A 288,358-nucleotide genomic window follows, 5' to 3' on the forward strand; every position below is an offset into this window, starting at 1 on the left:
TCTTTATTTATTCATTCATTTTGTCCACTAGAAGGAGAAACCCGTGGTTTGAACATCTCTACCTCAGGTTTGGGACTCCACAAGTCAGCTGGTGGAAGAAGGAGACTCCCAGTCCCAGGGAAGATTTCATTCATTCTCCATGGGCCTAATCAGGTGATAAGGACAGTGTTGGAGATCCAGATTTCTTCCTTGATACCTCTCAAAAGGGGGATGGGCACAGAGAGTTCCCCTTCTGAGGGCAGAGCCAAAACACTGCTAATACTTAAATCTGTATTAAGAAACCAGTAATAAGCAAGCAGTTCTTGTTCAGAGTCTCCTTGTGCAAGAAAGTACACAAAGAGAGAATGAAAAGACCATTATTTTTCCTTGAGAGTCTCTGGGGCTGCTGTAATTACCCCAGAGGGGTTCATCCTTCAGAGAAAGCTGCAATTGTAGTGAAAAGGTGTTGTGGAACTTCCTAGCCATATGTGTATTATCTCTGGGCAAAACAGAACAGAACCTATGCTCGGTTTTTCTCTTTTTTTTTTTTTTTTTGTTGACAACTGCTTTTCATTGATAATATTAAAAGCAAAAACAATGAGCAAAAGAGAGAGAGAGAGAAAAATGAAGAAAGGGAGGAAGGAAGAAAGGAAGGAAGGAAGAAATGCCTGCAGTTTGTCGATGGGTTTCTTTCACAAATGAACCAGGAATGAAATTCAAAATCTTCAGCTTCCCAGCAGCTCCTGTTGACCTGCTCATCCTGACTCATGATCCTTACTTACTGCAACCCCCTTAGGGACCCCCAACTAGTCCAACTCAAGCTTCATCCACCAAAGGCAATGCATATGTTTCTGATGGCTCTTATATCAGTGATGTCTTTGGGATTCTAAACTACTTTCAGCTGTTACATCTATTAACCAGTAGAACAATAATACTATAAAAAGATGATGGCTCAGGTAGGTGAATTGATCTGATAGAACAGATGCCATGAAAGTCTTCTTTAGGCTGAAGCAGGGATGTAACAAAAGTTAGGCACAATTTAAAACCACAAACAGTGACAAAATACATCCAGCACAAACTACCTTTAAAATAATCTCCAGTTATAGAATATAGCTATAGAAGGACAAGGTCCCCTCTAGTGGAAAGCTATGGAATGTGTTGATCAGGAGCTGCTGCGATTCCTTCCTCATCCAGGTTGTGTAGTATCTCAGTTTGTTTCCTCTTTATCACCCATGTCATACACACGTCAGGCTCATCTAACGAAAGTAGAGGTATTGTCATTAATACCTGCGCATCTGGATCTCCAGTCTTAAATCCTACTTTTGGCCTTGGGGATTTGTTGTTGCACTTATGTTTTCAGAGAAATCGGTGTATCTCCAGTTTTGTCATTAGTAATTCATTTTGCAAAGCTTCAGCAGCTGTGGATGTCATTTTTTTCCAATGCAATTTCTCCATCTGGTGGTGTAAAAAGCAGCTCTGGAGCTGCTGTTGGTCAGTGTGCTCCACTCCAGCAATGTTATTTTGTACCCACTGAGACGGGTGAAGCTTTCAGACTTCACCTGACCCCTGTAATACAAACTGAGAGAAAGCATGCACCAGTTTTGGGCCATGCCTGTAAATTTAGTTTAGTCTCACTCCAGTCCTTATGACAAGTTTTGTTAGGTGGGAAGATTCCTTGAAAGTCTGCAACCCCCGGTAATGCATTCCTTTCATTCTACCCATACCCTGTAACTCTGACAAATTGGAGAGAGGGTGGTGTATCCCCCCCAGGTGATCCAGGGCCAGTCCTTCTCAAAGGAAAAGCAATTTATTTTATTTTATTTTATTTATTTATTTATTTATTTTAAATCACCCGAACATCTTGTTTCAATAAGACATGACCACAAATTAGTGAAAGCTGATATATAATAATGTGAATGTATATTCTCTCTGCTCTTGTCAGAAATTAATTAAAATTTATTGCAAAGACTCCAGTAGTCCCAGGTGTATTATTATTATGATTATTACTATCATTTAATGTAGGGGGAAAGCAGTAAGACTGGGGAGGGGAGGATTAAGGAAAGATCTGTTTTACTCTGCAATAGTGAATTTAAAGACAAATTGAAGGGGCAGATTTTCTTCACTGAGGCTTTGGGATCAGGTGTATATCTGTCCTTCTTCCTTCTTACCAAATAGGTACAGATTGAGTCAGCATCCTCATTCTGCTCATCATAAAGAGGATTAACAGCAGGGTTAACAGCCAAATACCACGTTTCCAGCTGTGGAAGAGGGAAGTGGTCTTTCCTGCCCAGCTCACAGCTGGATGCTGTCCTACAGATGCTTATGCATATAAACTGGAGTTTATAAGATATACACATCCACTCGAACCCTGAAACACACAGTGAGCCAGACACTGAGCTCATGTAACTTTGTGCAGTTCCCAGGGACCTCCACCTGTGCATGCAGGCAAGAGCATTGCCTAAAAGCAGGTTTTTAAAATCTTTTTCCATTTCTTTTCTCTTTCAGACTCTATTAAAGAAATCATTAAACAGGGGGAGACCAGAAGAAAGCAGGTGACTGGTATGTAATGATTGATACCTGTCATGTTTCTCTGTGTTGGAATCAATGTGATTTCATCAAATCTGGCACTAGGAGTCTCTGCAGTTCCCCAAGCAAAGTGGGGAGAACCTAAGGAATATGAACTGATACCTCATCTGCTATTACCCACACATGTGCATACAGACTGGATTGCAGATCTGGGCTCCTGCAGAATTGCTTCCTCCCCAGCTGTCCGCATGACTCTTGTATTCCCATTTGCTCCAGCTGAAGTGGTGGATAAAAGTCCTTTTCCTGATCCATAAAGCTGGGCATCTGAGGCCTCTCAGGCTGAGGAGGGAATTAAAAACTGGTCCTCCATTCCCACATGGAAGCTGTAATCCCCACACCTCTTGCCTATCTTCAGCCATTGAAACACTAGGGATGGGACTGAGATTCAGCAACTTAAACATAATTTTCTGTAACGTACATATTCACACTCATCAGGGGGTTAATTACAGTGGATAGAGATTTAGGCCTCCAATCACCTGTCTGCATATAGGGTCAGGAGTATTTTCCATACTCTGTGTTAGATCATGCCTGGAGCCAGTGAAGTGCCACAATTCACACTCCTAGTAAATATTTCTGTGGATGCGAACATCTTTCTCATCCTTGCTCCTCAAGCCCCACACCATCTCTTCACTAGCTCTGGTGCCTTTTGGCCCTTTGTTGAGCTGATTACCTCATTAACCCCAAGAACATGCCCTTTGTTTTGCTGCCTTCATGCTGTACCAGGATGGGGTGAGTAGGAAAGGAGAGAAGGGGAATGAAAGGCAGGACGAATGTCTTTGCAGTGATAGATCAGCTCTCTGTGTACATTGAAACCACAGGGTGGATAAAAAATAGTTGGATTAATATAAATGTAAATCCTAGGTCCTGAGCCTTATAAGCAACTGGAGATAACTCCCTCCTCACCCCCCAGTGTAGACATCATATACCAGTATAAATACTCAGAGACAGTGTAGGCAACAGAGACAACAGGGAAAGATTTAGTCATCAAGATAGCTTGAAAACTCTCTCTCATTAGCATGAATGTTTTGTATTTGTGCATGTAAATATTCCATGGCTATTAATCTTAAGGCATACATTGCTGCGATATTTACAAAACACACTAGGAGAAAAGCTGCTTCTGTTAAAGACACTCCTGAAAATTCTCCGGGAGGTGAGAGAAATACCAGCCACTTGGAAGTGTAGCCAAAGGCCTGGTTTCAAAACTGCTCAGGAAGAGAGAGAAGACATGAATGCATTCAGCCCTGCTCCCTGGAGACCCTGAGTTTCTGCTGCAACATGCCGAAAAACTTCACATCCCCTTTATCCCGGCGGGCTCTCGTCGTCTGCAGCCTTCGTGGAAGGGATGATGGACGGAGGGCAGCCACTGCCCGCAGCAGCACAGACGCAGTCTATCTCTTTATTCTGTGCACATCCTCCTACAGCTTGATTTATGTGTCTTTCATCAGAAAAGAGAAAGAGGTTGATAAATCTTCTGGGAAATATGCAGTTCTGTGTCTAAGGAAGTATTTCCTTCAGCAGCTCAGAGAAAGAGTCATCAGAGAAGGAAGGAAAGCTTTCTCCCATGTGTCCAAGCCAACTCTCAGAAATCATATGAGCTATGACTTAAAAACCCCCATTCTTTGGGTTTTAACAAGCAGAATTTACTTAATGCCTAAAATTACCCATGTGCAAATCCTATTTAGGAGGAGATGAGTGCTAGTTAATGTTTATCAAAAGCCTTTAGGCCTTCAAGAAGAACATATTTTAAATGAATCACGTCCTCCCATTAGTTTAAGGAATGCAAATCTTCATGCAGTTCCATGCTTGTCCAAATATCTGCTTCTTACTTCAGGCTGCACTTTGGTTCCAGTTGCTATTCTCACGTAGCTCTGCACATTGCAATTTTTTTTTTTTTACAAGCCACTGTCTAGCCAAATGGCCAGACTTCCCTTTAATGGACAAAAAGTCAGTGACTTGGTCTTCAAAAAGTAATAAATCCATACATCTAGTGGCACTCAACAGCCCAAATGCATGGATGCAACATGTACCATCAGCTCCCCACAAGTATTTGAATGTGCCCTCCCTAGAGGACTGCTACCACCACCTTTAGCGGGGTCACTTCTTCTTTGCTGGGGCTTTGGCATTCCCACCAGCTTTGCCATTCGTTTTGGTGTTTCCTCCAGATTTTGCTGCATCACCTTCTTTTTCACCTTTCTTTCCACCACCTTGTTTCTTGTCATTGCTGCCCTTTTCTCCTTTTTCTCCCTTTTCTCCTTTTTCTCCCTTTTCTCCTTCTTTCTTTTTGGCATCTTTCCCCTCTTTCTTGGATCCTTCTTTCTGGTCCTTTTCACCATCCTTCTTCTTGGAGCCTTTGGATCCTTCTTTCTTACCCTGAGCCTTGTCCACTTTTCCAGATACAGTGGGAACGTCTTCTTTTTTTTCTTCTGCCACCTGAGCTGTATGTGAAGACATAAAAAGAAAACAGAAAGGCAATTAACGTAGGGTGACACTATCCAAGAAGAGGGTAAAACTCCTGCTCCCTGCTGGCAAATCCTGGACAAAGGAAAAACACTGGGGCTTTGTCCCTACAGCTGTTTTTCTCACTGGCCAGAAGTTTTCATGTCTTTGTTTTGAGAAGGCAGACTAATGGGGTAAAGCAGAACTGGTAATCTGAAGAGTTGAGTTGTAGCTCTGTTGGAAGAAATAGCTCCCATTCATCAGAACTGGTCCCTGAACATTATATCGAGAGTCCATAGGCATTTCCCAATAATGGCATCAGTGTGGAGTGGTCTCCTTCCAGGCAAAGGAACAGAAACCTCTCTGATGTAATTCAATTCAGCCCTGGCCTGTCTTTTTCGTGTGTTTGTTTGTTTGTCTGTTTTTATTGTTATTGTTGTCACTGCTCTTTGTTTTGTTTTGTTGATTGGATTTTTTTTTCTTGTTTTCTTTGTTTAATTTTCTGTGTGGGGTATGTCTCCCGTAGCTGAGAGTGGACAGCAGAGATTCTGCTGGGGGTCTTTGCTCTCAGAGACAGACAGGCAGAAGATGACCTGCCCAGCACAGAACTACAAAGTAGGCTTTGCTTATGTCTTGTCCAGACCTAGTCACCATGAAACTGGCTTCCTACCTGTAATTAATGGCAGTGACATACCAAGGGCATATAGCAATTAACTCTAGTGCAGAGATGGCTCTGTTTTGTTAACACACAATCCATAATAGTTTTAAGAAGTTTATAATATCTTTATCTAATATCTTTACTTAGGAATATCTTGGATTCACTGCCCACATTTCAGGTGAGAAGACTCATAAGTATCCCACTGGGTCTTGCAGACAAATTATTCTGAAAAAGGATGTTATAAAAAATAATTTTCCTCTCCCCCCCCCCCCTTTTTATTTATTTATTTTTTTACTTCTAATAAAACTGGTTAATTTTCTCAAAAGTATTTCTAAACTCAGAGCTTGGTGCACCGAACTCTCATTTCAAGCTGCTACACAGCACTCAAACACATATCAGATTTCATATATTTCTTACAGATTTTTTTTTCTTTGATCATGACCAACAAGGTATAAACTTTTGAAAAAAAGAGGTGAAAATGTGTTAAGTTTCCCATGTTTTCCTTTTCTGAAAAGCCCCATTGTAGGACTCAGATACGTAAATAGATAACCACGTTAGCACAACTTAATAATTAAGCTCAGCCAAGATATAGGAATGAGCCAGGAGTGACCTGATGAAATGGAGGATTATTGGTCACTGTTTAGCTTACTTCAGCTGACACCTAAGTCATACCACTTCACCTTTGTCACATGCTAAGGAAAGATGACAGTGAGCTGGCTCAGGAGGTAATTTGGTAAGGGGTGATCATTTGGTGAGACATCTCAGCCTTACATGGAGCCATTAGACTCCTGTACATTTAATTGGCCCCAGACCTCCCTGCTATGGATATCTGTAGTGTCGCTTTCAGTTTGCAGCAATGTATTACAGGGGTGAATCAAATCTGCATTTATTATGTTTGCCTAAAATATTCTTTCAGGCTGAACACTAATATGAAATTTTATCCTTTGACCTTGGGAACTGGTAATTCATTTATACATACAGATGGGAAAGGAGTAACACTTTTTCTTACTACCACAGGGGAAATCCTGACATCTCATATGAAAAGAGGAGAGAAACCACCCAATAAACAAACCAAACCAAACCAAAAACAAATAAACAAACAAAACCGACATTGTCTGCTTCCTGGAGAAACGTGGTAGGATCCAGATGCACTCCCAAAAAAGTCAGCTGGAGTTGCCTCAGACCAGAATACTTGACGATTTCCCAGGCCACAGCCCCAGACAGCACATCTCCACTCACAGTAAGGGCCCAGTTCTGCTTGTACCCCTCCCACATGCTGGGAGACAGAGCTTAAATAAATTAAGTTGTATATAACATTTTATGCACTGAACCTTAAAGTTCATTTTCTTTTATGTCCCCCCAAAAAAGGGCTTGCCATATACAACACTCAGAAAAGTACATGGAGAATCGTTTGGCAGTTAGAATATTCCATCACAGTAAATGTGAAATAGAGTCAAATAATGCCAAGAAATGAGAGTATCATTGTAATATATTCTTGATTAATAGCATTTGACACTTACAGAAATCTTTAAAGCATTTAATGGCCACTCAGTAATTAAAATCATTCAGGTTGTCTGTTTGGCCTTGACCAGATCCACCAAGGGTTGTCACAGTGTAAGTGCATAAATAGTCAGTGAGTACATATATCATATTTCATGACCACATAAATCAGGGTGGGCTGCCAAATGTCAATGGAGCAGCATGGCAGACCATCACACCCTGTACAGACAAGAATAATAGCACAGAGATGAAGCCCGAAGGTTTGCATACTTTCCATCGTAATGCCTAAATCATGAAGCGAAACTTTTCTGAGGACAGGATTCACACTAATCTCAGAGGGAGGTTTGGTCACACATAGCTTTTGCATCTACTATTTAGGCACTGACAGCTGAGTCAGACCGGGTCCCCAAGACTGGAGACATACAGGCAATTTTAAGGCACAATTTACCTCCCTTACTCTGAAAGGAATCACATCCGTTTTATTTATCACTGTGGATAAAGGAATAAAAACTAGATGACTAATATTGATGCAGACTTCTCCATAGATGTGGGTAATGTGTTTGTGGACAGTTGAATTGCACCCCAATACCAGTTCCTTCAGGGCAACCTGGTCAGACTTATGTCTGCCCACAGAGGACCAGGAGGCTCAAAGCACGTATCTTCAGAAGCCATTACCAGACATCAGCAGCCACTCAACGACGTTATCCACTAGATTCCTACCCTGCACCATGCCAGGACCATAGATTTGGGACTCTCACGAGGTCGAAGGATGGTAAACTACTCATATATTTCATGGGATAAAAGCTGTATGGTGCAGATGACTTATATATTGCTTTCTCGTGGCTATTTATTCATGAGCTCATGATGCAGCATTTTACCATGGTCCAATTAAACCCACACTAAACTAGCAAGCCTTTGGATAGAGCTTATGTACATGTTTGAGTGTTGTGAAGGCTGCTTACAGGAGATCAAAATTTATTAACATTCTGGGGTGAAACTCTCGTTCTACTGCCCCAACCCCCTTTCTGTCTCTTTGGGATATTCTCATCTTTAATTTTTTGTTTTTCTAGAATTAATAGCCAGGCTGTTAAATGCTACAAATCCTCCTAAAAGAGGATGTAGCAGATGACTGAACTTGGCTTTCTGCTATCTACAGGAATGAGCCTTCACACTCTCTGGGATCTACTGAGTGCTGGTCCTTACAGAGTCAGAATTTGGTCTTCTGACCAGGAAGTCGAAAGATGCAATAGTAAGTGCTTCCATACACGATTGCTCATATATGTAAGAGAGCATTAACCAAACCTTTGGATGGCCTTTGACTCTGAAGTACTTTAAGAGAATTTAACAGTATGGACAAGGGCTTATTCATGCCAATTGGGTTCAGCTCCAGAGAGTGGTCTGGCTATATTTAGTTTGTACTATAGGCACAGTCAAGTGACTGAACACGTCAGAAATACTGAGGTATGTTCAACAGCTTACTATTAGTCACGTATTTCTATATTTTGCTGGTGTAGGAGTAAATTTCCACAGTTATGTTATCTGCCTCTTTCACCAGTTTTATGGACTGAAGCATCATGTTGCGAGTTAAAGAAACTCCAGGTTTTCATGAAGCTACAGACCACAGGGCTTACAGAGACACAGAAACGGGGAATAAGCAAATAAATAAATAAATGAAGACGTTCATTAAAAGTTCTTGAGAAAACAGGTGAAATGTAGAAAGGGAACTGAGAAGCAGAGAGTCCAGGGCATGATGGATCTCAGAAGAAGCCACGGGAAAGAGAAGCCATAGACAGACAGACAGACAGGAAGGCAGTCCCCTAATTTCCTTGTAGGGCCATTTCATCTTCTTCTTTCACCACAGGCAGGGAGTTGAGAGGTCTGGACTGGACATGACCAGAGAGAGTTGGGAGAGTTTCAGTAGAGCCTAGGGTACAGAATCAGGAAAGGTGAGTGAGAGGAGAGGAGACCAGAGGCAGAAATACTCTTGGCCATCCAAATGGGGCAAACCAATGTGAAATTCTAACACTTTTTCTTCCTACCGAGACAGCCCCCACCCCAGAAATTGTCCTTTAATATGAATGAGACTGTCTGGAAAAGTTAAACATGAGCTGCAAAGGAATAACTCTGACTTGTACTATTGGAGAAAATGTCCCCTGCATCTGAATGACCACGTCTGCTACCACATACATTGTTGGTTTAGAGTTGTGCATGTGAATGTGAGAGTTTTACCATGTCATGGTGATATCTTCATTGTTTTGCCCAGGGAGCTACATCGATTTACACACAAGGAGGACCTAACCCTTTCCATTTAAGCATACAGAAAACAACCCCAAAAGAAAAGACAGGTCTTATGTGCAGGTGATGGCATGAAAAGTACCTCCAGGGATCTCTGTCAGCTCATTGAGTGGTGGCACAGTCTCCAGTTTGTCTGCATACGTCTTGGCTGCTTGCCGTTGAGCATATCGTGCCTCGATCTCTTTCTTTGTCCGGGGAATCCGGCACTTGAAGATACAGCACAGGGTAATAACTGGGAAAAGAGAGAGAGAAGCAAGAGCATTCAGCTTAGATGAGCAGATCTCTGTCTAGCACAGGTTGGTTTCCTCAAGTGGGAACCTGGAGCCATTTGCATCTGTGGAAGGGCCCATCAGTTACCAATTAAGTTACCTGAAAATAAAGAATTATTACTCTTACACTGAGTTGTGGTAAAGAACGAAGTCCTTCCCTCCAAAAATAATGTGAAACATTGCCTTAAATCATATATACCATTGCTGTTTCTGAGCACAACACAGTCATTACTTTTATTTTCATCACCACCCTGTAGATTTGTGAAGTATCATCCGACTTTTCAAGGTGTGGTAGGATATAAGAACATCAACAGCTTGAGTTCATTATCTGTTTTTGACATCAGCAATTAAGGTGTACTGTCACCCTTCAACAGTATGTTATTGCTGGAAATTCCTGACACAGTGTCTTAGTCATCCATTTTTGTGGTAGGTAGATCCTGAGGATATGGACCACCAGCTGAACAAAGTAATGAGGATAGGAATGCTGTAAACCCTTCAGAATAGATCCAGAACAAGAGCTCAGTCTATGTCTTTAATGACTTTAACCCAAATCCATTGAGGGCAAGTCAAGAATTGAATCCAGATCTCCTAAATCATCATGCTCTTACTATGTCACTATGCTTCTTTCCATGAGTTTCTCTTCTTTACATGACTTAAGGATGCAGCTGATGCTTTCACTCCTAATAAGATATATCTGTCCTACATGGCTAAATCTATACATTATTTCAGAGTTTACATCTGTAAATCTAATCATGACTCAGATAATTCATTACAATGAAATAGCTGTTGGTTGATTGCCTAGACTAGCAATTCACAGGCTTGATTAGATCATTGGTTCATCTGTGTGTCACCTCTGACAATAATAAAACAGTAACTTCAAGAAAAAAAGACAATGAGGCTTTGAAACTAGTAATCACAAAATTAGGTGACCCATAGGTTACTAACACAACTGAAAAAAACATGAGATCTCATAGTCTGTATGAACTTTTGAATTGCTTTTTCCTGGGCATTCTTTTAAAGGGATATTCAATAAAAGCTCAGCTTTTCAGTCTATCTAAATGCTTAAGCTCATTTATCTATCTTGTAGAAAGAAACAGGTTCTGCATGCAGGCAGAGACTTGTGCATAGAAAGAGGTCGTATGATTAGTTTTACATGTTCTCTCTTATCTTAACTGGAGATCCCCCATGCTGCATCAATGCTCTGAGAAAGGAGCATACATCCAACCTTCTGTATGTTTCAACATTTCCTCTGGCTTTCTATCACCATGAGCAATGGATCAGACCTTTGAGGCTAATTCAAGGAAAAGAGAGAAATAATCTCTGTTTTGTTCCAAGTATGAGCATTTCTCATCCACGAGGAGTAAAACCCTTTTGCGAGAGCCTGCACAATGTCAGCACATAGAACATTTGCTGGTGTAAATTTTTCTCCTTAAAAGTTTTCCTTGAGCCTGTCCAGCCTCTCCTAAGCAGAAGGACTATGTTAGCCAGGAACAAGACTTTCATGATGTCATCATATCACAAAAGAGAAAAGAAAAGTAGTAAAACACCTTTCTTAGTGTTTTAATTGAGACTGGTGTGAAGTCGCCAAGCAAAGTGCAGCACGTTCCCTATCCTTTTTCTGCCAAAAATATCACTCCCCTTAAACAGTCTGCTGCAGAGGCTCTGGGCCACCTAAATGTCACAACAGGATGAGACATCTGAAGCTGTAGCAAATTGCCTAAAGCAACGTGAAATTGTAATAATCTGTAATTGGGGAAGCAATCCAGATGCTTTTATCCTTTTTCTTCCGTGAGGGTCAGCCACAAGCTGAGGGTAATTGAGCTTTCACTTGTCTGACAAAAGTAAAGCGAGGTACCCATATGGCATTGTTGGCAGCACAACACTGGCAGCTTGCATGTCTGTGTCTGCCCGGCTTTTTGGGGCAGGAGGATTTCTTTGTACACCTGCCTACAGGGCCACAGTGACGTCTCAAGCAGGGGATGGTGAGGGTCTCTTCATGTTAGCAGGCAAAGAAAAACCACCCAGCAGCTGGGCAAGGACTCAGGGCAAGGTCAGGCTAGACATAAGCGTGCATGTAAACGGTGACAGAAAGCAGGGCAACAATTTACTGGGGGGGAATGAGGTACGTGCTTTTTTCTCTGGCCACTTTTGAAACAAGATCTATGGTTTTCCTGAAAACATTCTGGAATTCAGCTGAGCTGGGAAGTCCTCTACTCACATTTAAGAAAGAGAATTACTAGGAAAATTAGCACCACGTTTGTTGGGGAGTGTTAAACGTTGAGAATGTCAACATTCAAGTAAAGCACAAAGAGATAAATCAATGCCCTTGAAAGCCAAGGGGAAGATGCCTGCTAATATCATAGTTGTTCGCTCAGCCCTGAGAGAAGTACTTGGAATTGTTGCATCTCTCACAGATTTACTTCTTTTCAATTACAAAGGCAAAAAGGATTGTTGCTACATGACAGTAATGATCTGGCCTCTCTGTTTAATTTTCTAATGGAGATGATGAAGTGCTGTATTGAGGTATCAGGGATGTGTGCTGTCTTGGGGCATGAAATGATTCACAATCAGCCATTGCAGCAAGAAGATTACATGAAAATAATAGAGTAGTTTGATATCTCCATCCCCCTTGCAAGCTATGCTTAGTGTGAGGCTCAAGCCATGCAGGGGGCTAAATATTGGAATGAATAACGTTGTATTTTAAAAGAATAGGCAAGTGAATAAGATTTTGGTACAGCAGGTTTAGGACACTGAAACTGATGCCAGGAATGAACATGTCATTGCTAGTGGGAAGTTGTTGCCTGTTGGATTTCTTTGCTTTTCTATCCAGGTCAGACGGAGCAGGCTGTAGAATTCATCTGCTCTGGTTTGCATGTCCCAAAGCTAAGGATGGAGATTAGGCTCTCAGACAGTTACTCCAAGCTGCCTTCTTCACTGATAGAGAGAAAGAAATATCTCTACAGAGTGATTAATCTCGTATTAAGACAGACATTTCAGGTAGGTCAGATGAATCATCCTCTGCACCTGCATTTCTCCCATTAAATTCAAAGAGAGCCTGCAGCGACCAGTCTGACAAAGGACCACGGAGAACAGCGACCCCCTGAAGCAAGAGCCAGAGGCCAGACAATGTTCCCTAAGCTTCTCAAATGTCACCAGAGATCTAAATTTAGGCATACAAACACCCTCAAAAAAGGTAAATCTCATCCTTTGGAAGTAAGAGTGAAATTTTAATTCCATATTAGAAGAAGTTTGAAGCCACGTTAGCATCATTTCTGTTGTGCCTGGTAGATATTGGATGTTTTTCAGGCTTCAAACCAGTGAGACGTTATTTGCTCCACTGATAATTTATCCATCAAATGAGCCAGAAGGTGATGTAACCATAATGTTTGCTGGGCCTTTGCTGATGCCAAGTTTATTTCCACTTGGAAGAGCAAAGCTTATTTATTTATTTATTTATTTATTTATTTATTTAATTCTGTAGACAACCTGGGAAGCTGAACATGCTTTAAGGGCCCTGAGAGCACCACACCCAACAACAACCTTTCTGGAGTTTGGCTGCCTGTGTTCAGGACTACATGAGAAGTAAAACACTTGATGGCCTTCAAAGGAGGAGTTAGAAGAAGCCTCAGGGGAGGCTCCCCTCTTCACTTTCAAGCGGATGGGCTCATTCCTGGTTCCTGCCAGAAGTACACAGCAGTGGTGCTGCAGCTGTGGCCATGGCAAGCCATGTGTCCCATTGACCTGGACTCAGACCCATAGATGTGGTGTCCCAGCTCGACCTCAGACCTGCCCCATCACTTCTGCTTTGTTTGTGTCTGACTTAGCCACCATGTGAGGATTGTTGATAACGAGGATCGCTGTTTAAAAATATCCATTCCCACAAGACAGCAGATCAAGGATTGGATTGTGCTCTTCCATGTGAGTTAGACATCAAAGCAACCCTCTTACAGAAGCTTAGTACATACCGCGGCATCAGCTGAGCCTGTTAACTGATGGGCCCATGTTCTCAGGACAGATGAATTACCGTATAAAACAAACCACATAAAACCCCCACGAGGGTTATATATGCAATGCAAGTAGTTTGAAGATTTTGTTTGAGATATGAATTTGTGTAGAAATATTAATTGCAACTCAGCTGAATGGTAATAACCTGATCACAAATAGTGATTACTCGACCACTTTTGATTCTGGGTCCATAGGATCAAGCAATTGAAAGACCCAGTTTGCTTGGATGAGATTTGAGAATTTGTTGCCATGTTTTATTTCTGGCAGGCAGATGACTGACTTCAAGACTTGAACGTTTATTACTGATTCTCTTATACCCCAAGTAAAAGCTTTAATCACTCTGCTATCAGACAATATTAAGTCTCATTCTTTCATGCCGTGGCTCTTCTTTTCCTTTCCAGGATTTCAGCTTTCATTTCGGCTGTTGCAAAGCCTTCTAAAATGCAGCCTAAGTCAACTGTTGCCTTATAGTCTGTCTGATGCTGCAGTGAGCTTAAAGAAATCTGCCTGTAATGTATTAGGGTGCATTAGCACTATGGAAGGTCCACGAGAATATCCAGCATCAAGGCTTGAAATGCTGACATTATTCACGGTTCCTCTGCTGACAGACTACATAAGGCAAAAGAAACAACATGTGCCACAAAACGTAGTGGGATCATTTTCAGTTCTCTCCTTTTTTCTCAGCTTTTCTGTATTAACAATACATGGTCTTGTGATACTATGATAATAGACATCTTCTATTAACTGCAAAATTAAGACATCAGCTTTTTTCTTTTCCAGCAGCATGCTGCGGATTGCTTTGCCTTTCATCTTCTAAAAATCATTTTCCCATCTCTCCCCCCTCCCCTTTCTTTTCAGTTATCTGACACACATGGCTGAATTCAGCCACTTATTTTTATTTTTGAAGGAACAATTATGTTTTAAATTAAAAAGCCTGGTTCGATCCTGCAGACAGCGTTCTTTCCACACTGAAGGTTCAAGCTGACAACATATCAAACCATTTCTCATTGCTTCTACCATCCTGATCATGAGAAATGTAATTTTTCAAGAAGGAAACAAGCACTTCATGGTTCTTTATGGAACGGTTATTTTAAAGGAATCAACTTTTTGCCGTCTATGATGACAAAATAAATATTGTAATTTTTTTTTCTTTCTTCAACAAATATTAAAGAACTCTGACTGGGGAAATAATGAAAAACTCTGAAACTTGTTCCTTTCTGGACTTTTACCATATTTTCTTTAAATTTGACAAGGGTCAATGTCTTTGTAATATGTACTACTGATCAGTTTGGAAGAGCTGAAAAGTGGCCCCAGAAAACTATAATTTTAAAATATCATCTGAAATGCAGACAAAAAGCAAGTGTTAAATATATAGTTCCTATGATAAATAATTATATGCCTGTGATTAAATGATGACTGCATGTTCACTCTTGCTAACTTAAACTAAAATATTTTGTTTCATAATTAAAGCAAGCTAACAGCATATATAAAAGACTGAAAGGAGCTATAATCTCTTAAACTAAATATCCAGATGGCTAAGTTGCCTTATCTGTGGTCTCTTTTCTCAAGTGAGTTTAGCTCATCAATAGAAACACTGTTCCTTCCAGTTTAGCTAGAGAGTAGATTCAAAAATCAAAAAGAAAAAGGAAAAAAGAAAAAACAACTCAATTCTCATAGGAATTAGGAAAGATGTAAATTAAATGTCTTTTCCAGAGACTGTCTAGTCTAGAATGTTAGCAGAGCTATGACTGAGAACTGAACAATTTCATAAATTGGATGGAAATTGGCTGTAATACACAGTAGGTTTGTTCTCTTTGAAGCTGAAAAAATATAGTCTGCCAATGAAGCATTTAATTAACATTTAGCAAAGTAGCCTGTGCTACTTTGAGTTAATTAGGCAGCCATTCCATTGTTAATAATGAAAGCAATTAATGCAGATGTATTAAATGACAACTTAACTGCAGCACTCTTATTTAAATGGTCTTCGAGAAGGCTGGAGAGTTGCTTACTATATGACTAAGATGCTGCTTTAAGGAAAAAACTAGCATATTTTGGCAGTCTAAGCTACTCACAGAAGTGTTACTAATAGGCTTAATTGTGATAATGTGAGTTCATGAGGGCTACTAAACTCTCGAAGAAAATTAATGCCTGGGTGGCTGCTTGTAGGACTGGCCCACCCTGACTGCTGTGATGCTGCTGCTGGTACCTGAACTGCCTCATTTAAAGATGCTGCTACTGCTACCAGAGCTCCTGCTGAGCTTCTGGTGTCCCAGAGGAGGTCTCCAGGCTCAGCTCCAGAAGAAAGTGACTTTTCCTCTAAGGGATGTTCAACTGCTTACAGGGCATGTACATACAGAGTGTCTTGGCTCAGTCTTGGGGTCGGGTTGTGGTAATGGGGATTTAGGATCTGTTCTCTTCCAGAGGGAGTAGAGAGACATATGGATGGTAAAAATGCCAGGTTTGAAGTCTGGATTAGAGATGGATTAAATACCTCTTCAAGATCCTTCTTAACCTTGTATTTTATTCTACACTGTGGCTGTTCTTTCAAGGAAAACCTAGTCATTGGATTAATGTAGTGCTTTCCTAGCAAGCAAAAATAGGAGCAAATGAACAAGGAGACCTAGACTGCAGACTCAATAGTTGTGCCAATGTGTCTTCATGCAAAACACTTTTGAACTTGTCCACCTCTGCAAAAGGCCCTAAGGAGATGCTGACAGAACTGCTGAAAGGGGCCGGGGCTGCTCCAATATTTGCTCAGCCATCAAGCTTAACTACACCTCTGCACGTGAAATTTTCCCTGGTGTCTGGAAATGAGGGCCTGTCCACACCATGAGGTCACATCAGCTGACCCCTCTGTACATCACAAGCTGTGAGGTTTAATTACTGCTTGAGTGAAATAACTTGTGTTGGACTGAATCCCACCTTACTCCAGGGAGAGCTGTTAAAGGGTGGAGAGTGTGGCAATGCTTAATCGCCTTCTCTGACACATTTATTTCTCAAATTCTCATTTGAATTGACCTGGTTTTAATTTCCAGACCCTGCTCTTGCTCTATCCACTAGACTAAGAGGACCTTTAATACTTTTATTCCTTCTGAAGACCTTCAATGCTACAATCAAGTGGCCATTTGATCTTCTTTCCAATGAGCTAAACAGACTGTGCTTGATGAGACTCTTGTTTGAAAACCTTTCTCCATGCATCGAACAGAGGTGAGGATTTTACTTATTTATTTTGCAATTTTTTATTTTTTTTTTCCAGCAAAAGTTTTAATACATAGGCAAAAGCACCCTGACAGGACAACAATCAGAGGTGAAATTACCTTCCTACTTCTCACTGACCCCTGCAAATACATTCAAATATCTCATTGCTGAAGTATCACCCTGAACTGCTTTAGCTTTTTGCTTTGCTCTGACTATAATAGTTACTAAGTTTTACTGATCGTCATTCAGTCACTGTCTGTTTATTCTGTAGATACAGTCTATATTCCTTGCTCCCAACCATAGATCCTTACTTCCACCTGCATTCATGGCATTGTGTCTGAATGAAATCATCAAACTCCCTCCATAGCTCCTTCCGCATCCTTTTTGATTCTCTGGTCTACTGGCAAGGATGATGGCTTTAACAGCAGCCATTTTGTACTTATTTTGAGCTCACTGGTGAAAAAATTGGGTTAAGGTTGGACCTTTGATTAAAACAAGTGCATCCTTGGGAAATTTTGGTCTGAGTTAGATTTCTCAGCTGCGAAGGCCACAAAAAGCTTTTGTGTAGGCCACAAAAGCTAGTCATCACCAGGAGCTCTGTGGAGCATCCCTGTAGATCCCAGGGCACTGTAGGGCACAGGTCATTTCATCCTTAGGGACACATCTAAAACAGATTTCTGCTGCTTCTCTCATCTGGTCAATCTAGACACGTACCTTGAAGGTGTCTCTGGGTAGATGAGAGAATTCTACTGAAAAAAGTCCAGATGTTTCGGCTGGCAATCTGAGCTGTTAATTACAACAAGCCCTAATTTAAAAAGCTTCTGATTGCTTATGCTTTCTATGTCTTTCTTGGGGTCACGTATGCTTGGGGCAACAGCTCTTGAGGCTAAAGTGAAGTTCTCACTAACCTTCTTTTGCCACCATCCCACTGTCAAGGCCTGGAGCAGGGATGGGATTTACCCTTGCAGGGGGTGAGAGATGTGGGACTGGTCCCTCTCCATTGCCTCTGTGCAAGGAGAGGAGCTGTCACAAGGAGGAGCCAGCACTGCAGCTGTGCAAGGCAAGATCTAAGGATGATTTCTTTGTCTAATAAGGCAAACTACCTCTTTTCAGGCATTTATTGAAAACATAGTCAATCAGCTGGGCCTGTCATTTCTGCCTAACTAGAGCTAGCAACAAAACCCAGGATCCCAACACTCACATCTAATCTTGTGACTTGGGCAGATAAAAACTAGATTGGGATCTAATCTCTGCACCTCAGGCCTGTGTATACCCCCAGACCTCATGTAGTGCCAAAGATATACACAGATTTCAAACAGTGAAACACATTATACACAGTGCACAGGATATACACGTTTCAATTCATAATTGAAATGTAACATGGTGAGTAACACAGCTGTTACCTCCATTCATGTACAACAGCTGAGGAGCAAGGATGTGGGCTGTTGTTTACCTTGCTCTGGGAATCTGTGAAGTGTTTATTGTTCTTTAGATGGGTATTAGTTGGATTTTGCATGAGAGGGTGGCTTATACCTGTTTTCTGCACTGGGTGGAGAAAGCACCTGGTTGGGGGGATCAGGCATGAAATTGCATGGGAAGGGCAAATGGGAGTTAGAATTATGATTGTCTATTGAAATAACAATAGTAATAATGAATCAGAACTTGAAGGCATAATTGAGTGGCAAATGAGTTTTGCCCAGGAAGGCAGTAAATCAAACTTTCACTTTCAGCTCCATAAAGCCATTCACAAGCTGTACTCATCCAGTGCAGATCTCAAGCACACCTGAGCCTTGTGCACTATGCAGTGCAGCCTCTCTTTGTGTCCCCACAGTCCCCAGACACAAATCTGCACTTCACCATCCTATTGCCCACTGCAGCTGGGGTCACTGAGCAGAAGAGAGGAAGAGGCAGCTGGTCAGGACCCCAGCTGATGGGGATGCCCGTGGGGAGGAGCTGTTTGGGAGTCTTGACGTTGTCCAAGGCCCCTTCCTTCCCCCTGCGGACTCCATACACAACAACCTTCTCCATGTGACCTGACAGCTCTCACGTTTAAGGGAAGCCATCCTCAGGCAATGACATCTCCAATATTTTAGCTGATTTGGGTCACGAATAAATCTGGTAGAAGACTTGAGCATATATACATGTGTCAATGTGCAGAGTAATGAAAGTTTAAGGTAACACTACTGTACAAAACAAGAACAGTATAGTTTATTATCAAAATAATCAACAAGAAGTAATATTTGTTGATCATTGGAGGGCATAAAAACAGTCCTTTCTTTGTAAAAGATTTTATCTTAATTACTCCCTTTTTGTGCTTGGCTTGAGCTACATATGCTGGCCTCATGATGTTTGGGGACTTGGGCTACTGCGTGGGCATACATGTACAACAGTTTTAAAACACAAGGCAATTTTTCACATGCAGTGAGAGGTTTCCATGTGACAACTTGGGCTGAAGGCAACAAAGATGTCAACCTGCTGTCCCATATAAGAGCCATCCCTTGTCCCAAGTCATGGTCTGTGGTAGAGGACAGTGCCCTTGCATCCATCTCTGCACAGAGTATTCTGTGCACCCTGATGAGTGTTTCTCATACACTGGGCTGTTAGTGATGCAGCATTTAGCAGATAGATGGCTAAAGACTCTTGCAGAAAGCACCATGTGAAGCATCCCTTAGCCAGCCTAAATTATCTGTGCCTCACTGCAAATTCTGCACATTAATGGAAACATCTGGACAGTTTTGCTATCCAAAAAGTAATGGTTATTTAATTGTGTAAATCTTTTTCCTGGCATTTATACTTTGACACCCACAGCAAGTTGGTAAATAAAACCTCTAGCACTTCAAATTAAACTGCTGGCAGTTAATTGCATTCAAGATGTTTAACAGCTTTGTTGGTACTCGTTAAATAATACTTGATTACTGGGAACACATTTGTCCAATGTGAGCCTCCCTGATAGCAAACAAGCTTCTTCAAGCTTTCATGTCTGAATTTATATGTCAGTAGAGAAATTACTGATGCTCATGGCTGGGGCTACACTTTACCATTTGACTGGCATGGGTGAGAATGGGAAAGTGCCTCTGGTAGGACACAGAGACAGGGAAAAAGGGATCAGAACTGAGCCTCCTACTTTTGTAATCAGCTTCTGCTTTAGCCCACTGCTTTCTCACTCTTAGTCCATGTACGATTTATTTCTCAGCAGTACTAGACCTGCTGTGGACTGTATGTAGGATGTCCCTGCCCGTAGCAGGGAGGTTGGAAATAAGATCTCTTCCAACCCAAACCATTCCATGTATACTGAGCAAACCCATTTCCATGGCCCCAGAGCTGCTCCGGTGCCACTAAACCACCAGCACCGAATAATCTTCAGTTAATTAAAGATCCCCCACTCATGGACACAAAATGGTCTAATGTGCACCACCAGCTTAGCTCAGCAGTTCCCTGGCATGATCGCAGAATCACAGACTGGATGAGGTTGGAAGGGAGCTCTGAAGATCATCTAGTTTACAAAATGATAATGAAAGGGGGTGTCTTCCTGCCTGGGGTACCTGAAATACTTCTGGTTGGCTTTCTACATTGGGCAGGCATGGCACAGATGAAGTTGGACTCTGGGTGGGAGCAGAGACCTCCTTCTTCTTCACAGCGCTGTGCCTGCTCACACCACCCTCTTTATCCCCTTTCCCATGAGGTATTGCCCAAGTCCTCCCTGGTGGGCTGCTGCCAACAAAGCTGGGAGCAGAACGTATGAAATCACAGAAATCAGCAGACTTGGGACCTTGGAACCAAAATGGCATCCAGTGAGGAAAATAGAGAGCCTGCAGGCTTGCTTAAAAATGTTAATGGTGGTTTCCTTCCTGCCCTATGGAAGGAAAGGGTGAGTCGATGGAGAGCACACTGGGCAAGCCTTGGGCAGGCTTCTGGCTTTCCCAGGGATGGACCAGGGCCACCTCCCCTTCCAGTAAAGGACTTTTGGTGCAGAGCCCTTGATCTCTGTGGATGAAACAGGCTGTGCAAGATTCAGAGATTATAAATCAATCCCATCCTATCAGTGTTGGGCCTCAGTTCCCCATTTACAGCTCTTCGGAAAAAGAAAAGGAAATGCCAGATATAGCAACTAGATAACAACACTCCTGAGTGAATCAAGTCCTAATAGCTAATCCCATCTCAGTTGTTCACTGTTGTCTTATCAAGGTCTCTCTGAGAAAGAGAGAACCAGATGCAACCGCTGTGTCTGCCAGGTGCTCCTGCTTGCCAGGGACCTCCTTCCTTATCAACCAGCACTCAGAGAAGCCATCCAGAGCAGCTGAATGATGGTAGGTGTGAAGAGGACAGTCCTGATAAAGATTTATTTCAAGGGACACTGGCAGGAGATTTCCCAGCCTAATGGTCTGCCTTGCCTACCTCATTAAAATATCCAAAGTGGATGGTTTTCTTTAACCAAGGACAAAATGACTGAGATAAAGTCTAGGGGAAAGAAAAGCAACAGAGTTGACTTGCTCTGTCTGGTAACTGGGAAATTTTCTTTTTCTTCTGTCCTCTCCAGATTTTCCTCTAGAAGGTCTGCTTAATTTAAAAATGAGCTTTCATGAGCATTCTCCAGTTACAGCAAAAAAACTTAACATTCCTGTTATTTTAATAGATGAAAAAGAATCGTACAATGATTGAAAAACACATCCTTGAGGGTTATACCTCCAACAACACCTGAATGATGTTCTACACATACTATGAAGTTATATTTTCTACCATGGGCTTCTATACTCCAAAAGGTTTTGTTGATTAATTTGTTTTTCTGTCATGACCTGTATGTTATCACAGAGAAGAAGCAAAGATGGAGAGGAATGGGTCTGACAGGAGGAGCCCGGAGGATGTTTTTTTAAAGCATCTAAGAAAGCTGGCTATCAACTGCTGAGAGAGCAGCTGAGAGGCAGAAAAGCCATCCGCTACCAGGTGTGCAAATGCTCTGGCTGTCCTGATCTCAAGTAAATAGAGCTAGGAGGCATCCCATTTGGTTTGTAACCCCCCAAAAATCTTGCTGTGAGTTAGACCTCCTCAGCGACCTGTTGCTCTTTTCAGTGGTGTGTGTTAACAATATAAGAAGGTGCCTTTTTCTTTTCATTAAATAAGGAAATGTTAAAAGGTCTTGGATCTGGCCTTTTTTTTTTTTTCCCTTTTTTTCCTGCCTTTTATTATGTGATGACGCCATCTTGTGGAAGTTGTTAAGAGCGAGAGCTGGAAGCGATACCTGGATCATAGCTATATTTGCAAGTCCTGTTGCTCAGCAGACGCAGACTCATGGGGTGGGAGAGCATGGAGGACCTGCACCCACACTCACTGCACTTCAGGGTTGTGCCTGCAGAAGTTCTAGCCTGGTCCTCTGGGTGCCCTTAGGAATTATGATGTACATCCAGGACTATATCTTACAGGAGCAACTTTCCATTTCAACCAAAAGGAATGCAGCCTGAGTGCTCCATAACCACTCAAAGTGAGGAAGGTAGGGATATCAGCTTCAAAAACATTTCAGTTCATCTACATTCAAATGAATGAGTAGACACACCTTTAAAAGCCTAAAGGTTTGATAACAAATCAGATTGTAAGCCAATGGGATCATGCCCAGGCCCTGAAAAGGCCTGGAAATGGTCCTTCTCTGTTTCTTAGTGCTATTAGAGAGAGGGTTGTGCTCTAGCTGCGAAGTTGCTCCAGAATCCAGAAAAATAAAGGAAGCTACCCTAGAACTCTTTTCAGCTCTCATCCTATTGGAAAAGAGTAGAATTACCTAGTTTTCTGGGCTGATACCAACGTGGCTCTCAAGAGCTTGCTCCCAGAAAAACCTGATCCTGCTCTTGGGAGTTGGAACTGTATTGGTAAAGCTGGGGAACCACCACTGCTTTGGGGATCGTGAGACTCAGGATCAGGAAGATGTTGCTGGAGCAAGATACAAGAAACTGGTGAGAACTGTCTGTGGGATTCAGTCAATCTGGTGGCGTTAAATTTGAACACATCCCATTTTGACTTGGATGTTGGACTTGGTTAATAGTTGCTTTCTTCATCTAATGCTTATTGCTTTCATAAAGCTGTCTGAATACATAGCTTAAGCTGGTACAGTTGTTCTCAGATCCACTCTGCTCATTGAAAGAAGAGGGTTCTTCAAACAAAGAGGTTGTACTAGAGGAGTAGCAGTACTAGAAGAGTAGTACCATAAATTGTCTCCCTTCCGTGTTGTCATGTACTTAATCTTTTTGTCACTCTGAGGCTCAGCAAACCCAAGCCCTCCAATTTCCTAGGAAATACTTTCCCACTTCTCTAGTAATGTACGTTTGTAGCAGGCTGACATAATAGACTTTTTTTTCTTTTTTCTTTTTTTTCTGAACTACCTATGTGTATTAGTTGGATCTCAACCCTTAAAGCAGAAGGTATTTTACGGAATTACACACAATCTGTATTTGTCTAGACATAGATCCTTAAAAGGATTTTAACTTCTCACTATTCACTGCTATCAACACGTCAAGTACCTCGCCTGTAACATTCTTTGTGTGCTGTTTTCGGTAATAAGTTTTGCTTCTGGGCTGTCACTAGATCAGTTAAATTTACATGGGCCTTTGCTTCTTGCTATAGAGATTTTTAAGTAACAAAAGAAAACTTAGTTTCTTTACTGTAAGGGGTGCACCATCTGATGGCTTACCACTTAGGAAGCCTCTTATGTTTTTAGTAACCCTAAATAACCCGGTGATACGTAAGCCAATTTCTAACAAACAACAAAGTCATCAGACCTACTGGGTGAAATATTCGTTACAAGGTGACACACCTAAACAAAAGAAAATCACATAAATAAATCCTTTTGCAAACATACTTGCATTGTGAATTTGCTGCTGTTAGTTTTAGTGCCTACTTCACATAGTGCATGGAGTCACTAGGATTAAATACCTGGCTATGTTTACTCTCCTCTGTAGAGTGTCTTGAAATTGTTTGCCAAGGGTGTTGTGGCATGTGAGGAATTAGCATAAGCTTCATTGATTAAGAGGTAAAATATGGGAGTGCTTATCCTGGAGACTGGGTGGAGGGTGTGGTGCTAGCCCAGAAGGGGCAATAAGGGGAAAACAAAAGAGAAGAAAAAGCTGTAGTTGCTTTGAAACTGTAAATGTCTCTGGTTTAAGCTGCATGGGAACATAACAGGAAGGCTCTCAGGAAAGGACTGCTACAGCAGCCAAATAGGAGGCTGTGACAGCAAGTGTCTGACTTCACCCCGTATCAGCAGAAACAACACACAGATCGCAGAGCAATCAGATTTAAATCAGCGTCACATCTAGATGTAGCATCAGCAGCAGTTCTAGCAGCAAATGAAAACATAGCAGGGAGTACTAGCTATTAGTTTTCTGCACTGCTGTGTTTTTAGAGATTGCCCAGCAAGCCCATTCCCTGCTGGCAGCTTGCACGTGGCTGCCTTGTTTCGGAGAGTGCTCATCGCTTATGAGGAGTGAGAGCAGAAGCGATGCAGAAAACTGAGGCACTCAAGGTTGTCCTCCTTTATAATGCTTCATTGTTCAACCTATGAAATTAATTTTAACAAGCTATTAGGTCCACAAGCCAGAACGAGGAGAGGGCAGTAAAAAAAAAAAACACCACATATAAATGCCTGGAAGATCTAGGTGTGTCTAAGCCCGTGTGGCTGGGTGACATCCTTCCTGGAGCAGACAAGGATTTGAGGCAACCTCTAAGCTGATTGGGTTTACCTGGAGGGCTAGGAACAGGCTCTGGGTGTCTGCTCACCTGCTCCTAACAGGGAAAAGAGCAGGTTCAAGGGAATTATAGATGAGTCAGTGTAATTTCGTTTCACAGACTGAGGTTGGATGGGATCCCTGGAAGCCACCTAGTCCCAAACCCTTGCTTAAGCAGGGCCACCAAGAGCAGGTTGCCCAGGATCGTGCACTTTCCTGGGAAGATGCTGGAAGAAATGAATTAGGTAAACACTTTGCAAATGACTAGAGAGTGATAAGAAGATGGGAAAATGAAATGGGTTTATCAGTTGTGATTTATAAACAATAGATAGATTAATTGGATATTTTTTGTGTTTGTGATTCTAAAGTTGGCTCAAGGAGAGAGCAGAAGATCCTTCCTTTGAACTTAAGTTATAAGGTTTATGGGCCTGTCCTAAATGATATTCTCATAAGCAGACTTATGACAGCAGTTTGCAGTGCACAGTGAGGGTGGTTTAAATACTGTTTTCTGAGGGTGAGCTGCCCAGGGATGAAGATGGATGAAGACTTTCAGGTGGGGAATCGGCTGCACCCAGACAGCCCCTCCAAGTGTGCCAGGAGGGTGCCTGATCCCACTGCATCCACCAGGTCTGAGCCAGTGGCTTCCTGATAACTGGATCCAGAGACGACTTCTTTAGGTTTTGAAAACCCTTGTGAAATCAAATGGGGAGCCTTGGCACCTGGGATAGAAGTTAAGTACCCTAATGCCAGGTCTGACAGTGACCACAGACCCCTTGGGGTTTCTTATCTTAGCATGCGGGACGGCACCACAAGAGGTCGTATATGGCTTCTCTGGGTTGTGCGACAGGGTAGGACTCTTGCCAAGCTGTGAGACAGGGCAAGACCGTATCTGTGAGATGTATTTAAGCCTGAATGTGGTACTGCAGCTGACAACAGTCCCACATGTGCCACGGTCCTATAGTTTCTCTTTTGTTTTGGGATGCCACCAGCTAGTGCATTACAGGGTGGAGCCGCTGTGGCTGGCCTGTGGTTCCCTCAAACACCCCATCTGCCTCTCCCTTCCTTGGGGGAGGAGGAAGCCAACAAAACGCCCTCAGTGCTGCCAGGCACCACAGAGCCTCAGCCCGTGCCTTCTGCTGTCCTCCTCGGGCTGGCTCAGAGCCAGGTCCTAGGTGGGTTGGTGCTGCGGGGGGTGCAAGGCAGAGAATTGCCACTTACTGACTGCCAGGACAAAGATGGCAAAGATACCAATCACCTGCCAGAGGCGCAGCCCCCAGATCACCACCGTCTCCGAAGTGACAGGGTCCGGCTTCTTTTTGGGGGGTTCTGTGGTGGCCTGGGAAAGAGAGGGGAAAAAAGAGAAAAATGGCTTAAGGTTGGCAAGAGGAAAGGTGCCACCAACAGGAGTTGGTGAGCCCTGGTCTTCTGGCCTTACAATAATTCAGATATCTTCAGGGAATGGAGACTTCTCCAGAGGTCGTGTCTAAAGCTTTTGTTGTTTTGAAATGTCTGAAGTGTTGCCAAATTTTGTGTTTTAGGAAATAATGGCAAAAAGATTTGCTTTGTCAAGTCCCACTTTCTTCCTAAAAAGTTCAGCTCCTTGGGTCAGGAGGAGATCTTTTATAGCCTTAAAAGGCTTTTTTAAGGCTTAGCTGTGAAGAACAATATAAAATTAATAATAATAAAAAGTTAGTTGAAACAGGGCAGGTTAGGGTGAGTAGAGACCTCTGGTCACCAGATGTGACCCTAGTGCTGGAGCAGAGCCATGGCCAGGCACAAGCAGGGCTGTAGCTCAGGCACGGACCAAGCATTTGAGCTTAGGGTTAAAGCAACTCCCATGGGTTGGGACTCCGCCCTCATAGTGCTGTCCCCAGCAGCTGGACCTCTAAGGGTGGGATGCTGCCTTGCTCCTGAGCCCTTGTGTCCACACCTTGCGCGCTCTGCCTCGTGTTGTAAAATCACTCGGTGCCTCAGTTTCCCCACTTATAACAAAATTTTGCCTGGAAATATTCTGATGGCAAATGCCATGTGAATTTGATGCAGGAACAGATACTAGGGCCCTTTTATAAGCTGAGCAAGGACACTTTAGTTAAATCCCTACTATAGGGCCCTAATTGCATTATCAGTGGGGAATGAGGGGTTGATGGACCCTTGAAGGGCAGCACAGGCAGAGAATCATACAGCATATGCTTTAATTGTCAAAACAGCAGAGCTGAATTAGATGGCTGTTTGAGCTGCATTTAAGTGCTGGGGATTCAAGCACATTGGTTTAACCATTTAAAGTTAGCCTCACCAAGCAAAGATGTTAGATTTCATGGAATATGAGCAAGAAGTGTTCCAAACAGGGTTGGTCTGGACTATAGAGGCTCCAGTTTGGTATCCAGAGCTCAGATTGCCACAGCTCCAGCAGTAAGAGTGATTTGATGCAGGCAGGGGAATATACCGTAGGGAGATTAAACAACACAGGCAGCACCAAAGAGATCAGCTGTATTTGCTGAGAGTCTTTGTATTACTTGAATGTGTTAAATGTGTTGTGAGTCCAGGAGAAAACCTTTCTTGAATGCCCATTTAGATGGAAACAGGACAAGGACCTGATGGCTTCTGTAGTAGCTAAGCACTGACAAATGATACAGCCAAGTCTCATTGTGGATCTAGTCCTGAGTTTTTCTGTGCTTTGGTTCCCCATCTCTGAAATGAGGATAAGGATATTTCACAGGTGTGTTAAGAGGGTAAATGTTACGTCAGATAGGTTGTCAAGACCAACCCCAGCGGTCCCAGTGCAGTGGTGATATCTTAGGTTCACACATCTCAACGAGAAGCATTTATTCTCTTATCTGATGGCTCAGAAGATCAGAGGTTAACAAGCCCTCACTGCCAGTGAACTTTGTTGTGATGTTCTGTGGTACAGCAAGTCAGAGTTAAAACCTGCTAGTGACCTTCCAGAAGCAGGTGCTAGCAAAACACCTACACTGGCTTATATCTGAATGTAGAACCTGATCTGAGTTGGCAACAAACAGCCTTTTGATATAAGCTGAAAACACTTTGTTTCTTAAAACCAAACAGGGAAAAAACAAGCAAACAAAAAACAAAACAAAACAAAAACACTGCTAAACACACATCTGACTCCCTGCAGTGCCCTGCCCTTCCCTTCCCAGCCCAAGAAAGCACTGTTAAAACACAGCTGTAATGGATACCAGAGAGCTGGGGCTGCTCTCCAATTACTTGCCTATTTGTGCAACACAAACCATAATTCAGTCTTTTCCTAATGAAGGATGCTTCCCGTTGAGCCTGGAGTGCTTTGTCTCCCGGGGGATCCTATTCAGAACCCATCCGTGGTGGATAGGATTGCTGTCTGAGCTCGGCTCTTCCAATCTATGCAGTACCACGTGGCCTCGCCTTGCTGCAGTTTGTGACAGCCACACTTCTGTAGTGCTGGGCACAGAGCATCCAGTGCTCAAAACCCAGAACTGCTACAGCTGAATGGAGGGAGAAAGGAAATCTGACTGGGGTGGTGTGGTTCTGTAGAGACATCTGGAACAGTCAGGGAGGAATCTGTGACAGTCACCACCGAAAACCTCCTTTTTCAACTATAGGGATTCTGTATGCTGCTTACAAAACGTCCAGTAACACCAAAAATAAATCGAAGAAGCCACAGTAGACAGCAGTCCTGGGAGAGTAGTCAGGGCAACAATTTAGATTCAGAAAATTTTGTCTAATTGGAAGTTAAACCAACAATGACCTAATAAATTTAGATTGCTGACCCCAGTGATCCAAGTTTATTTCCTGCCGTGGTTCTGGCTTTCCTTGCTACTGATCCCGGAGTTAACCTCTAGGGTAGCCTCAGTCTGAATCACAGACCATAGGTGGTGTTTTTTTTTTTTTCCTGTGCACTACTCAGTGTGACTTTGCCCTCTTGAGAAGCTCCCAAGAATTGGTCTTTCCTTCCAGACTTGTCTCTGATGAACATCTGGGAAAGGGAGTCAGATATAAAGAGGGAAACTGGTGGGCAAAGGAAATTGTGGAGTTTGTTGGAACCCTGCACATCTGTGTAGGTTTTAAGTGCACATCAGGAAGCAAAAAAAAGAGGGCAAATAGGGACATGGTTGCTATTAGCCCAGCCAGAGTTGTGCCAGATGGGAGCAGAGGTGAAGGGTTGTCCCTGTAGATGACTGGAATGGGTTTAAGGTTGACCAGCTACTTCTCTGGACAGTCTTAAAAGCAAGTCCCCTCTGTGGGTCGTGTAACATGGTTCACTGCCTCATGGCCCGTCAGGGAACATCTCATGCATCAGAGCCTTCTGATCTTCAGCAGGACATAAACTACACACAGAAGGCAAACAGCAGACCTGAAGCTGAGGGAACAAGAACCCATGCTCAGCACCACGGATTGGAAGTGATGGCACCAGTTTTCTGCAGCACGCACAAGCTTGGAGTCCTGATTGCTGCTCTCTGCGTTCAACTCCAGCAAGAGCATCAAGAATAGGATGTGTTCATCTCCCTGTGTGACTTCTGTATAGGATTGGCTCTGCAGCAGCAGAATAATTGTAATCAGAATCAGCAAACCGAAGCCAGTCTGCACTGACAGCATTAAGCACAGAGCTGTGGGACCAGAGGTCCTTGCTGCTTTTGCCTGCCAAACCTTCCAGCACTGGTCTTTTTGCTCTAGGGATCTCAAAGCACTTAATGCATCACATTTATCGAGCCAAAGCAATATTTCCAATTCAAAGTAAATTAGCTGAGACAGGGGCAATTAAAAGATGTTCTCAAGATCACAGTGTGGATCAAGAGCTCTGAGGCACTTGCCATCAACTTATGGCTGTTTCTGGAAGGAGTTGTGGCCATGGAACCGTACCTTTCAATGAGACAATTTGTGTTGGAGTGGAGAAGAAAAAGCAAGGTTGAAGATCTCTGCCGCTTTCCTTGGTTTTACAAAAGCTTTTGATGTGAACCAATACATAAAGCAGAAAATATGTTAAATATTTAAGACAGGAGTGCAAGGGGAAAAGGCAGAAAGCAAGACTACTGCTGAGTCCTGGCCATTCATGCAGATGCTTTGGTTTAATCACTGCAGCTCTTCATCTCTTCATCATGTTTGTAGAGTGAATGTTGAGAATGCCAGGGTTGAAACATGCAGTGAAGTTACTGTAGTGTAGTGGTCAAACTACCACAGCTTAATAAATCATCAGATAGTTGCCACGTCTGTGGCAACTGCCTGTGGGCATGCACTGGGACTCTGAGGGCTGAGTCTGCATTGCTACACGTCCTGACCGAGCAAGGGGTCTAAACTCTTCAGTGGGTTGTAGGGTGCAATGCTGGCCCACGTGTCATCTCCAAAAGCTAAGAGAAATGTACAGCAAGGAGAGGAAAAACATATTAATGAAAGTAATTCTTAGTAGCTGCAGGAAAGTGGATCTGTTGGTTTGTGCCTAGCAATATATGTCAAGATTTGGAGGTGCTGATTTGTGCATGGGAAAAAATGTCAGGATTTGGAGTTACTGATTTGTGCTTGGCAATAAATGTCAAGATAAAAGTGATTGGATCAGGGACAAAAGGAAAAGATGTAAGGAGGCTGAAACACAGCAGAAATGAAACTGTGGGGCAGGGCAATTCTTACACAGCCCCAAGGAGAAAAAAATACCAAAAACCCGAAGCTGGCACTTGCAGCTCCTTTGAGGGTGAACTTGTGCCAGTGCAGTCCAGAATTGGAAGATGTATGTATGGATGAAGAGGTTATACTTGGTATGAAGGCTAACAGTATTGCTTTGTCTATGCAAGGCAACTGCAATGAATTAAAGACTCCAGAAGACTGGAGGCAGTAAAGAAAACTCCTGCGAGAGCTACCAGGCTTTGTCTGTAGATGCAGGAGGGTGTTAGGAAATGCTCAGGTAATAACTGATCAGGGGGAGGCTTTGGGGAGCAAGTTGATGAGAAAATATAAAAGAAAATTGTGCAAACGCCTCACTACAATGTTGGTACCACATAGGTATCTGGGCACTGTCTATAGGAATATGAAAAAGCTGGGGCTCCAGGAAGAAAAAGAAATTAGCAGAAGGGAGTAAATGAAAGGTTACAAAGCTCCCTGTGCCTCCAAGGATGCTCTGTGCTGAAAGAGTGTATAAAGACGTTACAGCAAAAAGAAACTTCTAGCTTGGTTAAGTAGCCTTAACTTAAACTTACTTAAACTTAAACGTAAAGGAGATGATGGAGACCTTGGTAAATATTCCACATTACTTTGATGGAAGACCTGCGCTATCTGGAGCAGCAGATAAAAAACAGACAGCATACAGCACAGTGTCTAAAATAAGATTAGACTGATGGTGAATCCAACTCCTAGCCAACACCAATTATGAATATTAACCCAAAGCCAGACCGTTGGTTTGGGTGTCTCTTGCAGGACAGTGGAATAGCTCCTTATCCTCTGACTGTGCTAACTGCATCTCCCACAGCAGCTGGGGCACTCGCATCACTTGTTGATGCCAATAGACATAAATACATGTATATTTGTGTCTTACCCCTCAGGCTAAATCTCGCCCTCTGAAGTAAATGCACCTGCCCTTACTTAAGAGCTTAAAAATGTGCAGTACAAATAGTTATGTCTAAGTTAATTGTTCCAGAATTATCTTATGGCTATGAGAAAGCAGCACTCATGTACAGCCATCCACCTCATTGAGGCAGCCTATTGAGGTCTGATGAATAAATAAGTATTTCTCTTGAGTGATTAATAGTGGAGCCTATAGTGATTAGCTCAGATCCAGCTAATTCCTCGATGCCTGACTTAGACCAGGTAAATGCTGCTCTTGTGATCCAGTTCCTTGCTTGATCTCTCGGAGTAGGAGCAGGGTAGAGAACCTGGGATTTGGGGATATCCTAGAGATCTAGTTGGCCCCAGCAGGAGCTGGAACAGGGGCTGGGAGCTGATTACTGCCCTACATGTTGGGTTTGCCATGATGGGGCCCTGTAGAGCTGTTTTCAGGGGTGTGTGTGTGTAATGCATGAGCTAAGGTTGGGACATGTTGATAATACCCTGGCCCCTCTCCTGCTTTTCCACCTGCCATGGCAGGCTCCCCTACCTCTGAAGGCACAAGATCTGCTTGTAGTGAAAACAACACCATCCCAAACCCTGCTGTCCCTGGGTTTTGTGGAGGCTCCCAGGCTGGGAGCAGGCAGAAGCCATGCCATAAGGAGCTGGATCCAAACTGATGTTGGACTCTCAGGGCTGTAAAACATCTACTAAACCCCCAAACACTAAATCATTTCCAGGCAGGTTGCCTTTTCAGGTCAGAACGGTTTGACACTGCTTCTCCTAGCTAGAAAATATTCACGTTCACTTTTTCTGATTCATTTCAGAGAGAAACTGTCAGTGGTGACTGGGGTGGGGTGTGGGGCAAGCAAAGGTACCAGCCCCAGTGGAAAAGGAGACAGCTTTATTTGCTTCACTATGCAGCAAATAAAAATGGCAGAAGGTGCTACTTTTCAGTCTTTTTTTAAATGCCTCCTCTAATTAGGCCTGACTGGTGTTGCTGCTTTGCCTGCAGCATGGCTGGGCTTGGGAAAACTAATAATGTTTAGTCCTAATTGCGTTTGATTGCACATATCTAAAGGGCACATATGTTTATGAGGGACTGTGCTTCAGACAGATGCACAAGCACACTCCATCCCTTCCCTTTCTGAGTAGCAGGAAAGACATGAGCTACCTGAGGATGGGTGTCCTTGCAGGCAAACCCCACCTAGAGATGCCAACAAAATCCTCCTGGTGGTGGGGTGCCTTGGCATTGTCCAGATACACCATCCAAAATACAGTAATGATAATCAATCTGTGGCTTCACAGGTCAAGGGACAATATAATATGGTGGTGTATTTAGGGTGAGGAGGGGGAAGACTGACCATAATGATTTAACTTAAGTGTGATAGCTGTTAAATCTGGTATTTACTGTTAGATTACAGTGTAGATGTAGCTGTTGCCCTGGTCATGAGGCTTGTTTGCATTGCGGCAGTTCCAGGGCTGGCTGAAGGACCCCTCTCGTGGTCTCAGACCTCCAGCATCCCATGTTCCCCACTGGAACGTTATTTTTTTTAATACCTGGACCAGTTAACAGCCCTGTGAACACCAGTTTAAGATTGAACCCTGATGCTTCTTTTCATATGAGAGTGGCAGCAGTCACAGGACAACCTCTTTAGCACAGCTGTAGAATTTTGTATGACTGTTAGCAGAGAGTATGCATTTATTCATGTGTACAGTCCCTCCACAAATAACCAGAATGGTCTGAGAATATGTCTATTTTTTTCCTTAAGTTCATGTGTTTGGGGGTCTGGGAAGGTCCAGTGACTTTGCACCCTGCATGCCCTCCATCCCTCTCTGAGCCCATCTCCTCCAACGAACCATGATAAGGAACTTTCCAGAAAACAGCTTTGTAATTTTCTATAATATTTTGAGTCCAGCTGGCCCGAAATGCTTGTATCTTCCTTAAAGATGCCCTTCTTAAAGCTAAGGCTTATCATCGTGTGTTGCTTGTGCATGTTTTTCTGCGCTATTATTTTCCTATTTGTTCTTGTTATTGTCAGCTATTGGGTTAAATCTATGCATTCACATGGGAAATCAACCTCAGAAATCCACCTGGTAATTTCACCTACCTTCTTTTGAACTATAATCACACACAGGTATTTTTAGACTATTGCATACAGAGTCACATCCATCACATTCACTTGTAGGCTACAACTGAGGTTTACCGTCCCTTGAGCCCAACAATATACCACTAAGTATAATATAAACTGAAACTATTCATAACTAGTAGAAAAAGTAGTTTATTTTTTTTCCTTGCTATCTAATCTGTATCGCAGCTTTTGTATGGAGTCTAAGCTGGAAAGTGGGGGAATAAGAAACATCTTTATTTTTCTTGCTATATTAGTAGAATTAAAGGGGTGACAACTTCTAGTCCGATGAAACTTCTGAAGAATTTTTTGCATAACTGCCTAGGATCTAGTTTTACCTTCTAAGTATGGAGCTCCAAACACCAATCAAGAGACTAAGAACTTATTAAAGATATGGCAGATGCAGAATTTGACTCAATAAGGGGATAATTGACTAAACCATGTGCTGGACACCAAACACCTGCTACTTATTCCCACCTCAGGGTCCAAATTCATACCTATTCCAAGCCTCTTAGAGGTGAGCTGATGCAGAGAAAAAAAAAAAACAACAAAGTCATGTTCAGAGGCTCTTAACGCCTCCTCTCTCCCAAGTGGAAAATGCACACAGGTCTGCACATTTGAAAATGCTTGGACATCACTAAACAAGATCATGGTCTTGGTTCCTCGGTCCTCCTTGTTGTGGGGTGTTTTTGAGCTCATGCAATGCCCTGATGTCCAGTCCCTTTGACCTTCCCATTGTTTGCTCTGATGCGCTGGCTTAGCATAAATTGAATTATTTGGGATAACTGCATTGTATAATTATTTGAAGGAAAAAAAAAAAAAAAGTCCTTGCAGAGCTTTGGAGCAGCCTGTAATTCATCTGCCTTAAGAAATACAGAAACTGGCTGTTCATCTAATCTCATTTTTTGGATACCTGGTAATTAACCTGTTGTGCAGTTCGAGTTTTCAGACAAGATTTACTCCCTCCAGCACACTATAAGAAGTGCTCATGTTTTTCAGAGAGGCTGGTATAAGTAAAACAGACAAGAAAAATCACACCTGTTTTATAATGATTTTCCTAGTTTTGACATTTATCTTTGTTCTGCTTTGGCGTGAGGACAAATTCTGGAAAATGTCTTTGAAATATCTATCTTCAAACTGAGGGTGTCAGGATGCTTATTCACATGGCTGTCTTGGTGTTTGGAAATGGCAAGAATTTTTTTTCTTTTTTAAGTCTTCCTGGTGAGGTGGAAGCTGAGTCTGCACACCGACCTGGCTTCAGTGAAGCATGCCTTGTTAAATGTGCTCTGTAAGAGAAAGTTCTGCCTGGCCAGTCACCTTGAGAGCTGCTGTAGGCTGAGCAGCTCAGGAAAATGTCTACAGCAGGGTGTATGTGCATTTGCAAAGCTTATAGGCTTATTTGGCTTGCTGGGGATGTTATACCATGGTCAGATGGGTTGATAGACCCATCAATACTAAAATACTGTATTAAGTAAATTTAAGTTGAGACATCTGGAACGACGAGGCAGGACCTCGGCTGTAGGGTGGGGATACAGACTCAGCATGGCTCTTGTTGCCTCTGTGTTGGTGACAAACTGTTAAAATCTGCAGACCAAGAGCTACGGAGATCAGACCTGGCTTGAAGTGAGGCCAGGTGAGGGGCAGGGCAGCCAGGGATGCTAACTCTTCAACTGCTGAAACAAGGTGTTCTTTTGCTAGCCTATTACAGCCCTTAACACAGACACATCAGCACAGCTTCAAGTTTTAGTTGAAACAATCAGAAACGTGATCAAAACAAGCCCTGCTGTATGAACATGCTGCTCATCAGCACCATAGCACTGGTGTTCTGACCCCAGACCAATGCAGTGGCTGCTTCCAGTGTAGCTCAGGCTTCCTTAGTTTGGAAAACTGCTGAAAAAGTTGAAAATGGTTGGGCTGCTCAATTTTTGGTAGCTGTAATTTCAGGGGGCTACCTTCTGGACAAGACTTGCTTCTGAAAATACCAGCAGTGAAGTTGTAACTGCTGCCATGGCAGGGCAGCAGTGGGTGGAGAGCATCACCTCCAAAGGGAGTGTTTTGGCTGAGCTAGAGGAAATGAGGGAAGACGGGAAGAAAAATGCAGCCCAACCACTTACCCTGGACAGGTACATCCATGGACGGGATCACCTGGGTCAAGTCTGGTCCTCCTCTGTCCCTGAGCCCCTGATGTGGGGCACTTGTTGGACAGGGAGTATTGTGCTAGAAGATGCTGTGCTGGGACTTTCTGTGCTATCTCAACTTCTCTTTGGGGATAAAAGGAATAGTTAAGTGCCAGCTGTGATCATCATCAGCTGTTGGCATTTTAAAAGCACTTTCTTTATAGGCTGGGCCTGCAGAAAGCAACAAATATCACCCGAAGGAGCCTCTAACTCCTTGGAGCCACCTTAAATTCCCTGCTTTCTGCCCCACCTGCCCTCCCTGGGTAATCTGCATGGAAAAAACAGGATTTCTGGACACCCATAAACCCCCTGATCCATAAAGCACGTTGCTTCTTACCTCGATTAACTGTGCTATGGCAGCTCTGGAGCACGACAAGAAGAGGGAAGAAGGCTTCATCCAGAAGAAAGGATGCTGTAAGGGTGGATCCCACGCCATCTTCCCTCCCTGGTGCTGTTGTAGCCCAAAGCAGGAGAGGTGATGAATAACTGAGCCGGCTCTCAGCGGCGTTCAGCATTTACCAGAAGCCGTCACGTGCTGTCCCGGCCCTTCTTTGCTGCCTTCCTTCCCAGCCCAGCAGCCACAGAGACAGGAGTCATTAATTAATTAATTAGGCTGGTGTCGCTTACAGGGTGCTCTGCTGCTTCTCCGCCAGGGCTTTGTGCAGGGGGGATGCAGGGAGCAAAGCAGTGCTCAGAGCTGCTCCAACGAGAGGGAAGCGATTCACTCATTAGGACCCTGGCTTTTTTTTTTTTTTTTAACAGCTGCCTGACTGATTCCAGCTCTCCTGCTCTTGTTTTCCCTCCCTGCCTGTTGAGAGCAGTCTCTTCCCCTAATGAAAAAGGGCTGTAAGCCAAGCCGATGCATCAACAGCACCACAGCTGCCCTGTGCTAGCAGAGCCCGGTGTTACTGGAGATGAGCACTTAGTGTCTCGGGATTTAAAAGCATCGTTCATCCCTGAAGGATCTCAGGGATGCGTTGCTGCAGTCTGCAACTTCCTCTAGTCTTCAGGTCTTGAGGGAGTGGAAGGCAACTGGGAAGAGCAGCAGAGCCAAACCTTGGGACACAGACTGAAAAAGAGGGCGAGGAGGAGAGTGTTTGAACAAAATGCGTTAAAACACCTGCTTTGCCAGATTAAAAATATCTTACAGATCAAGCCCCGATGAATGCACTGAGCACATGCTGATGAACTTCTCAGCTCTCTTGTTTCAGAGGAAACACTGAGTGTTGGGACTAGGAAGCTTTTTCTTTTCGTAGTATTAGGAGAGTTGTTTCCAAAGGTCCAGTTTTGAGCCCAGTTACCAGAGAGCCAACAGGAACCACAAAATTGTTTAAAAATCTCTCTCCATTCTCCATTGCTATAGGAAACAAAGTTTTGATGTCTCATTACCAAGAACTCTAAAGAAATAAAGATCTGGGCTTGTTTGCTTTTGAAATGTCATGATCCAGCCACATGAGGCCTTGTATCCATCCTGTCTTGTTGTATTTTGAAATGACTGAGTTAAGTGTATTCTCCCACACTCAAAGTATTCATATTATTTGTCATATTCTGTGCTGGGAGAAGCCTGGGATTTTAGGTAAGAAAGCAAGGAACGAGATCTGCGAGGATCTAGTCACTTCTGCTACTCCCCTCCAGCACTTTTAGAGAACTAAGTGCAATTTCAGGAGAAATAGCTACGTAGCAAATTAATATTTTATAAGCTCAAATAGGCAGACCAGCTTTAAGGCCTGCCTACTGATTAGCTTGTGAAGATTGGAGGAATATGGAATGATGACAATGCATCCACTGCGCTGGAGGAAAAGCAGCATTAGGCTCTCTGCTGCCTTTGTGCAGGTTCACACGGTGACTGCTTCTGCTGGCTTCTGGCTCATGAGATGATGGGATATTGCATGCTTGGAAAATCGGTGTAAGGATAGGGTCTGGTGGAAAGGTGAAGCAGGATACTGTCCGGTGAGGTCTGGTCAGCAGACAACAGATGGTGGCAGCATTGAGGTGGAAAATTGCGCATCTGTCTCAGAAGTTGTACAGCTTGGTCCTCCCTCACCCTGTGAAAATCCTGCCTGCCTGGGGCTCTGGGATCCCCAGCAGTGGTTCCAGAACTGGTTTTAACGTTTTTCAGCTTGATTTCATAAGGAAATGGGGTTTCTGGACAAGATAGATTCTCTTGCCTCTCTCTCCATTCCTCTGCCCTGCTTTCCCTCCTCTGGACTTTTGCATGTTTTAATTCAGCTGAAACTGGCCAAGGGATAAAGGTCAGGGAGTTGCTGAATTTTGGTGTATTGCATTTTAAAAGTGTGATATTGGGTAAAAAGCTATGTTGGTTATTGTCCCCATGGAAGAAAGGTATGAGGGCAGAGCTGGTACCTCCATCCGAGCCCCAGGGACCTTTGGTTTGTACCCACATCTTGCCAGACACCAGGAAATGCAACCAGGGGGCACAAATCCATGGCACACCATGCTGCCAGCTCTGCTGAGTGTGGGGACTGCTTCCCTTTAGAAAAAATTGGTCTAAAAAAAATGAAGAGGAGTCTGGGAATGCAGCTGCTGAGCCCTGGGTCAAACACAGTACGATCTTCTGAAGCCTCTGGGGTGCTGTTTCCAGGCTGTAGTTTATTATCAGTGCCTTGTCCATGGGCTGGGAGTTCAACACTGCATCTACCCTTTTATTCATAGGCTGTCAAGAGGTGTAGGGCTTTTTTTATCATTTTTTTAAATTTTATTTTCTTATAATGCACCAAGAGCTATGTGAAAATAGAACAAAAAAAGATCATGTTTTTCCAGACTTCATAGTTCTTATTCTATATATGGATCACTGAATTTGAATGCCTCCTTTAGTTTTCAGGGAGGAAAAAAAAAAAAAAGGGCAGACTTTTGCAGACTCCAGACCTGTCAGCACTTCATAACTTTGTTTCAGCTTTTTTCCTTGGGATAATTTGAAAATACCTTGAACAGGTCAGAGCAGAATCCCCCACTGGGATTTTAAATGATAAGATTTCATATTGATCTTCTATCTCTTTGAGCTGATTTTTTAATTTTATTTTTATTTTCATTCATGATAGGGAAGGCAAGGAAACTCCCATGCAAGCATTTACTTTCGGTTTGGTGACCTAACCCCTCAAGGATGTTTTGTAGAGAGAAAAAGTGTTGCAAAACTTCTGAATTTAGCAACAGTGAGGAAGTGGGCTTTGCAAAGATGGCAAATAGCTGTCTTTTCCCATGTACATCTTTACCAGCAGTGACCCCTCACTGGATAAGGTTAATCATAGCCCAGATTGCACGTGCTCTTACGTGCTCACCGATTACTGGATGACCACCAATCTCCTCGCAAAACCTCAGGTGCTGTTAAGCTCATCAGCTTCCTATTTATAGCCTGTCTTCTGTATCCTCCTGGGAAATAAATGAGATGTGGATCTTGTTAGACATGTCAGCTTGCCAGCTGCTGGGACGGTGGTAGTGTTGCACAAAGGTCTTTTGGAGAATATATCAGCCCTGAACTGTATGAGTTTGCTCAGTGTTTGCAGCCAAAACCCCAAGGGCCGAAGCACTGAAAGGAGATGGAGATGTGGCTCCTGCCTGCCTCGTCTTCTCCTTTATCCCCTGGGGCTATCCCATGGGCTGCCTGCATTTGGGCTGATGGACAAGTGGATGAAGAGCCACGGGAGACTTGGGGTCTGGAAATGTCCCAAGCCTGTCAACAGGGAGCAGGGCAGTAAATCTCCTTCCTTCTCTCTGGCTTTATCAGCATAGATCTTGGCCACGTACCTGGGATTTCTTAAAAGAGCTTTCTAACACGAGCATCCCTTGTGAGAAGATCCGGCTGAGTGCTCATGCTCACGTACACGCCGTGATGTTGTTCACAGGCACTGCTGATGGAAACCCGAGGGACTGGCCAGTGGGAAACTTGTGTACATGCACACAGAATATCCTTGAATAAGTGGGAAGAAGGGATTTTGGGGGGGGGGTGGAGGGTCTCCTTTCCTGTCCAACCACCCCCAGAGCCCCTGTGCCCCCAAGCATTCACTCCCAGGCTTTCTCTGCTCTCCTTGCAGCGAGGCTTCATGTTCTCCCTGCTGTGTCTAGAGACTCCAGGGAGACTAGACCAAGCTCCCATTGCTCTCCAACCCAACCCTGAACAAAGAAGAGGCAGCCCTGGGGCAGGGGAGGAATAGATCTTCTTAAATACTTTTTGCTGCCGCTTAATCCCCAGAGCACAGGAAGATATTTTCATCCTTGCAGCCTCCCTTTAGGTATATGAGGATCGTCCTGTGTCCCTACAGGCTGCAGCTAGCGAACTTCTCTCGTAGGAGAAATGAGGAGGCTGCATTCATTTTCACGCAGCTCTGCCATAACTTGCCTGCCCTGTGTACAACAGAAACGTGACAAACTTCCCCACGGAGCCGAAGGCAAACGGAGGAGCAGCCCCAGCGCCTGCCAACGGGCAGCAGCAATCGTGTCGCCCGCCCCTGGCTGCCGTTTCCCTTTAAATGCCCTAAAAGCCATCCCAGTGTTGAGTTGCTTGCTGAAATGTTAATGTGGAGGCTTGCCAAGGACTGGCAGCCCGCCAGGGGTTTCCATGTCTACCAAGAATGTTTTGCGGTGCACCTTGGGAGAGGAACATTACTTCCTTGATTTTTTTTTCCTTTCCTCTTAAAATGAGTAAATAAAGCAGCTGAAAAGTTAGAGCAGGCAGTTTTCATCACCCGGCTCAGCTTTCCACCCACATGGCCGCGTGTCCCGGCTGACGGCTCAACCCATGGTAAGCCGAGGTGGCTTTTTGCTCAGGTGACGCTTGGAGGTGGGAGATGCTACCGAGGTGGTCTTGTGGGATGCTGTGGTCCTGTTGCTAAATATTTGGCTCTGTGCTGTGACAAAGTTCAGGCAGTTACAGCTTTGGAAGCAGGGTGATGTTCAGTGTCTCTCTCCGGAGTTTGGTGTTAGGGTATTTCATAGGGTTGGGAGAGGATGTATCCATGTTTAAGACACAGGACAGTTTAAGGAGGCTGAATTCAGAAAATCCTGCCATCTCTGCCTCTGTAAAACAGGAACGTTACCAATTTTGTTGCCGCACAGAGACAAATATTCACAAAGTCACCCGGGCATGTACGGCAGGATCAGGGCTTAATGGTGTGATTCACTGCGGTGCTGTTGGACAAGGTGCCTTTGTTTCCTCAGCACCGTGTCTCTGGGCTGTTGGACCTGTGTAGATGACATGCCATGAAGTTGTAGGTGGTTTCCAGCCCAGTGGGACAGGACTGTGCTATCCCCATTGAGGCTCTGAAGGGAGAAGTCAAATGTGGCCATCTTGGTGGTATGGGAAGGTTGCTCCAAGGTAAGGAGAGGGCCACAGAAGAAAGGTCACCTGCTCCTGGTCAGCTCTACCTCTTGGGGTGGTTTTGTAGTGATTTGTTGCTTTTACTGCTAAGGTGGGTTGCTGATGGGTCTGGTTTTTGTGCTGCTATCCCACGAGGCTTTGGGGAACTAGGAGGGATAGTACTGGGGGAATGACTGGGCCAAGTCTTGCTTTGCTCTCCTGATTTGCTCTTGTGCTGGCTACCCCTTGTCATCTGCTCCCACGCTGCCTGTGTCTGCGGGCAGGGAAAGCCCTTCCCAGCCCTCCCAAATGAGAGGGCGGGTTTGTCAGGTGGTACAGATAAAACCCAGCGGGGTGATAAGCATGGGTCTTGGCCACAAGTCAGAAGCATCTCGTGCATTGGGAAAGAAAATGTAATTGATTTCGGCTCTACACCCTCCTTCAGTGAGGCTCTTGTGTACCCACGTACCCTTGATCCTCTTTCGTGTCCCCACGTGCCAGCTGCCTCTGGCTATCGGGTTCTTCTGATCCACCGACGGGCTGCGTGTGACAGAGCTTGCCCAGGAGTGGGAGGAAGGTCCCAGCATTGCAGCTGGGCTTGTGACACCGAGCTGAGAGCGTTTGGAAGGGCCCTGGTAAAAGTCACTGTCCTCCTCAACGGTCAAGCACTGGAGACCCCGGTGCCATTCCCCAGCAGGGCAGTTCTGCAGCCCCGAGGGGCTCATGAAATGTGCTTGCTTACCTCACTGGTGTCACCTCTCTGCTCCAACCCAGTCAAATTCCACCTTGTTTTAAAAGCCTGAAGTGCTATAATCATTCTGCTACAATGAAAAAGCATTGCAATGCTTTTTTAGTGTTGTACAGTTTTCTGGAAGCTCATCCATCCAGCTACTGAAAGGCTCCCACTTTCAATCACCTTTGCCCATAAGTAGCAGTTCTGAGCTGAAAGATGACAGCTTGGTGCTGCCATAGGAATGTAGGCCTCTTTTTGCCAGTTTTCCTGTTTTCTGGCTTCCTGCACGTATATCAGCTCCTATGTAGCGGGGTGACTGCCAGAGGCCAGTGTTTGTTTTCCTCTTTAGCAAGGTATTTGGCTGGAGAAGCTACTACAGAGCAACAAATAGTTTTGAATCACAAGTCACATTTTATTCCTCTAAGTAAGTGGGCATCATGGGTTTATTTAAAGAAGTCTTCATTGTTTCTATGTTTGTTGTTATAGAAAAGTAATTATCAAATAGAGTTCTTGTGCCTCTCAGCCTGGCCAGCTGGTACTGTAGAAGGTAGCTGCTCTATGGACGGGTATTTCTGATCTGTTTTGTTCTGTGGAGTGAGAATTAGAATTGCTTTAATGACCAGTAAGCACATTACTCACATAACTTCATGTGGTATGGTGTCCCAAGTGCACTTGATCTCATCTTGGACATGATGAGGGGTTTGCTGCAACAGAAGTCTTCCCTTCACCTTCTTCTGAGGTGACCCTGGTCTTCCCAAAGTATCTGCAAATCATTTGGACCTCCAAAGGTCCGGAGAGCAATGCAGCACCCTGATGTCTCGAAAGTATTTATGGTTAGATACGGGCATCCTGATGGGCCCCAACGAGGCAGGTACCACAGGTCGCATGGAGGGAGGTGCACCTTGACGTGGTACCCATCATCACCACGGCCATCTGGATGTCCTGACTTCACAGGCTCATCTTCTGCCCCATGTGGGATGGGGGGGGAATGGGACCAGTTGTTGCGGCTTGGGACCAGCTGCTGAACAGTTTCAGCACCACCTTGCTGCAAGTGGAGTTTGTCCAATGGGGTAAGGAACTGGTACAGCTTGACTAACAGGCACAAGGAGGCTAATGCATGTTATTCTTGGACACTTTTTGGTCCTTCAATCAAGATCAATGTTTAGTCTATTATGCTGATGGCCAGTGGGCTCCTGTTTTTTTTTTTTGTTGTTTTTTTTTTTATCCTCCCCCCTTCTAGCTCTTCCTTACCCTAGAGAGAACCAGGTTCGTGAAGGCCATTCAACTTAAACTGAAATGTGTAGGTCGGGTGTACTTCCAGGGATCAATTCTCTTGACTCTCCAAGCTGAGAGTCTGTGTGGGACCAACACTGTGACATTTAGTTGGAACCTGAGCCTGTCTAGCAGACACTGAGACTGGAGGTTGTAGGAAGAGTTAGCCCCATAACTCTTCATGGGGCTTTTCTACCCAAGGAAAGATCTCAGTGTGGAATATACGATTTTTAAAAAAATGTTTGTGCCTTTTCTTCTTATGCTTGTTCTGTGCTGGTCATGCTTCTGGCCAGTCTTGTGTTGGAGTACGTCCCTGCTTTTGTCTGATTGTCAGCTCCATCTCGAGTGGACATGAATACAGATGCCTACACGTGACTGTGTTACCTGAATTCTCTATGCATGCTGACGTGAATCTGGAGAATTTCTAAAAGTGTTTGATTGCTGTACTGGTTTGCTAGTGAATCGTTGCTCAGATGTAGAAAACATGTCTGTACTCATTGTCGATCCCAGTTCTGTACCTTGTTTTCTAACCACTCCTGCCTTGCATACCTCTCTCACCCTTTAGGGGAAAAAAACTCGTGTTGACTCAGTGAAAAGAACCAGGACAAGTTTGATAATCAAGAAGGTTGTGAAAGTCCTTTTGCATGAGATATAAATAATTACACACATCTAGCTACTGTTTCCACGTGTAGTTTCCCAACAGCATGCACAAATACCATGTTTCTGGGCTTGCAAGGCACAGGAGTGAGAGTACGTGCTTGTGTCTGAAATCCACCTCTACATCAGTCTCCTGGGTGAGTGAATTAGCAAAATGCAGCTCGTTGCTCCTTGTTGGGGTGGGTGCTGTGTCAGATCTGACTAAGGTAGAGCAGATCCAATGCAGCCCCAGCAGCTACAACTGCCCTCGTCCCTGCCAAAGCCTCAGACAGTCCCGGGGCATGCCTGCAGCAATGCGACAGACACATCGAGTTGGTGCTGGCTGGGAATACAGGCCTGGTGCCATCTGAGGCTTTTATTCCATCTTTAATCTCTCAACTCTTCAGGCTTTGATGTTGACGTTCACCTGAAACTCTTAGGATGCACTGGGAAGTGGTCAAAACTGCTGATTTTTTTTTTTTTAAAGCTTTTTGGAAGGAAAGGTAAACTATTTGATACTGAGATTTATGCTAGGGGAAACTGTCTTTCATTTGGGGGGGAAAATGTTTTGTTCGCACCTTAAAACAGGCGTTGCCCAGAGGTAAGCAGGAGCTGAGTGCCATTGTGAGAATTGGAGGCTGCAGACTGCTTGCTGCTGCTCTGGGGCATGCTTCAGTAACCCCGTATCGGAGCTGGCAGAGTCAAGGATGTTCTTGTAACTGGGTGAGTCATAAGGCAGCTATTTCCAGCATGGTTGGTTCTTGTAACATGGGCTGGTATTGCTGTGGTGATAGAAAGATGTGCTGGCCAGCAGCACTGAGTCAGCATCTCAGCCCCAGAACTCAGGAATGTGCCCAGTTTCCATATAGGAACATGAGCTATAAATAGGCTTTGCTTAAAACCAAACCAAAATGACAGCGACAACAAAACCCCTCCTTGATGGAAAATGCTGCTTGTTTCAGGGAGGCTGTATTTGAAGGACAGGAGAGGTTTTTCTCACCAGTTGTAAGCTGGGATGAGATTTGTTGAAGCCATTTCCATGGCTAAAAACCCAAAGCACAAGGAGCAAGGTGAACTTCCCTTAGTTTTCTTGATCAGAGCCAGTTCCATATTTCTAGAGGGGCAAGTGCTTTTAATTGCCACAGACGGTTGAATGCCAGCTGGGATGATCTTAGAGGTCTTTTCCAATCTAAATGATTCTGTAATTCTATGATCTATTTAAGGGCACACCTGTATCTCTCAGAGACAGCACACTTGGTGCCACTGCACTGCAACTCTCTCCCCTGATTCCTCGAGTGATGTTCGGTCATTCCTAACGATGGTTTTAAGCCTGGCTTTAATCAGCACTCCCCAGAGTGATGCTTGCGAGTGCTGGAAACAAAGGCTTACAACTGTGGTCAAGCAGGAGAGCAAAATATAAAGCCTGCAGCAGCTGTCACTGCTGGCTGGAGACAAAGGAATGCTGCTGGCATCCCCTACGCTCCCGCTGGAAATGATAGCACGCGCTTTGTATTTGAGATCTGCGGCTGCAGATAGCCAGAGACAATTTCATTAATAACAATCTGGTCAGATAATGGAACTAGATCTGATGGGGAAGGTTTTTAAAGACTTCTGTGGAAAACCACTGGCTTTATTTAATAAGAATTGTTGGTAGAAGAGGCTTCAGAGAACTCCAGGTGTGGACTGCTTTTGTCAAAATGAGAAAGCTCTGGCTTTCAAAGTGTCCCTGATTTTTATTTTTATTTTTCCCCAAGTGAAAGTCTCTTAAGTCTACCTTTTATTTTTTAAAAAGATAAAAACAGATCTGTGGACTGCATGAATGATAACTTGCCTTGTCCACATCCAGGAAGGATGTCTCAGAGTTGAAGTGCAGAGAGGCAAATGTCAGGGCTTGGGGCTTCTGCTGCAGTCCTATGGGGTTAAGGCTGAGAACCAGCCTGGAGGTCTCAGACTGAATGTGACGTTTCTGCCAGCTCTGTGCATTTCAGGAAAACTAATTGAATGGCTAGAAACAGGATCCTGATAGGAAATGCAAGCAAAAGAAAAAGATGTCCAAAAGCAAACTGTCATACCCGGCTGTCAGCAGTTTCTCACGAGAGCTTTACCAAGCTAGAGTCAAAAGGAATAATGGGATTAAAACGTGAATCCAAGACACACTTGGCCAAGTTGCGAAGCTCAGCTTGAGTCCAGGTCTAAATGCCCTCAATGGGTTGAACCTGAAAGTTTTAGCTGTGAGGTGGGCTCTCTATCGTCCCAGCATGGAGCAGAGCTCCTGGACTTTTCACTCACTGCTGCCGGGGTGCTGGGGTCCCCAGGCTGCATGCTCGGTGAGGAAGGTGCTCAGCAGTGCAATCTCTCAAACCCTCTTTGGAGGGCAGGCACAATCATAAGCACCATCAGGGAGAAATCCCTATTCTTACAGGATCTGGAGGCCGGAAAATCCTCCTGGCCTCAAGCACCTGTGCAAAGACCTTGTAAAGACTTGAGGCTCAAGCGGTCTCGAATGGCAAGGTGCCCACCTGGTGGGTGAGCACTTCCTTGGGATGTGGGAAATCTGATTTAATTCCCAACCTTGGACCGGCAGGAAAAGTTCTGTGATAGTGCTGGAGCCTTAGTCGCCAGCTCTCTGCTGTCTCAGCTTGCAAAGCAGGTAGGAGGCTGGCACTGAGCTCATCACTCGCTCATCCTTTCCATTCCCTTGGCCGCATCCTGCCCTGGTATGTATCATTCCCTGCTGCATATGGGGCTTGTTGCTCTGCCTGCCCTTGTCATGCAAACTAATTTAAACGGTGAGTTATGGGCACATACCATCCAAAAAAGACCCGGGAGTCTGGGAAAGCAGGAAGGAAGCCAACACAACAGAAGAATCTCTCCGAACAAAAGGTGATCGAGGCACCTCTTGTCCCCTGCTCCACCCTGTGCATCCTCGCTGTACGAAGCTGACTCGTCCTCATCCCTCTGCCCGCAGTGAGTGCCACGAGCTTGGGAAAGTCCTTGAGGTCACGTAGCCAAGGAGGAGGCGAGCCGCTGAGTCGGAAGATGTTGGAGGGCCTGGGGAAGAATGGGGCTTTGTTCATGCTCTGAAGCAGAAGGGGAGGGCACGGGGCTGCTGTTGGGCTGCGGATTTACTTTTTCCTGGTGCAGAGAGTGAGCATGCAGCAGGGGCTGCAGCTTCAGCAAAACATCTTTGACAAAACATTTGTGGGGATTTGCTAATTGTGGATTGATTGGAAAAACATGGGGATTGTGCTGTAGGAGAGCTCCTATAGGTGGGCTGGGCAGGACACTGGGTCAGGTTGTTGTTTTTGTATATTTATTTTTTGTTTAATAAAAGGAGGGGGAAATTATTGCTGCTGGCTGAGGGGTAGCGGAGGACAGGCTGCATGCATCATATGCATCACATGCAGCCTGTCACACGCTCTCAGCAGCAGGCTCTGAATGGCAGGAAGCGTCCCGTTTCCCAGGGCTTCCGCCTGCCTCCTGTGGGCTCCAGCAAGTGCAGAAGTTGCGAGAGGAGAGAGACCAGCAGAACAAGGAGAAACGTAGAGGAGCTTCACTCGGCAAACAGTTATGGAAATGCATCGTAGGTGAAAAGCAATCAAAGCTGAGCACTGCCATTGCACACAGGAAAAAAAAAAAATATATATATATATATATATATATCCTGTTGTTTTCAACTGCAGTTTCCTGCGTTTTAACTTTTCTTTCAACACGTGCTGCAAGAGCTTATCTCTCAATCTTTTTTTTTCTTTTTTTTTTTAAAAAAAAAAAAGTGAAAAACAAGTAATTGCTGTAGAAACCCCATTTACGCAGGTTTCGTAACTGTCTCTCCGGGCCCTGTGGGTGTCTCAGTTAATGAACAGGCCCAGATTTGTGTTTCGGCAGAGGAGGTGGCTGGACGTGGGAGGGAGCGGTGGGAGGGGAGAGCGGCAGCTCTGGGAGCTGCGGGTATTTCAGGACTCGGGAGCTTGGAGGAGCTGCTGCCGTAGCACTTAGCACAGGGGAGTTGTAATTGGCCGCCTTATGTGAGGTACGTTGCTCTACGCGCTGGTTATTTTTGGGTTTTGCGACCCGTGTTTGTTGGTCGGTTGTGTTCCCATTAATCCCGAGGCTCAGTTTCGCGTGTAGCGTAGGAAGGGTGTGAAATCGGCTGTAGCAGGCTGAAGGGGACTGCTGAAGGTGGTGTCTTACTGATAAAACTCCTGAAGCAGTGTAAAGCTTGGGAGTGTTTTCTGAAAGCAGAAGTCATACCTGTGCAGGTGGCCACAGGTGTGGAGTGCATTTTCCTGGAGTGCAAAATGCACGTGCGTGCACCCCGTGCTTCATCTGGACAACATGTTGGCTTGAAGGAGGTGCAACATCTTTAAGTATATAATTCCTAGGACAATCCCGAGCCATAAAATCCTCTTATTGCTCTCACCTTGTGTCCTCAAGAAAGAGATGCTGGACAGCACGTGCACATGGGGTCCCTTTCCTGCAGGCAGCTACCCCGTCCCCTGTGTTGGGTCTTGCTCCTTATTTTAGGAAGGGATTTTCCACCCATGCCAGGCAAGCAGGCAGCCTTCCCTGGCAATGTGAGCCTGATGAAGCAAGGCTGGAAACGGTGCGTTCATGCTGGGTTTGCACAGCTTGCCTGGCAGAGTAAAGAAACCAATACCCAGCTAATTAGTCACGGCGAGAGAGGCTGATAAGCTCGCCTGGGTTTCTGCAAGGGAGGGAAGCTGTTGAAGGCTTGCAGGTGGTTTAGGTGTTAAGTGAAAAGTCTGGGTCAAAGGCCCAATTATAGGGGAATGGTAACACACTTCAGGTTTCTTAAAAGGACCAAACAACTAGGTTTTTAGAGCCAGAAGAGGAGGAGCCGCAGTTCATGGGAGGGATTGTTGTTTTTAAGCTTTAACTTGGTTTAATTTGGACCTGAACCAAAGCTGTCTCTCTTTGTCTGTGGAAATTTCCTATGGCCAGGAAGCTTCCTCGACCTTGCAGCTGCTTCCTCGACTTCACTGTGTCATTACTGCAATGACTTCAACTCCCAATAAGCTCCAAGACAAGATTTTTGAGGATTTGCAAGGAAAATAGGCAGAATTGTCTGTCAAGACCCTGCTTTCGATTTGGTAGGGCCTTTTGGAGGCAAAATATATAAACACATTCAAGAGGGATATGATCAATTTGGGTCCATAAGCAGATTCTAGGAAGCAGTAGGGTTTGTACCTTTGAGATCCTTAATTCAACAGCTGGTTCTTTGGGGAATACAAGGGGAATGGACCTCAGAAGAAGGCCAAGCTCACATTTGTTGCTCTTAGTGCCAGACTAGCTGGGCCACTGGCCTGACCTGGCTGGGCATTGTTTACATTCTTGTTGAATTGGAAGAGGCTCATGCAAAGCACTTGGGACTCAACAAACAGGAATTTTATTGTGAAACAGTTTTGCCAGGACTTCTGACCAGCTCTTCAGGTCATCAAAAGACCTGGGCTTTGGTGCTCAAAGTGCCTCAGTGAGCTGTGGCGTCTTGGAATGATGATCAGAGGTTAGGGAGAGCTGGTGACTCTGTGCAGGTCTGTCCTGCCTTCGCTGGCTTGTAATTTGTCCTCCAAGAGCACCTGAAGGCTTTGATTAAACACTGGGAACTTCCTACTGCACTGAGTCTTTGGTGAAGGCCTTGAGCTCTAGAGACAGGAGGAGGAAAAATTTGGCAGCTGCTCAGTTGGGCTTGGTGTAAATGTTCCTGGCCGGGAGACAGCTTAAGGAATCCAAACAGAAAACAGAGAACAGCTGAGTGCAGGGATGACACTAATCCAGGCAAGTCTTTTTATCTCCGTTCCTCTTCCTTTGTACGGGCTTCAGCCCTGCCCTGTTTCTGGCAGGTATTGGGGATGCCGTGCTAAAGGCTTCGTGTCTTTAGGCTTTCCTTGGGTCACTTGGTAGGGCAGATCTGGGAGGTCCTGAAAGTTGCATTTCATTGTGACACCTTGATACCTTTGAGTATTATGCCTTCAGTGTAAGCAAATGGACTCGATGATCCTTATGGGTCCCTTCCAACTCAGGATATTCTATGATTCTATGAAATGTGTCTGAGATGAGAGGAGAGTCAGGGCAGCCCTAGGATGGATCTGGAGCCTCCCTTGTGAATATCTGGTGAAGTCAACCTCACTCTCACAGGTGACTGCTGTAACAATTTTGTGATGGTCCCATCTTTTAGCACAGAGGAAATGAAAGCTTCTCTGGTCCTACTCAATTTCTGGAGGTCCTGAGCGGAGGGGATGGAGCAGGGTGGTTGTGTTACTATACATTGAGCTCCATCTTGTTCATGAAGCAATTGTACCATCAGTTCTCCCATTGTCCCAAGGGACACTGCTGTGATACACTTTGTGCCTCTGGGTTGTTTTAAAGGCTGCAATTCCAGCTCATACTCTGAGAGTGACTCAAAACTGCTTTGATAAAGATGGTAACATATTCTGAATGTCAGATGTGTAGCACCTCTGTCATTTATCTTGCTTTTTGAAGCCCATTTGCTTTGGAAAAGTAGAGTTGGCATATGCGGAGTACAGGGCCAAGTAAAAAGGAGCTCCTGTTCCCAAAGCTGTGATACAAAATTGTACAAAATTTCCTATAATATTCTCATTCCAATGGTGAATTATTGAGTTTGCTCTTTTCATGGTCTCCTTTCCTTAGATGCCCCTAGGCAACCTGCAGCTACGTCACATCTGGCTTGGAGTTTCATCTAGCGTCTCCAAGTCATTTTGTGTTGCATATCAGTTGCAGGGTCAGAATAGCTCTGCTTCCACTTGTGAATGCTGCTTGCAAACGATAACGATAATGGGAGGTACAGGATCATAAGGGATTAAACCACTAAATAAACATTTCACCTGCATGCCTTATCATACTTGTCTCATTATTTACAGCGTTTAAATGATATCTTCTAATTGTGGTGAGAGTGATCTTCTCTAGCCTTAGCTGTCAACAAGTAAAATGTCCTATTGGAGTTAACTCTCTAATTCTGTAGCTAGTGAACAGACCAGGCGTGCCCAAAGGTCCCTTCATCTCACTTAGGCTGAATTAAATTGAGCTTCTCATGTGAAGCTTCTCATGTGAGCTTCTCCTACCTATGCTGGTTACAAAGAGGGTCTGAGGCAGGTAGCTCAGCCTTTGGACAGCTGAAAAGGGCAGATGGGTTTTGTCTTTTTGAGGTCAACTATAATTTTCTGTTTGTTTTTATTGGCCTTGGGAGGGAGCTTCCTACGGAAGAGAAACGAACTCCCAGTTTGGGTTTGGGGAAGAAAGAACAAAAAAAATGTTGGGTCCGTTAATGTTTGTGTCAAGCTTTTGCGTTCCCTGTTTTTTTTTTTGGGGGGGGGGAAAAAAAGAAAAGAAAAGATAAGCATGCTCACTCATAGCTTCCTGTTTTTCCTGTTTTGAAGATTGACAAAGACAAAAGTCGGGGGGGGGTGGGGGTGGCACAACTTCTCCTTGGGCTGAAAAATGAATTACTAACATTTCTGCAGAGAGTACTGCTATCTTGTTTGACCCTCCTTAAGCTCCTGGCTGCACGCTGTTATCCTAAATCTGCTGAGATTTTAACTTGGTTCATGTTTTCACTACCTTGCATTGTTTCATCTCTTATTGCCTGAGGTCCTACCATGGAGGCAACCAACAAATGGTTTTATGGCTGATGCATAAAATCAGCAGTATCAAGTCAGGCTACCTCACCTCTGATAAAGCAGAACATCGTGTCTGGAGAAGAACAACACAAAAAGCTGGAAAGGGCTGTGGTAATACTTCCTCCATATGTGCTTACCTCCTCAGGGACTTCCTGGGCTCGAGTTGATGTCTTTGTTTTTATTAGCTTTTAATTGATTTTTCCTCCATGGACTTGTCCAGCTGCTTTTGAATGCACTTATAAGACACTCATAGCAACAACAGACTCTTGTGGCAGTGAGTTCCACAGTTTAATTAGAGGTGGTGAGCGAGGTAGGACATCCTGCTGGTTCTCCTGAGCTGGCCCCATTGCTTGAGGGCAGAGGAGGTTGTGCTGTGGTCCTAACGTATCTTGTGTGGCCTCAGCTCTGTGGCAACCTGGACCACTAGCTTGAGGATCTCGTCCTTGGGGAGAGTCTTGGTGGGTCTGTTCATTTTCTTGTGTTTTCAAATAATGTCATGAACAGTGTCTACCTTCTCTTATCGTTATTCTGCTCAACAGTTTCCCCTAGTTAAGAAAAGTTTGAACCAGACCCTCTAGTTCCTTCGCACTCAGACTTCTGCTGGCATCTGCACGTTCCCTGTATTCTGGGCTAAAGTCTAATCTAAATAACTACTACCTCTTTTGTTCTCCCCCTCTGTTCAATGCTAAGGGCTGTCCTGGGATTTGGGGTTGTATTGTCTTTCTGCCCTATTTATTCCCAATTATTTCTTGCACATTGTGTGTTTTTGGTGGCTATGAGGTGGCTCCAGTAAGTTGGTTGCTAATTCATTCCGGGGCTTGACGTGACAGTCTGAACGGGAGCATTCACTCCAGAGTGTTGGTGTTGGTTAAACAAAGCTTGGAACTGTTTTTTCGCACGACAAAATGGTCTTTGTGCTGGCCTGAATGCAGACTCAGCTGGAGCGTGACACGTGAGGGGAGATGTCGTTTGGAAATATAATTAGCTGCATGAGGAACTTGGTCCTTAGAGAAAAGTAGCAAAGGTTAGGATTGAGAGAGGAGCAGTGTCTCAGCACGGGACACCAGAGTTTGCTCCCATGGCCCAAGGAGCTCCTGAATTTATGGACTCTGAGCTGGCGCTGCTAATGAAGGAGGATATCCCAGTCTGCTTGTGGGCGTGTTTATATGCCAGTGCATTAAATAAAGCTGGGGAACTGATTTAGGCTAAAAACTTACGTGGCAAAGAAGGCTAGGTTCAAGTTCAAACAAAGTTTTCCTTCATTCTCTCCACATTAAGATGAACCCTTATGGTTCCATTTTTTCCATTTTTTTCCCCTTTAAAAAATATTTTTTTTGGTCGTGATGACACAGGCGTTGAGCTGAATGAAGGGAGCAAACATACTTAGGTCTATGTTCATTTCAGTTTAAGGTCCCTATATTTATCTCAAAGCATCACTGTGATGTGACAGAAAGCGTTGATCTGTAATAACTCAATCTGACAAATTTAATGGCAGATTTTGTGCAGAACTCTATGGTATTCTACTCTGTGATGTGCATGCTTTAGAGCTATACACTGCATGGGGAAAAGTATAATGGTCATGCAAAGGAAAAGTGAGTTGTTAACAGTGGGGGAGGAATTGTGTCCTGGGCTCCTAGAAGACAGGGTGGTTTGAAAGCCCCAGCAAGCTTTTTGTTTCAAATGCTTCAGGCTGCAACCTGCTGCTAAGTGGAAGGGCATTTACCAGTCCAAGTGTAAGTGCTCATGCTCTATATTGCATCCTCAGAGGGATTTAGTAGCTTTAGTGAGAAGCAACACCATTACCAGCATGAGAGAAAGTGAACTACAGACTGAAAGGTGATATCTAAAGAAGAGTTTAGGGCTTACTCTGATGGAGAAGTATCTTTAGTACCTCTTGGCTTCAATTTAGGCTGCTTTTATTTTCTTCTGGACTACAGCTTGAATTATTGCAGCTTTATACTTGGACATGCTCTGTAGCAGGAAGGTACGTCTTGAGCTACATGGCAATAACTTGACTGCCTCTCAAAGGACAAGAAAGGGAAAATTTGGCCTGTTTGAGGAGTGGATGTGACAAAGCATCGGATAGGCATTGTTTCTGAGGCTGTTGATAGTAAAAAGATCAGGAACTGAAAGGATGGTAGAGATTGGAAGGGCTTCAGTGGTGCAATGTCCTGTAGGACAGCCGATGCAGGGAAAGGGAAGAGATCACTTGGAGGGACTAAAGCAAATGTGGTCATGGCTTTTACATCCCAAGAAGTTCAGTATTATGATGCCCTGAGCGCTCCCTAAATCTGGCATTGTTCTTGCCATGTTTCTCCTGTCTGAGAATTCTTTGTTTTAATGGAGTGTTTTTATGGACTGATAATATTAACTTTAATGTAGAAGGGGATTCACAAGAGGAAGATGGAAAATGAACAGTCCCTGTGTGAAGATCCAGTTTGTTCCTTACTGTAGAGGAGGTGATTGGATTGTCTGGCTGGATGTGTTTCCAGGAGAAACTTTGTACCATGTCTCACGTTAAGGGGCTTTCCAGACATTTTCATGGTGGAACAGCTGCTTCAGAGCTACAGACCCCACAAAGCTGAAAACGAAGCTCAGCAGTTCACCAAAATGTCTTTTTGCTTGGTTTCCTAGCTGTTCCACCAGTTTCCTCCAACTGGGTGTAACTTCCTGTTGTGGCTCCTCGAGAGATGTGCTTTGCTGTCGCAATGTGCAGTTTTGGACAGACCCTGCTGAGGACAAATGCTCCTCCAGCTGATCCAGGCTGCTCAGTCTGTTGGATGCTTGGGAACTGCTTATGCTCGTATTAGCTTCTCCATCGCCCTTTGTTCTGCCCCCGTTGTCATGCATGGCAAACAGGCCAAGAACACGACAGGCCTCAGACGTCCAGTGACTCCCACAGATGCTGTTTCTCAAGGCCTTTCTTGTTTCTGAGTGAATACTGCTGCTAGTGTTCCTTCTCTAACTGCAGACATGGCTTTCCTGTACCTTCATTTAGGCAGAGGGAACAGAAACCTCTTCTATTTTGGAAAATGTTCTCCTAGAGAGATCTCACCATTCTTCATAGGAGCCTGAAGCAGGTGGGTGGCTGTGTTTTGCCAGTGGGAGTCTCCATCCTAGCAGGCCCTATGGAGACTTTCGGGGATCTTCATCCTAACAGGAAACTTTCTGATTTTTGCACGTAAAACCAGCTGCTGTCATGCTGTGCACAGCGGGCGGACCCTTCCTTGGGGGCACACATCTTGCAGTTCTGTCTGAGGGGTGCACTGTCTTTGGAGGTCCTGACACCCCACCAACAGCAGAGCTGTGTGTGAAGATCAGAATAAAACCTCCTGAATGGGCTTCACAGGAGCTCTGCTCAAGCTTGCCCTGCCCTTCCTCGAACACAGAATTACAAAAACCCAGGCAGAGGGAAGGAAGACTGTGACAGCCGGGTCCCAACACCCAGCACCACTGCACTTGTTCAGTTTTCAGGTGTGCAGACGTGCAATGTGACCTCTGCATGCCCCAGACCGTCCCGATTGTTTCCTTTGCGCCCTGTGGCTGAGTCAACGTTGGTTTTATTCACAAGGTGACGAGCTTCAAATCCCCTCTGCCTGACTGAGCTGGAATACGTGTGCAAGTGCTGTTTTACAGAGCTGATGGGGAAAGCCTGGAAATGATGTCTGAGACTCGTGCTTACCTTATTGGGTGAGGGGATGTGGCAACTTAGGTCTTTTTGTGGTGCCAGAAGGGCTGTTTTGAAATGTGACTGGTGCCAGTCATTCAGCAAATGAGCCTAAACTGTTGTGTTCGGGCTGGAACTAGCCCACAAGTTTCCTTGGAAGGGCAAGAACATGATTACTTAAAAAAAATAATAATAATAGTAATCACGACTGCCACCAAAAAAACACAAAACCCACCAGCACCACCAAAAAGAACACACCAAACACTTTTTTGCACCAAAAAGAACAACACATCATGTTAACTCTGTATCGGGTTATAATAGAAAAGACGGTCCACAAGCTTCTGTTTCTTGCAGTTAGCTTGGGTGTCTATACAGTGCTGCTGTTTCAGGGATTTCTCAGCCCATGTACTGCACCACAGGGATGCTTTGGGGATGTCCCAGTAAAGTCTGAGCTTGGGACTTCGTGGGTGATCGGCTATGGGATCTGCAGGTGGTCTGAGAGGAGAAGCTCATGGCTGGAAGGAGCAATACATCCAGCCCAGTAGGTTCCCCCAGACACCTGGTAGGACCCCTCTGGTCCTTCCAGTGCAGAAACAATCAGATTAGCCTTAGGTTGTGGCAGGGATGTTCCTTTGGTGTTGCATGTATGATCCTCAGCCCCCTGGCCATGGCCTATCCTGGCTGGTGGAGCAAAGCCATGGGTATCTGCACCCCTGCTTTGAGCCATGCAATTTTCATTTTTTCATTAAGCCACCTGTATGTGATGGTTGGGTGGTTTCTCTGCCTGTTTTGGTAGGAGACGAGTTTGGGAAAGTCTTTCCGAGTCTGGCACCTAACATCCATTCTTTTTGTTCAGCCTGGATTAAAACCTGTTCTTGCAGAACTAAAGGACCAGATGCGCCCCTCTTACAGCAGTGACCCTCCCTCCCTCTCCAAAAAAAAAAAAAAAAGAGAGAGAGAGAAAGCAGTCAGGCATAAAAAAAATATGAAAACCCACCAGACAGTTACTCAGTGATCGCAATACCACCCCCACTGCCTGCCTGCTGTTCTGCTGAAGCATTTGAAAGCGCAATGCTGTCACATATCCAACCTGATTCTTTTTCCCTGATTAAGCAAGCTACTCACACTTAGAAATTCGCAACAAGCTTGAACGCTCTTGAGTACCTTTGAGAAACAACTTTATCTTTGTGTCTACAAGACAGGGTGATTAGCAGTAGTGGAAAATAAACTTTACTATCTGCCCTGTCCTCCTGGTGCTGTGGGGTGAGGGCTGTTTGGCTGCTGCTTTGTTTTGCTTTTTTCCTGGTTCAATTGCTCTCTCTGGGAGGGGCGAGGAGGAGTCTGGATTCCAGCATTTTGACCTGGTTGCATGCACAGAGCTTTCCTTTGGGACAACTCAGCAACGCTGCTGCAAAAAATAGCCTTATGGTCATGTGGAGCTTGATGTATGAAAACTTGTGTACTAATAAGATTATGGGATTTTTTAATGCTTTCCATTTTTCAGACAAATGAAATTTAAGAGGCAGTGGTTACAAAGGAGAAAATACTGTCGTTCATCTGTGTAGTATGTAGTTGTGTTTGGACCTGAGCAACCACTTAAAACCAGGCCACTTAACCATCCAAATTGCAAAATGTCCCTTATTCCATGGTGCTGTATCACTCCAGGCTCTGGGCTGACAAGGAAAGGGAGCTCCTGAACAAGGTTTGGTGAGTTTAGGGAGCTCAAATGCTTGTGTAGCAATGAACCCAGCCTCCAAGAAGCTTAAAAAGGAGACACTCCCACCTAAGCTAGTCACCCAGGGGAAACTTTTATAGCCCATGATGAGATGTTCAAGGTATTTCTTCCCATGAAGTGTAAATAGTAGGCTTAGGCTTAGATGTCTGACTTCTGGACAACTCAACACAAGGAGAATGAGTCTTGTCTGCTATCTACAGAAATCAAGCTAGAGGCTTAGGATGCCTTAGAGTATCTTGCCAGCGGACAGCCTGAGTTTAGCTCTTGCTGGGGACGGTGCAAATATGCTAGTTACATCTGTATTAGTAAATAAATTAGGTCTGGCTCCATAGCCAAGTGGTTACGGCATAACCTATGAACAGCTGAGCTCTCCTCACCTCCCCAACCTGCGTGGCTGCGTGCAAGCTGCCTGCTTGTAATGGTCCCTTGGCCACGTCTGAGCATTGTCTGGGACTGCACTAGTTGGCACACATCAGAATTGTGCCAAAGTCTGCCACCAATTTAGCAATCTTCGCAGCATGTTGCCAACACTCATTCGCTTGCTGTTGTGGGTGTAACCTTTTGAGCCTGCACTCCAGCCAGGCCAAGGATAAAAGTGGACAGACCATATGCAGCACCTTCATTCTGCTGTTTTGCTTCACAAAACTGAATTAGTCTGAGTTGTGTGTTGTTTCTCTCGGTTACTATCTCGGTTCCGCCCATAGTATTTTCACCACCTGGGCTTTTTCCAGATTAGTCTCTCATGACGTGCTATTAGCTGGCTGGTACGCACTTCCTCTGATACATTTCTTTTGGGAGGTGAGGCTAGGAAGGAGGAAGCTACTGAAGCTACTGGAGTGTGCTCACATGGGTTTGTTGATTTTTTTTTTTTTTTCTTTTTTTCTCAGCACTTCAGTTGAAGTGCTGCCCACTTCCACTTTAGGCAAGCTGTCCCTGTTGACACTGGAGTTGTGACACGACCAGGAGTGCAGCGTCCTGCTCAGAAAGGAGTAACGCCAGACTTCTGTTCCTCCAGAAGGCTGGACGCTTTGCAATGGCTGGCAGGGCTTTGCAGCTCCGTACGATAGCTTACGATGCCAAAAGGTGCAGGCTGAGGCACGCGGGCAGAAAACTGGTGAGAGACGGGAAGACATGCTCTGCTTCATCTTTTGTGTGACCTCAGGGATTTCCCTGTGGGAGACTGAATCTGGCACTAAGCAAGATTAACACCCACTGAGATGTTTAGGGCTATCTCAGCCGCATGGAGAAGTATCGTGGTCAATGTGAGAAGTTCTTCAGCTGGGGCATCAGGAAAATGGGCTGTAGTCTCAGTGGTCTTCTGTGACACCTCCTCATCTCTCTTGAGTTGTTGGGTTTCTGTTTCCTCTTCTAATATTTGTAAATGCTTTTTGAGGACAGCAATTACATCTGCGTGTGAATGCTGCCGAGAGCAGGGAAGGCTGAATGTTTGCAATGAGCACCGAAGCCATCAGTAGATGGATAGCCTTGCAGGGGCTTCATGTGTGCCTTTTGTGTTGTGTCCAGGACATGTGTGCAGCTGAAGCTACGGCATCGTTGCTCCATGCAGAAGAAAACTTCTCGGCGTGCCTGGCACGGATAGATGCCCTCATCTTCAAGCCTCTGCTCCAGGCAGGTAGGTTGGAGAAGACTAGCTCTTTGCCTCTACTTCTTGCCTTAGGTCAGTGGCACACCTATGAAGGGAGTTATACTCGAAACCCGATGGCTGAGGGCTTGCTGGGGGCAACCTTTCATGCAAGGCGAGGACTGTGATTCCTGTTGGTTTTAGAGGTTAATCCAATTTCTGAGCAGTGTAACTTCCAAGGCCTGTTTCCAGCATGACATGGAAATCCCACATGCTTCTCACATATGTATGACCCCTGAACTGTGCCTGTTCTGCCTCCCTGCTCTTGGTCTGTGCTCCTGCCCATCTTTGAAGGTGAAACTTGTGGGTGCAGGTTCTAAGCTGGCAGTAAATCAGAGCAGCTCCACTGAAATAACAAATCCATAAATATTCACAAGCCTGTCTGGCCAAAAGTGGTGAGACTGGATTAGGCCCGTAGGCTGTTTCCCTCCTATGCCATCTTTCCTTTTTGGTCTGTCCTCCAAGAAGACTGGGAGCAGCCCTTTGGGCCAGGGGCAAAAACTCCCCCAGTTTTTCCCTGATGCTCGTGTCTGAGCTGGGTCTGAGCCCTGCAGGCTGCTGTGACCACATGCCCCATGAGAATGGAGGGAGAGGAGAAGGCCTTAGCATGGATAACCCATGCAATTACCGACAGGGGCCCAACCCTAAATAATCATCATCTCCTTCCTCACTGGAATTATTTTCCTATAAGAATATTTGTACTTTACACTGACAAATTGGGCTGAGTACTAGGTGCAGGCAATGTCTTGCACAAGGTTTCCTGGATTTAAGGCTTTTTGATGGCCTTTTCTCCCCTCTCTCTTTCCCCTAAAGAGCCTAGTGACCAGAAAGGAAAGGAGAACTTTAAGCTCTTCCTGCTCCTGAATGATCAATTTCAAGCTCTCTGGAACCTCACAGAAGAGAATTACCGGACAGTGAAGCAAAAATGCAGCACTTCGGAGTCATTCTGCATCCAGGATATTTACATTGTCTGGAAAGGAGACCTGTTTCTAAGCCTCTACATCCAGTAAGTACAGAAGAATTTTTGGAGTAAGAATAAGGTACCAAATTTATCAAATACCTCTACCAGACATGGTAAGTTAGCGCAAAAGGGATGCATTTAATATGTATGGTGCTGTTCAGTCATCAGGTCAGAGAAGGGGCTGCATTCAGTATCTTTGCAGATCATCTAATAAGTAGCCTTTCTTGTATCTGTGACTTGGCTTTTAAGAGGCAGAATTTTTCTTGCAAATACACACATATATTTTTAAATGCATCTTGCAAATGGAAAGAAGACCAACAGGAAAACTTGTGCCTGGGGGACTGAGCAAAGGCTGAGTTGTCATGGGAATGGAAAGGTGTACACAGGAAGGTTTAAAGGACTAATAGGGACGAGGAGAGAAAGATGTCACCAGACACAGTTCATATTACCTCTTTGTGCCATGTTTATTTGGTTTTGGCTAGGGATATGATAGCAAGTGATGGAGGTAGCATGATATGAAAAACATAATGCCCCATAGCTCTTTCTACAATTAATTACATGTCTGCTCCCCATCTGTCTGCAATGCAAAGTAAATGTTTGTCAAAGTCACTGGAGTGTGTGTAACCTGTGTGTTGATGTCCTACCATGACAAATAGGCTGTGGGCACCTGAGGTGACGTAAAGATCAGACGATGTTTGGTCCTTCATTCATCTCAACAATGGCCAAGCTCTGACTAGATGGGTTTGTACCATCTGGGAGGTTTGGCACACACGCAGGACTGGGAGATGGCCATTCTGGTTCTTGGAGATAGTTGTTCATCTAGTCTTGGTTTTGCTTATGGGTACACAGACGGAGGAGGAGGAAAGGCTACTTTTTGTTTTGTTTTTACTTGGACAGCATCGTTTTGGGAAGTGATGCACTACAAACTTTGCCTTTATGTGAACAGGCTTTGGAGCAGAGTATGTTCGTTTGGAGCCTGATTCAGTGAATTAGAATTGGTTTGTCTGAAAAAGGCACAAAAGAGATGAAAACTTGTGTTGAGGTTTCAGCTGGTGAAAAGGAAGAGCTTATCTGAAGACCTCTTTTCCCCTCGTTTTGAAATTAAGCCTGTTTTTGTTGGATGTCATGCAAAAAAAAGCTGGTTCCTACCCACCACTGCTGACTCACTCTGTGCAAACTTAATGCTATAATGTCTCATCCTTTCTGCAGTGATATAGGAGTAAACAAAGCCCCTGCTTAGGGTTCTGAAAATCATCAGTAAATACTGAAAATGTAATCAATGATCATTAGTCTGGATGGAATATCTGATTTATCTGAAATCACTACTGGAAGAAAACATGGTATTTGCTGACAAAATATAGCTCGATCTCCCTCTAGTGTGAGTTCAGATACATTGACGTGGACACTGACAAGCATTTGCCATCAGTAATACAGGCCTGATATATTTACTTCGAGCAGCAGAAATTCATACATCTGAAGTTGATCTCTTATGGTCAGCCTTTGTAGATTTCCTTTCCAAGGCTTTTTGCACAACTTATGCTTGTGTTAAAAGCTGGGAAAACTTAAAGCTCCTGAGACAACTGTAGTGCAAAGTCAATGAGAAATTTAAACCACTGAGGACAAAAAGGGTGCAAGCCAAGGTGGGAGGTCCAGTAGCTGTGTCTCTGCCTCCCTTGAAAATGTGGACCTGACACATTTTCAAATGATCTTCTTCCTTCTGTCACTTAACCTCATAGCTAATATGCATCTCTAACTCAACTCATGTTTGTGTGTTTGTGTTTTATTTACCAACAGATATTTCGTCACTTTTGCCAACTACGTTGTAGTCCATGGCTTCGAACACGCCACAAAGAGCAAAAGGTCAGTGAAAAATGCGTATTTTAAGGGCTGATAGGAACACAGCGATACTGTACGCGTTAAGACACTAAACGAGAGTGAACAGCACTGCACCTTTTGGTGATCGATCTCTGTGTCGTGGTCCAGCTGTCTCTCCTCTGAACTGACCAGAGTGGCTGCTCCCGCAGGCTTCTGAGACCACAGCAGCTGCTGAAAGGTTTCCCCTGCTGATCTCCCTCCATCTCCTTTGTAGTAGGCACAATTCAGACATTTGGGGGAGAGGAATCCAATAAATTTGGGAGTTCAGGGAAGGAGTGGGATCTGAAAAAGCATTTTGTGGGAATCTGGCAGGTAGTTTCCACTGCTTGTTCCGGATATTGTCAGAGTCTCATGGAAAATAGCAAATGAAAGCATGAGAGCAGGACATGAGAGGATTTATAATCACTGTATCTGAGTCATTCAGTGCACAAACCATCATGGAAGTTATGCCATATTCCATGCATCTGTGGGTGTGATTCGTATTTGCAAGAACAGCTGGGCCGGAGACAGAACAAATGAAGCTTTCTTCCTTGTCTTATTTTGGTGTGTTTGGTGTGCAAACATTTGCACTATGTTATCTCCTGCTCTTTGAAGTCGTTTAATATCTTTTCTGGGAGTGAGGTAGCCTGTAGTGCCTGGAAGGCAGAGTAGCAGCAGTTTGCAGAAGGACTAGTTGATGGGCCTTTGTCTTAATTTGCCACCTTGCAGTGAAGCCTGGAAGCACCATAAGACAGTGCTGAAACAATTCCTCACGGACTTCACCTCTGAGACCTCCATGTCACTGGCCTTATACACTGTCCTCCACAAACCGATCCGGGACCACATCGAGCAATACATACTGCTCCTCACCAAGCTGAACGAGGTTCTCAAAGAGGTAGGGGCCTTTGTGTGATGTTACTTATCTGGCTCGTGTTAACATCTTATGGAGAACTTATGGGGCTTTGTGGTGGTGGGAGGGAATCCAAGGCAGGCTGGAAAATGCTTTCCAGTGGACAACCAAGGTGGTGTTAACCAGCACTGGTGGAGCACAGTCCACGCGAAGGTCTCAAAGCAACGAACAGTGGGTCCTCCAGCATAGTCCGAGCTACTTGTCATAGAGAGGAGCTGCAAAGGGTCAAGTAACTGACTTAAGGCTGCACACTTCTGCTGGTGGCATGGATGATGTTAGAACTGGGAGGGTTTGGAGGATTAACCTTCATTAGTCCTTTGAATTCAGAGCTGCTGAGGGTTTTGGTTAGCTGTAGCCTGATGCCCTGCATACCCATGCCTGAAGCATTGATCAAGTCCTGCCTTCCTTTATCAGGGCTCTGAAAAGGATGTGATTACCAGCGCTGTCAAGGAATATGTGAAGCTGGAGTCCTTCATCAGCCAAGTCCTGGATGAAGCTTGTTTTACCAAGACCTTATGGAAATCCTTGGGCTACAAATTCACAGTGAGTCACAGATACAGTGTGTATATTGGCAAGGGGATCCTTGGGAGGTCTGCTTGCCCATGGAGAAAATTTGATATGGATCAGGCATCTGGGGCTTCATTTGGAAACCGGCAGGGCAGTGTGGAAACCTTGAAGAAACATTATGGTCACTAGCTGCTTTAGAAGTTGAACCCTGTGTCCAGTTCTGCTGTCACTGTCAGCTTGTGCCAAGAGGCATCTGGCCTCTGCAGGAGCTGTTGGCTTGAGTTGGATGTCCTCTTCCAACTGTGATGTTTCCTGATGCTCTTGGTCCACAACCTTGACCTTTGTGGCGCTTTTTGCAGGACATGCTGTGTGTTCCTGAAAGGAGGCTGCTGGAGGATAGCAGAAATCTTCCCATCTCTGCCAGCACAAATCGATCAGACAGGATCTTGCTCTTTGACGACGTCCTTGTCTTAATTCAGGTGAATTTTCCAGCCTTTCAGGGGGATTGGAAGGGCAGCACAGATGAACGACACTAAAATTCATATTCTTGTGATGTTGAAACTGCAGCAGAGCTTGGCTATTTGCAAAACCTTATCTTTGATCCATGCACCTGTAGTTTGCAGTGGAGAGTAAGAGAAGAAAGCCTAGTGATGTAAGAACAGAGGAGCATCCACACATCTTCTTCTGTAGTAACTGTGTACTATCTAACCATCACAGACACCTTTTTAATAACCCAAGCCCATGCCTGCATGTGCATCTGTTGATTTTTGTCCTTGCTCACTCAAAGGGGTTCTGATGGGTCAAAAATCTCACACTGTAAACACTTGAGCATAGGACTAAATACGATGTTTCGTGGCTCACCCTGCTAGTGGCATGTGTGCAGAAGTTGTAGGCATTCTTGGGGCTTTTTCAGGGGTTTGGGGCCGGGTGTGGAGCAGACAGGGAGTGTCTACAGCCATGGATGAGCACACAGCGTTTGTTCAAAGCTGTTCTGCAGCATGTTAACGAAGTCCAGCTTGGCTTGATCTGACTGACGGCACCTGTAATCTAGTCTGGCTCTCCTCACATGCACCTCTCTCTGCTTTCCCTTTAGTGATGTGCCAGTGCCCCAGGTGCCTAAACATGACTGCCATGTGAGCTGATGCATCCCACAGCCTCCTTCAAACACGGGCCCTTGTGATAACGCCGGGCAGCTCGGCTGTCAGGGCCTAGGCCTCAGGAAATGGGGTAGCAATTATCTTGTTCAGCTTCATGTAACAGGTTTCTTAGTGCTGCAGTGATCTTACTGTGAGCAAATCCCCCTGGGCTCCCTTTGCAGCCAGGGGAGAGGAACACGCGCTGCCTGGGTGTGGCTCATCTGGCCTATTTTAGGTGCCAAAACTGGGATGAGTTGAATCATGCCCTCAACTCCATTGGCCCCTGGGATGAGAGCCCAGGGTAACCATCTGATGGGGAGATATCTACGTTGTAGACATCTCTGTTCAGCCAACAGTTTCCACCCACTGCATCTCATCTGCTGCTGTGACTGTTATTGGGGCATGTGGAGACATAACTGAACTGGAATTGAACTGGTTATCTTCGGCTGCTAGCAGGGGACTGCTGATCAGGGCTCTGGTGTTGGGAATCTCAACCTTCATTTCTCCCTTTTTTCCCCAAATCTGGTGGATACATCAGTGATTATCTCATGGTGAACTCCATGGTGCCAGTACCCAACCTGGCTCGACTACATCCTACAGACAGAAGCTGTAATGTAGGCACTCAGACTTTAAACAGTGAAGGGAGATGTAAAATTTAAACAGTCTTTACCTAATATTTCAACTATTTCTTATGTTTGCTGCCTCCTTGATTAAAGTAGTAACTCTTTGAATGTCCTCATAGGCCACTGTGTGACTGTGTCATTGAGTCCAGATCCTAGATAAGCGTGCCTTGTGTCAGGGATGATTTGGGAGTGTTTCCATACAATAGGGAAGAAACTCTACAAGAGATGAATACTGTCTAAAAGGTGTCTTGGAACAGAAGGTCTGTTACTGTTAGTGGTGGAGCCATGGATTTATGGACCACCAGTTGTAAGTGATAAACTGAGAATTTTTTTCCTTCCCCTACATTTTTTTTTTCAGTCTCTGAGATCCATCATCGTAGTATGAGGTAGATACATGGACTACAAAAAAAGGGAATTTACTGTGCTGTATATCTTGCTCTGCTGTTCAATGGATTGACACAGCAAGGGCAAAGTGTAGGTTTTACATCAACATAACATCTTTTCCCTTTTGTTCCAGGGCAACAGCTTTCAGAGCTTTGATCTGAAGCTTGTGTGGGTAGATGAAAACAGCAGGGAGAAATCAGCTCCAGGACTGTAAGTAAAAAATCTCCTCTTGGAGGTGTGGGGGGAAGTTTTCAACTTAATTACTTGATTGTGGAACTGAGATAATGGTTCAAAACTGTGTCTCAGTTCCTTTCTCCCTAGTGGTGTTGGTTCTGGGCTACGGGCAATTGATTGCAGCACTTCTCAGATGGGATCACAGCAGCTTCGACTTTCATTGCTTGTGTTTGATGGCATTTTGAAATCAGTAATAAAATGATTTGGGTAGCAGACCTAGAGAACAAAGATGACTTGATAGTTGAGTCCCTCTCCAGAAGGAAAAAATTGGCTGTCAAACTGGCATTAGCTCCTGGGGAAAAAAAAAATAAATAAAAAGCTTCTGTTTGACTGAGAAACATGTTTTTCAGAGTCTCTGCAATGTCTTTTGCTTCACAGGTATGGACTCCGCATTATAACCCCAGAAGAAACATTCTTTCTCTCTGCCAAAGACCCACAGATGAAGGTTAGCAGCGGTCAGGGCCTTTCTGTTTCACCTGGAAGTATCATGTGAAGAGCCTTGAAATAGGGAAATGGCATAGAGGGGATGACAGCTCCATAGTGGGAGCAAAATGTTGACTACTGAGTGGAAACTGACATATCTGTAAGCATCAGGATTTATGCTTCCTGACCCGAAGACAGATTAGTGGGGTCTGCAGCTGCTTAAATGCAGCTGAAACCTTTTTTTTGTGTGTGACTTTTGCCATTTTTTGGTTATTTTAAGCAGAATAATAAGTAGCATGTCTTTTTCTCCATGGAGCCAATACCTCATCAAGGTGGCTCAGATACTGGGTAGTAGGTGGAAGAGGATGGGGTGCTGGAAGTGGAGCTGGGAACAGAACAGGACAGGTGGGCCATAACTCACCAGCTCAGCCAGCTGAATGTCACAGAATTAGTGGGAGCCCCATGGCTGCTTCTGCTTCTCCTGAACTATCTCTTGCTGTGAACCATTTGGCTTTCTTCGCTTGTTCCTTCAGCGCTCCTCTTCCTCTCTTCCCAGGCTGTTTGGCAGTGGAAGCTGAACCAAGCCATCCGCCAGGCTTTGAATGGGAAGCGAGATTTCCCTTTGTGGGGTAAGACAGGAGAAGGCACCGAGCCCCCGTCCTGCCGCTTCTTCACCTACGTCTTCAGGCTGGAGAGCAAGTTCAAAAGCGCATCCTATGAGGGCGAGTGGCACTGGGGAAAGCCTCATGGCAAGTAAGGAAACTTTTTTTCCCCTTTCCTGAGCACGAATATGCAAGGATGGCCTGATGTCTTGACATAGTGCTGCTTGTATCCAGTGGATGCACCAGTGGATATATAGATGGCTGTGGACATGGGTGGGTGCATCCCATGCCAAGGATCTGGACCACAGACTGGGGGCTGGTGACCTCCTGGGATGTGCTGGCTTCTCTGGTTCCTGCCTCGCTTGTTTCCACAGGGAAATCTGGTGTTGAGGACAGATTTGGGGGCATCTGGGACGTATTTGCTTGCTTTCAGAGCTTGGTCAAAGTATGAGTCCTGCCACATGATCTACATCTTGCAGATATCTTGCTAATGATACTGGTTAACGTAGTAAATTGTAGAGGCTGCCCCTAATGTGGCAGTGATCACATTGGAGGCGCTTCACTGAATTATGCCTGTAATTAAGGCTCAGACTTGAGCCAGTGCTTACTATCAGGATCTCAGCCTGAGGCATAAAATCTTACTATTGTGATAAGGAAAATAAATAAAATAAAACAAAAAACTCTGCATGTGAGAAGTGAAGCATTTTCTCTGATGCTATCAAAATGTATTTTAACATCTGAACAATTATCGGAGTTTTTTTTTAATTCATTAAATACAAAAGATGCTTAAATGCATTTCTTGGGAACATGAGAACTGTTTGCTAAACCCAACCCAAGTTTAAGAATTAGCTATGCCAAAGGGGAACAATTTATAAAAGAAAAGTTAAATGGTCCCAATCAAAATCTATTTGACAAAGGACACAGCCTATGTTTTTGTGAAGAAAACTCAAATATGACCAACCTCCTCAGACAAAAAGGTTGCTATGGGATTTTTATACTTTCTGAGTTTTATACAGCTTTTATACATGGTTTGTTTCTATTGAAGCAAAAAGGGTTTAAAGACTTGGTTTGAAAGAGCCTAAAAATAATCAGAATATCCAGAAACAAAAGCTTGATCCTGAATCTTTTGTGGAAGAGCTTGTGCCTTGCATTAAAGACCAGCATTAAATAGGTGTTTGGAGTAGGGCTATGCTTGAGGCAGTCCCTCACATCATCCCCACCCTCCCCAGCACTGTTATCCCAATGAAATTAGAAAATGAGATTAGAAAACCACTCTGTGCAGACACAGAGGGACAAGCACTGCTTGTTGCTCTTTGCCTCCTCCTATCTTTGGGTTGGAAGAAATGTGATGAAGAAGTAATCTCCGTTGCTTCAGATTAAGTGACTTGACTGAGGCATCCCAAGAAACTCATGGCAGAACTAAGTGACTTGTGGCGCTTCTAATACCTGGGCTTTCAGTTGCTTGCTGTCATTCCCACCGCTGAAACTGCTCTCCTATATGACTTGATACTAATACAGGGTTACAGAAGAGCAAAGCTGGCCATGATGGCTTGTCCACCTCTTTGCCTTTTTGTCCCAGTACTCCTGATGCCTCAAAGTGGAGGAAAGAAACAGTCCTGCTTGAACCACCCCCATGGCTGGAGCTGGTGTTATGTTTGTTTTGCTCTCTTTTGCTTCCATTCAAACTAACAAAGCAAAAGGAGATGTATTTTAAATCCACTTAATTGGATCTGACCACTTCCCTGTATCTTAAAACCCAAAACAGAGTCTGTCACGTGTAGGTGTTAAAAACAACCTTGGTGAAAGTCAAGACAACATGTTGGGGTTTTGGTACCGCACCAACTTGCACTGTCTTTGGCTGGGGACATGTAGGAAACTGGCTGTGTCTGGGCTGTTGCAAGAGTTAAAACAGTGAGTAGGTGTGGGTCGAGTGGGAGAGGAAGGGGGAGGAAATTCATTCACAGCTGGGCATGGTTGTGCAATAATTTGACCATTGCATTGCATCGACAGTTCCAGTCTCATTGTTGCGTTGTTACCTTGTGTAATCATTTCTACAACCCCAGCACAAAACAGATGGAAAGATACAATCCCTCTAGGCCAGCACTCATCTCTTTTTGTTTTCATAGTGCCTGGTAGAATGAATGAATGAATTTCTGGGCTGTGGTGTCATTAACTTGTCTACAGGGATGTGCCGTGCTGGAATGTCAGCTGGCTTAATCATGTGCTATGCTTCAATTAAAAAAGAATCATATGCACTGTCATAAATGAATGACCCAGCAACTCTACAAAATGATTTTGAGATAAAAGAATTTGGAAGAAGATTCTTCCAGCTCATTCCAGGACATGAAAACCTTATGGTGTCAAAACCCTTCAATGCAATCCAAGATCCCAGAGGTGCCTGGAGAACTCTCTCTCCCTGTCCCCTGAGGAAACGTTCTGATGTTAGCAGTCTCTAGGCTATTGATAACTTCTGTTGCAATTGTGTACATTGCTGGTGATCTTATTTGTGTAACTCTCCCTTCAAATTGCAGGGGCACAGTGAAGTGGCGTGATGGACGCAACCACGTTGGAGATTTCAAAGAAGGCTTGGAGCATGGGTAAGTCTTAAACAAAAATCCCAAAGCATTTTTTACTTTCAAAGTAAGCTAAGAAATAGTTCCTCTTAGAGGTACAGAAAAGCTGCTTGTCTTGCATAGGGGCTCTATTTACTGCTAGAGCCCAATTTATCTGACCTATTCTGGACCCCTGCATTAGGCTCAGTGAGTTGTAACTTAGTGAGTGGATTGCCAGTGACTACAAAAAAGGGAGAGCATGCAGATGACCTGTTCAGATGGAGACATGTCCATTTGGCTGGATGAGTCTCACCTTTGATCTCTAAATCTAGGTGAATTCATTCACAAAAAATACCTTGAAAAATAATTTTTTGATATCTTTTAAAAATCTCAAATCAGATTTTTTCGGAGGGAAAGAGACCATACCATGAAATTCAAACATTATTTTTCTAAAACTTTTTGAAAATAAGACTTTTAGACTTCGTATTTCTAAATGAGTTCCAGAATAAGCTAGGTTTTAAAGGGATAAAGTGTCTCAAATACTTAGTGTTGGGGTTAAGAAAACAGTTCATTGATGTCAGAGGTAGAACTGGCCCCAGCCATGTAAATCACTTTGGCAGGTCCTTAGTTTTTAAATTTCATCCAATACAACTGAGTCACATTGTTGTGCTGACCTCCACCATGTGCACCCTGTAGGTTTGGAATATGCCTTGTCCCTCGCCGATCTGAAGACCGGTATGACTGCTATAAATGCCACTGGTACGAGGGCAAGATGAGAGGCTATGGAATCTGTGAGTAAGTAAAACGCAAAGATGGACTCTGGTTAAAGATGGTTATGGCTTTCCAACCAGCTATAACCGTTGTAACTACCTCTGTGCCCTATCGGTGAGGATGTTGTTGGGTATTTGTGCTTGTGTTTGAGAGCAGAGAGTGCGTGGTGTGCCATCAGCCCTGGACAGGCTTGGAGGAGCATGTAGCGTGCTCTCTCAGCTGGCCATGCTGTCTGAACTAAACCTTACGTAGAGTAGGTTCCTTAATGGTGGATGGGATTGTTGGTCTGGGAGTCATAACTGTTTTCCTGAACTGCTGAAGTGGACTGCTTCCCCCAGTTTGCTTCTCTTGCTCACTCAAATTCTGAGCTTAAACCCAGAGCTTAATTTGGGAAGTGGAGTGCCAGATGCTTCTGGGAACAGTCGTTTGCACAACTGTGTCTCAAAGCGGTGCTCTGGGGATTTGGATGGAGCCTTGCCTGTAAAGCACCCTATTGTGGGCATATGGCAGTGTCCCAGCCTTACCTTCCATCTCCCTTCAATTTAGAAGGCCAGAAACAGCAGCAGAAGGGGTGGGAAAAGAAAGGTGAAGGCAGATCTGTCTTCCTGCTTGATCTGATCTACTCCCACCCTGGATTAACCTGATGTCACTGGGATCTGGTTGGCAAGAGGTCAAGCACTGAGTAGCCTCTCAGAGGACAACTGGAAACCCTAAGTGTTGTGTGCTCAGATAATGTTGAAAGCTATCTGTGAAGCGATTAGCTTGCATGATGTATGTTCCTAATAGTGGACAACTAGAGGCTCCAGAGATAACAGCCAAGCGAGTGTAATATTTGGCAGGCAGATGTGCCCAATGTACTCAGTTTCCTGGCTTGCTGCTTTAATAGAAGCTATCAAATTGGCACAGTCTTGGATTCTGTTTGTATCTCTCCCTGCAGGTATGGGAATGATATGGTCTACAAAGGCTACTTCAAAGACAACGTGCGTCAAGGGTTTGGGATACTGGAGAACCACTCAGCTGAGCATCCATTTAAATACACAGGACAGTGGGAAAATGACAAGAAGAATGGATATGGAGTCTGGGAAGACAAAGACAGGTAAAGGTGGTATGGATCAGTGATGGCTTTAGGTGCCTGAGAGTTTTCCGCCTCTATTGGCACAGGGAAAGCCTTATGTTCTGACAGGGGGAATTGGGAAGGAGGAACGTGTTCAGCCTCTGCTATAAGGCCTGAACTCCTGGGGAATTGCAGAGTTGAGTTAGTGCAGTAAATCTGACTTTTATACTGTGTGGGAACACTATATCAGGTAAACCTAGCCTCAGTAGGTGATACATCAGATTGACTAAAATGTAGTGAAATAGAGAAAAAAAAATGTTTTCTATTGCATTCTAGAGGGGAGAGATACATAGGTACATGGCTCGATGATCACAAACATGGACAAGGCATTGTAGTCACCCAGTCAGGTGTCTGCTATCAAAGGACATTTCATGCTGACAAAATGGTGGTAAGTATCCATTTTCAGTGGACTCTAGGTGTTGGTGGGACATGGAATTCCCCCATCAAGGACAAGATTAAGATTTTCCTTTATAATTAATCTCTGAGGGAAAATAGACGGCAAGAAAAACTTAAGCATTGATATTTTACCACAATAACATTTTTGAAGAACAAAGCCTAGATGAAATCTTCCATTTATTATCACCTTCACAAGGTACAGGTAGGAACTATGTGGGAGACTCTCTTCTCCTTGCTCATGCTAAGACACTTTGTAAGCTTTGCTGTTCAACTGACCATCAGGTCACAAGTATAGAACAGAACTCATGTTCTGTTCATGTGCTGTGCTAGTATATGCAATGCTATGTCTGTCTTGGATATCATCAAGTCTTTACCTTGCCAATGTGAGCTTACCTATGCTCAGCTGTCTTTCCAGTTCATTGAAAATTTAGACGTTGGTGTAGGAAGCAAAAGGGACTGGCATAGGACAGCTGGCTTGGAAATAAAAGCATTTCTTCTCATGAAAAATACGCACTTAAAAAAACAAACAACCCCCTCCCCTCACACCGAATTAGGACAAAATGTTTAGCATGGAAACTCTGTTGGAAGGGCTCTCCATAACAGTTCCATCTGCAGGGAACCAAAATAAAGCTGTCTTTTGGTCTGCCAGCTGCCAAAGGCTCCTTTAACTTCACAAGGCTTCCGGGTGGGAGCAATCGCTTCAGTTTTCCTAGTGGAAAATCAGTATGGCCAAGAAGCTTCCCATGGAAACCTTTTATTTTTGCCAAAAAAGGGCACTTTCCATCAAGAAAACTGTTCCAGCGGAAAATGTGTTACAACTCTAAAAGTGACCACATTTTCTGGCTGGTATGGGTATGTTTAAACTGTTGGGCTCAAACCATGGGCCAAGCCCCAGTGAGAAGAATCTTACCCCACTGGCATAAATTATTCTGTGTCTGTTCTGCATTTTGGTGCTCTTCCTCTGAAATGTGTGCTACTGTAAGCGGCCTTGGGAGTTGGCAGGTAATGGAAAGAGTCATTTCATGAGTGCTTAGGAACAGCTCATTAAAGCCCCATTGACTGCAAAGCAAGGGACAAATCTAATTCTCCACAGCAGCTGTCTTCCTCTTTTCTCTTACAAAGAATGACACAATTGGCTACAGTCACCAGGAAGTCGTAGGATCAGGAGGGCCATGAATTTGATCCATATCACAATTCTTGGTGACCACTCGTAGAGTAGGAAGCTGCCATTTCTTCCTTATTCTAAGGAAATAAATGTAGTATTACTGTCACTTAAAACCACCCGACTACCCTGTACATCTCCTCCATGCTGGGATGCCTAATGAGCTGTCTCTAGAACACCTCCTTGCTTTCCTCTTGGGTGTTGCAGATCATATGTTGAGCTTTCATAAAGGTTTTCAGAACCTGCAGCCCATAAATAGTCTGAGCCATTGGCTGTTTCTAGATGAACTGGAGTAGGGAGGGAGTTAGTGTCATGAACTCATTGCTTGTGCTTTTCACATGAAGGGTTCTGGGATTCTGCTCTTGGAAGATGACTCAGTCTATGAAGGAAACTTCACAGAAGACCTAACCTTTGTTGGAAAGGTGAGCATTTAGTCCATCTCTCCCATTCCATATGGTTGCTTGCTTTCTAGAAGGCGAATAGATTCTTCAAAGTTTCATACCCCCTCCCTCCAAAAAATAACGTTTTCTTGTTATTCCCTTCCCCCTCTTGTTATCTTTTTCATTTACAGAAGGGAGGCTGCAGCTAAGAGATTTCAAGAGGCAGGGGGATGGAGGCTTTAGTTGTTTTGTTTTTTCTTTTTATACAAGGCTTTTTTTTTTTCTTTGTCGTTGCTGTTGTTTGCGGGAGATTTTTGGCTGCACTTCACAGCTGCAGTTAGGATGTTCCTGTATTCTTAGAACAAATGTTTTTGCCTTTGTAGTGGTTTGGGAGCACAGGAAATGATGCTTGAAGCAAACAGAGTTGCAGTACCAGTGCTCTGCTAGCATAACCCAGATGTTAACATAGCTGAGGGATCTTGGAAGCTTAATTTTACAATCTGGCTACTGCACTGACATGTTCGGCATTTTTCAGTTGATCTTTAACTGAAATAGCTGGTTAAAGTGTTCATCAAGTGCCCCGTTGCAGGGAAAACTAGTCCTCTGGCTTGTTGCAGAAACGCATGGCAAGTCTGACGGGAAGTGTGTGGTCAAATCAGACTGAGCTGATGTCAAAATAGATACTTGGTGAGGGTAGCAATTGCAACTTAGCCCCGTCATTTACTGACTTGTCATGGGAGGAAGTGCTTGTGTCATAATCTTCTTCAGCCAGAGGTGTTACGGTGAAGTTGCAGAGACTGCTCCTAGTTTTAAGATGCAGCTCCCTCCAAAATTAATGTTTAGTTTGGTGGTTAGTTTAGAAAAATCTGCTCATTATCTCAAGACAGAATGCCTCCTGCTATGAGCAGTAAGGATTTCAGTCTTGCATTGGAAGCCAGATTAATTACGATATTGTTTAACTTTGGATTTGGTTTAATTAAAACCTTTCAAGTTTGAATCAAGCTACTGCCTGTCTTCTCCTGTATTTTCCCCAGAGAGTTTAAGGTTTTTCTTGGTAGCAGAAAACATTTTGAAAGCTTTTGTGGTGAATATCATATGTTTCCCTCTACCCCTGAGGCCAAACTTGTTTGTGGTTTTAACAAGTAGAGGAAAAATAGAGGAGAAATTGCAATTTCATGTGTTTTAAGCCAGAAAAAAATTATAACTTAAAAAAAGATACTGTCAACTTGTAAAATATAATGCAAGAGTCTTACTCAGTGATGTCTTCACCCTCCAAAATTCTACATGTCATTCGACAGCAGAGATGTATTGTCTCCAGCGATCACTACCTTAATGACACTATTGTTTTGGGTGCTGAAAATGTGCACCTCAGTGCTGAAAGTTGTTCTTAGTCACCGTTTCAGGAGCTGGCTCTGTTGAAAAGAGAATTTGAGCTCTCGGTCCAGCTTGTTTCCTCTTGCTAATGAGATCTTGGCAGAATAACCCCGTATTTCTGTTGCAGGGAAAGCTGTCATTTGCCAATGGTTTCATCCTGGAGGGAACCTTTACTAACAAATCAGGGCAAGGCCTGCAGACCCAAGGCATCCTGAATACATCGAACGAACAGCCGGATGAGAGAATAACCAAAACGTGAGCAAAACCAGCTGACTTTTTGGGTTGTGATTTGTGTTTTGACGATACCTGGAAGAGTACTGGACCAGTCCCTTCAGGGATGAAGGCAGTCCTTGCCTAAAAGAGCTGGTCTGAAAACTGGTGTTTATACAGGGAGAGAAGGAAGAAAGGAGAGTACATCTTGTCATTTAATCTTAATGTCTGGTGGGAAGCAGAAACCAGATGTTCTTCTCCAGTCCTTCCACTGGCCATCCAGATTTGCTCCCATTCTCAAGCTGGAGAGAGTTTTGGAAGCTGAATGTTTGGAGTGATTTGTTCATGTGTGTGCATGTACCTTTCCGTGTATACAGACAGGTCTGAAGCTACACAGGCAAGGCTGGGTTGCTAAAATATATCACTTGCTCCTTTCCTGACCCTCTGTGCTACCATCCAAAATATTACTAACTGATATTTTAGAGAGAGGAAAGCTACCAAAAATCGAGGAGCGAAGCACAGCACGTGAAGCTTTGAAGGGCTTGGGTTGTGCTCTATGGGGTGAGAGCCGGGTGAGAGCCAAGTGTGGAGCCAGGATCAGAGCTTCAGCAGGCAGTGGTGCCAGTGAAGGGCAGGAGCAATTGAGCTGAAACTGTTGGGCCACATGCTTCAGAATAGACTCTTATCCTTAGGCTGAGCCCCACAGAGGGATGCTCTGGCTGCCAGCCCGGAGGGCCTGGGTTCAGGCATTTAACCTAAATGAAGGAGTCTCTGTGGGAAAAAGAGCTGCCTGTCCTCTAAGGTTAATTCCTCTTGCAAAATCTTTTCTCCTCAAAGCACTTCCAGTCCATCAGAGTTTTTATGTTGCAGAAACAGCTCCTATTTCCTGTGCTTTTCAGACATCAATAGCTACTGGTGGTGGTCGCTCAAATGTCTCCTTGCTATCTGTCTTTTCTGTAGGCTTTCAGTTGAATTACATAGTCTCTCTATCTTCAGAAATATCCATAAGTGGAGCAGAAAACCTGTGATCAATTCATCAGTAAAGTTCTAGATTATTGGCGTTCCATGCAGCAGGAATTAGTTTTTCTTGACCCAGAGTATGTCATTGCCAGGCAAATAGACTCAAGTTGCTTTTTCTGACTCACCAGTTAGGCACTGCTGACTTCTCTGCTCCCATAGTTCTTATGTTGATATCTGATTCTGGAGAACCTCCCGTGTTTGAAGGTGAAGTCTGAAATACGCAAGGGGGGTTGCAGAGAAGCCTAACGCCATGTCTTGTTGTGCAGTCAGCTGGGCCTCAAAGAATTCCCAGTAGAGAAGAGGTGGAAGGGAATCTATGACCAGTTCCTGGAGTTCATCCATTCCGGCTGCAAAGAAGAAACAGAAGAGTCTTTTACAGGGTTCCACATACAAACAAGCAAAGAGCTGCGGAAATCTCAGGAGTACCTCTTCTGCCACAGGTAGGAATATAATGTGCTTTTGCGGCAACTGAGGAGCCCATCTTTGTAGAGAGGAGAGCGGTTTACATTTGAGACTGCCTTACATTGAAGCTATAAACCCAAGCATTATTACCCCATTATTCCCGTCCATGACACTCTGCCTTTCTTGGAGGAGGATGACTTTTAAGTCTGTATGTAATATTGTGCTGTTGAGGCTGATTCACATATATATATATATATATATATATATATATATATATATATATGTGTGTATATATATATATATACACACTTATATACACACACACACACATATATATATATATATATATGTGTGTGTGTGTGTGTATATAAGTGTGTATATATATATATATACACACTTATATACACACACACACACATATATATATATATATATATATATATATATATATATATATATGAAAATTTAGGTGGGATTCACTTGATTAAACATAGGCATCTGCATGTGGGCCAGTCGATACTGGCTCCTCTGCTAGTTAAAGCAGACCTACCTGATATTGTCAGCAGATTCAGGCTGAACTCATTTTCTTTGAAGAAAATGTCTCAAAAATATCAGATGAACGTGTGCAGGGTGCAACTCAGGCTGGCTGTGAGGGGACCTGAAGGTGATGAGTTTTAGGTGACCGCAGCTGCTACAAGTAGGTGGGGCATTTCCATTGAAAAGGGTAGAGTAGAATTCTTTTGTTCAAATAGTCTCATTGCCCCCTTGGTATCCACCTGCAAGACCAACTGGGATTTATCCCAAAGTTTTCCTACATGGTTTTTCTTTCTCACCTCTTAATTTTCCAGGGGGACTGAGGATGTTTCCTGGAAAATAGAAGATATTCTTGAAGAGCTTGTCCACCACCAGGAACTGGAGTCACTACAGCGTTATTTAGAGAAGGTAAGGTTTAAAACCCCAATGATCTATGTCTGTCCGTCAGATGTGAACAAAGGCCACAGCAGCTTGCTTTCTGTTAGCACGTACAATACAGCCAGTGACTTCAAGAGTCTTGTCTAAAATGTGTGAATACCTTTGTGAAGAGGAGGGCTTTCTTGCATGCCTTTTGGATATTTTATGTACAGCTATACAGGCCAGGAAAGTGCTGATAATGCTTTACTCAGTTCTCAAGCTGTGTCAGGGAATAACCAGCTGCTGGAAATGATTAATCAACTTCCATGCACTCAAAGTTGTTTTGCACTCAGACAGCCTTACCCTGAAGCACCCTTTGCTGTGATAAGCAAGAGAGAGCAAAGATCATCAGAGCAGCGAGTTCTACTAAGCACATTTCTTTCTGATAATGGGCGGAGAATGGGCTCTTGGCAGTTAAAATGACCAAAATTATAGGTGATTACCTCTAGGCTTGTTCTCCTCTGCTGACAGGAGAAGGCTGGATTGCCTTTAAGTGTTCTCCTCTGCTCGTGGCAAAGGTGGACTTGTAAAACTTAATTTTCCTCTATCATGCAGGCGTTGAAGTCTTCTCTGCACCCACTAGGAAAGCTGCTGAAGGCCTTGACAATAGCTTTTCAGGCAACATATTCTGGGATTGGGGCCAACAGACACTTGCTGACTATGGCACAAGAGGAAGTCAAGTACTATGCAAAGAAAATATGGGAGTTTTACCAGTAAGTAAAGAACTCTGAGGCCTTTCCAATGGGTATGTTAAGCAGACCGTTGGGATAATTCTTTCACGTCAATGCTGCTTTATTTCACATTGTTTTTTTTGGGAGACTTGATTCAAAACAGCGTTGGATAGAGGTATTTGTAATAACTAAGCTCTTATGGACATAGGAATTGTGTCATGTCCATTGTTCAGTACGTGACCCAAAGGACATGGCTTTAATGTGACTAAACCTCAGTGAGATACAGCAGCTCGGTGAGCTCTTACCCATGATATACTTCATTTATGCAAGCACAAATATGAGTGAGAAACCTCATTAAATAACAAGAGCAGCAAAGTATACCAAAGCATGCAACAATGGTGTTCAATATTGATTGCTGAATGAAAAAGAATTTAATCTTAGCATGCCTCAACTCAACAGGAGGTAACGTGCAGCGTGATTACATTGCTGAGGCTGGGCTGGAGTGGGTAGTAACTCCAAACTGAGGTTGTTCAGCCAGGTGGTTGTGCCCATGGGTACGTAAGGACAGGATCAAAGGCATGACTGGGGTCCTGTTGCTGCTTGAATATCTGTTTAGCAGGAGATATAAGAAATGCCGCAGTAGGCAAAGGTGGGGAGCTCTGCCTCTAACTGCACTCGGGGAAGATATTGCCTTAAAATGAGGAGGCTGGATAAAAGCTTTGTTATCAGCCTTGTGTACTTGAGGAAGGCTGCCAGCCCTGCCATGAGTTCTCCCTCCTGGGGCAGTCTGAAAACACCAGCACAGCTGATGGGAATGAGTCAGATTTGATTCAGTTCATCTGCTGCATGTCTGTGTTGTGAAACAGGGTGAAGTGGAGGGATCTGAGCTGTGTTCATGAGCAGTACAACAGGGCTGCTAACCCGAGCATTGGTTTGTGTGAACCTTCACATGAGCTTCTGAGCTCGGTGCTTGGAAAGCTTGCTTCATGTCTCAAGACCTTTCAGGTGCAGCGTGGGGAGCTTAGCCAGCGTGTCTCTGGCTACGCTGATGATGCTAGACTAGATGAGATGCTTCTGTGCCAAAAACAGGCAACCTATCCTCAGCCCTTTTTTGGCATTGGGCAGTCTGGCTTGGAAATATCAGGACAAACCCAAGCTACTTTTTCAAAGCAGAGTATCCTCGAATGTTCGTAGATGGATTAAAGAATTGGCTGGCGCGACATGTCCTGAAACCTCATGTTTCTTAAGTGAGAATACAAGGAGCTGGTGCTCAATGAAGACCACAGTTAGGATCTCTGGAATGATTGCCCTAGTTTTCAGAAGGTATACAGATATTTTGAAGCACTGATTCATTTCTGGCATCTGCTGCTGGTAATGGAGAATGCCCTCAAACTGTGAGGCTTGGTTTGCTGATAGAGAACAGCTCCTGGAGCCAGGCATCATTCTGTCAAGCTCTTTTAATCAGAGGTTTCAATGTAGAACAATCCAGGTTGCCTACAATACAAAATATGCCTTCAGAGAAATAAAACAGTTCTGCTTCTCTTCTAGGGGTTTGCTCCATCTGGCACTGGAACAGAAAGGCCAAATGCCTGCAAAGTGTGTGGGTGGAGAGACAAGGTAGGTGTCACCGCTGGCTGTTTAACTTCAGGCTGCTGGAACCCAGAGGTGTTTTCTAAAATGCATTAAATGCTAAACTGATTGCATTTGTCCATTTGACTCAGGTTTACATCTCACACTTTTCTTTAAGAGTTCAAAGCTTTCAGTATTTTGGCTTGTAGGAGAGCAGCAGCTCCTCCTAATCATGTTCTGTAGCAGAATAAAGATGTGGGGAGTTGGAGGCATGTGGGACGCATCCTTGTAAGATAACTCACACCAGCTACTGGGCTGGTTGTGTGCAAGATGGCAGAAGAGGAGAACAGGTCTCTTTGCAGCCTCAGGAGCTGCCTCTTATGTTGAGTCCTACATGGCTCTGTCTCATATCAAGATTATAGATTTCCCAACAGGACTCAACTGTGCTTATCTCTGCCATAGTGACCAGAAGGCATGCAGTGTGGTCCTGCCGTTGATCTTGCCCTGCTTCTACCCTGAGCTTTTCATGCTCTACATGCTCTATCATGAAAGAGAAGATGACCTCTACTGTCAAGGGATTGTGGACCTAAGTCTGTTTCCTGACATCAAGCTGCTAGAGTTTCTGGATGTACAGAAGTAAGTGACCTTTTTCATCTCTGGATATACTCCGATGATACCAGCTGGGAAGCTGGCAGCCAGGGAAAGTTCTGATGGCACGGAGGGGAGGAATTATACCATGTTGCTTCCTTGCTCCATCGTTAGCTGTAGCACTGAAGTCTTTCCTAGGCTGCTGGAGGAAGCCTAGCCTGCTGTTTCTAACTTGCCAAATAAATGGTTTCCTCCAACTTGGAAACAATAGGATATAGTTTATAAACGTGTCTCAGAAAGGGCTGTAGACCACCAAATGGTACCTGCTGTGTGGGCACACAGTCTCAAGACGGGAAAGGCTCTGGATCCAGACATTTCCCTCACCCATTCCTTCAGTAAAATCCATCTTTGGAAGTGTTATGTGAAGACTAATGACTTAATGACTCAGACTCAAGAGGCGTGTGAGGTTTTCTAAAACTGTGTCATCTTCTGCTCAATGGTTTCAGTGGTGTAGCAAGACACCCAGAATCTCAATGTGATTCAGTCTAGACCCAGTGAGAAGAATTGCATCTGAAAGTGTCAAAGCTCTCCACTGATTATTACAGGAGCATCTGTGGGTGAAATGAACCCTAATTTCAGGTCAATGACTGAGCTATTTTTTTTCTTCCTGTGGCCATGTAATGAAAGTAGAGAACTCAGCCTTGTGCACCACCGTGACTTCTGCATCACGTTGAACGAGGAGATATGAACAGTCAAGACTGACTTAGGGTGGAGTTAAGACATGGACATCTGCCTTCTAAAGCTTTTTTTTTTTTTCTGTCATCTCCTTTCAGACACCTTTGGCCTCTGAAAGATCTCACCTTGACCACCAACCAGGTAAGAGCTAGCACCTCTGTCATGTCATTGGGGTGGTGCGGGGCTACGTGTTGGCCAACGATTGAGCTCCACCTGAGTGAGCCCAGGGGCCCTGCGCTGCACTCAGAAATCCTAAATGACATGTGATAGTTAGTTATGGTCTGTAACTACTGCATAGCAGTATTCCTGGGTGGGAATATTTGCTCTGCTCAGTGTCTTTTCAAAGACATCTAAGTTTGAACGTACTTGGATGTCTACAGTTCCACTCTCGGCAGTGTGGCACTGTCTGCAAGAGCTTTATTTTGCCCTCGGTGGGCAGCAAATACGCTTGTTTTGTGCCCAGCACTGAGGAGCTGTGGGGTGGCTCTTGGGGAGATGCTCCTCCAGAGGCACAGCTCTTTGTCTCCTTTTCAGAGGCGGTCCCTTATCAAAGACAAGTGTTTCCTGTCTGCCACGGAGTGTTTGCAGAAGCTGATGTAAGTCACCAGCCTTAACCTACTGACAGTCAGAGCTGATGGGGATTTTCCTTATTCTGGGAAGTGCCGTAACTTCACACCCGTTTACAAAAGCATACGTGGTTCAGGCTGCAAGGTTGTTTAAAGAAAAACTATTTGTGACATTCATTCAGCTGAAACTAAAATGTATCTTTTGTAGGAATTTTCTTTCCCTGCAGAAGTGTCAAGACAATATCTAAAGTATTTAAATGCAATCCTCCCCTGGAAAATATCTCCATTTAAATTTGCTGAGAAAATTTTCCTCCATAAAATATGGCTTTGAAATGGAGTTTGCTCGTGATATGCCTAGAAAATTGGGCCTTGCTGTGTGACTGCCAGGTCATGATATAACCCATTGCTCTGGATGCGTAGATGGAGCTAGGTGAGGGATATCCAGGCAGTGTGGTGTCCCAAGATGTTAACGTTAGCAAAGTGGAGTTCAATCTAAGAAGCTCTGCTTGATTTATTGGCTTAGAGGATGTGGGAAGGGAGATAAAATGGTGCAGAGAAGTGTTGAGAGCTGCATCGGGGGAGTCCTCAGGCCCTTTTGTATACTAGCCTTGGTGAGAGCCTCCCTTGGGAAGCCACTGCGAGTGCTGTCTGGGGAAAGCAGCACAGGTGAGTGTCTTTGCAGGATGTGATGGGCAGGAAAACCAACTTTATAGACGTGACAACTGTATTATTCCCCTACGAGAACACTTCCTTGGTAGAGCTGACCAAAGTGATTTGTTCCATGCCGCTTAAATTTTATTTGAGGGACTGCAACTCGGGTTAGTCCTGCCTAAAATGAGAGGTTGGCATTATGGTGCTCAGGACCTGGGGAGGCTCAAGGTCCACCTGGACCTCATTACACCGTGGTGATGCCTCCTGTCACCACCTTGTAGACTCCTTTTTGGTGCAGCCATTTAAGATGGCTGACAGGCTTTTTGTGGTAGTGTGAAGGTCTGCTCTGAGTCTTTTATTTTTTAAGGGCCACTGCTTTATCCCTTAACCCGTGTAGCAGAAGCATCTTTGACCCAGCTGTTTTCACACTGACAGCACCACAGTGGATCCCCGCGAAAAGCTTCTGATCCTCCAGAAGACATACGAGGAGATAGAGAGCACCGTGTCCCGGGTGGTGGAGACGGACTACAAGCTCCCCATGGACGACCTCTTGCCCCTGCTGATGTACGTTGTGTCGCGAGCTAAGTAAGTGGCACCTTTTCACTTCCCAATCCCATGGTCGTGTGCTACCTCAATCAGGAACGGATAGCCACATTTCCAGGCCCAATAGTTTTAATTAAAAACACAAGTGGTTGTGTTTTAATTTTTTTTTCCTGAGCTGTATTTGGGTTCTTGTGTGCTATGGTCTGCCAGCTGTGGCCTGATGGTGTTGGCCATGATCTAACGTGGCTAGGGACTGGCTGAGTGTCCATCCAAGAAGGTGGTTCAGGGTTGTCACGAGAAATGCAGTCTGACTGGCATCCCAGATTATCGTAGAAAATAGGAATATGTGGTCTTTGGAGGCCAATTGTTGATGTTTTCATGGGAATTATCTGCACACTGGGTTGAGAGAGATGTGAAGGAAAAATCAGAAGACAACAGGCTTTAAATCAGCTCCAGGGCAGTGCAGATGTGCAAGAAAGGTGTTGTGTTTGCCTTGCTGCCCTTCCTGCAGACGCTAGTCCTGTCTGGATCTTCTTCAAGAGGTTTGCAAGAGCCCCTGGAGGACTGGTGGATTACTTTGTGCTCTGTTTTGAGGGTGAAAAGCTTAGGGTTGGCTTCTGATTTCTCTCTGACTTACTCTGCCCTCATAAGCATTTAAGAAATCTCTTCAGTTTTCTGTTCTCAGTGGGGCACTGTGGTTCAGTTTGGAGACTAGGGAGGTCTTGAATATTGACCATCTGGTAATTGGACTTCTCCTGTATAGGAACGACTGTGAATGTAACATTTCTGCCAAAGAGGCTGTGCCTGTATTGCTCTCACTGAAACTGCAGGAACCTGTTTGCATCCAGTAGAATGAAATCACACCTTTTTTTCTTTTTTTTTTTTTTTTTTTTCCTGGCAAATTTTGAGTCAAAATCCTTGACTGACTTTCTGGATGTTCTTGGCATCCAACAAAAGGGTGAAATGTTTAAGTTTGGGGCTGAGTCTTGAAATCCAGAAGCTTAAAAATAAATAAAAAATGTTATCGCTATTTATTTTTGCTACCTTTGCTGTATGATACAGGTTTGTATTGCCAGGCAGCTTTCTTGTCTGCAGGTGATAGAGGAGTGGAATCAGAGAGGCTGAGCGTTCTCACTGACATCCTGTCACGCAGGATGCTTCAAGGACTCAGCCTCCTGAAGTTGAAGGTGATGCACAGGGAATCAGCAATGGATTTCCAGATCTGTGCCTCCCTCTCTGCGTAATCTGATTTCAAACACCTGCCCAGAAACGGTGGTGCCCAGGGATTTGTCTCAGTTGTAGCTGTTTTTCCCTAGAATCCAGCACCTGGGAGCTGAGATCCATCTGATCAGAGACCTGATGGACCCCACTAATCAAGGAGGACTGTATGACTTTCTGCTAACAGCACTGGAGGTAAGGAAATGTTTTTATCAGCGACTGTTACAAGAAGCTGTAGGAAAGCCTTTCTCGAATGGTAGAGATGCTGATGCATGCTCTCAACCCTCATACAATTTTAGAGGGCTGTTCACATGCCTAGCACAGGTTATTTTCCTTCTAGTCAAGAAAATACTTTTATCATTAACTTACAATGTGCAGATTTAATCTTTTATCTAGCCTAGGGTGGCAATGTACCTTCACCCTGTGTGGTGGAGACCCAAATTTGGCTCCAAAGCTGCTAAACCTTTCCCTAACAGGTTGCTCTGTTCTTTGCACAGTCTTGCTACGAGCACATACAGAGAATGAGGCTCCACCAAAGAGAGAACTGCCACCTGAGCCACAGCTCCTGAGCCCCAGGACCAGAAGGGAGCCTCCTCCCTGCCATGCTTTGTTGACCAAGCGCTGTTGAATGAAGAAGCCATTGAGTTGCTGCGGCTCCAGCTGGGAGCTTCCAGCTAGGAAGGGAAAGATGGTTATTTTTCAGAGGCTTTCTCTTTGGCTTTTCTCTTAGACTAGCTACGACAGTAAAGCACAGACACGCAGATGGCTGTGGGCTGAAAGCCTTCGATACACAACCTCAGCTTGTGTTGGGGAATCTCTGTGGAAAGTGGCCAAGGTTTCTTTTTGCCCTATAGATTTATTTCACTTTCCTAAAAATGGCAATCTGACTCTTTCCCTCGAAACCCTTTTTAACTGTTCTCTCAGTTGCTGTGTTTGTTTTGCACTGGTGAACTGACATAAGGGAGAAGAGGTCATTTTGTAGAAAGTGGTCGAATGAAGCCTGGAGAGACATTTTGGTGGGACTATTTTTGGATGGTAGAAATGTGGCATGGACAAGAGACATCTCTGCACTCCTAAACAACTTGTGCCTCGAGTGAGGTGGCTTTTCCTGTATCCCTAAGATCTTTCTATTCCTCTTCCTCCCTATGCCAAACTCAGTACCTCTTCATTGCACTGTAAAGCTGCTATTGACTAACTTCCTTAAGATAATTGTGTATTTATACTCTGCAGACTCCTATCAAATCTCAGGGATGTGACACTTGCACCTTGAACATGCTGGTGCCGCGTTGTCATTCTGCGGGGGTTTGTGTGTGCCCAATAAAAAGGTGACAGATCTCCAATCCTGGGGAGAAAACACACAAAAACACATGGCCTTGTGCACTGACAGAGCTGCAAAAACACTGATTTTTTTCCGAGGTGCACAGCCTTGTGCTGACAGACCACCCACTGACACCAGTGAGGGGTACAAATCAGATTAAAATTGGGCTGGTTTTTATTCTGCCTTTAAAAAAGGCAAATGGATATTTGGTATGCTGTTGCTATCAGATGAAAATACTAATGTGTGTATATTAGAGCAAAAGCTCTTTTGAACTAGATTTTAACCTGCTGTTTTTTTATAGTTTGACTTTTAAATTGTCCAGGTCTGTGACTTCAGGAAAACAAAACTCAACAGACTGTTTCCTCCTGTTTGTCATAACTATTATGCTTTAATAAATAGTACACTGGTTACAATGGTTAATATATTGGTATGAGAGTATCCTAATGTATGTTTTACAGTAACTGTATTTAAATAAATAAAGTTGTTTCATTTTTAAGAGAGATTCCAGGTTTGTATACTTATTTCAACCTTGTTGCTGTTTTCAGACTCTTGTGAGAATTTCCTTTCCTTTAACTTTACAAAATACATGGCTTGCTTGCTGACTTTCACGGGAATGGAAGAATTTGAAATACAAGATACCTAATGTAATTATAAGAGACTGAACCAATAAAGCCAACCTTTGTGCTACTTTTCCCTGCAGAAATGTGGATGAAGTCTGCTGGACAGCACAGTGCCTAAACTGATACTGGGTTCTCAGCGTAAAAGTTAGACTTGCATTGACATGAAATGAAAAGTATTGTTCACCTAAGCAAGCCCTTTAAGCGCCCATGGAATTCACTGCAATTTTATAAAGTGGTCGGTGCCAATACCAGTTAACACAGCATGCAGTGAGACTGGGGAATACAAAACCAAACACGTGCTTTCCTACCAGCACCCTGATTATCACCTTTAAAGCATTGTTTCTTGTCTCTGTGAAATCTCACCTTATTCTTGTAAGGAAGAAAAGCTCCAGCTGCCTACATTTGAGAATGTAAACAACCATAAGTGACAGCTGTGAACTTTTAATTTCAGAGTTGCTTAGAACTGGCACTTTTTCAGTCCAAAGAAATACCCTGCCAGAAGGATGAATCACAGAGATGTAGTCACAGCTGTTTAAAAACAATAACAAAGTATTTTCTCCATACTGTGTTCTTCCATGCTCTAGGTATTGATTTTATTTTCAGGTACCATTTCCTACTCAAAATGCTTAACTTCTACTACAAAATAGCACATGCAGAATGCATGCATGTACAAACTCCACAGGATTATCTAGAAAACGTTGAGATTTTTTCAGCCTATTGATGACTCCTACTATTGCACTGTCTAAACATAAGTTTATTAGTTGCTCTTACTGGTCAACTCTGGTTAAAAATTCAGGAAGTTCTTGACCAGGAATTCAAGTGAGCCCTAAAAGGGCAACTAAGGTAACAGTGTGCAGCCATTTGTGCTTCTAGGCTTTCTTGGCAACCAGTAAAAGCAAGAGAGATGCTGCACTGGAAATGCTCTTTAGCCTGAGGGTAGCATATAGGTTGCAAATTGTGCTCTGTAACCATGCAGTAGTGCTATCTGGAGTGTTAAAAGCATGGCTTTTTTTCTTAGGAGATAATATTAGGCTACTTGCTAGCTTCCCTGATTAATCAAGTCTCTACTTGATGAAATACTGTGCCTTGAAATAGTGTGTAGAAATGAGAGAGTATATTCAAACTTCTTTTGAGCTTGGGTGGATCGCACGATTAAATTATTAGTGGTAGATTTGCTAGCAGGACATCTTCCTGGTATGTTAAAATTAGTCCTGCAGGCCCTGCAGCAGAACGAAGGCTGGTTCTACCTGAGGCTTTCAGCTTTAGAGAGACACCAGTGTGTAAGAAACTAGTACAGTCAGCTCTTCCACAGCCAGGCTGCAGCTGTGGAGCCAGCTCAGGCTTAAAGGGGAGCTAACTAACTGGGGTCCTCTAACATTAAGAAGCCCAAGCGACACCTGGAGGCAGGGCAGGTCTTAAAATAATTTCACTGTGACCATTCAAAGCAGAGCTTAACTGCTGGAGTCTGCAGTGCAGGTTAGTTCTCAGTATGCTGTGCTTTCAGAAGCAGAGGGAACATGGTGCAGACCACTGCAGTCTCAGTGTTCAGCCCTGTCAGACTGAAGCTTGCTCCACAATTTCTGTTCCTCTTCCAGCAGGGCTCAATTTATCAGACTCTACAATAATAACATGATTTTTTTTTCCCATTATCTTTTTTTTTTCCCCCTAGTTATTCTAGATGCTTAACTGCTGTCAGTTTAAAAAAGTTCTCAGTCATCTCATGAATGTACTCTCTCCCCACTCTATATTAAGGCTCTTTGGACTTAAACTGCAACAGCTATTACACAGGGAGGAGTCATTCTTCTACAAACACCCATTTTGCAAAAGGTTCATTTTACAAAGAACTGAATAAATAGGAAGTTAGAGTAGCGCTGTATCTATTGCTGCTTTCAAGTGGTGGAGCAATGCCTCCGGAGGTGGAGAAAGTGACGTCAGGTCTAGTTTCTTGAAATCTTCATTAGCACTCAATGATGTTAACACCTTCACAGTCCTCTTTAAATCAAACACTGCATGGAGCATGCCCAAGGTGGAAATGGCAGCTTTTGGAGTGTTTTTTGCTGAAGCTTCATCATCGAGGCCATTTTCCAAGATAGAAATCCTGTTCTCTGCAATAACTTTGAGGAAGTTGTAGAACTCCTTGTAGTCTATACCCGTACAAGATTTCATGATCAGCTATGGGGAAAAAGAAAACAGCACTGAAATGGAAGCAACTCTTTTGTTTACAGTAAGAATTACAGACTTATCTATCCAGAATCATAAGCAACCTTTTTTTTTTGTGGTTTCCTGATGGCACTAAAATTCCTTACCTGATTTGAAACTTCACTAGCCCCAAAACAACATGCTGTTTCTTTTAGCTACTAAATGGCTGTGGGTTTTGAAACTATTCTTGGAGGGTATCAATCTAGCAGCATTAACAACCTCCAGAAATAAACTTTACACCTGCTTCACGCTTAAGGTTTTGGGAACATACAAGATAGATACAACACTGCTCACTAATTTTGCCTTCTGAAGGCATCATATCTGCAAACACAGAAGCCTCCTGCCACCTTGACCTTAATTTTACTTGTTTTGGATTCACTGTTCAATCGCGAATGATATTCGAACCAGTTCTCCTGTGTGACAGTCTCTAAGTTCTGCTGTTTAAATGAAAAAGCACTTACATGTTACAAAAGGGAAAGTAAATACTATGTAAAGGTTTGATCCCGACACCAATGCTAACCTTGGTAGTTGAAGAACAGTTGACGCATTAATTTTTTAGACAACATCCTAACCTCCTTGACACAGGAAATATGCACTGACACAACCCTTTCCCTATCTTACTAAAGTAATACTTAACTTCCTGAGAAATGAAGTTGTCATAAGTTCCTACTTCGTTAGGAATCATGTACTAATTCCAGGTATGAGCTTAAGGGCTTGTGTGTCTTAGAGCTCTAATAAGGTGGCACGATAAAACCACCAAATACATGACCCTCTAATAGAGTCGGACAGCTGGAAACGTGTTATTATACCTGACATTGCAAGTGCCAATCATCCATAGGGTCCTTCCACTCATTGATTTCCCGCTGGACAGCTGCTAATTCATCCTGCAGGAAGCACCACATTATAGCTACGTTGCAGCCGTTCACCCAGTTGTGGTTAATGGAGATGGTATCCTCCTGAAGGAAGAGGTTAAATGGTTATTAATCTCTACCTAGGACAGTGTGAGAGGACAGCTGTAATATCACCGATACTGCAAAACATAAAATCATATCCTTCAGCAAAGGAAATGCTTCTTTGGCACCAATACCACCACTGTGCTGAAAAACTGTCTATGTCTAATTTCCCTAAACAACCAAATCTTGTTTCGCTTTTTAAATTGGCAAATGTCTCTAGCTCCTCTGTCTGAGCATTCCTTTTCTGGAGGCGAAGATGCAGGGTGGGAGGAACAAGGCTGTTAATTTTGGCTTGTAATCATGACAACAAATTTGTCAGCATTTTCCAATAGTCAACTGCAATTCACAGTTATAAATGAAGATTAACAGCCTCAGCATAAATCGCTCTCACCCAGTATCCTATTTCGCAGTGACTCATAGCATCTAATAAAGAAGAGCACAAGAAATGAGGGTGCAGACAGCTTCTTCCAATTCTGCTCATTCCCATCTCCTAGCAGTCAATGACCCAGGGAGCTTCTGAGTTCAAGGTTAGTGTTAGCCATCATCTTGAGCAACCACTGAAAGACTTTCTCCCCCGTGAATCTCTCTAAACTTTTTCGTAGCCCAGTTAGACTTTTAGCATCCACAAAATGCTGTGGCAATAGAAGTTTGGTCCAATTCAAGCCTACAGTTTATCACTCTGTGTTATGAAAAGGTTATCTTACCAGGTTATCTTACCATCAGTTATCTTACCAGGTTGTAAACTTGATGGTGCCATCCACTGGGGATGAAGACTATCTCCCCTGCTTCCTGCACGATTTCTACAGGGGGTTGGCTTTGGTTGTAGCGAGGGTAAACACTCTTGTCCTGAAGACCAGGTGCAGTGACATCGAAGGGCAAGTTGCCGTGGCGGTCTTTCAGGTAGTCCTCCTGACCTGGTGGGTAGAGCAGCCATTTCTTCCTCCCACATATATTGGCTGACCAGCTATAGGAACGGAAGACATCAGCATGGAATGGAGTCCTGTGGGGCAAATCAGAGGCTTGAGTAAAGACAGTACCTAAAATATGCACAATGAATTCATGTCTGCAAGAGTCAAGCACACAGAAGGCAGCCTTTACTATGCAAGCCTGATCCCAAACTGTCAGCCTCTTCATTTACTTCTGTTTTAGTATTCAGAGACCATTGTATCTGCACAGTATTGCAGCGTTTTATATCCTCTGTGCTTCTCTATCAGTTAATTTTTAATCTGCTCTATAAGCTCTTCAACAGCAGGAGATTCTGTGGCGTGAACTGCCGAGAATACTGTAAATGCAAATTTATCACCAAGGCTTAACTTAATTTTTCACCTGCAAAATATCTGACCAGCTCATCAGCGCCCCTCTGAGGCTTCTGTTGGCTCTGCAAGTCACAAGAGGCTGATGGTCCCCATGGCTTTTCTGCTCTAAAACCTTTCATAAACCAGCTGACACTTCTTACAGATTCTGTGTAAACTATTTAGGGCTTTTTACAGTGCAAAAGGACCTCAGCTGACTGCATAAGGACACTTCACAGCCAGAAAAAAATCAGCTGCTCAAGAAACAAGACTGCTGGGTTCACTGTTGCACTGCCTGAAAGTGCACGATATCCTGAAATACAATGTGATAATCCCTGTAAATCTTAAAAATTCCTTGTAAATCTTAAAAAAGTATGTAAAAATGACAGAAGCCAAGCTGTCTTACCATGAACCTTTAGGTCCCATGTAGACAAACCGGTAGTCGTCCACAGCTATAGCATCCCAGTACTCATTCAGCCAGTCGGATGAGAAATACACGGGCGTTGTATAAACATCTTGCTCTGGGAAAGCTCTTAAAAATAATGTGTTGGACATAGGTCTCAGAAAAATGCAGCACTGTTCCTTCTACCTCAGTTCCCCAAACCTAGAAGCAGAGACCAATCAGATCTCTAGCAGGCCATTAGTACCTTGCTTCCATCTCCTTTGTACCATTCACAACTCCAGGCTGCATTCAAAATGCACGCAACAGTGCTTTTCTGTCTCCCAAGAAAGCTGGGAAGCTTCACTGTTATTTAGGAGACTCCTCCTCATTATGGCAAAGACAGTTCCTAATAAACACACTAATTTTAGCTGAGATGCCTGCAAAGCCAGTTGTCCAACTGGATGACAGATCGGGGGTGTAAGGGTTAGGAGGGAAGCCAGGCTGTGGGATTTGACAAATGTGTGGCCTCTTCCCACAGTATATACTACCTGTTTCCTATCGAGGCCACACGTGCAGACTTTCTGCAGCAAGCTACAGTACTGATGTCTGTAAAAGCAAACAAACTGGGAGGTAGAGACTGACTAATTTCCTCTATTATAAGTCACTGGCACATTCAAAAGTGAAAACAAGAACTGAAAACAAGAAAGCTGGATTAGAAGCTGGATACATTTAAGGAAGAAGAGATTTGGGTGAAAAGACATAAAAGTCCTAGCCAGACACGGTTGAATGGACAATTCAAGCACCTCACAAGCAGCAGGCTGAAGAAAGAAAGCCTGCACAGGCTGAAGAGAACTTTAATGACTGGGAAAGTTAGCAAAGAAAATGGATGCTAAAGGATCATAGCTCATATGAAAGAGGAGAGAATGCTCACTGAATTAAGCACCATTAGAAATGTCTCCCAGTCAACAGTCAAATGCAAGCCAAATGTTACAGTCACCTGGTTCCCACAGTCATGTAAAACAAAGATGAAAAAGCAAGTGCTGAAGAGTGGGAGCCTCTTCAGGAAACAGTGAGCTGTTAAAGAATCTCACTGCATGTAGTACACCAAGAACAGTGTGGCACAGGACTGATATTTCAGTGGGCAGGTGCTAACAAACAGCAGTGCCAGCATTTAAACTCTCGAGCGTTAAAAAGACAAGTGTGAAGGCTTCCTGGCAGCTCCCTGCTGTGCGTGGCATGCAGGGGTTTGCACAGTGCTCTCTTACCTGCCCAGGTGCCAGTCCTTTAGGTAAAGGCACCCTCGGGATGAGCGGTAGTCATTTTTAATGTACTCTTTCCAGTAATTTATGTACTCCTTGAAGGGGAGCTGCTCCTTTGGGTTCGAATTGTACTCCTTGACATCACAGTTGGCAACAGGTACTATAGCGTCTCCTGAAATATAAACTCTTTGAGCTCATGTGGGAACAGAGTAACTTGTGCTGAAACTGAACTCCTTTAATGTTATCCACTGCGGCAGCCTCTAATGTCTGGGCACTATCATGCTAAGCACAGTCCAAATCCATAAAGCAACAATCACTTGCCCAGCTCTCACTCCTGACACCACCGTTCTAGGCAAACATAATCCAGACCAGAAGTTATTTACTTAAGGTGACCTGCAGTTTCTTTTTAACAACCTACATTAAGAATTGTGAATCGATACTTATTAAATATAATAATTATTTACAAACTAAAGTCTTGCACCAAGATTTTTCACTGCAAATATTTTCTCCTTGCCTATTCAATAAGTGTCCGGCTGCTCCTGCGGTTATAGTCAATCAGGTATATAAAATGGTACGGTTAAATTATACAGCACTTTTTATTTTACTTCATTAAGGACACAAATTCAAGACTGGAATCTGACTGCAACAAAAAGTATGAATACGTATAGAAAACAGATGCATTAACTCAGAAAAGAGTCAGGAGAATTTCTTCGGTTTGGCTAGTGGTTCAATTTCTAGACAAATAAAACAAAGTATGCTGCCATTTAGCATATGTTTAAATTAGGTATTAAAAATGCCATGACTTACCAAACTTCTGCAGCAGATGATCAAAATCAGGCTTTCCATCCCACGTAACCCAATTTCTCCTGCTGCCCCAGCCATCAGTAAATTTTGCTGAGAAAATACAGGGGTGGTTGGGAATCAGGTAATCGCGGAAAAAGTCTGAGTACGTGAACGATTCTACTTTATCAATAAAGTCAACGTGTCCCGCGGGGAGGCAGAACGCGCTCTGAGACGAACTGCTGTAATCACGAAAAAAGGCGGTGGAGCAGGCAAATGTTGCCCTGTCCATGCAGGCTGGAGGCTCTTCCTGGCTTGGCCAAGGCAGCGAGGACCGGATACTCCCCCGTTACATGCCTTGATCCTCTAAGTCTGTGAAAACTCACAGGAAAACATGAACGCTCAGAGGTAAAACAGGGTGTTGTGCAAGAGCACCCCACCACACCGGGCTAATTAGGGTCTTCCATGCTTTGTAACATTTAACACTGGTGGGTTCCTGATGTTATGTGGCAAAGATGCTGTTTTCCTGTCACGTTCTTGCCTGAGCAACCCCGCTCTCTGGGGGCAGTCGGCGAGGGCTGGCTCCTTCCTAAAACAGCAGAAGAATTGATTTCAGTGGGGATCCCTTTTACACAAATTGTTGTGTGGGGGGAAGCAAACCACCCCCAAACACTCGGGGCCACAGCAGACAGCTGCAGACTGTGTTGGAGAGGGGGTTCCTTTGTGAAAAGGGAGGATCCGAAACGCGGCAACCACCTCCCCCCCCCAGCCCACCCTCCTCAGCCCCTCCTCAGCGGGCCGGGGAGCTCCCAGAGTCGAAAAGAAACGAAGAGACGGCTAGGAGCAGAGAATGAAAGCGGGGTGGCCGCGCCCAGGGCGGGGAGAACTGGCACGGTACGGGAAAAGGCTTCAGGAGAGGGGACGCTGAAGGGATTGAAGGACAGCAGGGCGATGAGGAAGAGCAAGGGGCTGGGAGAGACCTGGGGGATTAGGGAGAGGCACGGCCGCCATTTTGGCGCCGCCATTTTGAGCCTCCCCCCCCCAGCTCCACGGGGAGCACCCGGACGCCATAGGGCGACGCACATATCGCCCCCCTGTAAGGTTCGCGGCCCGTCCGTGAGGCGGATGGGTCCCGAGGGAGCCGGGGGGACACCGGGAGGCCGCCGCTACTCACCGCCACTCACCGCCGCCTCCCTCGGGGCCGCACGGCGGGGCGAGCGGCGGTGGGAGGCGGAACCTCCCCGCGTCACCTCCCGGAACGCCGGCGTTAGGGCAGCGGGGCCGGGGGGGAGCGTGAGGAGGGGGCTCTGCGCTCAGCCAATGGGAGCGGGCGGCGGGCGCAGGCGCGGAGCGGCGCTGCGGGGCCGGGAGGGAGGGAGGTGGGTGCGGGGAGGGGGCACTGTGGGGGGGGCTCCGGGGGGACTGGGGGAGATTTGGGGAAATTTCGGGGAAATCTGGGGGAAGGAGGCTGGGGAGAGGGTGAAGGTTGCGGGGGGTTGGTGTTGGGGTGAGGGAGGGGAGCTGGCCTGGGGGGTGTTTTGGGGTGTCGGGGGGGTTGGGGGGGGAGAGGTGGCCCCGGCTCTACGGAGGTGGGGCTGGGGGGCGGCGAGCGGGGCTGAGCACAGCTGAGGTAACGGCCCGGGAGGAGGTGGGGTGCTGTGGGGTCGGGGACGGGCTGTTAGGAGGTTAGGGATAGCAGGGGGTGTTTGGGGGGGGGGGGGTTAGGGACAGCAGGGGGTGTTTGGGGGGGGGGTTAGGGACAGCAGGGGGTGTTTGGGGGGGGGGTTAGGGACAGCAGGGGGTGTTTGGGGGGGGTTAGGGACAGCAGGGGGTGTTTGGGGGGTTAGGTGTAGCAGGTGATGGCATTGAGTTTGGGGTGAGGAGGTGGAAAGGGGATTTATGCTGGGAGAAGGGAAGGACATGGTTTTGGCGGAAGGGGGGGTGCCAGTGTGGGGTGAGCCTTGGGGGTGGTAGTGGGGAAGGAGAAGGGAGCAAGTTGGGGGGGGAGGGCGGGGATGGGACAGAGAAGGGTTTGCCACACATGGGGCAGGGACCCTGAGGGGCAGCCAGGCTTGGGAAGTGGAGATGTGGCCGTGTTTTGGGTTGGAGAGGGTGAGACAGGATTGGGATTGGAGGGAAAGCTGGTAGGTGTTAATCTGGGGGGGGGGGGCGGTATAGGGGCTGGTGTGCGTTCAAGGGAGCGAACTGTGGCTGTCCTGTAGTTAAATAGGTGTGGGAGGGTTTGGGGGGACTTAGGGCTTCTTCAGAGATCCCCTTTGTATCAGAAATGGCGTGCGGTCAGAATGTCTTTCCCGTGGAAGAATGGAAACATTGATGTGGTTGCCCTCAGTGTGGATGCTCCTTCTCAGTAGGGGTCTGTTGGTCTCTTGAGGTGGGAGGAGACCAATCTCGGGTAGCACAGAGCTGCCACCAGTCTTTGCCCATTGCATTTCTTGGAGGGTCACTTGGAAGTACTTTGTCTTGTGGCATCGCTTGGAGAATCAGAGTTAGGAGCCTGGTGGGTCAGTGTGTTAGACCTTTAGTTAAAAAAGAGGAGTTGCTGCTGGATAGATCTTGTAAACGTTCTTCTTATGAGGGTTGTTGGGCTCACAGGGCTGTTAAAAACTCATGGTTTGCCAGATGGTGCCGTGTGGGAATAAACTGTCAAAGATGCTGACCCTATGGAAACCTTCTCCATGAAGGAGGACAGAGAAGAAACAAAGTGTGTTAGAAACAAGTGCAGTAACGTTCTGCAGGTAATCGGCAAGTGCAGGTGAGGGGGATCTCTGAGTTTTGGAGGCTCTGAGGCAGCCACCTTGTGAAGGGGTGAGCTGGCAGTGTCTTCTCGCAATGTATGTAGCATCTCCTCGCAGCTGGGGCAATTAGTAATGCTTACGTTTCATTAGGTGATCTCAAAGCACCTCACAAGAGAGGGTGAGTCACCTTCTTTTTGTAGAACCAGCCACTGAGATGTGTTGCGTAAAGAACGTGCACGATGTTGTGGTGAGACTGTCAGAAATACAATCCACGTTTCTTTGCTGCTAAGCCTAGTTCTCGCTGGCTGTTGTGCTGCTTTGTCAAGGAGACAAATGTTGGGTTGTCCTTCCTCCCCCAAAAAAGCTGGTTTGCAGAGTAGAGCAGAACGTGAATCGTTTGTTGATGTTGGGGAGCCCGGGCTGGGTGAGACTGCCTGTGTTATCTGCGGTGTGGACAAAAATGTAGGCAAAATGAAGGAATTCGTTGAGAAATCATTTTAGGTGGCTCCTCGTATTCCTCTGCAGGCACAGCAAGCAGTTCAAGCACTGTAACCCTTATGAACCTGTTCCTGGCTGTATTTACAAGTAATTTAAAGCCGTTTGTTTGTTTCCTGCAATCTGAGTCATTTTCATGGTAATATAAATGACTTACATCTGTTCATTGTTGCTTTTCTGGGTGGGAATACTGGAAGGTGTCTTTTGAGGCTTTTGTTTCAGTGTGTTTTACAGAGCTGGGAATACCACGTCTTGTCGCTAAGGAGTTTCTGGACCTATTTTAGAAGGAATAGAATGGGGAGCAGCAAAATGCTGAATCTCAAGTATAATGAGGTGTCCTCCGTGTAGGTGCAAGCTAATCAGAGGGAAGCAGAGGCCAAGTGTTCTTCGTAAAAGGGAAGATGCTGCTAGTAGAGACCGAAAAGAAGTTTCCCTAATACTGGCTCAAGAAAGTGGAGTTACAAAAACAATAGGATAATGGTATTTTTTGGTAGCTCAGAAAACATGGTCACAGGTCAGTACCCATTGGAGAGATAAAAGGCACAGTGTGAGTGTCACAGGTAAAGCACAGACCTGATGCCTTTTTCCGGCTAAATTCAGGTGCTCGTGACCATTTCTTTGTGTTAAACACTTGAGGAATTTTACTAGTGTTAAAAGCAGGCTCCTTGAAGTTTTGTGTTAAATTATAGTACGCTGTTGAAAGCTCTTAAACAGTAGCTGTGTTCTGTACCGTTGATGTCTCGTGTTTTTGTCACTGAATAAAATCATTCTTACGTTGCATAAGTGAAGTGCATGTTTAAATGTTTTTGTCTTGGGGGGGAGGTCTTGCAGATCCAATGCAAGTTAAACCATTATATTGAGGAAAAATGTGCTGGAACAGTGAAGGGGCTTGATTACCAAACAGGTTCTTGCTCGGGCATTTTGCCCTCGGGCACAGAAAGAAGCTGACTGTCAGGCCAAGCCCGTGAGCTCTCAGGTGAGTCAAAAGCCATATGACCCAGGGCATGCACACGTATAACTGCACGGGTCAAGTGACTGCTTCGTTTCTTCCCTTGGGCTGAGACAGCTTTTTTTACTCTCTTAGATCCAGGGGTAATCATACCTCCTCTGTTGATTATATGCTGCTGGTTTTTTGGCGTTTCTGGTAGCGGGCATAGCAGGATTTTTGCTTTAGCTCCGTTTTTGTTTTCACCTGCTCTCCTGGACTTTGAAGAGAAATACACAGGGGGGAAAAAAATCTATGTAGAGATGGATGGTTCTGTACAGATGGCAGCTCCCACGAGGCTGCCTGAGAGTTCTGCGTCTACAGATAAAGGTAAGGAGCCTGTGGTATGGGTAAGGAGCATGTTAGTATGGCACAGTTGTGGGACGGCATCAGTTGCTGATATTTCTACGTCTGTATCTGGTAATGAGCAGGCTCGAGAGAAAATGCTGTCTGTACAGGGCGGTTTGTGAATTCTTAGCCTATGAAAAGAGGTTCTAGGCTGCGATTTTACAGAAGTTTAAGGGTTGCTTGCTTGTTTACCATTTCTCCTTGCCTCCATAGTGTGTTTGTGCCTCTTTTAGGGTGGCTGTTACTGGTAGCAAGGTCTGGGAGTTGTTTTTCAGATGGCATTTTGTTCCTCTGTGCCTGTCCCAGCAGTGAGCATTGAGCAACCTGCGTTCGCTTCCAGGTTTCCCTTGTGATCCTCTGCAGAACTTGTAATCTTTCAGTGTCTCCGTTTCACCATTATTTATAAAATAACACCTCAGGGAAACAGCTTGTGAGCAGCATGTGGCTATTTCGGAGATTTTGCTGAAAGAGGTGTAAGCAGCAAACAGTTGCATGCTGATGTGGTAGGGGTGGTGTCAGGGTTGGTCCCGAACATGATGCACTCTTGATAGCCTGGGAGGCTGCTGATTTTTTGTTTTACACTGGGTCTGATGGGACCTCCTTCAGTGCCTTTGCAGTATGTGTAGGGTATGAGGAGTTGTAATACGAGATGTTTGTTTTGATTTATTTTTTGTTTGTTATCGTATCACTTTTCCTGGTAGTTCTGAGAGAGATCTTTCTCTCAAATACTCTGTGTGACTGTGCATGCGTCTCAAATACTCTGTGTACACGTCTTAAAGCATGCTAAATGGGTGGCAATTTAAAACCTTTGAGTACGGAATGTGAGGGAGGGAGACGATAATACCTCTCGAAGTGTTTTTATAGAAGGAAAACATCAGTGTCGAAACCTAGGCAGCTTCAAGCGGTTAAACCTCTAGATTTGTAATTCCTAATTAACAAAGCTCTAACACCATGATTTAGTTTTACCTGGTGCTGATTTCAATACTAACATAACGTAGGTTTTTTCAATTCAATTTATGGCTGTTCTGGAGCCCTGCTCCTGATGGGTGGTTCTTTGTAGTCAGGTTTGGCTGATCGTTCAGGTATTTTTCTTTTCTGTTTCTTTGTGAATGACTTTGTTGTTGTTGTTCTGTATTGCAGAAAGAATAATCTTTAAATAGAAATTACGATCGTTGGCTGCTCACAAAGCCCAGCCTTGGAGGGAAAGAAAAGCTCTTCATGAGATCTGTTCGATCAAACCTCACTGCATTAGAGGAGTTACCTTCTTTCCTAGATGGAAGAATTGAGGCCAGAGGTTTTAGCTTTTCCTCCAAATTACGGAATTATTCAGTAAACAATCGATACAGAAACTGTATTTCTTAAAAACTTGTCATTGATTTCTGGCTGTAGCTACTTCTCTAAATCAATTTTCTGTGGACTTTTTCTCACTGTTTGGCTCACATCACAGCAAGAAGTCTTGTCGCTTGCTAGGATTGTAGTTTTATTAGTCCTGAACAGATCGAGCATTTTCATTGTAAGCCACAGCCAGTTTGTAAGCTTATGTCTGAATTCCGCATAGATTTTTTTTTCCATATGCCTTGATGAAACTCATTGCCATGGAAATAAGGTTTGAAAAGGAAGGATTTTGGGGAATATGGCATTGCAGTGAGTAAACCCTACCTCAGTAATAGCAAAGTCTTAAACTGGAACTGGGCTTAGAGTGAGGAAGCTCTATTTAAGGGTTATTAATGAGGCAGCGGCCTGAAAATGTGAGCAGATTTCAAGGGTGTGCTGCAGGAGCTCATACCAGTACTACTTGAGAAAAAGGTCTGATGGTTTTTGTTTGCGTTAGGATTTCTTCACCTTTTTAAGGGGCACAGATCATAACAAAATCAGAAGGTGTAATGAGTCTCAGTATCAATCTGACTGGGGCTTTTGTGGTAGAGGTTTAACTTTTCATTTATTGTGCCGCGTAAGTACCTGAACACCTTGTGATAATGCTGTGGCACTAATCTGCAAATTAATGCTGCAATGCATCAAAGGTCTTGCAGATGATGAGTAAGCGAGTAATTAAATCACTAATTACTTATTACTAATCACCTTGCTCACCAGGAGTTAAGTTGTGGAAGGTAATTGCTCTGTAATGCTCCTGCTGAACACACTCTGGAGGAGGTACTGCAGGACACAGACTGGCCCTCTGGGTGTAAGAAATGGCTTTGGGAGTGGGGACGGAGGTGCAGGACCAGATGTCTCCTTGAATTTACCTTTCCAAACTTGAGATTGTTCTGGGGTAAGTAAGTCAGGCCTTGGGCGCGTGATGGCTCCATGTGTTCCTGTTGGAATCCCAGATGCTGGTGAGCATGCTCTGTGCTTGTACATCTCTTCCAGCAAGCTGTACACCTCTTCGTGTACCTTTATGGCATCTTTTTCATCCTGGCTTCCCTTTGGGTCCGTCAGGGCTTTCCCAGCAGCATCACTGGGTATTTCTGCTCCTTAATGATTGTGAGTTCTGGTCAGTGGTGATTTGTGGTTTCATTTGCGCTGTTGAATACGCAGGATGGACGTCCTGGGTGGTTTTGTTACATACCTGGATGTCGGTATATCGAAGGGAAAGGAGCAGTTCTTTAATGTGTGTGGTTTGGATACGTGCTGGTGACCTTGTGTTTTGGTACCTTCAGGACTTTCTTCAGGACGTGTTGGTCTGTGGGCAGTTGCTTAGATGATGAGGTGGGGAATAGAGAGCTCTTTACATGATTGCTTTCCAATAAAAAGGGGCATGCGAAAGACTTGAAAAAAGTTAGTGAGAACTTGGTATATTCCCGGTTTTGGTCGGTTCTCCTCTACACAAAGGCGTGGCCATAATCTAGTTACAAAGCACCTGCCGTGCAAGGAATGCTTAGAGCATCTCAGGTGTTAAATATCCAATGTGTTAACGCACGGGCAGTTGAAGTGGGTGCTGTTGTATATCGTGTACTAAACCATGATGAGATCGTTGTAAGAAGGGGAGGCAGCGCTGTTGTGGAGGGGACAGCAGTACTGACAGCCACCCTGTCAGGCAGGGTGAGTCTTTCTGAGGGAAACAGATGGTAACCAAATTTTGTAAAGCACCTGCAGGTATTTGCAAATCTGTCTTGTGTACGTATCTAGGAGGATACAGTGAAAGCACTGCCTCTTGTTAAGGATTGTTGCTTATTTTTTTTTCTCTCTCTCTAGTTTCTCCTTCTGGCTTTGAAAGCATTGCTCTTGTGGAGGAGGCTCTGAACGGCGAGCTGATGAACGAAGACATAAATATCCATAGCTGGCCTTGTTCCTACTACTTGGACACCAACAAACAATGGGTCTCTGGCAGGCTCTCGCTGACTCCTGTCGCGATCAAATTTACAGCTGACAAGACCGGGGAGCTGTTGGTCAACTTCCATCTTTCCAGCATCAGTGAGATCAAGAAGGAGTCTTCAAATTTAATCTTCAGCTCTCTGACCATCCTGGAGAAGAACACCAAGCACTGGTTCAGTTCCCTGCAGCCTAGCAGGAATGTGGTGTTCAACATCCTCGAGCACTTCTGGAGGGAGCAGTTGCTGTCGAGCCAAGGTGCGGGGGCAGAAGCAGCAGCCTTGCAGACAACGAAGGGAAAGGAGCTGACGGGGTTATTGACGGGATCGCAGAAACGGCTGGAGGACACCGCAAAAGTGCTGCATTACCAGGGCGAGCAGTTCGACAACATCATGAGGGGGCTCAACAAGATCGAAGGGGATATGGATGTAGCAGACAGGTACGGTACCGTGCCATCTCCTGAGCTAAGCAGTAGTTCTGGGATTGCGTACCTAGAATTTATGAGACATGCACAGATGTCTTTAGGAAACTGAGCTGTTGAATGGCAGCAAAAGTTCAAGCCCGTGATGGTCTTCATGGATCTAGTTCTTGTTGCACAGGAGGGATGGATACAGAAACATAGCATTTTTTTCTCCCTGGGGAATTTTTTTGTGTGTGTATGTACCTGTCCTCTGTCCTTCAGATAACTTCTCAAGCCCTTCTGAGTTTCAGCCACAATCGGCAGAAACGGTAGAGATCCCCAGAAGATGAATATCCTGTAAGTTTTGAGAAAATAGACTAGTTAGGGGAAGGGTGCAAATTAATGCCCCTGCTAACAGACATGTTATAGAATTCACATTTTTATTAATGAATTTATTAACTGGAATGTGCACAAATGAAAAATACTCAAAGTTTGATTCATTTTGCCAGGCGTGGACCAGCCTGCTTTGCTGCTCCACAGCAAACATAACCACAGCTCTGCTTTTCTGGCTCTTTTCAAAGGAAATGTTGGTTGCAGCAGGTGGGCTGCTGACTCGGAAACACTTTCTTAGAGTTATCAGGAGACAACCCCAAAATATTCTTTATTTTAGGTAGATTTTTACAACTACTTCTGTTCATACAAGTCAACATTCGAGGCTGCTTTTTGCATACAAAGTGTGTGTGGTTCAGGGCTTTGTATTTGCCCGTTTCACAAGAATTTGCTGCCCAGCAGTGAGAATTGGGTCTGCAGTGCAGATATATTCAGGGAAACGGCTGGAGAAACAGTGCTTTTTATGTGCATTGTAAAATCATACTGCTTTTAACATTGCGTAGAATACTTCCTGCCTTTAGGTCTAGGCAGTCAAAAATACATTTTTGAGGGGCCAAAGGGACTGTGCTTTGTAACGCCGAATAAACTGATGAGCTCTGGTGGCAGTGGGCTGATGAAAGACCTGGAGAGTAAGGTTGGGTAGGACAACACCAGACTGTTTGTGGCCATCTCAATTAGATACATAGGGGCTGATTTTTGAGAGCACTGGCTTAAATGATTCATTTAGGCAACAGAAGTTGATATGGAGAACATTTTTGATGAGTATCTTTAGCTGTCGCAGAACTCATTGTGGATAGTGAGTGGTTGGCATCTCAATCAGAGTATTATTTTGACTTTAATGATTACTATCCAAAGCGAATTACTCTCCTCTGTTTTGTGTGTTGCAAATTGGATTCAACAGCAGTCCAAAACAGCCAGGTTAAGAGTAGCAGTGTTATGTTTGAAGATAGGTAGCAATGAGTGCCTTTGTGGAAGCTCTGTCACCTGCAGAAAGAAACAAACGCAGTAAAGCTCAAACTAGCTGTTCTTGGAAGAAGCATCTGTTTTTAGAAGGCTATCATGTCTAAAAGAAAGTGTGGATTTCACAGTGATTGTGGTGATGTTCTCCGTGCCCTTTAATGAAAAGCCAAGATAACAGAAAGCTTCAGCAGTAGCTTTTAAAGTTTTGCAGCAATAAACAAAGAGCAGGAAAATAAATACCTGCTCGTTGTTTTTGGAAGAGGGTTTTGTTTGGGGTTAGGATGCACTGAGAGGTATTATTTGTCCTTACGGATCTGAAGAGCTAGATGCTTTGATTTGAAAATGAAAAAATAAAGACCTTGACCAAATGTTAGCTGAGATTCTATTTTATCTGTAGTGCGCAGAGCTTAGCCAGTTTGCTCACAGGCTGAAACACAGCCACTAGGCAAACTGTTTTGCTTGCTGTCTGCTTTTTAGGGAGTTCTAGCTCTTGTTTCTAACACAGTTTGTGTATGGAGTTTTTTTTTCCTAACGACATAGCAGATGGAGAGGAGCACCGACAAAGCCCACTTCGTTGTTACATGTTGGTTAATCCAGGCTATTAACATAGGTAAATACGCTGATGTCTCTTGTGTCTCCAATTCTTGTTTACTTTAGAAACTTGCTGAGAAATAACTACAGGGAAAATATAATTCAGGACCATTTGGCGTGTGCAGCAGATCTTGTGCAGGCAGACTGGTGAGCAAAGGGACGGGACTTCGGTGTGTTAATTCATGGTCGTGAGCGACAGCAGTGTGGTGGTGGTGCCTCTTCTAAAAAGAACCAGGCTCCTCTATCTATTTTCATGTGTTTAAAAGTTTTTGATTAACTTTATCTTGCCTGTACGTGTGGGCTTTTTTAGATTATTAAATCTGTTCTTGTATATGCCTGGGTATATACAGCTGCTTTCAGTGGAACCGTGTGCAGATAAGCAGGGCTGAGTCTGACATGCTAGCAGATGTTCAAAACCCCAAAATAAACAAAAAATCAGATTTACTGGCTCCTTTTAAATATATTACTATTCGAGGACAAGGTGCTCTGGTTGCAAACTTGCATTTGTATATGAGCACTGATCGTATAGTTTGTTGATACAGAGGGGTGACTCCTCCGTGGAAGGGCAGGGAACTTGGCTGGAGCTTTTGTTAGGGCTGCACAACCGAAAAATCTTGACTGTAAATCAGATGTTGCACAGCCAGGATGTCAGCCCCTTGGGAAAGAGGGGAGGGCGAAGGGAGAAAGTGTTTAAAAATGAAGGCTAAAAACCTATCACGAATAAGCTACTACAGTGTAAACAGAGCTTTAGGTTTGTCACACTGCAGCTGCTTTTCAGTAAGTGAAGGAACATGCTTTTTGTGATGAAGTGAACGCATACTGTGTTAGGGATTTAATGACTTTTCACGCGTTAAGACACAGGCATAAGCTGTCGTTGCCCTGAAGTCCCTTGTTGTAACACTTTTGTATGCCAGGAGGACAGAAAACCCACTTTGTGGGAGTGATACCAGGTCAGTTGTTGCTGTTTAGGTACAACAGGTGAGTTGAAGCGTGGCTCTTAATTTGGAAGATGCTGTGTGCTAGCATAGCTTAGAGTTTTTTTGCAGTTCTTCTCTATGCTGAACTTAAGTTGAACCTTATAATTTCAGGATTCAGCCCTAAATCTGTGTTACTGTTGTCCATTCAGAATCTGTTATTGTAGAACTTGGTTATGTCTCGTTTGGGTTGTCTTTTTTTTTCTTTTAAAGGAGTGTCACAGCAGTGTCAGAGGGCAGCAGAGGCTCCCAGACCCATTACTCATCTCGCATGCTATCTCCTAAATATCTGAGGTCTGGCTGTAGCTGGGAGTGTGCTCTTGGAACAATTCATTCTGCCTCCGTTGTCTGTGAATTCAGTGGTTTACTCCCAGTGTGACTTTTTCTGCTTTTCCCAGCAGATGGCTTTCTTTAAGTAGGTCTGTTCTGAAGCCGGTGCGTAGCTTTGATGGCTCGTAAACGAAGTGTTCAGTTAGAGCTTCCTTTTTCAGATTAGACTGTGTTTACAGCCAAATTAAACAGGATTTTAAAATTGCAAAGTCTTCTGCAGGACTGCTCTGATTCTCTCCTGGAAAATAAATCATTACAAAAAGTATCTTGCGAGCAGCCCTGCTGCGACGCGTATTTTATCAGGCAGTACCTTTCTAGAGCGAACTTAAAGCAAATTAAATACAGCTGGCTCTCCAAAATAGTAAGGAAGCAAAAATACTTTGTATTTCAGTTTGATAAGGCTGGCTTTTCTAGGCTTTATGTTGGTAAATAATCTTCTGTAACATCAGTAAGGTGGCAGTGTTTCATTCAGTGCATTATTACACACGGTTGGCGTCGTTAGAAGGTGAGGGGCAGGAGATGAGTGTTGTAGATGCTGACTCTAACATTTGCCCAGATGTGGAGAGGGATGCTGACAAGCAGGCAGCACAGCACATGGGAAATCAAAGCAAATCCACCACCTTTCGTTTTCAGTGGAAAGACTACGTGTGAGGCTTACGCCCGGTGAGATCTGTGATGTTGGTCCTGGGGAGAGGACCCCAAAAAAGGGGAACATGCTCTGGGGATAGAAAATACAACAGAAGGGTCGTGTCCAGCAGCTCCTTGACTCTTGTTTCTAGCTGTATGCAAAACCACATGCGTTGTCCTTCTTGCCTGCAGCTGTTGAGCCAGCCCTGGTGGGGAGGCAGACTCTGGGCAGCCTCCGCTGGGCATGTCAGCATGAACCTTGCACTCATCATGTTTTAACAGCGATGGGAACGAGGGCAAAGCAAAAGGTGGCCTCAGCCTATGGGGCTGAGCTAGGGAGGAGCAGAAAAAGGCAGCAGTAGCGATGCTCAAGTACAGAAATGCTGAGCTACAAGGCAGTGGTAGCTGAAGAACAAAGGGTGGTAAATTGGCATGAATAAACCCACTGAGATGTCAGATTGCTCGCATCCGAATGGTGAGATTCTGGGACTGCTTTCCAACGAGTTAGGAAACGAAGGAAAGCTGGTTTTTAAAATGGCTGGATCCTGGTGAGCTGTGTAAAGGATTGAGAAGCAGCAGAGGGCGGGAATCACTATTAAATGCTTAATCTGTGGTAACTTGCTCTGAGCTGTTGGGGCAGCACAACTTTCTGATGGGTTCTCTCCCTTCTAACTTCTAAACTTCTCTCCGCTAGGTTGTTGACGGAGCTCGAGTCTCCTTCTTGGTGGCCATTTAGCAGCAGGCTCTGGAAAGCACCATTGGAAGCCAAGCCAAAGGAAACTGCCACAGTTTCCGATTCAAAGAACCAGGAAGGAATCATAATTAGAATTCCAGTTATTATCACCCACAGAACAGACTCAAATGTCAAGCCAGGAAAACTCACGGTCTTCGCTTCTGGCCTGGAAATCAGTGACTGCAATTCTCAGGTCATTCACCGGTTTGAGTCAAAGGACGTGGACGATATCAAAGTTCACACGCCGTATGAAATCAGCGTCCGTCAGAGGTTTATTGGCAAGCCTGACACCTCGTACAGGCTCCTGTCAGCAAAGATGCCAGAAGCAATCCCCATCTTGGAGATGCAGTTCAGCAAGAAGATACAGTTTTTAGAAGACGCCCTAGGATTTGTCGGTGCCAGGAAGTCTCCTCAGGTAGATTTGGGCACCTCCATTTGGCAAGCAGGTATGTGACAGACAAAATGAGCTATCCATAAGCAGGAATGCCGTTCCCCAAAGTTTCCAAGTGGGTTTTGAGCTTGGAATAGGATACGGTGTTTGTAAGGAGAGTCCTCTCCTGGACTGTGTTTTACCCTGTGTCCTTCTTTTTCCAGTGGTCACCAGTACAGAACTGTACCACCCTGTGGGAAGGGCCATCAGGAATTTACTCTTATCTGACTGCACACTGAGTCCTCCGTCACTGCTCTTTTTCCCTTGGCAGTTTTTAGTTGGAAGCATCTCTTTTATAAAACCTGTTGCTCAGTTAAGTGTAGAAAGTTTCAAACAAAGGTGAAGTTCAGAAAGTTTTTAAATAACACGTGAGATAAACATCAGGTTAATTTTCACTTAATAAAAAATGGAATTCTTATTCAAGACCTTCAGGTGTTTGGATTTAGGAGATTTTTAGATTTCAGATGAGGTGAATGCATAGTTTAGTGGTTTTGAAAAACACCACAGGGACTGAAAGCCCTTCACAACAATAAGAATGAAAATCCTTACAGCTACTAATGCTTCTAAAATTCTGGGCAGGGCTGTGGTTTTTGTTCATTTTTGTAATCCAAACCTGGATTCACTTGGAGAGCTGTCTATTAGGAATTTATTTCTATTAACGTGCCTGAATCCTTTTTTTCCCCTAATTGTCAGTGACCAAAGAGGAAATCAGTGGATGGATTTCTTCCCAGTATGTTAAAAAAAAGAGTAGAAAAATGATACAGTAAAACAATAGATGAAGCTAATTCTATGCACAAAGCTGAAACTGGATTTCAGGAGGGAGGATAATGTTCTCTTCTCATCGAGTTTCAAGGGCCATAGCTTGGAAAGGCTTGTTAATTTTTAAGGAAGTCAGTCTTTGGGCATCTGGCACTAAAATGTCAGCACAACAACTTAGAGGAAAAACAACCTGCTGGTTTCTTAAGCACGGAGTTATTCCAGCAAATTGGCGTTCAGTTCCTGATGATCTTAAGGCTGGTTACATAAAATAATTGGTTATACAGCCCTACTGTGCTTAATTTCCCCGCTGCTCTGCTCTGTTTGCATCTGAGTCAGTGACTCAAGGATATTGCTCTCCTACCCCCACCTGCATTTGGACTGTTTAATTTGGAAATGTCAGGAAAGAAAACTGGAGGCTATGGAAATCCTGACTTCTGCAGCTCCACCAAAACCCTTGTTTGTTTCTCCCCTGGAGACTGCCGCTGCCCGCCTGCTGTCACAAGATGGCAGTCGAGGACTGGCTTTTTACCCTCTGCTTTTTTTTTTCCGTGGCTGCTCACATGGTGGAAATACTGATTTTTTTTTTCTAACTTTTCTTTTTGCTAAAAGCTTGGGGGGAGAAAAGGCTGTGTCTTATGCAGGCATGCCTCTGTGCACACACAAAATGTGTGTTTTCAGGTAGCTCCTGTTGGTTCAGAGCCTTGTAGATGTGTCCTCGCAGCAGAGCTACCTCTGGCTCACCAAACTGGCTCAAAGCCTTCTCTGCTCTCAGCAGCACAGAGACGTGGACGTTTCCACGACTGTCATAGTCTCATCTGGATCCTGGCTGTTTATACAAGTCCTGCCTTCAAGTTGTGTGTATTGCACATTTATATAAAAAAAAGTGCAACAAAACTCTGTCGTTCCTAAGAGTTCAGGCTTGATTTCACATAGAAGGGGAATTTGCAAAGTGTTTTATACGCGCTAGGTTATCTCAAACTATTTTTAGCTGCTTTGCATGTCTTTTCTGACTTTCTTTATTTTTGGACCAAGCTGGGTGGAGTGTTTAAATGCTGAAGACAGGGCAGCAAGGTTTGTTCTGTAACAGAGGCTCTTCTGTGCTGGATTAAGTCCAGCACTTTCCGAGCCAATAATGGCTGATAACAGCTACCCTAGATTAAAACGTGCAAGAAATCCTACAGTGTGTTAGCAGTATAACAATCTCGGGCAGTGCTGTCTTAATCCTATAGCTGGAGACTGGTATTTGCAGCTTTTTATCCCTTCCAAGGCTGCAGATTTTTCCCTGCACTTTGTTCAGAGGTTTCGTCGTTTCTCATCCTCCCGTGGAGGCAGCGGGTCCTGCAGTCCAACTGGGCGTAACAAAGCTAAACAGAATTGCTTTTTAAATGTTTCTGCCTCTTAATTCTCTTTTTCACTAGAAAATTGCTGAGAAATGCCAGATCCCCTGCCCCGTTCTTTCTGTGTGCTTTTGTTACGTCCCCCTCCTGTTCTTGTCCTCAGGGAGATGAATGGGGGTGAAACAGATGGATTTCTTGGCTTTAATGAAACAATTAGTGTACGGTGACACTTGGCTGATAAGAAACATGAAGAATCTTGTCTGGCTGTTCGCTGCCACGGGGAGCTCTGTCACCCTCTCTCCATTTCCCCCTTGGAGGGATACCACGGCAGGAATTTACCATAAGCAGCAGTTTTCGGTGCCTGTTTCTCAGCCCTTCACTGTAGCACTGGTACAGTGAATGCCTTGCTTGTCTTAAACCGTGATGGTGTCTGAGTCCAGCGACTCTCAGCCTGATAACCGAATAATTCCGGGGATTACCAGTTTGCAGTAACTACTTAAGAGGGATTTCAGGTTTGCTGCTCTGGGTTCAGCTTTGTCTCTGTTTACACGGAGAAGCAGCGCTGCCCCGAGCGGATGGGTGTTCGCTGCCAGCCAGCTGGGCACCAGCCCTTCGACGTGGCGATGAGCTCTGGCCTCTGATGTGCTTTCTGTCCCCAAGAGCTGCTTTTCTGTCCCCAGGAGCTGCCATCGGTGTCCTGCCCTGCCTGCTGGCAGGCGGCAGTGGTAGTGTTTGCCTCTTTCCTTCTCTTTAAGTGGGAGCGCTTCGGAGAGGTTTGCAGTGCCTCTAGGAGCTGAGATGCGTGTCTCGGGTTTTTAGGACCCAGCTGCAGCAGAAATAACCTTGCCTCGCAGCAAGGTAGTATCAGATACTGCAATAAGAGCTGCTGCTTTAAATAAAGAGCAGGGGACATGTTACGTACACCAGGGATTGCGCTCGGCTGGGGTAGTGTCAGCGTCACCCTTCTGTTTCCACGGTTCACCGACTAGATTCTTGGGCTCTGTCTGTGATACATCACTTTTAAGGTCTTCAATTAAAAAAGATTAAAGGGAAGAAGCAGTATCAGGGGGAGATTCCTTGTTTATCTGGCTGGGAGGACCTTGCTGCTTGCTGTCTGTGCAGATGCGTGCCCACAGCCCCGCATGAGCCCGTTCCCCCAGGTGCTGCCTTTAAGAGTTTCTCAGCAGTGTGGTCACCTCCGGTTTGGCACTGTACAAAACGGCTCAAACCCTTTCTAGAAGAGTTTCAAGGTTGAACCTGGCTTTTCTGCGAGCGTTTGTCCTTTAGCAAACTGCTGTGGAGCAAAGCACGGGTCAGCCTGTTGGATCCCAGCACTCCTCCCCGCTGCTACAGGAGATGGCAGTCTTTGACCACGGGAATTTCTCTTGCAGCCACGGGACTCCTGGGAGGAGTGGTGCAGCCCAGCTCGCCGGCGGGAGGCAGAGAAGGGACGGAGAACGACCAGGTTCAGCTGCAGAAGCAAGAGAAGGTTTCCCAGGAAGAGGCGAAAGAGCTTAAACAGGTATAAGCTGAGAACTTCCACAAGAGTTGTTTCTCTCCCTCCTTGTCCATGCTGACATGCGTGTTCTTACTTCATCAGAAATGTAGTCGTTGTCCTTGAAAAACAAACACACGTCTCTTGCTAAAATTAAAAGAAAAAACGTCCATCAAGCCTTTGATTAAAACACACTGATAACTTTCCATTTGTTTTTAACTATTTTGGACAAATTGGGGATTATCAGCAAAATCTATTAGATGATAGGGCTGTAATCCAAGGGAAATCCTTACATATAACCCGCTTTATCTGGAGAGTAAGAAGCTTAAAAATTAGATCATTTTTTATCTTTTTCTGTGTTTCCCCTATGCTATTTTACTCCTTTTAGTAAGAAATAGCAGTTCTGTTTCAGAAACACCCACAAGCCTGAGCAGTGTTTTATAAATGCCCAGAGAGAACCTGTAGTTAAGAAACAAGTGTGCAGCCCAGCAGAGCAGAGAAGGGGAAATAGGTTGGAGCTTCTGCTAGAATCTGTTTTAAAGTAATCCAGTCTGATATCGTGCCTCTAAGTGGCTCTTTAAAGAATTTCTTTCGTAACTGATGTTCAGAACCTGTTTTGTGTGGAATTCCTCTTTGTAGGACATGCTTGATTTGAAACACGAACTGTAAAAGCAAAGGAAAGTGGTATTGGTAGGTTTTTGGTTACAGCAGGTTTACTTGTGATCATAGACACATCAGAATTGGTTGAAGGTTAAACTTTATTCTTATTTATTTTTTTCCTTAACGTCTAATTCTCGTTTATGTTCCATCTGTAGTTTGATCATAGCATCACGTGAAGTTTTTGCGAAGTCTGTTGCTTCTTTGCCAAGCCTGCAGCTTTCCAGACCCCTTCTTTTATGTTGTAGTTGGGAATTAGACTACAGCACGTTGTCAGCTGAGTGCATTTGAGAGTCACAAGCACATAGCAGTGAATTAAGTGACTCAAAAATAAAACTCCTTGCACAAAAAGTATATTTACGAACAGTAACCCAAAATATAGCTGGGTAAGTGAGGGTTTAACTTCAGAAAAATGGGATTTCTGCAGAAATTCTCAGTGCTGGATGGTGGACTAGAAGCAGTGTTAGATGGCCAGTGTTACTTAAAACAAAATGCTTCAGGATTAACTAGAGCCCAAGAGACAATTGTGGTATTTATTTATACCACACCAAGCCAAGAATTTTTTAAACCAGTTAATGATTTGGGGTAAACTTCTGGGTTGGGAAGGGTGGGGAGAGGATCTGAATGCCAAGTTGACAGCCTATGAGTTGGCCTGATTTCTTTCCAGTAATTACTGAGCACCTGTTCCCTGAGAATCAGACCTTTTTAATCATCATTGCAGTCATTAATAATTTTAAAGTACATGCACTAATATGTATTAAACTGCTGTTTCTTTTCCTTACTAGAAATCACCATATAAATGTACCCTTTTAGACTGAAATTTAGTTATATTTTGGTTAAGGAAGCAAGGTCTTTTGAGTGAAATATCTAATTTGCACCTTTTCAAAATCAGAATGGGCTTTTAGCACTTTAAAAGATGAGAAGGGAGAGCAGTTAAAGAGCTTATCACCAAGATCTGTCATTTTATCAAAAAAAATCAGCACTTTCTGAAGCAGCGTTGACCTTTTGGAGGATCTTGAGGGAGAGTATTTTTTTAATCATAGTTGTACAAATATCAGCAATCTGTTATTCGTGCATGCATTGCTTTGTACAGCTATTAGGTATTCAGAAGGGCTAGTTGTTCCTCTCTTAAATGTCAGCTTTTCACCCCTATAAGTCTTGATTTGCAGCCAGACCCAGAAAAGCTGAATACTGCATTAAGGGTTATTGGTCGCGTGATACTCTTGAAGAGCCACAGTTTGTTGTATCTTATAATAACAACAAAAAAAGGCTTTCTAGGAATTGCTTCCCCGGAGCCAGTTCGGAACAGCTGAGCAGCAAACAGCCGTGGTCAGTTCTTGATATTATCAAAGCAGTTGGCTGTGAGTAGAGAATCAGAGGAAACGTAGGACAGGGGAGCTCAGCATCCTCCAACAAGTGATGTGAACGGGGAGCGAAGCCTCTCATCTGGTACAGGCCCGTGTTTCTCCCTAGCTGTTCCCAGGAGTTCTCCAAACGCTGCTTTTTCTCAGTGCTCTGGAGCTCAAAGCAGAGTCAAATAACTCCGTGGGGAGGCTTAGAGGAGAAGTGGAAGGGTGTAGAAGAGAAGAGGCACAGGATCGAAGGGCTGGGTGCCTGCTGGTAAATGTGGATTTGAAAGGTGTGAAGGCTGGGGATGTCTTCTAGTGAGGGTCAGGGGCAGCATCATGATAAATAGATACCACAAAGCCTTTCTGTTGAACCTCCTGCAATCAGAGAGGCAGAGGTCTTGAAACTACATCTGAGCAAGACATTTAATGGTTATCTAAGTTTATATCGAGGCTTTATCGAAGGTTATATTTGCCATGCCAAGTCTAGTTGTAGCTGGAAGCAGGTGAAGTCCATCAGGAAAGCAGGGCATGGAAATGGGAGCTTTGTCTTGTTTCCAGCTGCGTGGCCTTACAAAGTCAGTTGTGACTTAGGTTATAGGGTGCTCCTTGCTGAGGTGTAGCGTGCTGCTTAGACCCTTTTTCTCCCCCCCAAAAAATATGTGGCTTATCAATGAACAGGATGCATCGTCATCTGAGCCTGCGGCACGGGCTTGTCTTTGTTGCAGCTGCTTCCAGCTCCGTTCCTGTGCTGAGTATGAGCAGGATGATGGTTAATCACTTATGGAAAGCATTTAGAGATCAAATGGGGGAAATATTATAAATGCAAAGCATAACGTGCACTGAAAACCATGACACTTGTGGCATCACTTTGTGAATGAACTAAGGCTGTTGGAAGTCCTTGTGTTTGACTGCAAACAGTGTTTTTCTGAGCAGTTTCGTTTCTCGAGGATTGTGTACGACCTTTTATTCCCCGATTGTCTGTAATGTGAACATTTGCTTAAAAAAAAAAAAAGAAAAACAAAACCCACCCAACTACCAAAACAAAATCACAAAACCCCCAAAGCTCTGCTCTGTTCCCCTCATTACTTCTTATAAGACAAGTAGAACTCAGAAGCTGGAGGAGAGGAGTTTGTGATGAGCAGATTAACTGTTGACTTCTCTCTTCTCTCCTTTAAAAGAAAAGTACTTGCTGTGATGATAATAGCTGTTTTGCAACAGGAATTGTGAATGACACCAAAGTCCTTCTGTTAAAGCTGGAAGCTCTGAACAGCCTGCAGTTGTGACTTCGTGCCTGAGTAAAAGACATCGCCAGGACACGGTGAAGGGATGTTTCTGTTAAAAGCAGAGCTCACACTGCCACAAACTCCATTCCTAGCTGTGCTATAGAGGTGGAGGAAGAAGCCTATGGAGTTCCTGTGGTCTCTGGCTGAGCCTCTGCCTACCGCCTCGTTGCGGCTGACATAATGGCACTGGGTGTGGGAGGGGATGGGATAATATTAGCTTAAGGGCTGTGGTCGAGGAGGGGGAGTAGTTCTGCTCGCTAGATTTGAAATTGTTTTGCCAAACCAGTGCTTTCTAATTTCCTCACGGGTTCCTGCCAAAGAGCTGTTGCCCTGATATTTACTGTGTCTGCACGTGACACATGCCGTGAAGACAGAGATAGCGTTAAAGTCGTTAATTCCAGAGCATCTGGGGGGGAAAAACACATCCCGGTGCTTCCTCGATGTCTCCTCAGGTCTAGAAGGTTCCATTTCCATCTCTTCCTACATTCAGAGCCTCTTCAGTGTTTATTTACCCTTTTATCGTGCCATCATCTCAGGAAATCACAACCGTTAGGTCAGAGAAAAAGCGTTTTGTTGAGGAACCGTTTGCTCCAAGTGCTAAATACCAAATTTGCTCATAGCATGGCCTTGTTCCACGGCCAATAGCAAGCACCAGGCAGCTGATCTTAACAGACATGTGTAATGATCGTGCCCTGGATTTTGTTTTTTGAAGGCACAATCTGGGGAGAGAACTGAGGTCCTCACAGCTCATGCTTTGTATTTGCTTGTGTGTAACTGAAATATTTCGTGATAGCAAAATAAATGGTGTTAAAAAAGCCTGGGAAACTGTTTTTGTCACAGCTGCTTGGGCATTTTTTTTTCCAGACAAGGCTGGTGGTGTGCTAGTGCCACCATCAATGCTTGGTGCTAATAGAGAAAGTAAGATAGATAAAAATCAGATTTGGAAGAAAACTATTCTGTTTAAAATTATGTATCAAGAAGAAATAATGGGAAAAACAGGTGAGGAAGCATAAATGAGGAAGTAGTGACCCTTTCATGCTTCTCTAAGAGCTAGTACTGTAAAATGTCTACCGTTGTGCCCTTCAGAGAGAAGAGACCCCTTATCCTGGCAGGCTTGCCCATTCCAGCATTTGCTGCTCTCAGTTTTGTGCTACAAGAGAGCCCCCTTTCCTAGAGCAGTCAGAAGCACTTGTGCTGCGCAGGTGCAGAGCTTGGTTATTCACGCACCAAATGCAGCCCTTGACCAGGCAGAAAAAAATGTGTAAGCTTTGCAGAGCTACAGGCAAGCACCGCTGGCAGCAGTCGGAAGCTACCCAAACAGGAGTGTTAAAGCAGTGTAAATCCTTACATTTTTGTTAGGGTAAGTTACGCTTGTGACATTAACTTTGCCAAATCTCCTCTAGAGGCTTATGCTGTGGTGGTGTAAGGTGGTGCTGCTCCCTGCTGGCCCACAGCCTGTCTACAGACGCAGCTGCAGAAGATGTGGACAGCCCCTTTTGTTGTTTCGGTGCTGATCACTCATTCCCTAATGTGGGTTTGAGTTTATCCTGGGACTGTGAGTTGGGATTTCCTAGGTTCTGTACCTCTTCTTGCTCTCCTGAAATATGTTCAGCACCCGGGTGGAGCATGGCATTAAATTGTCACCATCAGAGCCTGTTTGCACCACAGTTCAGAATACTGCAAAGGACAGTTTGTTTTCTCCTAATTACAGGTGAATTTGGCCTGGGAGGCTGCATCCACGAGCCCTTTCTGGTTACATGTGCTCTGCTCTAGCGTTCAGACCTCATCTCTGTTGCACAGGCGAAGTGAAACAAATTAATTGAGGATTTCAGGGAGTTCAAAGTACAACTGGCAGTATTTTCTGCACTCTGACACTTTCCATATTTTATTTTTACCACTGGATACTCAATATGTGGAGGTGCTAGATCATATTTCACAAGCTTTAGATTAAAAATGACATTATTATGATGACATCTCAGGACCCAAACCAAGGTCAGGTCTGCATTGTAAGGCCTCTGGGGTACAATGTCATTGTCAGTCTGTGCCTGATGCTTTGGGTCTAGGTCTTCAGGTGATCTGGTGAGCTGGTAAAGTAATGGGGTTAAGTACTGAGGAGGTTCATGGGACTTGAGGTCCTCTGCTGTCGTTTTAGCTGTGTCTGCACAGCACTTGTTTCCAGCTGAGCTGGGCACCTCAGATCCTACTTCAGACAAAGGAGGGGGAACTGGGCGTTATTTGAACCCCTCCTTGAGCAGATGGATCGGTGAAACAAAGCAGAGGAATCACAGCCTCAATTGCAGTGCATTGCCAAGCCCCGCAGGCTGTACAGGAATTACGGGATCACATAGCATGGATGGACACCTATTGTCCCAGCAAGCTTAAATCTGCTGTGGTTGAAGGTTTGACGCAAGACACATTTCTGTTTTGCAGCCTTATTTTTTAACATCCTGAAGAGACAAGGAACACAAGTGCAGAGCTTTAAATGGGAAGAAGCTGGGGAATATTCAGGAACTTGCCTGAAGTTGCTCAGAAAATCTTGGGCATAGCCAGGGCACGAAGTCAGACTTTCCAAATTATAATCTGGTCACATAAATCCCAGGCTGTCCCAAAGTGAGGTTGACCAGTGCCTGACAAAATGTGCCTTTAAAATGCATCTTCGATGGGCTCGTACCTGCTCTTTAGCTCTGTGTAACAGATAAAGGGCTTCACACGGAGTTTTTGTGTCTTGGTTCATGGTCCAAAGTGCAGGCTGGCATGGAGGGTGCTGCAGCTCTGAGCAGCTGGCAGGACTGGAGCAGTGATAACTGGACATCTTGCCATCATTTTGCCTTGCAAAAACAGTGACCAGCTTTGGCCATGTTTCGGATTCCAGTAACTCTTCCCAGCAAGCTCTGTGGGCTCTGCTGGAAAAGCACCTTACCTGGTTCCTTTTCTGTTCTCAACAATTGTGTCTTTTTCTGTATTTTCAATGCGAAGTCTGCTCTAAGGAATGCGGAGCCTATGAAATCTGGTTTGCAACTAAAAAGAAACTGTTTTTCATGGCAAACCTGGGCCGTTTTTGGCACAACGTTAACTTAGAAATGAATGGAGTGCCTCTTGGAGAGGTAGGAAGGGGCAGTGTCCCTTCCTGCACCCTGTTGTGGCAGCCCCCCCTTGCTGTGTAGGTGTCTCGGAGGAAGTTACACGCATAGCACGTAACCCCGCTTATCTTCTGCACTCAACAGATTTCGCAAAATAGGGTGGCGTGGGTGAGGATGTTGCTTGGGACAGCTGAACCTGCCACTGCAAATATTGCGGGATATGCTGAAGGAGCAAAATCTCTCCTTTTTTAAAGCAGCACGGAGATTTAAAGTTTTTTTTTGGAGTGGAGATGGCAACCTGTACTCCTTTCTGTCGGCTGGGCATCGGAGCTAGCTCTGCTCTAAGTCAGGGAAGTGGACCAGGAGAACCTAAGAGCTCTTCCATTCTCAGTTATACTGTGACACTGTGAAAGCAAGGCTGCTGGCCCTGTTGCTTGGAAGGATTCATTCCATGTAGCACTTTCTTTTATGTATTTATATATATGCTTGCAGAAGCAGCTTGAGGGAAGGACTTAGAGCTCTTCCCAGTTCCAAGCAGTAAACGTACTTCCTCAGGAGAGGCAGGACCTTATCTCAGCCCCGTTTCCTGGCTCGCACACAGGATGGATCTGATCACGTCATTTTTCTTTTTGGTGCGTATCCCACACGTGTCTGTTACCTCCAGTCTGGGGAATTCAGTGACAAGTAACACTTCAGCAACAAGTTTCACCGTTACAGCGAAAGAACCCGAAGTGTTTCATTTGGGACAGAAATAGTGTTTTCTTCACTTGTAGTTTTGGTAAGAACAGAAATAGGTAGATTAGGCTTGATCCATGGTTTGCTTTGTATTTCTGCTTTGGCAGCCAAATTGCAAAAGCAGTTATTCACACAGCCGTATTTCTGGCCACTTGTGATTTATGGAAGGAGCCGAGAGATATTTTACGAGATAAATCTCACTACTGTGGCTGACGTCCAGCTCCAGTCAAAGAATTCTGTCTGCATAAAATTCCCCTGCCATTCTGGTTAGATACAGTGCTCCTCGCTGCTTTTCTCTGACCTAGCTGCAAGTGGTGGGGTTGCAGTGGAATTCAGCCCCACGCGTGGACATGGGGCTGCTGCTGTTTCATAGCAGCTTTCTGGGGGCTGATCTATGTTGTAGAAGAAAAAAATGTTCTATGATTCTATGAAAACCAAGAAAACAGTTTGCCACTTGTTATGCAAAAATAAATGAATAAACAGGTGTGTGGAGGACAATTTATTTTCCGTATTTTAGCAAAAGCCCCAGATTTCTGTGAACTCCACAGGCTGTAGTTCTGGTATCTTAAGTGTTGTTACATAGATGCTTAAGTACCACAGCAGCTGATGTTGTAGGCTGCTAGTGCTGGGAGAATTTGTTGATAATTAAGTAATAATTGAGATTATTACTGCAATTGATGGGATGAACTGCTCACGTTGACCAGGCAGGGGGTCCACCCTGTGGATGCTAAAGGAAGCAGATCGTGTAGGCCAGCAGAGACAGCCCCTTTATGATCTGAAGGAACTGCGAGGCTGCATTTCCAGCTGGTATGATGTGATGTAGCTCTGCTTTCCAAATCTCCCCCTGATACGTTTGAAGGAAGGCAGCAGAGGCTTGCCTGCCTACCAGGTGCTCTCAGTTCATGCTACCAGGATTGTTAAGGGAGTAGCCACAAGAGGGAAGAAAAGGCAGCAATGTAACTCGTGCCTTAGATTGCTGCTAAAAGGAGCCAATGTTACAGGGTAAGAAATTAAGATGAATTATTTTGTTTTGTTTGTATCTCTGCTGTTGGAATCAATTGTGCAAACTGATGAGAATTAAAGTTGAATAGGTCCAATAAGTCAGTGTAGGGTGGCTACGGATGTCTTCTGCCCTTAAGAATGCATCAGCTTGGCTCTCTCCTTTCACTTTGGAGGCAGCCTCCTGGTGGGAGGTTGGACTTCAAAGGTCCCTTCCAACCCAAACTATTCTATGATTTTGGGTACAGCCAGAGCTAATTTGGCCTCCTTGACATCCCTTCATACAGGACCATGCGCTCGTACCTTGAAAATGACTTGCTTGGTTGCCTAAGTCTCACTTTTTCCCTTATGTACTATTGTGGTAGCAGTACTACTTTACTACTTCCCTGTAGTTAAGCAAATTTTCACGTCTTTTTACCTGATTTCTGCCTAATCTTGCCACACCTTTCGCTGTGTGATTCATTTCTGACATTGCAGCAGCTGTGCTCTCTGTCCACGCCAGCTCTCGGGGTGTGCAGCATCTCAGGACAAGCTCCATCTTTAGATGCAGACCTGCCACGGAGATGATAACAGAATAGCCAGAAAGCTGGCCTTTATGCTGATTTTTTTTTCTGATTTTTCCATAAAACCCTAACTTCTCAGGTTTGAGTCTTCTGGTCTTCAGTGCATCGTTACACATCCCACTCCAGCTTAACAGAACAAGAACTCTGTCTTTTTATCTGGGATGCCTCCAGAATGCTTCAGGGCATGACTTCAAATTATTTTGTCCTTTAGAGCTATGAAATAACCAATTGCCCTTTGTCTATTACACTTCTCAAAGAACTGGCTGGTCGTTCGCTCAAAGCTCTCAGCCTTTTCTCCCAACAGATACTGCAGAAGCTGAAGAGCCTCGCCTTGGAGACAGAAGCAGAGCTGGAGAGGCAGGACGAAGCTCTCGATTCCATCACTACCTCTGTGGACCGTGCGACGCTGAATATCGACAAGCAGAACCGCAGGATGAAGAAACTAACGTAGCGCCCCCAGGAGCCTGTGGGGATGGTACCACAAGGAAGAGGGGAGCAGGGAATTGTGTTTTTAAAGACTGTTTCTTTACAGACTTTGCGTGGGAGCTGTTTGCAATATTGTCTGGAATACAATCCTGTTGATGTCGAGTTTCTGATAGTTCTGAAAATGTTTCCAGACTCAGATGATGTTTGATGGCTGCTCTAGGATTAAAAAGGCCAAGCCTTTTAATCGTGGTGAAACAGTGATAGTGGCTTCTTTACTACAGAAAATCTGTAAATACGAGGGGATGCAATTTCATCAAAATGAACTTTTATGCTGTTTTTTTATGTTGTTGCTTTTTAATTATTTTTTTTAATGCAACAAAGAAGTGAAATGAACTGCATATGAGACTACTTTAGGTGATTACAGCCTATTAATTCTATTAATTCTCTCTCAAGGTCTTTCTTGAAAATAGTTAATAGCTGAACTAAGGGCCAGATGTCCAACTGCAAGTCATTGAGGCTTTTTTTTTTTTTGCAAGTTAATGCTGAGGTGAGTAAATGATGGTGATAAAACCTTGTGTTCACTGAACAAGTAGTTTTAATAGGTTTTGATCAAGTTTTTAGTGTACCCAGAAATTTTATAAGAATAGTGAAGGCTTAGTGGCCATAGCTGTCTGTTGTGCCGTGTCCTGGGAAATCAGCACACAAAGTTTAGTTAATGTCCATGTATTGGTAAAGACATCATCGTAAGGTACAGTTCTCATTTTTTTTCCTTCATTGGATAAATGTTTTGCTAACTGAAGTCACTTATAAAAAATAAGTGTCCCCAAAAAGGGATTCCTGATCTTTGATGATCATCTGCACCTTTTTATTTGTTTTTATTCTTCCCCTGTTCACTTCCCCACACAATCAGGGAAAGAATTGATTCTGGAGTGAAGGAAGTAATTTTCTTCATGGATGAATTTATTCGGTACATCTCTTGGAGTGAGTGCACTGTGTGTACCTCTCACTTGCACATCGTGGTTTTATATTTTTGGCAGTAGCCTGACAGATGCATTGTCCTCATGAACACGGTGTTTGTTTAGCGTGGTGCCAAACTACCTGGTGGGAGCTGGGCTGGTGGAAGGTCTCTTGTACCTTTGCTTCTCAGTACCTTCATTTTCCAGGGATCTCCCAGATGTTTGACTCTCCATATGGGAACTTCATGTGTTGTGGGGAGCATCATCTGGTTTTTGTGCATCTACTTCAGGTTCATAGGCTTGGGGGCCTGTGGCTGGAGCTGTAGACATCTCTGTCATTTTGCAGTTGTAGGACATCTGCCTGTCTTGTGGTTATTATTTCTTTGCACTGATGAAACTGGTGATGAAACATTTCAAGACTTCTTGTAGCCCTGTATATTTAAAATCACAAGGAATATTGCCAATTGTTCTCTAACAGGTTTTGTTTACAGTTAGCTCCATTGAGACTACAGGACAGTGGAGACCTTTTCCCCTCCTAACTTAGCAGACACAAGGTAGGAGGGATTCTAGGTAATCCATACCATAGAATCATAGAATCATTTAGGTCGGAAAAGACCTCTAGGATCATCTAGTCCAAAAGGCAGACTTGCTGTTTACCGCACATTTCATCAAGTCTTACTGTTGACCAGCTATTTTGTTCAAAGTAGCTGTTGTAATCTTTTTTTTTTTAAACGGTTTTGTATTAAAAAAAATCTTGTATTGCTTTCAAATACAACCCACAACCTTGTTGGTGCAGTATTTTTAACTCGTGAAGCTTTGAACTGTCTATTCACTGATAGCTGATGTGAAATTTTCCTATTTAAGAGTAACTCAGCCTACCTTTTAAAGAAATATATGGTAGATCACAGAATGTGTTGTTTTCAAGACCTTACTCTACCTTGCTTTGTATTACTTCAAATTAGTTTGTTAGTACTTGAGGAAATTGTACTTCTGCACTGCAAGTCCTTCATTTTCAGTCCAAGTTGTTACTGGCATGCACTTTACTTATTTGCTGAATATGGTGAATATATACACATACACTGTGTACTGTGAAATAAAATACTGTCTGGGGTTCTCTTCCTTGTTTGTTTCTGATACCCAAATCACTGTTGTTTTACTGTGAAAGGAGCATATGTTTACATAACTATATCATGAAGTTACAAACATACTTTTCACAAAACGTGTGTTAACTGAACCTGGTGCTGACTGGGAATGGATCTCTACACTGAATTAGTCCAGATCAGGACTGCCAAAAGTAAATACTAGTTGCACATCGTTGAGTGTAGCATTCTTTGTGCCATGTTTTTATTGTTGTAGTTTCTAACTCTAGCCGTTGCATCTGATTCAGTACCTGTAGTTTGTGTTAGTCTGTGTCTGTGCTAAAACAAAGTTGTAACGTGGTTTGTAAGAAGCGCCCCATTCTAGAGCTGTACTGCCTAGCTGAATTTCACATGCCTGGAGGACTTCCATTCTGTAGTTTCTTATTAAATACCTTGTAATAGTGATCTTCTCTCTTGCATTCATTTGGATGAGAAGTGATGACACATGCTCTGTCCTCTCTGTTCTCATACCATGGAACTGAACTCACTGTAAAACTTCTCACAGGATTGTATTTTAGGATAGGATGTTTTCTTTTTATTAAAAAAAAAAAACAAAATAAAAAGCAAAATATTAACTGGGGGAATATTATTAATGTACTTATCAGCCATCAGCAGACAATGAGTTGGGTGAACATGGGCACGATGCACGTGGTGGTTGGTGCTCTGTCCTGGGGACTGGTGCCCAGGAGCTGCTCCAGCTCTTAGTGGGCTGGGAACTGCTTGGGTATGTCACAATGTGAACAGCTTCAAGGTATGCAAGTAAACAGGTTTTACTCCAGTCAAAACTTCTCTTACTACAGTGATTTTGGTTCTGTTATAGCCAAAAGTGCTTAGAAAATCCAAAGTTTCAAACCCAAGTCATGTTGTTTTCCAAATAACGTCACAGATCTGGACCAGCACTATGTGGGGAAGATGCAGCAGGTAACATGCAAAACAAGATTGTTGTCCTCAGTTCCTCATTGATGCGACTATTACCTACATGAGGCTTCAAAACATACTTTTAAGATAATTTATGCCTTTTACATGAACAATTTATAACGTCTTTGATGTCTTTTACTATAATGTGAAAAGTGAGGGCTCTGTCATTAAGAGACATAATATCAAAGCAATACAAGGGGAGAGTCTAATCTTAAAGGTATTACTTGGAAAGGCTTTTCAGCTCACGCAGAACAGAACTAGATCATTCTGTATCCTAGGGTCAGGTTTTAATCTGGTGTCTGTGGCAGTGATGAATGGGCCTGAAATAGCCAGAGCTTAAATGTATTTCTGCATGGGAGTTTGGATGTCCCCTGGGGGATCGCTGAAACACCGGTAACAAGCACAGCGCTCTGCAGTCCTCAGGCGGGTGCTGTAAGCAGCTTTTTCAGGCAATTAATTGAACTAAAGCCTTGTAGTAGCTGTCTGTGTTTCCAAAGCCTGTGCTTTGAAACAACTGGTTTGCTACTCACAGAAGGAAATGGAGCAAAAGGGCTTGCAAGTGTTGAAGCCAGCGGTTGGGAGAGAAGGGGGCTGCATTTAGCTGTTAGGGTGGCGGGCAGTGGTGTCTCTTGCGTCTCCTCACCATGAGCAATATCATACCTCAGCCTGCTGGAGGGAAAACGAATCTTGTAACTGTCCTAGGCACAGGTTTATCAGCTGGACTTTACAGAGTAAACAGCACCTGGCTTCCCTGCTGCCCTGGGCTTGTGTGTTTGCAGCTCGGCACAGGGCTCCTAAGGGGGCTGCTCGTGCTGTCCACCCGTGCACCCTTCAGGAAAACGCTTTGCCCACCTGCCTGTGACAGCAGCACAACATCCTCTCGCTCATCCCAGCCCAGCGAGCCCAAGCAGTCACCGGGTGAGTGTTTTGCCTCGTCAAGGTAAATCCAGCGCCTGGGGCCAGCTGTGTGGGAGCCAGCGCGCACCGATGGCAAAACAAGCGCCCTGGCTTCAAGCTGCCTTCTGTTTGAAGTGGAACTGTGTTTGCTTAATGGTTTAAAGGTTCAGCCTGGCTTCTGTCAAGTGGTTTAATTTTAAACCTGTGGATTTTAACCCCTTTATGTTTTGGCAGTAGAGGGGTTAAAGTATTCAACACCAAAATTAAGAAGCCAGAGTTCAGGCATGATTGTGAATTTTTTTGATCGTTTCCTAAGACTTTAATTACATCCTGGATCATTCAGGCTGAGGGGAAAAAGGGCTGAAAACAGCCAACTGGATGATGGTATCATAAGCTGTCGCCTTACAGCAGGCAGCACGCTAGCTTCGCAAGAAAATCCCACAGAGCAAGAGCTGCCCTGACTTTTTTTGGTGACAGTTTGAGCATCAAGCCACAAGGATGCTCATGGGGGTGAGACAGTAAGGAGGAGGGAGGGCAGTTGGGCTCTTGCCTCTGAGAAGGACAGTGTAGGTTTGGGTGTAGACTCTGCTCTCAGTGGCTGAGAATTTGTCAGGAGCTGGCAGCAAAGGCTGAGTATCGGAGGACTGGGTTATGTCAGCCTGGAGAGGGGAAACGGCACTTGAGATTTCTGGAGAAGGAAATCTGTGCTGGGTGGGATGAGGCTGCTTCGGAAAGGAGGAAAATTGAGGGGGGAGATCTGCCCTCAGTCTGACAAGGTTTTGTTTCTGGCAGTGCAGTTGACTGGCAGAAGTCTTAATTCAAATCCTCTCTTTCAGAGTTCATGCTTGCTGCTTTGGGCATACGCCCTTTGTATCAAATGAAAAAAGAGGGTCTTTCCCCTTGGTGTTTGAGTTGCTCATCTATAGCATGCCAATATCACTGTTTCTCATCTCTTTACCATCCTAAAAAAAGCTAAGAACCTTGAGCCATCGACAGATTTGTTAAGGATCGGCCTGCAAGGAGGACTAAGACACAAATTTTACTGAAGACTGAAGCACAGGGAGGAATAAAACCATCTTATAATACGTGATGAGGCTCATTAAGCTTCTCATCATGTAATGTTTATCATAGGCTTGTAAAATACTTGCTGCTTAACATTTTGCTTTTAGTTTAGACAATGAGACAATGAGCATGTATTTCTGTGAGCTTCAGTGCATAGCCAGGCTCTTTTCAGTGGTGCCAGTGCCAGGACAAGAAGCAGTGGGCACAACCTGGAGCAGAGGAGGTTCTGTTAATCACCAGGCAGCTCCTGACTGTGGTTTCAGAGAAGTTGCAGCCAGGGTTCATGTGAAGCTGCCACATTGTGGACACTCATGGCCAAACCAATATTTTCAGCTTTCTTATCTTCACAGGACTACAGCATATCAATGCCAACCAGATGCCAACAGGGAGCATCATCTTTAGTAATACCCCATCCAGTAGACCACAAGGAGGGTGGGTTTCATTCTGTTCCTTGGTCGTGCTAGACTGACTTGAAGCGGAATCGATCTCTGACTGCTTGGCACTGTCTGAATGCAAAACAAGGGGTTTGTATTTGTATTTGTAGTCCTTGTACCTTGATGCTTTCATGGCTGCTAAAAGTAGCACCTTGATGAGAAGTTGTTTTTGTTTTTTTTTTTTTTTTCCATACAGATCAAATATTCAGCTAGACAACTGGATCCAGTTCAGTTTTTAGTTATTTTATAAATTCCAGTCTTTTCCTGTGAACTGCTGCACTGGGGGTGGAAATAAACGACAATCAGACCCCAGGTTTGATGCCACAATTTGCTGTCCACAGCTTCCCTTTCCTCCTGGTGGTAAAGCAAGCCAAGGAACTATCCCCTTGGTGTTACCCCATGAGCTTTCAACAGGTCAGCTGCTCCTATTGTCTTTTTTTTTTTTTTTATTATTATTATTATTCTTATCCTGTGATAAATGAAGACATTTATGGTTCTTGACTTTTGCTTTTGATGGGATGAGCAATTACAGGCAACTACCTTGGAGCTGCAGACCTGCCCCGGCTTGTTTTCTATGGAAGTTTAGGATAGGATAGGATAGGATAGGATAGGATAGGATAGGATAGGATAGGATAGGATAGGATAGTTGGAAGGGACCTACAAGTAACTGAGTCCAACTGCTTGACCTCTTCAGGCCTAACCAGAAGTTAAAGTATATATTGAGGGCATTATCCAAATGCCTCTTCAGCACTGACAGGCATGGGCATCAACCACCTCTCTAGGAAGCCTGTTTCAGTGTTTGGCTACCCTCACATTAACAGAAAAAAAAAAAAAAAAAAGAGAGAGGGAGAACTGGGGAAAGAAAAAGCTGGACACACATGTTGGAGGGACCATTCCCTTCATTCCCTTGGTGTTCTTGCAGGCTAAAAGTCTCCTGCCCTAGTCACATGCTACCTGTTTGTACGCTCAAGCCTCCAGTACCATCTATGTCATTACCAGTTTAAACATGACAGGGGCACAATTTTACTCAAATCTCTTCTGGAGTACAGGAATCATTGTGGATCTGGATTTTTTTTTTTCTTTCTTTAATATTCAAGCCCCGTTTCCCAGTCAGTGGGATACTGCACTATCCCATACCTGATTTTGTTGAGAATTAGCTGGTCTCCTTCATACCTATAGAGAGTTTACAGCAAATACAGTCTTTATAGTTCTTAATATTTTCATCTCCTTTCCTCTCCCTTATCATTTCAGGCAGTGGCTTCATACATTGGGTATTTTATACAGAGCATCTCCAATCCAGTACTTTTACTTTGTCAAGCTAATCTTCATAAACAGCCTGATGAAGAGGAAAACTGTTTGCTCTCAGGAGAGGGAGGAACTTCTGTGTGCAAATTTGATAATTAACAGAAATTTATGTTCAGTCACAGCTTGATCAGGAGCTTGCTGTGTGATCTTTCATGTGTATTGAAATGTTCTGTGCCTCAGTTCTCATGCGGTCAACTGGGTGTTACAGATCATCCTTTGCCTGTCTGTAAGTTACTTAATGGTAAACCTTTGGGACATAAAATCACGTGCTCGTCTGTAAACACCCAGCACAGAGGGTCTTTGGTTGTCACTGTCGTATGAACAGCATTAATCTCAAGTGAGCTATTAAGAAGTTGTTGGTGGAAGTAGTTGCCCAAGTCTCAGGGCAGCACATTGTCCACAAGTTCCTCCTTTTATCCTTGACCATTTTGCACCAAAAATCAGGAGGCATTGTTTTTCATTGTAACTTTTTTAAAGCTCTATGTACATGTGTAGCATTTCCTTGAATAAGGCGGGGAAAATCAAAATGAAGTCGTTAAAAATTGCTTTCATTCTCTTTGCTTAGGATCCCCCAACTCATGATGCGGCAATTTTTCTGGGCATTGCTCTGCTCCATGTAGTATTTGGTATTGAAGGAAAGATCTTATATTAAAAGATGTCTTGTGAAATGAGTATTGAAGAACAACACAATACTTATGTGACCAAGTAGTGCTAATATTTGTTTTCAGACTATTCACTGCTCCCATGTGAGCTAGCTTTGACTGTTCAGAGGTCCAATGATCCTGTTGGGTTTTGTGCAGATGCAGCTGTGGAAAAGCTGAGTTTACTTCACTGGACTCTCAGGAGGTATTTCATAGAGGCAGAATTTCCCCTTGGACACTAGATATTCCCATTGCACTGGGATTCCGGCAGGAAAGGATCAGTTTATGGTACAGCTCATCTGTTCTTCAAGGCTGGTAGGTAGCCAGGATTCCTCCTGTTTGGTCTTAGAAATGTAACCAAAGTGAATGGATGGTCATTGTGTGTCCTCGCTGTAATTGCTGGGGAGAGTGTCATGGAGACTAGCACTAAAAGGCTGTTCTGGCTCACTCAGATGCCTGCCAGGACTGCTGCCCACCACTTCCACATCTGCCCCCTACAAATCCTGTTTGTTATCCCACTCCCCTTCCCATCCCACCTCAGGGTGGGGAGCAGTTGCACCCGACAGTCTCCTCACCTTCCTTGTTCTCATCTTTCTGATTTCCATTCAGCCTTCTCCAAACGGAATCAGAAAATAAAAGAGTCACAGAATCATTTAGGTTGGAAAAGACCTTCAAGGTCATGAGGTCTGATCATCAACCTGGCCTACCAGGTCCCATCACTAAACCATGTCCCTCTGTGTTGCATCCATACATCTCTTAAATGCCTCCAGGGATGGGGACACCACCACTTCCCTGGGCAGCCCATTCCAATGCTTGATCACCCTCTATAAAGAAATTCTTCCTAATATCCAATCTAAACCTCCCTGGGTGCAACTTGAGTCTGTTTCCTCACATCCTATCACTTGTCACCCAAGAAAAGAGACCGACGCCCTCCCAAGCTGGTGGTTGTAGAGAGCGATGAGGTCTCCCCTCAGGCTCCGTTTCTCCAGACTAAACAGCCCCATTTCCCTCAGCTGCTCCTCACAACTCTTGTTTTCCAGTCCCTTCACCAGCTTTATTGCTCTTCCCTGCACATGCTCGAGCAGCTCAGTATCCTTCTGGTAGTGAAGGGCCCAAAACTAAACGCACCATGTGGGGTGCAGCCTCGCCAGTGCCACGTACAGGGGGACGATCACCTCCCTGGTCCCACTGGCCACGCTATTCCTGATGCAGGCCAGGATGCCGTTGGCCTTCTTGGCCACCTGGGCATGCTGCTGGTTCACAGACAGCACCCCAGAGCCTTTTCTGTGGGCACATTTCCAGAGCCTTCCCCAAGCCTGTACTGTATGGGGTTGTTGTGTCCCAAGGGCAGAGCCTGGCCCTTGGCCTTGCTGAGTGCCCCGCGATGGGCCTCGGCCCATTGACCCTGCCCAGAGCCCTCTGCAGGGCCTTCCTCCCCTGGATCCTACCAGATCCCACCCAACTTGCTGTCACCTGCAAACTTTCTGAGGGTGCACTCAATCACTTCATCCAGGTCACTGACAGAAATGTTAGAGAAAACTGGCCCAGTACTGAGCCATGAGGAGCACTACTGGCGACACCCTCAGATGTCAGCAAGGATCTTTAGAGGGACATACACCTTTATAAAAGCAGGTCAAATTTCCATGTAAAAATTCCTCATTTGCTTTCATTTCACCAGCTATCCAAGTGGTTCTTGCTTGTTTGGTGTAAAGGTGAATTTGTACTGAAACACTCCAGTTTAACCTGTAGTCTCTTTTGTCATTGAAGGCCAATTTTTTAATGCTTTGGGGCCAAACCCTGCACATGGATTTGCATGACCAGACCCTGGTTGCCTCTCTTCGTTGGACTGTGATGAGTTGCTCTGGGTCTCTGAAACAAATGAATTCAACCCCATGTTCAGATGAATGGATTAAAAATAAAATAAAATAAAATAAAATAAAATAAAATAAATAACATAAAACCAGTCTTTGACACCAGGGCCAGAACCTGCCCTTTCCTGGACAGATAAACTGGAAGGTTGTGGAGAGCACAGGTATTTTGTTCAATGGGAGTCACATTCCTATAAAAGTACACAGACCTATTACTATTATGCAGTCATAAAAATATAAATTAAAGCAGTATGTTGTTTGAATAAAGCATAAAAGAGGTCAGCTCCCAATACAAACTGTTTCAGAAATAATCTTTAGCAAGAATAGAGATTTTAAAAAATATTATAAACTAGGGACTTCTACATCATCCAGCTGTAAAGTTTTGCAGGCTGTATGAACACTGTGTTCTCAAATCCAGCAACTTTATCTCAAATACCATATAATTTGAATTTTTCCTTTACAGTATCACAGAATCACACATGGAATGGCTGAGGTTGGAAGGGACCTCTGGAGATCACCGAGTCACTAGGGTCACCTAGTGCATGCAGCACTGCAACCATGTCCCAGATCCAAATACCAGGTCCTAATTTCTGGTGATTAAGTGAGAATCTGGATTTTTAATCCATGTACAATTACGGAGATTGCAGAGAAACTTTGCCTTCAGAACATTACCAACTTCTTTAAGACCATAAAAGCAAGTCAGGGCATTAATACCTGTTAAAATTGATTTTTTTTTTTCTTCCATTTCTGTAATTCTGAGACCAGTTCAAAGTTAGGAAGCTGGTGGTCCTGTGCTCCTTCTGTAATGAGCGAATGGGGAGAATGCCCTTCAAAGAACCTGGAGCAAGTAAGTAGCTCCTTTAAAGCTTAGAGGACTTTCTGCCAGAAAGGCTTGCTTGCTCCTTGCTCTTTGGGGCCAGCCCTGACATTTGCAGCTGGAGGAGTTGTTACGTGCTCTGTGCTTTGGTGGTAAAACCTCCTGCTGAAAGGAACAGCAGGGATTTCATGACTGGGCTGTGGGAGGGCACTGCGGTGCCCAGTCCTCCCTGCAGAGCATCTCAGCAGTGAAATCCATCTGTGTTCCAGCTTGCACTTTGTTAACCTAAAAGAATTAAGTGCAATGGGTGACCTGTGAGCATGTTACCACTGCTCAGCGATCCCTCTCGCTTCAGCACGACACTTAATCAGGCGTTTGAGTCCCAATGCACTTTAAGTATACCCTTAATCTTAAGCACATGTTTAAGTGTTTTGCTGACTAAGGGTGAGACTTAATAACAATGCCTGGCTTTTATTTCACATTTTCCCCAAATGTCACATCGTGGGGTTTTCAGATATAATTTCATAAATTGTAGATGGGGGAAACCAAGGCACAGGATCACAGAATCACAGAATCACAGAATTGAAGGGGTTGGAAGGGACCTCAAAAGGTCAGCGGGTCCAACCCCCCTGCCAAAGCAGGTTCCTTAGAGAAGGCTGCCCAGGTAGGCATCCAGGCAGGCCTTGAATATCTCCAGAGAAGGAGGCTCCACAACCTCCCTGGGCAGCCTGTTCCAGTGCTCTGTCACCCTCACCGTGAAGAAGTTCTTTCACATGTTGGTGCGGAACTTCCTGTGCTCCATCTTATGGCCATTACCCCTTGTCCTGTCCCCACAAACCACTGAAAAGAGGTTGGCCAAATCCCTCTGTCTCCCACACCTCAGGTATTTATACACATTGATGAGATCCCCTCTCAGTCTTCTTTTCTCCAGGCTGAACAGACCCAGGTCTCTCAGCCTTTCTTCATAGGGAAGATGCTCCAGGCCCCGTATCATCTTTGTGGCCCTCTGCTGGACTCTTTCCAGGAGATCGCTGTCTTTTTTGTACTGGGGAGCCCAGAACTGGACACAGTACTCCAGGTGAGGCCTGAGCAGGGCAGAGTAGAGGGGGAGGATCACCTCCCTTGACCCGCTGGCCACGCTCCTTTTAATGCACGCCAGGATCCCATTGGCCCTCTTGGTCACCAGGGCACACTGCTGGCTCACGGTCAACCTGTCGTCCACCAGGACCCCCAGGTCCTTATCCTCCAAGCTCCTCTCCAACAGGTCGTCCCCGAGCCTGTACTGATACGTCCGGTTGTTCCTTCCCAGGTGCAGGACTCTACACTTGCTCTTATTAAACCTCATTTGGTTTCTTCCTGCCCATCTTTCCAGCCTGTCCAGGTCTTGCTGAATGGCAGCACAGCCTTCTGGTGTGTCAACCACTCCTCCCAGCTTTGTGTCATCGGTGTACTTGCTGAGGGCAGACACTATTCCCTCATCAAGGTCGTTGATGAAGATGTTGAACAAGACCGGACCCAGCACCGACCCCTGGGGAACACCGCTAGTCATGGGTCTCCAGCCGGACTCTGCGCCACCGATCACCACCCTCTGAGCTCGGTACAATAGCCTGTGCAGCAGCGTACAGGGATGTCATGGCCAAACCCAAAATGAATTCCTTGCTTCCACCCCACTGCATTATTCACTGTGGTAGGTGGGATGACAAATCCTACCATCATTTGGGGCAGGGATGCGAAACCTTTCTTCAGAAGGATCCCAGGACATTTTGTCTGCTTAATACCAGCCACCTAATATTGCTTTGAGACAAGTTATCAAATCAGCTGAGAAATGATGACTTCTTATTTGTGTATTTATTCTGCTAGGTCACTTTTTTAAAGCCCAACCTAATCCCAAAGGCCACAACTGAAGACACCATTGGTGGTGTTTTTACATATGGTTACGTGAGCAGGGCAGAGTCCTTCCTGAACGTTCCCTCCCCACCACCTCCCACATCCAGGAGAAGCAGGGCTGGAAACCTGAGCTCCCCACCTGAGGTCAGGGCTCCTTTGGGTGCCATACATCTGCATAAGAGATTGCCCCAGGTTTGGAATTAAATAGCAGAAAACAGAGAAGGGAAAAAATGACGGAGTGCGTGAAAGAAATTATCTTGCGACCCAGCACAGCGGTGCTGAAGGACTTGTCCTGCAGAGCTGTTCTCTGCATAAGCACATGCTATATAAGACCGAGAGACCTGGATTTGTCCTTCTTTCTTGATTTCTGTGTTTGGAAATGTTTCTGAAGGACTTCAGAGATTTAGGGTGTATTTGCAGCCTTTCTGGGCAATGCATGGCCACCACTGCACACCTCAGCTTCCCTGCACATCACATTTAACTAATGTTAGTGACCTTCAGAACTGGCTTTAAGGCCTATGGTTGACACGGGACATAACAGAATCTCAATATTATGATTTACTATTGTATTTATATTCTTAGCTTGCTGGTGCTAACCAAAGGCTATGTTCTCTTTTGCATCAAGCTCCCTCCCTCTCATGACTGCAGTTGCCCCAGTAAGTGATTTTCTAGCCTGCTCCTATGTATCTACAGAAACACAAACCGCTGTGGTTTCTGCTCAGGAAATGAGAGCATTCCATCAACCTCCGTGCTAGCCGGGAAATGCAGGCTGGTCAGCTGGGGCAGCATCCCCAGGCGCCTCCTCAGCCTGGGCTGATGGCAGGGCCTGAAACAGCATCCGTGCAGGCTGCGGTGGAAAGCCACTTAATGAAGTTTACAGCGTCCTCTGGACAGGCAGCTCAAGCACTCTGCAACAAATGAAGGGGTTTTGACTTTCTGCCCGTAGCAGGTGGAAAGAATTTGCACTCAGATGTTAGTAACAGATGCCATTCTCCCTTATGATTTTCTTTGCTCAGGAAGGTGTTTTCGGCTAATGTTTGGTATGTTGCCCCCCCGGGAGTCCGGTTACTTTTATTATAATAGGATTTTAATTTTAGCTTCTAATATGAAATTATGCTGGTCTCCAGGTACATGAGAAAATAATTTCCACACCAGCTCTCTTCCATGGCTTCATAATCGTGGGCTGCAGCTGGGCGGGATGGGGGAGATGGGAGGCCAAGAGCAAAGAACAGGGAGCCAGGGGTGACAAAGTGCAAAAGGCAAAAGGAATGGCTAATGGCACTTCAGCATCGCTTTCTGAAACCTCCATCCCCAGGGGCATTAATTCCTGCTCTTAGTAAAAGTGCTCTGTCTTTCCCCTGGCCAAAGGGTCATTCTGTGCTGGGTTATGCAGTAAGGGGAAAGATCCTTGGTGTTGCAAACACTGGATAATGAGACCCTGGGCATCTAAATAGTGTAGAATTAGGCTTTCGTACTAAAGCAGAGGAGCTCAGAGTCACAGCAAAAATGATAGAGGTTGCTAAGGTCTCCTAAGGGAACCAGATCTGATCGACGTTCAGTGCAGGCGGCGTTTCAAAGATTTGGCCTTGAAGTCAAAAGGGAGTCCACAATTCTGAAAAATTAATATTTCAGGCTGATGTAATATGCTCAGACTAATTCCCAACTATTATTGCAAATACAATATATGTTTACACTCACTTTTAAATTTCTCGCTCTTGTTAAAAAAATAAAAATCTATGGATTTACTGAAATATTAAAACCACATCAAAAGGGTTGAAGCTCGCCATTACTATTGTTTGTACTGGCCAAAAAATCACTTATGATGCCTTGAATGAATCCGGCAAAGCTACAAAGGATTGTATACACTCAGCTTGATCAGAATAAACATTAAAATAGAGCAAGTCATGGAAAGAGTGACAGAGAGCTCAGCAGGACACAAAAACAGCCAATTCAGTTTCTTTAACATAACTAATACACAACTATCCCTATCATTTTGTTTAGTTTTATCTTGATAGTCAGGTATGTGACCTGAAATTAAAATGTACAGCTGTGGCATCAGAACATGTCATAAAAGTAAAAATAAAAATCAGAATCCCTAATTTGAAAGATTTTCCAAAAATGTGGTGGCATTTGAGTTTTAGTGCTCTTGTCAGAGGTTTGAGGATCTCTGTCACCCAAAGCTGACATGTTCAACAGTGATGAAACACAACTCCATATTTCTTATAGTATTTTAAGAAGCACTTTCGTAACCCTGGTTGTTTGAGGTTTTCTTTTAAGGTAAATAGATATATTTCAGTAACAGTTTTCAGACGGGGGAATTTGAAACAAAAAGTAGTGATTCAGAAGACGTGTTCTGTGGTTTCGTACTGTAGCCTGTATACTCTGTAATTTCAGAGATCCTAGATCTGTAGGTCCATGTGGTTCATGGACACCTGCAGGTCTGTAGACTCTTTTTCTCCTGTCTTCCAGACATTGCTGGGCATTGAGGGTCTTCAGACATCATCTTGGAGGTTGTATTCTCATCATATTTTATCTAAAAAATTTGTATTTGCCCAGGTTCTTCCAGGTAACCTGGATTAACTCCAGATCTATCATATGTATTAAGGTCTGTCTCCTCACATCCCTTTATATTTTATTTATTTTAAATTCTCAAAGAAAGAGGGGATATTATCTCCCTTTGTGGCATTCTCCAAATGCCACTCCTATCAACCACAGATCTCTGTGGCTCTGTTTGACCTGCATTCTTTATGCATCCCATGAATTTTGATGTATTTAAAGTAACTTGGCTTGACGTGTGCTGGAGCATGCAGCTGAGCCAGAATGTTTCAATCATCTTTGTGGTTTGGAGCTGGCTGGTTTAATGTTATAACTGAGGGCGCAATATGGAATCCATTGAAAAGCCCATAATAATGTTGGAGCTAAACAGATGAGAATATCATTATTTTTGTCTGAATAGCCAAAAAAATAAAATAAAAAATCAAAAAAAGCCAAACTCTAACCTAACCTAGCTTAGCTTGAATTAAGGGGAGGCCACTCCCCAGGCGGTCTGGCATCCCATTCAGCAGGGGGCAGGAGGTGCTGGAGGAGGTGGGCTGGATAAAGGCTGGTACCCCTTTGGCACCTGTGCTCCTGTGCATCACCCGCTGCCCCCACGCAGACCTGCCATCCCAAACAGTCCCTGCTTAGGGGTGCTGCCTGCACATGGCAGCTGGGTTGCAAACCCACCTGCTTCCTCCCCTTGCTCCTTTCAACATCTCTTTTGGCCCACCTGAAGCCACGAAAATGCTTTGACTGTCCTTCAGCAGCTGGTTCGCTGTGCCAGTTTGCTCTACTTCCCAAATGTGCTTACCTGCCACCCAGCCAGCCTGTGCCTCAGGGAACCATTTGGTGAGAGGGTTCAAGGCACTGAATCTGTGCTGCCCATAAAACAGGTGGTCTTCTTCTCCTTCTGCAGTGCCCAGGCACTGGGCTGGAGCCAGATGAGGAGCTGACCTGGCTGCAACCTTAGCAAGGGGAAAAAAAAAGAAAAAAGAAGATTTTTCCCTCCTCATCAAGACCCTGTACTAACACTTGAGTGTTAGTGCTGGCATAGGGAAGTTGCTAGCATTGAGAGGGAGGGAAGAAGCATCCCCATAGCCTTAGACCACTTAAACCATTGTGAGACCTGAGGTTTCAGGTCACACCTCATCTGGCCGTGGAGGGAACGTGGACTGCCTCCTCCCTGCAGCCCCAGCCACATGCTCCCTCCCTCCGCCTCGAGCTGGAGCTTGTTGCACTGCCCCAAGGTGAATGGGATCGATGAACTGATCCCACGTGAGCCTCCTCATTTTTCTGCCCCAGCCACCCATTACACTGATTTACCATGTGGCTGCACAAGTGTTGCAAGGGTGTCAAAACCACACAGCTGGAAAAAGAGAAAGGGGACCGCCGCTGCCCACAGGAGCCGGCAATTTACAGCAGGTTCAGCGTAACGTTGACCCACACTCCACCTTTCAGGCGTGCGGACTAGAAATGTGTATCAGCTGGCTCGAGCAGTGATGGAATGAGGTAGTTTGACAGCACAGAGCTCAAAGTGAGCAGCAAAGTCAGGCCATGGAGTGGGTCCAGTTGCCACCAGTGGATCCCCTGTGGCCAGGTGCCCCAGCAGTACCATGCTGACCCAAATTATGTTTTCTAACCTGGGTCATTGCGTGCATGGCATCAGCACAAAACAAGCTGAGACCCGTGGGACAGAGCTTGATCATCCTCTCAGTCACTTCTCTCCCAACTTCCAGAGGCCAGACAAGACAAGAAATGAGCCGGTGCCCAGTTAGTCCACCCAAATGTTTTCTATCCAGGCCAGTTCATTTATAATATTTTGGTGTTTGGTGCCACATGGCTGTGGTGGTTTAGGCTCAGAGCAGAAGGTGTTGAAAGCATCGCCTTGCTCTGTCGGAGGGTGGCCTCCATGCATCAGCCCATGTTTCACTGGGTGGGAGTCCTCTACGCTGCTCCGCAGTGCCGAGCTTGCTGGGAATGCAGCTTGGCATCACAACCCTGCTTTGGGTATCTGTTCACATCAGCTTCACATTTTTATCCCCAAAAGGAGTCTCCAAGATCTGGAATAGGATGCTCATCCCACAAGCTGTCTGGGGCCACCCAGAACAATTCATCCAGCCTCCATCTCACCTTCAAAAGCCCTCTGTCTCAGGAGCATTGCAGTAACAAGCTCTGGGCTAGATGGATGATTTTGGAAGTGGAAGTATTTTGTGTTCATCTTGCATTGGGCTTACTGATGCCATAGCCCCTCCTTCAGGTTTCCAACTACCTGGACCAGCACAAGAAAATGGCCTCTGAAACCCTTGGGAAAGTTGATGGCTGCGAGCAGCCACCACTTCACCCAACCCAGACCTGCTCATTCCCTTTTTGCCCTTGGAGAACAGAAACAGCTGAGTGAATTGCTGCGGCAGTGCCAGCTGCAGCAAAATAACCATTTCTAGAGGCCCCTTGAGATGGGTCCCCCTTACCTGGGGACAAGTGCAATGAACCCAACTGGCACAGAAATTGGGAAGCATTGGCTCCAGCACCAAAGCAAATCAAGAAAAGATACAAACCAAAGGACCCCCAGAACAGCCAGCGATGTGACCTTTAATGGCAGAAACACTCTTGACCCTTTCACTGTTTTTCTTTCTGGGCTTTCCCCAAAGAATGAAGCCAGACCCACAGGCAGGAAGACATGAGTGAACTGGCAGCCCTCCTCAGAGCTGCAGCAAAACAAGAGCTGGAAGGGTGTGCTAAGAGATTTGCTGTGATGCAGCAGGCATTGCATAGGAGACTTTCCACGTCAGCTCTGGATCCCACGAATAACAGTACAGTTCATGGCTGGGATTCCCTATATCAGGACAAGGCTCAATAGGCCTGTGTTATATTCTCAGATTTTCCTCGTCATGGGTAATGACAGACAAATAATTTGGCTTTGCCAGAAATTGGACTGGGCTCTACACTTCTCTATGCTTCAATTTCCTCATCTGCAAACTGGGGATAATATTACTTCATTATGGCGTGGGGATCATATAGCATTATTACATCTGTAAATCGCTTGCTGATCCATCTGTTCTCAGTACATTACAGGCAACCATATGGCTGTTGGTTGCATTCGCCTCAGCCCCTCGTCTCCCATTCATCTCAGCCAACACTACAGAAATCATCACTCAGGGGTCCCTTTAGAGCCGATGGGGAAGAATAGGAACTTTTAGGGCATGATTCATCTGACCTTGTTTATATGGTTGCTACTGGATGAGGTGAAGTCCACAACTCATCATGTAAACCCCACCCTCGGTATTGCCATGGGACAGAGCTAGAGCAGATCACCACCACTGGTGACCTGGGTAAAGCTGGAGCAAGCAGACATACATACTTGTCTGTCTGTGCATGAAGATGGTTTTATTTTTTTTCCTAAAAACTCCTCCAGTTCAAGAAAATATATGATTTTACATATACTGACAATGCTTTTCATCAGGACAATATTGGTTAGAGACATGTTTGCTCAGATTTTCTGTCTGGTTGCTTCTCTTGATTGAAATTAATGTATAATTGAGTAGGTCAAATCTGGTATTTTTGATGAAAATTGTTGAGATAAATTAATATTCTTTTCATCTTTTTATCTTTTCTTTTTCTTCTGTTTTGTTGAATTCTTTGTTACCTTTTTAGTAGAAATTTAAAAAATACTTTTCTTTCCAAGAAATAACTCTTTTACTATAGTGGCAGAAGTTTGATGCTGACTCTCTAGTGTTATTTCTTTCCAGAATAAAGGAGAAAATGCAATGTTGAGTGGAAAAAAGATCTATTTTTTTCATCATTTCAAAAGCAAATAAATCTAAATTTAATTGAAAATGGTTTTCAACAAAATTAATACTCTAGTTTCAGAAAATGCTTTCTGAATGACCTGAACATGACTGAGTAGGGTGGTACTGTAAAATATGTAAAGACACGTGAAGACATGTAAAGTTAGATCTGTAGCTTTGATCTTTCTTCTAGGTCTTATGCTGTGACAGAGTAATTATTTCTCACCACTGACTGTACAGAGGCTCTTGTAACCATTTCTGCCTTCGAAGATCAATCCCACCTTCTGTTTAATTGAGGCATAACTGACAGAACTTAAATTTTATGTTTTGACAAAGATACATTTAATAAAACTGTGCATAAAAGCATTTCCAAATTATCAGGAAATAGTTCATTGACATGCGTGGTCTCGATACTTAATACTAACATAGAGAAAAACAGACAAAGAAAGAGAGCTGATTGGGATGGAGACACATCGTACTCAGAGGAGCAGTCATGCATACTGAGAGAACAGTGTCCTATAGATTTGACCAATATCTTGGTATTGGTTCTGATCTACCTCTATGTTGGCATCTCCATAAATAAGCTGAGCAGTGCCTGTGCAGCACCTTGTGTGAAGGGACAAATATCTACACCTATCTGTGTGTCTAGCCAGCCCCTACACACAATTTTCACCAACCTTCTTGTTTTAATTTGTTGTTGTTGTTGTTTAAGTAATTTGGCCCAAGATATTTCCTTATGTGTGAATAGAAATATATTTTTTCTATGATTTACATGCATTTAAAAAGAGGTTAAAAAAAACAACAGCAGTCACACCCAAAGAGAGAGGAAAAAATCACCCCATTCTCAATGGGTGTTTATTAGCTTAGGTTGTCTCCGCCATTTGCTTTTATGACAAAGTGAAAAATGATGGATTTCAGAAGCTTTGTGCTTTTCCTCCTGCCCCCCTTTCAGCCCAGTGCCCCCCTCTACTTGGACTCCTTTCCCTAATGGCTCTCTGAAATAATAACCCGTGGGCATTTGCTGCAATAAAGCACAAAGACCTTGTTCCAAACGAGTCCAACTGCAAGAGAGAAGCCAAAACCAACTCAAAATGAGATTTTTCTCACTCTGTGAATTTGCTATACTTGGAACTGGCAAATAATAAATTGAACAGCATGTGGAAAAACACGCAGCCCTAAGGATATAGGAGAATGGCTGGCATTGGGTGGGGCCATAGGACTATTCCTCCATGGGTTTCAACATAATGTGGCTCCCAGCCATAGTCTGCTTCCTCTCCCTTTGGGTTGCATTTTGCAAGCCTGACTTACACTGAGAAGTGCTTATCCTCCTTGGGAGGAGTGGGAAGGCTTTGGAGAGGAGGTGTAGGGGCTAATCAAGAGGAGGAGATGCATGTGTCTACTGGATTCAGGACTCTATAAGCCACAGTGAAAAATGGGTTGTTCCAAAGGGCAGGTCAACTCCCCTGTGCCAGGACCTGAACTGGAGTGTCCCCTGAGGAGACACTAGTTTTGGGACTAATGCTACATTTGGGATACTGAATTGTCCTTTGGTTTAGCAATAAAGCCTTCAAAACAAGCAGGGCAATGGAAACCTGGGGCTCCCTCGTGTTGTTTCTACACCTGTCAGGGCAGACCTCTCAACCTGCTGTGGGGTTCACCAGCCCTGCATTGACTGTCTGCAGAATTAAATATCTACAGCCAATGAAGAAAGGCTGGGCAATGGTGGAGCGTGATTCATCTCATCTGCTGAATGCAGGTCTGAGTTCCTTCTGTGACACACACCATCCACAGGAGCACACTGCCATGTGCAGACTTCAGCATAAGCCTTGGAGTCCTCCACTGTGAAAGGATTTGCAAGATTAGAACCTTAATTCAGACTGAAAGTCTTGTTCACAGTCCATTTAGGAAGAACTCTTGCTTTTTAGGATGTGCTAATCAGGTATAGTTTGGTCAGCAGGCACATAGCTGATGCTGAGGGTGGTAGGATGGTGATCCTAGGCTTTACCATATGAAAGGCATCTTTGCATGAAGTGTTAAAATAAACAAACAAACAAACAAATAAATAAATAAAATGGAAAAGAAAAAAGCAGTTACTTTGTTTTAGGTGTTAGTAAGGTGTTAGTATACTGTTACCAGTTCAAACTGGAAGGACCAAGATGACATAAGGGACAGAGATGTGGTGTAAAGAAACTGAGGAGGCCAAGTCCCACCAACAGTTTCTCATGCTTTTAAGAACCGATGGAGGAAAGGTGAATTTCTACCCAAGTCCCCTCTTCTCCTTTTTTTTCCCCTCTCTTTGTGTTGTACCACTCCAGACCCCAGAATAGCAGGCAATTTGGGGTGGCTGCTCTCCTCATCTATCACTTGGCCCTGTGGTTGTCTCAGGGATGGACAAGTAGGATACTTACAGAGTGTTTTGGTCTCTCATTGCCCTCTGGCCAAATGTGATTCCTGGGCCTGGCACTGATGGAATACCTCAGCTCTTTCCACAATTGCTGCCCTCCCTCTTTCTGCTTTAAAGTGCAGCAGCAATGCAAATAACAATACTGTTCAACTGTACTTATAGCAACACTGCAGCAATGATCGCCTTGAGCTGTGTATGGCTTACAAAGAAAAACAAGGAGAAAGATTCAGAAAAATCATGGCTTCTTGTTTATTCTTGTCCCCATATTTAGCCCTGAACTGCATAACAACTCTTTAGGCAATGAGAAATTGCCATAACTGCACCAGATCTAATACAAAAAGGTGTAAGCAACAGGTTCAGAACAACCTGTTGCCAGTCAACAGGATGGGCTGATGTTTATCTAAGGAAAAATGCTTCCAGTATAAAATACATTTTCTTCAAAATAGCAATGCACTTTAGAAAATGGCAGCTTTGGTGTTTCTCTTAAATATATTTTCTGTTGGAGGAAATTGAAAGGAATATGAGTTTTTGAATTTTTTTAATTTTATTTTTATTTGTTACTTAAAACTGCGAGCTGATGATATTTTCAGTCATAATCTTATTTGGAAGGGAAAAGTTTTATTCGATTAGGTGTTTTGAAATGATATATTTTGGTTTCAACAAACAAAAAATATTACTTTTCCATTGTTCAAGAAATTTCACTTTTTTTATGAGTTTGACATTCAGGAGTTAAAGCTTTTCTCAGAGTATTTTTCTGCAATTTTCAGTAGATGTTTTGTATTTCCTTTTTCAGATTAGGAAAAAAAGAAAAGTCAAAATGTTGGAATTTCCAAACAGCTCCTGCCACTCTGCACCCAGCGTGTTGTTGTTTGAGGATCCAATCCAGAACTGCTCTGCCCAGGCACTTCCTAGAGATTACGGGTGCCTAAATCAGGGCTCTGCATTCTACCCTGAGCCAAGATGTCCAAACCTTAGACATGATGCATTGACGCATGAAGGACATGCTCATGTAAATTTAGCCAGAACGGTTTGACAACCTGCCAGATAGGAAACGGACCAGCTGAGCATGCTTAAATCTACTTCAATGTAAAGTTAGTTGACTTAGTTCAAGCTGTCAGGCATGGTAGTTTGCAACAATAACCTTCACTGGACGGGTATATAATTCACAAATAGATGAAATAGCTTTTAAAACTGGTGCAGCTAGATTTGCAAGGGTTCTGTGACTCTCTCTTAAATCCATACGCAGTTCTGAAATCCCATGTACTCTTCTGGTTGGTGAAGAACTGAGTTTAGTTTCTTGGAAGCAGGTTCATAATTTCAGATTACTGTTCCTCTTGAAATCAGAGCGGTTTTGCCATAGGAAAACAGGCTTTTATTGCTCAACAAAAGTAAGTCTTCCAACTGAACACAGAACATAGACAAATGTACTGCTTGCAGACAGTGAAAATGTCCAATCCTACAAAAAGGAATTGTTTCAAAAAAAAGCTCCTAAGCCAAAACCATTCCAGTCATGTAACTCCATCACTCCGTAGATCTGCACCCCACAAAATTGCCCAATAAAGAAAGTCAAGCAATTTGCAGAAGCAACTTGGGAGGTTTAGGCACTGGTTGATTGTAAACGCCTGCTAATATTTTTAGTAGTTTTCATTCTATTAATATTCCTTCTCCTTCTTTTCTCTTTCTCCATCTTTACTTAACTTTTTTTCTTCCTTTCTGGCAGCCTCAAAATAGTGATTGAAAAAATAAACAGTAGGAAAGTGAGAGAACCTTGGGTAGGCTGCGGAAGATGTTAAAAGCTGCAAAGTAGCCATTTGCCGCATGTAAGAATTTTATTGGTCCCATATAATTCTGATACACTTTTTAAGTCTCACCCACTGGAACCCTAGCTATTAACAGCAGCTTGCCTGCATGGACAACCTGCAACTAAGACCTTCCTCCAAATGAAGTTTTTTTGAAGAAAAGTCTGATACAATGTTCTAAGGAGACAATCCCATCAACACCACTAAACTTTGGATCCACTTCTAAAAGGTGCTGAAATATGCATCATACTGTTCTTTGGGATCACAGGCCATAACGGTTTCCCTCATGTAGTCCAATCCCATCCTATACATATGTTTAATAGAAACCTTTCCATAAATTGGTCCTATTCCAGCTCAAAAATCTTGTGTATAAGCTTATCATCATTCTTATTTATCATCCATGTCCGTTGTGGTCCCAGAAGGCAGGGATACATATTCTGTCAGCACTGCATGATTTCAAATGGGCTGAGCTCCAGACTAGTCTTCCCATCCCTTTTTAGACAACCTCCACTGGGGTAGACCTCATTTCCATTCCGTTACAGATTTCATTCTGCTGGATGGTGTCTTCAGGCTTTTGATCACCTGTCTAAATTTCTTCTGTCTCTCCCATATGAGAGTTCTGTGTCATCAAACCCTACATAAGATTATTATTTAATTTTGGTGTTATTATGCTGTGATGTTTGAATATTGCCACAACAAGAGGCCTTCTTTCCTGGTACACTTTTCTGTCAGTCTGTGGCTGCCCTAGTTTCATTTTGTTCCTGGCTGCTTGCTGCCTTGTGGGCTCCAGGAGAAGATGTGTGCTCAAGCTCCTGTTTGTCAGCGCCTTATCAAACCCTGATGCAGATCATTGATGCTTTTTGCCTGGTACTTTATCCTTTTCAAAATCAGGCTGCAGTTTCCAGAGCTTAACTCTTGCCTGATCCTTCCAAGAGAAAATAACGAATGAATTTAATGCAACCAAGCATTAAATATGACCTGGTTTGCCCTACCTAGCAAGTGTGAAGATCTCATGTAGGTTCTTCTCCTGCAGCTGAAAGCTGTGCATGTTGCATGGGGTTTCCTTGTTGGCTTCTGTCAGTAGGCCTTTATTAGTGGCTCATTCCAAGCATATGACTGTTCCCAGCTATAAAGGACGTATTCATTTCATGATGATAGACCTTCTACCTGCCAAACCTGTGACTCTTCCTCTAAAGATGAGATCTGTTTCTGTTCACACACAGCCCTAAGCTCCCAGTAACAAAGGGTAAACTCCAGCAGCACTTTCTATATGAGAGGTGGCCAGTCCTGATATACAGGAGCTATTTAACTACCTGCTACACCTCTTCTATCTTTTGTTGCGTTTTCTAAAGTCTCTCAGACAGCCTGTGCCAAAGCACAGACCCAGATGTGACTTTGTGCTCACAACCATCATCTACAAGCCACACTCACAATATTTTTCATGGTAGCAGATTGGACCATCTCCTCTCATTGTGCTGGTGTGTTCAAGGCAGTAACAACTTAGTGATACTGCTTTGTGGCTGGACTGCACACAATTTTAGTCTCTTTACAGCATGATTTCCTCCAAATTTCCCATCGGGTCTCTGTAATTAATTCATGAAGACTCTCCTTCCCATTTTGCCCCGCTTTCAGCTAGCACCTTACTTTACATCATTCACTTGCCCCAACAAGATCTGAAATCAAGATGGGATATCAGGATATATATGCAATTCTTTGGTTAGCTGAAGCCTAATTCCAATGAATTAATTCTGGATCTCTTTGACAAACTTTGCATCAGGCTGCAGTGACTGTAGTTTTTTTTTTTCAAGAAATAGGATATCCAGGAGATGCTGTTGGGGAAAATGACACACAGGCTCTTCTACTGCACTGACGTATCAGCAAATAGCTTTGCTGTGTATTGCTTTGCAGTCCCTTTGGTTTGATCACTAGTGAGTTGTGGCTGTGATAGGTTTGGCTTTTTCCAGGTGATCCCTTTGCAAACACCCTGTAGCACTGGCTACAGTCATACTGGCTTCCTCTGTACGGTAGCAGACAGAGGAGTTCACAGAATCACAGAATACCCCAAGCTGGAAGGGACCCACAGGTATTCTCAAGTCCAACTCCTGGCACCACATGGGAGCACCCAAAAATCAAACCCTATGTCTGAGAGTGTTATACAAATGCTTCTTGAACTCTGGTGTAGAAGCTCCCACATCCCTTGGTGCCATGACCGCTTCCCTACACAAGCAACTCGAGTTCCTTAAGTGTGTTCCTGGCTTGTGCATTTGGTTGCCACAGAGTTTGATGGAGCACCCAAATTTTATGCAAACACTATAAAAATAGGCAGGACTGGGAGCTCCTATTTATCCCTTGTAAATCTTCAGCTAATCAACTGACAAAATAAAAATCTTTGTGGTCATCTATGCCTTTGATTAGCTCCTCATATGCTCATTTTGCCCTTTCTTCTGCAGTATCCTAGTCCCAACCACTCCAGGAGACTGTGGGCTAGGCTATTCTGACCCAAGCTGACCAGTCCCAAGTCCATCAGGCTGTGCACTGCAGTTTGAAAAACGTTTTAAAGGTTGAGATTCAAAGTTCAGGACCAAATCCAATATGTCACTAACATTTAGCACTGGTTAAAGGCAGAATTTTGATACAGCTCCCTATCTCCCTATCTGTTAAGGTTACTAAGGAAAAGATGAAATATTTGGATTTCTTTTTTTTTTTTTCTTTTTTTTCTTTTTTTTCTTTCGGTGACCCTTATCTGCTACACTGATAACAGGCCGTGGTTTCATATTTAACAAGGAAATTCCCTTCCATTTCATTCATCTGTGGTCTTTTGAAACTTACCACTTTATTCTACATAGCTTTAAATCATTGTGTTTTCTGTTCTTGACCTTGAGCTGTCATTCCACTTAACTATGTTCAGGAAAGAATAAAGAAGGTCACCACGGGATTTTTGGCAGACCTCAGGAAGAAAAAAAAATAACAGATTTTTAAGAGTCCTTTGCATGAGTCAGAATTTCATCTTAAAGAACATAATTGCTCCATTGCTCAATTGTGGCTTGGGGTCTTATTAGCAGAGAAAAAAATGTGCTTCTTCACTAGTCAGCTCTCCTTCAGACTGCAGAGGCCGTGCCAACTTCGCAGGGATACATCTGCAAGGGGGAACATTAATTCCACGGTGCCTGTTTCCTATTAACACCCTGCTCTGATTGTGTACCGTGCTGGATGCTGCAAAATTGCATTTATGTCTCCGTGGCAGGGGCAGGAGAGGGAAATGAGGGACAGACACAACTGAGAAGATTGACTGGAACAAGTGGAACCAGCACACTGCTCAAACAGGAGCGCTCTCAGTGCTTAGTGGGTACCAAACAAAGCTGCTGGTCTGAACAAAAGCCCCTTGAATGATTAGGTTTGGTCCCACTGAGAAGCAAAACATGAAAGCCAATGGTCAAATGTTGCATCCCTTCATTACTCTTCCATGGCTTATAATGCTTGCTAAGCAAATTATAAACTGTGAGAGGTATCATGGTTTTGCTCTAGTTTTGGTAACTGCAATGGTGTCTTACTGTGGCCTCAAATAATGCGTGCCCACATTACTCTCTGGGGGTAATATATTTCCTGAAGGCCCTGAGCTGAGACCTGGATGGCTGGGAGCAGCACTATGTGCCTAGAAGTTGTCTTGGGCTTGCTTTCTTAGAGTACTTCATTTGCCCTCCTCCTGACCCCTTCCTTTCCCAGATTACAGTTTTTGTACAACTCAGAACACATCATGACATCAGCTTGGGTCAAAACCAACAGATCTTTTTGGTGTGAAATGGAAAAAAATAACAAATGAGAGAAGAAAAAAGAGCAAGTGTTGAAAAAAAAATATTTGAGCATTTACAAAGTGAAATGTTTTGACTAAGAGGCTGGAGACAGGAAGAAACTTGCACGGTATTTGCAAAAACAACCCCCAAATTATCTTATCTGCACCCCAAATCATCAGGTCACTCAGCTAAGATGCAACAGCACTGCATATTTCAGTTTGTCCATCCTTCAGGGCAGGGGAGAGGGTCTACTGGAGGCAGAGGTTCATGTCGTAAAGGATCTACCCCAGGACGTGCTTGAATTCTTCATCTCTTGACTGAGCTGAACTCTCTTTCTCCGTCCCTGTGGATATTTAAACATGACACAAAATGTAATAGTTTTTATAAGGGAGAACCCACGCTCAGTAGATAAGATGTTGCTCCTTGGTAGCAAAATAACAGGATTTTAGATTAATCAAAGGAGTTCTCCACAGCCAAAGCAAATATTTCAGCCACCCAGCTATAAGAGGCTTCATGCTGGCAATCCCTTGTCTGCCACATTAGGGTTGCACGCCCAGGCTCAATTCATCTGCTTATGCTTTGGGGTCATTGCAGGAACCCTGTGGAGCTGCTGTTCCAGGAGACCACTGCACTCTCCCTTATGTCTCATCTGTCATCTCTGCCTCATATTAATCTGCCAGATATCCCAGAGCATCACGAGATCCTGAGATGTGCTGTTGGTAACTGCACTGAGCCCACGGAGTCCAAATTGTAGTTCAATGTCTAAAGACAGAAGTTCAGGGTGTCCAGATACAGGTGTACAGCATTGAGGGGAATCTGAGACATCCACACATGGCAGGGTTGTGCTCCTCTCTAGAGATGGTGGGAGAGCCTCTCAGGTGGGCACCAGATGCCTGTGCTCAAACAACCAAGCTAATCTACACCATGTTGGCCAACCAGCTCTTCTGTGGCCCTTAGGTCTCTTCCAAACCTTCTGCAACCATAGCTGCACCACCAACTATATGAAGCAACTCAGGTCAAGGCAAAGATTTTGTTTCACTGAAATAATTTTTATTTTAATTTTCTGAAAACTAGAACAAAATCACCAGAATTAAAATGATCTTCTCAGCCAGCACACAACAGAACTGGGATATGCGGCTTGTAAAGGTATTCCTTGCCCCACAGAAAAAACAGTCCACATAAAGAAGGTAGAGCTAGTAAGCCTGTTTTATAGATGGGGAGAAGAGAACATTTTTATTATTGTGTGTGTGGATCTTCATGATCTGGAACGAGGCAGTATAAATAGTAAGTGATATAAGTCTGATATCCAGCAAAAAAAATCTGTAGTAGAGCAACATTTCCTAATCTCCATATTCTCACCCCAGCACTTTGATCATAAAACCATCTTCCCTTTTATTCACGTCTAATTCTGACAGACTTTTACCAGTGTATATTTAGTAACCCGAGTAAATCACACTTTCACAGAGGTGAAAATGCTTTTTAGTAATTCCTGTGACTATAAGCTCTGTCCTAGGGGAAAATACATTGTTCTGAAGTGAAGCAGCTAACGTGGTTTTATTTATGTCACCTTTGTTAACAGGACCCTCATTATTCTGTAGCATGCTATGTTAATGTGAGTGATCGATTTTAGACCTTATAGATGGCAGCTCTCCCTTCCCCTCCCCCTGTACAAACAGCTCCCTTTCCAGACGTGCAAGGATGCCAAGTTCACTCCCTTCTGTAGACAGCTGGACTTGCCAATTTTGCTGTCATTGCACTTTCTGGTCCCAAAGGTCATGGTTTTCAAACAGGGGCGGGCGAGCAGATCTGGATGATGGAAGAGCCAAGCCAACTCGTCACTCCGGCTTGGAGTCAACCAGATGGAATATTTCTGGAGGTGTAGAAGTGGCTGGGTCATCTCCTGCCAATTCTTACCCACCACTGAGGGCCAGGATAGAGCGAGAGGAATGGTCAGCCTTGTGCAGAGGGGCGAGATGGGGCTGCAGCACCATGTCAAGCAGCAGCATCCAGCTCTTGGTCCACATCTGCCCAAAGACTGGCCTCACCAGGCCAGAGGGGTGAGGGAGCAAATCTCTGTGTTCCTCTGAAATGAGAGCTGGAGACTAGCTGGGTATCTAAGGGCATCTGCAGTGTCTCTGCACACCCATGATTTCCCAGCTGAGTTGTACCAGGGAAGTCTACATTGTCTCGGCTGGGAGTTCAGACACCCAGAACTCATAGATGCCTGCATGGAGGCACCTAGATCTATGTATTGTGTTGTGTGAGCTGGATCCCAGCCCTCCAGACACCATCTGCTATAACGGGGGGAGGCTGAGTCTCCCTCTGTACCTCCTGTGCTTCTTTTCCTTACAGGGTTTCTTTATTTTAAAAGGAGGCACCAGAACAAAACAGAAAATGGCACAGGATGGCCTACTTTCAAGTAGGCAAAGCGGTATGGGGGCTGCATACTGCTGATGGGGACAGACCTTCAGGCTGTCAAGCCCAGCTGTGTAAGCTGTGACTAGTTGGAGCTTTGCAACCTCTTGTACCACATGCTCATTTCTTTCTAGATGTATCCATTCACCCCTTTGCATCCTTGTCCTTCAGCTCAGCAGTGGGGCCAAGGCTGATATCCACCTAATTTGTTTTTTCTGGTTTGGTGTTTGTCAGCTGGGGCAGACACAAATCTGTTCTCAGTGCTCAAAATTCCCATGGCATCTTCTCTCCAAGAAGCCTACAGACCTGGGACTCTTCAGCTTCAGCACTACATAAGAGCATGTGCATTCAGGCTCCCAGGGCTGATGTGTTTAGAAGACATGGAAAACCTCACTTTGCTGGCATGAATAACAGAGGTTTGTTGGAAAAACTCATGCCTATCACCAACACCTGAAGTTCAGGCTGGAGAGCAGAGCACTGTGAACCCTGCTGCTCCCAGGAGGAAAATGGAGAGGGAGAAAAGAGGAGGGAAGAGTATTCAGTTTTTTTCTTATCTCTCCGGTCTCCCACTTTCTCTTATCTCCAGGCCCTGTTTGTTTTTCCTAGGTGCATGCAGGTAGCTCCTCCAGCTTGTCATTTTTCCCACTGGGCTGTGCATGGAAAATGTAAGCACTCTGAAAAAAGGAAGCAAGAGAGGAGCTTATCTCTGCCTCGTAAAAGCTTTTTTCAACAGTCCATTGTACCTGCGTGATGTGATTGATGAAGGCCTCCATCCGGCTCTTAGGGATGATTTTCCTTTGGTTTCAGAGGTCCTGAAGGAGGTCTCAGCTCCCCTGCTGAGGCAGGACCAGGGCCACAATTAAGGCAGCACAAGGCAAGGGCAAGTTTTGACTTTGCTCCAGTTCAAAAAGTTGGATGTGATGAAAGCTCATGGTCATAGGAAGCAGATCAGTAACCGTCACAGCTGTTGGAAGGGGCATGTCCACACTGAAGAGGTTACTCCAGCTGGACAAATAACTTAGTCAATCCAGTGCAAGTACATTGTGTGGATACTTTTAGCCCATTATTATTATTATTTTTGTTCATTTAATTTGGTCTCTTCTACAAATTTCCAGAAAATCACAACTAAGGTGGTCACCATTTGATTTTTTCCCCATTTTTTTAGGGACATTTTTAACCCAGGTAAAACTTCTACTTGAAAAACTTCAAAGCTGCTGAAGAAATGACAATGAAATTTAATGTGATTTGTTCTTCCTTCCTCCCTGCCATTCTTCCTTCACAACACTTCACTATAATGCAATCTATTATAGTTTTATTTTTTATTTTTTTTTGGCTGTTTTTCCTTACTGAAATCTCATTGGTCCTTGTAGGATTCTAGTTTGAACTGTGCTGGTTAACCTGGGCATCGACCTACTTACAGGAAGGAGGGTGTTCATCCTGTTGGAGCCAGAGGATGCTTTCTGTTTCTCAACATGTGACTGTGGCCAAGCCTTGGGGATCTGAGCCCCTGTCCCAGCACGGATCTGATACGCAGGTTGGAATTGAAAATCCTGAGCAGATTCAGTAGGGTGTCTTCTGGGTGGAGCAGGGACACCCTTAGCCCACCTTGCACCTTTTGTCGTGCCGCATATTTCATCAACATGGCCAGGAGGGGCCACATCTGAGCTGAGAGCAGCTACAGAGAGAAACACTATGCCCAGCAAAAGTGCAAATGGTAAAAAGACTGAGACCCACAGAAGAGCAACATTTATCTGGCTTTTCAGGGTCATTGGATAAGTTGACAAGCTGTGTGCTTTTCTGGGTGTTTTACTCCTATTTCCCCTCTCCTTCCCCAGCCCAAGAGGTGCTTCCACATCACTGCATTTCCCCTGGGCTGTAATGAGCAATGATGAAAAGCCAGCAGTATCTCTGCGCCAGGGTTACCTTCTGTTTGCACACAAGCAAAGCTGTGGTGAAGAGCCATGTCCTCACCCCAGCAACTATTTGCTCACCAGATTAACCTTTCCATGCCACAGGCAAGTGCTGTCCCCTTGAGCTCTGATGTCCCTCCTTTTTCCAGATGCCAAGCTGTCACCCAGCCAGCATTACCAGTGCTGGGCAGCAGCTATGCAGCATAGAAAGGAGACACAACCTTCACTGGGCTCTTCTCCAGGGCACAGACACCTCTGGGAATCCAGGTGTAGGTATTTTGCTCTATGCTCACTCTGCCCCGTTAACAGAGACAGGAAAATGCAAAGGGTTGCTTAGTGCTGCATTTTAGGGCTGTTCAAAGTGGTGTCAGGTGGGAAGGGGGTCCTAAAGCCCAGCTGGTCCCATTTCCCTGTGTTCCTGGATGGTTGGGTTGTCTATGGCTTCAGTCTGCTCATGAAATCTCAGTGCTTGAGATCAAATGGGTTGTTCTCAGGGGGAGATTCTCATCACCTGGTAAGTAATAGTTGTGCTCTGATATTGGCCTGGTACAAATGAGCTAAAGGACTCTCTGTTTCAAGAGCAATGTTTTCCTCTTCTGCACATACCTGGCAATGAAATTCTCGTAATGCAATGCACTTGTTGGCTTATATTTACATTTGTAGAAGAAAGAAGAGAACTAGGCAGAGGGCTTGAATGGAAGAGGGTAAGAAACAAGGTCTGAGCAGCGCTGGTCCTTCTGGATGAAGTCTGCCAAGTGGGTGAGCAGGACCCGGGCAGTAGGAGGCATGAGGTGCAGCATCCTTGATAAAGACAAAATACAATGGGGTCAGTTGAGGCTGGTTGGAGGTAGTGAAGGGCAGGAGACTCCTTTAGAAGGATAGGAAGATGGGTCAGGGTGAGGAACCACAATAAGAAAGGAGGGTGGCTGAAGTAGTGAGATACTGCAGCTCACTCCCAGGTGCCTGTGTGAGAGTAAAGCTCAGAAAAAGACAGTGCCACTCCTCTATTCATTCCTACATCACATATCACACAGCCATTCTCTCTTGTCCTTTTGAAAAGACTATTGAGAGTGGGCTGTTTTATTCTCTTTTGTACTGTCTTGAGGACGGTCATAGAGAGGACCATCTACAGGTTTCCTGGGTCTTGAAAGTCTCAATTTCTTTTGAAATTTCATGAAATGGAAAAATCTTTTCACTTTTACTGTAAAAGAATGGACTAATGCTGTATTAACAAAAATGGGGGCCAGGGATCGTTGTCTGGCTCTGAGACCTATGGCAGCTCATGCCTTCTTTCCCAAACAGGATGGTCATATCCATATCACTTATGAATGACTCCTGGCTCAGCAAAACATGTTTTTGGAGAACACTGGTTGGCAGGGGCAGAAGAGGGAGTGTGGCTTTTCCCATGGGAGAGCTGGGAAACTGAAACACAGAGGCCAAATGCTCTCAGTCTTGGAGAAACTTGGAGCTGCCAACCCCATGAGGCTCAGCCCATGCTGGAAGCAAGTGCATTCAAGCAAGAGAGACACCAAGTGTTATCCTGGTCACTCTCTGAGGACAAGGACCCGGTTTCAGGTGTTGCCTAAACTCCATTTCTCTTTGGGACCCAGAAAGGAGCACACTCAAACACAGAACAGGAGGAAAAATCAGCCAGTTCTCAGCTTCCCCAGTGCCAAGCAGTTTGGCATTAAGCAGCTTTTTGCTGTGTGGTGTCTGGCAGTGCTGGGTCTTATTTTCAACAAGCCCTGTTAAAGGATTACAAGAGCCTAGTTAAAATAATGCCCTTCGAGCTTATTCATTATTGGAAAGAAAACAAGAAAAAAAACAGAAAGAGTTCTATCTTCCACAGTGTTATTACTTGTAGTGCTTTGAAAGAAGAAAAAAAGAGCAAAACTGGCAAGTATGAGAGAAATATATAAACACACACACACTTGTCTACAAATATAAAGCAACTGTTGTTTCATTTCTGGTTTATAGCTCTCCAAAATAAATCAACAGCTTCCCCCTCTCCCCCCTCACCCCCCATTTTTAATCTAATTACTGCTGATATTTTGCCATTGCATTAAAAGTTTTACCTCTAAGAAATAATCAATTAAAAAAGAAAAGGAAGAAATTCCAAAAGGTGGTTGCTATATTTACCCTTTTAATAGAGTTTATTAAACCTTCATTGTAAAGCCAAGGAGTTTCACGTCAGCCGGAACAACAACAACAAAAAGTTAAATTGTAAATATTGTTTGCCACAAGTGGTCATGTTTTCCAAATAAAACAGCCTTGCGTGGAAGGCTGGATGGCTCAGTGGAGAGCTAATGGGGTAGGGAGCCTTTCCCCTCCAGGCTGCCAAGATGAACCTCGTCCAATCTGGGACAACAGCAAACATGGAAGGTCCAAATTCAGCTGTTCACAGACCTCCAGCCCTGCTGAGGTCTCCTGTGCTTTGCAGGAAGGTAAGATGCACTCTGTTTCTTTTGCGGATGGTGAAACTGAAGACCTTGAGTGAAGGGAACTGAGCAGGTTCTCCAAGAAGACACCTCTAGGCAGCAGAGATCAGAGGACTTTGGCCACACTGAGAGCTTCAGTTTTGTTCCATCACCCTTCATCTCTGCAGCAGGGTAGTGTCATGCCAGGCGGCATATCTGCTATAAATCAGCAGCCATGGATCTGGTGTATTGGGCATCTAATGGAAAGGTGCTAATGTGGTGTGTGCAGGAGCAATGATGGATTTAGGGCAGTGCTATGCTGAGCTGCAATGAAGCAGGCTCAGGAGAGCAAGGAACCTACTAGAGGATTTATCATCAGCAGATGCAATTCCAAGGGATCCCTTCTTCCCCAGGACCCACAGTCAGGTAGCTGACAAATGCAAAGATCACACTGCTTCTGACATAGGAGTCTCTAAGCTGGGAAGGCAGGAGCAGGGAGCACAAGGGATGGCTCGGTGAGAGATGAATGCCTACTGGGGTGAGAGGAAGTAGGAGACAGAGCCAGCGACTGGCATTTCACTTACCAGCTACTGGAATAATTCTCCTTTCTCAGATCCATGTCTGACCATAGAAATTGCCACACTGGAGCAACCCCAAGACCCACCTCACCTAGGACATCAGCTGACCCCTTTAGGGAGGACTATAACAGGGCAGGTATGTAGGGCCCTTTTCCAGAATAACGTCTCAGCTCCCAGTAAGTCATGGCCAGAGGTAGTATCTTTGTTTAAGAACTGTAGGTAAATCTACTTTTTGAATCATGGTGGCTATAGGCATCCATGGATTCTTGTGGCAATTCTTGTGGCAATGAGTTTCAAGTTTGTTCAAGTACTGGACGAGCCACATGCTGATTTAATTTGATCCTCTCTAGTTTTCACCCTGGAGGAAACTGATAACAGTTGCTTTTTGCTTTTTGCCCCTCATATTGATGTTGTCATCTCCCTTCAATGAATCCTGAACTGTCCTATTCTTTTTAATGACTCCTCACAAGAACAACATTCCTTCCTTTTGGTCTCTGATGCTTTTATCTCAAAGTATATTTTAATCTAGTTTATTGAGATTTTCAGACCTTGTTTATCTTTATGACCTGCAGTGAACAGAAATACATGGCAGAAATGTGTTGGTCTGAGGCCAACAGGGAAGGAGATGCTTTCTTCAGCACAGCAGCCTTTCATCACACAGTCACACCTGCCCTGGTGTCTGTTCTCACCAATTTCAGCAGCCCACTGTAATCATATCAAGAGAAGAGGCGCAAATGCTCACCCTTTAATTCATTTATGGTTACTATATTATTCCCTCTCTTTGCTGTATGCAAGCCTGAATCCAGTGGAGGCAGGAATTCTGCCATGACAATAGCAGAGAGGCTCCTGGCTCTGAGGACATGGTATGGAAAGAAATTTGTGCTATTAAACTCTTCTGCCTCCAGAAGAGGGCAGCCCCATCCCAACTGCCTTTTGGGTTCAGCCCCTGGAACATTCAAATTCCTAAAAAGCATCCAGGAATGGCTTGGAAAGGTGATAGTTGATCAAGACTAAAGCTGTGCCAAGGATTGTTCTAACAGTTTGCTAATATTTACATGGAGCTGAGTGCTTGGGAACAGTCCTTGGCACAATCAATTTATGAAAATTGGTGCAACCATCCAGCCTTGTGACTGAAGAGGGAGAAGACCAGCTCTCATTTCTGCACGTCTTCAGTTCCATCAAGTTTCATTTGGTTGATATGAGAAGCACAACTCTCCTTTCATCAGCATTCCCTAGTGCTAGATCGGTGAAAGGGCAAAAGCCTAACTATGCCCCAAATCTTTGATATATCTCTGAGATATAATCCGGTGCAGCCAGCCAATGAAGATTTTAATCTGCTCATCACTTATACCTCATTTCCTTCTCCATCTTTGTGGCTGCCGAATGGTTCTCTTGCCATGTAGAGGTTAGCTCCCAACTTTTATGGGTATGTGTATATGCTGAATTTCCCCTAGACCCTAGAAAATTCACTCGTTTTCATTCTTATTACATATCTTCCTAAATTCCTGAGACCACATTTTTTGTCTCCTTACCCCACTAGAATATGCTAAATCAGAATTCCTTATCTAAAGAATAAACTGAAGTGTGAAAACCTCTGTTTCTCCTCCCTTTTGCCCAATGTGGGGCAGCAGTGGGAAGATGTAGGCCATAGCATGGAAATAGATGGAGGCTCATTGTCACAAAGAATGGAGTTCATCAGGCATATGCAGACCACATCTGAAACAGCAGTTTGATCTTTTTTATTGTTCAGAGTGGAAGAAAGCAGTCCTTTTGCCAAGCAGTATATAGTGCTGTTAAATTTATAATCAACAGCATATTGTTTACCAAAAGACCTTTCAGTTGCTTGCCGTTAAAGGAGAAAAAAATCTGCAGGCCAAACAAACTGTTGTATAAGGGAAGGACAATATTTTTGAAATGAGAGTCTTTTGCTCAGTGTCAAATCCCTGTTTTTCACATTTAACAGACATCTAGAGTTAATCTGTCCACAAGTAGGGCTGAAAAATAAGCAAGCTCCTGAGATCTTGAACTCCAAAGACATCAGGGTGGCTGTGTCCAGTAATCTCGATTTAGCAGCTTCACTGCCTGGTGGAAACATGATTGTCACCAGGGATTGGACCAATTCCAAACCCCTTTGCAGGCAGCTCAAAGGGGTCCATTAGGTCCATTATTTCCAGGATTTTGTTGTTGTTGTTGTTTTTCCATCAACATCCTTAGAATGAAAAGCTGGGAAGGATGTTTCTGAAATCAGAACTCAGTCTGCAAAAACTCCTGAAGTCTAGCCTTCTCAAGAATAAAAATAATAAAAGTAAATAAATTTTAAAAAACAAAGATGGGACAAAAGCAGAGGGAATTTGATTTTTGAAATACGGCAGAGGAAAACGCGTATAGAAGGTGGAAAATGCTTATAAAAGTCTCAGTTTCAGTGGACATGTGGGTGGTGTGACGTGGATAGCTCTGTAGTCTTTTTCAGACAGCAAAATTTATACTCAAGGTTTTCCCTTGATCCTTGTTCCAACAAAGCATTTCGAAGCATGTGCGTAACTTTGCGAGAGCATCGACATTCCCATAGAAATCAGTGGTACCATGTGTTCCAAGATAAGCATGTGTTTAAGTACTTCAAACATTCAGGCTTCAAAGCAGATCGGAGACAACAAAGCAAGCAAGCAATAAACACAATTGCTCACTCCTGAAAAGAAGTTTTGAAATATTTGTGTCTTTTTGTTCTTTTTTTTTTTTTCTTTTCTGAGAAAATCTCAACTCTCGGAGTCTGGCGATTTGGGGAAAACCTCAGATTTCATTGGAAGCCAAGAGCCTACTCCTAGCTCATGTAATTGCCAAGGAAGTCTCAAAAAGGCCACCGTCAAAGTCCCTAGTCTTGACTTTCTCTTGAGGAAAAAGTTACAGTTTTAGAGACAATCTTGTGACTTTTAAACATGAGAGGGATAAAAGAATGTAACTGCAGAACACAGAAAGTGCAGTTGGAGCTTTACATAAGCAAAGCACAATGTTTCTTCTCGTTGAGGCAAGGAAGGAATGGGAGAGATGGAAGAGAGAACAGGACCTCCAGTTTTTAGCAGTATGGACCTGCCAGTCTCAGATATTTGGTCTAGTAGCTAAATTATGCCAGTCATCATCATAATGCTTAGGGTTAAAGTATTTTTTAGGGATGCATATTGATCTTTTGGGATAAATGCAAAAGAAATCCATTCAATTTCTTTACGGAAGAAAGTATGTGAAATTATGAGAGTCCAAATCACAGGCTTCTTGTTAAACTAGAAGTTTAACAGCCATGGTAAGGTTAAACAGCCATGGTAGGGTTTGTTTGGGTCTAGTATAAATGCAGGAAAAAAAAAAGGACTTGAGAAAAAATGCTATTTTTTTTTCTACCTAGAGACTATTTTGAACTATGAAAAAAGAACCTTTTTGTGGTTGTGTTCTGGGAAATGGAATATTAGTTGCAGTTGCTGTAAATTGACAGATCTCATCCTTAGAGTACCTGATGTTCACAGGATGCTCCAATTCCTAAATATTGAATAATTTCTCAGTACAAAAAATGCCAGTGTTGGCACTGGCAGTGGGTTCTAGTATCCAGGAAGGAAAACTATGGCTTCTTCTTCAAGGAGGAAATAATGGTGAGGCTCACGGAACGTGAAATCATCCAAAAGTTTATAAAAGACTTAAAACAGCAGGACAAAGAGCCTCACGTTTTGCAGAAAGAAAAACAGTAACAATAGGAGCCAGCTAAGAACCAAGAAAAAAAAAAAAGCGTTTGTAGCCTGCAGATTAAGGGAGTTTGAAAATAATATTAATTAAAAATAAATAACAAAAGCATTTCTGCTAATGTCTGGGATTATTTAGAAAACTGGCCAGCAAGAGAAGACACTCTTTTTCCCCTTACGAAAAATGTAAAGTTTGCCAAGATTGACCAGCTGTGTCTAGTGTGTCTATGAAAAAGAATTCACCCAGTTTGGGAAGAGGCATCTATATAAACTGGAAAAAGTTAGATGGAAAGGTTTCGTCCAAAGGTTTGGAGGAACAAAGGTTAGTTGCTGTGTCTTATTTAGGCTTGAGCATAGGAGTCAATCCTGAGGGAACACTGGCAACCCAATATTTAATAGAAATGACAGAGCAGATAAGTATCGATATTGGCTTAAATCTGACAAACTTCGGAACAGGCAGAGAACTCGTGCAGCCACAAAACTGAACCTCCTGATTTATCACTAGTGGAGATAGTCACTGGGGAATGTGTACAACTCCAAAAGTGGGAAAAACTGAGTCTGAAAGTTAGATGGCTGCAATACGAGATAGCCTGGCGAGGTGGTGAGCTCATAATCAGTCTGGGGCTGCAGATGGCTAATAACCCTGTGATCGGTGCCCAGAAAAGCTGTGGAAATTCCTTTCAGAGATGTGGTCCATTTGAAGCCAATGATTTGTAGGCAATCACTTTGCAGTACATAAGTGTTCTTGCTGCCAGAAGCAGAAACTCTTACACCAGGCCTGTGCAGGGATGGTTGTCCAGGAAAACTGGGAAGTGTTTGAGGTCTGCTTAGGGACCTCAGATTTTGGATTTTTAACTGTTAAAGTCCTGTCTCTGACCTGGTGGATGGCACAAGTTGTGTGAGCACACCTTTAGGTTCTTCCCATGAGTGAGCCAAGGCCAGGTGCATGAAAGAACCCAATGTGTTTGGACTGAAACAAGTGAGGAAATTATGGTACGAGTGCCTAAACTATCAGTTTCAAGAATCAAAAGGAGTTTTTCAGCCAGGATAACTGGTGGAGGTGAACTGGAAGTGTCTGCTAATAACTCCTGTTGTGTATCCATAACCCTGAGAACCTGATTCATACCACTTAAATTTCCTGCCCTAAAATGTTTAATATTAGGTAAATATGAATTTAAGATTAGGTAAAATGAACCTAGTGCTAATTAATTTTCACAACCCACCACCTTCTGGAGAACATGAGCAGCCCCAATCTACAATGAAATGTACCGAGGCAAAAAGAAACGGCATGACTTGATCCAGCTCATACTGGGACTCGTTGCATGTAGAGGTCATCCCAGCCTTGGGTTTCTCACCTGTGGTACCATATGAACACCTGGTCTCCCTTCCTCTCTGAAACACTCAGACGTATACAGAAAGGAAAGAAAATAGCTGTGGTTGAGCTCAGGGATTTTAGATACAAAACCCCAAGTTCTGCTCCAAGAGGCGTAAATCCCAGGAAACTTGTGCAGTTCCTTAAGGTTCATACCAAAGCTATTCAGACCAGAATTTGACTCCCAAGGGCACTTTTCAGCCTTCTTGTTACTGCATATAATTTCCACTTGAAAATGAATAGTCTCACCCATTTCAGGAGGCTCAGATCGCACAGGTCCTGCAGCAAGGATCCCCCTCCTCTCCTCCTGATGCCACAAAGAGATTAAAGCAAGGCTGCCGGCTGAATGCACCGGCATCGCTGCTGCACATAATGGGGAGATTTACAGCTCTCATTACATACCAGAGGAGTTAAAGGCCGTGCACCTCATCAGGACCTGTTCCCAGTTTATGGCTGCCGCCCACCAGCCCCACTAATGATCCCAGATAATCGCTCCTTGAACGTTCCCAGTCACCTTGACTTACTGCTCTCTCCCCGTGAGTCATGCTATGAGTCTACAACATGGTATGTGGAAAAAAAAAATGCTTTCTTGCATCTGGCTTTAATTACTTTCATTTTTAATTAAGTTCTGTGGTTTTAATATCAATAACCCTGGCCTGGAAAGAGTAGCTTTGCTCGTATGTTTGTTCTCCATACAGGCAAATGTTGCAGGTCACTTATCCCATCCCGAGGGTTTTATCAAATACTGTCGTATTTAACCAGCCCTCCCAGAGGGCACAGATCATATGGATTAGGCTGGGCCGTCCAGCATCTTCTTATTCACCTTGAATCAACTGCGAAGTCCTCTTTCTCTGGCTTTTGATTTCAGTGGATGATAATTGCTCCTGAAGCCAAAAATATCAATATCAAAAAAGTTAATGGTCTTGTCAAGGGATTTGAGAGATGAGAGATGAGGGGGACTTCAGGTGTAATAAGTAAGCTCCTGAAGGCAGGACCGTATTTTGGCTTATATGTATATATATATATGTACACACACCACTAGTACCTTGTCCCATGGCAAAGAATCAGTCAGCATAAATAAAAAGACGGGGAAATTAAAACCTGATAAAAGGAAATACTTTTCCACACACTACGAAAGCAGACCACGGAGAGCACTAAGACAGGAATGTAACAAAACTCAAAGACTGGATTTTCACCTGGCTAGAAAAAAAAGAAAACAAACAGGCAGTTCATCACTGCTATGAATGGATTAAAAGGTTTTATTAAACCTTAAATTTGAGGCAATCTGTATCTATGAGAGACCTGGGACAAGCCTTAGCAGGTCACAGATTTTTTCCAGCCTTCTCCGTAAGAGCTGGCGCTGCTTGCAGTATGAGGGAGAGCATGCCAGCACCAGACTCGTGTCCCTGCATAGTTTGTTTTCAACAGGGACAATAAAACAGAGTAGACATGCTAAAGCTGTGCTCTTAATGTGTAAAGAATCATCTGAGCTATGGCTGAGGATTTACACAGTACCTTGAAAGTTATGGTAATGTTATCTTTCATTATACTGGAGTGCAAAGATGAGGGGGTTCTGCAAGCTCAAGGGGCAATCTCATTTTCAGATACTCTTCTGGTGGCCATGCCTCTTCAGAGAGATCTGCAAAGGGACTGTATCTATCCTAAAATTGTCTGCTTAGCTCCGTGCAATGCACATTTCAAGGTTGTGATAGATCATAATTGCCCTGACCCTCTAAACACTCTCCCTCCACCCATTAGCCCAGGATCTGGATAGAAGCTCAGACTGTGGCTCCTGGTCAGCCTGATCTGTGGTGGATGTCCCAAATGAGGTTGGTGAAGACAAATAACAGTCCTTGGTGTGCCTTGACAACATGCACACACAAAAAAAGCAGCATCTTTCCATTGCACTGCTGCTCAGGTGGCCTGGAAGCTGGCACACATTGGGAGGATTGCGGTTTAACCCAGCAGGCAGCTAAACACCACACAGCTGTTCACTTCACCCCCCGCAGTGAGATGGGGGAGAGAATCGAAAAGTGCAAGACCTTGTGGATTGAGATAAGGACAGCTTAATAAGACAGACAGAAAGAAAAAAAAACACATAATAGGAACAACAACAAAAGAATAAACAAAGTAAGTGATGCATGGTGCAACTGCTCACCACTTACTGACCAATGACCAGCCAGTCCCCAAGCAACAGCAGGTCCCCCAGTCAAATTCTCTTCAGTTTTATTGTTCATCATGTCGTCATATGGTATGGGACATCCCTTTGGCCATTTGGGGTTACCTTTCCTGGCTGTGTCCCCTCCCAGCTTCTTGTGTACCCCCAGCCTCCCCACTGGTAGAGCAGCATGAGGAGCTGAAATGTCCTCATTATCCTCATCCTAAATCCAAAACACAGCACCGTGCCAGACACTAGGAGGAAAATTAACTCTATCCCAGCCAAAACCAGGACAGGGAGCTAAAGAAAGCATTATGGGGCACATGGCCCAGCTGGCCAGCTTGGTACAGGCATCTTCAGCAGGACTGGCACCACTGAGGCTGAAGCAGAACTCTGTAATTTGGGGGATGCCAAATGTTGGTGCTGCTGGTACCCAACTGCGGCAAAGTGCTCCAACATGACTGTGCTGAGGGAAACAATGCATCACACAGAAGGGACTGTCATCAGCTTGTCATGATATTACTTCATATAACAGGTTGCTTGTTGGTATTATACCCTGAAGCTACAGTCAGGATGGGATCCCAACCATCTAAAATCCTCTATAAGTTCCTGAACAGGTTGCTTCTCTGAGTGAAACACACTCAGAGAAGAGAAGCAAAGTCTTAAGGTACTAGGGATTAAATAAATGCCATGGTCATATCACTCCATCCAAATGAAAGAGCAGGCACCTGCTAATGGTTTTACACTATTTCAAGGACCCATGCTCACACCTCTGGGTGATGTAGATGCTGTTAGTGCAGGGATCTCTCAAAAGCTGCAGGCAATGAAGTGTCTACACACTAAAGGGATTGATTGCTTTAGTGGAAATAGCTACAGCTTTGAGACTATGACCAATATGGAGCACCAGGAAAAGGGCTGAAATATTTGGGAAGAAGAAGAAAAGAGAAGCTGGGGTATGATACAGAGAGGAGGGGGTTGAGAAAACCTCCCTGAACTTACAAATAAGTGTAACATGGGGGAAAATATAAAATTAGGGTAAGCCCACAACGCTCTGGAGCTCAGACAGCAAGCAAGCAGAAGACATCTTTGAGAAAATATCTCCAGAAAATCATTGAAAGCGTACAGCAGCCAATGCCAAGAACGCGTTGCCCAAAATGCCCGGGGGAAATTCCAGGGCACAACGGCTGCTTTCGGGTTCCCCGGGCGGGCGGCACCGGTCCGTTTTCCCAGCAGAGGTCAGCCTTTCCCAAGGATTTGCCGGGGGTTGCCCACCGCCTCCAAGGGAAGGCACCGCACCGAGAAGTTCCGGGGTGGGTAAGAGCAGGGAGCGGCGAAGGAATTGCAATGTGAACTCACCTGGGTAAGGTGACAAACAACTGACCCAATGTTCCCAAGATGTGGGAATTAGCACTGCCTTGGAGTAAGCCGGGGGAAGAGATGGGAACAACATGCTCAGAAAAATGTTCAACGTTCGTGATTTCTTTCAACAAAATCTACTCTCTTATGTATGCATGATGAAAATCCTCTCCCCTCTGTTAGTGCTCTGGTGTAGATCTGGAAAAGACTTAATGTGACAGCAAGGATGGGTCTTAAGAAACTACAACAAAGCCATCCGTGCTCCCTACGTAGCGGTTGCAGTTACTAGGTCTGCATTAAGCACCGACCCCAGGGAAATGTCTGAGTTCCCTGGTCCTCCAGCTGTAAAAACACGGGGCCCTTCCACCTGCACCATCAGATAACACCTTTACCCTGTCCATTCACGAACTTCTGGCCCTCCTGAGGGCCTTAGCTTTCACTGTGGGCTGTGGCAAGTCCCTCAGGGTAGGTCCGTGCTTCTGGGTTCATATTTTTATAGCCCATGGCTGCTGTGATAAACTTCTCAACAAACCAATGCAGTGATGATTGCCTAAACTTAAGAGACCCTGAAGCTTTTTTCTCACCAAGATCATCCCTCCTCTTTTCCATCAGTGTCTTATGAATCTTTTAGCTTGAAAGTCCTGCAAGGTCACTTTGATGCTAACTATTTCAACAATGGATGTTCTGGTGGATGTAATGGCTATAAAGAAGGGCATGAAACCCATGTGACAGGTCTACGGACTTAATGCAAGGAGGGAGGTATAAGGAGAAAGTCCAATAAAAGAAACAAAGAAAAGCGCAAAGGATAAGGAAACAGGAGACACATAGGGCTACTTTAGTATGCTGCAAGACCAGACTTTCTCGCTGCATGGAGAACTGAGCTATAAATCACTAGGTAAATAATAGTTAAGAGCCATACTCTAAAAGATATTTAAGTCCTTAAATGCTAGTACTAAATATTTCACCTCATAAAGGCTAATGCTTTCTCCTTGATCTCCAAATCTCCCATTGGCTCTTGACTACTTATAGAATACAGCCCTTATTTGTACCCAAAGCCATTTCAAATGCAGGATCATGCCTGCTTCCTTGTATGGGTTGGCATTGCTGGGCAACCCAACACTCACGTCACAACATGAGCTTGTCAAAATCTTTCAGATCAGGTCAAAATGTTCCATTAGGATATTTACAAAAAAGAGAGGGGAAACTTTCCTTTCATTATAATGCTGTTCTCTTTTCTTCACATGTCAAAATGGCAGTCAAGAAACGAAAATGTTCTGAAGATTGCTTCCATTATTTTTAGTCCCTTGTTATGCAGACACATTTCTTTACTATCAGAAGGATTATCTTTGTTTTCAAAGCTTTACATTTGGTTATCAGGACTGCATGAACCAAGGTGGTAGCTATGCAATTTATGACTATGGTCTGATCATGTCTTCGTCTTCCGTTTCCCTGTGTATATCATATTACTGTCTTAAGTGTATCTTGCCTGTGTGCAGACATGAAGATCAGGCTCCCACCATGATATTTATCTGGCTAAATGAACACAACTTGCTTGAGCAGGAGGAGTTGGACCAGGTGACTTCCACAGTAGCCTTCCAATCTACACCATTCTTTGATTCTGTATTATCTACATCTACACCGATAGCCTTGTTCCTTCCAAGCTGATGGAGCTCTAGGATGAGCTATATCACAGGGATGTGGCCCATCTTCCCATGCTAAAATAGGAGCAGGAACTGGATGAAAAGAGAAGGGCTCATTAGTCATTGTTCGTTCATCTTTGTTGGTTATGAAGGGAATCTAGGAATCTACAGTGAGTAGTTCATTTATAGGCACATGAATTTAAAGGCAAGTGAGGTTATTCCCACCCCAAATGTGCATCAAAGCTCCATCACTAGCAGAAAGTTCAGACTGAACACTTTAGTGGTTGGAATGGCATTGTTGCAATAACCTGGAAAAGGTTTTATTAGTATGGAACTTATCTGGGACACAAAATAATACAACTCCCTGAATTGTCCCATATTTATTAAAGAGGTATTGCCGTCTTACTTCCAGTTCAGGGTGAAAGAGAGATGATTTTTTTTCACATTAAAGTTCATACCTACACACTCTGGTGTGCATTTTTTGACTAAAATGTTGATTTTTTCAGCCAGGACCTGCTTTTCCAATTATAATTCTCATAATCTGAATTAGATATGCCTCCCATCTCTTCCCTAAACTTTTTTATCTGGAAAGAAAAGTTGCTTGGTTCATGTTTCTGTTATCTTTGTGAAATGGGAAGGTAACAAGGGTTCTTTTCTCCATCAGTTTAAAAATGACATTTTATTTACCTGTGTGGTACCCTATTCTGAGTTGAATGGCTAGGTACTAGTCTGAGAGAAATCAAAAACTCAACATTGCATATTTCAGATTGTGAGCAACAAAAATTAATGAGTGAGATTAATCTCATCACATTTTAGATATCTATTGTTTCAAGGTCTGCGTCTGAGCTAGTTACCCAAGGTTCTCTTTATAGTCAGTGGAAAGAGTTAACACTTGTATGGTGAAAACAATTAACTTGACCTATTTTTAGTTATCCATTTTTGAATGAGATTAAATTCTCCCCTCAATATCTCTTCCTTTACTCCCTTTAGGAATATTTCCTACATGACATCATCTAAACTGTAGAAAACTGTATCTGATCAGAGAAACCCCATTCAGCAGCAGGTGTATAAAGAAGAGAGATTGGAGGGTGGGCAGAAATCCTTTATATAAAAATAAACCTGACAAATATCTTTAAACTTTGACATTAATGAAAATACAATGATGGGGGAGATAGTTCAGTAGGGGAATAGCTAGCCTGGGAATCAGCTGTAATTTACCCTAATAGTTCACACTGCCCCCAAAGGTTTTCGGGGTATTTTCCAGTAAATTAAGTAGTGGTAAAGACTGTGATTAACTATGCTGAGCAATGCTGAAAAACAAGGAAATAAGTTTCAGGCCCAGCTGGGAAAGTGAGAAAACTTGGATGGTAAGACTGAATAAATATATATATGTATACTGTGTTGAGAAAGGACAGCATAAATTCATGGTCTGTTACTCTGGAGCTCTGTGTTTGAGTCCTAACTTTCTGTAAGACTTTCTGTGTTCTCCTTGGCACATGAATTCATCGTTTAGTTTCTCCTCATCTGCAAAAAATGATATAATAGTGTTTTTTTTTTTTTCTTTTTTTTTTTTTTTTCCCAAGAACAAGAACATACATACCTTTTGGAAGACTCACGAGGTTGGTTGAAGGACCATGTAATGCTTTTCAGCTGCTCCCATTGAACATGTGCCCCCCAGCAGAGTCCCTTTGAGCCCCTAATTCCTTCTGGAGTCACAGCCCAGAACTGCAACACAATTCTGTTGGTCATCTGCAGAAGGGTAGAGAAATTGTGTCATACAAATGCAACTTTCAAATGTGGTGGAAAGGAATAAGCCTTATGTGTATAGTACAAGCGCTCTGTTTTCTCTCTATGAAGAGCAGCACCCAATAGCATTTAGGACCACTAGGACACCATATAAACAGTAATCCTTGAAGATCTGCTTGGAGATCAGCTTTATGACTTGAATGGGGATATATCATATAGGCAGACTCAGGGTATCAGATGACTTAAACCTACTTTACTCCTTGTCTATCACACACTGCATGAGCACAAAAATCTGTTTCCTCCAGGGTACAGGCTCTAGTGCTTGTGCTGCCTGTTGCTTCCTCTCACACAAAGGAGATCTGTATCAATCCAGCATACAGAGGATTGCAGCTTTATTGACAGTTATTGTTGGTAAAGATGACATCATTTTGTGAATGTATGGCCACAAACTGTCTACCTACAGGGAAATCCATTAGAAGATGTAGGTGCAGTGGCAGCTGGTGAAGGCTATGCCAAGCAGTTACTACAAAGCTGGGGAAAAGCAGTGAGTGGTGAATTCAAGCTGTTGCTAGCAGCAGTAATCCTCATGGTCAAGAATAGAGATTCATATATGACAGGGTTTGTCTCACCTCTTTTTAAAGCATACAGTTGAATTATTCATGCTGGGCCTCCAGGGGAGAGAAAAGTTTAGGGAGTGATGTGTTTGACTTATTTAAGATATCAGCTTTGGAATGAAGAACTTCATTTAGGTACCACTGTTGTCTAATGTAGTGTGGGATTTCTCTCTAGAGCCATAAATGGGAGTTGAAGGAGCAGAAAAGCTCAGCAATAAGCTTCAGGAGTGCTTTAAAAATATTTTTGGAGAAAATATATTTTCAGCCACGTAACACCAAAATATATTTTTATTTCTGAATTGAAAATGAAGAATTAAATTGTTTTGTTCTCAGACTAAACTTTTGCTTTTGTTGTTGTTTGATTCTAAGTTCACAGGAAGAGATAAATTCTGCAAAATTTAAGGATTTATTTAGCTAAAAACACACAGCATTCTATCACATACTAGCTGGAAAGGAACATTTGTGATCACCCTTAGTTTTTAAATGTGATGGAGAAAATGTGCCAGGTTTTAGTCAGTTGCTTAAATAACCTACTCAGACACAGTCAGTAAAAGACCCAACCACTTTGAGCTCTTAGCTGAGTGGCTCTTACTACTGCAGAATATTCTACCTCTGCAGGTGACAATTTCAGGAAGGAGTGGTGCAGGAGTGAACACAATAGTGTTCAGCCAGATTTCTGAAGATTTTCTCAGACAAGCAGATCCTTTCACATGCAGTTTTTTCTCTAGTCAAATTAAAGCCAAGGTGGTTTGCTTCTCCTCTATCTTGGCTCTCCATGTCACCAGATAGGCGTCAGCACCTAGATTCCAAGAAGAGGAAGAAGCATTTGGGTCATGGCCTTAAAGTTGTCTATGTCAGAGGCCAAATCACTCTGTGCAATATTCCCACAAAAGACTACACCAGTATTGCCATGCATGTGATGATCCCTGGATCCACATCTTTTCCTCCCCTTTACTTTGTCCTTGCCACAGCTTGTGTCTCACCTTTCCAGGGCAGCTGGTGCCTTGCTCCCCTCCAGATGTTGACTCTGTAGTAAGATTTTTAGCTCTTTCTTTCTTGCCCCCTTTTGCCCCCTACTTGTGTTTTCATCTTCCCAGCACCAGGAACATGTTTCTCTTTCCTGTTTCTCCTTCTTTCTGAAGAAAGGCATCAATTAGAAATTTAAATACCATAAGTCACTGCCCCATGTCCCCTTCCCCCTTCCTGCTCACCCTTCCCCCACCAACCCAACTCTCGGAGCATAAATCATTTTCTGTGGTCTGTAGCTCAGCTGGAAAAACTAACAAAACGGGTCTATAATGTCACCAGCATCTAATTTGGTGGATTTATGGGGTCTGGCCTTAAGCACTTGGTGCTTTACAGCGTGTGAGTTCATTCCTGCAGGAACTCGCTCCAGACTGCAGCTCTTTATCCTTGACTGTGGCTGTCCACAGTCTCTGGAGCTTTGCACAGGGCAGATCCTGCTCCCTTGGAAAAAGGGAGCTCTCCTTTCTATCCCACCCCTTGCCCTTGCTTGATGGGCCCAAGAGAGCATCGTAAAATGCTCTTGCAGCCCAGAAGAGCTTAGCAGTGGTGATATGCTGGTTGCAGCAGGCCAAAGTGGTAATAAAACCAAGGCAGACCTGTTGAGGTTCATGTACTGAGCAGGAAAGTCACACAGCTGGCTCTCTGCTTGTGCTCACTCACACACAGGTCGGTCCTTCCCATCTTGAAATGTTTCTTTAATATTTATTTATTTATTTATTGGTGACTGGCAGTGTCAGATAAAAGGGATTCACCAAGCATTTTGCTGAGGACATGCTTCTTTATGGAGCTTAGCTTTCCAAGGAGCCCTGCTGGAAGGTGCCATTCTCTGCTGCATAGCTTGGCCCAGGCAAAGCAAGCACAAGGTGTGGAGCCAAGCGGTGGCAAACATCCCTCAGCCGAAATTCTTCTGGCTGCAGTAACTTTGTGACCACCTTCCAGGAGCTGCCTGTCCCCTGGAAGACCCAGAGTTGGTGAGCATTAGCTCTTACAGTCCATTAACACTCTGGCATTTGCCCCAGTAGAACTAGCTTAAAGTTCATTGGAGCCAAATTGTGCATCCAAGCCAGCTGCTGTTCAATGACAAGCCTACGTTTAGGACACATATTATGTTATCAAACACAAATGCCAAGTTCTCAGGACACAAATCCACTGCCCTCAAAGCCAAACTCCACCTGAAAACAGCAGGCATGCTGCTTTAACTTCGGTTATGTCCACGACCAGCTCAGAGCTGGCACTGGTCCTGGGATAACAGTCCTCAAGACCCAGAGCACTGATGTGCTGGTGCAGAGCAGGGACCTGGATTGGCTTGGTCTGCAGCAAGACCTCAGAAGTGCCGATACGTGGAGCACAGACAGCTGGACAGCTTTGAAAGAGCTCAGCTCAAAGTGGCACAGCCAATGATGGAGCACTGGGAATTAAATTTGATGGTTGCAAGCTGGCTCCATTTGGGTGGAAGCTCTGGAGGGGCGTTTGCATGATGCTCTACAATGTTAGAAATGTAGGCTCTGGCAGCAGGAGAACCACCCTTTCAATGCTTTGAGGTGATCTTGCTGGCCTGGAACTGGTTCTTCACAGTCAGCTCCAGTGTCTGCATCTGTAACTGTACAAGTGTGTGTGCATATGTATATATTTGTAATTATATACGTGTGTGTGTGTGTGTATTTATATCCCAGGTATAAAACCTAAGATGATCCAGACACCAGAGTCTGAACTGAAGAAGTGTTGTCTCTCTTTTCTGTGCTTTCTATGCTTATATATTTGCAATCTGGACATATATCTGTTTTCCAGGATAAACATACTTTCGGACAGAAGTATGTGCTGCAGCGTGGGTCAGGAAAGGGATGACAGCTCTGATTTACATGCCATTTCCCTTGCCTTAGCATATTAAGCAGGTTTCTTCTCTGTCCACCACCCCTCCTCCTTGGGGCTTTCACGTCTCTTGGAAACCACTGATGCTTTGTAGAAAGTTGGGAGAAGGCCCTCTTCGGGGGGCAAGCTGTCAAACTATGCCCGGTGTGTTTCTACCCTGACTCCTTGCATATATAGCTGCAGGGATGTCTGATTCAGCCTCTTGCTTTAGACACTGATAAGATGTGGGTTTAATTCACAGCTCTCCCCATCAAATAATGTGGATGCAGGTTCTCATGGACTTCTCATGAATCCTTTGAATCTCATTTTTCCCCCCACCCTTCAGGTACCTATGAAATTTCCCAGCCGCATGAGAAAGTCAGTTCTGCAACCCTTAAAGGACAGAGAAATTGAGGAACAGATTTTGAATGGGAACCTGTCCAAAACTGCACCACACATGTTTGGAAGAGCAATGAAGAAACACCAGATCTGTGGACTCCCACTGATTTACGTATATGTGCAAGCCACAAAGACCATCCAGGATCACTTTCTGAAAACCACAAAATGCCCACAGCCCGCGCTGCTGTGCCAACATTATTCTGAATAATTTTACTGATGCTATTTGCCTTTCTTATCAAGATATTTCCCAAGAGGAAGATGGTTTTAGGGCGTGGGTACTGATTTAAATTAAGGAGGAAGAGGTCCTCAGAAAATATTATTTCTTTCTGCAACAAGTTTTGGTTGAGCTGAGAAAGTTCTTGTCAACATTAGTTTTTGTTTAACGTGAAACCTTTTTGTTTTCCACTTCTTGAAAAATCTCACCAGAAAGTTTAATTCTTTCTTTTTTCTTTTTTTTTTTTTTTGACAAGTACAAATTAACAATTCTTCTACTTATTTTGGCCATTTTTTTCCATCCACTTCTCTTCCAACCAAAAACGCTTAGTGTTGGAATTTTATGCAAAAATTTCCATTGACAGATAAACATATTTTTTCTTTCTGTCCAAAATATTAGTAACCCAGTACAAATAGTTTTATTACTTGGTTTCTCACCAGACCCGTTCTCACCACAGAGAATTGCTCAGAGAAATGAACCCACTGGGGGAAAGGACACCACAGTTTTTGCAATAGTGAAGGGTCATCCCTTGAGCCCCACAATTTCTGCCTTCATCAGGTTTTAGTATGTCAAAAGAGATACCATCATTTCTCTTTTTTCGTGTGATATGGACAGCAAATGGTTCAATATGGTAATACTGATGTAATTTAAACAGCTGTCTCTACAGAAGCCAAGCCCTTACTATTAAATAACCTTTCTGTCATTCCTTAGAAGCTCTGGAAAGCCTTTTAGAGTTGTAAGGAGCAAAATTATTACAACAGTTGGGTCTAGATAATACATTGCCATTAACGTCTTTTGTCTCGGGGTCTCAGACTGTGTAACAAAGCTGAATTCTGCCAAATCCTGCTTTAAAGTTATTACTTTTGACTACATGGAAAAATGGAATTGCAAGCATGGAATGGGATTCAGCTTGTTTAGGGTCAGTTGTCTAGGATGTCCAAGCTAAATCGGAACTCTTTATAGCCAAGGGAGAGACCTCCAGGAGATGATTTGCCTCACCTATATTAAGACAAGATTCATCAAAACTCTGGACATGTCTTTTTGACTCTGTAGATTGTGGAAGAAGCCAAGAGGACTGACATATACTGTCTGCCTGACCTCAGCTGGCTCAAGGTGGTATGACAAATCCAGTCCAAGGTGTCAGGCAAATAAGGGCTGTGCTGAACGCATTACCTCAGCTCAGTTAATTGCTTAGTTGTATTTTTTTTCTTTTTCCTTATCCTTCTCCTGTTTGAAGGAGGATGTGACAGGTGGGTCCTTCAATAGTGTCCAGTCGTTGGCCTTGGGGAATGACGTGAAGTCACAAAAAGTGATGTCCACCAGCAATAATACCCAGTTTAATGGACTATGCAGAACTACACTTGCTGAGAGTCATGGCATTCATTTGTCAGATACAAACCCCTCTATAGCTCACGTAGGTGACTCCTGTCATTGCCAAGCCCACTGTGTCTTAAGGGATGAACTCTCTCATTCAGCCCCTTTTTTATGGCTCTTTGATGATCAGGAAGGAAAGACTTCAGAAGTGAAATTGTCTCAACAAATCCTTCCGAGACATCCTACTCCCTCAGCAGTCCTTGCAGCAGCAGAGCCCCGGCATGCATTTTCCTGTCAACACCCTCGGAGAGAAATCCGAGCCCTGGTGTTTAAAGCCAGATGCTCAGCTTCCTTCCCTGCCTGCACACATGCCAATCTGTTAGGCTGGCCTCCTGCCTGTTCCCAGGTGGTGTGCCAGGATCAACAAGGCCTAGATACCAAGGAAAGAGATGTGGCCTGGGAGAACCTCTTGAAGCCCTCGTGCTGACATCCTCTCTGAAAGAGAATCCTCACAGTGACAGCTCAGAGCAAATGGCTGCCCCGTCTTCCACGGTAAGGGACACGAGCTCTTTGCAGACTGGATGTCTGGCCTGCTTTGCTATTTTTGTATCTAGCAAGGGCCAAAGTTCCTGCAGGGGGAGACCAGGCTCTTGGCCATATTTGGGAAAACGAGGGACTGGGAGCAGACACCGTGCTACTGGACTGTGTTATGGTCAAATGACTTCCTTCAACCCATACAGTGAGGTACATGGCTCAGACACTGACTTGAGACTGATGGACGTGTGTCTTGCTGGTCCTCTAGCCCTGCAGTGCTCTTCAGCATTGATCAGGTCTCCTTGCTATGCTCTTTCATACTATTTATCATTTTTAGACAAGGTGGCAGACGTCAGACACTTTATGTCTCTTCAGTAACTCACCCAGAAAGACCCAGATCTCAGACAAGTCTCTGATGGGCTTCTCCAGGAAGCAGTCCATAGAAACAACCATTGGGACACTTCCCATTAGAGACTTCCAGACACAACTAACCCAAGATGTTGACTTTTGCAGACACTACAGAGAGAAATTCAGGAGAATAGAGGCTCATATATCCCAGCAACCTGTCTCTAAGAGTCATCAGCAGTTAACGTCTAGGAAAACTTGACTTACAGGAATCTTATTCCTGGTTCAGGTTTCCAAAATTAAAGATTTAGGGATTTACTGGTATTATTATATGGGCTAGCACTGGTGGACTCACCTTTCAGGTGGTTGTTTATATGTCTTAGAGTTTTTGGTTTTCTGGCCTTCACAATGTCCTATATTTACAGGTGCCACATGTTTTACAGAGCTGTAGGTAGCCCTGTGTGAAATGAATAAAGAATAACCTGTTTCCAAGATCATTTTTTTAATCACACCACAGATAGTCGTTCATGCTAACAGTAGGTGTCCCAATATGCTAGAATAGAGTTTCATGATTCACATCTGGAGGTTATAGTGCTTGAATTCATATTTGCTTTGGGAGAGACAATGGAAAGGAGATTAAATTCAGGTGAAGATAAATGTATTACATCACCAAGAGTTTATTCATGATAATTTCTGATTTAAATATAAAAAGCTGATTTAGAAGCTTCATCTTTCTGTGCAGGACACTTCTCACTTAACCAGCTAAATTACACAGGTTTTCTCCAAGTTGTCTAGTCCTTCCCTATGCTTAGCAGAGAATAGACACTTCCAGGATGCAATCACTGTCACCAGGTTCAAAAACATCTCAGAAGATGGAATGAACCATCTGTCCTCATCTGAACTGACTTCAAAGGCCTTCAGGAAGCAGTGCCTGGGGCATATTTTTCTTGAGATGTCCAGGACAGGACAGTTGACATGGAGATGTCCTGGAGATGTTTTTTTTTTTTCTCTCCAGTGATCACAAAGGGAGCCCAGGGCGATCAGTTCAGCCACATTGTAGATAACCATATCATGAATCTCACCCTCTTGTATTTCACTTCTGCATCAGCAGGAAGGCACACCCAGTGAGACACCATTCCTGCCTATAGCAGGCAAACCTGTGTTGTTCAAATCGAAAGCTCTCTCATATTTGCTATGTACATATATTGGATCACAGAATCACAGAATCATCTAGGTTAGAAGAGACCTCCAAGATCACGGAGTTCAACCTCTGACCTAACACTAACAAGTCCTCCACTAAACCATATCACTAAGCTCTACATCTAAATGTCTTTTAAAGACCTCCAGGGATGGTGACTCAACCACTTTCCTGGGCAGCCTATTCCAATGTCTAACAACACTTGCAGTAAGGAAGTTCTTCCTAATATCCAACCTAAACCTCCCCTGGCCCTACTTTAGCCCATTCCCCCTCGTCCTGTCACCAGGCATGTGGGAGAATAGACCAACCCCCACCTCGCTACAGCCTCCTTTAAGGTACCTGTAGAGTGCGATAAGGTTGCCCCTGGGCCTCCTCTTCTCCAGGCTGAACAATCGCAGCTCCCTCAGCCGCTCCTCGTAAGACTTGTTCTCCAGACCCCTCACCATCTTTGTTGCCTTTCTCTGGACTCGCTCGAGCACCTCGATGTCCTTCTTGTAGCGAGGGGCCCAAAATTGAACACAGTACTTGAGGTGCTCACCAGAGTCGAGTACAGGGGGACAATCACTTCCCTAGACCTGCTGGCCACACTGTTTCTTATGCAAGCCAGGATGCTGTTGGCTTTCTTGGCCACCTGAGCACACTGCTGGCTCATATTCAGCCGACTATCAACCAATACTCCCAGGTCCTTCTCTGCCAGGCAGCTTTCCAACCACTCATCTCCCAGCCTGTAGCTCTGCTTGGGGTTGTTGTGCCCCAGGTGCAGGACCTGGCACTTGGCCTTGTTGAACTTCATACAGTTGGCCTCAGCCCATCGGTCCAGCCTATCCAAATCCTCCTGCAAAGCCTTCCTACCCTCGAGCAGATCGACACATGCACCTAACTTGGTGTCATCTGCAAACTTACTGGGGGTGCACTCGATCCCCTCATCCACATCATCGATAAAGATATTAAAGAGAACTGGCCCCAGTACTAAGCCCTGGGGGACTCCACTGGTGACCGGCCTCCAACTGGATTTGACTCCATTCACCACGACTTTTTGGGCCTGGCTACCTAGCCAGTTTCTAACCCAACGAAGTGTACGCCAGTCCAAGCCCAGAGCAGCCAGTTTCTCGAGGAGAATGCTGTAGGAAATGGTGTCAGAAGCCTCACTGAAGTCAAGGTAGACCACATCCACAGCCTTTCCCTCATCCACCAAGCGCGTCACTTGGTCATAGAAGGAGATCAGGTTCGTCAAGCAGGACCTGCCTTTCATAAACCCATGCTGACTGGGCCTGATCGCCTGCTTGCCCTGCAAGTGCCTCGTGATGACACTCAAGATAATCTGCTCCATGAGCTTCCTTGGCACTGAGGTCAAACTAACAGGCCTATAGTTTCCCGGGTCTACCTTCCTGAGACAATACTGGAAGTTTACTGGAAATACTAACCTCTGCTCACCTTCTTCCAGTGACTTCTTTCTATTGAACCAGTTCTGGATTTCTGATCAGCATTTTAGACTTCTGTTTCTCATCAACTGAACATCACAAATCTGACCAGATAGTTGGCTTCCTTTTTAAAACATTTCCAAGTGAAAACAAAATCTGAAGGTTAATTATACAGTAGTAAATTACCCATTGAAAACTTCTTTTCAGGAAAAACAGAGCAATTTCATCCCCCCCCACCACCTCCACCCTTGGAATAAATCCTGAGAAGTATAAATAGTGAGAAGCCAAAGAATTAGGGGGGATGCTAAACAGTGGGACTCTTGTTCTGTAACACTGAAGTGTGAGAACTGAGGAGGGTGAGTCTGTCTGGGTGAATCATGAGCTGACCATGTTTTGCTTACAGCCAGTTCCTTAATGTATAGTCTCATTGCCTCCAAATGTTAGACTGGTTCCCTGCAGACAATCCAGTAAGGGCAAAATTCAATGCCTTGTAATTTGCCATGAAAAAAAAAAAAAAGTGATATAAAATAAATTAAGCATCTGTTAGATATACTAGTTTGAGGGTGAACTTTTAATTAATATTATTTCATGATAGTGACGTAGGCCAGGGGAGGGTCTCCTGTGTCATTTGTTGTGCCTATACCAGTTAAAAGCCTGCAGCGCTGTTCTCTGGCACTAAGGCTGGCTGAGTTGAGATAGACTGCATCCATAGCATTAAAATGCCTTAGCTCTGAAATAAGGATGGCTTCATGCAAGCAGTCATTGTGAAGCGGTCCCTATCTTGAACTAAATTTTAGGCTTAATTTAAAATTAATCTTTTGGTGTTTTATTATGGTGTTGGGCCCACACAGCAGGTGGATTAACTCACGGCTGGCAGAGAAGTAGAGTTCCACCTCCCATTGGTATGAAAAATTGACCTAGAATATTAGATATGACTTCTGGATCTTCATAAAATTCACACGTAATTCAGCCACTAAAGTATGTTAATTTCTTGAAAATATTTATTATAGGACTTATTCTACCTAACTCCAGCCCCTAAAAGACATGTGTCTTGAAGAACCAGGCATTTAATCTTCCTCCATAGTTGATAGAGAAAGAAGAATCCCTAGATGATAATTTGTTCCTCAATTTATTTTGTATAAAACACATCAGCCTCACTTGTGTTTATGTCAAAAAGTGAAGCATGTTGCAGTGGATGGTTTTTTGAGCTTATTTAGAATATAGCTACCAGAGAAGAGGAACCTGATTAAACACAGGGAGACTAAACAATAAATTAGTGATTTTAAATTCTCACATAAGTGGACTGTGGAGTTACATCTTCTAATGTCAGTCTCCATCTTAGTAAGTCATCCCAGGCTGTTTTTAGAGCTGATGAACACTTGTTAGCACAGCCACAGAAATGGAAGAAATTTCTGGAGGTTTTTAGTCCAATCTGTCTCTCAGAATGGGAATAGACAAGAGTAGCCATCAATCAGTAATATATCTGGACAGATCAAAGTCAAGAACAAAAGTTAACAGGGAGAAATCACAGGCAGACAGATTTAATGTGTGATAGTGTGGAATCAGAGGTAGTCAGTTTACATAAGGGACAACAAAAATCAAGAGTTCAAGGCTAAAAAGGCACACAAATATATGTACATCGATACACCTTGCTCCAAAATTTATTTAGTTGCTTCTTAAATTGAGCTGAGCTCTTTTCCCCAACCACTCTCACAGAGAGACTATTTCTGAGAGTCCCTCTTTGCCAATTAAAAAACAGAAGCATAAGAAATAAAAACAACAAAGCCTGTGAAGCACTGTGGCAGTACATCTTAACCAAAATATTTCCATTACGTATCTCCTTTACTTTTAGGTTAAATTACATATTTTTAATTAATTTATTTTTTCCACAGGAAGTAGTCACTTTTCACAAGCCATGACTCCGGACTCCAGAAGCCCAATTTCCCACTAGGAGTTGGTTTTGATGGAGCATTGTGCCAAAGCCACGTTGACAAAACTGCAGGCAGAATGTGGCTTGCTTATGCAAAGATACAATACGTGCAAGAAACAGCAAAGGAAAAGGAAAGAAACACTGAGAGATGGGGGACAAAGAGAGGCAACACATCTGACTTGAAGAAGTTTTGTCTAGCCTTTGCTGTCTGCACGGCTTTGCTTCACAAAGCTGAAATGTCTGCCCTCCCTCCTTCCCCAGCAGCATGACACAGCCCCGAACAGGCTTTCTGTCTTTTTCCTTTCATGTTGACGAGAAGGGCAGGTCAGTGTTAGCAATCCCTCTGCAGCTCCGGTTTGATGCCTTGCTGAAGGGTGATAACATTTCACTGCTGAAAGGTGGAGGGGTGATTAGCGGGGATATAATGAAGGTAAGTGTGCAAGTAGGAATGCTTTGGAGCAGTTGGTCACCAACATCCTCAAAGCCTCTATTGTTGCTCATAGCAGGGCTAACAATTTGTCCCTCTGAAGCATGCAGATATGGATCTATTGCCATCTCTCCGGAGAGCCATCTGATGGAGCTTCCTGAGGAATGATACGGATCAGCCTCCTTGGCTCCTTCAGCCTGCTGGAACGGCTTCAGAAGGCGGCTGATGTCAGAGGTGTTGTGGAGCCTCCCTGCATCACCACAGGGGCATCTTGTCAGCTACAGGCTCCAAACAGGGCTCCTGGGGTTCGGTTATACAGGTACTGGGTACAGATACCAAGCTTCATGTGATTTTATATTCTCAGCAAACCCTCTAGGTAGAGGTTTTCCATTCTGAGATCTTTTATCTTCGTTAGAGTAAACCATGGTGTAGATGAGAGCTCTGAAGGTTTAATTCATGGTGTAATTGTTCAGGTTTACACTGCCTGTCTTCCTCTAACTTGGGTAGAATGGCCAAAACAGAGAGCCAGAATGGTGCTTGTGCTGCTCCCTTCAGATAGGCCTTGATAGATAGGCTCCCTTCAAATAGGCCTTGAGAGTTCTGCCTGTGTTCACCAGGACAGTGACCTCCATGGGATTCTTAGACATGTTAAATAACTTGATGCCGCACACACAGAGCCTTATTTCTAAAGCAGAGTGTGAGCTTGAAGCCTAAACCTCAAATCTCTTGGTACCAGATAAACTAAGTGGCTCAGGAACCAGACACCTACATGGTACCCCAGTGCTATAGGCACTGGGTTATGTGAACTGGCCTTGAGCTTTTAGAGGCTTTGACAGCAAAGATCAGCACAGTTACTGCTGTACTGTGTTTATTTTCACCAGTTCAGGATCAGTCCTTAATGTTTCTTAAAAACATTAAGTAAAATGTTGGCTACCTGGTAGACAGTGAAAGCACCGCCATGGGGTTTCATGTGATTTATCATCTCTTTTCCAAGGCAAGCAACTTAAAAAAATAGAAAAGAGAAAAAAAGGAAAAAGGACCCATCAAAGTGGTAAGACTTGAGTTTAAAAACCAGAGAAAACAGATTGAATGACTGGCTTTACAACATGTCCCACTTCAGAAAGTGAAGGCGGATGTGGTTTGTCTTTGGTTTATTCTCATCACTCAGTGATGTCGGTTTGTCCCTGCTCAGAAAAGGGGGATAGTACCTCCACTTGATGCTCCAGTTTAGGGGGACAGAAAACTCTTCTGGTACTGTACGAACTTCCTTTGAGTTGTGTGTGTGTGTGTGTTTTTTTTTTTCCTCAGTGAGAATTTATGACTGGTGATTCAGAAAGTGAACTGGTGTTTATTTTCCTTTTCCTATGATACTCCACATTGCCTATGTTCCAGGAAACATGACATAGCTGTTATTGCTAGAAATGAGCTTTTTGCCAGTGGTTTACATTCAAAACTGGCTTCTGAAGGAAGGAATTCCTGGCAGTGCTCCTCAAACTGTATAGTTTTGTCCCTTGCAGTATCCCTGGACAATTTTTTTTCCAGATTTGCAAATCCAAACAGAAGATAATTAAGAATTGCTTCTTGGGACTGGGGATTGTGCGTCTATTTTACCTCCTCTCCTCACTTTGATTAATCTCTGAAACAGCTTAACGCATTCCGCAGTGATTGCATTCTGCAAGATCCAGAAGAATTAGCAACCATTTATGGCCATATGCTGCACCCTCGGTTGGCAAAATGGCATTGCTTCACCGGCAGCCATGCGGGTACATTCTGCCTCTGCAAGATGATGCAGCTCCACTAATATCAACACCATTAGATCCACAAGAGATACGAGTCAGTTTTATAATAGTTCTACCCAGCATCTAATAGCTTTAGGGAAAAATCTAGCTTAAATGGAAAATTATAACTAGGGCACTTGAAATGACCAATTGTGTTAAGAAACATGAATTCTGTTTGCATGTTGGTAGAACAGCAAGAGCAAAGGACACAGGAAGACTTCCTTCATTACAGGAAGATTAATTAAAATCATCTTGTGAAGCTCTGAGTAGAAACAAAGATGAAAACCAAAGGAGAGAAGGAAACAAGGATATTCAAATATTTTTCACATTCTGCTTTTCATTTCTGTGCATCATCGTGGACGAATACAGTTAATTAGAAGAGGAATCTTTCCATGTACCAACAGAGGTGGACAATGTTTTCTCAATGCTTTCCCCCCCACAGTTCTCATCAAAAATTTTGAAATTCACTGGCCTAGAACAGCAATTCACTAAACACCATTTGATTTTGCTGGTTTTGGCTGGCATCAGTCTGGCCCGTGGTGTCTATCTGGGTCTTAAGGAAATTACAAGTGGTTAACAAATAAAAGCCTAATTGTGCCAGATGTGGGACATTTTGGCAGCATTTGAGTTCCAACAGTCTGATTACAACTCCTTTATTCATTCATTTCAGGGAACAAAACCTTGTAACAAAGTCTTCTTGGAAACAGCACCAAAATTGATGCTTTTAATTAAAAAAACAAAGAAAAAGAACGAATGAACAGAGTAATTACGATTGAGGCTTTTTGGTCTGACTTTTCCTACTGGAAAGTTGGAAAAGGTTATTGAAATGAACACTTTTTTGCCTGTGTCTAAACATTTTTATTACAAAGAATAAATGTATTTCCTGGACTACAAAAAGAAAAATACAAGGCAAAGCAGCTTCACTTTCAGTGGTAATATTCTAAGCCATTTAAAGCAAACAGACGCAGTTCTCTGATCTATTTGGAGAAGGTTAACAGACCATGTAGCTGTGACCACAGCCTCTAGTCCTAAAACACTGTGTGTCCCCCCAGGCCAATGCTTATACCCACCTCAGACTTCCCATTTAGAAGTACACCCAGAGCACTGCGTAACTTTGACACTTTGTGCTGCGCATTTGCAGGTGAGCAGTGACTTTTATTTATTTTGTTTTTATTTTTATTTTGGCAGATTTTTAGACCCTTACTATCTCCTTAAAGCTCAGCTGCTGAATCAATAAGGCTGAATCAATAGATTCCAGTTTTACCTGAACAAAATATTTGTATGCAAGAAGTGGAAACGATGTCAAAAGAAACCGGTGTGATAGTCCTAAATTGAGCAAGGCTGTTGGGGGTGACATTTCTGATGGGTCCAGCAAACCTCTGTCTTAAGGAAGAATTGCCCTCTCATGGATGGGAAAAATAAGGCACAAAAAGAATTGTACATGTCTCTCCTCCCTGCTTCAGAATCAGCCGCCTGCTTTCCAGACTGCCCTTACTTGTGAAAGCTTTGCTGCTTTTGAGCTTAGCTTCTCCCCTGTTACTAATATGCCTTGACGTATTTCTTATGAGCAATTTTATCAATTTTCAGTCTTGGCTTAGTTCCCTTGCAAATATCAAAGCATCTTGGTGTCTTCAAGCTAGCCAGACTCTTTACATATGGTGTCCAACTAACCCTTTTCTGCGCCTGCTCCAGTCTGAGTCCCAACACTAGACTTGCAGAATATATTTTGTTAGTCAAACTTACACAGTTGGAAAAATAAGTAATAAATAAATAAATAAACAAACAAACAAACCAACAAACAAAGAAGTGAAAACAACAAACCAACAAAAAAAAAAACAAACACAAAACCCAAGCAAACTTTTGCCATCAGATTAGGCACCTAGAAGGGATGACCACAAAATAGGCCAGGGAGAGAGCAACTACAGAGTTCACATGGTGGATTGGGATGCAGTCCTCGCCTTAATGAGCACTTAATTATTCTACCTATGAGGTACTTGTTTGATAGCAAATAATGAGAAAAGTCTCTTAGGAGACACAAGACCACCCTGTGGGAGATGGGGACCCCAGCTTCTGCCCCAGACAAGCAAAGGAGAGGATGTGAGCACTGGTTTTCTGCATTTTGTCAAACAGTTTGGCACAAGACTCTAAAACTGGCATTGTTACAATTTCTGTTAATGCTGCTCTGTGAAAGATTAGGTGTGTTTGCACTTAAAAGATGAAGTTGTGCTAAGTCTGTGTACCCTGTAGTGCTTTCTGAACACTTTAGCACCCATAATTCAAGGACCTGTAGGACCTTGGCCCTACAGGGATTAGATGGGATTTGGAGAATTTACCTTCTTGACATAGGCTTATGAAAGGTATGTCTGGATTATACGTTAAACAAACACAGATATCCTTTGGCTTGGATGTTAGCTGGCATACAACGGCTCAAATTCATGCTAGCTAACTCATTGTCCTCCAAAACAAGGTATCTGGCATCTAACAGCAACTGGGTTGTCACAGGTCCTGCTTTGCACTCCTTAGTTGCTAAAATGGCAGGACCCAATCCTTACCAGATATGGGGACTGTTCTTTGACATAGATCCTAGACTATGCTCAAGAGCTGTTTGGGAGAGTGCTGGACAGCCTGCACCAAAAACATGCCAGGGAGCTTGTAGACGTTAACATACCAGTGGCAGTGGTAATTTAATAGCACAGATGTTGCTAGGTGGCTCTTAGGCTGCTTGGAAAAGCCAGGTCCAGACTCAGCCCTTACCATGCCTAGCATTAAAACATGTAGAAGGAAAATTCCCAGTCTTGAGGCTTAGACATCTAACTCAAGCTTTTGAGAAGACAACTCTATGAGTCATTTCTCCATGGGAAATGGGTGGGGAAAGAGTGCCACTTTTGGCACAATAGCTGTGTCTCTAAGGCACACACTTGAGAAATGGGAATCCTGGATTCAAGTCTCTGCTCAGCTTGAGAAGTTTCAACCTTTGAACGCTCCCATCTCAGGAAGGTACCTATCTGCAGTGCTGAGGGTTAGGGGGTAGGAGGTTTCCCTTTCATTTGCTGTGAAAGGTGGGCTTCTGGGATGAAGGGATGAGCAGAAATTTGTGTCCTAGAGGATAAGAAGATTTCTCTGGGAGTGGGTGATACGCATTCAAAATACCCAGGATCCTGGTGGTTATGGCACCAATGTGAAGATGAAGCTGTCTCATTGAGGGAGTCGTCAATGTCTAAGCTTGTAAAAAACACCAGGCAGAATTAAGTCTGATGAAGTAGCTGTGAATCCTAATAAAATCGTTATAGTAGCATTTACGAACATTATTAAAAGAGAAGCCTTTCAGTGCAGTGATTCTGACGCGATCTGCAGTGCTGCAGTTACCACCTCTGAATGAAAGTTGATCCATGGTTTTCTGCAGCACCGTGGAGATCAGTGATGATGAATAAATTTTATATATATATATATATTATATATATGTGTGTATATATATATATATATATATATATATATATTTACATCACTAGGTGGCCCAAAGGGCATTTGCCATCTGGCTTTTACTTAATAAACAAAGTGAATCAAATTAGACCAACAGAATAGTCAAGGACTCATTTGACTTTCAGATGGGGTTAAATACACACATCCCTCAACATCCTGAGGAGAAGTATTTTCAACACAAATAGACACTGGAGAAGGCTTTCAATGGGAGCTTTCAATATTTATTTCAGTGGAGAATTGCAGGGAAAAGTAAAAATAGGCCTCAAATAAATCATGTTCAAAATAACACAATTGTAAGCACAGATAAGTTGAAGTGGGCATCTGATTGTTGTATAATTATATAATACCTGATGAGAGACATCCAGAAATATAATTACTCTAACTTGTCAGATTTTAAGGCAAGAAAATAGCTGTAGAACATCTCATCTAATTTACTCTAGATCACAAATCTTATAATTTCACCTAGTGGTCTCTGCATTGGACCCCATAACTTGTGTTTTTCTCATCTCTATCTTCCAGAAAGACACCACTATGTGCAGATTAATCTATGCTTTTCCTTTTAGCAACCAGATTCTTTCAACCAAAGCACAAATAGGACACATTTCATTTAATTTTCTCCTGTTCTTTAAAATCATGTTGATAGACACCTTATATAGTAATTCCTTATTGGTTGGATCCCATATCGTCTCTTCCCTAAGCCTTCCTGAATTAATGTCAGATGAATTAGTGCATAGTTATGCCAGTTATTCCAGTTTTCCATTGTGAGCAAGAAAAGAGATCCAGAAAACCAGGTTTAATACACAAACCCAAGACTAACCATTCTGGGTCCAGTCTAAGGCTTTCTCTGTTGCAATATCCTATCTGCAACTGTGGCCAACAGCAGTTATTAGGCAAGAGTGTAAGAATAGAACAAACATATCATAACACTTATCTAGGATATTTTCTATATTCTTCTTCTCTGTGACATGCACTAGTCATCCCCACACTCTCCCTCGGCACAAGCATCAGCCAGTCTGGTTTTCCAGGGTTCAGGCCCAGGCAAAAAGGCAGGAGGGCAGGAGTCTATTTATGACCCCTGAAATCAGTTGCACATGTCTGGAGAATGGCTTGCTTTGCTTAGGAAACTGCCAAAGCATTAGTCCTGCAGCCAGCCAGCTCTCCAGGGATCTATCTAGGCCTACTGACTTGCAAATGCATAACCCTAGGAGATAATATTAAACACAATTTTTCATTACAGGTGGGGTGGAAAGTTGTTTCTCATGATACGAATCCAGCTTCCTGTGCCTCGCTAACTACAGAGCACAAATATGTATTGAATGCCCTACCATCATTCCTCAAAGCTTGATCATCTACGTCTGGAAATGGGCATTTATTTTTATTACAATGTCTGTCTTTTCTAAAAATATTCAAAACAAATTCCTAGGGTCCTGACAGCTGTGGAATGTGGCTTCTCTCATCATATTTCTCCATTTAATGCCTTCAAAATTATTGGCCCCCTGCCTTCTTCCCCTTTCCCTCATTAGATTTTAACCTGGATTCTGCTGGAAGATGGGCTGATATGATCATGTTGATTTTTCCATCTGCCTGCCTGCCCCTCCCTGTTGCTTGTTGAACTTGCTGTCCACACCAGACAGAGGGGTAAAACACTGCAAGGAATTAGGTACCTACAAGACTTATGAACGTTGATGACTGATTAGAGGAGTGAGGAACAAGTTGTAGGCAATTATATTTCAGTTGCTTATTTTTTTCTGAGATGAAAGCTGGTCAGTCAACAAGGATGGTCCTTCTGGCTCAGCAGCTGGAGCAGCACTTGTTGCGGGGAGGAGGAGATGGACAGTGTGTTGCAGCAGAGAAGGGAAAGGATTCTACATGCAAGGGAGGAGCTGGGACACCATGGTGAAATGGGGACAGAGTGCAGGACCCAAATCTGGGAAACTGCTTCTTTAGCACCCCTGATAATGGTGCAGTGCTACTATAAACAAAAATTATCTTGTTCGTGAGTTTTAATTCTTGCAATGTTCATTTCCTCCATAAGTCATCTGGGTTTTTATGAAAGCACATAATTTTGACTGTGAATTATAACTATTTAATACACTTATTTTAACAACTCCCAGTTCTGAACTGTATTTGTTCAGTCTCTGTTTTTCTTGTGGTCCATATTGCTGTCAGCTTTTCTTAGCACAGACAAATTTACTCTTTCAAGCAGTCAAATCACTGATGAATATAAATTTGCAAATCAGATCTCTTTCATTTACACTGGTTTTCTACACTCTAATAATAATATCATATAGATCTTATAAAGATTTATAAATAAGATTTATAAGATTTATAAATATAAATTTATATAAAAAGATTATAAATATCATATAGATCTTATAAAGATTTTTATTTATTTATTTTATTTTATTTTTTATTTCATAAAAAGCAATATTATAGTTGGAAGAGAGAGAAAAAATCATCTAATATGTATTATCTTCTCTTTGACCACTTAGTAGAACTGAAAGAAGGGACTACATTTTGGGGTGCACAGGCTTTTCTGAGAGAGGTCAAGATTATTGAGATTGTATGCGAAGATTGAGATTGTATAGTCAAGATTATTGAGTTGTATGGGAAAACTGCAGCAAAACAAAGGGAAGTAGCAATCTTCCACTAGACTGAGAGGACCAGACAAAGTCTTCTGTATGTCTTTAGCTTTAATGTCACACTTTGCTACCTTCCTCCCTTGCAGACAAGAGACCACTTGCACAAGTTGCTTACTGGCAGACGTGATCAAAAAGGGTAGAATTTCTTTCTCATAAGTATTGTACACAAATAATTGGAAGAGTTCAAACCATCTTCTTAAATGGGATGCAAGTCCCTGCCATAACTGATTTATTTATGCTGCATATTAGGTAATACGAACATTTTTTCTTGATGCCTATAAAACACAACTGTTTCCCAATTAAACAGGGATAGGACTGAGTAAGCACAGCACTATTACCATCCTTCCACAACTAATTTCCTGCCAGGAGCTTCACTGAAACATAGCACAAGCAAGTAGTGTCCTTTTGAAGGCTGGAGGGGGGTGTTTTCATTACAGTGTCTGGGAAGGCAGGAAAGACACAGCATGCTCAGGAAGGGGCTTCTCCCATGAAGAAATGGAGAAGAGCTGTTGGGTTCCAAAATGACTTTGACTTCCCTGTGTCACTGGGCTTTCACTTGGAAGTCTGGGAGCCCTCATTAGTTTATGGTTATGAATATTTTAGCTCATTGCTGGATCTCATGTGCCCATTTACATAAGCTTGACACTTGCCCATGACTACATGAGGTCAGCCGACATGAATCACCTCCCAACCTGCCGTACGGGCTGACATGGGGAAGGGTGGGGTTCCTGGGCTTGTTTTCACCCCAGCAGCTGAGGACATGAATGGGGGGGGAGCAGGGACACACCCTGCGACATTAGAGCTAGAGACGATAAAGCATCTGTCTTCCAGGGACAGCAGGGATTTAAGATCGAGATCCCAGGAGATACTGAAGAGCCAGGATCCTTTACGTAGGGACTTGAGAAGGATGCATTTGTCCGACGGTGTCTGAAAGATGCAGGGACTCATTCCAGTCATCGTAGGGATGGTGACTTCGCTAGCTCAGGTGAATTGCTGATTTCTCTATCCTGACTGCAAAATAGCAAAAGTTTGGCAATAATATTGGAAATCACTGTTAGCAGATTTTGAAAGGTAGAACGTCAAGACATAATAATCTTTCCCCCAGATCAGACCTTGGAGATGCTTTCATTGGTGTGATATTTCCTTTGGGTAAGGTGTCAGTCTCTCCTGCCCTCATGTGCCTCATTTCAGAGGGCAGGGACATGAGCTGCAGAACATTTGAGTAGGTCCTCTGTACCGCAGGCAGGGAGTTTGGATAGTTGTTGCTTACCTGAAGACAGACTGGCCATCTAACTGAGAAAATTGTCCATTGAGAAAGATTTGACTTAAATACTGGTGTAGATAACCCAAGTTTATACTGCAATAATTGGAGATTAAATGTTGTGGCTCTGGCTTCTTCCTTCAAAGGTGATCAAAGGATTGCATGACTGGTCTGCCTAAGACTAGTCTGTACAACACAAGGCTATTTCTCCATCAGGGAATTAGAAAATGAATATCATCCATTCCTGGGAAAGCACTGAAGTGAAGAACCGGGGTCCAGGATCAAAGACCCAGAACGAGAGTTCGGGATTCATTTGAAGCAGCAGCCCCCAGAGCCATTTGCATTCCAGGCCCTTTATGTCAGGATCACATGAAAACCAGATGCAAAAATCTTTCTGGCTTCTAACATCTCAGAGAACTGAGTATGTAACCCCCAGTCCCGAGAGAGCATTAGTGGCAGGGGTTATCAGGGAACCAGATGGGGACTGCATCCCTCAGCAGCAACCTCAGGCACCGGCACTGGTGTTGGTGTGGCAGGGCAGAACGAATCCATATGCACAGAGGAATGTCATTTCCCATCTGTGGAGCAGACACAGGGCCAACAAAGAGGCAGCAAGCGAGAGAAGAACTCACTCCACTAAATACCAGCTCATGGCCATGGCACACCGGCTGGCCTCGCCACCCTGAGCCCACCCTTTGGGCAATATTGGTTCTGCTGACAGCCCCCTGGCTCTGTTCCATCCCCCGGATCAGGTGTCTGGAGGCTTTAATTTGCTACATGGATAGCGGGATTGCCCACAGGAGCTTGAGAAGCACAGCATGTGGGGGTTATAACGCTGAGGAAAGATCAGATGATCTTTCAAGAAGCGTGAATGTGACTGAGATCATCACATTCCTTAGACACCTTCTGTCCAGTAAAGGAGAACTAAACTAAGTCTGTGGAGGAAGTTTGATCAGTTTGGACCAGGCCCTCAGGAGGCATAACTCAGCACCATTTCCTCAACATCCACAGCACCATACTGGCTGTCACCAGCAAAGAGGTTGGCTCCTTGGGCTACAGAGAAAGACAAAGGCTGGAGAAAATCAATCAAGGCTGAAAAGACAGACTGAATCTTTCAGCTGCAGGGAAGCAGGGAACTTGTCTGAATGAAAGACCTGTTTGTGTCTTCAGGTGTGAAAAATGCAACCTGGATTTTGCATTTTTGCATTTTTTTTTTCATTTTGCATTTGCTGATGCAAATGTGACAAGGGAGCCATGTGTGTGTGTTTATGTATTTTGTCTATGTTATTGAGTTAAAAGTGCCAGGGAATATTCCTAAGCACTGGAAGATGGCTGAGTTTATACTTTTGCATTGCTAACATGTACCCTGGCACAATTTTTCCCCAGGCCAACTGGCAGTCTTCCAAAAAAATCCTTATGCACAATTTGAGGTTAGTGCAAGCCAGGGACCATTCCCAATACATATTTACCACCACCCTGTGTTTGTAAGAGGTTTAACTGGAAGGACATATGACTAAGACAGCTCCACTAAGTGCCTGAGAGATACCAGGAAAGTGATCTTCTCTCTGTTTCTTCCTTCCTCAGATTTCCTACCTCAATCCCATGGAAACATGGAGTGGAGAGTATAATTGACCAGGCAGTGCAAGCTGGAGTAGGTGACTGACTTCTGCAGCCAAAGCACATCTCAAATCTCAAAGTGAAACTCAGTCAAAATCTCAGGAGATGTGATCTAAAAACCCTAAAGGGATTTATGTTTCCTTACAACAAGGACAGTAGTCATTGGAGAGAGTGTTAAATCCCACTGTATTGCAACCTTTGCAGCATTTAACCAAGGCACTGTGACCCCGAGGAGTTAAGCAGGGTCATTTCTCATTTGCAAATGATTCGGAAAGGGGCATGAATACTTCCTTCCAGGAACACTGCCTGGAATGACCTTCCGCATGCTAAGTCATGCTGTAACTACACGTGGTAAGAGTAACAATCAAATAAAATTGAAATATTTGCATACTTGGAAATGAAATTAAAGAGAATTTGGGACAGGGATGTGCAACATGTAGCTGTGTTTTAAAGTTTTGTGTGACAGAAAAAAAATAAAAATAAAAAGCTAAAAAATGTATGTACTTCTGGGTTTTAAACATTGTGCAAAGGTGACAGGTGAAGGATGAGAAAATAATACTAAAGGAGAGAGCTAGAGATGTATATCAGCTTTGTTCCCTAAGGATGCCGGGGAGTTGCAAGTTTTCAAATTATTTTTAACTGCAGACAGGTTTCACTTATTCATCCATGTTTGGGAACCTCAGAGTGAAATATGGTAACTGATGTCTGTATTACTGGTGCTGTCACTGTTATTTTTACAGTTATGCTTTGAATTCATTTTTAAAGAGTAGAAGCCAGTCGTGCAAGGTTCTCTGTAAGGACAGAAGCAATGGAAAAAACTTGTTCCAAAATCAACCTACTCTACCCATTCACGTACAAAACTGTGTGATGGGGAGAAGTGACATATAAATGGAGGGGGAAAAGAAACTGTGGACAAATCTGTACAAAAAAAAAAAAAAAGGTTTTAGGACAGGTAGGTAGGTAAACAGATTCTGACAAAACAAAAGTACTGAGCACTGGGATGAGAAATAAAATACCCTAAACATTCACTTCTGCTCTCTCACAGGCCAATTCTTGAGCGAGAGAGAGAGAGAGACGTCAGGAAGGAAGGGGGTAAGGGGCAGAGGAAGGAATGGAGGGATAATGAAAGGGTTGAATGATTACAATGCATCCCTCCATTCAAAACACATGGCAGCACTGATGAGGCAATATATGATTTCCAGCTGTGTAAAGCCACAAACACTCATATATTTTACAAATATTTGCCCAAGAAAAATAGAATTACAGAGATATCCTTGCTTTGTCCTCATATTCAAATGAAATGCTTCTTAAAAGGAAGCCTTTCTGAGTCACATCTTGGGCAACACACATATCTGGAGTGAGTGATGCCCTTGATCAGTGTTTTCTTCTTTTGCAGACTGGTCAAGGCAGCTGTAGGTAGCAGATCTACAGGCAGAGGGGTACTCAACAGGCAGCCAAGCCAACAACTGTCCCAGAATAACAGCCTTGCATCTAGTGAGAACATGGGGTACTAAGAACTTTCCCAGCCCTTTATAAGAAGATCTGGGATCCAGCAGGACCAAAATATGTGTCTCTTTCTGTAAAGGGATACTCATGGCCTGGAACTCTTCTGGGCGTATACTGCAGCATTTACTGGGGCACAATTTCTACATATGGAAAAGAGGACGTTATCCCTATGTACAAACAGTCTTTCTCCACTTATCTCTCTAGTGATGGCCACGGCCAATGTCCCCAGCTGGATGTGAAATATGAAGGAAGCTAGTGTAGATGCCTCATGGCTGGTACAAGAAAATCATAGCTACACTGAGGGCTGCACAAGGAATACTCGCTGCATCTCAGAGAGAATTTATAGCCCCTTTCAGCAGGGCAATAGCTATTATGAGAGGAGGTGTATACACTCAAAAGTATAAAAGGGACTGTAGGAAAATCCATATGTGGCTGTAACATACATTATATTTATCTTATCCAAGAGTGAATAGAACTGAGGCTGGAAAGAAGCAGTTGAGGATTGATGTATTTTCATTTGCTTTCTACAGCAAACTGAAAACTCCTAGCTCCTGTCAGAGGGAGCATGTGTGTGGGGAGGGATAAGGGGAAAAGGAGAGAGTTTCTGAGTGCAACGGCTATTGCATTAATTAGAGTTTATGTGTGAATTGCCTTGTCCTCACCAGCAAGAGCTCTGGTTGATAATACTGAAGTGAGTGTTAAATGCATTCCTGTACACTTGGCATGGATAGCCAACTGCTGCGGTGGAGGATATCAAGAGAGACAAAAAGAAAACCAGCCATATAGTTAATCTCCATTGGCTCAAGTTGTCCTCTGTGCACTGTCTTTAGCACGAATGTGTTCAACAGGTGACACTATGGTGTCACTATGACAATTTCTTAGCTTTGTTCTGTTTCCTGTGCAGCCTTCAGCAAATCGCTTCACCTTCTGGTGTCTTAGCTTCCTGAATAAGGGAATATTTTACCTGCAGGAAGGACAGGGACAAGGTATAGCCATGAAACAGATGGGAGGTGAAAGACATTCCTTATCCAATATCCTGGTGCTCCCATCCCATTTATACTGGTGACATCAAGTAAATGCTGATTAAGCAGGCCTTAAATTTGCAAGTTCTTTCAGTTTCTACAAGAGGTGAAATTCATCTGAACCACTTTGGAATGAGCTGAGTTGATCTAGAGTTGACATCTGTAGCTAGATGTATTCAGTATTCCTGCCTCCTGGTTCCCCTTTCATGAGGAAGAATCAATAATACTGCCTCATCTTTCCAAGGTGCCTGCCTATTCATTGGCACTGGTAGCAGCAAGTGCTGAGGCAATGTTATTGTAAATAGTAATCCCTATAACATTATCTGGGGAAGCTCGATTTTGCCAAATTAAGTCTTCAACTGATCAGATTTTTACTATTATTATTATTTTTTTTTTTTTTTTTGGGGGGGGAAGGGAAGGGCACAGGTGAGGGGAGGAGGTGTTCATATGCCTGAATATTCTTACCAGGTATTTGTCTTTATATTTCCAAAATATTTCCAGGCACAAGAAAAGTGTGGAATTTAGTTGCACATCAGTAAATAATCCTCTGAAAACTTCCACAGAAACAGATTTGGACAAATTCTCCCCAGCCTTTGTACAAAGTCTTCTGACATTGTAAACAACTGCATTTTTTCAGATGAAACAATCTAGGGTTTTACATGAAATTGGGGATATATAGACATATAACACACTTTTTTTTTTTTTTTTTTAATGAATTGAGCCCTGAAGCCTAATCGGAAGAACTAATGCTTATAAGTAGTCTATTGACTGTAACAGAGGTCCATGGGTACAGCATTTAATGCGCACACAGTTACAGCAGTGAGAGCAGTAGGCCAAGCAGAACATTGCTGCACAGTGGGGTGTGTAGTGGCCTAGAGTTCAGCAAAGATGTTTTCCTGATCCCTTAGCTTGACCTTGCAATTGTTTGGATGCCTAAATTGTCTCCCTTAAATTAGCAAACAGACTGGAGACCGGTTGGTTTGTACAATAAAGAGCTTTGTTAATCTTGAATTGTTGAGGCCTATTCTTCATTCTATTGTTGGCATCATATCCTCAAAGCAGGACATGCTGTCACAGAAGGAAATAAAGAGATGGATGGATGTCTTTGTGGAAGAGCCAGGTGGTTAAGTGAGACAGCTGGCCACAGACAAACAGAAATTATGGCTAATGATCAAGCTAGGTACCAGCCAGAGACAACAAACTCCATACTGGCTTATTCCAAATTTGGTGTCTAAACTTAGCAGGGCACCCTGATGTGTATGTAAACCTCCAAACTCTTCCACTCCTGGAAAATGTTTTTCCTTCTCTAATTTCATGCAGCAGACGCCTACATTTCCAAAAGCAGCACTGGTGACACGTTTGAGAGTTTAAACAGCAGAACAAAATGGAGAGGAAAGAAAAGGTTCTCATCTGGTTATCCCAAAGTGCCAGTATTAAGTAGTATCAGAAGCTAAAATCTTCTGACTGAGTTTTATCTTCCATCGTCACTCAAATCCTTCCCTTTCATTTGTTTTATGGCATCTTTAATTCTTCTCTAGTAAAGGAGGTCAATGCAAACATCCCACCTCTCTGAAAGACATCCAGTAAAGGATTCTTCTGAATTTGTGGTTCATCCTGAGGGCATCCACACTGGAGGAGAAAATTTCTTTTGTGTAAGGAAGTCAAATCTGCTTCTGTGGGCAAAAATCCTAAGAAAGAATATGTCTCCTTCCTTGTGTCCTTTTTTTATTATTATTATTTTTATTTTATTTTATTTTATAAAGTACATTATTACATATAATTTGATTCAGAATAGAGACAAGGATAGACACTCTAAATGTTCAGAGAAAACACTTTGAACATTTAAATCTGATTTCCTGGCTCATTTAAATCTGATTTTCTTAAAAAGAAACAAACAAACAAATACAGCAACAACAAAACAGTTATTCCCATTTCATGACAAATAAGCCAAATTTTCCATCAGCTAGACTTGACTGATGCTCATGGGATGACACCCCTTTGTGATGTGGTGGTCTTATGTGGCATTAAGTTGCTGGTGCAACTCGTTCCCAAGTTTAAGGGGGTAAATCTCCTTTCTTGCATAACTGCAACCTCTGTCCTTTAATTTTCTTTGAAACATAGAAAAGTTTGGGTTGGGAGGGACCTTAAGGCCCTTCAATTCCACCCCCCTGCCATGGGCAGGGACCCCTCCCACGAGCCCAGGCTGCCCCCAGCCCCATCCAGCCTGGCCTTGGGCACTGCCAGGGATGGGGCACACACAGCTCCTCAGGGCAGCCTGCGCCAGGGCCTCACCACCCTTGTATTGAAGTATTTCTTACTTATATCTAATCTAAATCTACCCTCTTTTACTTTAAAACTGTTAACCCTTGTCCTATCACTACACTCCCCCTTCCTTTCAGGATTAAAGATGTCTTTGCCAGACTCTCAGCCATAAGACCTTGCATAAAATACCTCTAAAAACAACCCACCTCTAAAAAAAAAAAAACAGCCAGCAAACCAGAGAACCCCAAGCTTGCCCTTTGCCCTGCAAAAGCACACATTTTCTTTACCAATACCAGGAATCCCAGGGGCTCCCCCCTGCTAATAAAGGTAAGTATGTACATAAACATTTGCAAGGGTGGGGGGGTGATGAGGTGTTAAGTGGAAATTTCTTTACTTAGCAGTGTTGATTTGTGAGTCTTGGGGGAAATATGCTAGGGGCCTCAATGAAGAGGCTCTGGATTGATTTTACGCTTATCCCCTTGTGTCAACCAGAGTAAATAAATAATAATAATGATTAGATTTTTTTTTGCTGTGCTATAGTATTATTCATCTAGAGACCCAAGCATCTGTCAAAACAGGCATTGTTATCTCCATTTTCAGAATTTATCTACAATTGTACAGCGAGCTACTGAGGATAGAGCCTAGATTTCTTCATGTCCTCAAGCACTGGACTCTGAGCACTGAGGGAGTTACTAAGCTGAGGCTGCCTGCATTTAAATAAAACTTATCATGCATACTTCAGCTATTGAAATCCAGGCTGGCTGGAATGCTGGGGTTAGCCAGATTACATTTCATACATGCACGCCTGACAATTTCACTTGCCTAATTCTTACTTTCAAAGGAAAAAAACATGCCGGTGCCTCTTTTGCACAACAAATGGATCCTATTAACTCAGAATAGCTTTGGTTTTAACTTTATAGTTTCAGGCTTCCTCGTAGTGTATTGCAAGGTTTATACCTCAATTCTTCATAGGATATAAATCTGAAATAAAAATATATGTCCAGGTTTTAGCTAGGGCATGCTCTTATATTTGGGTAGGGCGTGTGTGGGGGTTATGTTTGTGCATTTGAAAAAGTATAAATATTTATACACAGTTTCACTGATTCGAATTGGCTAGCTCACTGGTAGGTCAGAAGTTCAGTTCTGAAACCATCTGAGGTTCAAGCTTTCATGTCTTGGGGTCTGTTTGGTATGAAAGGAACTGAAATTTTCCCTGTGCTGGTCCCCACCCATGTTCTGGTAAAATTAATCTGGTTCATATGCCTCGGCACTGGCCTGGGTTTTCAACCCCTGAGAATGTGCTTTCATGTTTAGAAAAGATTAACAGGGTGGTTGAGTTGGATCAAGCTAGAAGTGAGACAAGATCATCCCTCTCCAATTCAAAGGCTATCTCAAACCATTGTCCAGGGATGCAGTCAGAGATGAGTGGAAGCAAATGGAATTTAGCCATGTTTACTGCCACACAGAAGTCGTTTCTATAAATGTCTGACTATGCAGGCTGCAAAGAACTCTTCTGACTTCTTCGCTTTTCATCTATGAAGAAGGTAAATTTCCTTGCTTTATTTCGTGTTACAGAAGGACAGGCTCACCTTCACCTACACCCTTGAGTCAAGGCTCTGCAAGGTAGGCGAAGACCACTAAAACCCCAAAGCCAGAGCAGGGTCTGCCAGTAGATGTGACTGATGTCTTCCTTGCTTCTGGGGTCTTCCCTGCCCTCCTCAGCAACTCTTGTATCTCCCATAGATGGTGTGTGCCCTCAGTTCAGCATCTTTGGCAAGTAAGGCCATTCACTGATTAGCTGTGATTCCTGACTTACCCCAAACAGGAAAGAATCAGGCCCTGGACTTACACGACCATTACCTGTTTCTCTTCAAGAAGTTGGAAGAGTTGCTAAACATGAACTGCAGATTTGAGCAGTCTCTTACCTCACATTCTAAGTCCTGTGCAGCTTATTTTCCAAAACATGTTTTAGAAGAGGAGAAGGGAAAGTTGCTCCTCAATACAAAAAGAAAAATTAGAGGTCACTTTTCCAAAACGGTTAGAGATATGGATAGACCCAGCTGAGCTACTGTAAAAGGACTTGATATTTCAAAATGCAGTAAATATCTGCCCTCTGAGAAACAGACTTTTAAGTCTCTTCTCTTCAGATCCACACATGTCCAAAGTCTATCAGTCCAAAACTTCTGGGCTATGTTTTCTGCCCCACTTTTTCTCATTCATTTACCAAACTGTGAATTTCCCCTGAAAAGATCATTTCTGAGGCAGTAACAACCCCTTTTTACCTTTCCATGATGGAATGCATCTACACACCTTTCCATTTCCTTAAAAAAAAAAAAAAAAAAAAAAAGAGCATATGTCAAATAAAAGCAACTGAAGTTAGAATGAACCATGCCACAAAATTGCCTCTCCCTTTTCACCTCCTGCTTTAGTCATAAATTTCATTGCATGGGATGTTTTCAAGTTTCATTGCTTTTCTTCTGTATCAGAATGGGGACGCTTTTGCATAAATTGGTAATTCCATATAAGTGGGAAAATGCTTCCTGCCCCGCTTTAGCAAATATTTTTTTTTTTCCAAAGTATGAAAAACGCCTAGAAGGGAGGATGAGATGGATCAAAAGTCAAAGGCCTGCCAAACAGTCTGCATAGGCTGTGGGATCTCCTCTCTTAGTTCAATAAGCCTCACAAAACAATCTGTTCCTGAAAGTCATCAACACTAAAACCCCATCAGTTCCACGGTGGCCAGGCTTCCCCTTTTGATTTCTATGGATATCTCCATTCCTGTGGCTGGTGAGTTCTTCTGAAGAATAATAAATAATGGCTTCATCTGCATGAGTAAACTAAACAGAGCTAAGCTCTGGCTTAAGCATTTCTCTGGCTCTAAGGCCAGCTAAACATAGTCTGACCACATTTAAGTTATTAAACTTGCATAGTCTACACAAGAGGGTGTCTGCATTTGAGTTATCTATGGGGAAATAGTCCCTGGACTGTGCTAATTCCTGAAGTATGGGAGAATCATTAATTATCTGGGCCAAAGCCATGCTGGGGACTGTTGCAGCAATCTACTCATCTAAGGGATTGAATTCCAGGGCCTGGGAATGCTCCCTGGTGCCGATCTTTTTTTTTCTCTTGGATAGACGTGACCAACGTGTCCTCAGAGCACACTAACGGGGGCAGCACACTTCTGCACCCATGTTAGATCACCATTTCACAGGCAATCTGTGGATGAACCAAGCAATGAAGCTGTTCACAGCAGAAATAACCTGTCTGAATCCCATCAGCATCTTGTTTCGTCTTCTATGGCCAATGCCTACCACTGTGAGCAAAGTTACACTTGGTAAACAGCTGTCTCTGGTGGCCAGTTTCTCTTGTACCTCTGGAAGTTGGCTTCTGCTGGGAGCCATGCGTCTCTCTTCTTTGCTTGCCTTGTACCTTGGACTACTTTCTGGGCTGGAGCAAAACATTTACAACTCACCTCTGAAGCAGAAAACTGTTTTGTTTTTAATATTATTATTATTATTATTCCCAGAGGAATGTCTGTGTTTTAGTCAGCCTTAGGTGTCAGGGCCAAGATTGGGCTCTTTTGTGTTTGGCTCAGGAAGACAGGGAGATTGTCTTCATTTGGCAAAGCTGCCTTTCCACACAGCTGGCGCAGAGAGAGAGGAGACTAAAGACAGGGGTTTTCATCTTCTCCCCAAACTCTCTCACATCCAGCCAGTTATTCCTCCATCTCCGATTTTAAACCAAAGGGCTGATATTAGAACAACATTCACTCTTCATTTGATCTGAGCAAAAGACAGAGAAATAAGAAAAGATCCCCCCAAAAAACGACCAGCCATAGCACTGGCGGAGCGCCAGGGAATGTGGGGAGGATCGGGGCTGTGGGGTTGGAGGAATGCAGGCCTTCCTATCTCTTTTCCCAAACATTCCCGTCTGCAGCAGACTAAATATTTTCACATGCTGCTGCTGGAACACCCAGGTTCATGGTCAAACAGAGGCGCAGAGAGCAGGGCCTGCCTCGCACTCCTGGGGCAGTGGTCCTCATTACATCCTGGCCTGGGGCCAACTGCCTGGCACCGAGTATCACCACAGTTTCTTTTCTTCATCCAATGCCTTTCAGGCTTTCTTCTCCTCTCGTTTTTCCACCGCCCCTCCCTAATTTCACCTTGTGTTGCTGATAGCAGTTGATTTCACCCCACTCACCAGTGGGTTTTTGTTATCCTCAGTGCAGGGAAAGGAACCTCTAAGAAAGCCATTGTGTGACCCTAGGACTCATGTATGTCAGGATCCCTCATCCAAAACAGGCAGGTGACCACAGTTACTGCAGCTCCAGCAGTTCAAAATTGGCCACTGGCTAGGAATTGGCAGAAGGAAGTTCATATCATCACAGCCCCCTGCTGTTATATGAACTGATATGGAGACTTCTGATTTGGTCTTGGACAATCCAACAGTTATCATCAGCCTCATGGAGCTGAGTTTCTTTCTGTTTTCTTTACTTTATAGATGATATTCTAAAGCACATTTATTTATCATTGTGAAGTGTTTCAGCATTACATTGAGAGAGGCAGGAGGAATAAATAGATAAATTTATTGGTAAGAATGGTGTTGGGGGAAGTCTGATTACAGCCTCTCTTCTGGTGTGTAAAATAATGAACAGGACTAACCCTTGGTGATGCTCTTCACCTCCTCATGTGGGATTTAGCTAGCAGTTTCACCCACAGAAATGGGTACAAGTGGTATATATAAGATCTCATTGTAATCGACGGAAGTCTAGTTAAAAAAGTGAAGGAGCTGTACAACTCTCCCTAAAGCAAAAACTTACATTTTGCCAGCTACACGTCTAGACTCCACAGAATAAAATTACTCTTCCACATGGACTCCTGGCACTTACCGTAGGTCATCTGCTGTATCTGCAAGCCCTAAGTAGATGGCTTAGGTGCTCTGAGGTATTTCAAATAGCACCAGGCACAAAGGAACAAGGTCCATTCCCTAAAGCATATGCAGACGCTGTGCTGTGGACTCTTTTAGGTGATTGCGTCTGTGCAGTAACTTCAGTGAAGCACTAATAGCAGAACAACAGCAACCAGGATTTTTTTGGACAGCATATTCTCAGTAAGACTGTGACCAAACAGTCTTGGAAATCATCAGTTTTATATGCAGCTTATCATGAAATATTGTATAGCCTTCTTCTGGAGGCCCAGTAGGATGTACCTTCATGCCTAAAATGAATAGAGACACTTGCATTTAGTCAATGAATTGTCATCTGGAGGAAAAATGTAACTTCAGATTAAGACACTTTTATAATTCCACATATCAGCATCTATGTTTGAATTAGATGTCTGAGACCCCCTCCCTTTATCCAGTCCCCCTTTTTGTTTTGTTTGGAGGGCTTGGCGCTCCTTGCACCTGGAGTGGATGGTAGTATTCAAGAGTCCCTTATGTCTGTGGATGTTGGTTCCTTAATTTCTGCCAGACATTTCTAAATCTAGCTTTCCCTTCTCCCTCTCCCCAACATACACATTTGTCCCTTAATTTAGTGATGAAGAAAGGTTTCCAGAATCTTTCAGTAAGATACAATTTTTCCTAACACGAGTAACTCACTTCCCACCGTAAAACTGACTTGCCGCTAGGAAGGGACCAGGGAATTCAGGTAGAAAGACTTTCCATCTCATTAAACTTTGTCAACAAAGAAGTGTTACTGTGACTTTACATGTGACCTGTTAACTGTCACTCCTTTCAAGAGCATTGCATTGGCAAGTTTCCACTGATTCTGGTTCTGGCAAACCAACATATACTCAAAGCTGGCTCAGATATATCTGCATGGGGCTACATTATGCTATATTCATAATGCATTCTGAAGCCATTTTATCTTCCTCTGATTCACCAGACATTGGCCATTTTCAGAGACAGAATATCCCACTAGATGGACTGCTAGTTGGCAAAGTATGTTGGTGACACATTTGAAGTCCTGAAGCACCTGAAGGTGGGAGAACATCCCTTGATAATTACTAACATATGAAAGGAAAGTCTGAGTTTTCACACCATGCTTTCTGTATTGGCCAGAGGGGACGTTTGAAATCAGGGAGATGTGGCACTCTTTCTTTTTTTTTTTTTTTTATTCCCTCCCAATCCCTCCTGTGAAGTTTTCCCAACACTTGTGTGCCAGGAAAAAAAAGAAAAGCAAAATAAGAGCTCATTTTTTTTTCCAGATATTCTTGTGATAGGCATAGGGTCATTTATGTAAGGATAGACTCGCTCTTTTTTTTTTTTTTCCCCTCAATAATTCCTGTAGCCTTTGTCTGTTGTATTTATGGTGACTATCTACAAGCCTTGAAGAGACATCTCATCTCACGCTAAATAGTCTGAATGATATTCTTTAAATTTTCAGGGCTCTGGCGCTCACCCTGAATTTCAAACAGCTTTGTGTGTGCCCAGCTAGAAGCATCAGTATCAAACCAGGCAGGAAAATAATTCTGAATATTGTGAGCTTTGTCTCTGCAGTGCATGTTTGCATGCATGATGTATTTTTCTTTTTTCTATGTAACCGAGATATCTAATGTTAGCACTAAAGAAACTGCAGGGCAATGAAGTGTGATCAGGAGCTGAAATATCTGGATTCTCTGCTTATACTTATCATAGACCTGTTGGGAAATGTTCAGAGAAACTTTGAGGACATGTTTGCTGGTCTACTGAAGATGGGTTCGTAACTTGTCATAATGTACCTGTGCTAGCTGAGTCCAGATGACATGAGAGGTGGGAGTTACAAAGACACAAAGATTTAAATTAATGTGAAAAAACAGATGACTTGGCAAGGAGGGTCTGTGATATCATTACAGGAGGGTCTGATATCATTACTACCTTTACTACCAGAGCAACATTTATAATTGTCCATGGTAGTGAATCCAACCAGATTAGAGCCACCAGTGCTTAATCCGACGGGGCACTACTGGCTCCATTAGAAAGCACATGGATGTGTGAGACCTTGTTTTTCATGGAGGAGAGTCTAAAAACCATTAGACAACTGCTGGTGCTCAAAAGTTGTCACACCCCATTATGTGTAATTTACCGAATTCCCATTTTGTTTCTACATTCATATTTTTTGCTTTTTTTTCCCTCCTATTTTCAGTGTTTGCCATTTCCTTCATGTTCCCATTGTCAGGGCTGAGCTCTGGAAAAGGGGAACATTTCCCACTTGTTCTTTCTGCGCTTGACTGGTACAGCAGTGTTCTGGCTTTGACTTCTCTTGGGAGGACATTTTATCTTAAACAAATATTGAATTTCTGGGATTAATATACCAGCTGGTTAGGAAGCAAAACAAGCCAGTTCCAAGAAGCATTTGCTTACTGATAGCAATCGAGATAGTGTGTGTTGATTGGGTCTTGATGACTTCTAATTATAGATATAGAAGACTAAATTATAAACATTAACAATCTATAAAATTCAAGTCAGTACTAATCCACTAAATCAATACAACTATAGTGATTTGCATTAACAAATGTCCTAGCCTCAGTCTACAGGGTTATTTAGGTACCTCACTCCTAGCTAACTGCATGGATTATTGAGTATGAGAATTAGTCAGAAACAGATACACCTTCATGGTCCTGAATGCGTCATCAAGATGAATTCAAGTCAAATCCTGTTGCAAAGGTAAAATTACCAGACTAAGTATAGATATTTTGTTTATAAAAACTAAGGTTTTCTCCTTATATAGCTATATAGGTTTCTATAGACTACAACTGTAGGGTTGTTTTCTTTTTTCTTTTTTCTTTTTTTTTTTTTTTTTTTTTTGAGAATGGACTTGCTCATCCATGAAAAGAGGTAAGAAACATCTTGCTGCCTCACATATTCATGCCATGAGTAGATTTATTACGAATGTATCCTTATTGTTGTTTTTGACCACCTGAATTTTCCTGGCTTTTAGTGGGAGTTAAGCCTGTAAAATTCCCTGGACTTAACAGACAGCAGCCACAATTCCTCTCGAGTTGCCTAATTAAAGTCAAGAGGACTGGTAGAGTTTTTTCCTCTGCAGCCGTAATCTCTCGCACATTTTATTCTGCTTTGATTGTATTGGACACATGTGGCCTGTGAAAGTCTGTGCTGGGTCATATGACAGGCGACACGCTTTGACCGTGGCTGTGGCTGGGGGGTGAAAGTAGCTTGCAGCAAGTTCCACAGAACTCAAAAACCTTGCAAGCTCCTCTGCTCCCTTATTTCAGTAAATCCTGCCTCTGACATCTATGGAGTAGCCAAAGGGATCTTGTCAAGCAGTTGTGCCTGACCCGTGGGGCTGTGAAGCTCAAGCGAGACCACACCACTGCCAAGGTGAGAAGCACAGGTCGAGCTGAGTTGGGCCGTAAAGCAGGGACCACTCTGTGAGTCTCATGCATAACATGTGAGTTTTGATGATATTTCTGCACAAATATTTCTGCATATTTCTGAAAAAAAAAAAGAGATATTGACACAGAAAATCTAAAATACTGAGTTGGGGATGATCTGGGATGTTAAGTTCTGTGTGGAATTAGCCTGGTTACAAGGCTCAAGAAAGTTCAAAAACTTTGCTCCACTTTACTCTATTATTTTTCAGCATCTCACACAGCCTTTGCAAACTGGCCAGCACCTTATCAGCTTTCCTCAGGTAGTGGACATGTAGAATAACCCAGGAAAATAGTATCTGGTGCCCTCTTTATTTTATTATTATTTCAATCAGTTAAAGAATATCTTTACTTCTTTTCTTTTTCCTTTTTTTTTTTTTTCTTTTAAAGTGAGGAGTTATGTAAATCTTTGGAGGAACAGGATGGTAAACTGGAAACTGTTTATTGAATGCATGGAAATTTATTATAAGTCATGATGGTCAGTTTATCTTATTTCATGAACTTAAGACCCTCTCAGTTGTATTCAGTTTGAGGACAGAAATCCACTTTGGGCACACTGCAGCATCTAGACTGTTCAGGAACACTTGGTGTATGGCTTAAAACCTTGGGCATTATTATCACAGCAACATTCACAGAATCATAGAACCATAGAATGGCTCGGGTTGGAAGGGACCTTAAAGATCATCTAACTCCAAGCCCCCTGCCATAGGCAGGGATGCCACCCACTAGGTCAGGTTGGCCAAGACCCCATCCAGCCTGGCCTTGAACACCTCCAGGGATGGGGCATGCACCACTTCTCTACAGTGTCTCACTACCCTTACAGTGAAGATTTTCTTCCTAATGTTTAATCTAAATCTATCATCTTTTAGTTTAAGACCATTCTCCTTTGTTCTATCATTATCTACCCGAGTAAAGAGTCCTTCTCCATCCTTTTTATGACCCCTTTAAGTATTGAAAGGCTGCAATGAGGTCTCCCCAGAGCCTTCACTTCTCCAGGCTGAACAGCCCCAGCTCTCTAAGCCTTTCTTCATAGGAGAGGTGATCCAGCCCTCTGAGCATTTTGTGGCTCTCCTCTGGACTCGCTCTAACAGGTCCACATTGTTCTTGTGCTGGGGGCTCCAGCCCTGGATGCAGCACTCCAGGTGGGGCCTCACAAGGGCAGAGCAGAGAGGCACAACCACCTCCCTCCATCTGCTGCCCACCCCTCTGTTGACGCAGCCCAGGATGCAGTTGCCCTTCTGGGCTGCAAGCACGCACTGCTGGCTCATGTTGAGCCTTTCATCCACCAGAATCCGCAAGTCCTTCTCTGCAGGGCTGCTCTCAATGAGTTCTTCTCCCAAGCTGTATTCCCGTCTGGGATTGCCCCAACCCAGGTGCAGCACCTTGCACTTGGAATTGTTGAACCTCATTTGGTTCACATGGGCCCACGTCTCCAGCCTGTCCAGATTCCTTTGAAAGGCCTCTCTTCCTTCTCTTGCATCAGCTGTGATGTGGGAAGCCTGACCACCAGTGAAGACCAAGGCAAAGAAGTTGTTAAGTACCTCAGCCTTCTCCACGTCTCTTGTTACCACTTCTCTATCTTCATTTGTCAGAAGCTGTATGTTCTCCTTAGTCTTTCTTTTTCAGCCAATGTACCTATAGAACCCCTTCTTGTTCTTTGCATCCCTCCCCACGTTTAGTTCTGTCAGTGCCTTGGCTTTCCTGATCCCATCTCTGCATATCCAGACTCTTCCTAGGGCATGTGGCCCTGTTCCCACCATCTGTGCATTTCCTTCTTTTGTCTAAATTTGACCAGCAGGTCCTTGTTCAGCCATGCCCATTTCCTACCTTCCCTGCTTGATTTATTACATATGGGAATAGAGAGCTTTTGCGCTCTAAGAAAAGTATCTTTAAAGTGTTGCCAGCTCTGATCAGATCGTCTGTCCCTAAGGACACATTCCCATGGGATCTCATCCACTAATTACTTGAACAGATGGAAGTTTGCTCTTCTAAAGCAAACCTCCTTGGTGATATTTTGCCACTAAGACGACCTGAGAGCCTGGTGCAGCAGAGGACCTCAGATCACTGGACCTGCGGGTCTGGAGTGCTCCCAAGCACCATTTGCCATGCCACCTCCTCAGCACTGAAAGCTCTACAGCCTCCTTCCCTCCACTGCTTCTGTCGTGAACAGGTCCCTGCTCAGACTACCTCTTGGTCCCAACTAACCTCTCTTACCCTTTGCTTAACCTTTGCTTACCTGCATTTACAGATTCAAGAGGAGGCCAGAATACCCTAACCACCAAGTGGATAACCTACAGGTTTGTCCTTCACATGCTCTTTATTTTCCCTCTTCAATATATAAGTAGCAAGTGGGGGGGTGGCTAAGGGGATGTTTGGTTTAGCAGTTCACATTGGTCAGAAGTTCTTAAAATTCTTGGGTGATGTCCATAATGCTGCACAACCCCGTCCTCCCTCTCTTCAATCTTGCCTCCAAACACCCCCTTTCAGCCAATACTGTAAAAATACATTTTCTTCATTTCATTGGAGCAGAATCTAGTAAACTTCACAGTGAGAACAGAAAAGTATAATTTCTTCTATTATTTTGAGATAAGGAGATGGAAGCATAGCTATAAAGTAGTCCATAACAAGGTCTCAGATGCACTGCCCTGGAGCTAGTTAGAGGTGAAGACGTCATGTAGACTTCACCCTTCATCATAAGAAACGTGTGTGTACAAGAATTTGTCACTTCCTGTCCCAATGATATTGTTGGGTCTAATAAGACAAATTACCTCTGCTTGTAACCCTTACCTCCTGTATATTTTCATGTTATCATGGATATAGCCAGGCTACAGTTATTTCTCCCTGTGGATATATCATTACTGGGCAGATTGGATTTTCTCATCCCAACAACCTAATGACATCCTGAATGACATTCCCTATGGTCAAAGTCAAAATAGTCCTGAATTCACATGGGAATAACTCAGAACAAATGTATGGTCATGGGGAAAAAAGAAATCCTTTAAAAAATGCAGACGTCTACAGTATAATCACTAAGGGTTGAGATGGTCTCCAATATATCTCTTTGAAGAAAATAGACAGAAATAGGTACATTAAGATAAGATTAGTTTGACTTCAGACATCAGCTTCAGGAATAGTGCCTTTAACTCCAAAGACTAAATTAAATAGGTCTCCCTTCACTATAATGGGAGCCTCAGATGACTGGCTTAGATGGCTTTGTCTGCATTGTAGACTCTCTAAAGTTAAACGAAATGAATACCACTCCGAATGCTGCTTTATCATTTCATTTGAAGCTTCCAGAAGCTTAAATTTCCTTCATGCTAAAAGAAGAGTTTGTCATGAAAGCTTTTAAAGTCTTCTAATTTCCTAAAGATTTCCCACCTCAGAGCAGAGAGTGACGGCCAAGGAATGGATGACATTGGGGAAATTATATTCTTCACATTCCTCAATTAGTAAACACAAACTGTTTCATAATCAGTGTAAAACACTGTAGCTGCAGTGAAATACTAGTCATTACATTAATTTTCACCTGCTAAGGCTTTAATTCAAAGTTTCTCAGTGCACTTTGGAGAGCAGCTTCTTTTTGAACTAAAGGCCCTACATGCACAGAAAAGTTATCATGCCATCATGGAGCAATTCTCCTTATTGGCTGAATGGCTATAATTCCTTCCATGAGCTGTAAAGCTACACATATGGCTTTACTGCTCCAGAGTTATTTTAATAAGGATTCCCCTTAGGGCTGTCCAGACAGCAGATGGCATCGTACGTGAAAATTAAACTCCTGAACTGAGGCTCCAAACCTATTATGAGGCTTATAAAATACACCTGGAGGCTTTAGGTGAAGTGGGAAAGCCAGGAGGTTCCCAGTGCAAACAGAGATTGCTAAATGCACAGATAGAAAAGGTCCCTTTTTATTTCCCAGCACTAGCCCAATGACTGACTTGTCTCGGACTTCTTTTCATGAGTCCCAGGACAGAGCTAAACACTCTCTCATTTCTTGAGCTGCCGGAGCTTTGTGCCATATAAATTTAAAGACAAACCACTCATTTTTTGTCGTTGCTGCTTCAGTTCTGCTTTAATTGCTAGTGGGCAGATGTGGAGCTGGTTAATAAACAAAAATTCTGTAGTGATATTGAAAGTTTGCCCTTCCATAAGAAACCTAAAGGGTCTTGGAATAAGCAAATAAACACTAATCTGCTTGTATGGTTGTAAGCAGAAGAGGGCAGGTGACATCTGAGCCCATCGGTAGTAGCAAGTCCGCAGTGCCCTGCAACATTTTCTCACCCATAAATGTTTTCTACCAGACTTTGTGCCCTTATCCCTCTCCTTCCACATTGTTCCAGCTCTCTTGTTTATGGTTTCAGGGTTAAGTTATTGGTTAAACATAAGGAGTGGGAGGTGGACAGGAGAAGACATTAGGTCGTCTGTTCAGGCCTTCAGACAGTTTTCAGTGGCTGTGACTGCAATTTTAAGGACTGCCTCACAAATTAATATTCTTTGCATATTACATGAATTAGCAATACTTTGAACAAAGAAGATGTTCCAGAGTGCTGTGCATTGCAGTGAAACCCCTCTTAAAATATGGAAAAAGAGAGGGAAAAAAAAAAAAAAGGAAAGAAAATGCTGAAACTACCTATTACTCATCCTGCATCTTAGCCATCTCTCATGCAAATGAACAAAACATTCCTGTGATGATGGAGACATAAAACATAATTTTCCTACCACCTTTTACAGCCCACGTTGGCACTAAATCCTACTACAAATGGTATGATGGAGCTTGTTTTTCGATGTAACAGAGGTTGATAATCCAAGGTGGGGTTTAGCTCACAGATTAAGACTCCTAAATTGAAATGCCTACACATGAGAATGTGTAAATTCACAAGGTAGTTGCCTACAGTTGAGCTAATTCACTCTAACTCCCTTTATAGTCAATGAGAGAACTTAACACTGCCTGTATTTGCACTAAGTATCTAAGTATCTAAACTCTCATGGTAGTCAATGGAGATCAAGTCTCAACAGAGATCACTATCGCTGTGGTATTTCTAGAAACCATGGCACACTGCAGATTGTAGTCTAATAAAACAGTTTTGCAAGACGGGGAAATGCAAATAGAGGCACTGAGGTTCATCCTAAACAATTTTGGGGAGAAGGACTAGGATGTGGTATCCACAATTGCATATCCACATTCACCCTTAGATTCTGAGCTCTTAATAAAGCCAACCTTTAACTGGGACCTTGGCTATGCGTAGCCACTGTATAGCTATGTTCTCTGTTTAAGCATAGAGGTGTCTAGTATCCTGCAAATATCACAGGGTGTCCCTCCTGACCTCCATGTTTCCTCATCACAAGGGTGAGGACAGCCTATAAACCCTCTGTCAGTCTGCCAGATATGACATCTGTGTGGGTGTCTTGGACCCTCTTAAATGGCACTAGGTGGTTGTATTTAGACAGGTGAATCGAGCAGCTATGTGTGTTTAGCAGAGTTGCTTGCTAGACTCTGTTGGCTATGTTGACTAGCCCTCTTCTGGCTATAATGTCACCCAGACACCAGCTCGCTTGCAGACACCTACATGCAAAAATAGTATTTATCTTGCTCTGTGAAATCAATCCCATACCTGGTGTGCCCCACTACTGGAGCTGCTCCTATTCAGAAGAATCAAACTCTTGCTTAACTTCCTATTCAAATATCTCCTAGAAACACAGGAAATGAGATTTATTCTCTCTTAGATTCATCGTCAATTCGCAAAATATGTTAACTGCATTGGGGTATGTTGGAAGGAACAATGCTATATAAAGAGAAGGATTGCTCACTTCCATAAGATTTCATAGTGGTCCTCAGTTTTCAAGACCTGTGCCAGCTGTTGAACATTATAAAATATTTCTTACTTGTCTTGTAAAGGTTCCCACTTGCAAAAAGTAAATCTCAAAGCATTCAGAGAGCATGCCTGCCATAGGCCTTGTCTATGTGAAATGCAGCACTCTACGTGTTTGTCACGGTTGTGGTTTTCATAGAAAGTATGTTTTTCTTCCTTCAAGAGAAAGTCCTGGAAGGAAGAAGGGTAGACCACTACAAATTGCTAAACAGAACTAGGATTCTGTTCCTCTCACCTAGTTTTGGGTAAATACAACACAGTTATTTACTGATAAGCCAGGCACTCTGGGCTCCATTTATAGTCAACATGGAGAAGTAGCCACTTTTAGATGTGATTCATAAGATCCGTTTTAGACTTCTATTTTAGGAGAGGATAAATCATGACAAATTCTATTGACCAGCTCTCCATTGAATCCTCCTTAAATTAACCTCCTCTGGAAACTGTGTAGATGCTGTAGCCATATCAAAGAAAATTCACACAGAAAATCAAAGAGGATTTAGAAGATAGCAGCAGGTAGTCTTCTATTCATAAACCACGGGCAACCTCTTCTGAAATGGGACACTTGGATCAGAGCAAATGTTGGCACTGGGCAATTCTAGTAACAAAAACCAGGGGGATGTAACGGCAGGAATGAGAGTCTGTTTCTTTTTATGTCAAATGGCTATTTTCAGTAATGATTTCTTACTGACCTCAGGGAAGATTTTTCCAGAAAAAGCGAAACCACAAATCTATCCTTTTCTCACCATTCCTTCATTGCACAAGAATTTTTTTTCCATCTTTAAATTATCTCCAGAACAACTCTCCCCAGTGTATGGCAGTGCATTTGTGGATTCTTCAATGGGAAGGAATAAGCTGAAGTAACACACACAGAACAGATAGGATAATGAAATTTGAGGGCATAAGATTACATTGCAGATATTTCAAAGGATGTGGTTTCCACAGAGACATTCCCTGTTTTTCTTGGCGATGTTTTGCATTAGTCTTCTCCACACTCATTACAGCTTACTCTTTATCTTTTATCCTTTAATATGCCCAGGCTTGAAGAGGTAGAGGAGAGGGCACACAATGAATACAGATTTCTACTTAAGCATGACTTTGAATAGCAAGTTTCCCAAGTGAAATGCTCATATTTTCCTCAAATATATATATTTGGATCAATTCTTATTCAACTGTCATCATGTTGGATGAGCCAATGTTGATTTACAGATGAAGGTTCATGCAGGTTCATGCTGTAACTCTGAAGAGGCTATAGTGATCTTACATTGTCCATGTGTACCTAGAACTTAAACTCAGGCCAATCAATGTCTCTATTATGTTAATCAAATAGCACATGTTCATAACTATCCAAAGGCTAGATTTGGTGATGGACTTAGTGGAGGTGTGAAAAGGAGACTTTAAAATGCAACTGAAGAAAGAGTCTTGCAAAACCAAAACAAACAAACAAACAAAAGCAAACAAAAAAAAAAACTCTCATTTTTTCTTTCTTTCTCCAAGCCAAACTACAAGTCACATGCCATGTAAAATGGCATATTTGTATTTCCTTGAGAGCCGTGTGCCTTTAGACCAGTTAAGGTTTAAAGTGCAATGTCAACCAATGCAAAATCACAGACAAATCTCACAACTTGAGACTTGCGCTGTTGCCTTCTGCTTTACAGTTTATCATAGGTAAAGCCACACTATATGCATGTGCAGATTTAGACCATAGCCTTGGAAAACCACGTCATCTGGGGATCATGATGCGAGGGAGATTTAAGCACCTTATCTGTAGGCTGAGAGCACACTACATTGCCACTCCACACGCTCAAAGATGAGGAACTGGAATTCTCCCTGCCTTCAGCTGTGTTGTGCCCTTAGCATAGAAAGTCTTCAAGAAATCAGGCTGGAACATGTTCCTGAGTCTCTTAATCTCTTTAATGAAGAAATAGTTTTACCCGTGTCTTTCCTGACACCATCTAATGCATTCTTCGTGGTCTACCAGCTCTGTTCTACTGGTAGCTCAATACCTGGCTCCAATGCATTGTGCTTTGTGATGCTGCACAGATAAGGATGATTTGTAAAGGTGCAAAAATGTCTGATTTATAGTAAAACCAAAGTGAGTGAAACATTTATGTCACTTAAAAATAGATAGATCTAATATTTGCACCTCAGTTTCTCTTTTTGATAAATATGGGTAATGACCTTTCTCCAGGTCACAAGGAAATTTTGTAAGAAAGCACATTTAAAGCTTAGGAGGCCCTGTTCTGATGAGAGTCAGGGAAGCACCTTAGTCTGACAAACTTTAATTCCCCTTTTCCACTGGGTTTTACTGTCACGTGCTGGCAGAACAATTCCAATTCACCAGAGATATTTGCTCGAGGGCAAATAATGCAAGCGCAGTCTATTTTGACTTTCCACTGGCATCATTCAGAACAGAGATTTTTCCTTGACACATTTGCATGACTTGCCAGGAGAAATTCCAATCCCCAGCATACTTTATGCAGCTAAATAAATACCATAACATGAATAAACTTCGTTAGTAATTGCTGATTGAGTTCAAGCCCCTTTAGTTTTTTAAGGGAAATGTTTTATTATAAACTTCTGTGAAGTTTAACCTCAGACTTGATGAGTGACCTGAAAAAATTAGAATATTTTTTGGCAAGGGAAATTAGTAAAAAGTGAATAATTTTCCATCTTCTTTCCTAGGCATACCAAAGCTTTACCATTAAAATATGGTTGATGCTGGAGTGAGTAAACAGTAGCAACCCAGTAGCAGTATTCTACATTTTTATAGTGCCAACTACCCAACAGACCCAATATGAACAGAACACCATCCTGTGCCCCACTCATCTTGCTTGAAGGGGTTTCTTCTGCTGTCTTAGCCGTGTGGTAATGATTTTTCCTACCCTGTGTAAATCTGAAATTGAAAAAATATCTCCAGTCTGCATGAAGTAAAGGTCTTCCTCTGTAAAAGAAGAAAAAGAAAAAAAAAGATAAGAAAAGAATGTTCAAAAGAGGTAGCAGCCCAATGGTTGAGTGTATGCAGTTGAACTATGAAACATCAAGGCATTCCTCTGTTTTTATTTGGTTGAAAATTTAAACTGTGTCTTCTGCATTTTAGATATGTTCTCTAACCACCACACTTCTAGCTGTTTCATAATGTGTCTGTTCCCCCTTTTGATTGTAAATTCCAGTCCAATGCAGTGTGACCTTTCCCAGGAAAGGCTCTGGTTAAATAAGTACATTAGAATTGTAAAAAGCTGTTTGGGATTGTGTTAAGTGGTGGGACACCACCTTTCCAGAATTTATTAATCCAAATATTAAAACAGAAAGTGGCTCTTCCATTAATGTAAACATTATGAAAACTGAAAATTAAATTTCCATCCTATGGGAAATTTGGATAATTTAATATTTACAACCTTTTAAAATCAGAATGAAAAGTCCAAAGGATCAAAGATTTAAATGAACAGGCTTGAAACACTGATCAGTTTCAGGCCAGATGAACAGGGACCTGTCATGTGCCTGAATTGCTGGAGTGTCTCATGGGAGTTGAAGTTTCTCCTTTTCCGCTGTGAGCTGTAATCTCTCCAGTTTCAAAAATGCACCATAGCTGTTGTTTGCCATTTCACTTCATGTCAGCTTGAGCTTTATGAAAGATTTCGTTCTCAGTCTCAACAGAAAATCATGCTGAACAATTTTTTTTTTTTTGGGGGGGGGGATAAAAAAATAAGAAAAGAAAATAGACAAAATATTACAAATGAATCAATTTCTGTAGCCATTATTTCTTTGGGAATGTTCAGCTTTCCTAGTAAATCTCACGTGTATTAATTTGACCATGGACTTAATAATCTACACATATACGTAGACCAGTCTTCAGGTGGTGCATTCTCCGCCTCATTCTTTTCCTAATGCTCCATTTGTCTTTTGTTTTTAATTTTATGTGGTATAAGATAAAACATCTTCTAGACACATTATCAGTTCCTGTTCTACCCACCAGCCTAATCTCACCATAGATAAATGTATGTCATCCTATAAAAACCACTGAAGCCCCGCTGAAAATCAGTCTTGGAGAGCAAGTGTCATCACAATTCTGCATAAGCCATGATGGTACTTCATAAATTTGAAGTCACATGTTCTGCATGGAAAAAACAGTGATTTATAGAGAGGTGGAATCAACTACCTCAGCACACATCCCACCACCTTCACCAGTGAGTTTATGTTGGAAAATTGCAGAAACAGGATTGGTATTTAAAGACTTCTTTTTTACATTTCTAAACCTGCCTGTCCGGTGCCTGTTGTCAGAGTACCTTTGTCCCAGAAATGATCCCACATGACACAAACAGTGTCCATTCCCACTGTCTTCTGATGCCAACAGGGTGAATGCAGCAGAGGGTTTGGAGCTCAGCACTTGGACCTTGGGGTAGAAGACAGGAAGATCTGAGGACCATCCTCTTAGACCTTCCACTTCAGAAGTCCCTGTCACCTTGAGGGCCGTATGCAGTAGGAAAAGCTGTTGAAGTATCAAGACTAGGCAGACAGCACTTGAACCGTTAGGGAATGAATGATGAAAGCCATCAAAGAAAAATCTTCATGCGTTGCCTTCCCATTTGCTCCATGACCACTATATACTTGGTGTTCCTGCTTATTCTCCTTGCAGTTTGGGAGGGTCAGTACTTCCCAACGTGGAGACAGTCATTTCAAAACCACTCTTCTTGATAGACTTTGCAGGCAAGAGTTGGTGAGCTTGCCAACACTGAACTAATAATTGAACCAGAGCAATACACTTGTGTATTCAGAAATTAATTTAATGTGACATCTAAAATTTTTTTTCTTCTAAGGATATCATGACAAATTATTCTGCTCTTGTTTATCTCAGCACACTCTGTAAAGCCATGAAGATTATTCGAGTCACCCTGGATTTGCTGTGGGGCAAAGAACACAGGATGTGGCTAGATCCAGTGAACATATTTTCAATCAAATTTCCATAAAATCCACCCCTCCCCCTCCAGACATACATAAACAAAATATTCATATTGAAATAGAGCTGACTGTGGAACTTCCTTTTGTCCTGTGAGAACTTCAGATTTCAAAAGTTTTACTGACAAAACTTGACAATTTTTGCAGTCCAGTAATCTGTGAAAAATTCAAGATGGGTCATTTGAGATATTTTTCATGTTTTAGGTACCCTTAAAAAAATAAAAATAGAATAATAAGAATGTTAAAGCAAGAACCATGTCAAAGCAAAAGTAAAACATTTTCTTCAAAGAAACTCAAAGCTGTATTTAGTTATTTATTATTTTTAATTTTTGTTGTTGTTGTTGTTTTTCCCAATAACCTGAAGAAAATAGCTGCAACTGGGTGAATTAGGGCTCTTTCTAGGAAAACAAACAAACAAAGTACAACAACAACAGCACACGTTAGCAGAAAATTCTCAGCGAATTCTAATCCACGAATTTCACCATTCCTAATTTCCTGAAAATGCAAGCATGAGGAAGAGAGAAGAGAGAGGAAAAAATGTATGAAGCATTGCCAATTAAATGAAAAATGCCATTTTTAGGCTCTTTTTCTTTCCCTAATGACCTAGTTTTCTCTGGAAACCCCCAGCCCCACTCTCCACTGTTCTGCAAAAGATGGACACCACATGCAAAGACACAAGCAAGTCTATCTGGATGTCTTGTAGAGTTGTGGCACAGGGAGTTAATAACTTGCTGTGGTCTACAAAAATTCAGCATGGACCTGAACGTCACCTGGCATTCAGGGTAATGGCCTCAGCAGAAGAGCAGCCATCCTCTGCAATTCTTGTTCACTCCCTGGTCATGTTTCTGTGAAATCATCATATATATTGGAAAATGGTTGCCTCTGGTCTCCCCTCCTTGTTTCTAGACTTTCATCCTGTTCCTTACCTGGTCTATTTCAAATATAGAACCAAAAGAGGATATAAACATTCTTATTACGTAGTTTTTGAGAACATTTAAGAGAAGTGTTGAAAAGCCCAACTTCAGTGATTTTTCTCTAAAATGCAGGTAGGATCCCAGCTATACAAGAGGCTGAGTTCCTTCCTAAATCTACTAGGTTTGCATTAATCAAAAACCCAATCATGTACTCTGTCCCAGAATGGGGACTCCAGGATTTCCAGAACACTTAGACACCCCATGGCGAAGATAGTTGTCTGTATCCTGGGAACATAAGGGGAGCTTTGCTACCCCAGTTGTCAATATTTGTTCACTCCTCTGCAAAATAGAGATAGTTTTCCCCAGTTAATCAAAGGATCTTCAGGTCTCCAAGCTGTATGTTTAATTCAGGAGCAGGCTGCCCATCCCTACAAAGGTAGCCCAAAAGTGCAACATGATGCATAAGGAAGGAAAAAAAAAATCACATTTTCCAGGTTTATTTTCCTGGAAAGCTCAATCCTGAAACTATTTGAATTTGAATAATCTTGTGTGTATTTCTGTTCAGTTTAAACTGGCTTTTTACTGAATGTTGGAAATTTTCTACATTGAACTCATGTTATTATAGAGAACATCTTGCTCTTTTGCTCAAATATTTTCTTCCATTGAGAAAATGGCAGAAATTACATAAGTGAACAATGAAACCTAACAGTAATTAGGTAACTTATCCCCAGCACCAAGGAATTTGCCATGGAAATCATTAAGTATGCAGTTTGAAGGAAGACACCTGACCATTAGATTCTTTTATTTATTTATTTATTTATTTATTTTAAGTTCAGATCTAACACTTTAAGAGTACCATTGTGTACAATAAGACAATGACTGAACCTGTCCGCATGATAATAATAGATAGTGAAAGCCATGTAATCGCATTTTAGTGATCTGAGTAGTGATTTTAGTAATGTCCAGAGGATGAATCAAACCCTGTCATGTAAAGTAGTTACAAGGAAAGAAGCCACTGCTGAGATCTCAGTTGTGTTATCAGGGCCGTGTTCCTTACCTTGGCCTTCCAGTTTGAACCTCAGAGAACCTGTCCTGAAGACATATTAACAGATTTTCTTTCTCCTAAATTCTAACCAAATCAAGGGAAAGTGCATAGGTTGGAAAGACTTAATTCCACCTGAATTTTAAAAAGAGTATTTTCATCAACTACTGTTAAGAATACTTGAATACAAACCCAGTGTTTTTCAGTCTCTGCTTGGTTTGCATAGAGGTTACCCACTCAGCTGTAAGTATTTTTGATGTATCATTGAGAAACTGGAAGCAAGAAATTGAAATTTTTAAGGAATTAATTCACTCCAAAGAAACTGCTTTGTGATAACCGATCTATTCCATCAGATAACTGTGAGCTTCTTCGGGGCAATGAAGCCCACAGTGAAAGAAATTGAAGCTGCCTTGTGTTTCTCTGCAGGGCAGGAACCTCGCAAAGTACTTAGCCTCCTTGGAAGGAGGCAAAACCTGTGGGCTGTTAGGATAACAGAAACTGGAAATGGCCTCTTGCTGTCAGATTTCAGTCATTCATTTTAACCCAAGGTTTCCCCAAGGCTGCAGAACAAATTCGTTCTGTGCAGGAAGTGCTCGGGCTGCAAAGGAAAGTGCTAATCCATAGGTTCAAAGCCTGTGTGAGGAAATATAATGCTTCCTCCAGGGACTTTTCAGGGGAGAGTGGTTGACCACAAGAAAATAAAAGCTCCTGCAGCTGATTGTAAGCCTGTGCGAGAGAAGTGTTGAGGAGGAACCTAGGAATGACTGCAATTCCAGTTTATGAGTCAGCAGGGAGGGAGCAGCCCAGGCCAGCTTTTGGGAGATGCCTGTGCTGTCTGTCACCTCTCAGACCATGGGAATTCTGCAGGGAAACAACGAGCTTGAGGACTGTGGGAATTCAAAGCTCTATAGACCATGATGATGGCTGGATTGACATAATTGCCTTGTAGGCATGACAGCACCTGCAGCAAGTAGAGATGCAAACTCTGATCCAACAGTGTTGTGCTATGTAAAGGTAAGGAATTTTGATTTCTTTCCTCTTCTTGGTCTTCAAAGACAGCAAAATCTTGTGGGCATGAGTTGTCCTGATCTATCTCTGTATAATGTTTGTTTAAATGAAGCTGAGTTTCCTCCAGATTTTCCCACATGAGTGGAAAGTCATATGGCCCCAAACCTACAATTTCATTCCCTTAAGAGAACTTGAGAGTTCATTCACATCTCCACTAGTTTAGAGGAATGTCATAAAATCATAGAATGGTTTTGGCTGGAAGGGATCTTAAAGATCATCTAATTTCAACACCCCTGCTATGGGCAGAGACATCTCCCACCAACCTGGCCTTGAACATTTCCAGGGATGGGGCATCCACAAATTCTCTGGGCAGCCTGCTCCAGTGCTTCACCACCATCATTCTAAAGACTTCTTTATATCTAATCTAAATCCACCATGTTTTAATTTAAAGGCATTACTTCTTGTTCTATTGCTACACTCTGATAAAAATTCCCTCTAAACATCTCTACCGTTCCCTACACAAAGCTACGGATGGAGGGACTTATGTTCCTCAAAACAAAACCAAAAAATAAAATCAACTCACCTAGATCTGTTCATTTGATTGTAGACCTTTTCTGAACTGGAATATTTTCTTGGGTAACTAGCACCATATCAGAGTGCTGTTAAGTTTCAAAGCACTGAACAATTTGTAACATCAGAATAGAATCACAATAAAATGTCAGAAAGAGATTTTGAGAAATAACATACTTAGCTCGCTGTTTTGTCCTCCTTTCAGAATAGGATCAACCTTACCTATACTGTGCTGTTGGTGTGTTTTCTAACCTGCTAAAACTTTCTATTTATAAAAGTTCTCCACAAACTTTTGGCATGCTCAGGTTGGACAGATGAATCCAGCCCTTGGCTGTTTGAGGAATATGGTAATGCTCTTTAGGAATGTTTTGACAACATTTTTTTTGGCCTGGAAAAGATGGATGTGTTTAAATGGAACATTTTCATAGCAATGTAAAGGTTCTGGTGAAGCTTTCTTCATGGATTTATTTATTTATTTATTTATTTATTTCCCAGCTGAATTTCTGAACACAGTGAAAGTATAAGATTTCCCCAAAGATCAGATGGAAGTAAGAAAATTCCCTCAAGAACAGATATTTCCTGCCTGTCAGGGAACTCAATCATTTTCTATGTAGAACATCTCTGCTCAGGCTCTTCCTCTACCTAAATTTAGATGAATGACTTGAGAATGAATCCCTTGTGGCTTGGGTGAATGTTTCATCTTTCAACGTGTTGCCTCCTTTTCATCAGTTCCCCTGTGTTGTTTTGCATTGTTTCATTTTCTTTTTTTTTTTTTTTTTTAATTTAATTTAATTTTATTATTATTATTATTATTTATATTTTTTCTTAAATAGACTCTTGGTTACAGCTCAGTATGGACTGAACATCAAGGGAATGAACAAGGGTGATAGAATGTGTTTTTTAGAAGATAAATCATAATACCTCCAAAACAAGTTGTGATGTCCCCTTCGGGATTACATAGACTGGTCATGTGTTGGCTTCAAGTCTGGGCTGAAACTGTTACAGCTCAATTGAAATCAACTTTCCAAATGTATTTACTCAGAGTGAGATCCATGAAGTACAAACACCCCAGGTCTAATGGTGCATGGAAAATAGAAAATATAACCCCTACTCGTTTACTGTGATAAATGATCACCTCAAAATCCTAATGGCTGTGGCATTCTATCAACATGTTCAGCTCCTACCCAACACCAGGTGAATGGTGGTGGTGGGTGAGTGTGGCGCTCAAATTATATTGCTGATCTTGGCAGGCCCTGGATAATTTAACAAGCCTGATTAGATACTAAATAAATATTGGCTTTGCAATGTGCTCACCAGTGTTTAACTTGGATAAAAGAGGCCACAAATACTGTTGCACTGGGTGATCTGGCAACAGGCAGAAACACTTTAAAGGATCCATTCAGACTGTGACAAAAGTGTTTGAAAGGAAATTTTGGTGGAATCATGTTTTGCTATAATGAAACCCCTCTGTTCTGCAGTAACTGAAGAAAACCAGCAAGCTCTTCCCCTCATGACATCAATTTACAACTTACACTAATTTAAAGGCCAAACAGTTTTGTGAAAAAATGAAGTCCCTCAACAAACCCTAGATGACAGGTTAACAGCTATGGGCAATTTCAAAACGTTGTAGAGAATTTCATGATTCCTCTTTGGAAGAAGATCACTCTGGAGCATGGAAATATAAAAAACAAGAGATGAGAAATCAGACTCAGAAGACTTGTCAACTGCAGTCACTTTGTAGAATCAGAATATCCTGAACTGGAAGGGACCTACAAGGATCATCAAGTCCAACTCCTCAGACTTTGTCTGAGATCTGCATCCTGCAGATGAGCTCACTTCTTTTAATGCCATATTTTGGGGATTTGATAAAGTTTTCAGTGTGGAAGATAAGACTCCTTACATCTGGCTGCACACACACAGCCATACAACATCATTTGAGAGGCCTGTAAGTTATCTCAAATGTGGGAATAACATATAGGATGAAAGATGTAAGGGAGAACCAATATCTGCTGGAGGATAAAATGTAGGACAGGTACTTTAAGACATTAAAGATACATTAAGACATTTTAAATATCCTGTCATTAGGCAGCTGAATCCTGCTCTGTGTGTCTCCACCTGAGCTGGGTGTCTGAGGTCCTATTACTGTCTATCTACATTTAGCCAATATTGCAGCAGACCCTAAGAATAAGCACACAACAGGTAAAAGTTTTTTTTGCTCAGAAGAAGAAAATTAACTGCTTTCCAAGTCCGTAAACAGATCAGATAGGAAGTCCTGAGCATAAAATTCAGCAAGTGAAAATATGCTTTAAAATATAGTAATAATATTGTTATTTATTATTATTAATAATGGTAAATAAAATGCCCACACAGCATGCAAACAACAGCAAAGGTAAGAATGAAGGAGAGATGGAGACCTGGAGGAAAGCAGGTAGCATCTCTCTATTGGTATGTTTAGAAACAAGTTGCACAATTAAAGTGTATTTAGAAACATTTCTTCCTTTAGTCTTGTGAGGACTCCTTCAGCCCCATTGATATCTAACTCTCTGTGTTCTGGCAGGTAATACAGGACTGCTCTTTAAATGTGCAAATCAGCAATCATGCCTCTATAAAACAGAAAGAATTTGAATGGAGCTACAGCCAGTTGCAGCAGCAAAACTTTTAGCCCACTACTCTGCCCAACCGAATTTATTCCAGCTATCCACAGAGGGAACATCAATCAACAAACCTGTGCATCAAAAGACTTATTGTTTCAAAAACCACACCCCCTGTTCTCCCAATTTATGTTGCCAAAGGGCTGTGCAGCGTAACACATTCTCCCTGCTCCTAGCAGTGAGCAAAACAGACCAACAGCACCATGGCCACTTGTCAGCATTTAATCCTGCCAAGGTGAACTCCCACTCTGGTTAATTAGGTGCTGCTCCAGGTGTTTGGTAACAAATTTCTTAGGCTAGCTCCTCCAAGATGAACAAATTAAGGGGGGGGGACTCTTACCCTCTCTCATCTTTGAGCTCTTCTAGTTTATTGGCTTTAGACCACAAGGAGTGACTGAGTATGAGCTGAAGAGATTCGTGTGCTTCCAGTCCCCATGGATCCATAAATTATATGGGGTAAAACATTACCTAACTCATTTAACTTGTCATGTTTTGCTCCCCTCAGAGGAAAACTCAATGATTTTAAGAGCAAACATTTGGGGCTGTGATGGTGGATATTTTGTGTTAAATATGGGGAAAAAAAAAAAGAAGAAAAAAAAAAGAGGGATTGAAGGGAGAGCTGGCTATCAGGTAGGTCTCAGAATCCTGAGTTTCAGTCAAATCTGTTTGCTTGTGGAAAGGACCTACATGGATGTTGTGACTGACAGTGCCAGGTTTATGTCAAATGGGGTCACTCAAAATACTATGTTGATGTTTACATCTCCACTGAATACTTCTTGTAAGTAATTATGTTTGTAACTGTATGTATGTCTGTGTCCACATTCTCACCCAAGCATTAAGCATTTCTTAACATATTTTTTCCTTTAAACATCCAATAAAAAGTGTTGTTTTGTCATATTCAGTTTCTTAAGAGTACAAGTTGCTAAAGAAACCAAGCTATAGCCCTTTATAGTTTAATAAAATGTAGTTAAATTGGCTTCCTATTTTCGCAAATGAGGAACCATTCTTGTAGTGCTTCATTTTCACTATATGCATATGTGTATTTTCGCAGTAAACTGTGTGTACACACACAGACATGTCAGTGAATGCCTGTTCATCTTTGCACTACAAAGCACTCCCAGTACTTTCTGCTTGAACTGAAGTAGACAGTACTTCAGCTAAGATACTGTTCACTTTGTCCTGCGCAAGTATGAGTGGTAAATCGTAGAAATTGTGGTCGATATTTGCTTCAGCAACCCAGCAGCTATCCTGTGGTATGAAGTCCCTATTCACAGTGGGTGTGGATTACAGCTACGTAAGATAATACACAGCCTTCATGCCCTTCACACCCTTTACCCTTCACTCTTCAACTACTTTTGAAAGCTGGTTCTGTATTACACTGGTAGTCCTCACTGTGCACTCTACTCTCCTTCACTGCATGCACCAATCTTAACCCTTGGCTAGATATAAACTTTATTGCTTGCTTCAAATATAGTGGTCTTGACCTTCTCCTGGAGTAATTCGGTGCAAAATATCTTCATTGGATTTATACCAAATTGCGCCAGCTTCTGAAATGTCTCTTACTGTTCAAGAATGATGGGATATTGGCTCATACTCAGAGATATCATTGAGGCCTCCAGGTGTAAATCAAAGAAACATAGAATGGTTTGGGTTGGAAGGGACCTTAAAAATCATCCAGTTTCAAAACCCTGACATAGGCAGGGACATCCCCCACTAGATCAGGTTGCTGAAAACCCCATCCAACCTGGCCTTGAACACTTCCAGGGATGGGGCATCCTGGAAATGTTGCCTTCTTGGTCAGTTTTGGAGTCAAGAATTAAACTATTCATCCTAGTTCTTATTTTCAGTTAGAAGTCTTAATTTAAAAAAGAAACAAAATGTTGATAATGTCATACTTTTCAGAAGAAATTATGTTGGAAATTATGTAAGAAATTATGTTGGAAGACTGTGTGTGCAAAAACAAGTATTGGTATTGAAGATGATGTCATTAAAATCATATTACAGTAAAAGAAAACAATCTGTAGATTTTCAGGGGACCATGAGTAACAAATACTACTGTAGTTCATCACAGCCAGCATAGGATCCATTTAAAAAAAGACCTCAGTATAGATGTGTATACGATCTAGTCATTTTAACAGTGTCTGCTGTTAATGAGAATCTAATCAATACAGGCAATGGAGGTCAGTCTGGGAAGACGATGGGGAGTCATGTTAAGCATTTGGCAGAATGGGAAGCAATTAATCTCATTGTAAAACAGGACTTGTAGAATTTATGAAAGAAGGTGAATACACAATGGGTCATACCTGATATGGTAGACGTGCTTGCCATTTTGGCCTACAAAATGAAAATTTGGAAGTTCCATCCCAAGAGTTGTAAAAGTTACCCTCCAAAAAAAAAAAAAAAATATATATATATATATATATATATAAATATATATATAGTAGTGGAGAAGAAACCATAGAATAGACAGGTCAATGTGTTACGAAACCAAAACTTCCAAGTCAGAATAATTTTTAACACCTGCCCTCCTTCTTTCCTTCAAAACCCTTTCTCTAGCTGTCATGACTCAGTAACCATTTTACTTCAATGCACCATGGTAATGCCTATGTTTTCAAGATCATATCAACTCCTTAACAAGACCAGACGTTGTCACAAAGCTGACAAGCTTTCTGTAAAACTTTCAAAACCAGAAGCAGCCCTACCTCTGGTATGCTGGGATGTGTGTCTCAGTGAACTAATCAGTGTTCAACAGTATGTTTTCCTGGGTTGGTTCACAGCGCAGCCCCGTTGTTTCCAATACCAGTCACACAGCACTCCGTAATGATACAGAAGAAGTGTAAGTAAGAACTTCATAACAGAAAAAAATGAAAATTTTTGACTTGGGAAGTAATTGTGATGGAGAGTCTATGGGATTCTTGTCCCATATCCTAAATGAATGTCCTAAATAGAAATAAATATGAGGGATTAATATGATAATGATGAAAGAAGTCTTCCTCTGAAAGATTTTAAGCAGCAAGTGAAGGTGAATGTTGGAATGGGAGTTTAGCTCATTTAGCTTCTGTTTCTCTTGCCTGCAACAGAAGAGCAGGCCTTGCTCCTGTGATAGAGAAAAATCCAGTGATCCTCTCAGGCATTAAGCAGGGGTGAGCTGTTCTGAGATGTCCCAGAAGAGGGCAATCATGTACGCACAATCTAGCACAAGACATGAACACCTGCTCATGATATCATCTTGGAGAACCTTGCAATTTCCAAGACAATCAGTTTAAATATCCATTTGGCTCTGAAACGTCAGAGTTTGAGCTAATCCATAGCTGATGGTGGTGGTGGCCACTTCTGAAGGTAGTTGAAGAGTTTTTTAGACCTGACCTTAACAAAAATGGACCAAGACTCACTCATATCATGCAGTGTAGGTTAAAATTCTCCTGGTGAGGTCATCTTGGCATGATAGTGATTCTCAATGAAGTATCTGTCTTGTTTAGTGGAGTTGGTATCTAATTGTTTCTCTGGAGGAGACTGAGGATACCACTATCAGCAAGATGCACAGGAACACTGCACAGATATATAGCATGTCCTATTTTCATATACTTATTAAATATTTTCTTAACTATCTCTCTGCATATTCACACTCTGTCCCATGTGTACTGCAAAGTCCATGTGCCAGATCCTGGTGAGACCTGTGTGTGTGTGGGTGAAGGTTGGTGCCAACTGCTGGAATCAGGCTGAGGGAGTGGGCACCCCTGGCCTGTGGTGCCAGTGACTGGAGTGAGTGGGGGTCTCAGCACCAGTCACTGGTGGGACCTGTGTGTGTGAGAGAGTGAAACTGGTGCCAGCTACTGGAGTCAGGCTGGGGCTGTAAGCCCTACAGAATGTGGTGCCAGCTACTGGAGTGAGTTGGGGTCCCAGCAACAGTAGTTGGAGGGGCTGTAGCTCTCTGGATCTGAAAGGGTCCTACAGATTTTTTTGTGCCAAGTTCCAGTTGCTGGGGGAACTGCTGAGTGGAACTTAGTGCCAGCTACTGGAGTCAGACTGGGCTGTGTGGCACCTCAGGCCTGTAGTACCAACTACTGGAGCAAGTGGAGTCTTCTACTCCTAGACACTTGGGAGGGAGTGTTGGGAGTGCTCCCAAACCAGCTACTGGGGTGGGACTGGTGTGAATGTGGGCTTGTGGCAGGCTGGGGGTGTAGGCCCCACAGAGCAGTCCTGGGCTGGAGCAGCTGGAAGAGGCAGCCACACTTGTCACCACCCTTAACATACAGGATGTCTGGAAAAGGTTTTCTCTTCTCAAGGCCTGTATCCTCAAGAAGAAGATTAAATAAGGTTTATTTCTTACCAGGTGACTCTACCAGATTTCTACACACACAGGGTACGTGCGTGTGTGTATGTCTGCCTTGAAAACAGTTATTTGGTGCTGCCCAAATTTCAGTCTAAGTTTACAGGTGGATGGGTCTTTACATCTCTCATAAGTCTTTCAAATGTGGAAGACATATTAAAAAAAATGATCTCTCAAGCATAGAGTGTATCTCTTGAGAGACCCCAGATAATTTGGTGCTAACATAATGGTTGTCTTGTGCATGTTCAGGAGATTTTCCACGGTATCACAGTGAAAGACTCACCAGAGAGCATCTGCCTCATGTATCAAATTATTCTTCTTCTCAAGTAGAAGACCCGTTGCCCTGGAGCACACGTACTGGGAAGAAAGAGTTCATTTATATCCCCCATTTTTCCAGCATTTCTTGCTCTAGTCCATTCTTCCTAGAGTCAGACCTTCATTGGCATTTCCACATCTAGCAGTTAACCACTGTCCAGAGGATGGCATCCTCCCTATAGAGATGAAATCATGACCCCACCACTGTTTTTCTCTTGAGTATAGGCTCTTACGTCAGTCATACCTCCTTCAAGCAACTGGACAGGTTTTAATCTATACACACTGTTTTATGTCCCCCCAAAAATGGACTGTATGATTGAGAAATACATCATTGCCTAGTTTGGGTGCAGTATTACTTTCCAACCAGGTCTTTGAGCAGCTATCAGTTTGTGGACAACACTAGGTTCAAGCAGTCAGATGAAATACATCTGCCACATTGTGAAAAACTGAGAAGGAGCTCTGAAGGTATTAGTGGTGTTTCAGTGGTGGATTTAGGCGCCTAAAACCAGCAGGAGGCTATAGCAAGGTGGGGATTGGTATCTTCTCCCAAGCACTAAGTGACAATACAAGAGGAAACGACCCTAAATTGTACCGGGGAGGGTTAGGTTGGATATTAGGAAAAAAATTCTTCACTGAAAGGGTTGTGAGGAATTAGAACAAGCCACCTAGGGAAGTAGTTGGATCACCATCCTTGGAGGTCTTCAGAAAATACATAGGTGTAGCGCTTAGTGACACGGTTTAATGGTGGACTTGGCAGTGCTAAGTTGAAGGTTGGACCAGATGATCTCAGAGGTCTTTTCCAACCTAAATTATTCTGTGATTCTATCAGTTTGTGGACAGCACTACATTCAAGCAGTCGGATGAAATGTAATTGCCCATGGTGTGAGAAGATGAGAAGGAGCTCTTGGGGTGTTAGTTATGTTTTAGAGGTGTATTTAGGCGCCTAAAAACAGCAAGGCCATCAGACATAAGAGCTAAAACTCAAGCATTCTTTAAGACTACTTTCATTGGGATTGTAGCCAGCCACCCTGACTTTGGATCTGGATCTTCAGGGTCAGCTCTTTTGGTCAGAGCCACACACACTGTCAAAAGTATTTTTTTTTCCCCTAGTTGGGCAAGTTGCGCAGACTGTGCCCTCATTTATCCCGTAATAACCGTGCAACATTAGCAAGTGTCTCCATGGGGAACTGAGGACATTTAGCACCTCTCAGAGGGGACTGAGATTTTGCCAGGCCGGGCCCTAAAAGCTTTATTTTTCTACCAGAATCCCTTTTTGCAAATAGTTTGTGGAAGCTGTCAGTAACCCTGATGGGCTGAAGGTTGTTAACAATTTGGTTTAACAGCTCCTTGTGGTTATTTTTTTCCTCTGCCCCTTAACCGAAGTGGAAAACAGAAATTCCTGTCAACATGTGTGCATCTGCTTCTAAAATCTGCTAAGAACATCACATGGCAGTCATCGCGTCTTGCAGACTGGCAGATCCTCAAAAACCTTCCTAGGGTCTCTTTTTGGTGAGGATGGTACAGGCACTTTTGCATATCCTCTCTTTACTAAGAGCTAAAGGACACTGAGGTAGCAATTATGAAAGAAAGGGTGGGAAGAAAGATCTTCTGAGGTCACAGTAGAATTTATGAGGGTATTTTTTCTAAGCTCAAAATAGATAACTTCTGTAAACTGTATATAACAAATAATGTGAGGTCTTGTGGCTATTGGATATCTCTCAAGGGGTCTCTGTCTCTTCCAGGAACCTGCTAAATGGTCTTCTGTGACTTGTTTTGCATCTCTGTGCCTCCATTTCACCATCTATAAATTAAGGGTAATGGTAATGACTTCCTTTCCAGTGTTTTGAGAAGTATTTACAATATAGTTCAATAAACAAGATGATTGGCACGTACTGTGATTCTCTCCCCTCTTCAAATACAGAGCTGCATGCTTTTCATTTAATGTACCTCTGCACCAAAGTGCTGAAAACAATATGGTCTGTGTAGTGATTTTCAGAGGGGAATGAAGAGGAAGAAAAAAGAAAAGAATGAGAGAGCTCCAAGAGACGATGTTTGGAGTTGCCCAGCTGTGTTTCTAACGTTGTGTCTCAGATGCTGGTCGGCTTCCAAAGGCAGAAGTTCCTTCCAACCCTATCTGGAAGGGAAAAGGGCCACTGTCAATAAACACATTTGGGGTACTTCTCTCTTAATGAATTCGGAGAGAACCTCTTATTTATTTTTGCAGCAAAGTTTCGAAGCAAGCCAGCTACAGGCTGCAGCTGGGGTCAGGACTGTGCCTGCCAGATCTCTACAGGCAAAACTTTCTCTGGGAGCTTTGTCTTAGCCAAAAAGCCCATTCTGAACAAGGTGTACAGGCCCAGCTGCTATCTTCTCTAAGTTAGGAGAACACACTGTGGGTTAAGTGATGATTGAGAGGTTGACAAAAGAGGTGATGTGATAAAGGAGTGGCCATGTCTTAAGACAATAAAGGTGAGATCTGCCAGCCACGAAGTAGGCTGCTTCTCCTTTGTGAGGACAGCTCTGGTAGATGTCCATTTTTAAGAACACACCCAACAAGTGCAGAAGATGGCACCCTGAAGGAACAGAGAAGATGAATCATAGTTCCAGGACATGCAACGTGAGCTTGACTGGAGAAGTGAGAGCTTGGGACCTGACTTGGTGGCATTTACACAACATTACTCTCATCCAGCAGTCAGGTTTGAATTATCACATATCAGCCCAGCTCAGGGCTGCTCCGAGTTATGGATGTCTACTATGATCTAGAGGAAATTTGTCCATGGGAAACCTTTGCAAAACAGCATCATCAGTGCCTTCCCTGGCACTGATGTTATTTTGGGGCTTAGATCTTGGCTGTGCTGACGCCAATGAGGGGTTTTGTTGCTGGCTTCAGAGTGGTTAGGCCAAGGGATCTCTCCTTCTTGAGCAAGTTTCGAAGCTTGAACACAAAACAGAACAGTAATGCAAAGGAGCTGCTGTTTTCTATAATTGCCTTCGTTGCTGACGTTCTATTTTTCTTCAGTCAATCAACTCCTGCCTTAATTATACATTAGAGAGCCTACGGACACCAGTATTTGCAGGGTTGAGTCCCTAAAGCATTTACAAATCTGCCTTGTTTTTAAATGGGCTGAATTGTGTTGCCTGTTAAAATAAATTCACTTGTCAAATCCCTTTCTTCAACAGCCTTGCATTACACCTTGCCTTGACAGTGTAATAATGTCTGAAAAAACAACCTAAAGGCCACTTTTTACCTACAGCCTCCTTTCAGCTCTCAAATGAACAGCAAGAAGGGGGCAGGGGGAACAGAAATTATAACCTGCACTCTGGGATAATGTTACAGGGCTCAGACCTATTGGCATCACTCACAAAGACTGGCAAGACTAGGTGAACCGTATGCACTTGAGAAAATGCTGGAGAAAAAGAAGCTAAGAGGAACTGATGGAAGTAGTCCATGCAGATTGTTAAGGGGAGGGGAAAAGCCATGTCACCTGTTGCTGATGTGGGGTTTGGGGATCTGGGTCAGATGGGCTGCTTGGCACCTAATGGATCTTCTGAGTGATATGCTCTGCCTAGGAGCTGGATGTGTCTGTCTGGTCCAGAAGATGTGGTTCAAGGTTTCTCAGTAGCCCAGGAAACACTGATCTTTGAAATGCAGGTTTTGACTCTGGATGTTTTCTGGAGTCACCTGTGCTTCTGTACCTTGGAGAATGCCTCTGTTCACAGCACAAATTATGCACCAGTGAGGTTGTGCAATCCACCCTTCTATGTCTCATCCATGCAGCCCAGGAGTTGTTACAGTCCTTCTCCTGCCCCCTTTACCAATTACCCCTGTCCTTGCAGAGAGGACCAGACTGCAGCAGAATCTGTCTTGTGAAAGGGCCGAGGGCTTAAATCCCATATTACTATCTGGTTTCAAATTCAGTTGTAATATACCAGAAGAAGGACTCTGGGCACTCAACATGAATTACATCCCCCTAAGGAATTTATTGTGGGAGTTCATCAGCTACCATCTTCTAGATTTGAAGATTTCTCTCCTGCCCCTTTGAGAAAGAGACCCAAAGAAATCCCACTCACACACCACCCAGTGCAGCCAAAGAGTTAAATCACTTCCCATCACCATTTAAATGGGATACAGAAACAACTTTTCCTACTGCATCCGCAGCTGCCAACAAAACTCAGTGACAGCTTTATAAATCACACCTGAAGCAAATAAAAATGCTGTGTCCAGAATAAGCCCTTATCTCTTCTTGTTTGCATTTGGCTTTTTTGTTTCTAAAGGTCATGGGTGGAAGCAGAAGGAGCCATCACGGGGTGATGTATGTTGTCTTTGGCAAAGGGTGACTAATTCACTGTTAGGGCACAGTAACACAAAAGTGAATGGAAGAAGCATGAGGAGAGAGAAGAGAAGAGGTGAGAAAAGTTATGAAGCAAGCAGTCATGAAAGAAAAGAGCAAGAAAAAAAAAAAAGTGTATTTGCATAGCTTCCAAAATACATGAAACACCAAGCAGCTATTGAGGAAAAATGGAAAGGACAGATTAAAAACACGGATTTCAGCCAGCTATTGTCTTATTTTTTGTAAATGATGGAGAACCGTATTCTTCTGTGTCCAAGAGGGAAACATTCCCGTTTGTCTGCTGCCTCTCATATCCTATCTTAATGTAGTCTGGAAGTTCTCTACGCAGCTTATTGGGATCACCATAAGAAAAAAAAATATGATATTTACTCATGTAACCATTAATCTTTCAGCCTTGAGAGGAGGTGGAGAGGGGGAGAGGAGAGCTATCGCTGAGCAGCAGCTATTACATTTGCTAGGAAATAGTAAGAGGTTTAAGATTAGAAACTTTCCCTTAGGGATCAATACAATGTCTCAAAAAACTTCTGTCTGGGCTGGGTAGTCACTTTTAGAAGGGAATTTGGCCTTGATTTTAAAGATTTGGATGATGCAAAGCCCATTGCCCTTTGGGGAACTTGTTTCAGTGGTTAATACCCTAACCTACAAAAAAAACCAAAACGACAGTGATTTAGTTGAACCTGAATATGCTAAATGTTAGCTCTGTGTCAGTGAATCTTATGTGTTCTCCCAATGAACTACAGCATCTACCTGTACCAGGAAAACACCAACATTGGGCGAAATCTCAACAATCAAGTCTGTCTTAACTTGTCTGAAATGGCAATGATATGTAATGGTATGCAATGATATGTAAAGTTTTTAGTAGCGATTTGTCTAAAAAGGGTTTTACTTCATTAAATAAACAAATAAAACTCTGGACAAGTCATTGAAAGTAGGTTTCATCCTGGTACAAGCAAGCTGATCCTCACTGAGCCTGGTCTCTTACAAACACAGACTCAGAAAGCACATCAGTTGCCTCAAACTGTCAGAAATCCCTAATACAATTTTTTTTTTTTTTTTTTTTTTTTAAGAGATCCATGCCCTCTGTGGTAAAAATCTTTTCCACAAAGAAAAGGCACAAGCAAACAGTTTGCCTGAGGTCCCCTGGCAAGTCGTGGTGCTGAAGCGACCAAGCAAGCACAAGCAAGACCAGTTTAATGCGTGTCGAATTGGGCACCACAAACCTTAGTCACTTGAGAAAATTTAAGCCAATTCTTGTCCAGCTCAGGAACTCAAAGCACTTTGAAAACACGAAGGAATTAAACCACATGTCCTGCCTGAGGTAGGTGAAGTATTTTTATCCCCATTTTACGGCTGGGTAAACTCAGACAGCGAGGGGTCAAGTGACTTGTTCAGTGTCACAGTCGGTTGGGGAATGGGAGATGTGAAGCAACAGGGAGAGGCTGACCTGGGGCGTGTGTGTGTGTGTGTGTGTATGTGTGTTTATACACGCTTGCTCAATAGTTTCTTTTCCTATAAACCACATAGCTCCATTTCAGAGTGCTCGCTACAAGTGCATGCCTTGTACAGGGAATGGGAACAGAGCCCGTGGATGAAAGAATAAAGATGAGGTCAAACAGGAACACAAGGACAAGTTGGCACAATAGTAGCTGGATAAACGGATTAAGGAGTCGGCTGGGTTGTAGAAACAGGAAACACTGTCTCTTTCTGAAGCGATTGGAATTAGTTCAAAGTGCCCTGCATGGGATGTAAAAGCCCTGGGCTTTGAGGGGAGCAGGCAGGCCCAGCATACGTGCTTAGGTGGGACCCAGCAGAGCTAGAAGCAAGATAGATCAGTACTTTGGGCCAAGACTCTGAAACCAAAGAGCCTAAATTCAGTTCTTCACTTCTTTTGCTGCTGCCTTGGGTGACCTGAGGAAGCAGCTGACTGCAGGATTCCTCTGCTTTCTGCCAGAAGTCTAAAGTGGGCATGAGTCAGCTCCCTACACATGGCCAAAGGCCACTGGGGGTGCCAAAAAGCATCTGAGACATTGGCATGGGCCTGATAGATAAGACATGAGACTTATAGGGGGCCCAACCCTCTGGAGCAGTAGTTGAAGGTGTTGTTGACAGCCTGTGGCTTATCAAATGGCACCAGATGTCTCTTTAGGTACCTGTATACTCCCTTTGACTGTATGAGGAGCACACAGGTCAGTATCTCCATCTGAACTAAAGCTGTCCAGGTAGGCACAGCCAGTTGCATTTGAGATGTCCTGGCTTCCAGCTGCTGATCCAAATGGCTCAGCATTGTCATTTGTCCAAACTCCATATCAATGTATTGTCTGGATTTCCTTACTAGCACTTCTAATTGCTTTCAATCAGGCAAAGCAAGTAGAATGCATATGTAGTTTAGGAGCAGTGCTGAACAGCCCCTTGCTAACAGCAGGATAAAACAGCCCCTGCTGAGGGGCAGTGTACAAAGGGGGCTGTAGGGAAAGAGACCTAAAGGTGATGTCAGCTCTCTTCCATCTCTTGGTCCTCCTGCTAACCTTTCTCCATGTCAGCACCGTGAGGTCAGAAATAGCACCAGCATCAATCAGAGAAAGTGTAAAATGGGATCCATGAGCAGAGAATAAAACTCCTTTTTGTGGTTCTTCCATTAGGGTGTCTTTGGGGATATCAGGGTTTGTGCATTGCAGGGTGCCTGGGATGTCCCTGATGTTTAGGGAGCTATAGCAATGTGTGTGCCCACCTGCTGTGTCTCCAGAGAGCTTGTATCGTTGTTCTTTAGTGACTTGACTGCCTTGTGTATGCACACATCCATGAATACATAGGAAAGGTTACATTTATTTTTTGGAAGTTTTTTAAAAATCAAGTATTTACATATATATACATTTTTAATAATACTCTGACACTTAATTAAAAACAAAATCCTACCAGTTAGATTAGGTATGAAATAAAATCACTTCCTTCATTTTCAGCCTAAGAAGTACTTTTGGGGGACTCCTTTTAATTCAACAAAAAAAATTTGAACACATTTTTAAGTTAACTTTATAAAATTTGCCTCCTTTCATTCCTCTTCTTTTTCCCCATGCACCTTCGCTCCAGTTTCATAACTTTTGTTTTGTCCTTGAGAAGAAAAAGTCAAAAAAGAAGTCTCTCTCCCCAAAATGGGACAAAACACAAAATAAATAAATAGAAAAAATAATTATTTAGATGGATTTAGGTGATACTAAATCTTTCCTTTCTGGGGTAATCACAGATTCAGTGCCAGGCTTCTTTCTCTGTAGGAAACCTGAACATACTTAGGACAAAGGAGTGAAAAGGTGGATGCAGACAGCACCATGGAGGGAGGAATCGCTAGCAGTAGGTGTTTGGTGGGGGTGACAGCACCTGGGCAATATGATCCAGTCTCTATACAGCTAGATGCTGGGTGCTGCTGCCTTGAAAAAACAGCAAAACAGCACAGACATAATGAGAGGAATAAAAATATCGAACAGTACATTCATATCAGACTGAATCTGAGTTGCATCTCCGTGATGACTGGTGATATTTAAGCAAAGCTGAGATTCTTGTGACCACATAACCTGGTCTGGAGGTAAATAGGTACTTAAAAATCTCTTCAAAACTCCCAAAAGATAACCAAAGAACACTGAAATGGAAAGCAGGAGCCACACTGAGCCAATATTGGTTTACATTTCAGCTGGGCCATTATATTTTAGAGCCATGATTTTTACTGGATATTTAAGGGTAGAAGGAAAGGTGTTGCACTAAGTTATGTTTCAGCAGACCTATACCCAGCTTTTACTGTAGAGGCTGAGATGTGTCTCAGCATCCTGTATGGACAAAAGATAAACTGATTTTAGTTGTCTTCTTCCATATCATCTTTATATTGCACACTCATCTTAGGTAGAAATTATTTTTACATGGCCCTAAGAAAATGGGTGCCCATTCATTTGGGTCTTTATTAATATTAATTATGAATCATACTGCACATAGGTATTATTTGACCTACGATCTTTGTTTTTCACTTTTTAGTGTCTCTTTTCTTGATTTTATTTTCTTATTTATTTATTTATTTATTTTTCCAAAGCCATCACCTACTTGATCGATATTTTCTCTTGAAACACCTGCAAACCCCAAACCTGAATTCAGACGTCATCATCCTTCCATGGTAATGTCAGTTTGCTGCTATGGAAACTCTGACATCCTGAGGATGTCTAGCAGATGAAAAATTCCAGCTTCTGAAAAAGCAACAAGGATCAGACACTTCTCTAAAACACAGATCCTGTTTGTTTTTCCATGCTTGTTCTGAACTGAACAGAAATTGTGCATTGTAGAAGAAATTTTCTATTTCAGATAGAGAGGAAATATATGGTTTTGTGTGCTTGCTATGCATCTGCCAACTCAACCACAGGGACAGACACAATTTACTTAAACCAGCAGTCAGGGGAGAGCAAAATGGTTTCAGTAGGTGATTGACTGAGTACGTGGAGAGCAATGGTCACTGGAAACACCACTGCTACTTGACTGTGGAAGAATCCTAGGAGATTGGGTCAGCTGTCAGAACATAGATAGCAATAGCCAGTTGGGTTCCTTCAGGTGTCCTGGACATGCACAAATCACCGACAGATCTGACATGGGGTCAAATGAGACCTTCAGGAGCTGGTGAGCAGCAAGAATGTCTGAGGACATCTCCAGTCACCTTATGTACAAGCAAGTGATTCAGGTTCCTGATGACTTATCCAGGAGCCCACAAAAGGACAGTGGCAGTAAGTCTACAAGCTACGTCTCTACTCATAGCTCTGTAATTCCTCCTCATCTTGGAGGAGTACCCCATACCTTCCTCTTTGGCAGAGTTCATATCCTCCCATGCAGGAGGAGAGGGTTTCAGAAAACCTAAGACCTGAAAGAGATCTCAAAGGTAATCAATGCCTTGCCCTTGTAGGCTTCTGCTGTTTAAATATCTACAGATGAACTTGTCCACCCTGGGCTGCCTCCCTTTGTAGTCAATTGAGATATACAGGCACTTCTAAGGTAAGATTCATTGGACCCATTTTAGATGTCTGTGTCAGGACAGACATCTATCCATTTCTCCATTGCTTCTGTGACCATCTTCAGTAGGACAAATAAATCCTGTCTGGTTATTTTGTCATTTCCCCAGAAGAAATACTCTTCTGCTTGTCCCAGCCAGGACACATGGCCTATTCTCTTCTTCGCTGCAGAAGTATCTCACATGTTTATGATAGTTCTTTGATTTTGCCTGCATGTTTTCACTTCCAAAATGAAGAACTGTTTCCTTCAGTCTTTGATCATGTCATTTTTTTTTCTGAATCTGTGACTTTTTTTTTAATTTATATTTTTTGGGGGTGGTCCTTTGGTGACCCAGGAGTTGAACTTGATGATCCTTGTGGGTCCCTTCCAATTTGGATATTCTATGATCCAATGATTTTTGCCACCCTATCATTCCCAAGTGATCTCAAAATCATGTTATAAACAAAGCATTGTGATGAAAATTAGCCAAAAATGTATTCGAGAGGCCAAGGAAGGACACATAATCTAGTGAAAAGGCCAGATAATCATGAGATTTGTGGATCTGCCCTACATCTTGCCGGTAGGCCTCTCCCATGTGGGTCACCTCCAGACAAGAAAGGGTTTGCATTTCTCTGAAACACATTTAACCCTTGACTTTTCCAGAGAGGCTGCCAAAGAGATGACTTGTAACTCCCAAAGAGCAGTAGTGGTTTGGACATGATTTGTACCCATCTAGGAGAGACCACCAACTGCTCTTTGTGGAAGCCATCAGTTCCAGATGCCTTTGAGATCTGACCTTCAGACACTGTTGGCCTTTGCCACCTTGGAACCACTGACCCAGAAGAGTGAATGGGACTTAAAATCCATTTGCTAAATATTGGGTTTGTATTGTTTTAGCCTGATATTCCCCATCAGGATTCCTAATTGAATTACTTGCGCCATGTGTAGCACCAAGGCACTAATAACAGATCTTGAATTCGGCTGTGCTTCTGATGAGGCTGAGCAAATAGGATTAGAATTTTTCCTCCCAAATCAGCAGTGCAAATTAAATGTTTATTCTTTCATGTAGGGAAAATGTCAGCTGTTTCAAATTACCTGCAAAAGATTTCAAATGATTGGGAATCAAGAAAGATAAAAGTCCAACATGTGTTTGAGAATGATTTGTAGGTTTGGGGTTTTGTTCATCTTTTTTCTGTCTTTGCATTGAGAATAACCCATTAGCTGAATGCATCTATGCTATTTTTCTTCCCTCCTTCTCTGCCCCCCTTTTTCTTCATTTGTTAAAGTCAGTGAGGTACTCTAGTCAGAACTGATCACTTTACTTTTATAGTCTTTAAAATTCCAGGCTTAAAAGGATATTGTCAAGTCAAATCTTACTCCAAATTAGGTTTTGGGCTGGGAATCAACAGACATGAATTCTAATCGCAGTGACCTGCTGTATGACCTGCTTCACCCTTCTGTACCTCAGCATCCCTCTAGGTAAAATAGAGACACAATGCTCCTTTTTGCAATAAACTGCATTTCCTGTGACAGTCTAACACTTCTAGGCATGACAAGACAGCTTTGTCCACTTAAAGATGAGTGACGTGGAGAGAAAGGCTAGTTAGTTGTCAAAGAAACATGCTGCACATCCACTTTCAGCTTCACAGGGCTGAAGTTGTCCCTACTGCACCTCTGCTGATGCCAAATGGTGCTGAACATCATCCAATGTGTACACTCTGCTTCCTGAGGGACGTCAGAGGTGAAACGCAGCCAGTTAGAAAATGCAACCCAAAGAAAATCAATCTCAGCACTCCACCTGCACAGACAAGTTCACTCACATCCTTATCAGTTCTAATCTCAGCTCTGACCTCATACAATTTTGGAAGTTACTGGTGAGGCTGTAGGAAGAAATCCAACTTCCTGAACCCTGCAAAATTTGACCTTTTTATTATTATTATTATTATTATTATTATTATTTTAACTTTCTGTACCATCCTGAGTCCTACTTTGCTTTCAAGGGTTATTCCAAAAGGGGCACATGGGCAATGTCTTATTGCATGATGGTGACAAAGCAGCCAACATCTTCTAGAGCAAATCCTTTGTGTTCAGGACTCTGCTAAAGCAATCACTTCTACCCCTCTCCTCCCATAAATGCAGGCTTTCTCCTGATCTGTGATCCCATATACCTGCATTAAGACCAACGTCAAAATAAAACGAGTGTCTGTGAGTGGCTATGCAGCATGGAATAATAGATAGGCTACAGTCCGAGTTTAGTCTCCAGGTACGGGCACTGTAGGGATGAAAACTACTTCTGATATAAGCTTGACCACTTCCAGGTTTTGTCCCTCTGGGCTGAAATGACTATGTATGAATTAGTTCTTGCTCAATCCAGCAATATAAATTTCCATATTTTTTGCTGTCACTTGAGGAAGTTTTGCACAAAGCAGTGTTAACCTCACACATGTAGACAGCTTTCCAAGACACCTTTACCTGGCCAGGTACCTGATGGAGGCTGTAAGTGGGTGGAGGGATGCTAAAAGGTACAGAGAAGAAAAATGTTTCTCCCTGTCTTAAGTCAGGACCACCGTGGTGATGGACCTTGAAGGATGCCTGATATGTGCACGTACTAGTTCTGGTGACAGATGGTGACTGACTTTTCCTATTCAAACAGGCCATTGCTTTGTCCATCTACAGAGAGGGGAAGAATTCATGTCCCCCATTACTGAAAGCATTATTCTGTCCTGTTTCAGGTGGAAATAACAGGACATTTATTTTAGGGTAGAAGAGATTAATGTGAGTCTTGGGAACGGGGGAGGCAACTTTCTGACAGACAACCTGTTTTACTGCATTCCTTCATGTCCCCTCTCAATGCAGCCCATGATGATGTTTAACTCTCTGCAACATCTTACGTCCCCCTCCTACCCACCCAAACCAGCTGTGGACTACCCACCCAAAGGGGAAATCAGCACAGGTTTTGCCTCAGCAGTTCCTGCTGAGCTGTGCTGCACCCCAACGCTCTGAAAGCCCCTGACAGATGTGGCTTGGGGCCAGGCAACAGCTTGAATGGCGGTGATTTTACAAGCCCTTCCTTGTGTGGCTATTTTCATGCCCCCTTCCTCACTCTGGGAAACGCTGGGGGACAGCCATAAATTTGTGATACATCATCGCTCGCACTCTAGGCTGAATGCAATATTCCCTCAGCGAGGCTTCATTAAGAGGAAATTCATGCCTTAAACACCTTGCAGCCTGCATTTTTGACAAGTCATCACATTTTTGTGTGCCCTGCTTTATTTTAAAGCCCCTCTAGTAATGACATTCCTGAACAGGGGCTGTTTTGCAGCTTGCAAAGGGGGAGCCTTTGTCAGCTGGGAGCAGTAGAGCAGGAAAAATGTGATGCAGAGTATGTATTACAATGGAGGGGAACAACCTGTTGTGTAACTTTGTCTTCTTGGACACCCACACTGCTGTCCCTTTTTGGCTGGCACGTACAGACAGGAAGAAAGGCAATGTCTTAAATCCATAAGGAGGTTATCACACAGGAGCAGGGCATGCTGGAAATTATAACACAGAGTGTTGCTTTATCCATAAAAGACCCTGTGGGGAAGCTGCCCTCAAGCTCCAGAGCCCACCCTGAACCGACATCTTCTTCATTGCCATCATACTCCTGCCCAACCAACTTTGCTCACAGGTAGCAGAGGGGAATCCCTCCAGTCTTGCACTCACCCAGGGAGCTTTCCAGCTCTCTCAATAACACTGCTATTATTTTTCTGGTCTATTTGCAGGTGTCTAGCTCTCAGACCATGGCCCAAAGTTGTGGTATAGAATGATTATAAGATTTAACCATGAACAGAAAAATGATTCCAGGAGTCCTCTCCAGAATGTAAATAGCACAAATCAGGAAAGAGCGAATGACCATTTAAAGAAATATTTTTCTTTGACAAACAAAATACACAGGGCAATTCTTTCCAACTTGGCTGACTACTAGCCAAATCCATGTTTAGATGTCAAAGCAGAGTTACCTGCCTTTACCTGAAGATCCTGGGGATCTTCGCTGATTATTGGATTGATAAGTGAGTGATAAGTGATGTTGATTTTAGTTTTACCTCTGTTAAACTCTCCTAACCAATAAAAATGAAGCAAATAAACCTCTTAACCTCCAAACACCCACCATCCCCTACCAATGCCTTTACTCAATATATTAACAAGACTCTCAGGAGCAGAGTCTACTTGAAATACCTGAAGTTCTTACCATCCCTGATAGCAAATAAATCTTTTCTGTCCTGAAGATTTAGATGAGTTGTGGAGCCATTTGTAATTATTTAAGGTAAAAAAAAAATCAATTATATATCATTTCAGTGTACTTAAATGATATATAACTGGCTCTGTTAGTTTAAGAGCTTGTGCAAATGTAAAGTCAAGCAGTTTCATCAGTAACTAAAATTAATCCTTTCAATGCTGAACTGAATTAAATCAGGGTGTGATGATAACCCCTTATGTATCTCTGCTAGAGCTGGAGAGCTCTGGAGAAAAACTGCAGACTGTCACCTCTTCAGTTGTAACTGCTAACATTGGAGATCATCTGCCTAACACCCTCAAGATTCATGTCCTGTTTCTGCCCAAGTATCTTTGTAAAACTGGTTAATAACAGGGCAATTGCATAGCATGTTTTGAAGTTTGCCATGTCAGTGTTTAGGTAGGTCAAATCTTTACCTCCAGCCCATCCTCTGTCCTATCTGAGCAGAAGAGGACTATGAACCAGGGTAACCAGGATGTACTCAGCTCACAGAACATCCCAGTCAGCTGGGACCTTGCTAATGGTGTACAAGAAGGAATTCATTGTGCTATCACAGAACAGTAAAGGCTGAAGCTAATGTGGTGTCTGGGGTGATCACGTAACCACAGGCCTGATGGCTGGGTGGTCAGCTGAGCTGGGAGACATGACTGAAACATTTCAGCCTCAGAGATTTCTTGTCACCGAAAATTCACTCAGTTCCCCACCTTCACAGACAAGGACAGCAGAGTGTAACCAGACATACCTACAGCAGTGAGTTTCACCACGAGGAGGTGGAGCTTAAATACACAACCAAAATAATATGGCTTAAAACAGACATCTGTTACATCTTGTGTGAGCATGCTCTTTGCCCACCCCAGCAAGGTCAAAGCTCACTTCTTTCCCATTAAGGGTTATCTAAGCCACAGCACATCACACAACTAAAGACTATGCACATGGCCAGGTAATATAGCTGAGCCATTGACTGTGCACTCATAATGGTATAAGATTTAATCACAGGTTCTCTCCCTGATCAAAGCAAATAAGTATATTTCTAATTTTCATGAATTTATATCTGCCTATATATTCTTACTGCTATGCTACTACAAACATGCTAAGATCTGACTTGTCAATTCTACCCTTCCCTGGTGGTTTATCACTCATTTGACCATGAAACTTGCAATGAAAATTTGCAGTTGCCCAAGCAGATTTCCCTCTACAGAGACCTTGCAGCAGAATAGTCCCTTGCTTTTTCTTCTGTGAGAGTCGAGAGAGTTCACCCTGACTTTGCAACTAGGGAAAGGTCAGGTAAAATTTAGCTAAACACATTGTCCAAGAAGATTTTGCTTTGATTTATGGTCACTGAAATGAGGGAATCTGGAAGGAAGACCTACTGATTTGAAGTGGAGGTGGAGTCACTATTTATGATCTCTCTTCTGTATCCTTTCTTTCTGGGTCGAAGCAAGGACATTAATCATGGAAGAAATAAAGACTTCAGGGTTGGTGTCCCAGGTTGCATGTAGGCTGAAAGGGAGGAATAATTCATGGATTTAACTTCACATGCTCAGACTTAGAACCCACAATGGAGCTGTTGGGCCCAGACTCCTAGCAGTGTTGGGACACCAAGGTCTCCTGGAGGCCAGGTGGAGTCAGCAGCTTCCAATGCATAAAATAATCTGGGCTTTGGTCTTGCTTCTGTTCTGTGACAATGCTTTCCAAAGGCTAATTGTCTCAAGAAGGCTGTTTATTAATTATGAATAAAAAGGATTGGCAATGATTAGGAAAAAAAAATCAGGAACAAGAATGTCTCTTTCTATCGTAGTCTGAAAGCACATACATTAAGAAGGGGGAAGGAAATCCAACTGAAAATGCCAACTTCAAACTAAATGGGATTACAGGAAAGCTCTCCCCAAGGAAGCGGTTACAATGGTCAGACTGCTGAAATTTGTACAGTGGCCTCTTCACAGAGGATGGACAGGAGCAGAGGGTGATGGAGGCTTGGGTTAGACTACGTGACTTGTCTCAGGCTTGTGGCGAAGGACGCTAGACTCAAAGCCTGAATGTACCTTTTGCCTCTTCAAGCTATGCCCAAGTTGATAACCTAATTTCCCTTTTAATTTTGCTTCATTTTTCTCTGAAGACCTGTTTGGGGATAAATGTCTAAAGGCTGCTTGAAGCAACTTATCTTCTCTTTGAAGACATTTTAATGTTTGCTTGTCTTCCACTCCAAGGATTTCTTCATTTTCAGTCCCTTCTCCTTGCCTGTAGTCAAGAGGATTGAATAAATTAGCAAGCAGCATGTGAACCTCTGCTCTTGTTAGCTACACCTAAATACTACTAAGCCTATTAAGTTTATTCCTGGAACTGTCCTGTGCTACCACCCCCAATAACTTTTCTGTTCAGTAGATTTCATTTCCTTTGTTCTTAATTTACTTGCAGCCAGGGGCTCCAGCAACCGAGCCATTAGCTTGCTGCTAATTAGCTGGCACTAACAGCCTCTCGTTATTCGGGAGGCTTGGAGAATGTTTGCTCCGAGTCACATGGTGGGACAGCCATTTAATAACAGCCATCCTGTCTAATTCTTCCTTTCCCCCAGCTCCTCATATGGGTATCCAAGCTGAGCCCGCTGGCGCTGCTCGGGGGGTATTTTTGTAACAGATGGAAAAGGAGAGGAAGCTATTCTGTGACACTCTTTTCTCTGGAGGGAGAGTGTTCCTCCTCCGGTGTGCCTGGGAAGGGTCAGGAGTGGTGAGATGTGCCTGTAGCACCTGTCGCTGCAGAAGGAAAGGAAAAGCAATTCCTGCTCTCCCACCTCCTCCTCCTGCAGCAGGAGGTTCATGACGCCCCCCCTGTGCTGAGCATAAAATCCATCCTGTTATTTGCCACCATATGCTCCCCAACGAGGTCCTTGATTTGGGTATTCACATCGTGCTGCTATTCTCTCCTGCACTGGGATGTTAACCATCACTGCCCAAGGGCTGGCAGACGGGTGTCCCAGCACTGGGGTGGATAACACACCTCTGGCTGGCGAGGTTCCCAGTCGCATCCTCCCCATGCCGTATGGGATGAGTCGGGGGACCCAGGGTGCCACCCCATCCCACAGTGAGACAGATGCCATCCTGTCACGCAATCTGGAGCATGACCCTTGGGTCTCAGGCTTCCAGGAAATGCAGAGGTTAGGACGCATGCGGGCAGGTTGCGAAGAGCTGTAAACCTCTGAGCATCTGCCCCACTTGCCAGTAGATCAGGTGGTGTTTTTCCTGGCAAACAGAGAGGGCCTGGTGATCCAGGGAAATCAGTAACCCTCCCCACACCCTTCTCCAAACCCCAAAGATGCAACTTTTGGCACTTGCTAGCCACCAGGTGCTCTCTTCCCTCAGCAGCAAAACAGGAAATGAGTCAAGCAGGGAAACACACACTCACACGAGGAATTGCCCTGGTAGGGCTTGAGAAGAGACCGCCTCAGAGGTGTTTGTTATTCCTGAGCATGGAGGATGCATCTGCACACCATTCCCTGAGGTGACATGGCTGCAGACTGTCAGCAAAGGGTGGGGACAGGTGGAAAAAGCTGCTGTCTTCTGACACCTTGTTTACTCAAACCCTCCTGGCTTGCTTGCGCCAATTCCTCTGAATCCCTTTCTCAATTGTTTGGGATGAATGCCCAGTGCCTGGAGGTCTCTGCACCTCTCAGGGATTTGATGGAGGTGCCAGAGGTTCAGCTTTTCATGGAAATATCTGAGATACTCCCATCCTCCTCTGTGGGGTGCCAGAATCCTTCTGGGAGACACTACAAGGAGGGGCAGCACAGAAATTTTTAAGTTCAGCTCTTCACTGCATCCCACAGAGGCAGACAGCACCTCCAGGCCACCCCACCAACATAGGCCTTGTGCCACAACTTGGTTCTCCTGCAGACACTTCACACCTCTCCCTCTGCTGTGAACCTCTGGCAAGGCAAGCTGTGTGTGGTGGGAGGCACAACATTTACTCCAACCTTACTTTGAGCCTGCCGTGAAGCTCAGCCCGCTATCGGCCTCATAAACCCTACACCCTCTGGCTGAGGAGCCTCTTCAGCCTGCAGGAGCAGAGAGCCAGCACGTTCTTCATACCTCAGGAGGCCTTGAACTATGGCTGTTCAAGGGCTGCCCCAGCAATGAGAGCAGAATAAAGAGTTTTTGTGTGGTTTTGAACATGCCCTTCTTCCAAATCAAAGTGGGAGGCTGCTTAGTGCGCCTACTTTTCTTTTCAGTGAGGGCTGCTCCTCCCAGCTCCCAAGAAGGGAGGAAAAGTCAAAGTGTGTCTGTGTTTCCTGCGATACAACTGTTATCTCCCCATGACCTTGATCAGGAAATCATAGGAAAGGAGGGGGGAACACAGCTGCAGAAGAGCAAAAGATATTTTGCTGCTGGGTAGTCCTTGTGTGGTTGCATCTGCTGCAGGAGTAGGTGGGGAGGAACCAGCCCAGGAGCCCCTGCGGTGCACAGCATCCCGCAGAGCCCCCTTGTGCCACCTGATGCAATGTGGAGGGGGACAGTGTCCAAAATCACCTTTTCTGACTTGTGCTGAGGACATATCAGAGCACCACTGGCTCCCAGTGAGCAGCACAACAGGAGGGCACCGTGCCCAGTTGGATAGCGTTAAAGCCCAGGAGGGGTCACTTCGTTGCTGGAAGCTCCCATCCTTCAAAGATACCTCTACTCTGTGTCACGTAGGCAGGCTCAGTTCCAAATCTTCTTCCTCCCTCATTATGACTTTTTATCCATAATTATTGGTGGGTTTGGTTTGTTTATTTTTTTTTAACAGAATAGTTTTTTTCCCCCTCTCTCTTTCTTGCATGATAAAAAAGTGTTTTTTTTTTGTTTGTTTGTTTGTTTGTTTGTTTGTTTTTTGATACAGACAGGCAGGACTACTGCTTCAAAGAACACTTGTGGCAGAGATTTAGCTATTAGAAAAAGAATTAGAGTTTTGCCAACGTGCATATATGTACTAGTATGTGTATATATACATATGGATATGACGTATATATGCATATGTGTCTACATGCATGTATTACATATACTCTTATATGTATGCGTACCCAGCTCCTACATAATGTTTACATTTGTGGTTGTATTTAACATATACATAATTATACATGTGCATATATATTTTTGTGTGTGTGCATGAAAATGAATATATGCTGGGAGGAAGAGAGGGTCATATGTAGGAAGGACATAACATTCCTTTCAATAGTTCACGATCCCTCTGTTTCCCTCATGCCCTCTATGTTGTTAATAAGGCAATCATGTCCCAGGTCTGGAACTGGCTCCCTGGCATGGGCCAGCTCACACCTCCCTATACAGGACCCAGGTGCAGCAACAGACTCAGCTACAGACACCACTGCCCTGTTCATGGGATGAGGAAGAGAGGTCGGCTCTGTATGTGGAACAGCTGCCATGCCACTTGTCCTTGGGGACCTCAAGACCTTTCACTTTCTAGCACAGACACCTTTAATGAACAACTGAAATCCAGTTGATCCTTTGACTGATAGAATGAGATGGCAATCTAGGTTACAAGCCCCTCTCCTGAGGTTTTGAGTTTGTTTAAAGATTTGAGCTTTGCCGGAGCCAAAACCACGTAGCTGTAAGATGCAGTGTGCTCAAGCGATAGTATATGAGAAGTGTGGCCTGCATCCCACAACTTATATTTGTCTTCAGTATAGGTCCTGGATGCTCAGGAGAATAGTATGTATCTCTTCTTCAAGACTTATCATAAACTATCTAAACCACACAAGCTATCCTTCTTGAATGTTGTGTTTCAGCCCAAACCCAGAAGAGACAGGTTCTGACTTTGCTTCAGGTTAAATTCCCAAGTCCACATTCAGAGAAAAGAAACAACCTAATTTCCACCTAAGCTGAAATCATCACAAGGTGCGAGGCTGACCCTGCAGTGGCCCTATACTTTGATCTTTATTCTACTACCTAAATATAGATGTAGGACGTCAAATTTAAGAGTTTTTTGTTGTCGTCTGTTAGCTTTTTTTTTTTTTTTTTTCTCCAAATGGTGAGAAAAACTAAAATCCAAGAACAACAAACAACAAAGGTCTGCCTTAGCCTCAACCTACCCCGTGTTTAAGAGAGGACTAGGGCTAGTAACATGGTGGGAAATGACTGAAGGATGTTGGGACAGGAGAGGGGAGAAAGACTCTGTGGAAGGTGCAAGGCAGCTTAAGCTTGATTTTTGCTCTGTAACCCCATGAACCCAGCCTAGGCGACTGACAGTTCATAGCCATGCATGCCAGGCCACCTGAGCCTGGCTGTGGAGAAGCTCAAGGGGATGATCTCTGCTAAATATGTGGATTTGGACCAGTATTTCAAAACCACTCCTGCAGCCTGGTCTTAGAGCACTTATCTGGGCTCAGGAAGCACCTCAGCTGATAGGCTGCAGAGATAACTGTTCCATGACCCATTTTCCCTTCTAACAAAATGGTAGTTCTTGTGCTGGAAATCACGAAGACAATGGAGACAACTCCTCTGAGGAGGAGCCAGCACAAATGGGAAACTTCACAGGGCAGGGTTTCCAGCTTGTAACTGATAAACTGGAGCCCAGATGAGGATCTTCATCCAAGAATTAGTATGTGCAAATCTCCTGAACCCCTGTTTATCTGCCCTTTTTGCTCAAAGACTTGTGTTCCTTCCTGCTTGTCTAACAAACCTATTGCAGAAGCCTGGTGACTGGTTGGACAGACAAATCTCATATAGTTGTCCATAGCAGAAGCAGAGAAACCACAAGTGTCAGCTGAATTGATAGATATGCAGGTGGATAATTATCTTAATCCACTGCTTTTGCCCAGTAAAGCAAGTCAAATATTAGACATGGGTTTTAAAAGGAAAATGTGTTTTCTGAACTTCAAAACTTGAAGCGAACCTGACTGCTTTCTTACAAAACTTTGTTTGATTTACTCGTTTGATTTATTTCTGGGGTCTTTCGTCACCATGTGACAGAGGGACAATCTCAATCATCACTGCCTGCAAACACTTGTGGTGGGATTTATTTGAGTTTTAAACATCTAAACCTGAGCTGATCACCCTGGATTGTCTTCATGATTAAAGGATATAAGTAGACATTCTGGGGAAGAATCTTCTCCCTTTCTTTAGGATTAATTGAATCAGGTCCAAGACTCTACTGCCTCTATTGTTACTGAACACTCAGTGAATATCTCACATAGGGATATCTACAATCAGGATGGCAGTATCGGCTGGCATGAATACCATCTACATTTTTGTGGAATTTTCTACTAGTTAGGATTTAAAATCCCACAAGAAGTCTCTATGAAGTCCTCTAATGAACTGCTCCAGGCAAGGTTCATCAAAATCCCTGCGGAATTAAAGTCACTGATTAACTCTCTCAATAGAAGAGGAAGGAGACCTTCCTGCCTATGTGAACTCCTCACTTTGGGATGGTTTGGATACTCGGAGCTGACATAGGCTCAGGGCTGAACTGGATGAATTCCTAGAAGTAGCATCTGTGGGGAATTATAAAGCAGAAAGATAATTTCCCTGTATTTCAGGAAGTACTTGATCTTGGAGGCTGGGTGAATATTTGGAGAATTATCACTACGTGTTTTGTTTATTTTTACACTCTTTCAGAGGCATCTGCTTTTGGAAAGGGACATTTATGGAAAGAAGACACTGCCACAGATGTGACTGTGGTTTGGACTCCAACACCCGCAATCACCCAAGGAGAAGAAGGACAGGCTGATGTTTTAATAAATAAGTCCCTGACAAAATCAGGCTTCAGAAATTGAGTTTAACATTAAGCATGTTCAAAAAAATTGAAGTGAGTACAGGGTGTTTTTTTTTTTTTTTTTTTTTACAGGCTGAAAGAACTGAGATGCTATTTGCAATTACATCCGTAAGATACATCAAATTATATCTGTATTCAACATAAAATGTAGATGCGTTTTAATAGAAAAGTTATTCAATAGAGACATCAGGTGGGGAGTCCGAGGATGAATTTGTTTTTATCCTTATAAAATAATCTGATGTTTTGTATCCTACTTATTTCTGTGGCCTATAAAGCACACCTAAGGTGTTTAGCACATTTTTAGTTATCTACATCTTAGCCTCCTGAACTTAGATAAAAGTTATCCTAGCCTCACACCAGGTCACTACATTCACTTCTCATTCCATATCACAGAGGAGCCAACTTTCTGCAATGTAATCTTAGAAAGATGAGAGTTAGAAAGATGTTAGTACTTCGTATTCCTCTGAACCTTTCCATGATCTTCGCAAGCATAGTGACCCAATTACTTATCTATCTGCTAGCTGCATATTTTAATTGATAGGCAACTGAAATTTATATGAAATGACTTCCAACTGTAAACTATGACTTTTTTGGGAAAATGACAAATGCAGAAAGAGAAGCAAAACTAGGATCATTCCCTCGGTCAAAATGTTGGTAAAGAATAAGCCTTCATACATGCCTCAGTTTTTATGATGTGTACATTGTGTGTACTCATATCTTTGTCAACTCAAATGGACAGCTAGGCAACATTTCAATGTTTTTTCAAAGCTGGATTTAAGTCACATTTAGTTAAAGTCCTGTAACGAGTTTTGACGTTTCCAAGAATAGCTTGGATGTCAGTCTATGCCTCATAATTTCAAGGAGGAAGCAGGAAAAGAATTCACATCCTATTGTTTACAAACTATTTCAATATAAGCAATGAATGAGCTTCATTAGACTGTTTCAAGAAAAGTTTGTGACATATATTTGGATCATTTTTATTCTGCCTTCGTATGACCCGAATGTATCTGAGGACCTGGTCATTCAAATAAGGGAAACAATGCTGTCTGACCAGTCGGTAGCCACAGGGCTCCTTACTTTGCCAACAACAACAGATGCTGCCATATGTTAGTGCCAGCAACTTCCTAGGTCACCTGCATTTGGAATAGAATTCAGACTTGGGTTCTCAATGACTTGATAGGAAATTCTTCTTTGAGGAAAGACAGGAGGCAGGCTTGAGCTTTCTTATGGAACTCAGCTGTCAGCACCGTTCAGACACTGGTCCCAAAGCATGGAAATGTGCCAGGAGAAGAGCAGGCTCAGTGAACATACATAGGCCAGGAAAATTAATTTTATTAGGTAAGAAGATAGCTGCAGTACCTAAGAGCTATCTAAAAGGCATTTCCTCCAATTGTTTAGCACATTTCTTTTAGCATCACACATTCTCCCTTCCCCTCCTACTAGTGTATTTGCTGGGAAACATCCGAAGTCTGAAGGCATTTGTCACAGAAGTGGCAAGTAAAAGGCAGCGTGCCATGGTATCCACTGCATGTCAACAGATCTCTCTTTCAAATACTTTGTAAACAGCTTGCCTTAGTGCCTTCCAGGTCAGCGTTTCTTTGTTGTTGTTGTTGCTTTTCCAAGTATTTAGTATCTTGTCTATTTCCTTTTCCATGTCTCATGATCTTTCATAGTTCTTTGACATTTATTAGCCACGTGAAACACATTTTGGAGGAATTGTTTAATCATTTCCGACCTCTTTTCCTTCCTCTCTGGAGGGACATTCTGCACATCTACTGCTCTTCTTTGCTGTCTGCAGGCATGCCAGACTCCTGCCAGGTTCCACTCGTGGCTCAGCTCCATTTCTGATTGGAAGAGGACCATCTCCTTATCCACAGAAATATCCACAGAATCTGAGAGTCAGTGTGCTATAGGACACATGGTGAAATGTAGCCCATGCCCTGAAAAACTCAGCATTCAGAGAGTCTAAGGATTTGTTTGTTTCCTAACATAAATTGTGAGAGGTTAGGATGCAAAGAGTTAAAATGTGTGATCCCTCCATTGTAAGAACTGTCACAATCTTAGAAACAGATTTTGTGTGCTTAGCCTGTCTCTCTGATGGCAGCTTATGCTAAACACATCACACCTGACAACACCATTGGACTGAAAATGCAATGCTGGGCTGTTACTCTGACTCACCTGATAAACATTAACTTATTAAATAGAGTTTGGTAACTGATTTCATCCTCTGCCCATATTCAAAATCTGGAAAGCTTTTCACCTATTTCCACATGCCAAAAGTTCCTGTTGACTATAAAGAACTTATGATAACCAGCGTGGATGAAGATGTCAGGAAGCAGAAAAGCAGGGCTGCTCCATGAGGCCACAACAAGGCAGGAGCTGAGGGCAAGACCTGACAGAGATGTACATGATAGCTATGCAATGTCTCCTACCCTCTATAACTTATTGTCATGCTGAAAAATGCTAATAAACCTAAGACTAGAACCTAGATCCCTGATTTATCATTAAATTCCAGCTATCTCCTCTGCCAAGCATGATATCTGCTGGATGAGTTCCACAAAGCTTCTTTGGTTTCCATTTTAATCCAGAATTTTAATAGTCACTATGTTTATTTGCTGTCTTGAAAAATGACACTACTTGAATGGATATCACTAAATAAAAATAGTCTGGAAACAGACTTTCCTTTTCTGCATCATTTCACCTTGTTAAATCAATTTAAAGCTGTTATGCACAAGAAAAAAAAAAAAAGTGAAATCCTGGGAGATATACAGTAAAATGTTATAGTGTTTACTTGGGCTAAATCACAATAATTACTGCAGCTCTGCTTTCCGGCCTATTGTACATTTTCAAGAAAAAAAAAAAAAAAAGAAAGAAAAAAGATAAATCAGAGATATTTTAGTGTATAGCTCAGTGCATTTAGTTTCCTGGGAGAAAACAAAGGGATGTTGTGGTTACAGTTCAGAAGTGCATACAAATGCCTGCAGATAAGCTAGTCAGACTATGGTCTTTGCATATATAAAGGGTATAAGTCACTATAGTCAGTACTATCAAAGGAAAAAGGGTGAAATTCACCTCTTCCTAACACAAATATCTAAATCAGGCCAGATGAATCACTATATAAAACTGCCACTTTGTTATTATTATTATTATTATTATCACTATTATTATTATCATTATTATTATTATTTTCCCTTTGACCATAAAGAAGGAAATTAAGACTTGGTCAAAAGTTTTGCTGGAGGTAAAACTTACACTAAAAGCAATGATTGGTTAATAGCTCCTATTTTTGACAGGTACATTTGCTGTTGGTTCTATTCAAATTATTACAAAAATGACACTGTTACTGAAACAGAAATAAAAGAGTTATTGTTCTTTGTTAATCAAATGAAAGAAGCTCTTACACAAGGCAAAACCTTCTTGTGAGTGTGCCATCCTTTTTAGTCTTTCCACCCTCTTGGCCTGGCAAAACAAGGTACATAACAGATGCTCAAAATGTCATAAGAAGAAAAAACACGTGAACTACATCATTTTAATACCTAAACTACTGAATTTATATAATCATTGACAGCAGTAAAGAGGTATCTATCTCCCAAAACCCTCTTTAATTATTTGAACAGCAATCTGTGTGTATTTACATCGCTTCCACATTAACATCACCTTTTAAGTTACCATAACCTTACAAGCCATCAAAATTCTCCCTGTCAAAAGAGCCTTGGCTCACAAATGGCTTAGGAAGACTTCCTCATCACACAGTGCCAGAACATCCCCAGTACCCCATCTCATCACATGCCAGACCAATAAATTAGCACATCAGATAGCTTTCTTGCTCTGCTATCCAATTAACAAAAAACAGATGCCTTCTCCAGTAACAAATGCAAATTGTTTCCCACATCCCATTATGCTAACAAGCATCACTTCCAACCCACTTGGCTCCCAGAGGCCCAGTTCATTTGGTTTGCATGAATATTGTTGCCCAAAACCTTAGAGGGGTTGAACACAGAAGTAAGTTACTTCGTAGCCTGGTTCAGAAGAAGATGGTGAGGTTGACACTGATGATGCCATCATGTCATTGTCTTCCTTATCAGAAAGGGAGTTTTTCTTCACCTCAGTTTCAAGGCTCAAAAAAAAAAAAGAAAAGAAAAACAGATGAAAACCCAGACCATTTGTTTATGCTTCAGCACTGGACTCATTCATTAGGTGAGCTCTTTCTCTAAAATATGATTCCTACGAATATCTTTTATTTGGTTTCTTTCAGAAGATGGCTTCAGACTCTTTTTTTTTATTATTTTTTTTTATTTGACAGAGAGCAACAAGGCTTTCTGTGTCTGCCCTTATCAATGTCTTTGGAAAGTTTTCTGTGAGAACTATTTTACACGGAAAAAAAGCGTTAAAAAAAAAAAAAAAAAAGGAAAAAGGTTCTCTCATTTAAAGCAACATTCTGAGTACATTTTTATGCCAATTTTTACCTTAGTATATCCTCTTACTACTAAAAAAGGTTTATTAAATGAGGAGGAGAACTTTGTATGAGTGATCCTGGAATCCATGTTTCTTAGAGAATTCAGAACTTGCACTACATTCAAGTGGCTTCATTAGACATACGTGGAATTTATACAGGTACTTAAAAAACTTCTAACCCAAACGTAATGGTTTGACACCCTTTGCCTTTAATAACTTGTATTTAAAATGCCTCCTTAGGAAATCCTGATAATGGCCATAGTTTCACTTTTTTGAAACCTTTTTGTTACACAGCCTTCATGTGCAACGCTAAATAGTGGTAAAGTTTAGGAGCTGGATAGCAGGAGCCAGAAATTTCAATGAAGTGGAAAAGAAGTGGCTATTTTCATGGCTTGGATGCTTTAAGATTGAGGATACACATTTTAAGCTAAAAGACACTTTTGAAATTTATTGGTCTAAACAGAAAAATAACAATATCAGGAAAGTCAGCAAAAAAGAAAATGAAGGCAGACCAGCAGTCTGGAAGATATTTCAAAGAGTTGGAGAAAAGGAAGACTGGAAAGAAACTCAAAAATTCATCTAGCTTAAGGATTAAGCATCTCTGACAGATATATATAATATATATTTTGTCTTCTACAACTGCCAATAATAAATATTCTTTCCTTCCTCATGGCCAATCTAGTCAATGCTTCTGTCACTATACCACCAAAAAAAAATGATCCGTCTATCTTACCTGAGTTTTCAAAGGTGCCTTCCAAGCTTGTGACCTTCCCTATCCTGACCGGAGGGAACAACCTGATGGTTAGCTCATATGGATGTCTGCACTAAACTACAGGTTTACAAAAACTATGATTTTGTTGCAGCTCTAGATGTCTTACAGCCTCTCAACATGCTCTTGGGTGGAGAGAATGTATGCTGATGTTAGGATGGAACTGATGTTTAACATTTCCATTCCTAGCCAACAAATTGGTGTGTTGTACCTGACACCCTGGAAGATCCTGGGTCACTCCATGCTCCCTGATGCACTTTTTAGGCTTTCATAACCTACTACATGAGTTGTCTTTGTGCAAAATATCCATGTGGTGGAATAGCACTGCTCTCTAAGAAAGTCTTTGGCCAGTAATGTTGAAAGATATATGGGTTTTGCAATGGTGCTGAGAGGTTGCCAAAAGGATGATTTGAGTGTGGAGAAATTTTTCTTTGTTTTTTGGTTCTTCTTTGTTTGCCTAAGGTGGTTGTTTTTGGAAATGTGTGCTATGAGGAAAGAAAACTGCCAGGAATTCAGTCACAAACAGGAAAACCAGAGTGGGGAAAGTGAGAAGTTGCTCATATGGATGTTAAAAATGTTGCCATCAAAAGCCATTCCTGGAGAAATAAGAAATGACTACAAGACATGTGAGCCAATTCAGCTTGGTAAGCTAGCACTCCTTTCAGAGCCTTTCAAATGAGGAAACAGAGAATTAAATCCAAGAGTGCTCCAGAGTGTTGGTTGAAAACCTGTCTTTGAGGAATGGTACGGCTGCAGGATGGTGAAATGTGCTAGGACTCATGAAGCCAGGTCTATATTCCCTGTGGTGTGACTAGCCAGGAGCCATGGACAGATGTATGTGCTCTGTTTTCCTCATTTGGAAGGCAAGGGTAATATAATAATGTCCTACCTTTCAGGCACAGAAATTGTTGCAGAGCTCCTGCTGTTAAACTCCATGGTTCTGAATGCCTCAACCTCATCCTGAGAACCTCTTGCAGGTTGGACCCACACTGGAAGCCTCTGCTGCCAAAGTCAGTTTTGTTGCCAAAACGTGGTGCTGATCTTAGTGGTACCAACCATACAAAAGCTTCAGGGTTGTCTGGGACATATTGACATAACAGTTCTTATGCCAGAGGTGGAGGAAGGTGTGTCATGGAGCATGCATGAAGAGCACATGCCACAATTTTCACAACTGGGCTCTATCCCTTACATCTGCAGGTCAGTTCCAAGATTTTGGAAACTCTCCTAGTTTTTAAGCTGTATGATGGGGGTAGCTCATTGGTGTGGGTAAAGTCATCAAGCAACCTAAACGTGTGTCTCTATAACAAAGTGCACTTAATTAAGCTGCCTGGTTGGCACCCTCTAAAAGCTTATCTACAAAATATGCTTTGACCCCATAAGCATCTACCACTGCATCTCTATGCCACTCATGCCTCTATTTGTCTTGCTTGTTTGATTCACAAGTGCCTCACAAAAAGGTAAGGAGAAAGAGTTCATCCCAGTGTGTAAGAGTACTGTGCCTTGCTCAAGGCTAAAAGCACCAGGGTCTGAACTTATGCTCCAGTGTAATAGAAATAGATTGGTACGATGTATTTCTTTTCCAAGAAACAGGTCTGAAGTTTGCAAGTGTCCTGGACCTCATGCACATAATGAAAACAGTTACTAGGAAAGCTGGAGCCGCTGATCCTCCCTTCCTCTGCTCTTTAAGCCCAGTGCAAGATGATGAGAGAAGCAGAAGTGAAGCTAATAATGATAAGGTGAGACCCAAACTACAGAGGAAGATCACGGCAAGCTCCCTCTACCAGGAAGACATTTATTTTCTGCTTACTCCTCCAGCCTGCTTTCACTGCATTTGAAAGCTGATGATGAATATACAGGAGGATGAATTGACATGCTAAACAAACCCCCACAGCATGTGACAGGATTTTGCCTGTGAGGAGAATGGAGGACTGAATCAGTGGCAAGAGATAAACTTGTCATCTTTGCGGCTGATATGCAAGAAGGTCACCTCATCCGAGGGAAGTTTAAATAAACAAGCGGTGTCCAGGGTTACAGCAAGATCAACAGTTACTCAGAGGCTGTCCTTCCAAAAAGAACATTGTAAAAGCAGGTCCAGCTAAGCCAGAGTCACCAGAGAGCAAAAACTGAGAGCTCCCTTCAGATGTGTAAAGTCGCCCAGATTTCATGTGAGACTCACCGTATCTGGCTTCAGCATCTTCTGCACTTACAGGGCAGCCGCCCTTCTGCTGCAAGCCCCAGTGCAGTGGCTGAGCCTGAACCTTCACTCACAGACCAGCCACAGCCAAGACACCTCATAGAATCATAGAATGACTTTGGAAGAGACCTTAAAGATAACCTAGCTGCACCCCCCCCCCCCCCCCCCCCCCAAATATTTTTCTCTGCAGGACTGCTCTCAGTGAGTTCTTTTCCCAGTCCATGCTCATGTCTGGGATTGCCCCAACCCAGGTACAGCACATTGGTCAGTCTTCTCTTATCGACTGTTACAATCACTCTATCATAGAAGGCCACCAGATTGGTCAGGCATGATTTGCCTGTGGTGAAGCTCTGCTGGCTGCCCTGGATCACCTCCTTGTCTTGCTTGTGCCTTAACATTGCTTCCAGAAGAATCTTTTCCATGATCTTCTCAGGCACAGAGGTGAGGCTCACCAGTCTGCAGTTCCCCAGGTGCTCCTTTTTACCCTTTTTAAAAATGGGAGTGATGTTTCCCTTTTTCCTGTCACCAAGGGCTTCACCTGACTGCCAGGACTTTTCAAACATGACGGAGAAAGGTTTGGCAACTCTATCAGCCAGTTTCCTTAGGGCCCTGGGATGCATGGCATCAGGCCCCATAGACTTGTACCTGTTCAGTTTCATCAGGTGGTCTCAAACCTGCTCTTTGTTTACAGTGAGGGGGCTTTGCTCCTCCATCCCTCATCTACAGGTTCAGGGAAATGAGAGATGTGGGAAGACTGGCTGGCAGTGAAGACTGAGGCAAAGAAGTTGTTGAGTACCTCAGCCTTCTTCATGTCTGTTGTTACCAGTTCTCCCTTCTCATCCATCAGAGGGGGCATGCTCTCTTTGGTCTTTCTTTTCTGGCCAATGTACCTATAGAATCCATTCTTTGCATTCCCTGCCAAGCTTAGTTCCCTCTGTGCCTTGGCTTTCCTGATCCCATCCCTGCACATTGGGACTTCATCCCTGTACTCTTCCCAGGCCACGCGTCCCTGCTTCCAGTGCCCATACATTTCCTTCTTGCCCCTCAGTTTGCCCAGCAGGTCCTTGATCAGCCATCCCGGTTTCCTGCCCTCCCTTCCTGCTTTCTTACACATGGGGATGGAGAGTCCCTGTGCTCTAGGAAAACTGTTCTTAAAGAGCTACCAGCTCAGATCAGTTCCGCCATCCCTAAGGACAGCATTCCAGGGGATCACTAGGTCTTCAAATAGCTTGAAGTTTGCTCTTCAGTAGTTCAGTGTCCTGACTTTGCTCTTTGCCAGGCCCATATTCCTTGATCACAAACTCAACCAGGGTGCGGTCACTGCAGCCCTGACTGCCTCCAGTCTGAACCTCTTTAATGAGTTCATCCACACTGGTGAGCACCAGGTCCAGTAACGCTTCTCCTCTGGTTGGTTTGTCTAATACCTGGACAAGGAAACCCTGAGCATGGCAGAGAGAGAGAGGATATTACCTATAAGAAGGCTCTAGGCACTGTTACACATCTTTCAAGCAAGAAAGGATAATAGGACCCAGACAATACAAGGAAGCAGGACCAGAGAGAAAACTCTAAAGGGTAGGTACTGAGGGTTAGCTTTCACAACGGAAGGATGCATCGAGCTGGGCTATGCTGGCATCTGTGCTGCCTCTGGTGGTATTCGCACTTCCATTCAGGACAAGGTTGGTGGAAGAGGGAAGGATCCTATCATACTTGTGGAGGACACAAAGCTGCTCTGGACTGCAAGGTATGTTCCAAAAGAGGATTCAAATTCAAATGACCTTGGTTCATTGTAGAATGCCCTGTTAAAAGTAATAATAATAATAATGATAAGAATAAAAGAAGTGGGCTGTAATTTAAGAGAGACGTACACAAGGATTTTGTTGTAGGCAGAAACTGATAAATGCACAGACAGGATGGGCAGCAGCTAGCAAGGCAGGAGCTCTGTGTCCCTAATTGGCCAGAGGATGCAGAAAGGCATGTGCAGAGGGTAACTCAGTTCCTCACAGATCTCCCTCTCTCTCTGGAAGGCAACAACCCTTCTAAACTGGATATGCAACAAAATGCCCAAATGTCAGAAAGTACCTGACTTTCAGGGCTTTGAGAGGAATGAAAAATGGACAGGAGAACAATTCTGTTTGAAGTGAAGGGAAATACTCACTTCATTGCAGAATGCAGATATTTAAAGGGAAACTCTTTCTGTTTGGCAAAATGAACAAACTCTTTGTAAATGTTTTTTTTTTTTTTTTCCCCACAAATAATAATTAGAAAAAAAAAAATCCCCAACCCCACAAAGCCCTCAAATACAAGAACAAGCAAACAAATAAACAAAACAAACAAACAAACAAACCAAACCAAAAACAACAACAACAAAAAAAACTTGAGAACACCTTAGTTTCAGATGCTTAATTTTCGCTTGTCCCCATAGAAGAAATAGGGGGCATGAAATGACATTGGCAGGCAAGCAGTAAATTCAAAGCAAATAAAATAAAAATGTAGTTTGTCGTACTAGGGCATGGGGAGTGTTCACTATGTGGGCAGTGACACTGTGGCTCTCCCTGTTACTGGATGTTTTAGACGCAGAAAGTTTCCACAGGTTCATGGGGAAACTCAGTGAAAGAGAAAACCATTAAAAGGTACAAAATGCACAGAAATCAAGTCCAGCTTAGGAAATCCCAAAAGCAGAAACTGTTATAGACTGTGAGAGTATTTGATGGAAACATTACCATACGCTCACCACATTCTTGCATTCATTTGGTATTTGCAACTTTATGAAATAGGATATTGCGCTAGGTGGATGTTTGGTCTGACCCATTTGGTGTTTTTATGTCCTGAACCCCCAGCAGGCTCTGGGCTTTGGTGCAGGATCTTTAGCCTGTCGGTTAATTTAGTCTAGCTCACCTGCAGCACACAGCATCCAGCAGCAGACAGCTCCATTATAAGCTTAGTTTCAAATGTGAACTTTCTAGCAGTTGGTAAGTCCAGTGGTAGGATAAGCTCAGGTTGATGAGTTTAACAATGAACTGAGACAATTTTTATAAACAACCTGGAGTTCTGCCTGTCTCTGTTTCTCTATCTTAGCAGCTTGTCTCCAACCCAGGACAGCTGGGTGCAGCCTTCAGCGAGGTGTACTAGGAACAGAGAATTGTATTTTCTTCCACAGATGGGGGGATGTAGCACATAAACCCTCACTCTGGAAACTTGTCATCATATGTCTCAAGCTCTTTAAAAGAAGGACAATCAAATATCGAGGAAAAGCTGCATTGAAAGCAATCCACTGAAAAATCCTGCCACCCCTGTCCAGCAGAGGTTTTTGGTCTTATAGGAGGGCAAAACACATTGGTCATAATCCTCTTTGCTAGTCTAAACACTGGAAGTTAATGCACTAAATCAAGGACTGGACAAAAATTTCTTTCTACCAGCTCTGCTGCAGAGATGGGAAGGACTGTGCAGACATCATAAATTAGCACAGGAAGATTAATCAGATGTATACTGATTGTGCCTTCCTGCGATGGCAACTATATTCTCTTTCTCTGTGAGTAAAGCACCTAGCGCTGAGCGCTCCTTCCAGATATGAAGTAAAATGACCTGCCCAAAATCTCACAGTGGCACTGCCAAGCAAGGCACCTGGATCTCTGTGTTGACAGGCTACAGAGCCATCAGTAAAAGTTTACTGTTGTCCCATACTCTTTTTCCTTATTCTGTCCCTTCTGGCATTTCCTCCCCTCTTCCAAGGAGAGGACGAGCATCGTCTCAAGAGCAAATACTTCAGTAAAGTCAAAGCAAAAGGCAAGCGAGCCTGCTCCAACAGACTGCACACACTTGACTGGAAAGCAGAGGCTTCACTGGCCTTTCAGCAAGCCTTTCACTGGCTTCACTTTCAAGATTAGCTTTGGCAGCTGCAACGCTTTTGTTCTTCATAAATCAGGCAGGGAACTGTAGCAGACCTAGGCTGACCGTGGGTTCGCAGCCACCAGCTGAAGGCAGCGAGCACCGCTGGAAGCACAACTCCTGACGCCATTAATGGCTATTCAGAGAGGAAAATAAGCGAGGAGGGAGATGTATCAGGAGAAAAAACACTTTCTTAGCACTTCTCCTGGACTGTGTAACACTGCACTGCAGCTGAAACCAGTAGTCCACCACCAGCTTGTGTCGGACAGGGATCTGACCATACCAAACACGCTTTGCCTATTATGTCTGGTCTGAAGCTCAGACGGAGGCCTTGCAGTTGCTCCAGGAGAGTGGGAAAGGAACTTTGTACCGTCTTGCCCTCAGAGGCAGGCTGAGCTTTTTGGTGGTGTTAATCTCGTCTGGCAATTAATCTGTCAGTAGCACATAACTTACCGGCGGTGTAACGTATCGACAGGGCGAGCCAGGAGGGCTGAGAGGAGCTGGGCACAAGCCCTGTGGGGTTTACTTTTATTCCTCCCCTGGCCTTTTGGGCACTTGGTTCTGGGGATGATGTGCTCATGTGTCTTAGCACACTAGGACATCTTGGTAATAACGGCGATAATAAATAATAACGCGAGTGCAAGCGTCAGCGTGTAAAGTTTTTAATAAAGAGATTCCATTAAGGCCTCTGGAATGAATTAGAGACGAACCGAGCTTTCAACACCTAAAAGAGGAGCTTCCTCTCAACGTGAGCCAGCCATGAAGTTCTGCATCTCCTGCCTCTTTTTGTCAGGTACAGCTGTTAAACAGCTGCCCTATTGCTCCCCAGACTTGGCTGGACTTTTGAAGTGGTTAAAGAGAACATTCTCATTTTCTTCTAAATATTCGGGGGATGAAAGATTATGAATAAAAGCCATAATTATAAGTAATAAATATTACTTGCAATGTAACTGTGACATTTTGATTATTTTTATATGGGAGAAGGAGGAGAGAGAGGAACCCCCCCCCCCGCCCTAAGCCAGGCTTTCTGTCTAGTAGTCTGTGAGAAACCAGAAAGCACAATCTCAGATTTCAGAGCTGGAGGCCAGGCCCCAGGCATGATGCTGTTTGCCCAGCAGAAGGAGCTCTAGCCTACCAGAAGGGCAACTGCTTCTCCACCAGCATTGAATGAGCTTCTCCATCAGATGCTGGCATTTCAGTTTTCTGTTTCTTGCAGGAGCAGCTTTGAGACCCATTGGGTTGCTGCTGCCAAAGGGCTTGTGTGCTGGTGGAGATGGGAGCTCGTTTGCTCAGATGCTGTCATCGCATCCTGTTGGATGTGGATGGATGTGGAAAGAGAGGTTATGTAAAAATAAAAGTGTGATGGTGTGTCGAGATCAGCATTTTCTGAGAATGTGAAGTGGACTGCATTCGTAGCAACTGCTCCATAAGGAGCTGTAGGATTCATAGCACTGAGTGAGTAGGGTGGCTTGTAGACCTTCAAGTCCCATTCTTGATGCCTGTCCCACCAGAGCCTGAAGAACATATCTCATGCATTTCCCCACATCCTAAATGCAAGGAGTGTTACCAACAGCAGAGGCTGCAGTAGCTAAAATCCAGCATGATGTGTCCAAAGAGAGCAGAATAGACTGAAAAAAGCATTGTCTGTGTCTGGGGGCATGCTGTAAGCACCAGTTTGTTAGCTAGAAGATCCAGGATAAACATAGGGGATTTGTACCAGCAAGACCCATGGCTAAAGGTGACTGAGGACATGCAAAAGTTGAGGGGAATCTGATGTGAAATAGGCGATGGCACAGGGTTTCTGCAAGTGTGAGAAAAATGATGTGAGAGAAACCACGAGAAAAAACACAGGTCTGAATTTCCTCCTGTAATCAATTCTATGCAAAAATCCCTTTCCCTTTACAGTGAAAATTACATGCTCAGGTGCTGGGTAGCATATTTATTTACGTAGTGCCTGTGCAGTTTACCTGAACTGAAAGTGCATTTATGTAAAACAGGGTTTTCTTTTTTTCTAACTAAAATGCTTTAAGCAATCATACTTGTTGCTGGAGACTATTGGATTGCTTAGGAATGCATAATAGGCTTTAGATGTTTTCCTCTCTTTTTAGACTCTTTTCTTTTCTCTCTCTCTCTAAATAGCTTAAAACCAAATATTTATTTCATAGGATAAAAAATAACTGCTTTCTTCTCTCCCAAAAATTAGAAATAAAAAAAACCACCACCAACAACAAAAAGAAAAGTCACATTTTTAAACTGGAAAAATGGTTCTTGCTATTTTCAGTTCAATCTTAGAAAAAAAATATTATAATCAAATCTTGTTATTTTTTCTGAATAATAAAAATATTAATAATGTAACAAATTTCACAAAATATCTATAAAAGTATTTATTAAATAATGAAAAAAAAAGAATTTTGAGATTTAATTTTTCATTTCCTTCTTAAAGCAATATTTCTGCTATGTGGCCAGCTGTTGTTATTCTTTCTGTTCATACAACTGTAGAGCTTCTGAGCTTCCTGCCAGTCTAGAGCTCTATTGCTCCAGATGTTCTATTAGCATCATTTAAAAACATGATTGTTTCCCAAAATACCATTGTATACGTGCAAAGTACCACATAGACTTTCTTTGTATTGTTTCATGTATGCAGGCTATATGCAGGAGAGGGCTCTGTCTCTCTAAAAAGTCACTTAAAATAATAAAATCACTGGAAATAATAATATTCCACATCTCCCTAGTTCTTTGCAAGCATGAATTTACTACTGTGCTTCCTACCACACGGTAGAAAGCCACTTTCATAAAGGCAACAAAAGGGCCAGAATTTGTTCTTACTGGAATCCTGTTCTATCATCCTTTAAACAAATATTTAATTTGGTGTGGTGGTGGGTTGCAAACCTACCTTTACAAGGGCTTGGTTGCTCCAGCTCCAGTTTTATGATGCTGAAGTAGAAGCTGAACATATAGCATGGCCAAAACATGTCCCCTTAGATTGTCAATTACAATGCTGTAAGAATTAAAATCCCCTGAGGAACACATACTTCATCTGTGATGTATGCCAGAGAGAAATTTCAGGAGCCCTCTGTGATTTGAACATGAGTAAATTAAATTAATTGGGCACCTTTGCCCCTAGGAGACAGCAAGTGACTTTTTTAATGTTAGTGTAGTAGTACAGACAGGGGATCACTCCAACTCTTCCTGAAATGCTACCACCTCTGCAGTGAAGTTATCACACCTGCTAGCAGTGTTATAAAACCTCTAAGCAATGAATGAAAGATACGATGACCATACCCGGATGCCTAGGTGGTTCATTTGAAAGATTTGCATAGTCTGACTTTACCAAATTCAGTAGGGAAAAATGTTGAAATTAGAAAAAAAAAAAAAAAAGGAACAACTGCTGATGTACTGCCCTGAGCAGAGCATGCCTGACCTTCAGTCCCCAAAGGAGCTAAATCCAGCCCAAACGTAGGCTGGCACTGAAAGTCTCCAGTTCCAAATATTAATTTAGAAAACTCCCCAAAGGGACAGTCAAAGACTGCGGTAATTAGTAAACTTTTCAGCTGATCTAGAAGATTTTGATTTTTAATTTTTAGTATCTACTATTCTCATTTTCAAAATTGAGAAGCTGAATAATATTGTCTTAACCACAATTCTGGACCTCAGCTGTGGGCTTTGAGACTTTTTTGGACGGTGCTAGTTTCTTATTTTGTCTGCACAGCACCCTGAGAAGTTCATGACTGGGGCTCTGAAGCAATAATACAATATATATTTTTCTTTTTACTGTTATGAGCTTTATTGGCATTATTATTAGGCTGAACTCATTCATGTTTGAAGAAGCCTTTGAAAACCTCCAGCAAAAAAGTTCCACTGAGACCTTCTGACATTCGAGTGTTTTGCGTCAAATTCCAAAATGGCAAAACCTTGTTATGAGATGAAAGGGAGAGAGAGAATCTCCAAAGGAGTCTGCAGACCCCGCTGACTCTCCTCATCTACGTAAGTCAGGGAATTGAGTGATAAAACAAACATCCCAGGTTATGAGGTTGTGAAGTTTGCTTAATGGAACACACACAGTAGCACCCCCGGGCGAGGGGGGAACGCCTGTGAGTTGCTTTCCAACCAGAGGAATACTCAGGAGGTATGGGAACTGGCAGGAAAGTGGCTGATATATGTGGGCTGCCCTCTGATTTCCCTCTCTTCCAGGCCAACTCTTTCCTGGCTGACTGCAGGATGTCTCGCCGCAACCCCTTTCTTGTCTGGCCTAAGCTAAACAAGGTCAGTCTGGGCGAGGAGTTCCATTGGAGACCTCTGAGGAACACCTATCTGCTGGAGAAAGTTGTGCTAGTGATGCAAGAAATGGCAAATTTCCCTCTGAGTCAGAGCTGGATTGTTCCAGCCGGCCTGGAGGAGGAAGGTTGGAGCTGCAGAGAAGATAGTGATGGAGACGTTAGGGCATTTCCTATCCAGATCAAGATTTTCAGATTCAAGGAGGGGTGCCAATGCCTTGTCCAACCCACATCCCCAAATGAACATCTGATGTCAGCGTAACCCAACCATCGCCATGCAAGTCTCCTGCTGTGTCATCTCAGGAGGGTGCTGTATATAAAGCCCTGAGTAATTTCATCCCGAGCAACTGGTAGGACAGGAGATTTCAGGTCAGATTTTTCTCACCTAACTTCAGACTCTTAATTAAGGCAACTAATTGCCCTTTCCCTAAGAACAGTAAAAAGACAGAAAGAAAGAACTAGATTGCAAAGACTATCTGAGATCTTCATTAACTATAAGAACCTGTGTAGGTTCAATAACTTGACATTGAACTCAAGTTCAATAACTTAATTTCCTCATTGCCAAATCTGAAGTTAAGAGGCTTGAGTGAAGACCCTTAAGTCCATATATAATTTCAGTCTTGTGATTGACACTATTGATTCAGGACAAGTTCTTAAGTTTAGCCTAAGTCATATGATCCTCTTTTTTTTTTTCTTTTTCTTTTTTCTTTTTTCTTTTTTCTTTTTTCTTTTTTCTTTTTTCTTTTTTCTTTTTTCTTTTTTTTTTTTCTTTTTTCTTTTTTCTTTTTTTCTGGTGATCTGCAGTTTGTTTGTTTGTCTTTGGTCCTAAGCCAAAAGTTTTTGGGTGCAAAAAAACCAAAAAAATGTTTGGGACTGTCAATACTGTATAATCTCCTGGATTAAACTGTACCACTGTCATGTATGATCAGAGGGCACCAGAGTAGAAAACACAGTGGAGTCACAAGCAGGGTGCGGAAACCTCCCAGATACAATTCTCATGTTGGCAGATAAGAAGATACATTAGTGTTTTGTTGAATCAAGGTCTCAGAGTGCTGCATTTTGTCACTCAGAAAAGCTTCATTTCTGGTGCAGGTAAAAGTAACCTGACCTGGTTCATCCTCCCTGACTTCCCTGGATGCCACACCAGCAGGAACATTGTCTAGTGCCAGCCAGAAGCAAACTTCAGGCTTTGGAGCAGCATCTCTCTAGCTTCTTCATAAAGTCCATTGCTAAAAGAATCATAAAATCATGTTTTGTTGTCCACTGCTCCACAGAGTTGCACCAGAGTCACCAGAAATAAGTCAGGAGGCGTCTATTTCCTTACTGCCTATTTATACAGAGAATCCATTAATTTACCAAATCCTGTGGATTTTGCTAAGAAGAGTCCTGGGACAGTAGGAATACAGGGATATGATAGGTGGACAGATACACAGAGGGAAGGACAATTCAGGTTACCATTTGTCAGCTTAGACTGAGTCACTAGTTGGACTGCAATGGCATTGGTGGAGCTCCAAACCTAGGGCTGAGAAGCAGAGCAGAGAGGCAGAAGTTCTCTCATCTGAACAGTGGATGCAGAGGATCTTTTGGACCTCACTGTCTCTGAAAAGTGGAGAGAAATCTGGCCTTCAACTCTTGAAACAGATTGAGTTGGAAGACCTGATGGGAAAGAGCTTTACTGTATTGGAGGAAACAGAATCTAGCCCAAGATAATGGATATTTCATCTTCTTTGGTCCGTTCTGCCAAGCCTCCTAAAGGCAGGGAGGAGAAAGACAGGGAGGAATCACAGATAATGTACTGGAAATTCCCAACCCACTACAAAGGTCATACAACTTCCACAATATGAGAAGAAGTATCCCCTCATTTTTCCCACGTATTTCCCTGGTTTCCTATCCCAAGCCCTCACATCCTAAAGCAGTTCTTACTCTAGAATCAAGCCAAATGCCTTGTTTCATAAGAAGAACAGCAAGAAGGTTCCCTAGATGATTTTTGGAAGCCAAACTCAGTTACACAATAATGTCCTTCGCCAGCTCGAATAGGTGCTGGACAGCTGGCTCCCATGGAAGAGTGTTAAATGGTTCCGGGGACCAAAGGTGCCAGTTTGCTAAGGACATTGAATTAATCAGGAATCTCTTCATCTCTGTTTGGAGCCAATGTCAGACAGAGAAAACAAAATGTTATGTTGACAACATGCATGATTTTCTGGGTACTGTGGCCCAAAGGACAGCATGTTTGGGGATCATTCCTTCAGAAATCATCACTTCACCTCCAGAAATCTCCCAGTCCTGAAGTTTCCAAGCTATGGAGCAGGGATGGGTTCTTAGTGGGCAGGACCAATAAAATCTCTTCTGCAGTTCCCACGTTTTACTTGGTATAGCATGGACCATATAGGCTCAAAGTTTCCAGGGGTCATGAGCTCAGAATCTGAGACATACCCAGCAGACTGGTACTCAGCACAACTAACTCCATCTCCAGTTCCTATTGCCTGTCTTGAGCCCTGTTATTGCATCCTGGGGTAAGATGTGTACATGTGTGTGAGGCAAATATTGCAAAGGGAGAACTCAGCAGGGCATCCATTCATTGGGGAACTCTTAATTTCCCAAGTAAGGTGTGAATAACTGCTCTAAAACACAAGGGACACTGGAGAAAGGGGAAGAAAAACATCGGAACAAGGACAAGGCAGATTCTTTCAAGCAAAGCACTCCCAAGACAATCCCCAATTTACTTTAAATTCCAATTAAAATTGGAGGGAGGGAGAAGGAGGGGGAAAAGGTAAAAAAAAAAAAAAAAAAAAAAAAAGAGGAATGTTGCTGACATCTGTTTTCCAGTTTGGTATTGACCAGGAAAAAAGTCACCACCCAGACCCTTTTTCTGATTAATAAAAATGTGATGGAAATTTCATATGTCGTCTCAGCTCCTAAGTACTTCTCAGTAACATCTGGCAATGACTGCAAGCTCCTTCCAGCCTGTTTATGTTCACAATGAGAACATTTTTTCCAGCCCTGTCAACAATTATTGTTTCCCCTATGGGGAGGTCAGAGGTTGCTCCTCACTTTGGCCATTAAAAAAGCCTTGGCTTTGAAGTGCCTCCCTGGTCATCGCTTGGTGGTGTGTGTCTAAGCTGCCGAACAGAGTGCGGACAAACACGGAGGTGACCTGGTCCTTGACTGTTTCTCTCCCTGCAGCTGATGAGCAGAGGAGGTGTCTGGAAAAAGGGTGCCAGCGTGATGGGGTTGCCTGAGGGTGAGCAGGAGGAGAGACGCGTGGCTCACCTTGGGGGGCTTGTGGTCCTCCCGGCAGTGTGGAGGGTGCAGAAGAAATGAGTCAGTGCCTTTGATTCTGAGATTTTGGCTCCCCTTCATGCCTCCCTTTGATGTCAGGGTTTATTTGTGGAGAGGAGGTGTTTTTATATACTCCCTTCGAACTTGCACGACTGTCTATTGGAAGCCAGGGGAAGAGATGGGGGAGAGAGAACAAACGCCAACCAAGCCTCTGAGGCCTTCAGGACCAAGCCTCATCAGCTTTGCTCAGAGTTTCCTCATTTTTATGCCATATCTAGGGGCAATTGAGGGGGAGGAGGATCAGGATCACAATAGGAGAACTTGTCAATTCTGAAACAAAGCACCTCGTTTTCCCTCCTACGTGAGAACAGACATCACACCATCCTCTATTGTAAGGCATGGCAAATAGCTGCAAGCACAGTCATGAAAGTGGTCAGCAGGAGACTCCTGAAGGCAGGGGGCAATTCTGAGCTCATTTACCATGGGGGCAGTCAGGTTGGAGGGGACCTCTAGTGAACATTTAATCCACCTTCTGTTCAATCGGAGCCAGCTGGAGCAGGTTGCTCAAGGCCTTGTCCAGTCAGGTTTTAAATGTCTCCAAGGATGGAGACTCCACAACACCTTTGGTCAACCTGCTCCAGTGGTTGACTCCCCTGACAATAAAAAAGCTTTTTCTCATGTATAAATAGTATTTCCCGAGTTTCAGCTAATGCTCATTGCCTCTTGCCCTAACCAAACCAAAAGATTAAGAAAACTCTAGGTAAATGTCAAAAGTCAACTGCATTTGTTCTCAAAATTTGTTGTGAAATCTATAAAATTTCCAGTCCATTATACACCTTATGAATTTGATTTCAAAGTACATTCATTTCTTGTTAGGAAGGTAAAAAGTTCAATTTTTTTTACAACCAAAATTCTAATATGAATAACTCCTTTTCTTCATTCAAGTTGACACACAAAAAAAATCAAAGTATGCTAAACCTTAATTACCCGCTCTTTGAAACATAAGACCCCTTATCTTATTTAAAACTAAAATCTTCAAAACCTGAAAATCAACCATTTCTTTCTTAAACTGACTGCCATCAAGAATGCTAAACAAAAGTCCTAATTCAGCAATAAGCACATTCCGCATGCTCCAAATGTGATTGCAGTCTCCAAGTGTGCTTGCAGAATCCCCAAACAATCATTACTGTTACTATGGACATTATCCTTTTATTTGGAATTTTACTTCCTTAAGAATAGTTCTATATAGAGATATTAAAAAAAATTAGACAAGAAACCAGTATCAGTATTTGAGCAATTAAACAACAGCAATAACAAAGTATTTATAATCAGTTAGATTTTTGCATGTGATCTGTTAGAGCCACGCAAAGCAGATATGTTAGTGAAGAAGTTTCCCCTGATTTCATGAACGTAATGATCAAAACTGTTAGCAGAAACACAGAGCAAGTAAAGAGGGGAAGACCCTGAGAGACTGAGGAAGGGAATTCTTTTTTCAGGGTAAGTTTACGGAGGCAGCATGGCTCTGCTTCTCATTTATGACTTCCTTCCTTCCTTCCTTCCTTCCTTCCTTCCTTCCTTCCTTCCTTCCTTCCTTCCTTCCTTCCTTCCTTCCATATCACGCAGCACCCATCCAAGCAAGGAAACTTTTTCTTGTGACAATGTCAGAAAAATGGGGACTGCCACAAGGAAACAGCTCTGCTAGAATCCATTCTGAAGTCTGACATGACAGAACAGTATGAGATTTCCTAACCCTTGAATCGGTGCTACCTAAACCAATGTACCCCAGACCCTCCCCTTTACAGTTTGTGGTGTGCATTTATTTCTCCTGCTTGCCTGGTTCTTATTGTTATGCTTAGTTTACAACACTGTTGTTATATAGGATGTTTTCTCACAGCCATTGCAAGCAAGATTTGCTTAGATTGCAAGCAATCTTATTTTTTTCTGTATCATTGTACATAGTGGAGTCCCAAGAAATATTGCGACAGAGTTCTGTTTCAGAACAGAGTTCTCCTGAATAAATGCATATATCAGGAGCAGAGCAGTCTCTGATCAGTCACCCGAGGTCCCCTTTCCAGCTCATGGGGATAGTGAATACAGTGTAGGGTCTAAGGCAGGTTCATTGCCCTCTGGACAAGGTGCTCAAATGAGGACAGAAGACGTGCCTTGGAAATGCCTGCTTGCCTCCACTGACTGCAAGAGGAGCCCGAGGTGTCTAACTCAGCTAGAGACTTGCATGGCATGCACAGGGAATGAAATTGAATCCCAGAATGAAAAGGGATCCCTGTGTTTAAAATACACTTTGCAGTTTTTAACCCATCTTTTCAATAACCAGATACAAGCACATTACCATTTAGCATTGGAAGAGCCATGTCCTCATGCCCTGTTTGACAGTGAAAGATACTCTTGTTCTGATTCTCTTTCACTTCTGGATTCAGCCTCTTCAGGGGTTAGCAAACATAATTTAACAGATGTAAACAATTATAGCCAGTTATCCCAACATATTCTGCCAGCCTAAGCCAGATGGAGATGCCCTGATTCCTAGAAGGGAACTGGAAGACCCTTATCAGAGTAGTAACTGGCTGTGCAGAGAGGCGTGTGTGAGAACAAATTCCATCAGTTGGAGAGGAAAAGGACTCACTTTCCTTGACAGTGCCCAGGAGACGAGTGGGGAGAGGAATCCAAAGCTAACTTGACCTTCAAACATGCAAATACATGAAAACGAATGCAAATTTGGCACCAGGCAAAATTGCCCAGTCATACCTCTTGGAGAGCGCAGCTCTGCACCCAGTGTGTTATAAGTTAACAGCAAGGGGAGATTTTGTCCAGAGGCCAGTGCTCTGTCAGTCTTCTTCTAATCTTCAGTAGTATGCTCAAAGAAAACACTATTTGCTGCTTCATTTCTCTCCTTTCTTCCTTCCTTCTTTGTATATGTACACATGATGGTTATTCCTCAGTAACAAAACTGTTGAAGGTTATTCCAACTCTTAAATTAGCATGAGGGCCAATCTAGAATAGTAGTGACTATTTATTCAGGTGAGGTATTTAGCTTTTCATTGCTCAGACTTCTACTAGATTAAATGAGCAGTTGTTTTTTTGGGCTTTTCAGATGTTCACACTGAAATGCCTCTCCCTAAATCCCTGAGTGGGAAGAGATTGTCATTAGTTTTGCGTAGAAGGAAAGGAATCTGTGGATGAGTGGGATGTTAATGATGAGTTTCCATATTGTACACGGCAGGCAAGGAGTTAGAAGTTAATCAGAGCTACCTCCATCCTGTTCCCACCTCCAGGTAGCCAAACAACCCTAGCATCTTTTTACCTTCCTATATTTAGAGCAGATAGGAACACGGAAGTTATTCATCTGAGAACTGATACTCTGATGATAATACACTGTGTTTGCTTACCTGTCTGTTGGTCTATCTACCCACCTAACTTCCACCCCCTGAGTGTCCTACAGTGATTAATAATTTTCCATGGCTCCATTTTCAACTGCATCATTGGCTGTGTCTATTCTTGTGCTTAAACAGGAGCAGGGAGCACAGTTTAGCCTTGAGGCCAGCAGCCACAGCCTGAACATGTCCACATGGCATTTGTCCATGGGTCTCGTTTGGTCCCCATGTATTTCCCATGAATGTAAGTCATCCTTCTTTTTCAACAAGTGCTTTAGTAGATCATAACATCTAACAGATGACGGCTTTGCTAAAGTCCAACAATAGTGTTTTCACAGGGAAAAAAAAAAAAAGTATATTGTTTCCTTTCCTGTGGGGTGTCACAGGAGGGTAAAGGAGGGTTTCTGAAGATACAAGGCTTTCTGGATGAGTGCTGGAGGGCTATAGACTGTAGTCCTGTTCATTTTGTTTATGGCCCCCAGGGCTTGCTGTCCAGAGCTGTGTCTGGACCTTTTCTAGGAGAGGGCTGTTGCTGGACTAAAACAGCACCAGGTGGGTGTTTGAGCTTTTTGCTGGCTCTTTTATCAAAACAGACATGATAACCAATATCACCCACAGGCCCATAATTTTCAGAAGACAGACACACAATATCACATGAAAACCTGATCCCATTGTAAGCCTCTTTTAGGCTCCAAATAAAGACGACTGCTTCTCCCTAAGGCCCTGGCTAGACACGTCATTACCCATAAGTGTTAGGCTGAAACCAAACTCCCTCAAGGAAGCCTTTCTTTTTGCAACACAAAATTCTTCTTACTCATCAGTAACAGGCAAATGAAGCATATCCTTTCAGATTGAAGACATTGAGCCTTGACAGTTCTTAAATGTAAGTGTTTAAAGCCACTCCAAACTCTCCTCTCTTCTCAGTGCTCCTCTGATCTCTCACAGCCCTCTGGGAGAAAACAATTTCAAGCAAATGCTTGAGTCTTTGCAGCCTGATTTGCTCCCAGCTTGAGCAGCAGCCAGGACAGCTGGTTCCTAACCTCTGCCCTTCAAGCAGGTGTTTACTTCTGCACAGTTAAAGCTGATTCACAGCTAGCAAAGGAAAGAGGATCTTATTTATCACCTTCAGCCACAAAATAAACGCACCCCTTCCCCCGGGATTGAACCTGGTCCTACTTTATCCCTGGTATTTCTATGAGGAGTGCTTGAACAGATCCCTGTTTAATCACAGATGAAATTAGCTCTTGCAACACAGCGTTGAAAAGAAAGCGAGCATGTTCACTGGTCCAGATTACATGGCATGTTTTCTGACTCAAAGGAGAAGGAAGAGTAACAAATACTTGGTTGATATAATCCATGCGTTGTCTTCCATAGTTTACAACACCTTGTACTCTACCCTAAAACAATCTTCATTTCAGCACACAGTGGAAATTTCCTTTTGAGAAAACCTTTTATTTATTTATTTATTTATTTATTTATTTATCATGATATGTTCCCAGCAGATGAAATCAAGGAGGGAATATCAGTCTTTAGAAGCTGAGCACCTGGAACCATTTCAAGCCTCTGCTATTCCACATAGAGGTATGGGGAAAGGAAGAGGAAAAGGGCCTTTCACAAGAGGACAGACCTCTTTGATATGCTAGCCTTTTTCTTAACCATGTTTTTCACTGAAAACCTTTGACGGCAGACAGGTGGGATATCGGGAGAGAGGGAAAAAATGAATGGAATTTACCTTCATTGGATTCCATGGAGCATGCTACTCTAATTAGTAGAGATAGGAATTAAAATCATAATTTCATAAGATCATGTCATTGGGCTCTGGTGGAATTTTCTGCCTTATCTGACATTTAATCTTATCCAGTTTGATTTTTGCAAGAGATCAGGAATTAGGAGACGTAATGGGATTGTATTGTCTAGACTAAATAAACCAGAGACCATTGGCAGATGCAAGGAAGGGGAGGAGGGAATGGGGAAGGGACCATTCAAGATGCACTGCATTGCAGCTTGCGAGATCTGCAAACTCAATATAATTCACAGCAAAGTTGTCATAATCCAGTACGGATGCTTCAGTTCAAGTCCTGGAGCTACAGACTTTATTCCTCTCATCTGGAGGACTGATTAAAGTTCAGTTTCATCTCTTCCATTACCCAATGTCAGTGCTGAGATTTTAGTTCAAGCTATCCCCTGGGACAATTCAGAGCCTGAGCTCTGATCTCCACTTTGCAACTTGAATCCATTGAGGAAAAGCCAATTATTACTTAATGTTTTACTCTCTGCCAGGGTCCTTTTGACTTTTGAGGGGCTTGATTCACCCTTTTGGCATTCCTATGTTGTTCAGAAGTCATTCGCCTGGTTTCACTGGCTCAGAATGAGTTAAACCAGGGCCTAATGGTGTGGTTTTGTCTCTCTCCCTACCTCTGCCCATATACCATAGCCTATAGGATGGTGCAATACTTCTGTTAGTGTGACACCAGTAATGTCAAAGTTATTGGGTAGTTTAACATCAGATGAGCATCATTCTCCAAGGATTATACTATGCCTGTAGAGAAAGTGAGGGTCTGAAGGTAACTCCCTGACCACCAAGCTTCCCTTAAGCTAACGTACGTATGTGATCCCACCCATAAATTTAGCATGCTCCATTGTCCAGCTTCTTAAGTGCTTGGATCTTCTGTTCTGTTTCTCTTATCAGTGATTTCTTGCTCCTTTCCAATTCCTTTTATTCCACACCAGAATTATTGTATGACTTTAGTAATTCATCTTGTTCCTTGAAGTTCAGCAACAACATTTCTGCTTGCTTCTTTCATTTTTCTAAGCTGACTATGCCAAGCCCCATAAGTTTTCTTTGGTAAGAGAAGCTCTCCAATCCCTCGATTACAGCAGGAGCTCTTCTTTCCAGCCATGCCTGCCGTAACACAACTTTCCTGAACACAAGTTTGTCCGTACTGTAAATCATCTTCAGTCTCAATGTGAATTCAAAAACAAGATTTGGCTTTTGCTCTTGATGGGGAAGGACTTTTCTGACAGCCAGGGGGACACTGAAGGTGAACTCTTCCTAGGACAAGGCATTTGTGAAAGGACTCATTCTTGGTTAATTATGCAAGCATAACAAGATTAGGTGAGTTGGCAAAGGTCATTCTATGAATCATTGGCAAGGTCAGTCATGGAACTTAAGAGTCCTGACTTTTTCTTTTCCCTTCAGTGTTTTACATATTTTATGGCTCATCAACACTGCTCTAGGAGCCATCCAGAATCCCCAAGAGATGCCTGTCCAGTCAAAACATGCAATTCCTCTGCCCATGTTCCAAACCAGTTGGCCATGAACTCAGCTCTATCCACAAGGCCTGTGCTCAGGCTAATAAGCCAGAGAATACTTAATAAAACCTTCAACACAGCTGAAGTGTCTACACAGCCTGTCTGCACAGGATCTGGAGGTGGGATGGAGCCTGCTCACACCTGTTTTCAAAAGCCTGTGCCAACATAACCTACATTTGCAAACAAAATAGAACTGAATCCCCAACACTTGCCACTGGTCTCTTGTCTTGGCTGTTAGAAGTTAAACTGGATATGTTCCTGTGTAAGCCTCTCATCTCTCTCTCCCTGTCTTTTTATTTCTTTTTAATCCTGATACATAATGAATAACTTTTACCCTGCTGAGTACATGTAGAAATTTGTGATTTGTAGACAACGAGGTTGTTTTCTGTTCCCAGTTGCAAATAGACATCTAAAGAGTTGCTGGAGTTCATAATCTGTTTCATATGAAATAATGAGGTTCTTTCCTCTCCTTACTCCGCACCTTTTCTTCTCATCCTGGCAAAAATTGTGAACTCTGGGGAAGAAGCTCTGGGATAGGAGGGACCATCAGGAGGAAGTTCTCCTGCCAGCATCTGGCATTATTTCAAGAAGAGTCTGCACGTTGGAGGAATTAAGGAGGGCTCAACATCTGGTGAGGGATTTACTGCACCAGCATCTCCCCATCCAGAGGGACAATGAGCTGCGGCTCATCCACTTAAGTGAGGTGATCACAAGGACATCTCTGTGGGTGCTCATTGGGAGACACCATGAAAAACATATTTCCTGACTTGTTTGAAATCATTGTCTGGATGAAAATCGTGTCTTTTCTTTCAAGAAGGAAAGATTTATCTCTCTCATGGTTTCTGGTGCTCACATCTTTTCCTGGCAGTCATCAAGGTCCAGATTTTTCACTATGACATTTGAGAGCTCTTGAGTAAAGATGAATAGTCTGAAATTTTTGGACTAGTTTTATTCTTTATTTTTATTTTATTTAATGTGAGAACATGCATTTCTATAAATGTATGTATGTATGTATCTATCTATCTGTTGTGGTTTAACCTGGCCAGCAGCTAAACACCACACAGCCGTTCGCTCACCCTCCCCCCTCCCTCTCTGGGATGTGGGAGAGAAACGGGAAAGTGAAGCCTGTGAGTTGAGATAAAGACAGTTTATTAAGACAGGAAAATAATAATAACAATAATAATAATAATAGTATTACTACTAATAATAATGTGTACAAAACAAGTGATGCACAATGCAATTGCTCAACACCCATTGACTGATGCCCAGCCTATCCCTGAGCAGCTGGCCCCCCCACCCCGGCTATCCACCCCTATATATTGTTCAGCATGATGTCAGATGGTATGGAATACCCCTTTTGCCAGTTTGGGTCAGCTGTCCTGGGTCTGTCCCCTCCCAGCTCCTACTGCACCCCTAGCCTGCTCGCTGGCAGGACAGAGCGAGAAGCTGAAAAGTCCTTGGCTTGGTGTAAGCACTGCTCTGCAACAATTAAAACATCAGCATGTTATCAGTGCTCTTCTCATCCTGATCCAAAACATAGCACCCTACCAGCTACTAGGAGGAAAATTAACTCTGTCCTAACTGAAACCAGGATGCTATCTATCTATCTATATATGTCTATAGATAACCTTCAAGGCTATCATCTGGCATTGCTCCAGACAACCTTGTGATTGCTTCTCTTCTGTTCAGGAAAGGCAGTTGAGAATGAGAAGAAATGAGAACATGAGGAGGCAGCAAGAAATTTTAGGTGTTAGAATAGACACCAGGCTTACAATGAAGTGCTCCCACATGCCTCAGCTCTTTTCCGGACCACTCAGTGGATAAAGGAAGACCAAACAGGTAACCTGTTCTGCAGACTTTGGGAAGTGGGACAAAGTCTTCCACTCAGGAGCAAAACTTGCGTGTTCAGATCCTCACAGATCCTCACACCTCAGCTCAGCAGCAGGACATTAGCTCTATGTTAAGAGGGAGAAAGAAAAAATTAAAGCCTTTTTTTTTTTTTTAACCTTTATGGTGAAGTTTGCTTTCCTTCAGCCCATATGTAAACAAGAAAGGAAGGATACGCTTGAACTTTTTCAAACATCAGTCCAAACTTTGATCTAGAGCTCCCAGGGGCCTTGGCCATACATTTCCTATCTGACCTTAAATAAGTCATTTAATCTCCATGCACTAACTTCTCACAGTAGAATATTGCTCTAAAATGATTTTCCACTCCCTCTGTTCCTTGTTGTGTCTAATTTAGTTGGGGTGGGTGAAAAATATTCCTCCTAGGCAAGCCAAAATATTTCACTAATTCCAGCTCCACTGCCAAATTATCATTTGCTTAAGAAGTGCTGAACCAATGACCTGGAAGTTTTTTTTGAATATTTTCTACACACATTTTTCAAGGCTGTTTTAATTTCAGCAGATCTATGTCCTATCAGAAGAACTGGCTGCCATCTCCTCAGGACACTTCTAACCCTCTCCAAGTGGGTATTTTTGGAAGTGGTTGAAATGTTTCCATTACATGGTCTACGGGTGAAAGTTTCCCATTCTTTCAAAGATATTGTTTAATTTTGAATTTTTACTTCCATTTTATTGTGAAAGTCATCACACAAATAAAAGCATGATTTAAACAAAAACAAAAAACACGTTTTGGACTCAATCTGGATTTTGTCGTTTTAACTTTTTAAATTGCTAAGATCAAATGTATTTGGATCAATCAAAATCCTTTACTTTACTGTTTTATGAAATTTGTGACAATTGAAATAATTAAGACTTGGCATTTACCACCTGTCTCTACTAAAGACAATCCTGTGTATATGCAGTGCAATCGTGCTTATAAACAGTGCTATGTGAGAAAAGTCCCTAACCAGCAGCTGGCTGTGAATGCATGGTGACTACAAACTTCTGAAGAGTGAGCACGGATATAATTTCAACCACTTCTTTTTGCTTGGAATACAGCAGGATTTGAGGAGGAAAGATCTGAAACATTTTAGATGATAAACTGTTGCTTTTCTAATAAGAAAAAAAAAATTCCTCAAACACATTTATTTTTATATGTATATATAAACAGCTTCTATTTTCCTTGACAGATACTCACTGACATTATAAATCATCACACCAAAAACATTTTCTATCATCAGTACTTAAGATTTTTCTTTTTTAACTTTTCCTAACTGGTAAACTTAAATTTCAAAGATTTTATTGTAGTTTTAATTCAAATTTTGATGTCATTCAAAGCTAATAGAAATACTTTTTTTTCAGATTGTTTTGCCTTAAAATAATATTTGGAAAATTGGGAGTTTTTAGTGAGCTATTAACACTATTCTGTTGCTGCTACTGCTATTAGTTTACAATTTATTCATTTATTTTCCATCCAGATCAGTTCTGAAATAAGAATTTAGGTTTTGTTTAAAGTGTGTGACAAAACGAGAACAACATTTTATGGAAAATAAAGACTCAACCAAAGCTCATATGTCAGAATTTTAGAAGTGCAAAGCTGCCCCAAATTGTATGCAATAATATTTGTACTTCTTGTCCAGGCAGGTGGTAAGCAATATATCTTTTGGGATATGCTTGCATTCAGCTATCATCACACAGTGCATTAGTTGCCTTAAATCATGTATAATTTGGCAGAAGCTACTGATATGTGTCAGCAAGCAATTCATTCTGCTTCGGTATTGCCTGATTAGGAAAGATGCTTTCCTCAAGCTAAAAAATTCTGGTTCTTGAGAGGTGGAGGTTACCTTCCCCTTGGATCAGAGAGCAATGGCTGGAAAATTTTCTAGACAAAAATGTTACTCCTAATTGCTCTTCTAAGATTGTTTTCCCTTTCACAGGACAGTGTCCAGGTCAGTGAAAATTTTGCTTAGTTCCCGATTTAATCCAATTTGAAATAGTTTGCATGAAGGAGATGCTATGGTAACCAACGCACGCTCTGAACCCATTGGCAAGAAGAGGCTATCACTGAGATATAAGATCTTGTCAGGACTGGCCACAAAAACAAACAAAAATCAAAAAACACCTAATGTGGAATATCAGCGGAGTTCCTTGTGGCCCACCTTTAAAGGCACAGGAATATGGGAAGGTGGTCATTTCTGGAATGAAGAAGGTATGATGCATGGTGTAACAGCTGCAGAAATTGCAAGGTTAACCTAACTCATTAGCACAATTTGAGATGTAAGCATAAAGAAATCCTATATTTTATATGACCAGTCTCATATGAAACACCTTATTGTCTGTAAGTTTCATAGAGCTCAGATTATTTTGTACAAGAAGATGAAGAGCTACAGAGATCTCTAGAAAGATGAGTTTATGAATCTAAGGATGCTTCAGAAACCTCCATCACAAGGCCACCCCATGAGCTGACTGCCAACTTAGTGAAAATTCAAACTTATCCTATTTTTATGATTTCCTTTATTGCATGAAGATCTCAGCTGTGCTGAAAACATCAATGTGACAAGTTAAGCAATAGCCCATTTGCACCATTAGGCATAAATATTCTGAAGGTCCAGAGGAAAAGGTGGGAAACAAGGAATCAATAACCACCTGCTTCAGAGACAATAATGTTAATGCTTTAAAAAATCCTCATGGAGTCAAATGCAGAAAGGAAAGGGAAGAATTAATTATCTTTACTGAAAGTCCACTTTCACTTCTTTTCTACCACTTCTTAAAGTTGACATGAAAGGTGTTTTTTTTTCACTCAGATGTTTTTTTCTCATAGTATTTTCCCCGTGAAAAGCCATCTCCTGGTGTTCTGGCAAGTCAAGACAGGAAAGGAAGGCAGAACCCAGTGTGCAAACTGGACAACCCTTCGGGTGAATGCAGATTAACAGCCTGTTATGACTATCAGTTAATACTCTTCATCCTACAGCTCAAGTGCTGGCAGTCCACATTTTGGCTGCTGGAGTTTCTCCCACCATGTCCTAGCCACCTGCAGACACTGGGGGAGATGATGTTTGCATTAAAAGGTAAATCAGATTAAGTCAGCTTGGGATATTCTGTCTAAAAACTGAAGTTCACAGGGGATGGACAATACTCAAAGCCCCCATTGTTCTTCATTAAGGATCTCTGCAAACTCTGGCATTCAACGGATTTGTCTTTCAAGCCATTCATTGAAGCAGTAAAGGTGAGAGACACATGTTTGTTTGCCTCTCTGTGCGTTTGTTTGTTTTTAGCTTTGTCTTAAATAACTGCTGAGCTTCCAGCCCTCTCTGTGTCTTAGAGAGTGAGGACTCCAAGTGCAGGTTCAGGTTACCTTAATCTAACCCTTTAATATGGAGAAAATTCTCTCCTTCTAGCTGAGCACAAGTTCCCAGCTGAGAAGACCTCTCCCGTCTGTACATCTGCACAGAGGGAAATGACAGAATGTTCCAATTTTTCTAAAATGTCAACTTAAAAAAACACACGCGTGCAAGTCCAAATAGAAAACAGATGCACCTTGGCAGTCTGGTAGATATAAATTTTAGACTTGGAGCTGTCTTCACATCCCTCACCACCACTTTTATGGTCCTGCTTTCACAGGAGCACACCTGAGGCCTCCTGGCATGACACTTCTTTTGAGTGTGGGTGACTCCCCAGTTGAAAACAAGCCATGAAAAAGCCTACTGTGTCTCTGGACAAGAAGGTAAACATAAAAAGCGACACTCCCTGGCATTGAATCAGATGCTGCCAACTTCACTTAGGCTCATGTTCACCCACTGAAGGTCTGACCCATTATCTCCAGAAGCAAGAGCATATAGAAAACATCTCCTGTAGTTTCTGGTTGCATTGCTGTTCATCCCTCCTACTCTATAACAGGAAGAACAGATCAGACATGGACAACTCCAAGCGTCCCACTAACAGAGACTCACCTGTTTTGTTTTTTTTTTCTTATTAAAATCTGTTCTTATCCTTCCTCATTTTATTTTCTTACCATTTCTTTCCATTCCTGTTACACATTTCCTCATGGATCAAAGGCAAATCTCACTGGTGGAAAGGAACTTGAGTTCAGGTCAACATATCTGGTGCATAAATTCATAAGAAATCATCATTTGGTAACATTTTTTTCATTAATTATTGCCTTAGATCAAAACTAAAGACCTTGACGTAAGATCTGCCCTGTCCCCAAAATTTCTTGACTCATGGGATTATTTAGTTTCAGTTCTACTGATAGATTTTTAAAAAAGTAGCAGCCAATGAAGGGAACAGCATGGAATGGCATGAAAAAAAATGAGAAAAAGGGAAATGTAGGGAACTTGTAATAAGGAAGGAGAATAAATATTAATAAGACTTGAGGTACTTAAACATGAACAGGGTATCAAAACACAGATCCCATGTACCCAGAAGCCCTACATCTCCAACAACCCAGTTCTCCAAGTCCCCAGCATTCCCGAGCATACAGCATGCATTAAGCTAGCAAAGCTCCAAGACATGGGCACCAGTAATACTCCAGTAAACTCACAATGAGCCAGAAAACCTATAAGTGATAACACCGGGGCCTCTGGCAGGCTGGACTATGTCTGGCTCTTCACTTTCCCTCAAGTTCTGTATTTTGGGGGTTTCCATCTGAAATGAAAATACGACCATTCAAAATGATCAAGCTCCTTGGCAAAGCTCTGCCCTTTACAACCTTGGATCATCAAACACTTCAGAGACATCTCTTTTCATTAAGAACACAGGGAAATAGAAAGCCCAATTGTCTTTATCCTTCTCAAAGTGTTATGATTACTGCAGAGAGGAGACACATGGAGAGTACAAACAAAGTAGGTTTGGGCCTTTCTTTTCTCTTTGTCTGCTGACACAAGAGAAGGTTTTTGAATCTGAGTGTGGTCTGCACAAAAAGTAGTTAGGGAATAAACCTGTACTCACCTTTCACCACTGCCTTTGGAAACTCATTGTCAAAGAGCAGCGTAGAGATGAGGAGCCCATCAGGACTGAGAAAGAGACTGGAAACTTTGTCTTGGCACTAAAGTCATCCTGAGCTCTGATAAACAGGGCTCATAAATACTACAAGAATTTCAAAAATAAATCAGTACAAACTATAAATATGTTGTACCAGTCACTCTTTCCATGCTCTCCACTCGTGATGCTTGAAAGAAAAGGGCAGGTTAAAATACTATTTTTAATCTCCTTTTAGCTCCAAGATTCCTAATATATCCTTTTGCGTAATGCCTTGGATTTTAAGTGAAAACTGAAAGATGATAAATTTTTATTACTTTAGTCCCCCTTTTTATTTTTTTCCTATTCTTCTTTCCCTTTGCTGCTTTCTGTCTTCCAATCCCAACCCGTCTCCCTTTTCACCTGCCTTTTGCTTCTCTGATAAAGCACTTAATGGGATTTCTAGAAATATCTTTCATTGCCTTTTAGTAACTGAAGCTCTCATTAAACGCTCAGAGTCATTCCCCTCTCAGGTGCATGGCACGTTGCCATGCATTTTGGGAAAACAGCTACTGAGCTCACATGTATTGCGTGATAACATGCTGAAAATGCCAAAACAGTGAAAGCTGGAGATGTGTACAGCTTGTACTATGTGTCAGCTGCCAAGATATCACATGAAAAACAAGCGACAGGTCACTGACAGGGCTCTGGCTCCATCAGAGTTGAGTAACAGAGCCTCAAAATTCCAGCCCTCTTACTTCAAACATTTAATTATTCATAATACACAGGTAGTGGTTTCCTCCACAATTTTTTCTCATCTACCTTATCCAATCCATCTAGGATTCCCCCAGGCTGCTGGAGCACCAAAGCTGAGACTCTGCTAATGTCTCACCTTTTACCTCTCTGTTTCTCATCATCTCCATCCTGTTTCATGCATGAGTCTTACATTTATGTTGAAAACTGTGTGCTCCCAGTTTAAAAGGTGCAGTCATAGAAGCTACAAAATTTCCCAAATAAGTAGCGCTTCACCATCCTCCTTTAAATAAAACAGAAAAAACTGTCCCATGGAAGGACTCAGCATTTACCAGTAGTCACCACATGAAACAACCAAAGAGAAGGAGTCAAATCAAGATTTTTGCTCTAAAACATCAGCTAATTTCAGATCATTTGGTTTTAGCAAATAATGAAGAGGAAGACACAATCCTTACAATTAAATATTCAGAATGAAATTAATGAGTTGTGGACAACAGATAGAAATTACAAATGAATTGACAAAAGTGTCTAACTTGGGTCTGTACTGTTCAGCACATTGCTAAATAATCTGGAAAAGGAGGTACGAAAAAAGGTCATGGACTTTTCCAGTGATAGAAGAAATAGTTCAGGCTAGGAAATAATAAAAATGATTACAAAATATATCAGGAAGATCTTATGAGACTGAGAAATTAAAAAAGAAAGGTAGCAGAAATTGATACAAAAATAAAATGGAAAAATAATAAATAACAGCAATAATGAAACAACAAAGACAACAACAACAACAACCAAACAAAACAAACAAACAAACAGAAGCAACAACCTAAAACACCTATTTTAGGTATCCATACAGGTTGATGGACTCCAGCAGCTTTTACCATTCAGAAGACTGATCTTGGAACCACCGCGGAGAAATCTATAACCAAAATTTGCGTAGAGGCTGTGAAAAAAGGCAATGAAGCTGTTAGGAATAGATAGTTAGGGACTAGATAGAAAGACAGAACAACTTCGTCATGTTCTTGTAAGGGTGGTCAGTGTCTCTGTGTCTTGAATACTGTCTACATCTTTGTCCACGCTTTGAGGCATGTATAATGGTTGTGAAAATGATATAGTGTCACAAGGATCATCAAAAGTATGGAATAGTTTCCATATGAGAAGAGAATAAATAGAATAGTTGTCTCTACCTGGAGAAGAAATATGTGTGAATGGTATGTTGCAGAGAACACAGAACCACTATGCTGCAGAGAAGCTGAATGTTGAATTAGTAATTATTCACATAGTTAAAAGTGCTTTGGGACACCTAATAAAACTATCAAGAAGAAAATCTTAAACAAGTGGATACATTGCTGCAACACACTTCAGAGGCTAAAAGTGTCTGCAAATTCAAAAAGCTATACATTTATGGAAACAAAATTCATCAAGAACCTTTAGATCACAGAATCACAGAATCGTCTAGGTTGGAAGAGACCTCCAAGATCACCAAGTCCAACCTCTGACCTAACACCAACGAGTCCTCCACTAAACCATATCACTAAGCTTTACATCTAAATGTCTTTTAAAGACCTCCAGGGATGGTGACTCAACCACTTCCCTGGGCAGCCCATTCCAATGCCTAACAACACTTTCAGTAAGGAAGTTCTTCCTAATATCCAACCTAAGCTTCCCCTGGTGCAACTTTAGCCCATTCCCCTCCACCCCCAAAAAAAGAAGCACTCACATAACCCCTGAGAATTGCCAAGAGTTGTTTATTGCCAGGACATCTTGCAGGTAATCCTGCAGGATGTCCGTGGTGTTTGGTGGCTCCAAACTAATGCTTGTGATGGAGCCTGAGCAACGAGTAGGGGGCTCGCTGGGCACTCATGTGATGCTGTTGGTGCTCTCGGATGGCAGAGCACAAGGACATGCTGCAGTAGTCCCAGTTTTGTTCTGGCAGAGGTGGATCCATTTCCATCAGTTCCTCCACATCTGGTGGATCCAGCTCCATGGGCTCGACGCTGTTGGGCAGAAGGCTAAGCCAGTCCTTACCCGGGACTGCCCAAACGGGATGCCTTCCATCCGGAATGTTCTCAGGCCAGGGTGCCAAACCAGGGGGTCATCCAGTCCCACGCCTCGTTCCCATGCCACTGTCGGCTCGATTTTCATGCATGGGTCGGACGGTGCCGTCTGGTTTACGGCCATTACTGGGTCCTGAACTGTGCTCTGGACTATGGGCATGCCTCTGCTCCCCGTGGCTGTCTGTCTGATGCTCCCGCTTTCGCCCCACGCCACCGTTGCTCCTGTGGTAAGGCCCAGGCCCCCTGTCACTGGGTGTTTGAGGGGCCAACCTGTTCCCCGCATCATTGCGGTGCCAATGGTACCGCCTGTATCTGTCTGTGGGCTGGGCGCCAGAGGTCCCATGGGCACTGGTGTCTCTTGTGCCACCGGCGCTACCCCTCCGCCCACGACACATCTCCTTCTGGTCAGGTGCATTCCTTCTTGGTGCTTCACTGGACTGCATCGCTGTCCTCACACACCAAGGAGGCCTGCTGCTTGCCTTGCTCTTCTAGTCTTCTTCCTGCCACACAAGCTGGCAGTCAGAGGGCCTAGATGCTCAGCAAATGGTGGGCCAGCTGCAGGGGGCCTGTTTTATAGGACCCACAGCAAAGGCGGGGCAGTGGTGGCCACTGTGACTTCAGCAAGCCTCTGTGATGGACTGGCCCACGCGTGGCCAAAGGCAGCTGTGTTGGGAGCAGCCTGGAAGATGCCCTCACGTGGACAAGGAGGACAGTTGGGGGGGCTAAGGGCCCCTTTTCTGGGGCTGGCTCCCCCGGGCCATTCGGCTTGCCAGAGAGAAAGGCTGCCCCTCGGCCACAGGGACTGCCCTGCACCTCCCATCCTGTGCCCTGGGTTTATTTTTAACACATTTTTTTAGGTAATTTCACTCTATTCTTTACGGAAAAGAACAGAAGCAAGGTGCATCTTCAGCCCTAATTCCCATGTGTGTTTTGTGCTCCGAGTGAAGAATTTCTTCCTCACGTCACATCTAATCTAAATCTTGGAATCACAGAATAACAGAATTATCTAGGTTGGAAGAGACCTCCAAGATCACCAAGTCCAACCTCTGACCTAACATTAACAAGTCCTCCACTAAACCATATCACTAAGCTCTACGTCTAAATGTCTTTTAAAGACCTCCAGGGATGGTGACTCAACCACTTCCCTGGGCAGCCCATTCCAATGCCTAACAACACTTTCAGTAAGGAAGTTCTTCCTAATATCCAACCTAAACCTCCCCTGGCACAACTTTAGCCCATTCCCCCTTGTCCTGTCACCAGGCACGTGGGAGAATAGACCAATCTGCACCTTGCTACAGCCTCTTTTAAGGTACCTGTAGAGTGTGATAAGATCACCCCTGAACCTCCTCTTCTCCAGACTGAACAATCGCAGCTCCCTCAGCCGCTCCTCATAAGACTTGTTCTCCAGACCCCTCACCAGCTTCGTTGCCCTTCTCTGGACTCGCTTGAGCACCTCGATGTCCTCTACAAACAGTAGGTTCATGAATCTCCTTGTGACAAATTCATGGAAGATCTATGTGCACTTGTGAGTGAGCATCCATGTGTGAAAGGTGAGGTGTCCCAATGAAAGTATCACTCCATACATGCCCTGTCCTTTGTGTTCTTTCCTAAACAATTCACTGCATGTCACTGCTGGGAATAGGACAAATTGGTACAAGAATATGGTCAGACTCAGAATGGCTACTCTTATTTTTCATGATATAAGTTGGATATAAGTCCTTCTGAGCAGTGGGACCTAGTCAGGACTAACAGGACACCATTCATGTAGAGTTTCCGCTGGAATTATTGGCTGGGTATCTCCCACAGCATACGTCATGAGTCCACATTAAACAACCTTCTCCCATTGAGATTCAGCTCAGAATCATGGCAGGATATTATCTCAACTTCTGTTTGGGGCTCATTTAAACATCCATAATGGGACAAACCAGCACCTTTTTAGAAAGAGAAAGAAAACCCATATTCCCTGTGTCTCTCGATACATCTTAAGCTATTTACACACTATTTGGCTTCAGCATGGAAAAATAAAGGTTGATTTTATAGAGGGCTTTTGTGGCCTTATAAAATGAAATAAGAATGTTATAGAATTCATTGCATCTTGACTGCTGGATATGTTATGGCTGCCATCTGTTCTTTTAACACTGGTGATTATTTCTGTGGGCCTGGCAGGTTTCTACACAAAAGAATTTGTTTGAAACTGGAGAGGTTAGTGTTCTTATTACTATCTCAGTTTAAAATATCTATGCATATATTTTTCATCTCTGATGCCCATTGTTCTCCCAGGCTTCTGCTGAAGTGTTGCAGCTCAAGTTAGAGAGAGGAAAATCAGATAACAAAATGAACAAAAGACAGGGTGGGCAGCAATATCAAGACTAGAACTTTTTCAGGATGAACACTGTGTTCCACCTGTCTCTGTTAGCTATGTGGCATGTCCTTTAGGTATTTTTATTAACAGATATTTCTGTCAGTTATCAATGAGGGCTTTACTAGGACTGCAAAATGAAATATGGTCCTAAGGCAGGAGAGCTTCTAAGAATTAGGGTATATCTCTTTTTTTTTTTTTTTTTTTTTCTTTCTTTCTTTCTTGGAAATAGTATCAAATGGCTCCTTGCATGAGTTCTGAAACCAATGAGAACATAATGTCCTCACAGAGCTTCTCAGAGCTGGTGGTGGACTATAGTCCTGGATGACACATCTCTTCCTGCGACCTTCTTCACTATTTTCTATCCTGTGCTAGAGCTGGATGTCTTGTGCTAAAAACATCATCTAGGGGTTTTAGTAAATTCTGGAATGAGAACAACTAGGAAAACTCTCAGAAACAACGTATGGGCCACTTAAGACTCTTCCAATTCAGATGCAAATTCTTTGTAGGAACATTAGTGGAGTACAATGAAACAAACTTTTTTGCTTCTAACCACCTAAGCAGAAGTTGTTGTGCTGAAGGATGATCAGACAAGACTCCGTACACTAGTGTGTCTTAGCTGTTTCCTAGACCGTTTATGAAGATCATTTGTCTTCCAAATGTTGCACAGCGAAGAATTTTGGCTCTGTTGTTGCAGTTGTTTTGGGATTCTAGTTTATGTCTCACCTGTTTAGCTTCCTCATAATTAATTTCCTCAGCCTTCTGCACTATTTCTACTCCAGTTCCTGAACTGACTTTCTGATATATATTCTTACCTGTTTCTTATTTCTTTTTTTTCCTACTCAGCTCTCAGTTTGCAGTTTGTATTTTACATGAGTTATGAAGAAATAAGTGAGGACTACAGAAAGTCATTTATTCACTTAGAGTCTAATCCTTCTCAGTCTATGAAAGGAGATTGACAGCTGACTTGATTATAGTGCCTATGTACCTTTACAGGCGCACAGTGTTGGCTAGCATTGTGTTCTGTAGACGAGATGGAAAAAAGTCAAAATGAAAACCATTTGTAGATGCTGAAGCCAGACAAATTCAAATAGAAAACAAATTGCACATTTTCAAGGGAAGTTTTTCTAATGCAGAAAACCCCTGAAAGAGGGGGTACATTTTCCAGCATTTATTATGTGATTCAAATTACGGGTTAGAACACATCAAGACACCTACATGGGAGCTATATCTATATGTTGGTCTAAATTTCCACTATAACAAATGAATGTTTTTGGCAGGAATCAGTTGCTTATACATAGAAACCTACTGTCATTTTAGATGCTCTGATGAATTCTGCCTGGTGCTCAGCTACCTGCTTGAGAAATAAATTTTTATCCCCAATTTTCTGTTTCAAATTTGAAAACTCTTGTTGCTGTCTGTGATATTTGGGGATTCCTCATGTGGCATTAAACCATTAGACAGTTGTTGGAGTCAAAAAGTCATTGTCCTGGCCAAATTATTCTCCTTGAGAAGAGCTGCTTTCTAAACTCCACTGATTATACTGATTAAGGACTTGACTCAGTTGCACCTTATCCCATCTGAGATGCTCTGAGATAACCCCCTATACACCACCAGTTTCATTAGGGAATGGGTCTCCTGTGAGTCGTGCATTAGTGAAAGGTCTGTGCAATGCTTTGGCTATGCTAGGCTAATTCAAATGGGATAAAGCATCTGTGTTTAGGCAATAAATTCCATCTGTAGCCAGTGCAGGCAATTAAGCCTAGTGAGCTGTTCACCTAACCTACATGTGATTCACTCCGTTCTGGAGCAGCATCTGGAAGCCAGGCAGGATACCCCACAGTGACTAAAATAAAACGAAACAACTCTGTTTATTTTTCAACAGTTACAGGAAGTTGTGAGAAGGAATCAGTGGCTTTTAACTAAGGGAGCTCTGCAAAGGCTCACCTGATCAATATACATGCAGATATCTTACACAGCCTTCAAGGTTCCGCAAAAAAGGGGCCAAGAAAACAATTATTTAAGTATCAAAAAATTCTAAATGAGATAATAAATACCTGGGATGTGAGGAAGCTGTAACAGTTTACGCCTGCAGGTGGTCCCAAAGGTGGCAGTAGCTTACTCTGCCTCTCTCCTGTCATCAGGTTTCACCTGGTCACCCTATAACAAGCCCAAAGAGTTTTATTGGACAAGGGATTTAGGTCTTTAGCAAATAAAGCTGCATTTCAAAACAAGTACAGGAAAGACCAGTGTTTGCCATGGGGAACAGATAGGTGAGTTATGTACAGTTAGGCCAGCAGGTAAAATACGGTTTGTACAAAGGTAAACCAAAATCAGTCTAACAAGACGAAAATAATTTAAGCTAATCATATTGATGTGGAAAAAATATATCATAAACCTTGAAATTTGATGTTACCCAAATTCTTTTACTATCTATGATTTTTTCCTTCTTTGCTAATAATGGGAAATTGTAGAAGTTATTTATAATCTAGTGATAATATTGCTGTGGACTCTTTGCAACTAATAGCAAGACAAATTCGTCTAGAGTATAATCCACGTAAAGGTCTGGTTTAGGTCCACTAAGCCACTGCCAGGAGGAACAAATCTCTCTGACTGTAGAAGAAGCCTATGGATACTAGCTCCAAACAGCAGTGGAGGTTATAAGTCTCCCCATCTTTTGGAAATAAATGGGAGAAATCTGAGTTCTGATCTGAAAGCAGTGTTGCTGAGGTTTCTGTGATGATGTGCTCAAGTTAATAAGCCCTGGTGAGCAGGACTGGGTTTGATGTCAATCCTGTGCTATTTAGTTGAGATCTGTCCCCCTTTCCAGAAAGTGTGAAGTTCAGGTAGAAAAAGCACATGACAACTTGTGAATGGCTGTGAAATAATGCCCATACCTCAGGTTCTCCCCAAAGGCTGAGGAGAATAGTGATGGACTTCACCTCACCAAACCTTAACCATCGAGGAGGTGGGCATGTACACTGAGCAAAACATGTAGTTGCCTTCTAGAATCAGTGGAGAGTGAGGGATACTTGCAGGTTATGAGTCATCCTGTCCTGGCAGAGGTGTCCAAAATAGCCGGAATGAGATGCCTCCCTCTCACTTCATTGACTATTAAGGAAACCTAGATGACTGTTTTGAACCACAGGCATACATTTCTGGTAGTTAAAGTTACACGGGATAAATCCACCTCTAACTTCAAAGCTTTCAATAAATTTGTCTTTCTTTTCATCGCATTAGAGAACCAATTAGGAACCTCTCCACAAGATTTGGCTTAGAAAATGTATAACTGTTATTGAAGTACTTCTCCTGAAATAAACAAGCATGACATGAAATAGGAAATATAACCCTGAAGTTGTCTGAAAACATATCCAGTTGGAGAAAGTTGCAAAGTTTTTTGTTGTTGTTGCTGCTGCTGTTTTTTTTTTTTGTTGTTGTTGTTGTTCATTTAGTGTTACATTGTGATGTTATAAATCACTGTTTGGTGCTTCAGATTAGCTACTGCATTTCAGAGGTACTACTCCTCAAACAAGTTCCTTCAGAAAGGCTGTTTACATTTTGTATAGCAAATGCTTTGAACCTTGAGTTTTTATCACCCTTCTTCACCCCATACTAAAAGTATTAAATGTTTAGATGGTGGTAGCAAATTTCCCCTTCAGAAAGTTATTTTCTTTTAACAAAATTATTTTGTTTTGCAAAAAGAAAAGTCCATCAGAAATTCATAATTTCTGAGAATACTACATGTATACTATGTTCTTTATTTTGGCACGGGACATTTCTTCCCAAATAATGGAATATTTTCATCTTTCTCTTGTATTCTGCACCTCTGCTATGAAAGGATTGGGTGCCTTCTCTTATTTAGCTTCGGGGATTCTGCATATTCATTTAATCATGGTTTCTATAGATGCCATGACAAAGTCATTGCTGGTGAGGGACAGGCCAAGACTGTATGTCCACTCCATACTACTCATCTGTCATCCTAGATGGAAATAAACTTACAGTTTAAAATAACTAATTCTGGCTTGTAGGGAGATAATTCAATTGCTGTAAGTAGTTTTTTAAGTGGTAGTTGACACACCTTCATATCTTCCATTTGATGCTCCTGAATGCTGAAAATATCATGTAGGCCCTGTGTCCAATCTGTAAGTCTCAGATGGACCTCTTAGAAATTCACGTGTTTCAAATGTTTTAAGATTCCAATGGTTAGGGAACTAGCTGCATGATGGCAGCTCACATGAGCAAGGAGTCTAAACTTGCATTATAGTCACTATAGATCTAGTCAGGATCAACTGAGTCTGAAGAACATTTTAGAGTGATTCAACTCATGACAAATCAAACTCCTACATTTCATCAGCTAAGAAACTATCTGAGGATTTTGTCTATGATTATCATTGTTTAAGGAAGTAGGTGTCTGTATTTTAGGTCTTGCACCCTGCAGTCAGATACCTATGTTCAATGGTTTGGGTATTACGTTTATATTATTTGGGTACACAAGAGAGGATAATCCAAGTGCCTCTTCTGACCTACTCTCTGGTTCCCAATAGCACTGACTCCCTACTCATCAATCTACATGTCCTTCCACCAAGGTCTGAGTACATGCTTACATTTTTCCAGAGATAAGTGTTTCCTCTTGTGTCATGTGGGTCATGGCACAATTCCCAAGATCTTTCAGGAATGCTACTTAAGATATTCTTTTAAGAGTTGGGGTAGTATTCATTCTTGTTGATCTCCCCATCTCTCTTCATATGGTATCTTGTTGCTTTGAGTTTGGGTTTTTCAATACTGCACGTAAAGAATGTTATAGTATGATGTGACCAGCTACCAGTGTGTAGTATGAAGCGTGTTCTTTGTTGACTCCTCTGGACTATTCTTTATTCTACGACTACCAGGACTGTTCTTAAAGATGCAGATGATTCCTTAAACTTCCATTTTCTGATCTATATAAAACTACTTAGTGTTACATGCTTTTGTTCCACTGTCAATGGTCCAAGTATTGTACTGCACTGCCCTTCTAGTAAGATCAAAGACTTGCATAAGACCTTTTCATCATGGAAGCCAGTCGTCCTGACAGTATGTACACTAAGTCGTCTAATCTATTATAGTGGCCTTTTAGGACACAACTGCTATGTAATTAGGCTAATAAATCCTTTCTTCATCTTTGGTTTCTTCCAAGGGTGACAGTCATTGTGAATCAAAAGTAGCTCAGAGTTGAGGTTGTAGCTTAAGGACTAAATGAAAACATTGCACTATGTTTAATAAATAAATCTAGAAAAACCTCAACTAGACATAAAATTGTACTTCTACATATTACCCACAACTCACTTCAAAACGAATTTGCATGTCTACCTAAATGCTGTTTCTACTTCCACCCACTAGATGGGAGCAAACATTAATTTATGTGATTGTGCCAGCTGTGCACAGTATATTTAATGACTGAATGCCAATGTGTGTGGTCTTGTGGGTTTGACTTACCTTTTTAGTACTGTTTAATGAGGGAAATGCATAACCTAGAGCGAATCAATTCTCGGACATCATAAAAGGTGAAGATTGGCTAAGGACCAAAGGGACCACTTCAGTAGAAAATGGGAAGGAGCGGAAACCTGCAGTATCTTTTCCCATAGACTAAATCAAATGTACATGCTTGTTCATAGGGTGTTTTATTTTTTAAGCATTGACGTAGCATAGTTTTTTGAATCTGCAGTGAAAATATCTAGAATCAGGATCTCTCAATGTTCACTCACTAACACTGCCTTCAGCTTCTGACCAGTAGGCCAAGAATAAAATCGTGTCAGTGAAAGCTGCATCAAGGGGAAACAATTTCTAGAATTTTATTGGGTATACATGTGTCAGCTTTCCAAGAACTGTCTATTGAGTGACCTACATTTTCTGTTGCAGCAGGGAGAAATATGAATCCCGTTAACTGCTGTTTACTGGAAATGGTCGATAAATGAAAGTGTCAACATAGTGGCTCCTGAGTCACATACAGCTTGCAAGAAATTCAAGCAGAGCTCCCTTGCACAGCCCATATCACATGGTAGGTAATGAGGCAATGCTTGCATAAGGGCTTCTTGGTAATCTAAAGACCCAGTGTGGGGACTTAATTGATGGGCAGAGGCAGCTGAAACCCATACTGAGATGTTTTCCTGGAATCAAGCTCCACGGCCAACCCAGACCCATTCTTTAGCAGAGGGGATCCCTTATGAATCCTTGCTGTTGTCACTCTGATCAACTTGTCTAGCTCTCCCTCCCCCATCTCTAGCAATATATAACATATTTTGATTCTTTTTGGTGCTCTAGACAGTACCGGTGATATTTAAGTTTTAGGTACTTAAAGTTAGGGTATATAAGCTCCACAGATTTTTACTGTCTGATCACCAATGCATAGGAAGAGAATTCAATTCTTTTTTTTTTTTTTTTTCATTTATTTGGGTAGCAAAGGAGTGTTGCAGGCACCTTACTATTTCAGTAATGGTCTAATGTCTTACTGACGTGAAATTAAATATTTTAACTTACATATGGAAAAGTGATACCAAGATATTTTATTTACTCCTACTTCACATTTACTTTTTATTTGTTTAATGTATTTTCTGGCCAGATTGACAGAAATGCAATTCAGTACCCTTCAATCATCAGTGAATTTGTTATATTAGAATCAAACTTCCGTCCTGTATTTAAAAAAAACAAAAACAACAACAAAAAAAAACATGGGCAACAAAGATTGGACAAGTAGAAAAGGAAGGAAGGACAGAAGGATGGACAGATGACAAGCTAGAAGGCTGGATGAAAGGTTGGTTATCTGATACTTTCTATTTCCCAGTGTTTTCCACCATTACTTGATCCTTGTGTAATAGGTGGGGAAACAGAAACACAGTTGATAAGCCTGCTCCGGGGCATCTAATAGGTGAGAAGTAGAGCTGTGAATAAAACCTAAGTATCTGTAAGTCCCATTCGAGTACTCTATACAACAAAAAACACAGCCCTGGGGGATTGATTAAAGACTGTTTTGTGCTCCTTTTACAGAAGGCATCCATTCATGGTTTGCCACTGTTCATACTATGTTTCTTAGAAAAAGGCTATGGCAAAGGTACAGGATCTTCCAGCAGCAGCTCCTCACCAGTGCAAAATTTTGGGAGTGAAAGACCTAATATTTATCTGTTGCAGTGAACCCAATTTGTCTTCTTACAATGAAGCTTTGCTTAGGTTGATGGGTTTCATTAGCTGCAAAGAGAAAGTATTTGTGTTTTTTTTCCTGCCTACTTGAATTTGCAAAAGAATAAAAGATATGTAACAACAGATCATTGAAAATACGTGCCACTATACGTGGAGTAAAAGGAGAACTTAATAATCGCTATCCATCCAAGAGTGCTCTGGGAGCAGTCTGGAGAAAAATTAAATAAAAATAAACGAAAAAAAGAACAAACTTAAAATAAAAGAACAAACTTATTATAAAGGGCAAAACTGTTCATAATACAGGGGTTCATAAAAGCAGGGTTGTTTTTTGAAGGATGGATTTATGAGTAGACAGAGCAATATTTTGGAGCTTCTGATGGCAGTCACATGGTATTTCAGCGAGCTTAGACTTTTCTTTGATATATTTCCTCCTCACTCCTTTGCAGTTCCTGGGACTACGTCTTTTCTGTCTATTATGAGGGTAACTATCATGACTTATTGCTGCATAGGTGTCCTGAATATTACACCTACTTCCCCTTGCCTGGCTTTCTTTGCCTGCAGAGGCATGGGCTGATGTGTTGGACTGAAAAGACCTTACCCTTACTGAGCAAAGCCAAAACTAGCCCGGAAACATGGAGATGCTACCTCCCAGAAAATGATGAAGAAGCAAATGATGTGAAAGAAAACTGAATGATGCTTTCTGAAATATAAAATTTCTTGCACATGTAACCATAGCGGGCAGGTCAGATGTCTGACTGTAAGAAAAATAAATAAATAAATAAAAATTGATAAGTACAGAAGAAAATCTTCCTTTCAAAATGAAATTAAACGCTAAATATCATTATATTATATATACATATATTTATGAAGGTTAAAAGCTGCAAACTGAGAAAGGATTTTTTTATTCCAACCTTGGATTTATTTATTTATTCATTTTGCATATTTAATTTTGGTGAGCGTTTATTCTGGAGTTGGGAAAAAAAGTAGAAATCACAGAACTGCTAGCTACTGTACAGAAGGATGTTAAGCTGACTGCTAAACAGAGCTAGCAATGCTGATGAGACAGGTATTAGTTGTGAATTCTTGGATTCAGGGCTTAGCTTTGTTACAGCTTCTCTAAAATGGGCTCAGGATGGTCTCAGACACCTGAAACTGTAAATCCGTTTGGCAGTTCTCAGAGATCAAATTGGACCCTGCATCTAAATATTCTATATAGCATTCAGCTACACTGAACTCTTTGCATCTTCGCATTGTGTTTTTGATGTTTATAATTTAATTGTATTTTTTTAATGATCTTTGGAAATGTTCAGTCCCTAAATTCATAGGACAGTGGAAAATATTTTTTGTTGTATTAAAAAAAAAAAAGGAAAGAAAGCCCTTAGATCTTGTGATCCAAAGTAAAGAATTAAAAAGTGATTTCAGTACAGGAAGGAGAGAAATTAGCAGGGAAACGAGAAAAAAATCTTACTGGATGTTAACCACCCTCCATTCGAAATATCCATCATGTTAGAGGATTACTGATCAGGTGAGACGGGAGCATCTCTCCAGCACCATAGTTCTCCTCTCTCACTCATGTCAGCCCCAAACATGCCCTAATTACACAGAGTTGGAATGCCTATTATTATCACCTTAAATGCATTTACTTTGCACTTTCCTGATTTTTAAAGCCTCAGAATTGCTTAAGTCTTGATGCCAATGACACTGACTTCCAACTGCATCATCATTTAAAAAAAAAAAAAAGACATTTCTTCAGTGCAGGCGCTCCTTACTTTAATGAGCGGAGCAACACAAAGGGCATCTAATGTAAACCAAAGAAACAAGACCTCTTCTTTCTAATTAAAACTGTGCAAACCCCGGAGCAGCTTTGCCCAGGGCATGTAAGCGAAAGCAGAGACTGGTCATTAGTCCTAACAAGAGAGCTGCCAGGAAGTGCCCGGACCCTTAAGTGAGAGAGCTTTAGCTTGTCATGGTGAAAACACATTTATTATGGCTAACGAATCTTGGCCAGGGTCTATAAAATACTGGTATCTGCCCGAAGAAGCCCTGGCTGCCTTCTGCAGCAGTAACCTTGTCATGTGCACTGACAGAGGCCAGAGCCGTGCTGTGAGACCCTCAGGAGGTTACAGGGTCTCGGGGCTGCTCCTTTAATTAGCCCGCAGATAGCTCCGGAGAATTTCCTGATGCAGTTCACGGTGGGACAGGGCAAAGGCCTCTGAAACAGCCCTGCGAAGAGGAGGCGATGTTTATGCAGCGTGCTGACCCCCGTAATCACTGCGCTGACATCAGCGGGCGGGCAGGGGGGCCAAAAGGAGCACAGCCGTGCTGGTGGCTATTTATAAATGGGAATGGGGGGTGGGAAGGGGATGGGGGAAGCAATGCCACAAGTGTGGAAAC

At 43.1% G+C, this 288,358-nt stretch overlaps 4 protein-coding genes across 14 annotated transcripts; 2 read left to right on the top strand and 2 right to left on the bottom strand.

The window, feature by feature from the left end:
* Window positions 1-4,833: 4,833 nt before the first annotated feature.
* On the bottom strand, window positions 4,834-35,893 carry TMIE (transmembrane inner ear; the record flags this gene model as incomplete). Its single annotated transcript, XM_035554308.1, has 5 exons — window positions 35,795-35,893; window positions 25,851-25,968; window positions 9,537-9,686; window positions 4,942-5,000; window positions 4,834-4,866 (listed from the first exon to the last, which is right to left on the bottom strand). Coding segments are annotated over exons 1-5 (459 nt in total), but the record flags the coding sequence as incomplete, so codon positions are not given.
* Window positions 35,894-39,955: 4,062 nt separating this feature from the next.
* ALS2CL (ALS2 C-terminal like) lies at window positions 39,956-84,435 on the top strand. Of its 4 annotated transcripts, none has more exons than XM_035554539.2 (26): window positions 39,956-40,213; window positions 57,991-58,099; window positions 58,922-59,114; window positions 60,864-60,929; window positions 61,653-61,818; window positions 62,248-62,376; window positions 62,700-62,819; window positions 64,617-64,693; window positions 65,096-65,162; window positions 65,697-65,893; window positions 68,274-68,339; window positions 68,991-69,089; window positions 70,003-70,161; window positions 70,456-70,567; window positions 72,082-72,159; window positions 73,619-73,746; window positions 74,988-75,161; window positions 75,972-76,065; window positions 76,630-76,787; window positions 78,294-78,362; window positions 78,777-78,950; window positions 79,736-79,778; window positions 80,172-80,233; window positions 81,290-81,439; window positions 82,714-82,810; window positions 83,113-84,435. In XM_035554539.2, exons 1-26 carry the CDS (start codon window positions 40,211-40,213, stop codon window positions 83,182-83,184), a joined length of 2,862 nt encoding a protein of 953 aa, XP_035410432.1. In that variant the 5' UTR covers window positions 39,956-40,210; the 3' UTR covers window positions 83,185-84,435. The 4 variants fall into 4 exon arrangements, with proteins under 4 accessions (XP_035410432.1, XP_035410433.1, XP_050565274.1 ...); XM_035554540.2 differs by lacking the exon at window positions 39,956-40,213 and adding an exon at window positions 40,769-40,786; XM_050709317.1 differs by lacking the exon at window positions 39,956-40,213 and adding an exon at window positions 47,374-47,439.
* Window positions 84,292-92,709, bottom strand: JMJD4 (jumonji domain containing 4). Of its 4 annotated transcripts, none has more exons than XM_035554543.2 (7): window positions 92,593-92,708; window positions 91,446-92,007; window positions 90,645-90,810; window positions 89,404-89,529; window positions 88,438-88,705; window positions 87,562-87,708; window positions 84,292-86,725 (listed from the first exon to the last, which is right to left on the bottom strand). In XM_035554543.2, exons 2-7 carry the CDS (start codon window positions 91,708-91,710, stop codon window positions 86,414-86,416), a joined length of 1,284 nt encoding a protein of 427 aa, XP_035410436.1. In that variant the 5' UTR covers window positions 91,711-92,007; window positions 92,593-92,708; the 3' UTR covers window positions 84,292-86,413. The 4 variants fall into 4 exon arrangements, with proteins under 4 accessions (XP_035410436.1, XP_035410437.1, XP_035410440.1 ...); XM_035554544.2 differs by lacking the exon at window positions 92,593-92,708 and adding an exon at window positions 92,399-92,464; XM_035554547.2 differs by lacking the exon at window positions 89,404-89,529 and having other exon boundaries at window positions 92,593-92,709.
* On the top strand, window positions 92,222-120,064 carry SNAP47 (synaptosome associated protein 47). 5 transcript variants are annotated; one of them, XM_050709319.1, is made up of 5 exons: window positions 92,222-92,312; window positions 99,195-99,750; window positions 104,278-104,762; window positions 108,234-108,364; window positions 117,292-119,939. In XM_050709319.1, exons 2-5 carry the CDS (start codon window positions 99,254-99,256, stop codon window positions 117,583-117,585), a joined length of 1,407 nt encoding a protein of 468 aa, XP_050565276.1. In that variant the 5' UTR covers window positions 92,222-92,312; window positions 99,195-99,253; the 3' UTR covers window positions 117,586-119,939. The 5 variants fall into 5 exon arrangements, with proteins under 5 accessions (XP_050565276.1, XP_050565278.1, XP_050565275.1 ...); XM_050709321.1 differs by lacking the exon at window positions 92,222-92,312 and adding an exon at window positions 92,744-92,797 and having other exon boundaries at window positions 117,308-120,064; XM_050709318.1 differs by lacking the exon at window positions 92,222-92,312 and adding an exon at window positions 92,761-92,797.
* The last annotated feature ends 168,294 nt before the right edge of the window (window positions 120,065-288,358 follow it).

Source organism: Cygnus atratus, chromosome 2, assembly GCF_013377495.2.
Source record: "Cygnus atratus isolate AKBS03 ecotype Queensland, Australia chromosome 2, CAtr_DNAZoo_HiC_assembly, whole genome shotgun sequence".
NCBI lineage: Eukaryota > Metazoa > Chordata > Aves > Anseriformes > Anatidae > Cygnus > Cygnus atratus.

Bases quoted from the DNA above. Each gene is read 5' to 3' on its own strand.
- ALS2CL (XM_050709316.1), top strand. From the start codon at position 57,500: ATGGCTGGCAGGGCTTTGCAGCTCCGTACGATAGCTTACGATGCCAAA. The intron at 70,162-70,455 runs GTAAAGGTGGTA...ATTGCATTCTAG, and splicing joins GTCTGGGAAGACAAAGACAG to AGGGGAGAGATACATAGGTA. The intron at 79,779-80,171 runs GTAAGAGCTAGC...TCTCCTTTTCAG, and splicing joins TCACCTTGACCACCAACCAG to AGGCGGTCCCTTATCAAAGA.
- JMJD4 (XM_035554543.2), bottom strand. From the start codon at position 91,710: ATGGACAGGGCAACATTTGCCTGCTCCACCGCCTTTTTTCGTGATTAC. The intron at 88,706-89,403 runs GTAAGACAGCTT...TTTGCCCCACAG, and splicing joins ATGGGACCTAAAGGTTCATG to GACTCCATTCCATGCTGATG. The intron at 87,709-88,437 runs GTAAGATAACTG...CTCTTCCTTCAG, and splicing joins ACCATCAAGTTTACAACCTG to GAGGATACCATCTCCATTAA.
- SNAP47 (XM_050709319.1), top strand. From the start codon at position 99,254: ATGAACGAAGACATAAATATCCATAGCTGGCCTTGTTCCTACTACTTG. The intron at 104,763-108,233 runs GTATGTGACAGA...TTTCTCTTGCAG, and splicing joins CACCTCCATTTGGCAAGCAG to CCACGGGACTCCTGGGAGGA. The intron at 108,365-117,291 runs GTATAAGCTGAG...CAAAGCTCTCAG, and splicing joins AGGCGAAAGAGCTTAAACAG to CCTTTTCTCCCAACAGATAC.